This window comes from Mesoplodon bidens, assembly GCF_964165515.1.
Source record: "Mesoplodon bidens genome assembly, chromosome: 3".
In the NCBI taxonomy this organism is placed as follows: Eukaryota; Metazoa; Chordata; class Mammalia; order Artiodactyla; family Ziphiidae; genus Mesoplodon; species Mesoplodon bidens.
In genome coordinates, this window is record NC_138178.1 from 104,822,329 (window position 1) to 105,061,908 (window position 239,580).

The 239,580-nt window shown below is 52.2% G+C and overlaps 26 protein-coding genes across 68 annotated transcripts; 12 read left to right on the forward strand and 14 right to left on the reverse strand.

Annotated features, from left to right (window-relative positions):
• The first annotated feature begins 7,045 nt into the window (after positions 1-7,045).
• Positions 7,046-15,806, forward strand: PCK2 (phosphoenolpyruvate carboxykinase 2, mitochondrial). Of its 3 annotated transcripts, none has more exons than XM_081230213.1 (10): positions 7,047-7,187; positions 9,510-9,755; positions 10,219-10,403; positions 10,490-10,693; positions 11,055-11,242; positions 11,568-11,730; positions 12,015-12,233; positions 14,394-14,531; positions 14,830-14,925; positions 15,157-15,806. In XM_081230213.1, the coding sequence occupies exons 1-10, from the start codon at positions 7,159-7,161 to the stop codon at positions 15,609-15,611; spliced, it is 1,923 nt and encodes a 640-aa protein (XP_081086339.1). In that variant the 5' UTR covers positions 7,047-7,158; the 3' UTR covers positions 15,612-15,806. The 3 variants fall into 3 exon arrangements, with proteins under 3 accessions (XP_081086341.1, XP_081086339.1, XP_081086340.1); XM_081230214.1 differs by having other exon boundaries at positions 15,489-15,604; XM_081230215.1 differs by lacking the exons at positions 14,394-14,531; positions 14,830-14,925; positions 15,157-15,806 and adding an exon at positions 14,184-14,344 and having other exon boundaries at positions 7,046-7,187.
• A 7,608-nt stretch (positions 15,807-23,414) lies between these two features.
• DCAF11 (DDB1 and CUL4 associated factor 11) lies at positions 23,415-33,216 on the forward strand. Of its 13 annotated transcripts, none has more exons than XM_081227528.1 (15): positions 23,415-23,585; positions 24,226-24,404; positions 25,330-25,457; positions 25,689-25,816; positions 26,091-26,155; positions 26,468-26,568; positions 26,799-26,945; positions 27,158-27,212; positions 27,568-27,636; positions 27,998-28,055; positions 28,142-28,327; positions 28,784-28,937; positions 29,334-29,486; positions 30,333-30,439; positions 30,537-30,954. In XM_081227528.1, the coding sequence occupies exons 2-15, from the start codon at positions 24,250-24,252 to the stop codon at positions 30,669-30,671; spliced, it is 1,641 nt and encodes a 546-aa protein (XP_081083654.1). In that variant the 5' UTR covers positions 23,415-23,585; positions 24,226-24,249; the 3' UTR covers positions 30,672-30,954. The 13 variants fall into 13 exon arrangements, with proteins under 13 accessions (XP_081083654.1, XP_081083659.1, XP_081083660.1 ...); XM_081227533.1 differs by having other exon boundaries at positions 23,416-23,585; positions 24,171-24,404; XM_081227534.1 differs by having other exon boundaries at positions 23,416-23,585; positions 24,176-24,404.
• An 806-nt stretch (positions 33,217-34,022) lies between these two features.
• FITM1 (fat storage inducing transmembrane protein 1) lies at positions 34,023-35,420 on the forward strand (the record flags this gene model as incomplete). The annotated part of the gene is made up of 2 exons (XM_081228275.1): positions 34,023-34,426; positions 34,808-35,420. Exons 1-2 carry the CDS (start codon positions 34,161-34,163, stop codon positions 35,418-35,420), a joined length of 879 nt encoding a protein of 292 aa, XP_081084401.1. The 5' UTR covers positions 34,023-34,160.
• A 1,995-nt stretch (positions 35,421-37,415) lies between these two features.
• On the forward strand, positions 37,416-40,201 carry PSME1 (proteasome activator subunit 1). The gene is made up of 11 exons (XM_081228324.1): positions 37,416-37,647; positions 38,236-38,268; positions 38,408-38,470; positions 38,588-38,698; positions 38,783-38,828; positions 38,944-39,041; positions 39,281-39,349; positions 39,436-39,503; positions 39,593-39,647; positions 39,723-39,809; positions 39,983-40,201. The coding sequence occupies exons 1-11, from the start codon at positions 37,609-37,611 to the stop codon at positions 40,061-40,063; spliced, it is 750 nt and encodes a 249-aa protein (XP_081084450.1). The 5' UTR covers positions 37,416-37,608; the 3' UTR covers positions 40,064-40,201.
• A 6-nt stretch (positions 40,202-40,207) lies between these two features.
• On the reverse strand, positions 40,208-42,498 carry EMC9 (ER membrane protein complex subunit 9). 2 transcript variants are annotated; one of them, XM_081228326.1, is made up of 6 exons: positions 42,416-42,498; positions 42,135-42,177; positions 41,917-41,993; positions 40,777-40,846; positions 40,592-40,686; positions 40,208-40,429 (listed from the first exon to the last, which is right to left on the reverse strand). In XM_081228326.1, the coding sequence occupies exons 2-6, from the start codon at positions 42,156-42,158 to the stop codon at positions 40,249-40,251; spliced, it is 447 nt and encodes a 148-aa protein (XP_081084452.1). In that variant the 5' UTR covers positions 42,159-42,177; positions 42,416-42,498; the 3' UTR covers positions 40,208-40,248. The 2 variants fall into 2 exon arrangements, with proteins under 2 accessions (XP_081084452.1, XP_081084451.1); XM_081228325.1 differs by lacking the exon at positions 42,416-42,498 and having other exon boundaries at positions 42,135-42,377.
• Positions 42,499-43,616: 1,118 nt separating this feature from the next.
• On the reverse strand, positions 43,617-46,959 carry PSME2 (proteasome activator subunit 2). Of its 2 annotated transcripts, XM_081228943.1 has the most exons (11): positions 46,818-46,959; positions 46,476-46,508; positions 45,976-46,038; positions 45,646-45,732; positions 45,511-45,541; positions 45,327-45,424; positions 44,668-44,736; positions 44,443-44,510; positions 44,224-44,278; positions 43,835-43,921; positions 43,617-43,744 (listed from the first exon to the last, which is right to left on the reverse strand). In XM_081228943.1, exons 1-11 carry the CDS (start codon positions 46,863-46,865, stop codon positions 43,664-43,666), a joined length of 720 nt encoding a protein of 239 aa, XP_081085069.1. In that variant the 5' UTR covers positions 46,866-46,959; the 3' UTR covers positions 43,617-43,663. The 2 variants fall into 2 exon arrangements, with proteins under 2 accessions (XP_081085069.1, XP_081085070.1); XM_081228944.1 differs by lacking the exon at positions 44,224-44,278.
• A 765-nt stretch (positions 46,960-47,724) lies between these two features.
• Positions 47,725-58,300, forward strand: RNF31 (ring finger protein 31). 4 transcript variants are annotated; one of them, XM_081230216.1, is made up of 21 exons: positions 47,725-48,125; positions 48,212-48,358; positions 48,509-48,664; positions 48,890-48,949; positions 49,053-49,128; positions 49,354-49,531; positions 50,007-50,394; positions 50,569-50,859; positions 51,120-51,368; positions 51,470-51,655; positions 51,767-51,973; positions 53,869-54,042; positions 54,126-54,224; positions 54,318-54,407; positions 55,795-55,909; positions 56,014-56,132; positions 56,295-56,519; positions 56,667-56,724; positions 57,440-57,536; positions 57,840-58,008; positions 58,116-58,300. In XM_081230216.1, exons 1-21 carry the CDS (start codon positions 47,934-47,936, stop codon positions 58,167-58,169), a joined length of 3,330 nt encoding a protein of 1,109 aa, XP_081086342.1. In that variant the 5' UTR covers positions 47,725-47,933; the 3' UTR covers positions 58,170-58,300. The 4 variants fall into 4 exon arrangements, with proteins under 4 accessions (XP_081086342.1, XP_081086343.1, XP_081086345.1 ...); XM_081230217.1 differs by having other exon boundaries at positions 47,726-48,125; positions 56,406-56,519; XM_081230219.1 differs by having other exon boundaries at positions 47,726-48,125; positions 51,288-51,368; positions 56,406-56,519.
• A 537-nt stretch (positions 58,301-58,837) lies between these two features.
• On the forward strand, positions 58,838-63,612 carry IRF9 (interferon regulatory factor 9). The gene is made up of 9 exons (XM_081230234.1): positions 58,838-58,934; positions 59,717-59,897; positions 60,203-60,386; positions 60,626-60,756; positions 60,845-60,926; positions 61,030-61,101; positions 61,727-62,068; positions 62,912-63,027; positions 63,175-63,612. Exons 2-9 carry the CDS (start codon positions 59,718-59,720, stop codon positions 63,301-63,303), a joined length of 1,236 nt encoding a protein of 411 aa, XP_081086360.1. The 5' UTR covers positions 58,838-58,934; position 59,717; the 3' UTR covers positions 63,304-63,612.
• Positions 63,613-63,734: 122 nt separating this feature from the next.
• On the forward strand, positions 63,735-75,150 carry REC8 (REC8 meiotic recombination protein). Of its 3 annotated transcripts, XM_081230232.1 has the most exons (20): positions 63,735-65,168; positions 65,490-69,219; positions 69,320-69,388; positions 69,506-69,648; positions 69,733-69,808; positions 69,901-70,021; positions 71,349-71,424; positions 71,776-71,855; positions 72,095-72,179; positions 72,313-72,385; positions 72,465-72,556; positions 72,696-72,745; positions 73,071-73,217; positions 73,516-73,582; positions 73,686-73,852; positions 74,033-74,078; positions 74,341-74,407; positions 74,500-74,631; positions 74,703-74,809; positions 74,929-75,150. In XM_081230232.1, exons 2-20 carry the CDS (start codon positions 69,164-69,166, stop codon positions 75,018-75,020), a joined length of 1,746 nt encoding a protein of 581 aa, XP_081086358.1. In that variant the 5' UTR covers positions 63,735-65,168; positions 65,490-69,163; the 3' UTR covers positions 75,021-75,150. The 3 variants fall into 3 exon arrangements, with proteins under 3 accessions (XP_081086358.1, XP_081086357.1, XP_081086359.1); XM_081230231.1 differs by having other exon boundaries at positions 74,500-74,809; XM_081230233.1 differs by lacking the exons at positions 63,735-65,168; positions 65,490-69,219; positions 69,320-69,388 and having other exon boundaries at positions 69,396-69,644; positions 74,500-74,809.
• Positions 75,151-75,153: 3 nt separating this feature from the next.
• On the reverse strand, positions 75,154-83,866 carry IPO4 (importin 4). 3 transcript variants are annotated; one of them, XM_081230220.1, is made up of 30 exons: positions 83,564-83,866; positions 83,397-83,483; positions 83,190-83,269; positions 83,071-83,112; positions 82,504-82,633; positions 82,236-82,415; positions 81,920-81,985; positions 81,713-81,814; positions 81,543-81,626; positions 81,122-81,286; positions 80,968-81,021; positions 80,700-80,809; positions 80,302-80,410; positions 80,011-80,140; positions 79,708-79,821; positions 79,489-79,602; positions 79,131-79,251; positions 78,889-79,000; positions 78,680-78,780; positions 78,494-78,571; positions 78,360-78,417; positions 78,155-78,260; positions 77,862-78,055; positions 77,672-77,713; positions 77,155-77,280; positions 76,820-77,028; positions 76,581-76,713; positions 76,396-76,500; positions 75,620-75,689; positions 75,154-75,494 (listed from the first exon to the last, which is right to left on the reverse strand). In XM_081230220.1, the coding sequence occupies exons 1-30, from the start codon at positions 83,630-83,632 to the stop codon at positions 75,364-75,366; spliced, it is 3,222 nt and encodes a 1,073-aa protein (XP_081086346.1). In that variant the 5' UTR covers positions 83,633-83,866; the 3' UTR covers positions 75,154-75,363. The 3 variants fall into 3 exon arrangements, 2 of the variants coding, with proteins under 2 accessions (XP_081086346.1, XP_081086347.1); XM_081230221.1 differs by lacking the exon at positions 77,155-77,280; XR_014015484.1 differs by lacking the exons at positions 75,154-75,494; positions 75,620-75,689; positions 76,396-76,500 and having other exon boundaries at positions 76,584-76,713; positions 77,155-77,300.
• Positions 83,867-83,990: 124 nt separating this feature from the next.
• On the reverse strand, positions 83,991-90,309 carry TM9SF1 (transmembrane 9 superfamily member 1). 6 transcript variants are annotated; one of them, XM_081230225.1, is made up of 6 exons: positions 90,221-90,309; positions 89,032-89,396; positions 87,047-87,668; positions 86,561-86,746; positions 85,229-85,502; positions 83,991-84,652 (listed from the first exon to the last, which is right to left on the reverse strand). In XM_081230225.1, the coding sequence occupies exons 2-6, from the start codon at positions 89,377-89,379 to the stop codon at positions 84,259-84,261; spliced, it is 1,824 nt and encodes a 607-aa protein (XP_081086351.1). In that variant the 5' UTR covers positions 89,380-89,396; positions 90,221-90,309; the 3' UTR covers positions 83,991-84,258. The 6 variants fall into 6 exon arrangements, 5 of the variants coding, with proteins under 5 accessions (XP_081086351.1, XP_081086350.1, XP_081086348.1 ...); XM_081230224.1 differs by lacking the exon at positions 90,221-90,309 and adding an exon at positions 90,051-90,116; XM_081230222.1 differs by lacking the exon at positions 90,221-90,309 and adding an exon at positions 89,856-90,044.
• A 157-nt stretch (positions 90,310-90,466) lies between these two features.
• On the forward strand, positions 90,467-98,116 carry TSSK4 (testis specific serine kinase 4). Its single transcript, XM_081230238.1, has 5 exons — positions 90,467-90,792; positions 90,889-95,210; positions 95,569-95,783; positions 96,150-96,561; positions 97,019-98,116. Exons 2-5 carry the CDS (start codon positions 94,989-94,991, stop codon positions 97,196-97,198), a joined length of 1,029 nt encoding a protein of 342 aa, XP_081086364.1. The 5' UTR covers positions 90,467-90,792; positions 90,889-94,988; the 3' UTR covers positions 97,199-98,116.
• A 70-nt stretch (positions 98,117-98,186) lies between these two features.
• On the reverse strand, positions 98,187-101,957 carry CHMP4A (charged multivesicular body protein 4A). Its single transcript, XM_081230235.1, has 6 exons — positions 101,808-101,957; positions 100,206-100,355; positions 99,939-100,116; positions 99,257-99,371; positions 98,956-99,091; positions 98,187-98,530 (listed from the first exon to the last, which is right to left on the reverse strand). Exons 1-6 carry the CDS (start codon positions 101,836-101,838, stop codon positions 98,472-98,474), a joined length of 669 nt encoding a protein of 222 aa, XP_081086361.1. The 5' UTR covers positions 101,839-101,957; the 3' UTR covers positions 98,187-98,471.
• LOC308615129 (magnesium-dependent phosphatase 1) lies at positions 100,234-103,879 on the reverse strand. Its single transcript, XM_081230236.1, has 7 exons — positions 103,735-103,879; positions 103,558-103,618; positions 103,376-103,486; positions 102,939-103,046; positions 102,756-102,841; positions 102,415-102,574; positions 100,234-100,355 (listed from the first exon to the last, which is right to left on the reverse strand). Exons 1-6 carry the CDS (start codon positions 103,769-103,771, stop codon positions 102,483-102,485), a joined length of 495 nt encoding a protein of 164 aa, XP_081086362.1. The 5' UTR covers positions 103,772-103,879; the 3' UTR covers positions 100,234-100,355; positions 102,415-102,482.
• Positions 103,880-104,671: 792 nt separating this feature from the next.
• On the reverse strand, positions 104,672-114,949 carry NEDD8 (NEDD8 ubiquitin like modifier). Its single transcript, XM_081230237.1, has 4 exons — positions 114,822-114,949; positions 105,865-105,912; positions 105,614-105,696; positions 104,672-105,037 (listed from the first exon to the last, which is right to left on the reverse strand). Exons 1-4 carry the CDS (start codon positions 114,837-114,839, stop codon positions 104,941-104,943), a joined length of 246 nt encoding a protein of 81 aa, XP_081086363.1. The 5' UTR covers positions 114,840-114,949; the 3' UTR covers positions 104,672-104,940.
• A 152-nt stretch (positions 114,950-115,101) lies between these two features.
• On the forward strand, positions 115,102-123,355 carry GMPR2 (guanosine monophosphate reductase 2). 2 transcript variants are annotated; one of them, XM_081226886.1, is made up of 11 exons: positions 115,102-115,438; positions 115,818-115,938; positions 116,080-116,199; positions 118,520-118,603; positions 118,754-118,927; positions 119,749-119,830; positions 119,922-120,028; positions 120,214-120,256; positions 120,926-121,085; positions 121,261-121,420; positions 123,243-123,355. In XM_081226886.1, exons 2-11 carry the CDS (start codon positions 115,852-115,854, stop codon positions 123,246-123,248), a joined length of 1,023 nt encoding a protein of 340 aa, XP_081083012.1. In that variant the 5' UTR covers positions 115,102-115,438; positions 115,818-115,851; the 3' UTR covers positions 123,249-123,355. The 2 variants fall into 2 exon arrangements, with proteins under 2 accessions (XP_081083012.1, XP_081083011.1); XM_081226885.1 differs by lacking the exon at positions 123,243-123,355 and having other exon boundaries at positions 115,104-115,438; positions 121,261-121,894.
• Positions 122,303-125,099, reverse strand: TINF2 (TERF1 interacting nuclear factor 2). Of its 2 annotated transcripts, none has more exons than XM_081226884.1 (9): positions 124,562-125,099; positions 124,315-124,419; positions 124,093-124,194; positions 123,915-124,013; positions 123,705-123,801; positions 123,083-123,542; positions 122,930-122,997; positions 122,728-122,822; positions 122,303-122,592 (listed from the first exon to the last, which is right to left on the reverse strand). In XM_081226884.1, the coding sequence occupies exons 1-9, from the start codon at positions 124,751-124,753 to the stop codon at positions 122,488-122,490; spliced, it is 1,323 nt and encodes a 440-aa protein (XP_081083010.1). In that variant the 5' UTR covers positions 124,754-125,099; the 3' UTR covers positions 122,303-122,487. The 2 variants fall into 2 exon arrangements, with proteins under 2 accessions (XP_081083010.1, XP_081083009.1); XM_081226883.1 differs by having other exon boundaries at positions 123,906-124,013; positions 124,562-125,098.
• Positions 125,100-136,530: 11,431 nt separating this feature from the next.
• On the reverse strand, positions 136,531-150,457 carry TGM1 (transglutaminase 1). 2 transcript variants are annotated; one of them, XM_081228656.1, is made up of 16 exons: positions 150,400-150,457; positions 149,502-149,724; positions 149,419-149,438; positions 149,082-149,270; positions 147,842-148,090; positions 147,328-147,446; positions 147,113-147,220; positions 146,514-146,688; positions 146,003-146,141; positions 145,773-145,876; positions 143,109-143,197; positions 142,444-142,597; positions 142,055-142,336; positions 141,758-141,918; positions 141,288-141,424; positions 136,531-136,922 (listed from the first exon to the last, which is right to left on the reverse strand). In XM_081228656.1, exons 1-16 carry the CDS (start codon positions 150,416-150,418, stop codon positions 136,709-136,711), a joined length of 2,382 nt encoding a protein of 793 aa, XP_081084782.1. In that variant the 5' UTR covers positions 150,419-150,457; the 3' UTR covers positions 136,531-136,708. The 2 variants fall into 2 exon arrangements, with proteins under 2 accessions (XP_081084782.1, XP_081084781.1); XM_081228655.1 differs by having other exon boundaries at positions 149,419-149,724.
• A 2,676-nt stretch (positions 150,458-153,133) lies between these two features.
• RABGGTA (Rab geranylgeranyltransferase subunit alpha) lies at positions 153,134-159,001 on the reverse strand. 3 transcript variants are annotated; one of them, XM_081229875.1, is made up of 17 exons: positions 158,929-159,001; positions 158,560-158,614; positions 158,267-158,377; positions 157,763-157,887; positions 157,383-157,570; positions 156,920-157,123; positions 156,524-156,607; positions 156,353-156,435; positions 156,162-156,263; positions 155,954-156,059; positions 155,809-155,860; positions 155,549-155,637; positions 155,330-155,418; positions 155,121-155,237; positions 154,373-154,486; positions 154,031-154,118; positions 153,134-153,363 (listed from the first exon to the last, which is right to left on the reverse strand). In XM_081229875.1, the coding sequence occupies exons 2-17, from the start codon at positions 158,560-158,562 to the stop codon at positions 153,215-153,217; spliced, it is 1,704 nt and encodes a 567-aa protein (XP_081086001.1). In that variant the 5' UTR covers positions 158,563-158,614; positions 158,929-159,001; the 3' UTR covers positions 153,134-153,214. The 3 variants fall into 3 exon arrangements, with proteins under 3 accessions (XP_081086001.1, XP_081085999.1, XP_081086000.1); XM_081229873.1 differs by having other exon boundaries at positions 157,332-157,570; XM_081229874.1 differs by lacking the exon at positions 158,929-159,001 and adding an exon at positions 158,763-158,870 and having other exon boundaries at positions 157,332-157,570.
• A 17,493-nt stretch (positions 159,002-176,494) lies between these two features.
• Positions 176,495-184,512, reverse strand: DHRS1 (dehydrogenase/reductase 1). Its single transcript, XM_081229839.1, has 9 exons — positions 184,236-184,512; positions 183,591-183,764; positions 182,254-182,397; positions 182,032-182,111; positions 178,549-178,681; positions 178,091-178,237; positions 177,482-177,551; positions 177,072-177,152; positions 176,495-176,888 (listed from the first exon to the last, which is right to left on the reverse strand). Exons 2-9 carry the CDS (start codon positions 183,738-183,740, stop codon positions 176,752-176,754), a joined length of 942 nt encoding a protein of 313 aa, XP_081085965.1. The 5' UTR covers positions 183,741-183,764; positions 184,236-184,512; the 3' UTR covers positions 176,495-176,751.
• A 62-nt stretch (positions 184,513-184,574) lies between these two features.
• NOP9 (NOP9 nucleolar protein) lies at positions 184,575-190,766 on the forward strand. Its single transcript, XM_081229051.1, is given in 11 exon segments — positions 184,575-184,909; positions 185,124-185,404; positions 185,406-185,589; positions 186,654-186,764; positions 187,012-187,153; positions 187,901-188,093; positions 188,730-188,870; positions 189,282-189,407; positions 189,577-189,813; positions 190,027-190,132; positions 190,483-190,766. Coding segments are annotated over 11 exon segments (1,926 nt in total). The 5' UTR covers positions 184,575-184,662; the 3' UTR covers positions 190,641-190,766.
• A 4-nt stretch (positions 190,767-190,770) lies between these two features.
• On the reverse strand, positions 190,771-196,279 carry CIDEB (cell death inducing DFFA like effector b). 3 transcript variants are annotated; one of them, XM_081229055.1, is made up of 6 exons: positions 196,186-196,279; positions 194,400-194,519; positions 193,172-193,316; positions 191,894-192,043; positions 191,465-191,655; positions 190,771-191,314 (listed from the first exon to the last, which is right to left on the reverse strand). In XM_081229055.1, exons 3-6 carry the CDS (start codon positions 193,301-193,303, stop codon positions 191,182-191,184), a joined length of 606 nt encoding a protein of 201 aa, XP_081085181.1. In that variant the 5' UTR covers positions 193,304-193,316; positions 194,400-194,519; positions 196,186-196,279; the 3' UTR covers positions 190,771-191,181. The 3 variants fall into 3 exon arrangements, with proteins under 3 accessions (XP_081085181.1, XP_081085182.1, XP_081085180.1); XM_081229056.1 differs by lacking the exon at positions 194,400-194,519 and having other exon boundaries at positions 196,186-196,229; XM_081229054.1 differs by lacking the exons at positions 194,400-194,519; positions 196,186-196,279 and adding an exon at positions 193,630-193,770.
• LTB4R2 (leukotriene B4 receptor 2) lies at positions 193,235-198,111 on the forward strand. Of its 2 annotated transcripts, none has more exons than XM_081229052.1 (2): positions 193,235-193,319; positions 196,213-198,111. In XM_081229052.1, the coding sequence occupies exon 2, from the start codon at positions 196,233-196,235 to the stop codon at positions 197,304-197,306; it is 1,074 nt and encodes a 357-aa protein (XP_081085178.1). In that variant the 5' UTR covers positions 193,235-193,319; positions 196,213-196,232; the 3' UTR covers positions 197,307-198,111. The 2 variants fall into 2 exon arrangements, with proteins under 2 accessions (XP_081085178.1, XP_081085179.1); XM_081229053.1 differs by lacking the exon at positions 193,235-193,319 and adding an exon at positions 195,846-195,864.
• A 2,424-nt stretch (positions 198,112-200,535) lies between these two features.
• On the forward strand, positions 200,536-202,580 carry LTB4R (leukotriene B4 receptor). Its single transcript, XM_081228339.1, is given in 6 exon segments — positions 200,536-200,808; positions 201,428-201,500; positions 201,503-201,820; positions 201,823-202,242; positions 202,245-202,407; positions 202,409-202,580. Coding segments are annotated over 5 exon segments (1,026 nt in total). The 5' UTR covers positions 200,536-200,808; positions 201,428-201,436; the 3' UTR covers positions 202,470-202,580.
• Positions 202,581-205,188: 2,608 nt separating this feature from the next.
• On the reverse strand, positions 205,189-220,919 carry ADCY4 (adenylate cyclase 4). Of its 7 annotated transcripts, XM_081227541.1 has the most exons (26): positions 220,671-220,900; positions 220,181-220,385; positions 218,311-218,508; positions 218,036-218,197; positions 217,283-217,432; positions 216,694-216,842; positions 216,506-216,617; positions 215,651-215,778; positions 215,357-215,515; positions 214,970-215,102; positions 214,598-214,771; positions 212,021-212,064; positions 211,799-211,885; positions 211,551-211,620; positions 211,129-211,226; positions 210,373-210,457; positions 210,129-210,266; positions 209,372-209,482; positions 208,905-209,089; positions 208,620-208,704; positions 207,990-208,148; positions 206,563-206,709; positions 206,158-206,265; positions 205,926-206,040; positions 205,480-205,604; positions 205,189-205,395 (listed from the first exon to the last, which is right to left on the reverse strand). In XM_081227541.1, exons 2-26 carry the CDS (start codon positions 220,337-220,339, stop codon positions 205,243-205,245), a joined length of 3,234 nt encoding a protein of 1,077 aa, XP_081083667.1. In that variant the 5' UTR covers positions 220,340-220,385; positions 220,671-220,900; the 3' UTR covers positions 205,189-205,242. The 7 variants fall into 7 exon arrangements, 6 of the variants coding, with proteins under 6 accessions (XP_081083667.1, XP_081083666.1, XP_081083665.1 ...); XM_081227540.1 differs by having other exon boundaries at positions 214,598-215,102; positions 220,181-220,366; positions 220,671-220,907; XM_081227539.1 differs by having other exon boundaries at positions 214,598-215,102; positions 220,671-220,907.
• Positions 220,920-221,742: 823 nt separating this feature from the next.
• RIPK3 (receptor interacting serine/threonine kinase 3) lies at positions 221,743-226,916 on the reverse strand (the record flags this gene model as incomplete). The annotated part of the gene is given in 13 exon segments (XM_081228276.1): positions 221,743-222,112; positions 222,668-222,728; positions 222,872-222,964; positions 222,968-223,231; positions 223,467-223,552; positions 223,663-223,740; positions 223,743-223,829; positions 224,046-224,092; positions 224,214-224,359; positions 224,860-225,193; positions 225,314-225,388; positions 225,390-225,443; positions 226,867-226,916. Coding segments are annotated over 13 exon segments (1,599 nt in total). The 3' UTR covers positions 221,743-221,888.
• Between the last annotated feature and the right edge of the window lie 12,664 nt (positions 226,917-239,580).

Genomic DNA, 239,580 nt, shown 5'->3' on the forward strand with positions numbered 1-239,580 from the left:
CCTGCCAATGCAGGGGACATGGGTTCGAGCCCTGGCCCGGGAAGATCCCACATGCTGCAAAGCAACTAAGCCCATGAGCCACAACTACTGAGCCTGCGCTCTGGGGCCCATGAGCCACAACTACTGAAGCCCACGCACCTAGAGCCTGTGCTCTGCAATAAGAGAAGCCACCACTATGAGAAGCCGGCGCACCACAACGAAAAGTAGCCCCCACTCGCCGCAACCAGGCAAAGCCCGCATACAGCAATGAAGACCCAACACAGCCAAAAATATAAATAAATAAATAAATAAATAAATAAATTGGGGACCGAGAACTAGAAACAAATACAGAAGAACAGACAGATGGATGGTCAGGCCATAGAGAAAGAGCAATGGACAAAGGACAAAAAGGTCAAAGGATATGGACAGAGGGATGCTGGATCATGGGGAGAGAGGGCCAGGCAGGTAAAGGGCCTGGAGAAGTGGGGTAGAAAACAAAGAGGAAGGAGAGGACGGGAGACAGAGTCAGTAATCCAGGATTCCGTTCTCCTCTGCCTGCACCCCCATTTTTGCAGCCCTGTACCACCCGTTCTCATTTCTAGTTCTGGCTTATGGAATCCAGATCTTCAGTAATGGATCCAAATCCTCAAACCTCTTCCTGGTCTACCTCATACATTCATTCATCTGACAAATATTGATTAAACGCCTACTACGCACCAGACACTGTGCTGGGCATTAGGGACACCTCAGTAAGTCAGACTGACACCAGCCCTGTCTTCATGGAGCTTATAGACTGATGAACCAGAGAAAAGTCAATTTATTGCCCTTAGGCCCAGGCAGGAGTGGCCCGTGCCCTAGGCCCTGTGCTTTGAAAGGCTCCACTCTGGCCCTCTTCTGGCTGTGTCCCTTGGAGTGAGGGGTCCAGGCATCCCCTGCCCACACCCCAAACCCCTTCTGGACCACACTCCAGATACTTAGGAATTCCTTGTCCAAAGATCCCCAAGCCCACTTCTAGGGCCCACATGGACCTCTTTCCTGGGTTTGCCCTCCCGAGGGTAGATCACACTACTCATACACACATTTCTAAACCCAGTGGGTGGCCAAGGGGTGGCTGTTTGCGGGAGGCTGTGTACAGAATTGGGATGTATAGACAGGAGGTCCACGTGCATGCACATGAGGTGTAGAAGTAGAATATGGTGTCATAGGTGGGAAAAGAAGTGGGCCTGAAGACCAGTGGCTGAAAGCTGCTTCTCTCCACACCACCACATTCTGCTGTGGAATCTTGAGGATTCCAAACAAAATCCAAATTTGAACCAAATTCCAGACCACTGTGTGTATATTTGTCAAGGTAGAATATATTTTGTTTAATAGTTTGTTAGCTTGAGTCATACATTTAAAATATTTAAACACAAGGTTTGTGAGCCTCTATCTGTACTCTTTCCCCAGGCCCTACATATGCTAGGGATGGGCCTACATTGAAACAAACCATTAGAGCTTCCCTGGTGGTGCAGTGGTAAAGAATCCACTTGCCAATGCAGGGGACATGGGTTCGAGCCCTGGTCCAGGAAGATCCCACATGCCTTGGAGCAACTAAGCCCGTGTGCCACAACTACTGAGCCTGCGTGCCTAGAGCCTGTGCTCTGCAACAAGAGAAGCCACCGCAATGAGAAGCCCTTACACCATCACGAACAGTAGACCCCACTCCCCGCAACTAGAGAAAGCCCGCATGCAGCAACGAAGACCCAATGCAGCCAATAAATAAATAAATAAATAAAATCTTTTCAAAACAAAACAAAACATTTTAACTGTTGCAGGAAGAGGGACCCCTTCCAGGACCCAAGAATGGGCTCTTGTCTAACACTTGGAAATGAATTGTCCAAGGAGACACGCATGCTGACAAAGCAAGAGACTTTACTGGGAAGGGGTACCTGGGTGGAGAACAGGAGGGTAAGAGAACCCAGGAGGACTGCTCTGCCACGTGGCTCGCAGTCTCGAGTTTTACAGTGATGGGATTAGTTTCTGGGCTGTCTCTGGCCATCATTCTGACACAGGTTCCTTCCTGGTGGTGCATGCATCACTCAGCCAAGATGGATTCCAGCTAGGAGGATTCAGGGAGGTTGGTAGGACATATGGACTGGCGTCACCTTTTCACCTTTCCTAAATTCTTCTGGTTGGTGGTGGCTTGTTTATTCCATGTTCCTTACCAGGACCTCCTGTCATAAAACAGCTCATGCAAATGGGTTAGTGTGGTGCCTGGCCAGGGTGGGCAGTTTCGGTCAGTGGTTCCCCTAACATAACAAGATGGGTGCTATGCAGGAGAAGGGCAGGGGGCTATGAGACTTTATTTCATGAGGACCTAATCTAACGTGGGGGTGGGGGAGAGGGTGGCATTGCAGGGACAGCTCGCCTAAGAAGTCACATTAAACTGAGACTGGTCCGGGAGTAAGAAGTGACCATGCCTGGTGGTGTGGAAAAGATGGAGATTCCAAGCCACAGGAATAATGTATGCAGAGGCTCTGGGCAGGGAAGAGGTAGACACATTCATGAAACTGAAAAAAACCCAGTGTAACCAGAAAGCAGATACCAAGGAAAGTGGGAAGAATGGCAGTAGCTGAGGGTGGGGCCAGATCATGCAGAGCCTTGTAGGCCAAGTTTAGGATGTGGGGGCTCTACTCAAAGGGCAATGAGAAGCTACTAAAGGATTTTCAGCAGGGATGTGGAATGATCAGATTGTGTCTGAAAAGATCACTTTGGATCTAGGGTGGAGGATGGCCAAAATGGAATCAGAGTTAGATTAGGGGGTTAATGCAGTTATCCAAGTCAAGTTGGGGGGATATCTTAAGCTGGAATAAAACCCAAAAAACAAAAAAATCTCTGAGACGGAAACTTGTGTACAGGTGATTTGTTGGGAGGATTTTCCAAGTCAGTGAGAGAAGTGCAACTGGGCAGCGGGAAGAGTTGAAAAGCATTACAGCTGAAACAGAGGCTTCAGTCGACCCCATAGGAGCTCTGGAGCTGGATGGACCTTCAGAGTGTCACAAATTGAGGCAAGGGGGCCAGGACTTTGGAGTCCTGCATCAACCAGTCGTTGGATACCAGCTGCCCCAGGAAAGGGGGCATTTGGCAAGACAGCTCCCTTCAGCCACAGGTGGTGCTCAGGGAAGTGCTCAGCTTTGCACCATCAGCAGCCAACACTCAGCCGCTGGGACATGATCCTGATGGGGGCATCTGGGCAGCACACCACAGCACCCACTGCAGGGGGTCTGTGAGATGTCCAATGGCTGGGCCCAGAAGGCCCTGGGGAGGACAAAATGCAAGCTAAGGCAAAACTGGTCACACTCTGCCCCTGTTACTGAACACAAGTTCGCTGCCCAGCAACGCACAGTGAGGCCAAACAAACTGAAACGTTGGAGTTTGGAGTAGAGAAAGGTTTATTGCAGGGCCAAGCAAGGAGAAAGGGTGGCTTGTGCTCAAAAACCCCAAACTTCCCAGTGGTTTTCTGGGAGTTTTTATAGGCAAAATCTGGGGTGGGAGCTGCAGGGTATGTGACTTTTCTTCTGACTGGTTGGTGATGAGATAACAGGGCAGTGTTCCAAGGATCTTGTGCTCAGCCTGAAGTTACCATTCTCCACCTGAGTGGGGACGTTAGTTCCTGCAGAAGAGCTCAAAGATATTGTTATGTATATCCCTTGAGGAGGAACCAGGGCCCTGCTTTATTGCTGCACTATTGTTTCTTGACTGTTCCTCCTCTGTTTCTGCCTCACCTCCCCTCCCTGATTAGTAACTGTTTGAATCTGCCCTTTGGTACTCGGGGAAGGTCTATGAGGCTGAAGCCTTTTTCCTACAACTAAGAAACCCGGGGACACAAAAAGGACTTGTACCCGTGAGGGCTCCACGGGGTCCTGCTCAGTTTCAATGAATGCCGTGATCCTGAAGGGGGGATCTGGGCCACACTCCCCAGCATCCACTGCAGTGGGTTTGTGAGACATCCAAGGGCTGATCCAGAGGGCCCTGGGGATCAGAAAATGCAGACCAAGGCAAGGCTGGTCACACCCTGCCCCCTGGTGGTGGCTGTGGACACTAGGCCAGCTGGTGGACCAGGCTAGGAGGAGGGCTAGAGAACCGAGCAAAACTGTGAGGCACATAAGGGGAATCGAATAAGGAAACCCTCAAGGGAGCCCCTCGTTCAGTCTTCCTAAAGTTAAGGAAGAATGGGGGGGGGATTAGAAATGTGGGATTCATTCATTCTTTCACTCCACGAGCGTTGATTAAGTGCCTAATTATTATGGGCCAGATTCTTCTAGGAGCTAGAATAAAAAGAAGACTAAAATTGGGGTCCTTTTGGAACTTCCCTGGTGGTCCAGTGGTTAAGAATCCGCCTTCCAATGCAGGGGATGTGGATTTGATCCCAGGTCGATCGGGGAACTAAGATCCCACGTGCCGTGAGGCAGCTAAGCCCTTGTGCCACAACTAGTGAGCCTGCATGATGCAACTACAGAGCCCACATGCTCTGGAGCCTGTGTGCCACAACTAAAGAGAAGCCTGATCACCACAATGAAGAGCCCACATGCTGCAACTAAGACCCAACGCAACCAAAATTAAATAAATAAATATTTTAAAAATAAAATGAAATTTGGGTCCTTTTTTCAAGTAGCTAACACTCCAGTGAGGATTACGGAGATACAAAATCAACTACAATAAAGTGTGATTAATTCAAAAATATAGGTATGTACACAGTATTGAACCAACATAGATGAGACAGGTGTTAATTCTAAGGGGCACACTGACCTTCACACAGAAGGTGATGTTTAATTTAAATCTGAAGGGCAGAAAGGTTCACAGAAGTGCTCTGGGAACTGCAGAGTTTGATATATAGGACAGAAGGCAGCAAGTAGGGAGGTGGGGGTGATACCATTGGATAAATGGGAACCAGATTATGAAGGACATCAGTTGCCATGTAGTAGGAAGCCTTGAAGGAATTTTAAGCCTAAAAGTGGTATGATCTCATTTTTTCCTTAAAGACAAATCAAGGAGACAGTATAGGATTGCAGGGGGGGGGGAAAACTTGGTAATTAGAGTCAGAAAGACTTGGATTCAGATTCCATTTCTCCTGCTGATCAGCTGTGTGACTTTGAAGAAATGACTTAACCTCTAAGCCTCAGTGTCCACATCGGTAAAACAGGGCTATTGTGAAACTGAATGAGATTATGCATGTAAAGCTACTGGCTCAGAGCCTGGCACCTGGTGTCCATACAATAAATATTCCTCTCTCTTAATTTTCCAAAGCGAACTTATGCGCAGAGTTTGGAGAATAACTTGGTGGGAGGGAGAGGGGGTGGCATTTGGAGAGGTGGGATGCCAAGGTGCTTGGAAGCTATTGTTTGAAGCCAAGAGAGAGATAAACCCTGAACTAAGGCAGTGGCCAGGGGGAACAGACACAGACTTGAGAGCTAATTGTGAAATACAAATCCAAAATTCCTGGTGTCTGACTGGACGATAAGAAAGGAATAGTCTAGACTGATTCAGGTTCCTCTAGGGCAACTGGCTAGATAGTGGTGCCATTTGCTGAGATAGGGAACCATGAGAGCAGGTGCAGGATCACAGAAGAGATGATGACCTTCAACAGCTTGGCCATGATGCCACCAGTGTGCACATCTTTAGGCCCAGAGAGTGACCAAAGGGGAGCTGTTTGCAGTGGAGTGGGTATGAACAGAGTTTGGGTGTAGGGACTGGAGGGAAGAGTCCCAAATACATACACATGAGGTTGAGTCCAGGATGGAGCCTGGGTGGAAGAGATGAGGGTCAGCAGCAAGCCCAAGGCTGGAGGCCAGCTCTTTTGTCCCATTATGTTCCAGTACAGAACTCTGAGAAATCTGAGAATTAAGGTTGTTTCTGTTGCAAATAGCAGAAGTCCACTTGAAATTAGCTTGAGCAAGAGAAGAAATTTATTGACTCTTATACCCGGAATTAGGAATCTGTCACTCTCCACCCCTCAGCCTGCTTCCTCTAGCCTGGTTTCCATCTCAGGCAGGTTCCTTTTTTGCAGGGCCAAGTTGACACCCAGCAGCATCAGGCTTAGGTTCTACCAGCCCAGCAACACCAGCAGAAGGAGATCTCATGTTGAAAGTTGACAGAAAAAGCCCCAGAGAGAGACCTCATGCCCATTCCTGAACATTTCCACTGGCTGTGGCCAGAGTGACGGACACACAAATTGGCCAAGCTAAGAGCCCACTGGTAGGAGACCCACAAGACCACACAGACTGAGGAGGTGGTTCCCCAAAGGAACATCGGGGTGCTATTACCAGAAAGGGGGAGTGGATGCTGGGCCAATGCTTACCATAGCCACATTGAGTTTGAGGTGCTATGGCCTTTGGGGTGATACCCATGGTCTCAAGCTGAAGAGAGATGTCTGGCTGGAGACATAACTTGAGAAATTACCAGAGGACTTTGTGGTGGTGGTTGGGTGGGGCAGATGCATTCTCCAGGGGAATGTGGAGAGAATGACCAGGCCAGAAGCCCAAAGAAGAGATTCTGGGGTGGAGAGACATCACCACTTCATGGTAAGGCAGAAAAGAGCCCTCATCACGGGGAGAAGAAACAGGGATTTGGGAGTTGGGGACTGAGGGAACCATAGCATTAGGGCCCTGGACAACAGAAGAGCCTGGGCTCAAGAGTGCCCAAGCCCCGGGAAGAAGGGGAAAGGCAATGCCCGGCCCCCGGCTTCTAGACTTCCAGCGCCCCGTGGGCTCCAGCCCCTGGCCTCTCCCCTTGTTCTTAGCTTGTTTGTCACCCAACGTCTTCCAGTCGCTCTCTCCCGGGAGCAAGAGTCCTCAAAGTTACATCATGTGCAGGGGGCGAGGCGTAGCGGTGGGGCGGGGCCTCGGGGAGGAGGCAGCCGAGGAGAGGACCCAATCCTCCAATGGGAGACAAGGGTTTGGGGGCTAAGATGCAGGAGGTGGGGCCATGGCTGGGCTGACCTGAGGCTGGAGCCCCGTGCGGAGAGAGGGTCGCGCCGGCCCTGCTGGGTCCCGCCCCTTCGCCCGCCCTCCTCCTTTTTAAGCGCCTCCTGCCTAGCCTGAGCTCCCGCTCTCTGCGCCGCGCTCCCTCCTTCCCCGCCTTCCTTGTCTCCCCGGCTCCGCTCCGTTCGCGCGGCCACCCCGCAACCCCGGCCCAGGTACCATGGCCGCTGTGTACCGCCCCGGCCTGCGGTGAGTGACCCCCAGTCCGGGGCCGACCCGCACCTTCCGCCGCGCTCGCCCCCTCGGGGCTGCCATTTGCGTTCTCCTGCTCGCCCTCCTCCGCCTGGTTTCGCCTCCGAGGAGGAGGAGGCGGGCAGGTGGCGAGTGCGTCTGGATCCACGGCCTCTCGGGTCGTGCATCTCGCTGGAGATCGGCGCGGCCTCAGCCGCTCCGGGTCTCTCGGTTTCCGTCCCCACCCCCCACCCCCCGCTTTGCTGGTCCCTGACCACACCGTCTCTGTCTGCCACCCTCAGAACTTCCTTTCCCCTCCTCGCTCGTCCTCGCTGGGCCCGGTCTCCGTGTCTCCTCCTTTGCTTTACAGATGTAGCGCTTGTGCCCCAGGTTGCGGTGAGGAGCAGTAGGGCCTTGGGGTCAAGGGTGCATGAGCCCCTGGGGATTGAGCTCAGAGCTCCCTAAAGAAGGTAGAAGGTAAACAGCCATTCCCCAGCCTCCCCCGCGACTGGATCCTGGCAGACGAAGCTGGCGGGAAGCCCAGCACAGCCAGAGGGGCCTGGGGCCCGGGAAAGGAGGGAGGCAAGGTGGAAGAGCGGGCCAAGGTGCGTTCATTCTTACCTGGCTGGCTTCATCCCCTGTCCAGGACGGGAACCCCTGGGCCCTGCTTGTCTGCCCTCTCCCCCTTTTCACAGCTTCCTGTCTTCCCTCTGTAGCCTCCCTTCTCAGCTTTTGTCCCAGGGTCTGAGCTGACCCTCTGTCTCTCCCACAGCTGGTTCCGCTTGGCCAGCCCTTGTGGATGGTCTCTGGAGAAGGGGTAAAGGAGAAGGTCCTACTCAGGAGGCTGGGGCGGGGGGAGTGGGGGAGGGAGCTTCCTAGGAGACTTCCTCAGCCAGCCTCCCCTTGGAGACAGGTTCTCCTCAAGGCTGTCTGCCTTTAAAATTAATGCTCACGGGAAATTTCTCTCTGAGGGGGAACAGAACCAGGTCCCAGGAGGCTTCCACCTTTGCCCCTGGGGCCACACTGAGTTTCCACCCTGCCCTGCCCAGTGAAGCCACCCAGCCCCCACATTCACGGTCTGAGCGTCCTCCCTTCCCCAGGCTTATTCCCTGTGAGTCTGAGCGCCCTGCAGTCTAATGTTCCACCCCACGACCAGAAGCCAAAGTTCTAGGCATGTGTTCTCTAGGAAAGAGAGCCAAGGGAGGGACAGGGTCATGCGGTGCTGGGCATGTGGGGCACAGTTTCTGGCGGGCAAGGCCCTGGCATTAGGAGGACAGCTTCTTTCTCTTGGCCTTTGCTCTCTCTGGGTCACTCCACCCTGGGTCCAGGCCAACTGGAGAAGACCTTACTTTTCCCTCTCCTAGGGGTGTGAAGGGATAGACTCCAGGGACCCTGTTCTGAGAATTGGGGCATGCACCCCAGCCAGTGATGTTCTCCAACAGTCAGCCTTCTACACAGTTCAAAAATACCTACCCAGGGCTTCCCTGGTGGCGCAGTGGTTGAGAGTCCGCCTGCCGATGCAGGGGACACGGATTCGTGCCCCAGTCCAGGAGGATCCCACATGCCGCAGAGCGGCTAGGCCTGTGAGCCATGGCCGCTGAGCCTGCGCGTCCGGAGCCTGTGCTCCACAACGGGAGAGGCCACAACAGTGCGAGGCACACGTAAAAAAAAAAAAAAAAACTACCCAGTGGCAGCACTTTATGCAATCCTTGTTGGCCCAGGTGGGCAACCGCAGATCCAGTGCCTGGAACCCTGACATCCAATCACCCACTCTCTGTGCAAGGGCCCAAATCTAGAAACCTGGGACTTACCATCTCAAAGACCTAGTCCTCTGCTTGAGGCTTTCACAGTCTTACAACATGCACATCAGAAGAAAAGAATGAAAACAGCTGCCTTTTTGACTTATAAAAACTATACTTGAGAATGAAAAGGACACCAGACACATGAAGCTGTCAACTGGGCACAGTTTACTGACATTTGGGCCATAGGACACCTGCTCATTTCCAAACATTGACCAGACATAGTAAAAAATGGGTATGAGCTAAGCCTCCAATAACATCAGCATGCCTTTTACATACAGCCACACAGCCAGGCATATGTCTTTATGCTCGTTTGGTGATACCTGTCCCTTGCTAATCAGGAGACACCCTCACTAAGTCTCATAAAGGCCACAAGACAGACGTGGCCTGAACCCATCTTTCTTACCTATTCCGACCTCTTCATGGTGCCTGTACCCAGACCTACTTTAGCACATCCCCAGCAGCCCAGCTTTCTGTCCCCTTGACTTGCCCATCTTCCACGAACACCTGGCCCATTACTTCTCTGTTTCTTCTCTAGCAGGCTTAGATGGCGTGGGCTGAGCCCCTGGGGCTGGCCCTCACGGCGCAGTATCCAGACCCTGCGAGTACTGAGTGGAGACCTGGGCCAGCTGCCTGCTAGGGTTCGAGACTTCGTGGAAAACAGCGCCCGCCTGTGCCAACCAGAGAGCATCCACATCTGTGATGGGACCGAGGCGGAAAACACTGCCACACTAACCCTGCTGGAACAGCAGGGACTCATCCGAAAGCTCCCAAAGTACAACAACTGGTATGCCCTGAGCCCAGTGACCTGCGAGATGGGGGCAGCTGCGGGGACAGAGGCCACTTTGGGTTTACCAAGACGAAATCAAATTTAAGTAGACCGTCCCAATGGAATGAGTGAGAATGGGAGCTTTGGAGGAAACAATCAGGAATCATTGGGATTGGTCTGTATTTTTATGTTAAGTGAATAAGCTGATACAAATAAAAGCCTTTGCTTTTTTTTTTTTTTTTTTTTTTTTTTTACTTATAAGTTCAGGGAGTTTTTGCCAGGGCAGAGGCCATTGGGGGCTGGGGCCAAGGGAACTACCCCTTAGACTGGGACAAAATCTGGAGGAAGCAACTGAGATGCAAATGGATGGGAAAAAATAAGACCAACAGAAGACCTAGAGACAAAGTTGGACTTGAAAGAGTGGGTCTGGGATGAGGGAGATCTACTGGCCACTATCTTCTTGATATCCGCTCTCCCCCAGCTGGCTGGCCCGCACAGACCCCAAGGATGTGGCACGAGTAGAGAGCAAGACGGTGATTGTAACTCCTTCTCAACGGGACACGGTGCCCCTCCCGGCTGGCGGGGCCCGTGGGCAACTGGGCAACTGGATGTCCCCAGCTGAGTTCCAGCAAGCCGTGGATGAGAGGTTTCCAGGCTGCATGCAAGGTAACCAGGGGAGGGACACAGAGGCAGGGGCACTGAAGGAATAAACAGGTTGGAACGCTTCAGCCAGGTGGCGTTTTCCTCCACAGGCCGAACCATGTATGTGCTGCCGTTCAGCATGGGTCCCGTGGGCTCCCCACTGTCCCGCATCGGAGTGCAGCTCACAGACTCCGCCTACGTGGTGGCAAGCATGCGGATTATGACCCGGCTGGGGACGCCCGTGCTTCAGGCCCTGGGAGATGGCGACTTTGTCAAGTGTCTGCACTCCGTGGGCCAGCCCCTGACTGGGCAAGGTGAGCGCCTGCTCTGCCCGGAGCCGGGGGACACAGAGGCCTACTTGTACTCAGAGGGAACCCCGCATCCTACCCATCCTGATTAGTGAGATACTGAATTCCCAAGAGCTAGGGCAGCAGTGCGCTGGGGGTGAGGCTGAGTTGGCAAAGCAGTTTGCTCAAGATTGAGAAGAGTGAATGATCCATGTCCAAGAATAGGGGCATAGGAGCTGATGCATATTATGAGGTAGGAGGTCTTAGCCACCCATTGACACCACCACTGCTACCGAGTGTCTTTCCTGCCACCCCCTGACCCCTCCGGCCCCTGACACCCCAGTGCCTGATGCCCCTGCCAGCAGCCCCATGACCCCATTGTCCCCAGGGGAGCCGGTGAGCCAGTGGCCATGCAACCCAGAGAAAACCCTGATTGGCCACGTGCCCGACCAGCGGGAGATCGTCTCCTTCGGCAGCGGCTATGGTGGCAACTCCCTGCTGGGCAAGAAGTGCTTTGCCCTTCGCATCGCCTCTCGGCTGGCCCGGGATGAGGGCTGGCTGGCGGAGCACATGCTGGTGAGGGCCTGGTGAGGATCTGGGCAGCTTCGGGGGGCAGGCCAAGGGTGGGGCCTGGCCAGTCAGCCTCAGCCTCTCCTCTCCACTGCCAGGTGCCCAACGGGCGGGCCAGGGACTCTGCGCAAATGCCCGAAGCTTTGGGCCGAGGCTGCTGAAGGTTGCGGGGGGGCTTCCCCTTGCTGCCACCCCAGGCCCTGTAGCAAGGCAGTGCACCTGTTTCATGAATAAACATTGGTCCTCCCTGTTGACCCCTAGCTGTCCTTCCCATGCAGACCATGCCTAACCTCTGGTGACCTCTTCCTTGCTCCCTGTCCCCACCTGGCAGATCCTGGGTATCACCAACCCCGCGGGGAAGAAGCGCTATGTGGCAGCTGCCTTCCCCAGCGCCTGTGGCAAGACAAACCTGGCCATGATGCGGCCGGCACTGCCAGGCTGGAGAGTGGAGTGTGTGGGGGATGACATCGCCTGGATGAGGTTTGACAGTGATGGTGAGAGGCCCTTGGATCGTGTACTCGCCGTTCTGGTTCTTACCAGAGTGTAGGATTCCTGCCTCCACTCCTCAGCGTGAACTTTGTCAGTGAGAACCTTCTCCTGAACAGCCACCCCTCCCCCATGCCTCCTGGCAGCCCAGCTGCCCTGGAGATGCAAAACCTTTCCCCTCAGATCTAGGGTCCAGCTCGGGGCAGGGAGGGGCTGAGCAGGACCTTCCGAGGCTGAACCCCTCGACTCTTCCTGGTTAGTCCTTCCGTTTCTTCACTTTTCCTCCCGACAGGTCGACTCCGGGCCATCAACCCTGAGAACGGCTTCTTTGGGGTGGCCCCTGGCACCTCTGCCACCACCAATCCCAATGCCATGGCCACAATCCAGAGTAACACCCTTTTCACCAACGTGGCTGAGACCAGCGATGGCGGCGTATACTGGGAGGGCATTGACCAGCCTCTTCCACCCGGCGTCACCGTGACCTCCTGGCTGGGCAAACCCTGGAAACCTGGTATGGGGCAGGGAGGGGGTGTAAGTCAGCCCCCAGGGCTCAACACCTTGATGATGTAAAAGCCTTTTCCTCAACCTGCAGCCATCTGCCAGGACCTCTGGGACTCAAAGGGAGTTATGCAACCCTAAGCAAGATCTCAGTTCACGTCCCAGTTCAGTCTGTGGCCTGGCTGACTCGCTTAACCTCCTGAGCTTTAGTTTCCCCATCACATGAATGGGGGTAGTTTTCATAGTACTGATCTCATAAGGTGTTGGAAGGTTAAATTAAATAATGCATGCAGGGCTTCCCTGGTGACGCAGTGGTTGAGAGTCTGCCTGCCGATGCAGGGGACGCCGGTTCGTGCCCCGGTCCAGGAAGATCCCACATGCCGCGGAGTGGCTAAGCCCGTGAGCCACGGCCGCTGAGCCTGCGCGTCCGGAGCCTGTGCTCCGCAACGGGAGAGGCCACAACAGTGAGAGGCCCACGTACCGCAAAAAAAAAAAAATGCATGCAAAGGATTCAACGTAGCGCTGAATACATAGTACATTCTCAATTAATATAAGCTGGATATTTTTAAAGGGGGGGTTGTCTTGGAAATTATTACAGAAAGAATTGGACTCAAAGCACAGTCATAAAGTTTGACCCATTAGGAAGGAAGAAGCCTGCCCCTCCCCCTGCCACTTGGACCCTCACCCCACCCCGACTCCCCATGTAATAACCATTGTCTAAAGGTCAGTATTGTTACCCTCACCCTTCCCCTGCCCCTCCAACACATACACGCCAATCTTTCCGAACAAAATCAGACCAGCTCTTTAGCCTCTCCTAGAAGCTAGTTTCTCAACCCTGTCATTACTCCCCTGTGCCCTGCAGCCCTGCCCCTTCCCCCAGCCCTGCACTCTGGACCTTCAGCTTTCAGTGGCCCTTGGCATTCTGTGAGCCCAGACCTAGGGGTGGGAGCAAAGAGGAGCCTAGCAGGGGAGGGTGGCCTGTGGTCACTGAAGCCTCCATTCAAGTTTTCCAGGCTGGCTTAGCAGTCACCTCCCTCATTTAATCATCCTTCATTTTCTTTAACACCATCATTAAGCCCTCCTTAGCCTCCCCACCCAACTGAGAAACCCAAGAAACTTTCATATTTCGCCACAGGCTAGTTGCCCAACCCTTTCATCACCTCTGGATTCAGGGGTGTAACGAGGGCATGTTGTGCCCAGCTTCAGTTCTCAGAATAATACCTTGTGCTAGGTCCTCAACTGGGGGCTGATGAAAGTGCAAGAGAGAAGCATAAGGATGGTTCTTACATGAAAGTGGAGGCAGGAGCTGGGGGTCAGAGGGGGGCGGGGGCGCTGGCTCCGAGACTCCCTTGCCCCCCAGGTCCAACCAGTAACCTCTGGCAGAGAAAGCACTGCGTCCATTCAGGGCCCCCGTGATGGTGCTTTATACATATGCCACTGACTCAGTCCCAACTCCTCTCCAGGCACCTGAAGGGGCCCAATGACCTGGGCTTCTCAGGTTATGACTGCCCAGGTTATGTCCTTGTCTGAGTTCTTCAAGCCCTATCACTCTAGCCGGGTCTGAGCAGACCCAGGGAAACCACCAAAACCTCGCTAGCTTTAAAATCAGTTCTTGTTTGCATTCTGATAGCTCAGGAGATTCTGTCTTCCGCCATTTGCTGATGGAAAGTCAGTTGTCTGTAAACTGAAGAAACAACATGACAACAAAGACAATAGCAAAGAAGAAAGTCGGTTGTCTGAAATACTGACCTGTTTCAGTTTTTGCTTTAGGTTTGAGTGTTTATTTAAATAATAATCCCATAGATTAAAAGAAGAGTTCCTGGGGGAAATTTTCCATTATAACCCTATGCCAATATTTAACCCCATTCCCTTGAGCACTGCTCAGTGCCAAGTGGCTGTAGCTTGGCATAGACATTAGTGTCCTGCTAAACACCAATTGCTCTCTCACTCTTTTCTCCCATAGCTCAGCTGGCAGTACCATTATGGATAAATAACCTGATCTTCAGGGGAGATGTCCTGGCTCCCTTCTGCCTGCTCCTTACCAACCTCCAACCCGAGATTGTGGGGAGCTGATGATGCAAAAAGAAACTGTGCAAGAGTGTCTGCAAACGTCTCTGTGTATTGGGGGTGGACGTGCCCTTGGAAGTGACAGTATTTGTATTTGCTCTGCCAGGTGACAAGGAGCCCTGTGCACATCCCAATTCTCGCTTTTGTGCCCCGGCTCGCCAGTGCCCCATCATAGACCCAGCCTGGGAGGCCCCTGAGGGTGTCCCCATTGACGCCATCATCTTTGGAGGCCGCAGACCCAAAGGTAAACACCGTGGGGGCTCCATGCCATCTGGGTTAAGTGTTGGGCTCTCTATCAGGGCCCACTTCCTTCTTGTACTTAAAGCTCAGAGAGCCTAAGCCTGGATCGCCAACTACAGCTGTCGGCCTCTAGAGCACCCCCCTGGAGAATGCAAAATCGAGGTGGAGTGGGGAGGCATGGGGTTTGAAAATGGGCAGCTGAGGTCCTAGGAGAGAGAGAGTAAGAGTCAAGATCACCAGAAGGGATGGAGTGATCGTGCAAAGATAAGGGCTGCCTTTGACCATGTGCACTGGTGTCCCAGGAGTCCCCCTGGTATATGAGGCCTTCAGCTGGCGCCATGGGGTGTTTGTGGGCAGCGCCATGCGCTCAGAGGCCACTGCCGCGGCTGAACACAAAGGTGAGCTCCACTCCTGTGTGCCCAGCTTGCCTCTTCTCTCCCTTCCTGAACCAGACCTTCCTCCTGCCCACCCCTTCCCACGTGTATCTTTTCCCCATTCCCTTCCCCTCACCCTGCCTTGAGGATGTCCCAGAACCGCCAACATTTCACAGCTTCCTCCGGCTGGAGGTGGGGTACCTTTCTCTTCTCCAGTAAGAGGAGGTTCCTTACCCATCCTGCTCCCCTCCCCAGGGAAGGTCATCATGCATGACCCATTTGCCATGCGGCCCTTTTTTGGCTACAACTTTGGGCGCTACCTTGAACATTGGCTGAGCATGGAGGGGCTCAAGGGGGCCCGGCTGCCCCGCATCTTCCATGTCAACTGGTTCCGGCGCGACGAGGCAGGCCACTTCCTGTGGCCAGGCTTTGGAGAGAATGCTCGGGTGCTAGACTGGATCTGCCGGCGGCTAGAGGGGGAGGACAGTGCCCGAGAAACGCCCATTGGGCTGGTGCCAAAGGAAGGTTCCTTGGATCTCAGCGGCCTGGGAGCCATAGACACCACCCAGCTGTTCTCGCTCCCCAAGGACTTCTGGGAACAGGAGGTTCGTGACATTCGGAGCTACCTGACAGAGCAGGTCAACCAGGATCTGCCCAAGGAGGTGACGGCTGAGCTGGAGGCCCTGGAGGGACGCGTGCGCAGAATGTGACCTGAGGCTACAGCTAGCGAGAGAGCATGCCCCCCCCCACCCCGCTCCAACCCTCCTAGGAATAAGCAAGCTACCAGACTTGCGGAAAATATGAGCAACTTGACATAACTATCATCTTCTGGGTGCCATGAGACCAGGCCACAGACCTTCCCCCACATGCTGCCCAATAATGAGATGCTCATTTATTTAATATAACATCTGTGCTGTTTTCATTTCCTGCCTGTCTTCACAGGCTTCCCTTTAACACCAATCTCACAATCTTCTTCCAACCCTTCCAAGTAGCTGGTGTCCCAGTGCAGCCTGGCCTGGCACAGCCTGGTTGTATAAGGACCTCTCTCACAGGCATCTCTACCACCACTGGGAGAAGGCAGTAACTACTCATGTCCTGAGGTCTTAAAAAGGTGGGGCCTCTGTGAGCTGCTCAGTACAGCCTCCAGGCCTAAAATTCCCAGTCTCCCATCAGAGACACAGAAGCCTCTATAACCCCACTCACCAGTGAAGCAGTTCCATTGTCGATTCTCAAACCTGTTCTTCCTCCTGCCTGACCTGAAATTGGGACCCGCAAAGTATTCATGAAAGCTTATTCAATATTAAGGCAGCTTCCATAGTACCTTCTGTGTGCCAGGTGCTGTTCAGGGGTGTCAGCTGAGAATAACTTCGCCCGGGATCTAGATCAGGCTGAGTGAATGTATAAACCGAGATGGGTACAAGGGAAGTATGTACCCAGAAAATCAGGACAAATTTTAACAAAATTAAAATTACCATTTTAAAAATGGGAATATTAAAATGGGGAATTCCCTCAGAAGAAAACACTGGAGGAGGAAACACCAAGTGTTCTCATAGAAAACAGCCAACAACCAGTTATAATGTGTAACAGCAGAAAAGAATCTAAAGGTCAGAGTGGATCACATGCCAAAACACAGCAGTGGAGTCCATTGCACTTAAAAATATCTAGTCAAATCCTCAGCTTCATAAATAGCATGTGATAACTGAAACAATATGATCAGAGGCAGCATAGTATAGATGTTAGGCACCTAGTAGACTCAGGCCAGGGGTGCCTCTCAGTTTCTTCAGCTGTAAAATGGGGATGTGCCTACATCTAACAGTGGTGTTTGGATTAAGAGTCAGTGAAGCCAGGCACTCAGAACTATGCCTGACAAGGAATAACCATTGAATATATGTCAGCTGTCCTCACCTTTCCACTCTACACTGATTAGAGTGGGCCCCGTAGGCATATGTTATACATTGCTGGCTCCACAGTTTAAGAGGAAAACGGGCAATGTAAACACAATTTAGAGGAGAAAGAAAAATAGGTTTGGAAATAAGCCCTTCCTGGTAAGAGGCAGGGAACTGGGGTTCCAGACACCTCTCTGGTAACTAAATGCACAGGGGGTAGGAAGGTGTTAGCCTTAAAAATGATTTTGGGGACTTCCCTGGTGGTCCAGTCGCTAAGACTCCACGCTTCCACGGCAGGGGGCAGCAGGGGGCACAGGTTCAATCCCTGGTGGGGAACTAAGGTCCTGCAGGCCGTGTGGCACAACCAAAAAAAAATAGAAAAGATTTTGTTTCTCCAAAGAAGACATACAGCTGGCCAACAGGCACGTGAAAAAATGCTCAACTTCACTAATTATTAGAGAAATGCAAACGAAACTACAATGCGGTAACACCTCATATCAGTTAGAATGGCCATCATCAAAAAGTCTACAAACAGTAAATGCTGGAGAGGGTGTGGAGAAAAAAGAACCCTCCTACAGTGTTGGTAGGAATATAAATTTGTGCAGCCACTATGGAGAACAGTATGGAAGATCCTTAAAAAACTAAAAATAGAGTTACCATATGACCCAGCAATCCCACTCCTGGGCATATATCCAGAGAAAACTAGAATTCAAAAAGATACATGCACCCCAATATTCACTGCAGCACTATTTACAATAGCCAAGACATGGAAGCAACCTAAATGTCCATCGACAGATGAATGGAGAAAGATGTGGCACATATATACAATGGAATGTTAGCCATAAAAAAAGAATGAAATGATGCCATTTGCAACAACATGGATGGACCTAGAGATTATCATACTAAGTGAAGTAAGCCAGACAGAGAAACACAAACATCATATAATACCGCTTATATGTGGAATCTGAAAAAAAAAAAAAAAAAGATACAAATGAACTTATTTACAAAACAGAAATAGACCCACACACAGAAAACAAACATGGTTACTAAAGGGTAAGGTTGGGGAGTGGGGGGGGGGGAGGGATAAATTAGGAGGATGGGATTAACACATACACACTACTATATAGAAAATAGATAACCAACAAGGACCTACTGTATAGCACAGGGAACTATACTCAATATTTTGTAATAACCTATAAGGGAAAAGGGTCTTAAAAAGAATACACACGCACGTATGTGGATCACTGTGCTGTACACCTGAAACTAACACAACATTGTAAATCAACTACACCTCAATTTAAAAATAAAAAAACAATAAAAAGTCTGGAAAAACCCTAGTAAAAATGATTCTGTCAATGAGAATAAAATTGGGCTCCATGCCCTGCAGCTCCAGATAAATGATAAAATATAGTTAACCTTTTTTTTTTTTTTTTTTTTTTTTTTTGCGGTACGCGGGCCTCTCACTGTTGTGGCCTCTCCCATTGCGGAGCACAGGCTCCGGACGCACAGGCCCAGCAGCCATGGCCCACAGGCCCAGCCGCTCCGCTGCACGTGGGATCCTCCCGGACCGGGGCACGAACCCGTGTCCCCTGCATCGGCAGGCAGACTCTCAACCACCACGCCACCAGGGAAGCCCCTATAGTTAACCTTTTAATTTCAAAATAAAACACAGATAAAGAAGACCATACAAAACAAAAGTGTAGCTTAATAAGCTAATATAAATGGAACAACCTTGAAACCATTACCCAGAAAAAGAAACAACTTTGCCAAACACTAAAAGCTCCCCCACCCCCTTGCCATGCTCCTCATCTTCATCACAGCCCCTCATTCCTGGTGGAAATGGACACCATGGTTCATAATAGTCACATCCTTGCTTTCTACCCGCCCCCCCGCCCCGGAGTTGTATTACCCAAATCCAGATCCCTAGATATTATAGTTTTTGTAGTTATAGTCTTGCACATTTAAAAGAAAATGTATATGCCTTTTAAGTCTCTTTCAATCTACAGGTTCCCCCTCCACTCTTTAATTTTCCTTCAGTTTAACCATTGAAGAATCCAGGCCTAGATGCTCAATGCCTAGATTCATTCATTTATTAGGGATTTCAAAACAGCTGTACTCAAACTCTGTCATAATAGTTGGAATAATTTTACAAAGGGACACTCCTTTTATCTTCTATTTCATTACTCAAAGGTACAGTTTATATAAGAACAGCAAGTAACTGCTTGATTCTTTTCCTTTATTTACCATCTTCAAAATAATGATTTGGCTTCATATCATTCTTCAGAAAGGTGACCGATTAGTAACACACACACACACACACACACACCCATTATGAACTCATGGGTTTACACATACTTAATGTTTATTAAATTATCCTTATAATGCTCAAATTATCCCACCTTTGGCCATAAGCTTGGCTTCTGAGTCCTTTTGACATTACCCTGATGATGTTTACTGGCTTCTTTGCTACCCGGAATGGTAAGTTGTTCCATGTTCATCTTGTACATTTCTTACCCCAGACCTAGAATCAACCATTACCCCAAGCTCTGGTTTCTTTCCATGGGAAATGGTATTTTAAGATTTAGGTGGTAGGAGTGTTTATTGCTACTGGATTGTTTCTAGATCTTTTCAGTGAATAGGGATAGGAAGATAAAATACCTCATGAGTTTATACTGATGGTTCCTATTCAAACTCAGGGCTAAAGGGTATTTAACTTCTATATCACGTTTGTAACTCCTATCACCACACAAAAATTCTGGTTCCCAAGGACATAGGAGACAAGAGTATTCGAAATCCCATAATTACTCAGTTTCTTTATAGTCAACACATTTTAAGTCCCGGGCAAATTAGCATACTTCCCCCGTTCCTTCTACATCGAACATGCTGCAAGAAAATAAGTTATAAACACGTCATCCATCACTTCGGAAGACAGAACTTTCCCTTGTGTTGCCTGAAGCTGTACACGTGTCCCAGGAGCTCTGTGCAGTCACCAGGCTGGGAGCTGGGACCGGGGAGAGAGAGGACAGGGGTAGCCAGAGAAAGAAAAATTTGCTTTCCTTCTCTCCTCTCAAGCTCAGCCCGCCCCCTGGTGGAGATGCTAATGAGCCGGGAACAGCCCAAGGCAGGTCAGATGGGAAGTCAACTAGCCGACATGTACAGAGCAGTTACTAGAACCAGTCCTAAAATGGGTGCTAAAGGTAGAAAACCTCTCTGTGGCTTCAAGTGGCTTTAAGTGTAGCTGGGGAGAGTGGAGGCTGCCCAAATGAAAAGCACTTACAAATTGTCACCAAGCAACATGCCAAATTTCAAAATCACGAGAGGGAAGGCCAATAAAGTTTATCAAAATGACTTCATTATTTTTAAAGAAACACCATTGTCTTTCAATGAAACACATAGTATAGCCTAACATATAAAAGCTCATATACATTTTTAAAATAATGTAAGTCACAAGTGATATAATCAACTTCATAGGCTTAAAAATCTTTTTTACATTCAAAAATCAACCAATGGATCCAGAGATAAAATCCTATATTCTTTAGAATTTGATGTTAAAGACTCGTTTTGGCCATAAAACCTCAGATTTTTCTTTTTAACACCATTACTTTTAAATGTCTTATTCAATAATATACAAATTCCATATTTCAAAGGATTGAATTTAGATTTTATTCAGTTTTAAACTGCATTTGTAAATTAAAAGGATTTGTAAGCTAAGGAGGAGAAGAGGAAAGAGGTTAATTTAAAAATGAGTTAAGGGGGGCTTCCCTGGTGGTGCAGTGGTTGAGAGTCCGCCTGCCGATGCAGGGGATGCGGGTTCGTGCCCCGGTCCGGGAAGATCCCACATGCCGCGGAGCGGCTGGGCCCGTGAGCCATGGCTGCTGAGCCTGCGCGTCTGGAGCCTGTGCTCCGCAACGGGAGAGGCCACAACAGTGAGAGGCCCGCATACCGCAAAAAAAAAAAAAAAAAATGAGTTAAGGGCTTCCATGGTGGCTCAGTGGTTAAGAATCCGCCTGCCAATGCAAGGAACACAGGTTCGAGCCCTGGTCTGGGAAGATCCCACATGCCACAGAGTAACTAAGCCCGTGTGCCACAACTACTGAGCCTGAGCTGTAGAGCCTGCAAGCCACAACTACTGAGCCCCGGTGCCACAACTACTGAGCCCACGTGCCACAACTACTGAAGCCGCGTGCCTGGAGCCCGTGCTCTGCAACAAGAGAAGCCACGACAATGAGAAGCCCGCGCACTGCAACGAAGAGTAGCCCCTGCTAGCTGCAACTAGAGAAAGCCCGTGTGCAGCAATGAAGACCCAACACAGCCAAAAATAAATAAATTTATTTTAAAAATTTAAAAATAAATAATAAAAATGAGTTAACATGAGTGTAACAGAAGTTTTTGTTTTCTGTGGACCTCAGGTGGTCGAATTGTGTTAACCATGATGTTTTGTTCATACTGTATCTTTGTCATTAGTTCATGCAGGGCCTTCTCCATTGTATTATTTGTTTAATGATGTAATGAGCCCAGGTATTTTTATACTTTTTAAATGCAAATTTAAACCATATTGTTTTTGCATCCACCACATGTCACCAGAAGAACTACCACCTTTTTTAAACCTAAAAATGTAACTTGCACAATTTCCCACAGCGTAAAAATAGAAGACTACATCATTTTAATGGCTCCCTGGCATTTTTGCCTACCATATGGACCATCATTTATTTAACCAGTCCCATCCCGTAGCAGTGTGTTTGGATCTATTTTGTTTCCAGTGTTTTACTACTATCAATAATTGCTCTGCTGAACATAAACATTTTTGCTAGACTTAGCATACAGGTCAGGGCTAGATTTCTTAGAAGTGACACCACTGGGTTGTAAGGAAGGGAGTCTGACTGGTAGAGATAAAGCTTCCCCCAGATAAGAAATTCTCCTGGGAAGGTGCAGAGGGGGAACAAGCAAGGAATTTATGGCCATATTTGCTTGGCAGAAGTAACCAAAAAATGAGGCTAGTAAAAAAGACAACCACGTTTGGAAGTTTGTATTTGTATTTGAAACAATAAACAATAGTGACCCATTTGTAGGTTCTTAAGAACTAAATGCTATTAGAGAAGAATACTTCTAGCAGATCAACTAACTAGGAGAGGCGTGAAATAATGAAAATTTGATGTTGGGTGATGACCCTGAAAAACCACCTCAACTAATCAGCTAAGAATCCATAGGACTTGAAGAACTGAATTAAAAGGGCAAAGAGGAGGGAAAGATCATTTTGGAAAATGATTCCATACTTTCCAGGCTGGACAGCCCAGAAACCAGACTCCTAAGATTCTGTGATTCATAATTTAGAATTATTTTATAATTTATAAATTTAGAATTTATTTATTTCTAAATAAAGCTAAGATTTATTGAGACAATACTATAGGGCAGATAGTAAGTAACCTGGCAATAGGAGATGGCTGACTGGCAGAGCCGGCTACCTAATTAGTAGAGCCCAGAGCAAGAGGAAAATGTGGGGCGCTTGCTCAAAGACTTTTAAGAATTTCAAAGGGTGACGGCAGAACATTAAGGCAAGTGTGGGCCCCTGAAGCCGCCCTGGTAACCACAGATACTAAGGTCCGATCTAGCGATCTAGAAACCAGGAGGCATCACCCGAAGGACTAACCACACCCTCTCCCTCCGAGGGAGAGCGAGCCCCAGAAGGAGATGCCAGGCAATCCAAGGGCCCCCGCTCCCCCAACCAGCACTTCTAAGAGAGTGCGGGCTGGGGGCGCTGAGGTGCAGCTTGGACCCTGGGCCTATGCTCCCGGCACGGTCGCTCGACCCATCCCCGCCACCCCACCCAGCACGGGCGAGGATCCTGAGGTACACAAGTCCTGGCCTTGGATTCAGCCGGGTTACTCATAAACCCGGAGGAGGGGGTAGGAGGCGCCGCGCGTGACACCCTGGACCAGCGGCCCGGGGCGGAGAAGCACCCCAAGGACAGATGGTCTAAGAAAAGTCCGCAAATCCCTGAAGGCCCAGGAGGAGTCTGAGTGGAACAGACGGAAGGCGGGCGGAGACCCTTGGGGGTACTAGGAAGCGTCTGCAAAGAGCGCGGAGGGAAGCCAGGGGTCATCTAAAAGGCTGCCAAAGCGGCTAACGGGCGGTCTAGAAAGGGCGGTCCCCACAAGAACAAGGCTTCCGGAAGCTAAGCCCGGAAGGGCGGGTGCAAAGGCCTGTGACTTGAGCACATTCCAAAAGCCCCGGGCACCCCTTAGGGCAAGGACGGCTGTAGCTGCAGCCGGCGAAAAGAGAAAAGCTAAAGCCGGACAGGGGACCAGGGGAGGAAAGAGTAGGCCCTTAGAGATCGCCTGAAAAGTGCGAAGCCCAATTAACCTAAGGGACTGACAGCAAATTGTACCCCTTGCTAAGACACCTCTCGGAAGCAAACCAACTTCTCTTGTAAGCCCCGCCCCTCGTCCATTAAGTCTAGTTCCGTTGTCTCTGATTCAGGAAGCAGCCGGTTCCCTACTTACTCCTCCCACAACAAGGAGCCACTGCCCCTACTGGGTCGCGCGCTTTCTCCTCCCCTCAAACCCCTTGCGCACTTTCTCCCGCCCATCTGTCAATCACCGCGCTCAGCTGTCCAGTGAGCGGGCCAAGGGGGCGGGGCCATCAGGGGCGTCGCGTGACGTCTGCAGTCCGCCAGCCGCGGAGCTGGGAGATGAGTGTCGAAGGAGGCGCGTGACGGAGAAGCGGTTGGCCGACGCCGCGGCGGCAGTCGTTGTAAACAAGGCCTCGCGCCGCTCCGGGCCCTGCGACCGCTCCTGGCTGGTGGGTGGTCTCGCGCGGGGCGGTAACCGCCGGCTTTGTGGGAGGTGCTTCTCGGCTTCCTCCCTGCCTACCCCCGCTTAGTGTACACACCCCCGGTACACCACGTGGGCGTGAGGCAAGGAAGGAGGGGGGGTGTAGGCCGAATTTTAACCTCATTGGTTGTTGCTGCCGCCGGCTTTCGCAAGGGAGTGCTCTGATTGGCCGGTAAGGGGGGCGTCGGGGGGGTCTCTGACTCCTAAGGCTTCTGATTGGTTAGATGGGGTAAGCTAATGAGACGCTTTCTTCCGCGAGGGGTTTTGATTGGCCGGCCAGAGAGGTTACCTGGGAATCCACCCCCACCCCAGGGACTTTGATAGGTGAGTTTGAGGTAGAAACAAATTCCTCTTCAAAGGATTCTCACTGGTGAGCTAGGGTCGTGCCCTAGGCTTCACTCTGCTTTTTTTGCTTCACAGGATCGGGAAAGGTTTGTGTTCCCGAAGCCTTGGGAGTTGTTACAGGCTAAGGAGAAGGGATCTCAGTCTCTAGGAAGGGTCGCCCTCCTAGAGACAGCTACTATCGTATCTCAGGAGTCTGTGGTGTTTCTAGAGCAGGCTTTGCTTTCACCAAATCCAAGGAGGTGACAGGAGGAGTCCCTGCACAGGACTTAAGGATGCTGTGACCAGACATGGGATCACGGAACAGCAGCAGCGCAGGAACTGGGTCCGGAGACCCCTCCGAGGGCTTGCCCCGAAGAGGGACTGGCCTGCGTAGGAGTGAGGAAGAGGAAGAGGAGGATGAAGATGTGGATCTGGCCCAGGTACTGGCCTATCTCCTACGCAGGTAACTTACCCCCTGGTGTTTCCCCACCAGGTGCCACCACAGCCCCTTGATCCCAGCTCCAGTCAGGGGAGTTACAGAGAATAGGGAATGAGATTAGCCCAGGACAGCTGTTCTGTTTGAGCAGAACAGCTTTCCCTGCTGGACACTCGCCGCACTCAGCTTCATACCCAGTAAGAGTGGTTCTTGCCTAGGGAGGGTCAACAGGATGTCTGGCTCTTGTGTTTGAGGGGACTGTTCAGGGGAGTCTCTCTACCTATGACTACACAAATGTAACCTATTTTCCAAGTAAGTAAAAAAAAAAAAAGGGGGGAGGTGGGGGGGGTTCCCTGGTGGGAAGGGAGTGATGTGAGGGGTGAAGAAAAGAGTTAGGGAAGTGGGTGTTGAACTTAAGTGAAGTTATTGACACATGATATGAGGCCACGTGGATTTACTTGAAAAACAAGTTTAAATTAACCTAACTCTAATCCTGTTCTTGAGGAAAGAATGCTTTGAGGGAAGTGACCACCAGGAGTTGACTGGAAAGGGGTGCAGCTGGCTTTGGTTCTTAGCTGTGGCTCCCTGAGGAGAAGACGAGCTTGGGAATCCCTTCAGAAAACCACGTTCTATGCTGGACTCCTTGGGCAGAGGCTCAGAAGGAAATGCTCTCAGAATTTTTAGCTCTCTGGGAAGTCAGTTTAGTAGATCTGTCAACATGCATGCAATGTTGGGGTTTTCTACTCCTGCTGTAAGAGTGAGAATTAGTTTCCCAGTGTGTCTTATAGGAGACAAAATAACAGCCAACGTCTAGTCAGTCTCAAACTTCAAAATGGGGACAGTATGAGGGTTTGAGCACAAGGTGGTCTAAGAATTACATAGCTATTGACTCTGAATTTGGTTGATTTGGGGAAGGGATCCTCCCCTTTATCATGGGGGGGTCTCTCCACAGAGGCCAAGTGAGGTTGGTGCAGGGAGGAGGTGCAGCAAATTTACAGCTCATCCAGGCCCTCTCGGACTCGGAGGAAGAGCATGACAGTGCCTGGGATGGTCGTCTTGGAGACCGATACAACCCACCCGGTAAGACGAAAGGCAGACTGAGACCTAATATCAGAGGACTTCCATTAGAAAGCGTTTTTTTAAAACTAACTTCGGCAAAAATTGAAAGAAAAAGATGAGATAATTCAGGGAATGAGGGAGTCTTTGCAGCTCAGTATATTCAGCCACATTGAGTAGACTGAGCACAGCTCTGCTAACTGTCCTCTGAGGCTGGAAAAGACCTAGGATGAGACTTCTGTTTGGTACTCACAGTGGATGCAACCCCTGACACCCGGGAGCTGGAATGCAATGAGATCAAGACACAAGTGGAATTGGCCACAGGGCGGCTGGGGCTTAGGCGGGCAGCCCGGGAGTACAGCTTTCCCCAAATGCTGCACCAGGTAGGCCTCTCTACTTCCAGCCAGCCTGGCCGCAGGCCTATCAATGCAGCCAGAAGCTACAATCCCAGAGAAGAGGGAAGTAAACTTCCCAAGGACGCCTCAAGTGCTGGAGCTGGAGAGCTCTTAGCCAGCCTGAGCTGGAGTTTGGTGGGACATACTACTGTGTGTGGGGTTCGTTTCTGTAGCAAGGGCAATATTTTTGGAGGACGGGGGTTGGTGTGGCTGAAGTGGCCCTCTGTTTCTGCTAGCAATATTCCCCAATCCCTTCCTTTAGAGAGAACGGGGCCTCTGCCACCAGGGAAGCTTCTCCCTTGGAGAACGGTCTCGAATGATGTCTCAGTGAGTATGGGGCTTGGTGGAGAGGTTCCAAGGGCCAGATAGGTCTTATTTCCTAAACTGTGAAGGGATCAGTGTTAAAGGATCCTCAGGGATATTAAGTTTAGGTTATGTGGGGTTGAGGCTTCGAGAGTGAACAAAGTGGAAAAGTATAGCAATTGAGAGGATGATAGGATGATTCAAAGAAAGGGGCTTATACCCAAAGCCAAAGGGAAGAATGCCCTTGTACTCACATCCAGCTCTGTTAGGATTCTGCAAACTGGGACATTCCCCATCCTGAGCTCCCCTTACCCTCACTTTCCCTCTGCTTCCCAGCTTCTTGCCCAATGATCTGGGCTTCACTGATACCTACTCTCAGAAGGCTTTCTGTGGCATCTACAGCAAAGATGGTCAAATCTTCATGTCTGCTTGCCAAGGTACCAGACCCTAGTCCTACCAACTGCCCTAGAACAACAGACGTTCTCCCTGACTGAGGCTAGAAAGCCCCAGACCCAGGGAGCTCAGACCCTGGCTTAGGGATGCTTAGCTAGAACACGTCCCATGATCAAGGGAAGATTCCACAGATCAGTGGTGAGTGAGAGAGGTCTGATCTAGGGAGGATTCCAGGAGGGAGTTCCCTAATTCTGCCTGATCCCCACTCACACAGACCAGACAATCCGACTGTATGACTGCCGGTATGGCCGCTTTCATAAATTCAAGAGCATCAAGGCCCGGGATGTAGGCTGGAGCGTCTTGGATGTGGCCTTCACCCCTGATGGGAACCATTTCCTTTACTCCAGCTGGTCTGATTACAGTGAGTGTGCCCCAGACCACCATCATCTCTTCAGCCTGGGACCTGAGGTCTCCAGATGCCCATCTCCTCCATGCCATGACTCCACGCCTTCTCCTGGGCAGATCACTCCCAGGGTCCAACATCCTTCCCTTTTGTTCCGTCTCCTCCCTAGCTTCACTTCCACCCTCCTAACCTCAGCCCTGAAAGATTCTTGTTTCTCTTGCTTCTCTTAGTTCATATCTGCAACATCTACGGGGAGGGAGACACACATACTGCCCTGGATCTAAGGTACTGGCTTCCTTTCCTGGTTAGACTCATCAGAAACTTCTCAAGGGAGGCTGTCCAGGAGCAAACCTCTTGAGCTAGAACTCCTGCTTAGAGGGGAGAGTACACTGGTTGCAAGTTTCTCTTGGTGGATTCCTGGGAGGGGATGACCCAGCCTGTCAGCCAGAGGACCAGAGTAAAATAGATGGCTGCAGGATTCTTCCCGGCTTCTCACTGAGGTGCTCCACGTTCTGGCACGTGCTGGCACGACTTCTTTTTCTCTCAGCAGTGTGCCCCACGGCCCTCATCAGATTCTGTATAGATTAACCAGGGCTAAAGGGAAGTCCACTTAACGCAGCTCCTCCTTTGCTCTTTTCAGGCCAGATGAGCGTCGCTTTGCTGTGTTCTCCATCGCTGTCTCCTCAGATGGGCGAGAAGTGCTAGGAGGGTGAGTGTTTGTGGGGATGCCTCTGTCATTTAATGAGATAGGAGTTCTCCCAGAGACCCGCTCTGCCGTTACAGAGACTGCACTGGACACCTGTACCCAGGCAGCTGTGGAGAACAACCAGGCCTTCTCCGGGGCCAAGGCTTATGAGTTGCTTCACTTCTCACTCACCATTTCCTCAGCATGAGATGGGAGGTCTCAAACCTCCTTGCAAACACAGCTAACTCTTCTCCCACCTCCTGTATAAGAAGAGAGAAGGGCTCTCCCCTCAGCAGGACTTCAAGACAACAGTCTCTCCACAGCACACGTAGCATGGGTCCTCTCGGTCCTGGCTCCAGAACCCTCTTTTTCCCTTCCCTTTCAGGGCCAATGATGGCTGCCTGTACGTCTTTGATCGAGAACAGAACCGACGTACCCTTCAGGTATTGCTCCTGAGACTTCAAGCCTCTGCCTCCTGGTCCTTGGCCTATTGAAAGACCTAGAAAGACCTGGCCCCCTTCTCCCCTAGATTGAATCCCATGAGGATGATGTGAATGCGGTGGCCTTTGCTGACATCAGCTCCCAAATCCTGTTCTCCGGGGGTGACGATGCCATCTGCAAAGTGTGGGATCGACGCACCATGCGGGAGGATGACCCCAAGCCCGTGGGTGCACTGGCTGGACATCAGGATGGCATCACCTTCATTGACAGCAAGGTGGGCGTGGAGTCAGGACCTCATAGCCAGGAGACTGAGGTTGTGGTTGTCCAGGAGGGCGTCAGAGTAGATGGGTGTGGGAACTCGCCAAGCTCCTCATTAGCCAAGGTTTGCAAGAGCTGGAGTTTAGGGAAGAGGCTTAAGCCACGAGACATGAGGTTCATCGGTACCCACCATTCCTCAAGGAGCAGGGCTTTCTGTACAAGAAGAGTAGAAGACAATCTGACCCAGTATAGAACAGGAGCCCAGCCAGCGCCCTAGGCAAAGAAGGGGAAACCTAGCCAGGGTGTGGGGTCTGTGGTAGGAAACCAATGGTGAGGCCCACCTGGATGAAGAAAGAGGCAACCAAAGTCAAAAGACCAGGGTTCATACTCCTCAGCTGGGGAGGGGGAGCTGGACTGACAGACCTGACATCTGCAAGCTCCGATGCTTCATTATCCATCTTGGGATTCACAGGGAGATGCCCGGTATCTCATCTCCAACTCCAAAGACCAGACCATCAAGCTCTGGGATATCCGACGCTTTTCTAGCCGGGAAGGCATGGAAGCCTCTCGCCAGGCTGCCACACAGCAAAACTGGGACTACCGCTGGCAGCAGGTGCCCAAAAAAGGTGAGAGCAGATGTAGAACCCGAGATCTGGAGAGTGAAGGGCCGGGGGTGATAGTTAAAACATCTAACCCCTGGCAAGGCGTGGCATGGGCACCGTGGATGGGCCAAAGCCTGGAGCCCTCCCCCTTGCCAGGCATTAACTCTTCATTTGCTGAGCCAGGGGTTCCCAGTGTAGGGGCTGGGGATCCCTCCAAACCTACGAATGCAAAAGTATTTCAGCGTCTTGACCATCAGCAGAGCCATGTTGGTGTGTATCAGCTGACCGTTAGATGGGGAAAGAGCCACCAGCTGGGAATCGGAAAGGCGATTGTCTTTGAGTATCAGTCTTTGCTGAGGACCAGTGATACGGGGGAATCCAGACTCCCTAACCCAGGGCTCACCCTGCATCCCTCCCCAGCCTGGCGGAAGCTGAAGCTCCCAGGGGACAGCTCCTTGATGACCTACCGGGGCCATGGGGTGCTGCATACCCTCATCCGCTGCCGATTCTCCCCCACCCATAGCACCGGCCAGCAGTTCATCTACAGTGGCTGCTCCACTGGCAAAGTGGTCGGTAAGGACTGTGTCTGAACAGGGGGCCTCGGGAAGGGCAGCAGTGTTCCCCTGGCATTCTACCTGTAACCACCAGTGACTACCTTAAGAAACCCAGTGACAATTACAAGTGAAATTTCATTTAGCCTGGAGCGGGGAGGCTTAAAGGGAGAAAGGGAAAACATTCTATTCATCAGCATTTTAAATTAAGAAAAGGAACACAGAATTCTAGTCAGGAAATATACTAGATTACCAAAAATATACTCGGTTCTGTTTTTCAGCCAGTCAAGGGAAGAGATTGCAGATGAAAGGTAGGAGGGAACAGAGACAAAAAGAATGACACAAAAAGACAGCAGCAAGTAGTAAAAGATGTACAGCCACTGAAGTAGGAGGAATGCACGAAAAGAAACACACAGTCACAAACACAGTCACAGGAGCCTAAGACAGTGCCAAACCTAGGGAGGCCCTGAGATGGAGGCCTATCCAGGGAGAGAGAAAGGTGCACCCACGTCCAGAAAAGGAACAGCACGTTCACATGTCTGGAGACAGGCTATTGTTCACTTTTGTAGTGTCTTCCATATCTTGTGGGCTTTTAAGAAAATGGCTACTTTAAAGCCACATTTCATTTTCTTAACTGTAGACCCTGTGACATTTAGCTAAGGGCCAGAGATACCCAAGCTCTGCTAGACCATACCCTCAACCTGAGGTAGGGAAAAGAAACTAACACCATCCTCGGGCATGGGCTTTGCTCCCCTGGGAAAATGGGAAGTTGCCTGAGAGGCAGGTAAGTGGTGCTGCTCAGAGAGAGATGAGGGGTGGCTCGAAGGTCTTCTGGCAGCCCCTCTCCACTCTGGCCTTTCCTGGACAGTGTACGACCTCCTCAGTGGCCACATTGTGAAGAAGCTGACCAACCACAAGGCCTGTGTGCGTGACGTCAGCTGGCACCCCTTTGAGGAGAAGATTGTCAGCAGTTCGGTGAGGATGCTGGGGTTAGGGGGGCCAGTGTGTGTCTGGGACTTGGACCCAGGAGGGGGCAGTGCCCCCTGACTACTTGCCACCTTCTGCCCCGCAGTGGGACGGGAACCTGCGTCTGTGGCAGTACCGCCAGGCTGAGTACTTCCAGGATGACATGCCAGAGTCTGAGGAACACCCGAGCACCCCTGCCCCAGTGTCCCACCCCTCTACAGCCTTTTCCTCGCCCCAGTAGATCTGACTTCCAGCCCCATTCATGGGTGAGCCTTTTGACATCTCTCCGCCTCCTCCCTTTCTCCCTTCTGGGGGATCTTTGGGGAATCACTGGCATTGGGTGGGGAGAAACAGAAGCCCAGGCTTCGGCCCTCTAGCTAAGCCCCGGGAGGGAGATCCTCCCCTTGGGGCAGAGTGGTCTTCTCACATGCTCACACCCATCAGCTTGGGTCTCTGTCTCTGGTCAGGGTCTGGCAGGACTGCCATTATCTGGTCAGCAGGAATAAAGTCCCGAGTGTTTTTAATCTCGTTTGGATGTTAAGTCTTAGCTCCTAGAGTAGATGCCTGGGGCCAGGTCTGAACTGAACCAGGCCCATTGCCCAGGCCTTCACGTTGAGGACTAAACTGGTCAGTCAGGGCCAGGTGTCCTGGCCTTTCTTCCAGAGGTCCTAATGGCTAGAGCTCTAGCCCCTCAGGGGAGGGGGGGATGGGTAAGGTGTGTCCTCAGCACCCTCCCTGGCTGGGAATTACGTTTTCTCTCTCACGTGTCTGGGTCTTTGGGGTAGGCAGGCTGTGGTGTGAGAGGCTCCGTGTGACCCCACACAGGGCGGGCACTCCCCTCCCCGAGTGTTCCCTTGTGCAGGAGGCCAGCAGCTTCGAGGAGGGATGTTGAAGTAGGACTCCTTCGTCTTCTCACTGGCTTTGGCTCCCTCAATAAACTCTCTGTGGGAACCTAGCTTAGTGTCCGTCTGTCTCTCTCTTTTTCCTGTCTGAGATCTTTTATCCTCTCACTTCAAGAAAACAGTTTCAACAGAGCCTTCAGATATGCTTCTCTGTGGGAGAAAACACTGCTTTGATGCCCCAAGATGAACGAAAATACCAAAATCATTAGTTGACTGAGCTTTGCAACAGGGAGTCCCTCACCAACCTCAGAAACTTCCCAACAAGTAGAAATCGAGATAACAGGAAATAAAGACGTTTTAGATGAGAACCTGGAACACCCACATCAGCTCTGCCCTGGAGCTGGTCCAGTCTATGGAAGGAAGTAGCCCAGAGCCAGAGAGCACCTGGTGGGCACTGATGCCAGGTCCCATCTGGGCACTTCACACTTAGAACCTTATCTACCTCACAGCCACCCTTTTTTACAGGTGAGGAAATGGAGGTGTGCAGAGGTCAGGCACCATGCCCCAGGGCAGACCCATGGTATGGTCAGTAGGGGAGCAGCTCGGATTGATCTTCCCCATTATCTCTAAGGAACCTGGATGCACACCTCCAGGGGGGTCTTAAAGACACAGCAAGGCGTTAAAAGATGTACCTATTCAGCAGCAAAGCAGGTAGTTTTGAAAGAATAAAGCGACTCCCCTGGTGGTCCAGTGGTTAGGACTCTGCGCTTCCACTGCAGGAGGCACGGGTTCGATCCCTGGTAGGGGAACTAAGATCCCACGTGCCTCACGGTGTGGCCTAAGTAAATACATAAAAAAATAAATTTTTAAAAACAAAAGAATAAATTGTCCAGATGCGTGGCCTCCATATGCCCTCTTTCCTCCAGCTGATCCGCTTGCATGAGATCTCCTTTCCCACCAGCCCTTTTCGTTCCCCCGCCTCTTCACCCAGAGATGCCAACCTGTCTCACCCAGAACTGTTTTACCTCCAGGATGCCAAAGGTAGAGGCCAATTAAAATTATTAGTGACCTCAAAGCCTCATTTAGTCAAGGCCCCAAGGGCTATCTATTCTTCTCATTAAGAAATGCATTTCCGGGCTTCCCTGGGGGCACAGTGGTTAAGAATCCGCCTGCCAACACAGGGGACACGGCTTCGAGCCCTGGTCCAGGAAGATCCCACATGCTGTGTAGCAACTAAGCCCGTGCGCTGCAAGTACTGAGCCTGCACTCTGGAGCCTGCGAGCCACAACTGCTGAGCCCGCATGCCACGACTACTGAAGTGCGTGCACCTAGAGCCCGTGCTCCACAAGAGAAGCCACCGCAATGAGAAGCCTGCGCACCGCAATGAAGAGTAGCCCCCGCTCACCACTGCTAGAGAAAAGCCCGTGTGCAGCAACGAAGACCCAATGCAGCAAAAAATAAATAATTTTTTTAAAAAAGAAAACTATAAATTCCATTTGAAAAAAATGCATTGCTAATACAATTTTAGTTTATCATTATCAAACGGTGTGCAATATTTGTACAAATAATACATTTTGTACTACTAACAATTTTGAAATTTGTACTAGTAAAAAATAGGAAATTCAATACAGAAAAAAAAGTTTAACCTTGTGATCACAGGAAATGTGTAAAAATTGTTTCAGATTATCTACTTTTGGCAGAGAAGTGTGATCAATGAAAGACTTTCAGGCATAAAAACATTAGGATAATTTCTGTGGGGAAAGAATGGAAATGTTACTTCTGAGTCTTAAGATCTTGTCACATGTTTTTAAATGAAAAACCGTGAGGTATATAATCACTGTAGTGTTTAGATTCCATTGGATATATTTAAAAGAGTGATAAAGATAGCTTTATTTTTGAAATGTCAACATATACGATACACTGGAAATTATGTCCTTTGTAACTATTTAAAATTACAATGTAAAATTTTGTGTCAACTTAAAAACGTGTGAGTGCTTCTGTAGGTCTTCAGGTATAGGATCCCTGAGCACAGACTACGTCAAGGTATGGGCTGTAGGATCTGCAAGGATCCTGATTGGTTAATCCATCTCGGTCAGTTTGCAGATGATGGACTGAGGACCAAGGATGGTTAGTTGATTTTCTCAAAGTCACAGAGTTGGGCCAGAACCCAGGTGCCCTTTCTTGCTCATTCCTTCCACTACTTCATGGGCCTCCACTGTGCTCTGAGATCCCACCACCAGTTTTGAGGAATGAGGAAGGAAGACAAAAAGGGATCTCCAAACAGTTACTGAATATCAGGGACTTCTCTTGGGTAGGTTGCTCACCGCCCTATGGGTCCAGCCTCAGTGGTCAGGCTGGGAGGCCAAGTCCCAGGGTAATTGGTTGGGGGACACAACCTTAGGATTTGATGGACTCCAGGCTGGGGGTCTTCCTTCTAGGGTCTCCACCACCCACTATCACCAGGGGGTGAACCTGATCTTCGGGGCTCTGAGAGTCCCACCTGGGCGGGGTGGGGGTGACTTTGACCAAACAGAGACGGGCAGACCCAAACAGGCTGTGGCTAAAAACATCCCATGTTTCGGTCGTGGCCCTGAAACATGAACTAGGACATGGTTCCAGCCTAGAGGGTCAAGGAGGCACAGGACTAACAGGGAAGGACACAGGCTGCTGTCAGGACACACACCCAAGGCGAGAACACTGCTGACGTGGCAGCCCTCCGCCACAGCCCCTTACTGCCCCCCGCCCCTCTCCCCCGCCTGCCAGCTGCCAACAGGGCTCTGCCCTGTATCTGCCACACCTGTCACTGTCTGTCCTTGTCCAGGGGGAGCCCCATCAGCCCCTCCTCAGCTGCCCAGCAGAGCAAGCGGTTAGTGGGGAGGGGAGGGAACATGGAGCGGGGGCCAGCGGTGGGGGCAGGGCGGGGGGCCGGGGCCCAGATCTGGGCACTGCTGGGCTGCTTGGTCAGGGTGCTGCTCTGGGTGGCCTCTGCTTTGCTGTACTTTGGAAGCGAACAGGCTGCCCGCCTCCTGGGCAGCCCCTGCTTACGGCGCCTCTACCATGCCTGGTTGGCAGCAGTGGTCATCTTCGGGCCCCTTCTGCAGTTCCATGTCAACCCTCGGACCATCTTTGCCAGCCATGGCAACTTCTTCAACATGTGAGTCCACTCTAGGCCATGGGCGCTGGCTCCCTGGGCTCTGGGATCCCAGCTCCCTCCTCCAGGTTTCTGTGCTCTTGCCAGTCCAGGACACTAAAAATAGGCTAGGAGGTTGAGGAGAAGGTCAGAGGGGGAGGGGAACAGAGTCATGGGGGTACAGGAGCAGCGCCAAAGAGGAAACATGGGCCCTAGAAGGCTGAATGGGCCGCTAAGGAGATGGCCAAGTTCAAGTGGATGGGGGGAGAGAGGGGAGAGGGCCCAGGAAACAGAGAACCGGGAGCAACAGATGCGACTGGAGGCAGAGCCATGATGGGAACGTAGAGCAGGGTGGGGAGATGGGGCTGAGGGGGTCTCAGCAGCCCTCCCTCTTCTCTGCCACAGAAAGTTTGTGAATTCAGCGTGGGGCTGGACGTGCACCTTCCTGGGGGGCTTCGTGTTGCTGGTGGTGTTCCTGGCTACACGGCGCGTGGCAGTGACTGCCCGGCACCTGAGCCGCTTGGTGGTTGGGGCAGCCGTGTGGCGGGGTGCCGGCCGGGCCTTCCTGCTCATCGAGGACCTGACGGGCTCCTGCTTCGAGCCTCTGCCCCAGGGCCTGCTGCTCCGCGAGCTGCCGGACCGCCGCAGCTGCCTGGCGGCCGGCCACCAGTGGCGGGGCTACACCGTCTCCTCCCACACCTTCCTGCTCACCTTCTGCTGCCTGCTCATGGCTGAGGAAGCAGCAGTGTTCGCCAAATACCTGGCCCACGGGCTGCCTGCCGGCGCACCCCTGCGCCTTGTCTTCCTGCTCAACGTGCTGCTGCTGGGCCTCTGGAACTTCTTGCTGCTCTGCACCGTCATCTATTTCCACCAATACACTCACAAGGTGGTGGGCGCCGCGGTGGGGACCTTTGCCTGGTACCTCACCTACGGCAGCTGGTATCATCAGCCCTGGTCTCCTGGGATCCCAGGCCATGGGCTCTTCCCTCACCCCCACTCCAGCCACAAGCATAAGTGAAAGAAATAAAGGCACTTTAGGCCTGGCTCTGGCTCCGCTCATCATTGGGCTGGCGGGACCTGCAAAGGGTGGGAAGGGTAAGAAGAGAGTGTGATGGTCGCCAGGTTTCCTCAGCCAGACCTTGCTGTCTCTGACCTTGAATGTCCTGTGCTTGGTCGCTATCCCTCCTGTTCTTTCAGTCTCCTAGTCCCTGCAGACATCAAGCTCTTTGGGGCTCTGATGTCAAGGACTGGCACTGCCAGGTCAAGTAGCAGTGCCCTTAGGTATGGGTGGCATTCCCACTGAGCAGATGCTCCATCTCCAGCCTGGTTGATTTGTTTTCCCTGCCTCCAACACTGAATCCCCCTCTGCCATCCTCAGGGGCCTGCCTATCTGGGCACCCTACTCACGGACGCTTCCTACCCTGTCTTCCCGTAGGGGGTCTATATGTGCTCATTTACTTAAAAGATGTTCATTAAGCCAAGCATTAGTTCCTTGCCATGTGAATAAGAAAGACAAGGTTTCTGCTGTTTGGGGGCCCATGGGTTACTACTGCCTGATGATAAACTCACAAATAATAATAGCAAACACTTGTGCTTACTGTGTGTTGGACACTGTTCTAAGTGTCTATAAATTCACATATTTAGCCCTCACAACAACAACACTATGAGCTAGGGCTGGTAGTGTTCCCATTGTACACTTGTGAAAATGGAGGCACAGAGTTTAAGTAACTTTTTCACAACTAGTAAATATCGGAGCCAGAATTATTAACCTAGGCAGTATGGGTCTGCTGTCTGTGTTCTAAGTCAGGGATCAGCAAACAACAGCCCTCCTGTGGCCAGTGTTTGGCCTGAGAGCTAAGAAATGGTTTTACATTTTTTAATGGTTGAAAAAAAATCAAAGAAGAATATTTCATGACAGGTGAACATTACATGAAATTCAAATGCCAGTGTCCATAAATAAAGTTTTATGGGAACTAGCCACGCTAATCCATTTAACTGTTTACCTGCTACAATGGCAGAGTTGAGTAGTTCCTACTGGCACTACAAAGTCTAAAATACTTACTATCTGGCCTTTTATGGAAAAGGTTTGCCAGCCCCTGGTCTAAACCACACTACCCCCAAAAAATAAACTGACTAATATCAGAGAGAGAGCGCTATGAAGGTACTAAAACAGGCTGCTTTCTAATAGACTTGGAAGGAGTTACTTTATAAGGAAGATAGAGTTCTCTCTGAAGAAGTGACATTTAAGCTGAGAACGGAATGACATCCTGAGGCAGGGGACCGGGTGTGTCAGGCAAAGGGATTAGCAAGGACAAAGGCCCTGAGGCAGGAATGAACATGTTGCAAACAGGTTTGAGAAACAGCTGGAAAGTCCAGGTATTTATAACTGAAATGAAAGAGGGAGAAAGCAGTGGAAAGTGAAGTTGAAGGGGAACAGGTGCCAGACAAGCCTTTTGGGCCAGGAAAGTCCTTTGGATTTCATCCTAAGGTCAACAGGAAGCTGAGAAAGTTTTAAGCAAGAGCAAGGTGGAATCCTGCTGCTGTGTGGAGAGTGGGTTACAGAGGAATGGAGCCCACAAGGGTCATAAGAGAGCTGACCCTCTCTTATGACCCTCTGAAGGGGCGATGCCAGAGTCTGAATGTCACTGAGCCAGACGATGCCTGTGGAGCCAGAAGTCCCCGCTGTTAGGGGAAAGGAAGGGAGGCCAGGTCTTGCTCCAGCACCGAGAAAAAAAGGAAGACAGCCAGATAAGGCTAATCACTGTCCCAGGACGAGCAGAGAAAGAAGAGAGCCAGAGGTCTGTCAGGAGGCAGGGAGATGGGAGGCGGGGAGTTTAGAGGTGGACACTGGTCTTGGGGCCGGGGAGGCGGGGGCGTAGAAGGCAGGGCGGGGAGGGAGGAGGTGGGGTGGGCGGAGTCGGTAGGCGGGGAGTCGAAAGACTGGCAGCGGTGGGGAGGGCGGGGAGGCGGGGCGGCGGGGCGGCGGGGCGCTGGAAACGCGCCTTTCGGGCTCTAGGGGGAGCCGCGGCTGGGCTGCCTCCCTGAGCCCCTCCGCTCCTCGCCTTTCTCTGGTCTGTCCCCGCCTCCTCCAGTGCCTCCACTCCCACTACCCAGGAGGGCAGTGCGGGGAGCGAGTGCTGCTTTCGCTTTCCCTTCCCCGTGCCCACTCCTCACTCCGCGTGCGGCCCGAGGCCGCCGCCCCGGCCATGGCCACGCTCAGGGTCCTGCCCGAAGCCCAAGCCAAGGTGAGCGCTGCGGGTTCGAGGAAGGGCCCATCAGGGAGGCGTGGCTCCGAGAGGCTGAGGGCGTCTGTGACCCGCTCCCACCCAGCCCCCCGACTCGAGTCGGGGTCAGTCATCCGAACCCTCGTGAGCCTCCGTGCCCAGAGCACCTGAGCCCGGGGAGCCCGGCCAGGTCTGCCTGCCGGGAGAGAGAGGCGAGGCGGCCGAGGTTCAGCGGGGTGAGGTGAAGCGGAGCGCTGGCGTGGAGGGGAAGTACGCTGGCCCCGGGCCCAGGCCCACACACAGACGGGGAGCGGACCCTGCCCGGCCACCACGGGAGGCCCCGGCGCCCGCTCCACAGGGCACTCCGCCCCTTCCCCAGTCGCAGCGGCTCTCTTACATCCCTCCTCCCACAGCCCAGGAGACACTAGGGATCTGTTTCCGCTTGAACCCTTCGCCCTTCACCTCCAGGAATGTTCTCATTTCCCAAATCCCGCCCCACCTGGGTCCACTCCACCCTTCTTCCCCAAGTCAGACCCTACACAACCCTAAGTGTCCTTGAATAGACTGGCCATAAAGCCAGTTGTCTGAAGGGCTGCCTGTGTCCCACAGGTGGATGTGTTCCGTGAAGACCTATGTACTAAGGTAAGACCTGACCCGTCATCACCCCACCCCTCCCTACCCAATCCCACTGCTCAGCCCTTCCTTGCTGGGCAGTGGCAGCCCTGCTTCACTGCTTCAGGATTCTGACCGCCATCCTCCCCTACCCTTACCCTACACACAGACAGAGAACCTGCTCGGGAGCTATTTCCCCAAGAAGATTTCTGAGTTGGATGCATTTTTAAAGGTACTGGGGCTGGGCAGGGAGTAGAGAGTAGAGGCCAAAGGGAGAGCCTGCTGGGCCATGAGAGTGAGGAGGTGAGAGCCCTCCCCTGCCTCCAGCCCTTCTCCCCCCCTGCACCAGGAGCCAGCTCTCAATGAAGCCAACCTGAGCAATCTGAAGGCCCCGCTGGACATCCCAGTGCCTGATCCAGTCAAGGAGAAAGAGAAGGAGGAGCGGAAGAAACAACAGGAGGCAAGTTGGCAAGAGCTGGAAGGAGGGACCCATTACGGGGAAAATCAGCCTTAGGCCTGCCTAAGAGACCCCCTCTCCCTACAGAAGGAAGACAAGGATGAAAAGAAGAAAGGGGAAGATGAAGACAAAGGTATCACTATGGTGAAAGGGACTTGCCTCACCTCCCAGGAGCTCCTCCCTAAGGATGCCTCTTCCGTGCCCTGCACAGCCCCAGTCATGTGACTGACCCAGTGCCCACCTCCTAGGTCCTCCTTGTGGCCCAGTGAACTGCAATGAGAAGATCGTGGTCCTCCTGCAGCGCCTGAAGCCTGAGATCAAGGATGTCATTGAGAAGCTCAACCTGGTGAGCCCTCCCACTTCCACCCCCACCCTTTGTCCTCCTTCGTCCCTGCCAGTTGGGCATGGCACCTGCCAGGTCTTAGCAGGAGAGGGCACAGCAAGTGAAGCCAGAATTCCAGGCTCGGGGGTTCAGGACAAACGTGGCATACTTCCACCCACCATGGGCAGGGAAACAAAGGAGGACAGGAACCTGGGAATTGGGTTGGGGGCTGATGGGGTTTCAACGTCGTTCCCTCCTCCCAGGTCACCACCTGGTTGCAACTGCAGATACCTCGGATTGAGGATGGGAACAATTTTGGAGTGGCTGTCCAGGTGAGGACACTGCCCCACTCCTCTGCCCTCCTTATTTCTCCTGTCCATGCTGCTTTTCCACTTTCCCCCTTGCTTTCTTTCCCCAGGAGAAGGTGTTTGAACTGATGACCACCCTTCACACCAAGCTGGAAGGCTTCCACACTCAAATCTCCAAGTGAGTGATTGCCCACTGCTCTGCCTTTGGCTGGGACTGAGGCCTGTGCTCCCTCCTCCCCCTACTCCACACCCTTCTACTTCCCACAGGTATTTCTCTGAGCGAGGTGATGCTGTGACCAAAGCGGCTAAGCAGCCCCACGTGGTAGGTGAGGCCCAGGTCAGGGTGCATGGGACGAGGGACACCTTTGAAGTCAGGCCTGACCCGAGTCTCCCACAGGGTGATTATCGGCAGCTGGTGCACGAACTGGATGAGGCAGAGTACCGGGATATCCGGCTGATGGTCATGGAGATCCGCAACGCTTATGTGAGGAGGCGAGGGCAGGAGTGGGCAGAGGCAGCTTTCCCAGGCCACCCACTCCCTGACCCTGCGGGCTGGGGGTGAAGGGTAACAAAGCTCGACCTCTCCACAAGGCTAGAAATGGGGCACAGAGCCACTGGGGACCTGTGGCTGACCCCCACTCCTCCCTGGCCCCATAGGCTGTGTTATATGACATCATTCTGAAGAACTTCGAGAAGCTCAAGAAGCCCAGGGGAGAAACAAAGGGAATGATCTATTGAGAGCCTCCTCTCATTCTGTGATGGGTCCAGCAGAGACCTTCCTCACTTTCACAGGAGATTCCAGACTTTCCCCACCTTCTGTCTGTTTTCTCCCTCACCTTGCCTCCCAGGCACAATAAATATAGTCATACCATCCAACACCCAAGTCTCTTTATTGCATCCTGAGCCTCCCCTTTGGCCCTGGCTCAGGTGTTTCCATTTGTGGGACCAACCCACTGGGTGATTTGGGCGTTGAGCTGCTGGTTGGTCCAATCCTCCCGGATGTCGTCAAGGTGGCAGTCAAAGTCCACAAGGTGCTGGTGGGCCCGGCCCTCTAGTAATGCTCCCACCATCTGCCGGGACTGTTCCCAGTCCCTCCACATCACTCTGAAATAACAACGCCCATGGAGGTCAAACTCAGCAAGCAGAGGGGCCAGACACTTGGCAGAGGTTAGCTTCTAGAGAAGGACGCTTAGGGCAGAACCAACAACAGAGGAGGCTCAGGAGCTGTGGGCTTCCAAGAAGAGGTGGAGGGAGTGGGGCACTCACAGGTTCTTGTCCTTGGGGACCCAGCAGAGACCATGGCTCTCCAGGACAATAACTGGGGGCACGTGAGGCTGTGGCACCAGTTTCTGATTATCCAACTGTGTGGACAAGGAAGGGCAGGTGAGGGTTTCGAGGATTCCCCCTTCCTACTTTCTTTCCAACTCCCCACTCTGAAACCCAAGCCTCACCATAATAAGTACTGCATCAGGGAAGAATTCTGCAATCCGCCCAGCGATTTTCAAGGCCAAGGGCCCAGGGCTGTGTAGAAGGAAGATCAGAGTTGTGAAGAGCCTCCTGTGGGCAGACCCCGTCCATCTGAGCTGGGCTTCCCAGGGCCCAAAGACGTGGAGGCAGTGACGGGCTTTCCCTGTAGTTGGCCTGGGGGCATCAGGCCTGCCTGACTGCTTTGTGCAAGACTTATGCTTGAGCGCTGTGGGAGACAGGTGCTCAGACACTGCTGGTGAGAGTGGAAATCTAAGATGGTCTTTTTGGAGAGTAATTTGGCATAACCATCCAGATTTATATTGTATGTTAACCCAGAAACCCTACTAGCGAAGAATTTACTGTAATAATAGGACAATGTCTGTAATAACAAAAAAATTGAAACCTCAATGTTTAAGGCACTAAATAAATTATGGTACATCCATGTTCATACTGTATAGCTGATAGGGTAAGGTAGATATTAGTGTAGGGATGGAAAGATGTCAGGTATTTATTAAGGAGACAAAAGCAAATTACAAAACAGTATAATTTGCTCCAAATACGTGACTACTGTATAAGATAATTTTTTCTGTATACAGTTGACCCTTGAACAATGAGGGGGCTAGGGGCCACAGAGCCTCCCGCAGTTGAAAATCTGCAGGTAACTTTACAGTGGGCCCTCCCTATTCCGGATTCCGCATCGGGATTCAACCAACCTCGGATCCTGTAGTACTGGAGTACCTATTCAGTGAAAAAATTTCGCCTATTTGTGGCCCCAGGTAGTTGAAACCCGTGTTGCTAAACGGTGAACTGTATATATAAAAAGAAACTTCCTTTTTTTAGAAGCTGCTGGTTGGGCTTCCTTTGTGTTTTCAGCACTTGGGGGGCATCTCAGTTACAGCAGGTGTCAGCCTGTTATTGTCCTTCCCACCCCACCGCAGCTCCTCCAGGAAAATAACATTTCTTTATATTTTCTCACTGCCTACCTAGCCTAGTAGGTACCTTAGCTCTACAGTGGCTAAGCCTTGGATGGATGAAGGAAAGCTGGAAGGAATGACCAAGAGGGGCTCTCTTGACATCCCCCACCCCATAACCCTTAGCCCTCTGCCTCTGGCTTCCCCACTCACCTCTGGTCGTCCAAAGCTGCATTGGCATGGTAGTACCCTGCCACTACCAGCCCGGCCTGCGCGCCCCACACATCCACCTGCCATGGGAAAGCGCCATCAGTAACTAAATCGTGCCGCCCGCCCTATGGGTGCGCACTACTGCCAAGAGGCCAGGGATGGCCTTGGGCTAGGGGTGTTGGGGGGTTTCGCGGTGGTCGGTGGGCGTCCAGCGGCGGCACCTGGTTGAGGGCGACCTCCAGCATGACAGACAAGGCCAGGTGGCTGTGGAACAGGGGCACACAGTCGGTGAGGCACAGGCATTCTCTCGACCGCGGCGCTGGCGCCAGCAATAGCCCGTTGACAGCGGCGTGCGGGTAACGGGCGGCGTGCAGGCACATCTTCACGTAGGCCCTGGCCGAGATCTCCACCTCCCCCATGGCGAGCGGGGCCCCAGCTCGCGTCCGCGAAGCCCCCTCCAGCGCCCCCAAGCCCTCCTGGGCCCTTCCCCGTGCCCCCTCACTTAGGTTCGACGGTGACGCTGACTTGACTCGAAGGCAGCCCGCCGGCTCCGGCCGACCTCAGCCCGGCGCCCGACCCCCGGCCCCCACCCGCCCCGGAATGCAGGCGGCCGGGATTGCATGTTGCAGCACAGAGCTCCGCCTCCCCCGCCCCCAAGCGGCGGCAGCAGAGATGCGCCTGCCCTGGGGACACATAACCAGGGTTCCAAGTCGGACCGGCTTCTGGAGTCCCGCCCACGTGGTGCTCTTTGATAGGCTTAGAGGGTCTCGTTTTGCCAAATCAACATCCAACATCGTCCCGCCTTTGACTGTAAAGAAAGCTACCCGCACGCTGATTGGCTAGGCTACCCCACTTCGGCTCTTGATTGCAAGATGGCTGCGTCTGTTATCTCTGCCTCCCGCCCCTACAGGCCCCGCTGAGCCACCTGGGTGGAGCCCGCGCCCCTCATCTGGTGTCTTCCCGAGCCGCGGAGCTTCGAATGTCGGTACGCAGCGGACAGCTTGGCTCCAACTATGGAATGAGTGGATTTGTACTCTAGAGCGGCTTTGCCACTTACTAATAAGCCGTGCCACTTTTGCAACTACAGGTTATCTGGCCCTTGCTTTCCTCAATGTAATGACTGCAGAAATAAAGACGGCATTGGCTGAAGGTGGAGGGTAAAGGTCATAAAGAATTTTATTGAACCATCCTTCCCATAATGTCTTGTAGTATAATTTCCTTCGCCTTAATGCCTTGGGAGCGTTTTTTCCCCTCCCAGCCCTTGAGAAGCAGTCCAACCAGTTACCCATAATTTTCCCAGTGAAATCTCATTCTCCCTCCAGGTTTGCTCTGAACTGAAGAAAGGGTTGTGCCTTTCTTCATTCCCTGACCTCAGCCTCAGAGCTTTCCCCCAGTCTGTCCAAAGCCTGATTATTCCTATAAGGGTTCTGCCCAGATGCCATGTCTTCCAGGAAGCACTCATGACACCTCCAGATGGAAATAATCTTGTGAAATTCCCAAGTACAGGTTATTTTCATGGCTGTCATGGCATGTTAACAGTTCCCACCCTGTTCTTTAGGATGACTTCCTAAGAACAGGATGGACCTTTAATTCATCTTCATCTTCCTGGCACCCCTCCCTTTCTCATCACCATATTCACATTTAATGTCTGGATATAGGTGACATTCAGTAAATGTTTTTGAATGAATGACACACACCAGAGGTTATCCACACAAAGTATAGGTCATTTATTTCCCTTCTAACCCTGGGCTCAGTACATAGATGGCTTCTCTTCACCCTTTGGGTTGACAATTTTCTCCAGGTTGCTGCTTATAATATGGTAAAGCTCAGCCTGGAAGAAGGCGAGAGGTCAACAGTCAGGTTCTTGGCCTTTCCTCTGTCCCCCTCATCCACCTCCCTTAGGGGCTTACTCCACACTCACATAGAAGGTCCTGAGGTCCAGCACCATGGCCCTGAGGTCTCCATAGGCTGCCTCATCTCGCTCGTGCACCAGGGCCCGGTAATCCATCTGGGATGTGGAAGGCAAAGCTGAGTCAGCCCCATGGGAGGTTGGGACATTAGTCTGGTTTCCTCATACAAGGAATAGGTAACTTGAGGAATGAGCCCCTTCTCAGCCAAGAAGTGGGATCCCAGAGGATCAAACAGAGAAAGGAGTCAAGGTTTTTGAAGCCTAAATCAGTTTTCCTGGGCTTAATATTCTCCACATTGGGAAGGTCACAAATGAGACAAAGAGGACCTCTATCCCCCACTTTCTCATCATCCCCCATCCCCAGCAGCCTCAGCTAAAAGGCTGGTGAACTGTCCACTTACTACATGGGTCTCCTTAGAGGCCTTGGCCACAGCATCCCCACGTTCTGAGAAGTACCTGCCAGAAGCAAGCGGAGTAACCACAGGAATGGATGTTCAGAGAGAGGTACTCCCTCAGACCCTTCCCAAAGCCCCGCTTCATCCCGATAGGCATGCCCAGCTTTGGGAGTCCCAAAGAAATGTCCCTGCAGACCCCGGTGCTGGCCTTCCAGCTGCCCTCACTTGGAAATGGTTGTCTGGAAGGCTTCCACTTTGGTCTTGACTGCATTTACCCTCTCCAGCACCTTTTCCTGTGGTGACAAAAGAGTGGAAAGCAAAGACAACCCTTCTTCATCTCCTCCCTCCTTCACTCACCATCTCCCTCCTCCTCCCAGTTCCTGTCTAGCTCCTATCCCTTACTCCCCAAGTCTCTCCCTGCTGTCAGCATCCTCACACACCCTTTCTCACCTGGATTGCCACCCCAAAGTCATTTCCATCCTCAATTTTGGGGATGAGGTGCTGGATCCATGTGATCACCTACGTTAAGAGATATCACGTAGGAATCATTCAACAAACCCTCTATTCTGATTACTGCTACTTCCTAATAATAGCTACATTTAACTGAGTACTTATTATATGGCAGGCACTGTGCTGTGTATTATATACCTCATTTAATCTTCACAACAACCTTTCAAGGTATATATTCTTTTGTTTGTTTGTTTGTTTCAAGGTATATATTCTTATTGTACCCACTTAACAGATGAAAAAACTGAGTCACAGGATGTCTAAGTTACTTACTTAAAGTAACCAGTTAGGTAAGTGATAGAGTCAGGATTTGAACGAAGGCAATCTCCCTCTAGGGCCCAAGCTCTTAAACCAACTCACTGTATCATAGCATCTGTGCTCTGTACCTGGTACAGCAGTGGGTTCTCAGGTTATAGAGGTAGATGCAGCACAGTCTGATTTGGGGATACCATTATGATAGAAAACAAAAGGTATCTAAACCCAAGGCACAGAAGGAAGCTTCCTATTTGGGGAATAGTTTCCTCCATGAAGGAATTGAATCTCTGAAGGAGACCAGGGCCTGGCCTTGCTCGTTTTCTCTGTCCCCCAGTTCCCAGGCTTACCAGAATGCATTTTTCTTTGAGAGTCCAGACTTCTGGCTTAACCAGGGCAAGCAAGGCCAGGACCTTCTCATTCCCAGGGAGAAAGCCGCACTTAGGGACTGTGAGAAAGAGGGGACTTAGACCCTTTCTCATCTAGTAGTCAGTGTGCCATTTTCCTTTTCCTAGCCACCTCTTCCTCTCTTACCTTCTTTCTTCTCTTGCTTATCCGTTTCCATCTAAGGAAAAAAGGGGGAAAGTAGCTTTAGAAAAGTCATGCAGGTTGGAGGGCCATCATTTACACTGGGTTTATAGCCCAAGCCCTACACCATGAGTGCCTCACCTCATCATCCTTGGGTGGAGGGTCTGGGATGGGGATGTCCAGCGGGGCCCGGAGAGAAGTCATGTCAGTCACGTTGAGGGAGTCCTCCTGCACAGAGCTCACTGTCAGGGGCTGCCCAGCCTCTTCCCCTCATCCTGAGTCAGAGCCTTCCCTCCACACATCCCACCCACCCTCTGCCTCCCAACCTAGGCTCAGGCCTCACACTATCCTAATGTTCCCAGTCCACCATTTGCGACTGTTCTCTGCATCGGAGCCCAGTTGTTAGCTAGAGAGGGTGGATGGAGAGGAGAGAGGCCATGGGATGGGGCAGGAGGGGTCCACACTACTCACTTGCAAGAGCTGATTCAGGTATATGATTTTCTGAGGTAAGAATCTGTAGAGGAATTCCTCAGCCTGTGGGTTACATTGCAAGGGTCGGAATCACAGAAGACGTTCAGTGAGATGTCTGAGAAGTGGGACTGGAAGGGCCCTTGGAAATCATTGACTCCAGTACTTATAAATGAGGGAACTGAAGCCCTGAAAATTGAAGGGAATTCCCCAAGCTGGGACGCAGCAGAACCAAGGTTAGAACTGTGGTATTCCTGCTTTGGGGCCACGGCTTTTCCCTCCACACCAAAAGAGGGCAGAGGAAGAGGTGGCAGCGCAGAAGGTATTAAGAGGGGTACAGGTAAAAGTAGAGATCAATAACTAAGAGCTTATCTTGGGTGGAGCCTTAATAAGTGAAGGAGGGCGCGGGTGGAGGGTGGGTTTGGGGATCAGTCTGAGAAGTTGCAACCCTCAAGTATTGGCCTAAGATTCTGGGTCAAATCGCTTGAATCCAGAAGACTTACCTCCTGGAACAGATTTTGCCTGAAGACATCCACCTGCACAGAGAGAGGTACCCGGATGTTGGTTAAGGGTCTCAGTTGTCCAGAGTAAGATCCCACCCCTAATAGGATGCCCTCCAACTTGGCTCAGTCCTTTCCCACCACAAGCCAGATTTCCCTGGAAGCCCATGCTCAGTGCATAGGTTGTCCGGAGGGCAGGAATCTGGTAATCTCCGGGCAAAAGTGAAAGCACTTAGAGAGGTTGGGAGATTTCTCTGGCACGGCCTTGGTCCCTCGGAGCACCCAGTTTGGCCTCCATTTAGGAGGGCTCCTCGGCGCCTTCCTGGCCTCCCGGTCCCCCGTTACCTGTTTGCGGGCTTCCCCGCTCAGGCGCACCCCACAAGGCTTGGCCATGCTGCTCCAGTTGCTGCTAGGTCTCCGGTCTCCCTGTTCGCCGCCTGGGCTTTCGCTTTCACTTCGCACGTCCAGGCCCGCCCCCCTCAGCCCCACCCCCTTCCTTCTTTTCCCCCTCCCCCTGGAAGGCCTACTGTAGGGAGCCCCTCTGCCATTCTCGGCCTGTGAGACTAGAAGAGGCGGTGCTGACTCGGTCACAAACCCAGGGGCTGTCCGGGGGAGGGGCTAGGAAAAGTGGGACCTGCGGAGATTGAACAGGGGCTGTCCCTTGGGGAAGGGGAGGGGCTTAGAGAGAGGGGGAAAGAACCGTCCAGGGACAGTCAGGGTTGGGGTGAGAAGGGTGGGAGAGTGGGAAAGGGGGTGCTAAATGGTGGGGCTCCCCCAGGAAGGCTTGACTACGGGGAAGGGCCAGAGAGGGATCAGAGTGGGCGGGAGAAGTAGTAGGAGGGAGAAGGGACAGAGGATAGGAAGGGAGAAGGCGCGGGGGCTTCCTCCCGGAGGGCGCCCTATCTTCAAGACTGACTGGAGAAGGGGCTTGAGTGGGGTTCAGGCCGGCCAGAGTTGAGTCCCCAGCTGAGTGGGATTTCCCCTGTGGGGTCCCGGATAGAGAGGAGGGCTTTGAGGGGAATAAAGTAACCCCGCGCCGGGGTCTATCCGGAGAGAGGTGGGACCAGCCTGGACCAAGGAGGGGAAGAGCGCCAGAACAGGGTTTGCAGCCTAGGCGCTCTGGGGGAGGAGCCATGGATTATTTATCGTTATCATTGGCTGGGACCCTGGGCCACGCCCCCCCGATTTCTTGGCCTCCGCCCTTCCTCCAGCTTAGACCCCGCCCCTTCCCCTGAATCTGGGTCGCAGTCCCGCCCTCTTTCCTAGTACTTCCTGTTCCCGCTAACCCTGGCGTTGGGCCCGGGGCCGAAGAGTGACCGTGCCCTGAGTGACCCGGGGCGTCCGAGCCGACCGGGTCGGGCCGCGAAGCCAGACCCCAGGCGCTCCTGGCGGCGCTCGGGCCGCGCACAGCCTGCGCCGGGTCCCGTCGGGCAGCGGGCTGGGGCTGACTCCTGTCTCAGGATGCCGGGGGAGGAGGAGGAGCGGGCCTTCCTGGCGGCCCGCGAGGAGCTGGCGAGCGCCCTGAGGAGGGATTCCGGGCAGGCGTTTTCGCTGGAGCAGCTCCGGCCGCTACTGGTCACCTCTCTGCCGCCAGCAGCCCGCTACCTGCAGCTGGATGCTGCACGCCTGATCCGCTGCAACGCTCATGGGGAGGTGAGGCCCGGCCGGGGTTGGGAGGAGGACAGAGGACCTGAGTCCGGGCCGGGGCTCACAGCTCTCTGCTCTCTGACTGCTCCCAGCCCCAAAACTACCTCAACACCCTCTCCACGGCCCTGAACATCCTGGAGAAATATGGCCGCAACCTCCTCAGCCCTCAGCGGCCCCGGTACTGGCGCGGGGTCAAGTTTAATAACCCTGTCTTTCGCAGCACGGTGGATGCTGTTCAGGTGAAGCCCCTGGGCCCCTAATGGGAGAAGGGAACTTAGCCTGGGCTGGGGGTTGACTAGAAAGGGCCTGAGGCTGTGCTGAATGGGTTGAGGTCCAGCCCTATTGGGAAGGGGACCTGCTGGGCGGTGACTGGTTTGAATGTGTGGCAGGGGGGCCGGGAAGTTCTGCGATTGTATGGCTACACAGAGGAGCAGCCAGATGGGTTGAGCTTCCCGGAGGGCCAGAAGGAGCCGGATGAGCGACAAGTTGCTACAGTCACACTGGAAGTATTGCTGCTTCGGACAGAGCTCAGCCTGCTGCTACAGGTGAGGTATCTCTAGTCCTGAGGACTTAAGCATCAGGGCTGGGAATCCCAGCCTAACAACAAAGCGAGTGTGGGGACTCCCATGCTGCTGAACCACAGGCATAGTCCCCACAGTAATTTAGGATCTCTCTGTACTTTTCACCCTGTGAACGTTGGGGGACCAGGGCTTTGAGGGAGGGCCTTGTTCCAGGGCTCTAGGTGGGAACTCTTCTTATCTTGTTTGCAGAATACTCATCCAGAACCACAAGCACTGGAGCAGCTGCTGAAAGACAAGGTTGAAGATGATGTAAGGAAGGCAGGAATGGGGCTCTGGGGCCTGGCGAACAAAGGGAACCTGTTGTGGGCCTCTGTCCCCAAGCCCTTGTTCATTCCCTGTCCTTTTTCCTCAGCTACTGCAGCTCTCAGAGTTTGCCCCCTTACTGAGGGAGATTGCTCCTGGCCCCCTCACCACACCCTCTGCCCCAGGTATTATTGTCCTATATTGAGGGGTGGGAGTGTTAGTAGATCATACTGATGGAAATTTCCTCTGTTTTCTTGGTTATCTTCCTTTCTTTTTAAAAAGATTAAAATTGTTTCCTTGGGTTGAAAAGATATGCTGAAAAGTTGTCTGTGATTTGTCCTCCTCCACAGCAGATTCAAATGTAACCTGGTCTTTTTTAGAAAGATGTTCTATTTTTTCCTGTTCTCCAGCCTCCATTCCTGGTCCCTGCTTCCTCTGTGGTTCTGCCCCAGGCACATTGCACTGCTCAGCTTGTAAACAGGCCTTGTGCCCAACTTGTGATCGCCTCTTCCATGGACACCCAGACCGTGCCCATCACCTCCGCCAGACCCTGCCTCTGGCCCCCCAGGCCACCCACCTGACCCCCAGGTGAGAGGCCTTTTTCTCCTGAGTGGGAGCAAAATTGAGAGAACTTAAAATTATTTGAGTATCTACTATGTGCTGGATTCTGTGCTAAAGACTGTCTCATAGAGAGCAAGCAGCCAGTTACTGCCCTCCAGGAGATCATAGATGTACATATCAAGCCAGTAGCAGTCATAGCAAAATAGATTATTTGGGTGTGCAGATAGGTAGTAGGAGGATGCAGCTTAGTCAGAAAGATCAGCTCAATCAGTTGGTAGTATTTTAAGCACCTAATAGGGGTCAGGCCCTATGTTAGGGATATTTACCAGCCAGATATGGACTTTAAGCTGTCATTTAAATGTTGAACAGGCTGTGGGTATAGCAGTGTTCCAGACATGTGCAAAGGCCAGAGCCATGTGTTGTCTTGCAGGGTATGAGGGATGCCCATGGGTAAGGGTCCCAGGCACCCCCTCAGCAGGCCGTGTCTGCTTTTCCATTACAGCTTACCTGCCTCAGCTGCACCACAGCCTCAGTCAACCTCCCTGCTGGCCCTGGGAGACAGCTCTCTTTCTTCCCCTGATCCTGCAAGTGCCCGTCTTCCCTGGCACTGTTCTGCCTGCGCCATGCTGAATGAACCTTCGGCAGTACTCTGTGTGGCCTGTGATCGGCCCCGAGGCTGTAAAGGGTTGGGGCTGGGGATTGAGGGTCCCCAAGGAGCTGGGGGCCTACAACCTGAGCTTGCACGGGGTCACTGGGCCTGCCAGAGCTGCACCTTTGAGAATAAGGCTGCGGTTGTGCTGTGTGCCATATGTGAGCGACCTCGGCTGGCTCAGCCTCCCAGCTTGGTAGTGGATTCTCAGGATGCCGGCGTTTGCCTGCAGCCCCTTCAGGTAACCTGTTCCTGGCCTTCTCAGCTCTTTATTTGCACCTGTTACCACAGGCCATTCTCTACTTCTTCATCCCCTATTTTCATTCAGTTCCCTGGTATCTTCCCCCCAGCTTCCTATGTTTCCATCTTGAGCCTCAGCCAGCCTTCAATGGGATAATTCTTTCTGCCTTCCCAGCAGGAGGACACTTTGCTCTCCTCTGCCCAGACTCCAGTGTGGTACTGTATTCACTGTACCTTCTGCAACTCAGGCCCTGGCTGGGTGTGTGCTGTGTGCAACCGGACCAGCAGCCCCATCCCAGTACAGCATATCCCCCAGCCCCTTGCCAGCTCTTTGGAAGAGCGACTCCCTGAACCAGGGCCTTCACGACGCCTCAGTGCCCCCCTGGCCAGTTCCTGTGGGGACCTTGAGAAGCAGCGCCAAGACAAGATGCGGGAGGAAGGTCTCCAGCTAGTGCTCAAGATCCGGGTAAGGATTTGGGCCTGGGATAAGCTTGTGGGGGAAGGGAGAGGCTGCAGTTGATTGATGCAAGTTCTCAAAACCTGTCATTGTTAGCAGCAGCTGCCTCTTATTGAACCCTTCCCCCACGGCAGGTATCATGCTGTGGTGTCCTGCTCACGTGATCCATGATCTGAGCTCAAGCACTGTCAGCATTTTGGTTCGGGCTAAGGGTGGGTGGAGTGTGCCCTTCCTGATGGGCGCTCTGTCTGGGCGGGACCGTGCCTTAGGAAGGGGAAGCCGGAGGCGCCTGTCCAGAGGAGGTCTTCTCAGCTCTGCAGTACTCGGGCACCGAGGTGCCCTTGCAGTGGCTGCGCTCAGAGCTGCCCTACGTGCTGGAGATGGTGGCTGAGCTGGCTGGACAGCAGGACCCGAGGCTGGGTGCCTTTTCCTGTCAGGAGGCCCGGAGTGCCTGGCTGGATCGTCACGGCAACCTGGATGAAGCTGTGAAAGAGTGTGTGCGGGCCCGGCGGAGGAAGGTAGCAGCAGCTGTGCTGGAGGGGGGTGCAGGATTGAGGGCTGTGGATCTCAGAGCCTCTCACGTTCTTCTTCACTCCTTCTCGCCCCTCCCAACTCACAGGTGCAGGAGCTCCGGTCCCTGGGCTTTGAGCCTGAGGAGGGGTCTCTTCAAGCCTTGTTCCAACACGGGGGTGACGTGGCACGAGCCCTCACTGAGCTACAGCGCCAGCGCCTAGAGCCCTTCCATCAGCGCCTCTGGGACAGTGGTCCTGAGCCCACCCCTTCCTGGGACGGGCCAGATAAGCAGGTGCTGGAAGGAGGTGAAGAGCCCACTTAGTAGGGCTGAGGGCAGGCTGAGGGGTAGGCTCTCTGCGGTCTGACAGCCACTTCTTCCCTCTCCACCTGAATCGCCTTGCAGAGCCTGGTCAGACGGCTTTTGGCAGTCCACGCACTCCCCAGCTGGGGCCGGGCAGAGCTGGCGCTGGCGCTACTGCAGGAAACACCCAGGAACTATGAGTTGGGGGACGTGGTAGAAGCTGTGAGGCAGAGCCAGGACCGAGCCTTCCTGCGCCGCTTGCTTGCCCAGGAGTGTGCCGTGTGCGGCTGGGCCCTGCCCCGCAACCGCGTAAGTCCCTCCCCACTGCCCCTGGCCTTAGAATTGCTCTGTTCCCTTTGAACCCTCACTCTACCCCAGCCCCTGTCTCTGATCTTGTCTTTTGCTCTGCAGTTGCCCATGTGCCCCTGAAGGCTTCTGGGAAGAGGAGGGCAGGAATAGGCCACCTCCCTCTCTTTTTTTAAATGTTCTATTATGGGAAATTTCGAACATGCAATAGTAGAGAAAACTGTGTAATGGATTCCACTCTCCCTCCCCCCACCATGTATTCATCATCAAGCTTCAGCCATTATTAATGTATGACCAATCTTTACTCTATCTACACATACATAGGATTTTTTTTTTTTTTTTGGCGGTACGCGGGCCTCTCACTGTTGTGGCCTCTCCCGTTGCGGAGCACAGGCTCCGGACGCGCAGGCTCAGCGGCCATGGCTCACGGGCCCAGCCGCTCCGCGGCATGTGGGATCTTCCCGGACCGGGGCACGAACCTGTGTCCCCTGCATCGGCAGGCGGACTCTCAACCACTGTGCCATCAGGGAAGCCCCTACATAGGATTATTTTGAAGCAAATCTCAGATGTCAGATAGTTTATCTGTAATATTTCAATGTGTATCTCTAAAAGATAAAACTCTTTGAAAATATAACCACAAATACCACTGTCACAACAAAAAAATTACCATTCTTTAATGTAATCATCAAATACCCACTTGGTAGGAATAGGCCCCTCTTATCTCCTGAGCCCCTTCTGACTTACTCTAGGTCAGAAGTGGCAATTCTTTGGCAAAATACAGCCCGGTTTAGTTAGGCTGGCTCTGTATGTTTTTTGTTTTTACTCTTTACTTTAAAATAATGGTAGGGGCTTCCCTGGTGGCGCAGTGGTTGAGAGTCCGCTTGCCGATGCAGGGGACGCCGGTTCATGCCCCGGTCCGGGAAGATCCCACATGCCGCGGAGCGGCTGGGCCCGTGAGCCATGGCTGCTGAGCCTGTGCGTCCGGAGCCTGTGCTCCGCAACGGGAGAGGCCACAACAGTGAGAAGCCCGCGTACCGAAAAAAAAAAAAAATGTAGAGTCACAGCCAGTTATAAAAATAGTACAGAGTCCTGTGTGCTCTTTATCCACCTCCTCCCAATGGTGACATCTTGTATAATCATAGTGCAATATCAAGACCAAGAAATAGATATTGGTACAATGTTAGCTAGACCGCAGGCTTTGTTCATTTTGTGCATCAGTGTGTATGTGTGTAGTTGTATGCCATTTGATCCCACATGTAGATTCATGTAACCACCAACACAATCAAAATACCACACTGCAACCCCCTTTTGCTACCGCTTTATAGTTGTAACCTTCTTCCTCTCTTCCTGTCATATGGCAGCCACTAGTCTGTTCTCCATTGCTATAGTTTTGTCATTTCAAGGATGTTGTTTGTGTTTGCTTTTTTTTTGGCCACGCCACACAGCTTTCAGGATCTTAGTTCCCCAACCAGGGATTGAACCTGGGCCCTCGTCAGTGAAAGTAAGGAGTCCTACCCACTGGACCACCAGGGAATCCACACCCGCCCCCCCCTGGCTTTTTTTTCCTTTTTAAATTAACTTTTTAAAAAATTTTATTTTCTATTGGAGTATAGTTGATCTACAATGCTGTGTTAGTTTCAGGTGTACAGCAAAGTGATTCAGTTATTGTGTGTTTGCTTTTAATTGAATGTGGATGCCTTTAGAGGGCATTCTTCCGTTTACCTTAGGTCTCACCATGGTCTGTTTTTTTCCATCTGAAGGTCTTCAGACATTTAGGTTTCCCGCCCAGTTGTTAATTAGACCTCAGTTTCATAGCAGACACCTGGCTACTGCCCCTCCCCCCGGCTGGCAACTGTAGCTTCTTACCCCCTTTCCTCCCTTCCCTTCCCCTCCACCAGATGCAGGCTCTGACCTCCTGTGAGTGTACTATCTGTCCCGACTGCTTCCGCCAGCACTTCACCATTGCCTTGAAGGAGAAACACATCACAGACATGGTGTGCCCTGCCTGTGGCCGCCCCGACCTCACCGATGATGCGCAGCTGCTCAGCTACTTTTCCACCCTCGATATCCAGGTACTGCAGTCCCTAAGACTCAGGGTGCCCTGGGCTTTGAACAGGAGCCTTGCCCACCCGCCACTTCCACATCCTGTTCCCAGCTTCGAGAGAGCCTAGAGCCAGATGCCTATGCGCTGTTCCACAAGAAGCTGACTGAGGGCGTGCTCATGCGAGATCCCAAGTTCTTGTGGTGTGCCCAGGTCAGAGGCCTGCCCAGAGCTGCTGACCGGAGGGAGGGGTGGGGAGTGGTGCCTGGTCAGGCCTCAGGCAGCTTTATGCTCTTGCACCCACAGTGCTCCTTTGGCTTCATATACGAGCGTGAGCAGCTGGAGGCAACATGTCCCCAGTGTCACCAGACATTCTGCGTGCGCTGTAAGCGCCAGGTGAGGCACATCCATCCTTTTGGAAATACCTGCTGAGCCACCGCAGGTACTGTTAGACGCAGGGTGTGCTGGAGAACAGAACAGACATGAGCTCTGGGCTCAAAGAGTTACAGGCTAGCCAGGGAGGGAGGGAGGAGGGGTGAGGGAAGGAGAGAGAGCAGAATTATACATCGCCATGAGTTCTATGAAGAAAACAAATAGAAAACAAATGGACTTACCTAGTACACAGGATCGAGAGGTTAGACAAGTCTTCTCTAAAATGGCTGGATTTAAGCTCAGACATGAAAGTTAAGAAGAAGCCAACTATGCAAAGAGTATTTGGGAGAGAAAGAACAACACATGGAAAGGCCAAAGTCAGAAAAAGTGTTGTGTGGCTGGACCCTCAAGAGCAAGGGTGAGAGTGGCTGGCAGTCGGAGAGGAGCTAGCTGCCAGGTCAGGAGAGGCCGTGAGGCCAATCAAGCAAGGGATCGGCCTTTCATTCTAAGACTGAGCAAGGGGTGATGCTCTCTCATTTACCTTTAGAAAGTTTGATATTTGGTACGAAAAAGTTGCATCTGTCTTTTTTTTTTTAACTTATTTTAATTAATTAATTTATTTATTTATTTATTGTTGGCTGTGTTGGGTCTTCGTTGCTGCGTGTGGGCTTTCTCTACTTGAGGCGAGCAGGGGCTGCTCTTCGTTGCCATGTGTGGACTTCTCATCGTGGTGGTTTCTCTTGTTGCGGAGCATGGGCTCTAGGCACGTGGGCTTCAGTAGTTGTGGCACATGGGCTCAGTAGTTGTGGCTCGCGGGCTCTAGAGTGCAGGCTCAGTTGCGGCACACAGGCTTAGTTGCTCCGCGGCATGTGGGATCTTCCTGGACCAGGGCTTGAACCCATGTCCCCTGCATTGGCAGGCGGATTCTCAACCACCGTGCCACCAGGGAAGTCCCTGCATCTGTCATATAAAACACAATAATAAAATGAACACCTGCGACCCTACCCCCAAACCTCCAAGCTAGAACACTCCCAGTGCAGTTGGTTACACGTTCAAAGGCACGCTGGCCGCAAGGTGGAGGCTGAACCATAGGGGAGCAGGAGTGGAGGCATAGAGACTAGGAATCAAGACGAGACCTGACCTGGTCTGGAGTAAAGGTGGTCAGAGTAGGGATGAAGAAAAGGACAGGGTTGAGCTAGGCTTGGGTGGTGGAAACAAGACTTGCTGGTGAATGCAATGTTTCAGGTGTGAAGAGATGAGAGAACCAAGGCTGGCCCCTCGGTTTGGGATTTGAACAAATGGTGGATGGCAGTGCCATACACTAAGCCAGGGACCGCTGGATCTGAGTGGAGGGGCCAGCAAGAAGGGCCTGGGATAGAGCTTTCATGGGAAGCTTGTTTCCTTCTGGCAGTGGGAGGAGCAGCACCGAGGCCGGAGCTGTGAAGATTTCCAGAACTGGAAACGCACCAATGACCCGGAGTACCAGGCCCAGGGCTTGGCGATGTACCTCCAGGAAAATGGCATAGGTAAGCTTGCCTGTTTGCCCAGTAATCCCTCATTGCCAGCGGCTCTCTTCCTGGGGGCCTGAGGAGCAGTGGCAGCCCGAACCCTGACCTGCTGTCCCTTGCAGACTGCCCCAAGTGCAAGTTCTCGTACGCACTGGCCCGAGGAGGCTGCATGCACTTTCACTGCACCCAGTGCCGCCACCAGTTCTGCAGTGGCTGCTACAATGCCTTTTACGCCAAGAATGTGAGCCCAGAGAACGGGGATGGAAGGGCTAGCCGGGTGGGGCTGCCATGGGGAGTGAGGGAGTGAGGGGTGGAGGCCGTTAAGGAACAGCCCAGGGTAAGAGGAGAGCAGTGGGGGGTAAAGCACCTCTCTCTGTCCTCTCTCCCCTTCTGCTTGCTCCAGACCCTCCAATGTCTCATCTCCCCCACCCCTACACCCCTCACGCAGGGGTTCCTGAGAGGCCAGGACCCCAACAGTCTCCAACTTCCCCTCTCCCATCTGGGTTTCCGCCAGAAATGTCCAGACCCTAACTGCAGGGTGAAGAAGTCCCTGCACGGCCACCACCCCCGCGACTGCCTCTTCTACCTGCGGGACTGGACGGCTCCTCGGCTCCAGAGGCTGCTTCAGGTCAGGGGCGACCAGCCTGGCTGGTTTGTCGGTCGCCCAGGAGAGGAGGCAGGGCACAGGGTGGCAGGAAGGGAAAGGCCTGGATGTCGAGAAACCCAGCAGGCTGGCATCAAGGGAAGCTAACGCCCATCCTTCTGCCCTCCTCAGGACAAGAACATCATGTTCAACACAGAGCCCCCAGCGGGGGCCCGGGCAGTGCCTGGAGGTGAGTGTCGGGCCTGGGAGAAGGCAAGAGGAGGGGCTGGGCTCCCCCTGTGTGATGGATGAAGGGGAGGCTTGGGCCTGGGGTGGGACCAGGACGCAGGGCCCATCCTGTGCTTGCTTGTTGTGCTCTTTGGTGACTCAGCCTCCCTAGGCTTGTTTCTTCCTCTGTAAAGTGGGGATCATATCCACCTTGCAGCCAAGCTGTTTTATGTAAGGCCACATTCAAGCGCCTGGCACCTCAATGCTAATTTTATTCTCCCATTCCCAAAGGATAGTGATTCATTAGTTAACTCAATGACTATTTAATTAAAGACTTACTAGTTGCACTGTTTTAGGTTCCATGAGGGCAACAGAAAGATGTTATGTATGATTCTAATCTGCCCCACTTCTTACCATTTGTGTAGAGTAAGACCTTCACAGAATAAGCTAACTTCGCAAGAGCTAAATCACAACCAAAAGAGCTGTCTCAAGAGAGTATATGATTATGGGCCAGAAGTCAGCTTGGCTAAAAGCAGGGACAGCAAGGTCCCTGCTTCTGTGTCAGAAGTGGTCTGCACAGTGGCATCTCTGGCACAGCTGTTAGAGCAGGGGCTCCTGTCCTCAGTCCCCTCCCTAGAGGCTGCCTCCCGTGCCTCCATCCATATCCTAGTTCTCCTGGGCCTTTGTGGGCAGTGGCCCCCTCCGGACAAAGGGTCCCTTCCTTCCCTTACCCCTAGGTGGCTGCCGAGTGATGGAGCAGAAGGAAGTTCCCGACGGGTTCCGGGACGAAGCCTGCGGCAAGGAGACTCCTGCTGGCTATGCCGGCCTCTGCCAGTGAGTGCCAGGCAGGGCGTGGGGCACAGCGTTGGGGGCACAGGAGCACTGGGGGTGTGCCTGAGCAGAAGAGTGGGTCTCTGCAAGCAGTAGGTCCTGCAAGAAGTGGGAGGGAGGGGCCTCTCTAGGCAAGGGCACAGAAAGGTGGTGTGCACAGGTTGGCGAGGGCCTACAAGAGCAACTGGCGAGGGGTGTCAGTCTTGTTCATCTGAGTATGCTAGTGCCCAGCACAGTGCTGGACACACTCAGTTGATATCAGTCAAACTTCAGAAGAACAAATATTCCACCCTCTCATCTCCCCAGGGCGCACTACAAAGAGTACCTGGTGAGCCTCATCAATGCCCACTCGCTGGACCCAGCCACCCTGTATGAGGTGGAGGAGCTGGAGACGGCTGCTGAGCGCTACCTGCATGTGCGCCCCCAGCCGCTGCCTGGGGAGGATGCCGCCACCTACCACGCCCGCTTGTTACAGGTAAAGCCTCCCCCAGCCTCACCTCTGACCCCACTCTCTAGAAGTCCCCTGTCCAGACTGTGTCTGAGCCCCGGGCTTCCAGTATCATCATCTTCTCTCTCCTACAGAAGCTGATAGAAGAGGTGCCCTTGGGACAGAGTATCCCCCGCAGGAGGAAGTAGCTGAGGGCAAGGGTCCCAATGAAGGTCCCGTGATCTGACTCCCCGGGAACACCTCCAGCACCAATAAAGAGGCATTTCCTTGCCCAGGCTTCTTGGTGGTCCTTCTTTCTTCCTGACCCCACCATCTGGGGGCACCAGGGAAAGAGGGGGGGTGAACAGAGCTTTGCTAAAGGCCCCCTGCAGCCTGCCACCTGACTCTCTGGACTCAGGCAGAAGGAATTGACACTGTGGGAGGCCAAGGGCAGCCCTCCCCATCCAGCCACCTGGCCTGGCCTTCCTCCTTCCCTGCCTCCTTTCTTTCTTTCATTGAATTCAGCTGATACTTGGGGTGACCTAGTAGGTACCAAGCAGGCACCGTGGGGGAACACAGATGCACAAGTGGTACAGAGCTATCCAGAGGCCCCAGGCCACACTCCGGGACACTGCAGCCTCCCTGGGGAAGCAGCAGTGTCATAGAGGTGGTCTGACACGAGCGAGGAGTGTCTTGAGGGAGGAAAGGGAATGAGCCTGAGCCAGTAGGATCCCTCCTCCAGACTCTGACCGCAGGATTCCTACGGTAAGATTCTCAGGTGCTGCTTCCCCCTGGTGGTAACCAGTTACCCTGCAACTCGGAGACCACGTGATTTCGGGGAAAAGGACCTCCCTGGAGGAGAACTGAAACTTAGGGTGGGGACTGTAGAAAGGGGCGGAGAGATCCAGGAGCTGCCTAGCCAGGAGCTGAGCTGAGGTCGGCTGAGCCCTGGGACAGCCTGCAGAGCAGCTCAGGTAAGGTTAACCAAAAATAGGTGTCAGCCTGGGTCTAGGCGGGAAGGCCCGGCTAGATTGGAGGTGGTGGGTAGAGGCTCCTGGGGACCCCTCTGCTAGACTGAGGAAAAGACAGAAGGCCTGTGAGCCGGGGAGCTGGAATTTGGCGTGAGTGAAAGACTGATGGGGGGGCCGGTGTCCCAAGCCCTCTAGGTAAAGGACAGGGGGACCTGCTACCGGGTTGTTTGGGGAAGAAGACTCTGCTGCTCTCCCCTGCTTGTTTTCTTGCCTCCTGGTCCTGCCCACTTCCACCCGCCCACAGCTCTGCCCCTGTCACCAGCTCCCTGCCCCACCTACCCCTGGGACAAGCAGAGCGGGGTGGGGGAAGGTTGGGGGGCATCGAAGGATAGGTTGTGGGGGTGGTGAGTGAAGAGGGTTGATGAGGCATCTCACAAGCAGCCACTTGTGTCTGTAAATACTTGGGGATCCAGACAGGGCCTCTCACCAGGAGCGGGACACCAGGGGAACAATAGATTCCTGAAAAACCTTAAAATTAAGACCCATGCTTAAGGTTGCCTTCTAGATGTCACAGCTCGGGATGTTAAAAAGAAAGTATTTTTGGTCATCGCTAGTGACGGCAGAAATGAAACAATTCAGCCTCAGAAGTTTGAGATTATGTCTATAGAGGCAAAAGATGGATGAGATCTCTAGGGGCCCTTGCCGGAATCCAACCCCAAGGGCCAGGATCTCACTCTTCCCAAAGTATCAGTTCCCCTGACTCTTCCTGCTGCTTTTATCCCCAGGATGGCATCAGGCAGGGTACGTTGCACCCGAAAGCTCCGGAACTGGGTGGTGGAGCAAGTGGAGAGCGGCCAGTTCCCAGGAGTGTGCTGGGAAGATGCGGCCAAGACCATGTTCCGGATTCCCTGGAAGCACGCAGGCAAGCAGGACTTCCGGGAGGATCAGGATGCCGCCTTCTTCAAGGTGAAAGGCCCGGAAACCGGCCCCTTGGAGGGAGGGATGGAATATACACTGGCACTGTCACCCTCAAGTGGTTGCATCCACCTGGGTTTCAGATAAAGGGGAAGTTGCAGGGTAGAACCAGCTACGTTACGTAATTGTCAGAGCCCCATGCAAGATGAAAATGCAAACCTTAGTAAGGATCGCAAGGTGGCAATAGCTGAGCATAAACCTAGCATAGGCCCTTCTGTGTGAGCACTCAGGCCACACATCCGTGAAGCCAGCCTCGGTAAAGGATCTGCCTCTTCTTTACTTCTGCTGTGTCCTAGGCCTGGGCGATATTTAAGGGAAAGTACAAGGAGGGGGACTCGGAAGGCCCTGCTATCTGGAAGACTCGTCTGCGCTGTGCTCTGAACAAGAGTTCTGAGTTCCAGGAGGTTCCTGAGAATGGCCACAGGGATGGGGCTGAGCCCTACAAGGTGTACCGGCTGCTGCCACCCGGAACCCTCCCCGGTGGGTGTCCCTTTGCCCTGCCACTCCTAGAATCAGCCGCCTTGGGAGGAAGGATGGAGCTCTGCGCCTCCTGGGAGGGTGGTGGCCTCCCTCCAGGCCCCTAGGTCAGAGTTCCGCCCTGTCCTTGGGGAGCAGGTTCCCTGCCAGTCCTGCCCATCCTTTCACTGCCTCCTATCTCTCCCCTTCCCTCTGTGCTCACTTAAGGCTCTGACCTTCCTCTCCCTCCCAATGTTCCACAGCTCAGCCAGGGACTCAGAAATCACCATCAAAGCGACACCACAGTTCTGTGTCCTCTGAGAGGAAGGAGGATGAGGTTACCACGAAGAACTGCATACTCAGCCCCTCCTTGCTCCAGGACCCCCTCAAAAATGTGAGAGCTGGGGAGGGAACCGGGTGGGTCTGAGGGCAGAACAGTAACTGGGGGAGAGATGGGCCAACGATAGAAACTGTGTCTGTAGGAGCTGGTGGAGTCCAGTGGGGGAGTAGCCTATTCAGACTCCGGAAGCAGCAGCAGCAGCAACAGCCCTGAGCCTCAGGAAGGTACCGAGTGCCCTGCCTCTTGTGTTATCCTCCGTGCCACACCCTCTGGCCCTTGGACTCCCCAGTCCGCTCTGAATAACCAGTGCCTCTGCCTCCCACCCAGGTAGGGACACAGCTGAGGCCCCTCTCCAAGGAGATCTGGTGTCCCCAGAGCTTCTGCCCCCTCCAGGTTCAGGTACTTGGCGTTTCTGACTCACCCCTGCCCCCGTCCTCCCTTGTCCTCCTGTGGCTATGCGTGTGTTAATCTAATCTGTCAGGGCTTGCAGCAAACCGGGGCCACCTTACTCAGAGGCACTGGCTTCTGGGCAGTGTACCTGCCACGACTCCAAACAGCTCACTTCTCAAAAATACCCCCTACACACTGTGTTCCCTGGAAATCCACTTTGAGACATTGATTCTGTGGGTTAAGTAGAGGACTGAGCTCTGGGACCCTCTTGTAAACTGTAAGGCCCTGGCCATTAAGGCCTCAGTGGGAATCTGTGTATTAGTTCCTCCCCTGAGGAGGAACTGATGGGGAAGTATGATGGGAAGCCCTCTGGGCTGCCGAGGGTTGGCGGTGAGGATGAGGAGGGAGGGCGCCTTCTCTATCCTTAGAAGGTGCGGCTGCCGCCCCCACCTTGTGGCCTGCTTGGTCCTCACCAGCCCTCACCTGGTTTCTCTCTCTGAGCCTCACGTTCCTCGCCAGCAAAATGAGGATGCTGGATTTGCAGGAAGCCCCTCTTCATTTCTCCAGAGCCTCTTGCTGGCCAGTGGGCCCCTGTGGAGGGGCGCCGGTGCAGCTGGCCTTTCTTTGTCTGCAGACTACTCTCTGCTGCTCACCTTCATCTACGATGGACGTGTGGTGGGTGAGGCCCAGGTGCAGAGCCTGGACTGCCGCCTCGTGGCTGAGCCCTCGGTCTCCCAGTGCGGCATGGAGCAGGTGATATTTCCCAAACCCGGCCCACAAGAGCCCACCCAGCGCTTGCTGAGCCAGCTCAAGAGAGGGGTCCTGGTGGCCAGCAACTCCCGAGGCCTCTTTGTGCAGCGCCTTTGCCCCATCCCCATCTCCTGGAACGCGCCCCAGGCTCCACCTGGTCCAGGCCCGCACCTGCTGCCCAGCAACGAGTGCGTGGAGCTCTTCAGAACCGCCTATTTCTGCAGAGGTGAGGCTGCTCCCGCCGAGCACCTGAGCCCCTTCCCCCACCTCTGTTCCCCCTCCGTGGGCCCGGCCACCACCCTGCGCTCCCTCCAGCACATCCCCCGTCACAGCCCAGGCACGGCCCCTGCACTGGTGCAGTGCTCAGCCCTGGCAGTCCCCCTTCCCCAGCCAAGGCCGCGGAAGATGAGGACCAGGTAAGCCCAGCACGAGGGTGTCACGCCCCGGGAGCACCACCACGTGGGAGCGTACAGTAATCATGGGAAGGTGCGCCTCGTGGCAGCCCCCACCGGACACACCTGCACAGCGACCACTCACACATTCGCAAGAGCTGCGTTGCATCACGTGCCCTCGCCCACCGCTCAGCCACCCCTCAGCTTGCCCCTCTCCCATCCACACTTGGAATCCCACTTCCTGCCTCCATTCCACTCTCAATTGGACTTCGGGAGTGGGGGCCGGAGTATAGGGGACCCAGGGCCACGGGGTGCCCTAGTGCAGGGAGGCTGTGAGCAGGCAACAGAGGTGTGGCACAACGGTGTTAGCAGCCAGGGCTGCCGCCGAGAGGACTCAAGCTCCCCCAGCTCCCCCAGGTTTCAGGTTGTGTGACGACTGGCTACCTCTAAAAGGGGGCCCCTTTCCCTATTTGTCCACAGGCGAGTAGCAGCTTAGTTCCTAGCATTTCCCCTGGCACCAGGCAACAGCCTCACCACCCCGAGGCTCCTGCTCTGGCCTTGGTCTCTGAGTGGCCCCACTGCCACCCCTCTTTCTCCATTATGGGATCCTCCCCAATCCCTCCCTGCCTGAGACCCTCTGTCTTCTCTTTCTTCCAACTCTTGACCTTTCCTCTCAGACCTGGCCAGGTACTTCCAGGGCCTGGGCCCCGCACCCGAGTTCCAGGTGACACTGAATTTCTGGGAGGAGAGCCCTGGCCCCAACCACACCCCACAGAGTCTTATCACAGTGCAGGTGAGTCGGGATAGGGCAAGAACAGCCTGCCTGCATGGGAATGGGGTGTTGAGGAGGAAGAGGGCCTCCCGGGGAAAGAGCCCCTGGGCATAGTGTCTGGCGCTGCCTGCCGTGCTCACAACCCCCTCTCCCCACCTCTTCATGCAGATGGAGCAGGCCTTTGCCCGACATTTACTGGAGAAGACTCCAGAGGATCAGGCAGCCATCCTGTCCCTGGTGCAGAGCCTGGAGGACCCGGCCTCCTTCTCCTCTCTCTGTTCCTCCTATCTGCTTTGAGAGAGCCTCTTCCTCCACGCTCTCGACCTGCCTCCCACAGTGATCATTCTCATTGGTTGTCTGTGGTGATTTAGTCCTTGAACTCCTCATAGACCCTGGTTGGTGGGGAACTCAAGGATGACTTTTTTTTTTTCTTTTTTAAATTTGGAGGTATACCCTCTTTTGTCTCTGAGGAACTGAACTGGGCAAGTACAGATGGCGTGAACTCAGGGGGCCTTTCCCTCTGCCCACAACCCTAAAACCTAGCACTTTATATTTTCTTCTTAGGTCTTCACTAAGGGTTGAAAATAAAATTCTATTGAAAAGGAATCAAGCATCGGATTTGTTGAGAGAAGAAGGCAGCAGGGTCACAGAGAGATGATGGGGATGTAACCTGAGGGCAGGGCACTCGGGTTCTCTTCCTGCTGGCATCTCTGGGTCTCTTCCCTCTCCTCCAACCACAGGTTCGGGCTAGCAAGCTGTCTGGGCTAGGAAGCTTCGGGTTCTGGACCTGGCTCTCTGTACCTTCTAGGCAACCAGGATTAGGGAGAGGGTTGGGGTCAGCCAAAAAGAGGGGCACTGAGCCTATGGCCACTGTAGCCACCTTCATAAGGGAAATCCGGTGTCCACAGTCCTTGGCTAGAGGCCTCCGATTCAGCCTAGGGTTGGACTCTGGCCTGGAGGTCTCAATGAACAGACCTGAAGTGATGAGCTGGAGGCCCTGGGGCCTGGCAGGGGAGGAAATCAGAGGGAAGAGCGGCCGAGCCTCCTGTGCCCTGGGCAGACCATGCCCTGGTGCCTCTTCTCCCAGTACCTGGGGCACTGTCACCCCAACTGAAGGCTGCTCCCGAACAGGTCTCCTCACTCTACCTGAGCGCCATGACAGACAACATGGCCTAGACTGCCACGTCACCAGCACTCTGTTTGCTGGGATCCCAGGGGTCCAAATCCACCAACACCGCTCTCCCTTGCCCCACGTTTATCTTGCTCCCAAACTGGTAGTTCTTCACAAGGCCACCGGTCATCCTACCTCATCCTACACTCATCTCCACCAGACCAGTTCACCGCTTAACCCGATTACCACAGCCTCCAGCTTCCCGCTTCCCGTACGTGACACCAAATTGGTGGAGAGGTAGCCTCCCAGACCAGCTCCTTCCTGTCATGTCACTTTTATAAGCGTTGAGTGGCTCACTGACATGATCAAATCTGGATGTCTAGATTCTGGAGGAACTTCTTGCTGTCTCACCTGACAAACTTCACTGCTTTTGAGCCTTTCTGCCTCCTTGGACCTTCCTTGTCTTCAGTCTCCCTCATCGTCACCCTGAGAAGCCGGGAGCCCCAACAGGCATCTGCATAGGCAGTGAGGAAATTGGGTCCTGAGTGTGCAGGTGCACAGGCCCTGCTGAAATCCCTCCCGGACCTTCACTTCATTTTCCGTTATACCCCACATCCAACCCATCAGCAAATCCTATCATTCCTTCCTTCAGAATCTATCCAGGATCTGACTCTGCTTCCCTCACCAAGACTGGTTCAAACACCATCATCTCTCACACCTCTTCTTTCTGCTTCCTTCCACATCTTTTCTGTTTCCACTCGTGTCCACCTTCAGCCCATTCTCAACACAGAAGAGATCCTCTTAACACATAAATCTTATCACATCATTCTTCTGCTTGAAATCCTCCATTGGCTTTCAATTCACTCAGGGTAAGAGCCCAAATCCTTACAATGGCCTTCAAGGTGATATGGTCCCATTCTCCTTTCTAACCTTACCCCTTGCTGTTCTCCTCCTCAGTTACTTTGCTCCGGGCCCCCTGAACCCACCAGACATTTCTGCCTCAGGACCTTTGCACTTGCTGCTGCTTTTGTCTAAAACACTCTTCCTTCAGGTAAGCACATGACTTGCCCCATCTCTTCAGAGAGGGCTTCCCTGAGCACCCAATCCAAATAGCAGCCCTCACTCTTCTCTATTCTCTTATGCTGCCTCATTTTTCTTCATAGCACTGATTACCACTTCACACATTTCTGTCTGTCTACTTGTTTATCATCACTCCTTCCCTATTCCATGAGAACAAGGACTTGTTTTGTTCATTGCTCTATCCCCAGTGTCTAGAGTAGTGCTTGGCACATGGTAGGCATGTAGTAAATACTTGTTGAATGAATGGACAGATGAATGAGCAAATTACTGTGTCCCTTATCTCTTAAACTAGGTCCTAAGCACCTTAAGGGCAGGTGCCCCCACTTTATCATATTTGTGCCCCAGCATGAACACTTATGAACGCGGACAATATATGTACAGTGATCGAAACAATTTGTAAGTATCATGTAGAAACCAATTTAGCCAAGCACCATGGAATAGGGATTGGGAACACTGGAATTCAAAAGAGCAGAGTTCCCAACCAGGCTGCCACTAAGGAGCTGTGTGGTCTGGAACAAACAGTCCATATGGGCCTCTGTTTTCTCATCTGTAAAGGCAAGTCTTGGACTAGATTTTGAAATCCCCTTCAGCCGTGATACTCTGTGGTTGTAAATTTAGGGCAATTGCACATTCCTCTGACAAACATTTGCTAAGCTAAGTTTCAGGCACTAATGGAAAAAACAAGAACCTCTCAAGAGTTCCCGGATTGAAGGAACAAGATAAGATGGGGTCAGCTTGGCTGCAATAAGAGCTGAGTCTTTTTTTTTTTTTTATTAAACTATAGCTGACTTACAATATTGTGTTACTTTCAAATGTATAGCAAAGTGGTTCAGTTATATATATTTCCAGATTCTTTCCATCATAGGTTATTACAAGATAGTGAATATAGTTCCTTGTGCTATACCATAGGTCCTTGTTATCTATTTTATGTATAGTGCTGTGTATCTGTTAATCCCATACTCCTAATTTATCCCTCCCTCCCCTTTCCCCTTTGGTAACCGTTAAGTTTTTTTCCTATGTTTGTGAGTCTGTTCCTCTTTTGTAAATAAGTTCATTTGTGTTCTTTTTTAGGTTCTACATATAAGTGATATCATATATTTGTCTTTCTCGGGCTGACCTCACTTAGTATGATAATCTCTAGGTCCATCCATGTTGCTGCAAAAGGATTATTTTGTTCTTTTTTATGGCTGAGTGGTATTCTATTGTATATATGTACCACATCTTCTTTATCCATTCATCTGTTGATGGACACCTAGGTTGCTTCCACATCTTGCCTGTTGCAAATAATGCTGCTATGAACATTGGGGTGCACATGTCTTTTCAAATTAGAGTTTTCATCTTTTCCGGATATATGCCCAGGATCAGGATTGCTGGATCATAGGTAGCTCTATTTTTAGTTGTTTTTTTTTAATTTATTTATTTTTGGCTGCATTGGGTCTTCCTTGCTACGCACGGGCTTTCTCTAGTTGTGGTGAGTGGGGGCTACTCTTCATTGCGGTGTGCGGGCTTCTCATTGCGGTGGCTTCTCTTGTTGCAGAGCACGGGCTCTAGGCGCACGGGCTTCAGTAGTTCTGGCTCACGGGCCTATCTAGAGTGCAAGCTCAGTAGTTGTGGTGCACAACTTAGTTGTTCTGTGGCATGTGGCGTCTTCCCGGACCAGGGATCAAACCTGTGCCCCCGCATTGGCAGGCGGATTCTTAACCACTGAGCCAGCAGGGAAGTCCCTATTTTTAGTTTTTTAAGGAACCTCCATACTTTTTTCCAGTATGGCTATGCCAATTTACATTCCCACCAACAGTGTAGGAGGGTTCCCTTTTCTCTACACCCTCTCCAGCATTTATTGTTTGTAGACTTTTTAATTATGGCCATTTTAATCGAAGTGAGGTGATACCTTATTGTATTAATAGTTTGGGGAGACTTCCGTGGTGATCCAGTGGGTAGGACTCGGTGCTCCCAATGCAGGGAGCCCGGGTTTGATCCCTGGTCAGGGAACTAGATCCCACATGCATGCCCCAACTAAGAGTCCGCGTGCCACAACTAAGAAGTCTGCATGCCTCAACTAAGAAGTCTGCGTGCTGCAACTAAGAGATTCTGCATGCAGCCAAAGTAAATAAATATTTTTAAATAAAGTAAAATAAATAGTTTGGACTTGCATTTCTCTAATAATTAGCTATGTTGAGCATCTTTTCATGTGCCTGTGAGCCATCAGTATGTCTTCTTTGGAGAAATGACTATTTAGGTCTTCTGCCCATTTTTTGATTGGGTTTTTTGTGGGTTTTTTTGATATTGCGTTGTATGTGCCGTTTGTATATTTTGGAAATTAAGCCTGTGTCGGTCGCATCGTTTGCAAATATTTTCTCCCATTCGGTAGGTTTTTTCCTTTTGTTTATGGTTTCCTTTGCTGTGCAAAAGCTTCTAAGTTTGATTAGGTCCCATTTGTTAATTTTTGGCTTTATTCCTTTTGCCTTGGGAGACTGATCTAAGAAAATATCGCTACAGTCTATGTCTGAGAATGTTTTGCCTACGTTCTCTTCCAGGAGTTTTATGGTGTCATGTCTTATTTAAGTCTCTAAGCCATTTTGAATTTATTTTTGTGTATGGTGTGAAGAGCTGAGTCTTAATAAAGCGGCAGGAGCATGCCCTGGAGTCAAGACCGGGAAGGATATTCTAGGCCAAAGAAATGGCTGTGCGAAGGCAGGAGGCATGGGGAATGGGATATTTGTAAGTACAACCATACAACTTACATTACACAAAGAATTTCTGAGACAAAACAGCTTTTGTACGCTGAGAAGTATGCCCTGCATCCAGCAAAACTGAAGTCTCAGCCAGGAAAACATTCACACCTGGAAAACAGCCAGGTGAGGAATGCCACCACCTAAACTGTTCAAATTTAGGAAATGACCCGACCCTCGCTGCTTCCTGTGAGGTCTTTCTTCCCCAACGACCTGGGGCGGCTCCAAGGCCACCTTCATACCCGTTTCTACCTCCCTAGCTCACCATAGGCCCTAGGCTGGGAACAAAGGTGGACCAACCAATTGCTACTCGGTGGGATCTGGGGAAAAGGGCAAAGGTCTAACCGCAGGTCAGGCGCCCCAAACAGGGCGTGGCGGTTGCCCTTGGCATCACGCAACCTCCCCGGTAGTTGAAGCACCCTTGTTACCAGGCTCGCTGCAGGTGAGGCTGGGGTCTTGCTCCCCGCTCATTGGTCCGCAGAGAAGCACCTCTGAGGAACCCCTGTTGCCCAGGCGAGGACGAGAGCCCATTGGTCGGGACACCTCACAATGCCCCCCCCGCACCCCCCACCCCACCCCCGCGCGTGCAGGGTTCTTCCCATTGGTTCGCTGCCTGCCTCGGGAGCCCCCTGTGGCCTCCAACCAAGCAGCCTACTTGGCGCACTGCTGGCGAGTGTCCCCAAGCTGACCCTGTTCCCCATTGGCTGCTGTGGGGGCCGCCGCCATCTAATGAGGAGGGAGGCGCCGAGCACCCGAGCACGCGTTCCCTGCGGCGGGATCTAGCTCTGCAGCCGCGGGGCCGGGCAAGGGCCGAAGCTGTGCAAAGGACGAGAGACCGGCTTCTCTGCGGAGGACACCTGTTCTCCCTCCGGACCTGGTCTGGGTCGCAGCTCGGGCTTCCCGTCGCGGAGCTGTGCGTCTCCAATCTGGAACCCAACCCGCGAGGCTCCAGTAAGTACGAAGCACCCACGCAGCGCGCGAACCGGCTCAGGGCGGACGGAGAGAGTGTCCCTGCTCCTGTGTATCCAGTGTGCGTCTCCATTTACTTATCCCCTTAGTCGTTTATCCACCCAACGTTTATCGGTTCGTTTATTTGGCATTCTGGGTGCACTCTCTGCGCCGCTTGTCCACATCCTTCTCTCCGACGGTGTTGGGAAACCCTGTGCCCTGAAGAATTCGGACTGAGATCCGAAAGGAAGAGTGGTGTAGACGAGGGTGCAACCCCGGAGGGACCATGTTCTACTATCCCAGCGTGCTTCAGCGCCACACGGGCTGCTTCGCCACCATCTGGTAAGGGAGGGCTGAGCCAGGGTGGGCGCACCGGGAGGGGAGCCCAGGGATCCCAGCCTGAGGGCTTCTCCTCCATCTTCACTCCTCGTCCTTCTTCCAGGCTGGCAGCAACGCGCGGCACCCGGTTGGTGAAGCGCGAATACCTGAAGGTGAACGTGGTGAAGACCTGGTAAGGCCCAGAAAAGGCAAGAGGGGCCTGGGGCCATTGTGGGTTAGGAGATGGATTACTCTGGGCTGTGGGGCTGGTCTTTGGCACAACGGTGATCAGGGTGCCTCGTTCCCCCAGCGAGGAAATCCTCAATTACGTGCTGGTACGAGTGCAGCCCCCGCTGCCAGGTCTGCCGCGGCCCCGCTTCTCCCTTTATCTCTCAGCGCAGCTCCAGATTGGCGTCATTCGGGTCTACTCGCAGCAATGCCAGTACCTTGTAGGTAAGGCTAGAAGGCTCTGAGGTGGGGCAGAGCTGAGTGGTCCTCCCACGGGCTGGCACCCTATCTTGTCCTACCTGCCCGCAGAGGACATCCAGCACATCCTGGAGCGCCTGCACCGGGCCCAGCTGCAGATCCGCATTGATATGGTGGAGACGGAGCTGTGAGTGTGTCCCTGGGACTGGGACCACCCAGTCTTTGGAAGGGGACCTCCCTGCTTGGCCTCAGTCCTTGACAGCCCCCCTTCTCCCTCAGACCCAGCCTGCTGCTCCCTAATCACCTGGCCAGGATGGAGACTCTGGAAGATGCTCCAGACCCCTTTTTTGGGATGATGTCTGTGGAACCCAGACTGCCCAGTCCCTTCAATATCCCTCAGGTAGGTCTCATTCCCCCTGGACACCTCAGACTGATGAATTGCCAGTCCGACACTGGGGTGGGGGTGGGTTGGGAGCCTGCTACAGCTCTGCCCCACAGAAGGCATTGCAGCGCAGTTGCCATGGTGGACCCATCCAGACAAGCCTGCTGCACTTACCTATTCAGGACCAACCTAGAGGCAGCTCTTGTCTCCACACCATTCTAAGAGCCAAGCCCCCAATCCATGCCCTCAGTGTCCCTCAGCACTGGGTTTCCCATGTCCTTGTCCATCCATTCCTAACACTCCTACAGCTTAGACAGTGTTACTTCCTTCCTTCAAAGACACCTCCAGGGCTTCCCTGGTGGCGCAGTGGTTGAGAGTCCGCCTGCCGATGCAGGGGACACGGGTTCGTGCCCCAGTGCGGGAGGATCCCACATGCCGCGGAGCGGCTGGGCCCGTGAGCCATGGCCGCTGAGCCTGCGCGTCCGGAGCCTGTGCTCCGCAACGGGAGAGGCCACAACAGTGAGGGGCCCGCGTACCGCAAAAAAAAAAAGAAAAAAAGACACCTCCAGTGGCTCCCCACTGCCAACAGAATACTAGCATTTAAGGCTCTCCATACCTTGGTCCAGAGGTAGCCATCCCTACATCCCTAGACATCTCTCAGCACATCCCCTGGGCATCTTTGGCTCCCAGACACCAGCCTGGCCCCTATGCCCCAAAGATGCCACATTTACTTCTTTGCTTCTGCTGTTTCCCTAGGCCATAATGGTCATCACCCCTTGTTCTCTTACAGACCTCGCTCAATTTCTACACTTTTCCATCAAGTCTTTATACCACTCCCGGCCAGAACCAAATGTTGTTCTAGAACTCAGCCCATCACTAGGGCCTTGTTTACCCTTTGTGTTGACTCTTTTTTTTTAAATTAATTGATTTTGTTTGTCAAAACAAACAACTTTTATTGAAGTGTAGCTGATTTACAGTGTTGTGCTAGTTTCAGGTGTACAGCATCCGTTGGCTCTTGCGGGGGTCGTACACAAACTTGTCTCCCCACTAGACCATATAGTCCTTAAGATCAAGAATCTTTTCTGTTCCCTCTGTCCCCAACACTTGACGTAAGGATGCAGTCCTTCTTTCACAGACAAATTAACACAGTCTAGATGATTGGGTGGGGGCAGGAACGGGAGGAAAGGAAACCGGATGGTGAGTGGGTTCACTGCACGCTGCCGGCAGTGCCACAGAATTAGGCGTAAAGGGCTGTCACTGTCCATTGTCTGAATAAGGTTGTGAAAGTGGGGAAGCAGGGCGCTGAAGCTGAACCCTATCTTTTGTCCCCAATCCCTCCCCAAAGATTCAACACCTCCTAGAGGCTGTGACCCCAGAGAGAGTTCTTGAAGAGATCCCTCCTGAAGTTCCTATAGAGCCAGGTGAGCAGAGAGAGCCTTCTTTATGGTGAGAGGCAGAGGAACGTCCAAGAGCTGAAGAAATCACTGTCTCTGAGCTTCTTTCAGGAGCGAGGCCCTGTGAGGGGCACCGTGTGTAATGTCGTCACTACTCACAAGAGTCCTATGAGATCAGAATTATTATCCCCGGTTTACAGATGAGGAAAGTGAAGCCCATAGCGGTTAAGCGATGTGTCCTGCGTCAGCTTGCCAGTGACTAGCCGGGGTCTGACTAGAACCCAGGTGGACTTGACTCCAGAGTCCATGCTTTTGCCTTACCACATGGGTGGGGGGACTTGGAAAGAAACGGGCTGGTGTGACTTCCCTCCCCTCCAGAAAGGATTCCGGTCACTGCACCGTCTCCCGAGGTCATCACGCTCCCGGAGGCGGAGCCCATACGTATGCTTAAGATTGAGGTGAGCTGACCCCCTGCACACGGAGCCTGAGGCCCGGAGTCCTGCTTCTGCTGGCCCAGCCCCCCTGCATCTGCTTCCTTCTGCCCCCCGAGTCCTGCCTTCTCCACCTCCATTTCCCCACCACTGCCCCCAGCGCCGGAGCACCCACGGGCTTCCTCGGTCTGGCCCAGCCCCGTGGCATGTCTCTCAGACAGAGATGGAATTGAGTCCCCTCGCCTTGGTTCTCCCTTTCCCGACAGGGTGAACGGGACCTCGCAGAGATCAGCCGCCGAGAGTTGGACCTGCTGATCGCAGAGGAGGAGGAAGCCATCTTGTTAGAGGAAGGTCGGCTAGGCAGGACCATCTGGCCACGTAGGGCCCGCCCGGTGCTGGATGGTCAGGCCCCCGGCACGGGCAGTCTGGGCTGGGCAGTGTTCCCATCTCTTCTGTGTTCTGAGCCCTGACCTTCTCTTCTCAGAGTACAAAGAGGAGCTCCGGGTCCCAGAGAGGGAGATCACAGTCCCCCCGCCCTCACCTCTAGCTCTTCCAGAGTAAGGGCAGGAACCCCTGGGCCAGGTAGGGGGTCATTGCTGGGAGGGTATCTTCATTCTGTTGCCCATTTCCCCTCAGGGTGGAGGAGGCTGCAGAGCTACCTCCAGTTCGGGTCCGGCCCCCCGAGGAGCTGAAGCCACCAGGCTGGGAGCCCGAGGCCCTACTTCCTGGTGAGTACCTGCCATGCCGGGGTCCTTCCGGCCCCGTACGTGGCCCCGTATTCTAACTTGCTGAAGGGAGGACTCTAGCATCTCGCCTGGGTGGCTTTGAAGGCAAAGGGTGTGGGGCAGAGCTCGAGTGTTTTTGCAGAGGTTACACCCCCGCTGGAGCTGCGTCTGCCACCCCCAGTCAGCCCAGAGGTGAGTAATGCTCCTCCAAGCCACCTCCTTTTCGCCCTCCTCTGCCAGAACTGCTCACCCATTTTCAGTTTCCCCAAGCCGAAGGCCACTGCTAGCTTCCACAGGCCTTTGAGCAAATTAGTAAAAGGTGCCCCTGTCCACACCCCATCTTATCGGGATGGGCACCATATACAGGGTGGGAGCTGCACCCGCTTCCAGAGGCCCCACCCGAGCCCTCTCCCAGGGCACCGCTAGGGACGGCAGGTTGGGGCATGTCTGCAGTCCACGAGGACCACAGGGAAAGGAGTAATGGGCAGCCTTGCTCCCACCTCCCCTCCCCCCTCAGCGGAGGAGGCCCCCAGTCCCCCCACCTCCCAGGAGCCCACCTGCTCGTCGCCGCCGCCGCCAGTTATTATTCTGGGACCGGGAGACCCAGATCCCCCGGGAGGAATTCCAGAAACAAATGCAGACCAGAGCCCACTGCTGGGAGTGTGTGAGTACAGCCCAGGCTCTGGAGGGATGGGGGGAGGCAGGTGCACGTTGGGCCTCCTAAACTCCCGGGGGGGCCATGAGAACAGCCCCCAAAGTGCACATGTTGGGGGTTTGCCCACATATCACTTCATTACCCCGCCTAGCACATCCAAGGGCATCAGTTGAAAGTCCTTTTAGCCATGAGCAGAGAATGAGCCTGAAAGAGCTAGAAGGCCAGAGACCCTGGAACAAGGCACTGCAGGTGGATAAGGGGCAGCGGCTCCTTCCTAACCGGGCTTCCGGCCTTTCCCACCACACAGCCAATGGTGCAGCCTCCTGAGAGGATGATCACGAGCCCCGCAGAGCTGTTCCGAACCCCGACTCACTGTGAGGAATGGTGGGAGCTGGTGTGTGGGATCCTCGGAACCCCCATCCCTCACTCCTGGTGTTCCTCACGCCTCAAACCCTCTCCCTGCTGCCCCGTCCTCAGCTGGCCGGCTACCCCAAGAACTGCTGGCTTTCTGGACCCACTGTGCCCAGCCACTCCCGCTAGCACTCAGGAGAAGGCCACCCCTGGAGCCCGAGGAAGAGGAAGCTGAGAGGGAGGCGGCAGCTGAGGAGGAAAGGAGAAAGGCCGAAACTCCGAGCGACATCGAGGTAACGGCACCGTCACTCCTTCCTGCTTTGCCTGAGCTCCAGCAGCCTGCTTTTTTCTGCCCACGTGAGCCATGGGCACCAGGTCCCAGCCAGGCTGGTTCAGGGCTAGGCCTGCTGCACCCCTGCCCCCACTGCTTCTGTGATGGCTTGGGGTCTTAGTTCTCCTTCTCTCATCTCTAGGTCCTGAGGGAGGCCCTGGAGCCCAGTGTGCCTCTCATGCCTTCAGGTAAAGTACCTGGAGAAGGGACGGTGGAGACCACCACCCTGACCACTGTCCCAGGAAACTGGTGCCCCAACCACTGACAGTTCTCGTCAGCACACTTAACATAAGGAAGCACAGGCCGAGTCTCTTAAGTCCCCTCCCCCCACCCCCCGGGTGCTTTTAACAAGTCACTGCCAGCTCTGGCACCCAGGTGGACCAGGTGGCCCCCAAATCCCAAATGTTCAGATGCAAACCAACCCACTCAGGACCTTCCTCTCCCTGACAGAGATCTCCCTAGAAGCGGCTGAGGAGGAGAAGACCCGCATCAGCCTCGTCCCCCTGGAAGAACGGTGGTAAGCAGCAGCCCCAGCTAGGATGTGTGTGCCCCTCGTCACTGTCACAGCTGCCACCTTCCCTGCTCCACCCAACTCCCGTGTTCTCCTAGGGCCTGGGCTGAGGTGGAGCGGCCAGAGGCCCCTGCATTGCCCGTGGTGCCTGAGCTCCCTGAGGTGCCTGTGGAGATGCCTGTGGAGCTGCCCCCGGAGCCCGAGCCGCTGTCGCTGGAGGCTGTGCACAGGTACCAGGAAGGGCGTGCCTCCGCGGGTGGCCCGGGCTGCAGCCTCAGCTCACGGTTCTGGACCCCCACAGGGCAGTGGCACGGGAGCTGCAGGCCAACAGGGAGCCTGACTTCAGCAGCCTGGTGCCACCTCTCAGTCCCCGCAGGGTGGCCGCCCGGGTCTTCTACCTGCTCCTGGGTGAGCGAGGAACGTGTGTGCCTGTGGGGCGGGCGGGCGGGCGGGGAGTGGACACACAGGCCAGAGGCTGCTGTAGGGACCCTCTCCTCTGACCAGCCCTCTCCTCCCCTCTTGACCAGTGCTTGCTGCACAGGAGATCCTTTGTGTGAAACAAGAGGAGCCATATGGGCGCCTCCTGATCCAGCCAGGGCCCCGATTCCACTGCGGTTAGAGCCAGTTTACAAAGCTGCCAGGGAACCGGCCACGGTACACAACGTCCTGCCTCACTTCTGAACACGTATCTCTATCCTTCCTGCTCCCAGAGCTACTGTTGAAGCAGAAAATAAACTGCCTTCATTACAGGATGGTGTCATGACTCCGTTTGTATTGTCCCACAGCATGACAGACCCAGCCCTAGGGGACACCCCCGTAAGGCAGCAAGTAGGGCTGAGACTCCAAGTGGGTATGAGGCCCAGGCCCAGAATCTTTGGTAAGGTGTGAGCTGGAACTGGGCTGAGAGCTGGTCTTGGGTGTGGGCAGGCTCTGTTCTCTCTGGCCCAGCTGCAGCCCGCAGTCTAGGTGAGGCCCAGGATGGCCTGGAGCTCCTGGGCCTTGTTGCCAGGCAGGGAGCCCAGTGCTGAATGGAAGCTGTCAGCGTGCTGTTTGGCCAAGAACGTCAGCAGCAGCAGCAGCGACGCCTTGGTGTCTGGGTGGAGAGTGAAGGGGGAGGAGTCTGGGGAGGGCTGGCCTCCCATCCCGAGCTGCCCCAGGCCCCCTGAGCCCTGCTGCTCCCTGCCTCCCCCCAGCCCTGCCCACAACTGCCACCATCACCTGGTGGGACCTTGTTCTCGGCCAGGATGAGGCTGCAAATGCGCAGGAGCTCTGGAGCCACATCTACAACCTGGGGGGAAAGAAGGGCTGACTCGGGCAGAAGCACCCCCGGGCCCTAGCACTGGGGTGGGTGGTAGGAGCCCCGGAGAGGCAGTCTGCCACCTGGGGTGTTTGAGCAATGCTGACTAACACACATGCCAAACTGTGCACCATGGGAAGAACCCTGAAACAGGGTGGTGGTAATGTTTTTGGTTTTTTTGTTTTCGGAGAGCATGAGACTGTGACCAAAGGTATTTGAAATCACGGCCTTAAGACCAAAAGCAGCCCAGACACTCAGGAGCTCCACCCACACAGTAGTCTGCGAAGATGCAAGACAAAGGTGATGGACACGAGCACTGGGACATGCATCCCAAAGCTAGCCGCTTGATGCAGACAAATCTCATTCAGAAAGCAGAGCTGCTCTGACTGGAAAGGATGGTGGGGTGGCCCAAAGGGCCCAGGCTCCATGGAGCACAGTCTGAAAGAGCCTGGTCTAGGAAATCAGCCTAGGAAAGCTGTGACTTCTGGCTCAGACCGGAGGGTGGAAATGAAACCTCCCCTGAGGAAAAATGCTACGCGGTGAGAGGAAGCCCCTCCTCCCCCCTTAAAGGCCTTGGCTGCCAGTCCTTGCACACCAACAAGAAAGCCGAGAAGAGCAGCTTACACTGATGCCAACCCTGCCTGTCAATGAGACTGAAGCATCAAGCCCCCTCTAAGGGCCCCAGCATCGGGGTTACCTGGTCAGGGCTGCTCTGGTACAGGAAGCTGAAGAGGTGCCCTAACGTGACCCACTCCTCCAAATCCTCCTTCAGTGGCAGGGCGTGCAGCAGGGCGGCCAGCACCTGGACACACAGAAGACTCTGGCCTCCAGCCCTGCACCCTCCTCAGCTCCCTAGCCCTGCCTGACGCCCCCACCCCTCACCTGGGGCTCTGGTTTCCTCGTGGGACTGGCCATCAGCAGGCGGGCAAGTGCCCCACAGATGTTGTCACGGACACGATCGTGGCGCTCCCTTGCCAGGAGGGGCAGCAGGAGCCCCAGCAGCTTGGGGAAGTGTCTGGTCCACAGTCAAGGAACAGGCACACGGGGAGACTGCTCCCATCTCGAACCCCAGGGACACCCTCCCAACCCCGTCTGGGCCCCCTCCTGCAAGCCGAGGATACTCCTGGGCAGGGCGACCCCCGTGCTCTGCGAGCACGCCCAGCCCGAAGATGGCATTGCTCCGCACCTCGGGGTCCGCCTCCCGGGCGGTGCTCAACAGCACGGGGAGCAGCCGGGACACAAACCGGGCCGAGGCGGCACCCAGGCCCGGAATGGACTCCGCCAGTGTCCCCACCACAAAGGACTTCTCTGCCACTGTGCAGCCCTGTTTCTGGTGGGGGGAGGAGTGCGAGTCAGCCTGGGACTGGGACCAGGTGGGGAACGGAGCACAGGGGGCACGGGGGGCACAAGGGGCACAGGCGGAACGGGGCTCGAAGCCAGAGGACAGAGCGCTCACCGTCTTGCAGAGCAATAGTGGCAGGAAGCCGGCAAAGAAGGGGGCAAAGGCATCTCCCCCGGCCGCAGCGGCCAGGGCAGGGATGGCCTCACCAGCATGCTCCAGCAACATGGCGTCGTATTCAGCCTGCAGGGCCAGGTCAGAGGCTGGACACCAGGGCCAGCTCTGAGACTGGGGGCACCTCCCACCATACTCCTCCATGGCTGCAGGTGGTCTCCCTGAGGGCTGCCCTTGGTTGACAGGACTGGCCCCTTCCAGGCTGGGTTTGTTTGCAGCCCAGCTTTCCCTCCTGGTCCTCCTACTCCCACTATCAATCCAAGCCTGCCCCGAATCCCCACCCCCAAAAAGCCTTCCTTGAACACCCCACTGCCTTAGTGGGAGTGGGGTTGGTTGTTCCTAGCCACTACCAATCTTTTAGCAAACCCTGTACCCCCAGGTCGAGACAAGCACACTGTCCGCCCCGTCCCGTGGAGACCAACTGGGCTGCCTGGTCCCAGTTTGCACCCGTAGCTCTTACCTGGTCCTCATCCTCCTCCTGGTCGGCGTCCTGACAAGCTGTCTGCAGGAAGAGGGCGCTCGGCTCAGTCTGGGCTCTCCTGCCCCTTCTCCTTTCCATGGGTGGAAGGAGGGGGCAGCTGGACTGGTAGCCTCTGGCTAGCCCCACCCAAGGCTGGGCCACCTCACCCTGCAGCCCGCCGGCCCCTCACCTTTCTCTGCAGCACAGCCTTGAGTACGTGGCAGAGCTCAGCAAGCCGCCCGGGGGGCTGTAACGCCAAGCTCCCAGAGCCACGCAACACCGCCGTCAGGGCCGCCAGCACGGCCATCACCACCTGGCGCTCCCGCTCCCCGTTCACTGCCCGCACGTAGGATGGCACCACCCGGGCCAGGGCGGCCTGCAGAGCTGGGGATACGATTGGCTGAAGCCTTGGTCAGCCCCTGCCCCCTCCCCACCCACCCCGTTTCCAGAGACCCCAGGTGGGCCCCGGCCTCGCCTTCTCACCAGCAGTGTTGGGTTCCGAGGGGCAGCTTTGACAGGCTTTGTGCAGCGCACAGCAAAACTGACCCAGGGCCTCGTGGGCTGCCTTCCGCACGCTCAGGTGAGGGCACTGCGGCACGAGGAGGGGCAGGACGTGTGTGCTGCATGCAGGGCCGGCACAGCTCCTAGCCCCCAGACCCCCCCCCGCCCCGCCCCCCACCCCACTCACCTCCAGCAGTGTGAACACTTCTTCAAAGACAGTCTCCATGTAGGGAAGGAAGGCCACACTGTGGACAGACACACCGCCATGGGGAAGGGGCTCCCAGGAGAGGTTCCCAGTGCCGAGGAGAGGCTGATGCTCACCTGGCATTCACAGAGATCTCCCCCAGCGCAGCACAGGCGTCTTCCTTCTCATCGAAGAAGGCGTTTTCCACGCTGTACCTAGAGTAATGTGGGGAGGCGGCAGCAATCAGGCACCAGTAGAAGCAGAGCTGGCCCTGGGCCCTTGTCCAAGCCAGGATCCCCGGACCAGAACGGCACCCTCCGCACCCTGAGACTTCTGAGTCCTCCTCCTCTTCCTCATCCTCCTCTTCCTCCCCACCGCGATCGTCGTCAAACAGAAGGAAGGTGCTGCTTCCATCGTACTGAGGCTGGAATGGGGAGGCACAGCAGGGACTTTGGTTCAGCTGGGCCCAGGAGAGAGATCCCATCCCAGGCCTGGCCGTCCCCAACTGGCCCGGCCCACCGTGTCTGCTCACCACAATGCCCTCGGTGGAACGCAGTGACAACAGCAGGAGTGTGGTGACTCGTGGCAGGTGGGGAGCGAAGCTCTCACCCATCAGCCCCGATAAGGCTGCAAAGAGGCTGTACCTGGTGGAGACAGGCAGAAGCTGTATAGTCCTACCTGCTGTAGCCAGACAGAATGGGGGAGCCCGGGGAACCCATGGTCCAGAACTGGAGGACTGGGGTCTGGGTGGGGGCGGGGTGAGGGCTCACTCACGTGCAGCGCCGCAAGTCAGGGTCGTCTACCTGGTCACACAGGCCCAGCCCCAGCTGGCAGCATTCCTCAGCCAGGGGCCTCATGGGCTCCCCTACTGCTCGCACCAGCACCCCAAGTGTCTCTGCAGAGGCAAGGGCTCGGTTAGCACCAGGATGAGGCACTAGGCCAGAGGTGTGCAGGGCCAAGGCCTGAGAGACCAGAGATAGCTGGGCGGGGTACTTCAGAAATCCCTTCTACTCCTGGGTATGGTGAGAGCGCAGGAAGACACCTGTGCTGCCCCAGGGCGATCTCGTGAATGACAGGTGAGCATCGGCCCTTCCCCAGCACTGGGAAGCCCGCCTAGGAGTGCCTCGCTCACCCAGGCTCTGGATCCGCACAGGCTGAAGGTCCTCATGGCCTGTCAACAGGAATTCCCGCAGGTGCTCCACGATGGTGGGGAAGTAGGGCAGCACGGAGGCCTGGGCAGCCGTGGCTGCGGCACGGAAGGGCAGAATCAGAGCTGGAGAGTGAGCAGGGACCACTGCCGCAGGCACCCGGAGTGAACCCATGATGCTCCCACCTCCTGCCTCCGACTCACCAATGGCCCCCAGGGCGCTCACAGCCAGCTCCTTGGCCCTGGAGCTGCTGGGATTCCTCAGAGGCTGCAACATACACTCCATGAGCTCCGTAAGGTGGTGCTGCACTTCAGGCCCTGTGGGAGAGGGCACCCCTCTACCAACCAACCCAGATCTCCTACCTGCCTCCAGGCCGACCCTCCCTGTGGCCCTGCCACATCCCTCTCCCCACCACGGGCAGTGGTTCGGGGAGCTGCACCCCCTGCCCCCTTCGGCCAAAGCGACAGCCCCATCCCCTCCCTCACACCCCCAAAGGGCATCGCCACCTAGGTTCTCCACGAAGTTCTCCAGGGCATAGCAGGCCTTGGCTAGGTGACGTGTGCACCCAGGAGGCACGGACTTTAGGTAGGCGAGGAGCAGTGGCATCACTTCCCCGGAATAGCGGCGAATGTGGGGCTGGAGGAAGGAGAAAGGCGGCCTGAGTCAGCTCAACTGCAAGGCACGCACCTAAGTACTGATGGCAGCAGGGGTGCCTGAGGGATGGGGCCGAGGGGAAGCTGGTCTCTGGGACAGGTGGGGACTCTGAAACAGTGGCTGCCCACATCGGCCTTGCTGACCTGTAGGTTCTCTGAGAACTGGCCCAGGGCAAAGAGCGCAGCATTGCGCACAACCTGTGACGGATCCTCCAGGCTCCTGCACACGATCTGTAGCAGTGGGGACAGCAGTCTAGATGGGGCGGAACAAGAGGATGGAGTCTGAGGGGCAGCACCTGAGATCCCTGGGCTGAGCCATTCTGCTGTTTCCCCTGGGAAAACTAAGGCTTTTTGTCACCAGATGGTGAGCACCACCCGCTGACCCTGGCAGCTGAGGTATCTTCCAAATCAGGACACTTGAGTGTGGGAGCAGACACTATTGATGACTAGGCTCAAAGGACAAGCGGAGACCAGGGCTGCCGTGGGCAGTGTGGTCCTCCTCCCCATGGCCCACCCTGACTCCGAGACAGGGGAACAAATACCTCTGCCTGATGTGGTCCCCGGCTCCATCAGAGAGCACGGCCAGCACGAGGAGCCCAGCCTTGCGCTGGTATGGGCTGTGGCTCCGCAAAGCCTCTTCCAGCATGGGCATCTAGGGGAGCAGATGGCACTCTCCTGAAACCCCAGCACGAGCCTGCCCGTTCCTGCGGCAACAGGCCTTCCACACCTACCAGGGCCCAAACATCCTCAGGCTCGGGAGACTAGGCGAACCCGGGGGTAGGAGCACTGGAAGGACAAAGCCACACTTACCAGCAGGGGACAGAGCTTCTCAGGGGGCAAATGGAGTGCCAGCATGTCCACAACCTGGAAAAGGACAGGGAGAATTTGCTGGACTCCATCTCTGCCCCCCAACCTCCCCCAACGACCTAACACCCCTGCCTCCGGCCCCTGTCCCACATCCCACCTGAACGGCAAAGTGCTTGGGCGTCTCTCCCACCAGTCCAACATCCAGCTCTTCCTCCTCTGAATCCTGGTCCTCAGGATCCAGCTGACCCAGGGGGGGCTCGGCAGCCATGATGGGGAAAAGGGTGTGCAGCAAGGGTGGTAGGAGGCGATTCTTCAGTAAGGCCTTAAAAGGGAGAAAGGAACGGTGTCCCTGAGAATCTGTTCCCAAGAGGGACTCACATTAGAAATTCCAGCCTGCCACGCCACAGGGGGTCCAGGAGGAGCTTCCCAATCTCCTAGCCAAGAGCTGGGCTGAGTCCAGACCCAGCCTGGAACATCTTAGCTATGGTACTTTACATATCCCCAGATGGACAGAAAGCTCCAAGAGTGAGATGAAGAAGAGGATCGAGATGGGGCGATGGGTGTCAGAAGGCACTCACCTTGCTCTTGACTTTGACCAAGAAAGTGAGACAGCAGAGACTACGCACACGTATCGCATCACCCAGGGCCACATTTCCAGCCACCTGCCCAGAGACCAGCTCGAATCAGAAACCGGCAAGGAAACTCCCAGCAAAACAAGCAGCAGGGACAGTGCCGACCCCGGGCTCACCTCCAGGCAGAAGGTGAGGACCTCTGAGAGGTGGGAGGTGATGATGGGCAACTCTGACTCCAGCAACTCATCCAGGGCCTCCAAGGCCTCACAGGCCTTTGCCTGCCAGACAGAGAAGTCACGGGGTTACTATGCTCTTCTTCAGTGGACCAGGATGAATGCTCCTGCACCCTCCTTCCAACAGAGCTCCTACCCGAATGTCCTCACCTCGTCTACAGGGATCAGAGTCTGCACAGCCACGATGAGCTTGGGCACCAACATTCGCACGAGAGGCTGGAGGACACAAGATGAGCTAAATCACAGAAAGCACGAGGCAGCCTAATCTCCAGCCCCAGAAGCTAGCAGCTTCCTCGAAGCCTGCACATAGGAGGAGCCTAGGCACAGCCACCCACAGGATCCCCTCTCAACTGTTAGGCAGGACAAAAAGCAGAGAAAGAATCTTAAGTAGCTCTGCATCCCGCAAGGGTGAGGACACGAAAGCCCAAGGGTAGGGAGCCAGGGAAGGTGAAGGCCCACATCTCACCACATCATCAGTGCCAAGGTAAGGGGCCATGATGGTCAGAGTGCGCAGGGAATAGAAGAGGAGCCCAGGAGAGCCCACATCACCAAGGGTCTCATTCAGAAGCCGAAGCAGCTCCCGGTGGTGGGGTCGGAAGGCCTCAGGCCGGGAGGTCACCACCACACTTAGCAGCAAAAGCCCCATCTGCCCAGGAAGAGGGGTTGAGAGGGAAAAGCTGACATGGTCTATCCAGCCTCTGGGTCCCTTCCTCCCACCAACTGTGTGATAGTACCTCTCTCTCAGGGACGTGGAGGCTGTGGATACTGTGCTGAAGAAGCTGCATGAGCTGAGGCCAGGCCTCCAGGCCTTCTTTTCGAAAAACGGTAGCTGAGAGCTGGGCCAGGCTAAGACTCACAGAATGCCTGCAAACAGGAGAGATTCCCCACCCCCAATCGCCCTCCAGTACCATTCCCTGTACGCGATGGCTCTGCCTCCACGGGGTGGCCAGGAGAGAAACCTCCAGGTGTGCGCACAGGGCCTCTGCCAAGTTGGGATACAGAAGACAACGTCTCAGAGGGACACTAGCAGCACAGTAGGTGTGCAGTCTGGTGAGGGTAACCTCACTCATGCTGAATTTCAGTTCTGTTTTTCCGACTCGGCTTTGGCAGACCATCACAGCCCACGCTCAAGAACCTTCGTCTTTAATACAGCTTGAGAGTCGTTCCTCCACCCTTGGGTCTAGAACCTAAGTCCCTGCCCCCCAAGAGCCAGCCTGGAGCTGAAAAAGAAGGCAGAAACCCTGAGAAGCTCTCAGCCTAGAGTCAGTTAGGGCCCCGAGAGGAGGCAGGTAGGCACTTACTCTGTCTCTCTCTGGAGAACCGTCAGGATCAGAGACTTGATGCTAGAACACAGGTGGCAAGTATTTGGTACCCAAGAACCGCCTCAGCCCGGCCCCGCCCCACCCCTGGCCCAGCCCACCTCTCCCGTTGCTCGGCCGCCAGCCGTCGCCAGCTGGTGCTCAGTCGTCTGCGGGTCAGTACGGCCGCGAACTGGCGGATCTGGGACGAGGAATCAGGCACGTGAGGGTCCGGGCAGGAAGGTGCTGACCGGGTCGCCGAGGGCAGGAGCTGGGGCTTGACATGTGCTTACTATAGGAAACTCAGCAGGAAGCGGCAGGAACCTTACCTGAGGGTCGCCCGCCGAGGCCAGCAGTTCGCAGAGCGCGGGCAGGGAGGCGGGGTCCCTAAGAGCGGTCTGGAGCTGCTCGGTGGCCTGGGGAGAGCCTGGGGTCAGAGTTGGGCCGTTCCCGCAACGCCCCCGCTGGCCCTGGCCCGGTCCCACCGGCCCCATACCCGGCGGATGCGCTCGGTGTCCGGCAGCAGCAGCTCCCGGAGGATCTCTTCCAGGCCGGCGGGCTCCATGGCAGCAGGGGAGCCGCCGCTGCTGGGCCGGAGGTGGGGGAGGGACAGCACGTGGAGGTTCCGAAGCCCGCTTCCGGCGGAAAGGGCGTTGCTCCGCGCCCCTCCCGTCACCAGGGTGATTCAACTCGCTTCGCGCAGAGCTCGGGCTCCGCCACTTCCGTTGGGCGGAGCGCCGGCTGAGCCGCGGAAACAGGGCCCTGGAAACGAAGGTTCCGCTAGCCGACAGTTCCTCAGCTCCGTGAAGAATTCGAGTTCCGAGTTCCGTGCATTTCGCGGCCGACCCGCCTTCCTAGGGGACAGTGCCCTTAACAGCAGGGCACGAGTTCCTATATCCAGACCAAACCCTCCAACTACAGGATCCTTTTTCTTAATAAATTTTATTTTGGTATTGTAAAAAGAAAAATCAGGACCAAAAAAAGGCAACTTAAAAAGCTCAAATATATACTTCTTATATAATAGAGGTTTATAATTTCCTGGCCCTCTCTGGGGAAGGGAGGCCCAAAGGGCAAAGGGGAAGGCAACAAAACCATCACACAACTCAGTCACTCAATCAGAAGAGATGTTGGTAAGAGATCAGTAGGGCATCAAGAAAGGGAAAGAAGAGTGATAGTTTTGCCACCCAAAACTCAGTCCATCTTGAGGTTAACATAGATATAACGGATGAACTTTAGGGAAGAAAAAAAGGAGATGGTGCCCAGCATGAGGAAGAAGACATATCCAGTGAGTAAGGAGTAGCCAAAGAACTCTACTGTCTGTACCACCCCTGACATGTTGGAGCGCCGGGCATAGTAGAAAACTGAGTAGAAGAAGATGAAGAGCCCAGTGGAGCCAACACTCAGCACAGATCGCCACCACCAGCGGTAATCCTCCCCAGACAACTGGAAGTAGGTGAGTGCGATGGAGATGCAAGCCCCCACGCTCAGCAGGATGGCGAAGACGAAGAAGAGGATGCCGTACAAAGTGTACTGCTCCCGACCCCAGACTGTGGCAAAGATGTAGTACAGCTCCACAGAGATGGCACTGTGAAGAGAAGAGACGATACACAGCATTAAAGGGCTGTGCACTGCCAGCACAGTGGCCAGGCCAAAATCCAGCCACCACCCCTCTGTGTTACTGGGTCACTGTGGAAAGTGGGCCCTCTCTACTCCCTGCCCTGGAGTTCCTGGCTTGATGGGGATTCTTTTACCTATGATTAGCTGCTCTCATTTCAAGAACATCTTCTTTGGTAGGTTGAGAGCAGGGATCTTGTCTGTTCTATTTTCCACTGTATTTGTCTGGCACTAAAAGGTACTCGACAAATTGGATGAGTAATCAAATGGGTTTTAAGCCCCACGTGGTGTCGCCAAAGTCAGAAACTAGGAAGACAATGAAAGGAGCAATGTCTCTGGAGAGCTTCACAAGTGAGACACCCTCATATTTGAACTGACTCAAGCTCAGTCCTGGTTGGAGAAAGGAGGAACCATTTAGTGATCTCTTAATGGTACAGCTGAACGAGGGATTATCACTGACAATGGGTTACGGTACAGGGTGAGTACGGAAGGGGAAAGTTAAGGTCAGGATCCTGAGAGTGATGGCCATGGAATAAAGGGAGGATACCTGAAAGGCAGGAAGCCTCCAACAGTCATGTGGACGAGAGGAGACTTGTACCAGGGCTGGGGCGGGATTTCCCGAGCTATGTTCTTGGTGCGACAAGGTGCATCAAAGAGGCTAGCGTTGTTCTTCCCGAAGATACCTCCAATGACAGTGAGGGGAAAGCCCACCAGCAGCCAAACGGTCAGAAGCAGCAGGATGGTGGTGGCTGGCAGAGCCTGTGTTGAACCATTGGCCCAGTGCACAGAGTTCACCACACTCCACGTCAGGAAGAAAGGCACTGCAGGGATGGGCCCCAGAGGGAGAGTTAGCACTAGGAGCTCATCCCTGGGAGCACCCAATCAGACTGGACCTAAAGGGGTGAGCAGTGAAACATCCCGCTCCCAGGCTGACTCCACCCTCTCGTGTCTTGTTGTTCTTTGTTCCTTAGCTTACCAACACTCCCTCCCCTACCCATTATCATTAAGGATCTAGGCAAGCCGTTACATAATGATCTAAGAGTGACACAAATCCACCTGCCTCCAAGGGCCTGTCCTGCCGTGGCACTGGTGATTCCTAGTATGAGACATTCCTTTGAATTAAGGCTCTGTTTTCAGAAAGCCCTGGTTCAAATGTAAATGTGGTAGAACAGAAATCAAGACACTTAACAGTTGGAAACACAAGAGGTTCAGAATGCAAACTACTTCTGCCTTTGAAAGGACAAGCTGGCTTGGAAGGCTAGAGTAGGGAGGCCCACTTTCAAAGTTAAAAAAGCTTGGGGATGGACTTCCCTGGTGGTCCAGTGGTTAAGACTCCACGCCTCCAATGCAGGGGGCGCAGGTTCTATCCCTGATCAGGGAAGTGGGATCCCACATGCCATGCAGCATGGCCAAAAAAAAACTTGGGGGGAAAAAAAGGGAGTCTCAAAAGATAAATTCAAGAGTGTTATTTCAGTGTAATGGTTGAGAATACAGGCTCTAGAGTTTGACTGCCTAGGTCTGAAACCTGATTCTCTGCTTTTTAGGAGTATAATCTCAGGCAAGTTACCTAACCAGCCTGAAGTTCAATTTCCTCATCTGTAAAATGGGGATAATATTACCTACTTCGTAAAGTCAGTGTGAGAATTAAATGAGATGAAGGCATGTCAAGTGCTTATCACGTTGCCTAAAACATGTCAAGGGCTTAATATTTAACTATGCAAAAAAAAAAAGAAATGCATTTTTTGTCTTTTGAATGGTTTCCTTGGTGTTTCTTTTACCTATTTTCATTCCCTTGAAAGCCCTACTCTGACTCTATCTCAGGTTCCATGATGTGTTCTAAGTTCCTAAATTGGCCCACCACGGAAAGGGCAATCCTCACCAGAGAAGAGACTGGTGGTGAGAATGATGTTCCACACCCAATGCTCGCCTCCAATCTGCCGGTAGAAGTGGCTGGACACGTAGCCAGAGATGCAGCAAGTCAGGGCATACAACAAGATGGCTGCTGAGTTAATAGCCCCGTGACGGTGCACATTGAACATCCCCAGCAGCGCCATGACAATAATGCCTGCAGCGTGGTAGTGGAAAGCCTGTGTTAGGTCTCACCTATCCCTCTTCCGGCAATTTCATAGAAATCAGCCAGCCCCCTTTCTCCCAGACCCAGGGCTTCCATCAAAACAATATCCCCCAGTTCTGTTGTCCAGAAAACCCACAACAGAATATACACATCCTTGCTAGAACCATTCCACCCCTTAGCTCTGCCCCTCACCTTGGACAGAAGAGAAGATCCGTAGATCTTTTTCTGAACAAACTACCTACTTAGTTCTACCCCTTGAGAGAAATCCCTAATTAATTTTTATCACCTTACCAGTGCCAAGGGCCAGGAACTGGGCACCCACACCAAGCACAGCACAGAGCAGACCACGGTATGGAGGGAAGCGGAAGACATCTGTATGGATAATTTTCCAGCCATTGTCACCTTGGTCAAAGTCATCACCAGAACCTCCAGAGGTTGTCTCTTCATCCAAGTTGTACCGAGCCAGGTCATTTCGAAGCACACGCATGAGAATGACAGCCACAAAACCCACCAGTAAAAACACAAGCACCATGGAATTAATGATGGACAACCAATGGATTTCCAGTGTTCGGGGAAAGAAACCACCATCGTCACCACGGCGCCTGTCACTCCGACGCTCGACTGAAGTCTCAGACCAGCGCACACTGTAGGTGTGGGTGAGGCCTAGGAACTCATCAGGTCGTAACCCATCTAAACTGTGGGGCTTGACGTCCCGCACTGAGACGTTGGCAAATATAATTCGATCTCCGTGGAATTCTAGGTGGAAGTCCAAATGGGTCCAGAGTCCTATCTTGTGGCTGTGAGGCAGGAAGCCACTCTCCTCCATGTAGCCCACAAAGCCACGGATTGGCAAGTCGTCCACCACAAATTCAAAGTAGTATAGTTCCTCAATGGCCTGGCGCAGCTGTTCCACCTAAAAAGAGCAAGTTAGGAGTCAGACAAGGCCTCCCCAGGCATTGTATTAGAGCAGGATTTCAACTTCAGCACGAATGACATGTTTTTTTTTAATTAATTAATTTATTTATTTATTTATTTTTGGCTGCACTGGGTCTTCGTTGCTATGCGCAGGCTTTCTCTAGTTGCAGAGCAGGGGCTACTCTTCGTTGTGGTGCGTGGGCTTCTCACTGCGGTGGCTTCTCTTGTGGAGCACGGGCTCTAGGCGCACGGGCTTCAGTAGTTGTGGCCTGTGGGCTCAGTAGTTGTGGCACACGGGCTTAGTTGCTCTGTGGCTTGTGGGATCTTTCTGGACCAGGGCTTGAACCCGTGTCCCCTGCATTGGCAGGCGGATTCTCAACCACTGCGCCACCAGGGCAGCCCCACTAATGACATTTTGAGCTGGAAAATGCTTTGTTGTGGGGGGCTGCCCTATGAATTGTAAGATGCTCCGTCCCTGGCTTCTTCTCACTAGATGTCAGTAGCGTCCCCAGCAGTGACAATCAAAAATATCTTCAGAGGACATCCCTGGTGGCACACTGGTTAAGAATCCGCCTGCCAATGCAGGGGACACGGGTTCGAGCCCTGGTCCGGGAAGATCCCACATGCCACGGAGCACCTAAGCCCGTGCACCACAACTACTGAAGCCCGCGCGCCTAGAGCCCGTGCTCCGCAACAAGACAAGCCACCGCAACGAGAGGCCCGTGCTCCGCAACAAAGACCCAACGCAGCCAAACATAAATAAATTAATTAAAAAAAAATTCTCCAGACATTGCCAGATGTCTCTTGAGAGACAAAAGCCCCCTGTTGAGAACCACTGGGTAGACCCTAGTATGTTGGGATTCTCTTAAATGAGCAAGTATGACTCGACAGGATGAAGGCCTAGGAGGAGAGGGAGGTGTAGAAAGGTCTGCAGTAGGCTAAGGAAAAGTGCTCTAAGATAGGAATTGCTGAAGAAAAAAGCATGATAGGGAAAATTAGGTAGTGTGTAAAGGAGCCAGTTAAAAAAGCCGAGGTAGAGATGACAAAAAATGACTACGTAGGTGTGACAGTTGGGACCTTATTACCAACAGAGAGGCTTCGAGTCAGGAACCCTGGGCTCTAATGTCAACTCTGCAATCCACTATCCATGTAGTCTTGAAGAAGTTACTTCTGCGCAAGTATGTTTCTTCATCAACCAAATGCAAATCATAAATACTACCTTCCCTGCCTGTCACATGAGGTTGTAGTTAGAATCAAATCAGATCATTTCCATAAAGGTGTTTTGAAAACCATAAACCTAAGGCACTGTTATTAGGTCCTGGGAGGGAGGGCTAAGTTCTAGTCAGTGTGGAGAGGCTGACCTGTGCGGAAGTGAGCTGCATGTGGCACAGAATTCTCTTCTCCACATTCTCCCGAAAGCGGATCTCGTACAAAGACTCAGCCATCCGGTCCCCATCCAGCACTTCACCCAGGCTAAGGCTTTTGTGGCGTATCTTCTCCGGACAGCAGACTGGAAGCTGATAGTAGTGGTAAGTCTCCTGAGGGTTATGGTAAGGTCCCACTTTGTTGACATACAGAATGACGGGGTCGCCGGCCTTGTAGTGTGTCACACCTTCCACCCCTGGATCTCGACCTGTGCCCAGCAACAGCAGCAGCAGGAGTGGCAACCACCGGCAGCTCCAACTTCCAGGGTGGCCTAGGACTGTCATCCTGAAGGCAGCGGAACCTGTTTGGGGGAGTCCTGCAGTTATGGGAACCAGGGATCGAATGACTCCCCAGGTCAGGTTCTTTGAACTGAAGCCAATGGCTCCAATTCCTCCCCTTGGCCTTTCCGACCCTCCCTCAGGAGGCCACCTCCCCACCGCCACACCACACCATGTTCCTCTAGCTCGAACACTGGCCTCCTCCTCTGCTATGTAGCCCTCCCAACCGGGGGTCCCCCTCTCTGGCAGCCCGCCTGCCCGGGACCTCCCCGCGCGCCCCAGCCCGTTTCCATGGCAACGACACGCGGCCCCGCACGTCCGGCACCTTCCCGCCGCAGCCCCGGGGTGCTCTCCGCGCGGGAAGGGCTGGCCGAGGCGGCGCCAGCGGCCTCTGCTGCCCTGCAGCCGCCCTCGCGCTCCTGCCGGGGTCTCCCCCAGAGCGGCGCGCTAGCGGGGGGCCTGGAGAGGACTTGACAACCGACCTCTACGGGGCTGGCCGCCGCGGTGCCTGATCGCAGCGGCTGCGGCCGCACCGCAAAACATCGCGCCCGGCTCACTTCAGTGCTCCCTGGGGAACCTTTCTACGGCTGGAGGCCCGGCCCAGCTCTGGAGACCCCGCGAGTCTCGGGCTAGCCCGTCGCCCGGCAAGGAGCGGGGTGGGGGGCCCTCCCGGCGACCTGAGGGCAGCTCAGGACACGTCAGTCTTCCCTCTTCCGCCTTCACCCCAGGGGACCTCAGCCCGGCGGAAAGCTCCTTTCCTGGAGCCTGGAGGGGGCCACTCCCCCCAGGCCGAGGCCGCTCCGAAGCTCCCAGGTTTCTCCGGGGCGGGGGGGGTTGCGGTTGAGACCTGGCTACGAGGACACAAACGCCCTTTTTGGATAAGGGTTGCCGCGGGTCCGGCCGCCTATCCCCGGGAAGGTTTGGGTTGGGCGTCCAAGAGCAGTGCCCGCTGCTCGCGTCCAGTGACTGCCCGGGACCCGGAGCCCGGGCGGCGGCTGCGCCCACGCTTAGGGGACGCCCGAAGCGTTTGCCGGCTGAACCAATGGGACTCGCCACCGACTGCTGAGGCCGAGCCCCGAGAGGCGGTTCAAGGTCCTCAACCCGGGCGGGGGTGAGGCTTTGGGCGTCGCTGTGGTAGGACAGCAGAGGACACAGCCCATACAAGGGTCCTAGAATCGGATCTCACCTCACTGCTGCTCTGCCATCCGTCCTGAATGGCCTCTCGCCAAAAACCAAATGCCGTAAATAAAAATATCTTCCCGAGGCTGTACTGGAGGCCTCCCTGACCGTATAGCGACCGTCTCGTGTCCGACGATAGGCAAGCCTGGGCCAGGTTTGGTGCAGAGGTACGCAAAGAGATCGGGTATTTGCTCTTTTACCCCGTGAACTGGGCAGCCTGACGCTTGTTGTTAATTGCAGGTAAAGAACCTTGACATGCTTGCTTCGGTCTCTATGTCTTTATTCTTTATTTATCTCTGTATATGTGTTTGAGCATCTCTTAATTTTGTATTGCAGATTATTCTGGAAAAGTTTATCCTGCCATTAGGGAAATTCCTCTGGAGATCAGACCCAGGGGCCATGACTTCGTTTTGGCCACCTGGGAACAACTTAAGGTTTCCTTTCCTCGAGTAAAGAAAGTGGAAAATCTCAAGCGGTTTCTGGCTTGAAAAGCCCTTCATTTACTCACTTCTGCCCTCTCTGACCCAGCCCTCCTCCCCGCAGGAGGAGGTTAGGTTCCAGGAATTAGGGGGTTGAGTTTTTTAGACATCAATGAATTTTGTAATTAGAAAAGTAACTTAGAGTGGCTTTGGAATAATCTTTTAAGTGACAACCCCCTGGTCTCTAAACCTGGGCCTCCTTCACAATTAACAGCCGCCCCCATAAGATCAGTGCCACCAAGCCTCCTCTGCTTTTCTCTCGAATTATCTTCCAAATTGCCCTCCATGCTGCCTTGGTTCAGGCCCCATCCCCTCACCTAAATTATCATGACAGCCACCTTGCTAGTCTCTTGGTCATCTCTCCCCCTGGATCCATTTTCCATACTGCTGCTGCAAGGATTTTTTCTTTTTTTAGTCTTAAAGATGTCCTATTTCCTGCAACAGTGGTTCTTTTTTTTTTTAATTTTAATACAATTTTTAAAGGTAACTTTCCATTTACAGTTATTCCAAAATATTGGCTATATTCCTCGTGTTGTGCAATACATCCTTGAGCCCATCTTACTCCCAATAGTTTGTACCTCCCACTCCTCCACCCCTATAGTGCCCCCTCCTCCTTCTCACTGGTAACCACTGGTTTCTTCCCCATATCTGTGAGTCTGTTTCTTTTTCATTAAATTCACTAGTTTGCAACCGTGGTTCTCAAATCTTGGTGTGCATCAGATTCAGCTGGAAACTTATTAAAAACATAGATACTGGGACTTCCCTGGTGCCACAGTGGTTAAGAATCTGCCTGCCAATGCAGGGGACATGAGTTCGAGCCCTAGTCCAGGAAGATCCCACATGCCGCGGAGCAACTTAGCCCGTGCGCCATAACTACTGAGCCTGCACTCTAGAGCCCGCGAGCCACAACTACTGAGCCCACGTGCCTAGAGCATGTGCTCTGCAACAAGAGAAGCCACCGCAGTGAGAAGCCCACGCACCGCAAGAAAGAGTAGCCCCCGCTCGCCACAACTACAGAAAGCCAGCACACAGCAACAAAGACCCAACGCAGCCAAAAATATAAATAAATAAATAAATAAATTTATAAAAAATAACATAGATGCCTGGGTTCCATCAAATCAGGATCTTGGGGAAGGAGATGACTGGGCATCAGTATTTTTAACAAGCTCTGACTTTGATGCACAGCAAAATTTAACCATGAGTACATAGGATAGAGTCAAAAAAAGCTTGGCATATTAGGCCTCTCAGACCTGCATTTAAATTACTTCTCCAGGTACGTTCCCCTCTGGAACCCTATCCTGTATTTAAATTGAAATCTTGAATGTCATATTTTCTCAAGCTTGCAAGCTAGTCCCTTCTGCCTAGACTGTTCAATCTACCATTCCCTACTTAACCTGCCTGGAGACTTCTTTTTTTTTTTTTTTTTTTTGCGGTACGCGGGCCTCTCAACTGCTGTGGCCGCTCCCGTTGCGGAGCACAGGCTCCGGACCCGCAGGCTCAGCGGCCATGGCTCACGGGCCCAGCCGCTCCGCGGCACGCGGGATCTTCCCGGACCGGGGCACGAACCCGTGTCCCCTGCATCCGCAGGCGGACTCTCAACCACGAGAATTCTTTTGAACAGTGCAAATGCCACCTTCTCCATAAAGACTTCCCTTAACATTTCCTTACAGATTTGTTTATAGAACTTTATCTCACCGTACTGTTATTTTAACTTCTTATGTGTCTGTCTCCCTTGCTAATTGCTAACTCCTCACAGGAGGATTATAATTTATCCATCTTGGTATCCTCAGAGCCTAGCAGTGCTTTTGTATACAGTAGGCAGCTTAATACACATTCCTTGAATGAACTGGTTTACCTGCTGTACGTGATGAGAACAGAGGTGCCACCAAGCTGCCTATCCAGGGGAGCAGAAGATAGGCGGGGCTGGGTGGGCCTCCTTACCACTGTGTGCCCTGGACAGTTGTTCATCTTGACAGACTGAGGATGTAGATGTGGCTTCCAACAGGACTTTGGAACCACCCTGCCAGCAGGATCAGCCTGTCAATAAATAGGAATTTACCAGTAGCCTATGGCATAATCTGTTGGAGTTTCTGTTTTGTTTTGGAGGATGGAAGATAACTCTGATTCTTCCTTTGTTATCTCCTGTGTGCCACCCCCTCCCCCATCTTAAATCCAGATAACCCCTCTGACCACAACCTCTTGTCCTCTGTCTTTCCCACCAAACTTGTTCCATTTCACTGAGACCTGCAACCCCTCCCCCTGCCCTTTGCCCTTTTTCTAGCTTGTCTTCCTAACCCAAGCAGCTTAGATTCTGCATTCCATCATTTTAGCCACATTCTTGCCTGTGTTCTTGATGCCTCTCTCCCATTATTCTTTCACGGCAGCTGCTAAGTGAAACCTTAATCTTGGGTAAGTATGTCTGTTAATATTCAAGCACCTATATCCAGAATGCTAAAATAATCTTAACACTGTGATATGTTAAGATTGTGTGTCCATAAGTTGTGTTTTCCAATCTCATTTGGGCCCTCAGTGCTGCCCAGTAATGCTCATTTTCCAAATCCGCTCTCTCCCATTCTCCACAAGCCTTTCTTCTCAAGTCTTTGACTTCATATCCCTTCTCTCATCAGCTGACCTCCCTTACAGCCTAGTGGGAGATGCAAGCAAGAACGGAAAGGTCTGAGGAAATAAGGCCTATAATAGAACCGTTGGGGTGTGATTAAGGGGTGGATGGTGGGGGAGGCTCCAGTGGAACCTGAGAAATGGCTAGAGGGATGGAAGGAAAACTGTAGAGTTCAGGGTCATGGAAGGCAAGATAAGAATGCATTTCAAGGGGACTTCCCTGGTGGTCTGGTAGGTAGAACTCCGTGCTCCCAATGCAGGGGGCCAGGGTTCAATCCCTGGTCGGGAAACTTACAGCCCACATGCATGCTGCAACTAAAGATCCCACGTGCCGCAACTAAGACCCAGTGCAGCCAAAATAAATATTTTCTAAAAAGAATGCATTTCAAGGTTAAGAGGAGTCTCCATCCCCACCTCATAAATCCGAGTGATCCTTGTAACCGTCTTTATGCATAGAAAGGTATGGAAGTGATGTTTTGTGATTCTGGAGCCTAGGCCTCAATTGGTGATGCAGCTTGTTTTTTTTTCTCTTGAAATTCAGTGCAAACTGTGTGAGGGAACTTGGGCTACTCTACTGAATAATGAGATCATGCGCAGAAACAAACCAGCCCAGCTGAGATGATGCCACTAGCTGAATTACCCAACTGAGTCCAGCTCAATTTGTTCAAAAAAAAAAAAAAAAAAAAAAAGGTGGTTATTTTAAGCCACCCCCCCCCCCGCAAAAGAAAGAATACGTTTTAAAGTTAGGTTCCTTAGAACATGCTTCTACAATACCTTGCGATTCTCTGTGATATTCTGACACTCAGGTGTTTCTCATGCTGGATTATAAACGCTAGCAGAATAGGGTCTCTCTTGGCCTTATTGGTTATTTTCTCCCAGGACTCCGTACACTGCCTGGCACATAGCAGGTGCTCAATAAACATGATTGGTTGAAAGGACCAGATCCACGGAGCGAGTCTCACCAGATTATAAAGGTACCTCCAGCAATGAATATGTTCCAAACTGCATTTCCTTCTCAAGCCTTGTGGCCAGTGGTGGATAGAAGGTGAATTATGATGTGTGCGGAACATGGGACCTTGGGGGGTTCCGTAACCAAGAGGAGAAAGAAGTAACAACAGCCAGTGGAGACAAAAAGAACTGCTTTCCCCTTCTTCCCTCTCCAAGCTCCTAGTGGAGAGCTGAGCCCAGCATCCCAGACTTGTGTGACTACATAGGCAAGCTTTTGGAGACTAACTTCACTTTGGTTCCCTAGCCTTCAGCGGCTCAAGATGTTGGCTTTCTGAGCAGACTGGAGGCTTTTAAGTAGCAAAGCTCCCTGCTCTCAGCAAGCCCAACACCATGGGGAAGGGAGACACCTTGCAAGCACCATCCACCTCGGCCTACCGCTCTGTCATGGAGGAATATGGTTACGAAGTGGGCAAAGTCATTGGCAATGGCTCCTATGGGACGGTGTATGAGGCTTACTACACAAAGCAGAAAGTCATGGTGGCTGTCAAGATCATCTCAAAGAAGAAGGCCTCTGAGGACTATCTTAACAAGTTCTTGCCCCGTGAGATACAGGTTGGAAAGGGGGCTAGAAGAGGGAGCTGGTAGCAAGCTGCTTAAGGCTTCTCAAAAGGGGTATGGTTAGGAGGGGGTGGAGCCAGAAACCCCTATACCACAACTGAATGGCTCACTAGGCAGCTAGGAAAATTACTTGTAAATTCAGCTTCTTTCCACCTCACCTCCAGACCCTCAAAAAGTAAAAAGTACAAAGCTCTGCGTTTGTCCATAGGCCACCCGCCCTCTGGGGTTTGATTCTGTTGCAAAGTTCTAGGAAAGTAGCAGTGGGAGAGTAGAAGGCTGGGAGAGTAGAAGGCTGGGAGTGCAGCCAGGGTGCTCCCTGCCTGGGTTTGATGGGTCCCTCTTCTGGGGCCAGGTAATGAAGGTCCTGCGGCACAAGTATCTCATCAACTTCTATCAGGCCATCGAGACCACATCCCGAGTGTACATCATTCTGGAGCTGGCTCAGGGTGGTGACGTCCTTGAGTGGATCCAGCACTATGGGGCCTGCTCTGAGCCCCTTGCTGGCAAGTGGTTCTCCCAGATGACCCTGGGCATCGCCTACCTGCACAGCAAGGGCATCGTGCACCGGTGAGGGCGCTGCCACCCAGACTGGGGCCTTTGGGCTCCCAAGGGGGTTTTATGCACGTCTTCCATGTTCTACCCTCTTTTTTTCTTCCCTTGACCTCCCTCCTCAGTATCTAGGCCTATTCATCCACTTAATTTTAATCATCCGGTCAAGAACATTTATTAAGTGCCCACTGTGAGCAGAACACTTTATGAAAAGTGAGGGTGAGCTCCTAGTGATCCTCGGGTACCACCCTCTCTTCCCTCTGGGCTCTGCTCACAACTCCATGACCTTCCTTCCTCTCTGCCCTGTGTCCTCATAATGGCATCTCTCTCCCTCTTTGCCTTTCCTTATCTCTAGCCTCTGACCTCTGGCCCTTCAGCTCCCAGTCTAACACTAAGCCCTCTCCTGACCCCCAGCCTTTCTGCTGCTGGTAGGGACTTAAAGTTGGAGAACCTGTTGCTGGACAAGCGGAAGAACGTGAAGATATCGGACTTTGGCTTCGCCAAGATGGTGCCTTCTAGCCAGTCTGTGCGGAGTAGCCCTTCTTACCACCAAGGGAACTGCTTTAGCCACCTCAGCCAGACCTACTGTGGCAGCTTTGCTTATGCCTGCCCGGAGGTCTTGCTAGGCCTGCCCTACAACCCTTTCCTTTCTGACACCTGGAGCATGGGCGTCATCCTCTACACGCTGGTGGTTGCCCGTCTGCCCTTCGATGACACCAATCTCAAGAAGCTGCTGAGAGAGACTCAGAAGGAGGTCACTTTTCCACCTAACTATGCCATCTCCCAGGAGTGCAAGGTGCTGGCTCCCCCAGGAGGGCTGAGGCCTCAGGGGTGACCTGCAGAGAGGGAATACCCAAACTAGACCTCCCAACCCCAGGGAAGCCTCCCCCCCACCCCCCGATACCAGGGCCATTCCACACCCTTGCCCTGCCCTAGAATAGTGGGGAGGGCTTAAAGGGCCAACCTCTGAGCTTGCACCTGGGATGTGAGTGATAAGCAGGTTTTAGTCTCTATATCTCTTTAGGCCAGAAGGGGATTCTGCAAGGATTTCCCCCAAGGAACCCTGCCTTTCCTTCCCCTCAAGGTGTTGGCTTTCTGAGCAGACAGGAGGCTTTTAAGGGTAAAGTCAGGGCCACACTCCCTTTCACCAGAGTGGTGTGATGGGCTATCCTGCATCTTTCTTAGGTCCAGCTGCTCATTGTGTGGCACAATGCGGGCCAGCTCAGCCAAGACCTCTCTCTCCCCTGCCCTAGAACCTGGTCCTCCAGATACTACGCCAAGCCACCAAGCGTGCCACCATCCTGGACATCATCAAGGATCCCTGGGTGCTCAAGTTCCAGCCTGAGCAACCCACCCATGAGATCAGGCTGCTTGAGGCAATGTGCCAGCCCCCCAGCACCAACTGTCACCAATCCTTGGAAATCAGTACCTGAAAATGGCAGAAGGATGAGGGGGTTGAAAGAGGAGCAAAGCAGAAGGGTCTTGGGCTAAAATCTTTCACACCAAAAATAAATCTAATTCTGTTTTAGTCTCATCGGCTAGCGTCACATTCTTCCCTCCGGGGAACCTTAGCAGGGAACACTGCTGAGGGCGAGAGGTGTGTTTCTGCCCAGAGCTTGTAACCAGTCATCTTGACACTGGTTAAGTCAACATTATAATTTACAGTGTAGCACATATGTGGCTCACAGGTGACTGGGTTGGGCGTGCTCACAGGAACACCTGCTTTGGGGAAGCTTCATTATTCTGGCTGAGTACATGCTCAATTTTGTCTATCTCTATGCACTGTAAATGTTCAAGCAGTGGGGTAGAGGTTGCTCTACCCTGATTGCTCGGTTTGGTCACAGCTCTGCCTGTCTACAGCGCAAGGGGACGGCACTGTTCGTTCTTTTCGACGTGGGTGTCAGGAGGTATGTACGATCTTGGTTCCGTCCTCCTCCAAATGCCACCTGACCCACTACTGAAACAATCCCGGTGAATCATGGCCCCTCGTCATCGCTCCTACACGTTGAAGTGACAGTTCCAACCAAGCCTGTGAACTGTGCGCCGCGGAGAAAGGAAGCCTATTGACCCCATATCCCCGTACGTCTCCTTTCCCACCCGTGAAAGTGGGCTTTGTGAGGGGACAGCTGGTGAGTCACGGGGCGCTCTCGGCAGAGACACAACTGGGTGGAAGCAGCGAGAGGGGGCTCAGGGACAGCTCCACAGGGTTCTAGGATAAATAACAGAGGGCAGTTTCCTCACCCTCAGCACCAGGCAGCTCTAGGACACACCAGCTCGAGAGATGGAACAGTATCCGCCTGGAACATGGTAGGTTGAGAGAACGGAAGCTCCCATTTCTCCTATGCTCCGACTCCCCCTCATTACTCTCATTACTACTCATTTCTTGAAACAAAGCTCCGAGGACCAGGAGACGAGTTTCAGTTGTAGACAAGGCAGCATAAGCACTAGGGTTCCATCCGCCCAACTTTATTGCGAACGAGGGCACTGTAACTGCTATCAAAGGGAGCCCAGGGGTTCCTCCTGCACCAAGATCCTTCTTCAGGGTTGAGCCAGGGATGGGAGGGCGACAGACCCTTTTCTCAGGCAGGGTCACACTACCACCCTCAGCAGGACCTCCCAACAAGGCCATGTTCCTTTAGCTTAGCACTTGGCACTTAAGGAAAAGAGAACAATGAAGGCAGCGTCAGGTAGACAAGCCCAGACTCATCAGGACACCCACTCAGCCAACTGCTTTAGTGCTTCTTCATCTTCATCCGTTTTGGGAGCTTTGGGGATAAGGACACCCAGAGAAAGAAAGAAGTGTTAAGGCCTCAGCAACTTCCAACCACCCCCTCCTATAATGCTCAGAGCCTGCGGAACGCTCTCTCCCAGCAAAGAACCTAAGGGTATGGTCTTGCTTGCTGGGCTGCTGCTAATTCCCACAGCACCTTTGTGCAAATCAGAAGCTGCCTCTTTCTCCGGGCATGTGCCGCCCTAAACCAGGGGACACAGTTTGCTAAGTGAAGCACAGGCCTGATTTCAGTCCTCATTCCCCTTCAGCCAGGTGCCCTTATGCAGTCAACAACCTGTGCAACTGTAGCAGCAACCCTCTCTGCCTGGATCCTTTCAGGCAGGATGGGTGACGAATAATTTTTCCCCATATCTATCCCACCCTCTCAAGTCCTTGAGATGACAGAACAGCCCTGGGTACCTGGCCCTGCAGGAAGATGTGTAGAGGGTACACTGGGCAGTGTGACTGGGGGTTCCTCCTCCTTGTCGCCCACATGTAACAACTCTCGGGCCAATTCCTCCTGCTCCAGCTCCTCTAGCTCCTCCAACAGTTCATCCTGGATATGGGATGACAAGATCACTCAAGACAAAGGAAAATTCTACTTCCAAAAACATACCACTTTTGGAGTTTTCCCCAAACCTGTCCCACAGTTCTCTTGGGCATTCCTTCTGGCTGGTCCCATGCCTTCTCCAATATTCCTTGACCCCTCACTCCCAATCACCTCATCCACATCATCTCCAAATCCCACGGGTCGAGAAATGGCATCTGAGATCTGCTGGGCCACCTCCTGTTGTTCTGTGATGTCAGCCATCAGTTCATCCACCTTGTCAATGTCCCTGAGAACAAGATACATAGCCCAGAAATCAGGTGACAACCCTGACTTTTTCATCTCACGTGAATGAAGACCCTCCTGCCTGTGGCTTCAGACTGACAAATCCATGGCTACTAGGTAAAAGAGATCCCCGGAAAAGTGTAAAGAGGCAAATCTGGGCTAAGAAATGGCAAGAAGACACACTGGGAAGGAATGGTTGCACGCTCTTCTCTGAAGGATCTTTAAAAATGAGGAAAATTGGGAATTCCCTGGCAGTCCAGTGGTTAGGACTGGGCGTTTTCACTGCGGAGGGCCCGGGTTCAATCCCTGGTCCAGGAACTAAGATCCCACAAGCCTTGCAGTGCAGCCAAAAAACCACACACAAAAAAAGAGGAAAATCATCTTTCCTCCCTAGAATGCCCCAGCCAGCAAAGAGATCACCTTGCAATAAGCAAGGAGGCTGACAGGGGTCTAGCCATCACAGGCAACTCTACCGTAAATTCACATCTGGAGAGGTTTTAAGATTCACAGTACAATATCAAGCTACTCTCCCCAGTGCCTGGGCCCCCTCCTCCCCTACCCCCGTACCCACATGTCCTGGTAGGCCTTCTTCATGCCTTGGGCAGCAAGCTCCATGGTACGAAGCACTTCTGCATTGGTGGTGGCATTCTCAATGGCCTCACGCTGAAACTCCAGGGTGGATAATGTCCCGTCCGTTTGTGCCAGCTGCTGTTCCAACCTTTTCTTCCTCCGCAAAGCCTGTAGGGCGGCTGATCCAGCCCACACCCTGAACATCAGAGCCAGAAGCCCTTGCTCCCCCCCGGGCCCTCCCTGGTGGTGCTTTTCCTTCCCCCATTACCTCTCTTATTCTTCGTCCCATGCTTCTTGGCAGTTTGTAGCTCCTGTTCAATCTTCTGCTCCAGAAATTCCTGTTTCTTGATCAGTATCTTCTCTGTCTCCTTCAGTTTCTGTATTGCCTCTTCAGGGGTTGGCCCCCTCTCCTTCTTCTCTGGAGTCCAATGGAGCAGCCCACATGTGTAAAGGAAAAATATTAGCCACCGATTACTGAGTGCATAGTATGTGCTAGGCACTTGCCCGTGTTATTGTTAATCCCCAAACAACTTTCTACGATGAATGTACTATCTCTACAAATGTGAAAACAGGCATGAAAACGTTAACATTTTGGTCTAAAATCACAATTACTATAGTAAGACACTGCAAAGGAATTGAAATGTGACAGTATGATTTCCCAAGCCAATATTCTTTTGCTATTCCTAGATACCTTTCAAGTCATTTCCAGTTGTTTTTTTAAATAGAATTTATTTTTTTAGAGCAGTTTTGGGTTCACAGCAAACTGAGTGAGTGGAAGGTACAAAGACTTCCCATATACCACCTGCACCCACACACGCATAACCTCCTCATTACCGTGTTCCCCACCAGAGTTCAATCACTTTTTATAATTACTGTTCCACTTGCTATCCTAGGAGATACTCAAGGTCCTGATTCCACAGGATCAAACTGAACGAAGTAGGGAGGCTAGAGAAAAAATAATCTGATCTCAATTTCTCCCTTCATCTGCTGCACTTCTAACAGACTTATTAAAAAAAAAAAATCTGAAGGCCCTAGCCTGCTTAATATCCTTCCATACTCTCCACTGCCTACAGGATAAAATCCAAAAAACTTTAAGACACACAGGGTCCTTCATGATCTGGCCCCCGTTTACCTCTCCATCCACACTTTCCTCTTCCTCCAGCGCGCGTGCGCGCGCGCGCGCGCGCACACACACACACACACACACTCACAGGGCAGCCAGAACTCCTTTTCCCTAAATATACCATACTTTTTCCTGCCTCTGTTTTGCACAGTTACCTCTTCCTGGAGAACCTCAACCCCCCATCTGGCATACTTCTAGCCTTCTGGATCACCACCCGCCGTGCCTGCTTCTTCCGCGCACCCCTGGTTTTTAGGGAAATCTCCATCACAGAGTCGCCACACTACGACGTAAACGCCAGATTTTGCTTGTTTAGGAAACTCTCCATCACGGAGTCGCCACACTACGCTGTAAATGCCAGACTTTGCTTGTCTTCCCGCACCACAGAGGAGCTCACGAGGGCTACCTTTCTTGGGTCACCTCAGATTGCCTCTGGCCCAGCATAAAGGAAGCACCAGTGTTTTGGAAAAGGACTGAATGCCGACAGGCAGCAACTCGTCCCCCAGGCCTTAACAGCGGGAGCCAGCGCAGCTGCCACGCTCTCCACTCGCGCCCCCTCCCGGGCCTCGAGCTCTTCTCTCCGAGGGAAGGAAGGAAGGCAGCTGGAGCCAGGCGTCCTGACAAGGCGGCGCCTCCTGGCCCGGGAGAAGGCCTTGCTGGACCACCGGGGTTTTCAGGACAGCGTCTCCCGGCTCTTCCCCCGCCCCCTGCGGCCAGCACCTCCCGGGGACCAGTCTCGCCCGGGCTCACCCCTCCCGAAGAGGCGGCCGAGCCCACTCATCGCGACCCTCGCCTCTCCCGCCTCCGCCCTACGGCGTCCCGTACGCTTCCGCCTTCCTCCCGGGAGGTGCTGTGCTCATCACGCCAAGACCAGCCTCGGCCAATCCTTCCTTGGGGCACCGCGGCGACATCATCAACAAGCGCCAGCGAGACCACTATCACGTGCGGCCCGACACACCAGCCGCAAACCCACGCGCTCCTCTTAAAGCGGCCGCTTCGTTTCCCACTATATAAAAAGGTCGCCTCACCCTCCCCACCCCAAAACAAAGTCTTTGCTTCCTGGAAGGAAATGTGCAGGGTAATGCACCCCACTACTTGGGGCCAGTGGAAGAGTTCTTCATGCCCTTGACAGAGCTCAGGAGAGGTGTGGGGATGGGGAGAGCATAAGGGGATCACAGTCTTGGGTTTGCCAGAAGTTTATAAGGCAGAACCTGATGCAGTCTAATGCCTCACATACTGGTCTTGGCACCTCCGGATGGCCCACCCCGGGTCACACGCTAGAAAATTAGAAACAACACACACTGGGTAAGACCTCTTCTGCCACACACAAATACACTTTAATAATTTACAAATGCACCTGAAAATGCCCTCCTGATTTCCTTTCAGTTCTATGCCTCAAATGAGGCTCATCCACAGGACTGGACCTCAGAGTCCAGCTTGTGCCTTTGCAAATGTCTCTAATCCTTGAGTTAGGGTCTGAAGGCTCATTCCATTCTGGACATGAATGCTGGTAACACCTAGAAAGAGAGAAGCCACAATTTCATCAGGCCTTCAGGGCTCCCTATTATGACTCTCACCTTTTTGGGGTGTCAGCTGCATGCAAACTATCCATCCTGTACGTATCTACCTAACCCCTTCCCTCTTAGGAACCCTTTCTCCTCACTCCCCAAACGGCTATCCTTGCCACTCAGTCAGTACCCAGTTTGCTGACATCTACAATATTCCGCTTTTCATCATCAAAGAAGATCATCTGGGAGAAAGGAACTCCAGTCTTCTGCTGCAACCTGTGCAAGACACGGCGAGGGTAACCACTCTGGCTTCTTAGCTCCTCCAGCCTCTCTGGTCTTCTGTCTCCCTCCTTCTCCCCTTATCTCAGCGTACCTCTCAAAGTGCGTGACCTTGCTGCCTGGATAGATCTCCCGATGAACAAAGTATCTGACAAGGTCAAAGAGCTCCAGTAGCTGGTTGGCCCCTTCAACCTCACCTGTCCTGCAAAAAGGTGTAGTAGATGGGATCAGGAGAGTGGAGGGCCAAGGCTGCAGGTGAAATTATGTGTAACCAGGGGGAAATCAACTTGCTGTTCTTCCGGGATGGGTAGGCATCCTCCGCCCTGATTCAATTCCATATCCTTCCTGTCTGACACAGGTGGCACTGAGCCAATGTTTATTAAACAAAATGCACAGGAGAGAGCACAATTCGAAAAATATACAAATACCTGCAAGTTCGCACCGCCTAATTTTTGCAGCCAAGGGGTTACACGGGAAGTCTCCTCATGCATGCACCTCTCAGCATTAGACCGACTCAGTCGCTCTTCTTACCGTGAAGCGGCCGCGACGGGCACCCCCAAGCCCTGCAATCTTTCCAGGACCTCAGGCACCTGTGGGTACAGTCGGACGGCCTGGCCCCGCCTATCTCGTACAGTTCCATCACTGGAGAGGGCGAGAGTGTGCTCAGCTCCCGCGGGGTCCCCTGGCCCCAGGCCTCCCCAGCCCCGCCTCACCTGTTCTTGTGGAACGGGGGGTCTACGTGCGTGTCCACCCAGAACGGCCACAGCGTGTAATCTGTGAGAGAAAGGAGGGGGAGGTCTCAGCCTGGGCGGGCGCAGGGCCTTGAGAGCATCAACTGGGGTTTGGAAAAAACTGTGCCCTACGAAACTCTTCCCAATCCAGCCCCTCACCTAGATCGAAGACTACGAGCTTCGGGAGCCGCGCCATGACCCGCGCCCGCAGGCTGCGCGCACGGAGGCGGGCCTTTCTGCCGCGGCTCCCAGGCCGCCCCGCGGGCCTTAGAGAAGCGGCGACTAGAGCGTCGCCAACCTGAGCTGGGAAGATCGGCCCCAAAACCTCGCAAGAGCGCCTTCTGGTGGTGGTGGTGGGGAGGACCGCAGCAAAGTGCCAATGCGACTACTCACAGGATCGCAATGGTCCTCAAGTCTCTCCAGGGGATATTCTTCCCTTGCTTCTCCACCCCACCCAGCCTCTACAGCTTCTACTGAACTAGGCGAGACAAGGAAGGGAAGCCCTTTCTTCTGGCACCCGTCTCTCATTTTATCTCACCATCTGAGTCCTAAAGTGATCCATCATAGCTTGTCACTCCACACTCATCCTTTCTCCGTATCAGCCACTCCACGGTACACAGCCTAGAGCCCTCAGCAATATTCCAGCCATAAAAGAATGCAGTGTCTGCTAAGCTCTTGATGCCTTTCTTGAACCAGGCCCCAATGTCCAGTAGGGTCACAATGGGGGAGAATTCACTCTCCTGGTTTCTACCACCCACATCGGTAGTATCTGACAGATATGTAACAACCAGTTTGGGGAGAAGAACTGATTTGTATTGTTTGTCAATTTCTGTAAATATTCCTACCATGGCCAATTTCAAGCTACCAACATGAAGCCACTTAATATGGGGTTAGGAAAGATGCCAACAATTAGCTCTGGAGCGGGTTAAGACCTGGCTCCAGCACACCACTGAGTGTAGACTCTTAAGAGTCTGAGAACCCCTCTAAGGGCACATTCTCTTACACTGTCCTACTCCTTCAGCCTGGTGTAACTGAGTGTGCATTGGCCCATTTTGATTTCAGTCACGTTTGTGCAATAGAAGAAAGATTCCAGGAGGCCAGGAAATATTTTATTGACAACCAGGGACATAGCCATTAACAGAGGGAAGCACACAGGACTGCAAACTAAAACCCAATAGCCAGCAAGGGCCCTTTGGGCCAGGAACACTGCATCCTGGGGTCCTCACAGTCTCCCACCAACAGACACACAAGACTGGGCATCCAGGAGAGGGGGCAGTGGCTCTGGTGTCCCACAGTGTGAGAGTATACATGATTCCTCATAATGAGCGACAGGGCAAGGAGGTGAAATGGAGGGGGGGGGGTCCATCACTGCCTAAGACCACCTCCTCCTCTCAGAGCCAATACCAGGTGGAGGACTGAACCACCTAGTATCTTGTAATCAGCTGCTGTCTTCTCATCATTCCTGCAAGAAGAGGCAAAAAAAAAAAAAGAAAAAAGGTATTAGAAATACCATCTAGAGCAAGGTTCTTAACCTGGGTTTCATGGATCTGTCTGGGGATCTATGAATGCAGATGAGAAAAAAATTACATCTTTATATTTTTACTAACCCCTAACTGAAATCTGACATTCCTTTCAGTTTTGAACACAGGCAAAAAACCCACAGGGGTATTATTAGCAATATGGGTAACCTGTTAACAACAAAAATTAGATAGTTTCCTATAACTGTTTGTAGGTATCTTGAAAATCTTTTAAAATTACAGTAGTTATTATATCCATCATTAGATCTTAATGAAGTACATATATCACAAACTTGCTTTTTTAGTAGTGTGATAAGTGTATTTTGATCCCATTAGTTTCTTTTGTAATTCCATGCATTTTATGTCTGCAAAAATCTAATTCTGAGAAGGGGTTCATAGCCTTCATCAAATTGCCAAAGGGTCTGAGACAACAAAAAAGAGGCAGACCTGCTCCACCTCCAGTACTTGCATCTTCATCTTCACATAAGATGGCCACGCCCTCATTCCCATTCCAAACTTACATCTGTTTACCACTGTAGATGAGCCGCTGCTGCTGTGGGGGGATTCCTTCTTTCTCCTCCACACGCTCCTTGATTCGCTCCACCTTTAGGGGTACAAGTAGTCAGGGGTTGCTCAGGGGGAAGGACCGTGGAACGGGAAAGAACAAGAGCTATGCAGAGAGTATGAGAGTGGAAGGACTTAGTTCATCAGCATACCCAAGCAAGTGTACATGTAGGGAGATAGGCATGGAGAGGTATTGGGCGTACATTACCTTGTCTGTGGGTTCAATGTCAATCTCAATCTCCTTTCCGGTCAGCGTCTGAAACAGGCAAGGGTTTCATGAATCCTATAGCCCAATATACAATTTGTCTCCTAGGTAAAACATCCTGGCCTAGTCTTGGGGGATCTACTACCTTCTGAGGAATGCACATTCTCAAAGCTGATTTGAAGTGTCAGAAACTTTGACCACACCCAATTTCAGACATTTTTAGGCTGTGAACAACTTTGATAGGGGAAGATTCTGTAAACCATTTGACCCTTTTAATCTCACAGGTCATCTCACCTCCCATTCCGCTAGAATCCAAGAGAATACCATAACTCCTTTCGATAAGACAGCAATGAGAATTGTCCTAAGGAAAGTATTCCTTTGAGAAGGACCTTGTCTTATGTACCAATGCTAGAAATTAACATTCATATAACTCAAAGAATTCTCAAGGACACTGGAGATCACCTCTGACCAACTTTTTTTTTTTTAATACTTATTTATTTATTTATTTGGTTGCGCCGGGTCTTAGTTGTGGCAGGAGGGCTCCTTAGTTGTGGCTCGAGGGCTCCTTAGTTGTGGCATGCAAACCCTTAGTTGCAGCATGCACGTGGGATCTAGTTCCCTGACCAGGGATTGAACCCAGGTCCCCTGCATTGGGAGCGCAGAGTCTTAACCACTGCACCACCAGGGAAATCCCTGACCAACTTTTTAAGTAATACTAGAATTCAACATTCTATTCTCCCATATCTTCTCCAGACTTCCACCTAAATCCTAAATTGCAGCTCTGGTCTTCTTGACTTCTTCTATAGGCAAAGGGCTGCTGATATCCAAACACAATAATTATACTCATTGTACACTTATAAATGTGCTTCACCCAATCTAATCTCCCATCTATCCTTGCTCTTCAAACTCCATCTGCACCAGTCTACAGTAATCCATAATTTAGGGGCATTTTCCTTGCTTCTACTGTTTTTCTTGTTGCCATGCCCTCTTCCGCTCTTTTGCAAACCTTCAAGGGACACTTTAAGATTGATGACTTGTCCCCAGTATACTTTAAGAGACATTACAGCTAGTTGTTTAAGTGTCAAACTCTGCAATTTATACTCCAGCTCCCTAAAGGACAGAGACTGTTCAATCTTCCTAATTTAAGCACAAAGCACAGTGTTTGACATAGAAGCAGTCAATAAATATTGGTGGAACAGCTAAATACACTGATGATCGTTATGATCACAGCCAACATTTACCGAACACTTTCCAAGAGTTAGAAACTACGCTGAGTGTCTTACATGCATCAATACATTTAATCCTTGCAAGTACTTATGAGATATGTACTATTACTATCACCATTTATAGTTGAGGAAAATGGGGTTTGGACAGGTTAAAAAGCATGCCTATGAAGTCAAAAGGAGAGTATGAATCCAAACACAAACTCTCTGGCCCCAGAACCTGAGCTTTCAGCTCTGTACTCAGTACTGCCCAAGTCTGGCTGATCTAGTATTGAGAACCAACGTACACTCCTGTGGTGGACTCACAAAATAATATATGGTTCCTACTTATGGTATTCACAAAGACCAGCATGAAGAAAGTACTTAGGATCTAATTTCTCAACCATGAGAATGGTTCACTACTAAGGATATTTCAAAAAATGCAGGAGTAACTCCTTTGGATTGACCTGTTTGGATGCAAAAGAATAAATTACAACAGTAATTTTCAAGTTTCCACCCCAACTCAAGCTGGTCTGTTTGAAAATTTTCAATAGTCTATGGTAAAATGAGAAAAATAATGACAACAATGAGATTTTCATGAAACTAAATGTTTTCAGGTGTTAAAATGTCCTTTTATGAATGACAGTGACAATATATGGTATTTTTTTAGGCTCCTTCCTGACAAAATGAAAAGTATGCAATTCCATGTTGTCCACAAATTATCTCAATTTATTGATCATAATACTCTAAATGCAAAGACTCTTTAACCAGACAATTCTATTTCTAGATAACTAACCTAAAGGAAAAACTTGAAATTTGAGTACGTATTCAAAGAGGAACATGTGAGGTTTACTGCAACACCTTTCATAAAAGCAAAACACAAGAAACAGCCTAATGCCTATTAATAGGAAAACTATTAAACTATGGTACACCCATAGCATGATATATTTATTATGCAACAGTTTGTACACTAACATGGAAAGATCTAGAGAATGTATGATTATGTATCATTTTCTACATGTAAATATATACATACATACATGCATAGAAGAAAGGAGTAAAAGTATACCTATCTCCTAAAATTATGATTATCCTTGAGAAGGGGAGTAGGATTGGGGAGACCAAAGCTAACTCTCCCTTTATCTGTACTATCTAATAAAATATCTAATAAAAATATATTCCTTTATCATATGAATATTAATAAATATTCATTCTGATTTAATAATAACAATTTTTAAAGAGTACAAAAGACTCTAACAGAGAGCCTAGAACTGCCCTCCCAAGAGTCAGATGCTTGGGCTTTATGACATTTGAGAAAAATTATTGGTTTATAAAATCTAAAACTCTAGCACTGGTCCTTTGTTTCTGAGATCGACTATAGAAGTCTATGAATGTATTCAGAGAGCAATCTGGCATATGGTGTCCCAGCAATAACACTTCTGGGAAAATAATCCTCTGTCCAAAAATATACCTATGACAATGAATTGCAACTTTTTGAAACTGAAAAACTAGAAACACAATCTAAATATCACACAATTGAGGGTTAAATAAATTATGGTACAAACACGGGGAAAATCACACAATTCTCAAACAATGTTTAGACTCACAGTATAATTCTTATTTTGTAACTAAATAAATAAACACACACACACATGTACTTATATGCTTTCAAAAAAGTTTGGAAGGATGTAGACAACAGCGCTTTTATCTTGAGTTGTGAGATTATGGGTGATTTAAATTATTTTCTTTGTGCTTTTTTGTACTTTCCATTTTTTAATACCATGAATACATTGGGATGAGAAAAAAATTTTAAAACAATGTCCTGATGAGAATATAAGGAAACCATTCTGTAAAGCAGCACTGTCCACTAGAAATAGAAACTTAGTGAAAGCCACGTATACAATATTAAATATTCCAGTAGCCACACTTTTAAAAGGTGAAATTAATTTTAATATTCTGAAACCCAATATATTCAAATTATTAATATATTTTACATTCTTTTTTTTCTAACCAAATCTTCAAAATTCTGTGTGCATTTCACACTGACAGCACACCTCAATTCAGATGGTAAGTTATCATCTGAAATACTTGATCTGTATTTAAATTTCACAAGTTACAGTTGAAAAAGTACGTTTATATTCCCAACTTGTTCCAAACAAGTTAAAAGGTTTTCCAACTACTGAATAAAGTTTCAGTTCTTATATTAACTTAAGTAAAATTAAATACAAATAAAATAATTGAATTGCTCAGTCTCACTAGCCACATTTCCAGTGGTCAATAGTGCACGTGGGCTAATGGCCACTGTACTGGACACTGCTCAAGCATCTCAGCTAATGTAGGAAGCAACAGTAAAATCAGAATATCCCCATTTTGTAACCTCCAATGAAATAATGGATTTAGGCAATGACTAACATCGCAGAAAGCAAAACAACCTGACAGAAATATATGTCACAATACCACCTATGAATTATTCTCACACATGAACAGACAAAAAGGACTAATCAAGCCTCTACATCTTATTACCAATTGACAGGAAATACAGAGGAAAGAAGAATATATTAAAAGACAGCATGGGGATGTAATCAGCAAAATCCAAACTATAGGAAACTCTATGGGACCAACCACCTAGATTATTCAACAAGAAAAAAATGGGGGAAATGGGGAATTACAGGTTTAAAGAGGCCTAAAATACTTATCAACCAACTACAATGTATGAATCTTAGTTGGATCCAGATTCAAACAAATTGTAAAAAACAAATGAGACAATGATACTGTGAAATCACTGTTGATTTTTTAGATGTAATAATTATGGTTATGTTAGTAAAAAAAGTTCTCTTTTACAGATAAATACCGAAATATACACAAATAATATACGCTACGCTATCTGGGACTTGCTCCTTAAAACATAAGGTAAGGAAAGTTGGTGAGTATAAATAAGATTGGCCATGAGATAATCGTTTTTGAAGCTTCATATAGGGTGCATTATTCCTTCTCTCTGCTGTTGTATATGTTTGAAATTGTCATAATTAAAATCATTTAAAACTGAACAATTTTAAAAGATATTCTTGATTTCAATTTTAAAAGATATTTTATTTTATTTTATTTTTTGTGGTACGTGGGCCTTTCACTGTTGTGGCCTCTCCCGTTGTGGAGCACAGGCTTCGGACACACAGGCTCAGCGACCATGGCTCACAGGCCCAGCCGCTCCGCAGCATGTGGGATCCTCACAGATCGGGGCACGAACCCATGTCCCCTGCATCGGCAGGCAGACTCTCAACCACTGCGCCACCAGGGAAGCCCTAAAAGATATTTTAAAAGACCATGTCATACTGGATTTCTTCCCTCAAATCTGGTCACTGTGACCTGGGAATACATTCAATGCTATTCAACTAGTCTATGATGAACCTAAGCCTGACATTCTGCTATAAGCACTGTAGGGGATATAAAAGAAAGTAAGTGACCCAGCCCTTGCCAACAATCTCTTTCAAGTGAAGATTTACAACCAAGAGACACTGAGACATACAATTAACAGAACAAACCAATATACAAGAAATGCCATACTGAATGTTATCGTCCAAAATACAAGGGGCAGTGACAAAGTGCTGTGGTGAGGGAAAATCAACAATGATTAATTTAAACCTGACTGAGATAACATTTCACACCCACTAAAATAGCTATAATAAAGATGGGTGCAGAGCAGCTGGAATGCTCACTCATTGCAGGTAGGGATGTAAAATGGTGCCATACTTTGGAGATCTGTTTGGCAGCATCTTTTTTTTTTTTTTTCTTCAGTACGCGGGCCTCTCACTGCTGCGGCCTCTCCCGCTGCAGAGCACAGGCTCCGGACGCGCAGGCTCAGCGGCCATGGCTCAAGGGCCCAGCCGCTCCGCGGCAAGTGGGATCCTCCCGGACCGGGGCACGAACCCGCGTCCCCTGCATCGGCAGGCGGACTCTCAACCACTGCGCCACCAGGGAAGCCCTTGGCAGCATCTTTTAAAGTTATACATGACCCAGTAATTCCATTCCTAGGTATTTATCCAAAGGACATGAAAACATAAGTCCACAAAAAGACAATGTTCATATCATCATTTCTGGCTATTAGAAGCCTTCTTCATAATAGCCAGAAACTGGAAATAACCCAAACGTCCATCAACAGGAGAATGGATAAACAAATTGTGATATAGTCATCTAATGTAGTATTGCTAAGTAATGAGAAGGAGCTACAGACACAATAGACACATGCTGAGTGAAAGAAGCCAAACACAAAAATTATATATTCTATAATTCCATTATATGAAATTCTAAAACAAGCAAAACTAACCTATGGAACTTTCAGAGGGCAGGGGTGAAAATGTTCTAGATCTGTGGCTACATGGGGGTATACTGTTGTTAAAAACTCCTTGAACTTAACCCTTAAGAGTCTTGTGTTTTATTTTATGTTTAAAGGAGCACGAATGAGAAAACTGGGGCTTAGATAGTAAAGACAGGTGCCCAAAGTAATTTGCTAAGAGGAATCAATGCAGGATCTGAGGTTAGGGAATAATATGATGAAAAAGAAGGTTAAAGAAGACCTGTACACTATGATTTTGTACACCATATTTTGGTAGAGATGCTAAACTTTATTATTATTTTTAAAAAATACATATACTGGGCTTCCCTGGTGGCGCAGTTGTTGAGAGTCCACCTGCCGATGCAGGGGACATGGGTTCGGGCCCCGGTCCGGGAAGATCCCACATGCCGCGGAGCAGCTGGGCCCGTGAGCCATGGCCGCTGAGCCTGCGCGTCCGGAGCCTGTGCTCCACAACGGGAGAGGCCACGGCAGTGAGAGGCCCGCATACCGCAAAATAAAAATAAATAAATAAAAATATATACACTTTATTTTTTTTTAAGAATTTTTTGATGTGGACCATTTTTTAAAGTCTTTATTCAATTTGTTACAATATTGTTTCTGTTTTATGTTTTGGGATCGAACCCACAACCCCTACACTGGAAGATGAAGTCTTAACCATTGGACCACCAGGGAAGTCCCTAGACTCTAAACTTTAGAGGGGAATGGCAGTAGGAAAATCTTGGAGGTATCCCAACAAGAGGTATTTCTCTGGAGGTATCACAGAGAAATAAAGATATAAGTTAATGAGACCCCAGACGAGAACAAGGGTAATGGGAATGGAAAGAAAATCAACAGAAAGATGTATCAAAAGAAAAATTAGGTTCTATAAGAGAACAATGATTTTAAAGAACTGGGTTCCAGGTAACTGGTAGATTGATGGGATCAATATATGAGATGAGTATTGGGAAGATGGCTTAAGACAGAAGATGATGTATTTAATTTTAGAAACACAGAGATGAGGTATCAAGAGAAGTTTTCAATCACGAGTGTGCCAACTAAAGGATGTCACTTGCCTCCTGGTTCTACAAGAATTAAGTCATTAGCCACTGCAGTCGCTGACCTTCAACCCAGCCTGAAAAGAGTTCAAGGTGGAGGCCAGCAATGAGGCACATCAGGAATGTGCTCTGGGAAACTTAATAGAACAGGCCTTTAGATAGTTAGATATTTTCAGGAGAAAATTCTATGAACCCCAATTCTTGCATCTTCCCATACTTAGAAAAGCACTAAAACCATTACCTAAGATATCAGTTCCTCCTGACTAGCAGCAACCTTCACCGGAGATGTGTGCTTGATTACCCTTTGCCAAAATCACATACATGCTGACCTCCCCCACTTTCCTTTGGAGCAGTTCCTCAGTGCTATCTAAGAGGCTGTCTCCTGGGCTAAGGTCCTCAGTAAGTCCCCAAATAAAACTGAACTCACAGCTCTCATGTTGTGTGTTTTTCCTTCAGTCGACAAGGGATTCAGTTGTAAAAGATTGCAAAAAGAGATATGGAATAAGTTACCTACGTGGAGAACGACAGTGGAAGAATGAATAATTCACAAAGGAACCCTGCTAAAAACCCTATCATCTGTATAGTAGTTCACAGCTAACTAACTGCTTTATTTATTTAACATACAAAAATGTATTTAACATACAAAAAAGAAAGAGAAAGATGGACAGAGAAACCTATTTGAAGGTGGAAAGGAAAGTGTTTTGGGAAAGGAGCCTGACAGTTTTAGAGAAGTACTAAATAAAAATGGATTCAAAGAAAGTAGAACCTTGCATACTCCTCAGACAAGCAGAAAGGCAGGATGTTAGAAATGCAGAATCTCGGGTTCCATCCCAGACCACTGAATTAGAATCAGCATTTTAACAAGATCCCCAGGTGATTCTTACACATTTTTAAGTTGAGAAGCCCATCTAGAATACAGTATTTTCTTAAACTGCAGGTCTCAACCCATCAGTGGATTATGAAATCAACTTGGAATAGAATTCAAAATACCACAGCATATCACACACGGTTATTTTGTGTTTGTATGGGACCATGAGATAAAATTTTTTTGTGTAGGTTGAGATTTAAAAAAAGGTTTACAAAACATTGAACAAAAGTATAGTAATAACCTCTTCTTTGGACTAAGGGAGGACTAAGAGAAACTGAGGATCCGTATGTATTGAAATGACATAAGCGTTCACTTGCTAATGTTTCTCAAGACTTTTTGGACAGTGACCCACACTAAGAAATACATATGAACTAATATCACATCCATGCATGTAATATACATACAAAATAAAAACCAAAATTTCACAAACAATCCTCTTACCCAGAAGTATACCCTGATATTTCTATTTTTTTCTTTTTCTTGTTGCTTGTGACCCACGGACTTATTAAACTGATTTTACCACTAGTGACTATTTTATAGGTCATTACTCAAAATTTGAAAAACAATGACCTTCAACATGCTGCTTGGCCTCAATCCTTAGCTAAGATGGTGGTTCAGAAGGACTGAAGAGGTTAATGGCTGTTATGCATGATAAATACACCAAGGAGCTGATGAAATAACGACAGACTTCTTTAGCAGCTAAAAAAAAAAAAAGCTAAATTAACGTTGCACTGCATCAATCGCTAGTTTTTGTCCCTCCCTCTTAAGGCACAAAGTAGGAAATAGCAGATAGGACTAATGAGGGTTGGAAATTGGTGAAGAACCACGGGAGGCAGGATGGAGATGAAGGAAACACTGCTAGTACCAAGAACTAGGGCACTGATAACTAACCTGCCTCAGTCAAGGAAGTGAGGCTGGTCCAGGATGCTGGCTCAGAAAGGCAGGTGCTAACTGAACACGCTCCCAGCTTTGTTTCCTGAAGGCCGGCTGAGATACTACACCTTGGCGACAACTAGCAAAAGCTCACAGTCTAGTTCCTGGGAGGCCCCGGTTCCCTAGGCTAACGTTTTTGTGCTGTACTCGGAGTAGCCTACGTCAGGGGCTGGGAGAAGCAGGTAACTTGGGCATGAACGATGGAGAACAGAGCTTATTCCAAGAATCCGAGAGAGGGGGGTGGCCAAGATGCTGCTAGGCCTTCTCTATGACCGCGGGGGTTCGAACACAGCGAGACCCCGGACAAAGGCGGCCTCCTTCTGGGTCAAAGAACGGTCCCGGAATGAAAGCAGGCACAGCACAGATCCCGGGGTCGTCTGGCTGGGCCAGCCCCTGCTCTCGAAGCCCTTCTGGGCACCCCCCTACATCCCATCATCCCTCGCGCGGAGCCCCGAGGCTGTCAGCCCCCTCCAGGCTCGGGAAAGGCGTGGTTTTCCTTCCCGGCTTCTCCCTTAAGGCACAGCGGCCAGCCCAGTACCACTGCGTCTTGGCAAGTCTGGAAGTGCTCCCACCTTCACTTTAATTAGCATCTTCTTCCCAGTTTGGGGCTGCACACAAATTGCTGCTTCTACCGCTGCGATCACCGCTGCAGCTCCCCAGCACTCAGCCTGTGGGAGTCACTTCTGCTTCCGGGTCACTGCCTGGCTCCACCCCCCCACCCCCACCCCCGCTCCCACCGCTTCTTTCCACGGGGTTCCGGAAAGGCTCAGGAACGCCTCCGCGTTTCGTTTCTGTGGCGTCGTAAAAAAAAAAAAAAAAAAGAAGGAAAGGAGGCGGCCAGCCTAGTTACAGCAGAGATGACGCCTCTGCAATTCTGAGAGTCCCTAGCGAGCCGGGGCTAGTATAAAGCGGGGGCGGAACGAACTACTCCTCCCATCATGCCAGGGGGCAGCTCCGCGCGTGCCACCCTGGGAGTTATAGTTCCCTGCCCCTCAGATCCAGCGGTATCCTCAGTGTGTGAACTCTCTTACCCAGAAGGCCTCCAGCACCGAAGCTGGAATTCCTCGGTTACTCTTTCTCTCCGGCGGAACCTGTTAGCGCTGCCCACGAGGCTCAGTGGGGCTGTGCGAGGTTAGTGGCTAATCAAGAGGGGCTTCGGTCAACTGCCACCTGGCCACGGCGACAAGAAGTGAGTACCCCTATTCCGGAAGCTGGTTATGGGATCCCACCACTCCTCACTCCCAAATCTGCCTCTTATCCCCAACTGCTCTTTGCAGGGGCGGGAGAAAGAAGAGTAGTGGGGTAAGGAACGCACCATTTAGGATCATTCACGACTCCACCCCAATTCTTCTCCCCAACGAATAGTACCTGGGTTGAAGACACCGAGAGTAAGTGAAACCACACGGGTCTGGGGTGACGGTCTTCAGGGACTACGCATCGATCAATGCCCTGACCTTCCATAATTTAAGCGAGGAGAGAGATGAGCCCTGCCGCCAGCCCTAACAGAACATTAAGTTCTAAGGGAAAATTGGCTCAGCTACCGCCTCCTGACCTTTACTACCTTCCAGCCCTCAGATTCGCTGCTACCCTGAGGTGTCTGCCATGCCTCACATCGACAACGACGTCAAACTGGACTTCAAGGATGTCCTGTTGAGGCCCAAACGCAGTACCCTTAAGTCTCGAAGTGAGGTGAGCCTGCTTCTCTAGTTGCTCTTTCTTGATCCCAAGCTCCTGGAGGGCCAGGACTGGGAAAGATTCCTGGCTTTTGCCCTGCTGCAATACTTGTTTTTTGGATAAATGAAATGCTTAGTTTCCTGTTCATATCTGCAGGTGGATCTCACAAGATCCTTTTCATTTCGGAACTCAAAGCAGATGTACACTGGGATCCCCATCATTGCAGCCAATATGGATACCGTAGGCACTTTTGAGATGGCCAAGGTTCTCTGTAAGGTAGGACTTCCCTCATACCCCTTTCCTCATGGTGTCCAGTTTTGTGGGCTGACTGCAGAGGTATCTGCATCCCCACCCCCATCCCAGGTCAACTCTGGCAGTTAACAGTCTGGCAGTTAACAGGATGCTCAATTTCTGTTTTCTGCAGTAGTACTAAGGCCCCTTTATCTGATAACTTTAAAGGGCCATCTGAGTTAATGAGATTTAAAGCTAAATTTTGCCCCCACTTTAACAGAACTTTCCCTTTTCTCCTGTCCAGCAGTTTATACATCTGCCAGCTTTTCCCACCACCCAGATCACCCTCTCCAAATCAGCTGCATCCCTTTTTTTTAAAGGGATGTGAAATCTCCCTATATATTTTTTTTACATCTTTATTGGAGTATAATTGCTTTACAATGGTGTGTTAGTTTCTGCTTTATAACAAAGTGAATCAGTTATACATATACATATGTTCCCATATCTCTTCCCTCTTGCGTCTCCCTCCCTCCCACCCTCCCTATCCCACCTCTCCAGGCACCTGCATCCCTCTTTACACTATTGTTAGGATACTCAGCATTCACTGTTTTCATCCAGAAACTAGATATAGTTTGAGCATTCAAAAATTCCTAACTAGAAGATCCTAGAGAGAAGAAGTTTATTTTCTTTCCTGCCTGTTTTTTTTGTTTTTAATCTTCCTCTTCTTTCAGTCCTAGGTTCCTGGGTGTTTCTGGGATGTGCCCAAAATGGAATGTGTTTTTCTTATATACAGGTTATTGCTTATTTTCAAAATGGAAGCTGCTGCTCCTTTCAGTAATATTACCTGCCTCTATATTTGTAGCTGAGAAGGTAGATAGTTTGGGCATCCTGAGGACATATGCACTCTTCTGGTTAATCCAGGCAGCCCTGGTTGATGGATTCTGCTGCTGCTTGTGGCTCTGTCAGCCTTAAGGACTTCACCTCCTTTTCTCTATTTTTGATTTGCTGTAAGTCTTTGTGGAATGTCTGCTGTCATTTCTCTGAGGTTCATAGTTACGCAGCTTTAGTACCGTATTACTATTGCCATTTACCAACTGCTTAGGAATCCCACTGTTGCCCGTTGTCCACCTGGCCTGTCCAATAGAGTTAAGGAATGGTGAATCTGACTTCAGTGTTAACAAATGTCCTATAATGTATGGACCTTGCCGGGACTGTCTTGATGCTTTATGTTGAGACTGGCTTTTCATTACTGCTGAGTGTGAAGAAATCAGAGTTTAGAGATACAGCCAAGTCTCAGTAATAATTAAAAGGTTGGATGCAAGCAAGGATCTTTTTCTAGATCTCTAGCTTGGTATGTAATTGGATATGCTCATCATGCCACCCTATACCAGTATATCTCCAAGGTCTGCTGACCTCCTAAAGTGATTTTTTCTATTAGCATGTTGATGGCAGAGTGTTGCTGAGAAAGCACAGTTCAGTACCAGTGTTAGCTGGGTAGTGTTGATGATGATCTCTGAGTATTACAGCATTTGCACTTCCTTACTGCTGGCTGATGCTTGACCCCCTTGGGTCTCTCGTCTGTTGCAAGATTTGTGCTGTCTTATTTGCATGTCTGCACTTTTAAATCACAAACACCAGCATTCACAAGTGTCCTTTGAACGCCTTTCTCAGAGTATTGGGATGTTGTTTGCAATTTGTTGAGCTAGGAAATACAAGTCTGATGAGTCATTATATCCTTGAACTTGGTTGACTGAAATAGACTGAATGAGATAGACTTTTCAGGTTGGTCCATGTCTCAAGAAAATTTGTCCTTTAGCGGAGATGGAGAAAGGGTAGCACCTTATTGACTGTTAACCTTAAGGCCTTAACTCTTGTAATTTTGTGAGCATTTAGGCTCACTGAATTACTGCTGGCAAATGGACCAGAAGATACCGAAAGTAGGTTAGCTCCGTACTGGGTTATCGTAGGAGGAGGGGCTGAGTCCATGCAGGCAGACACTGGCTCCGTCCAGCCTCTTCATGGTTCTTTCTTGTCTACTGCTTGTCCCACTGCACCAACAGCTTGTCCTTGTCACCTTTTAACTCAGAAGCGCTGTACGTGCTGGCTGGTGAAATCCAATCCAGGTGACTTTAGTACTTTGGTGGGAGTGTGGGGCAAGTACTAGCTTATGGGGAAAAGCCCGACTGCATTTGTAGAGAGAATAATGGTGGAACTGAGGTTCGAGCTCAACCGCTGACTCCTTCCAGGTGCTCTTTCCAGACTTCGGTCCTTTTGTCCCTCAGATAGGATAATATAAAGGTCTATTTTTAGAAAAAGAGACTCTTAACGAAGTTCCCTCCTTTTTGATGGCTCTTTCTTCTCCCAGTTCTCCCTCTTCACTGCTGTCCATAAACACTACAGCCTCGAGCAGTGGAAAGAGTTTGCTAGCCAGAATCCTGACTGTCTTGAGGTAACACTGGTCCTCCCCTGATCCATTCCTCAGCCCAGTCTTCCAGGAATCTTTGTTTGGCTTCCTGGGGACCAACCCTTACCTCCCCACCCCTGTTGGCTAACCAACCAGGTCGTTTCTTACATGCTAATGGCCCTGTTTCTCTCACAGCATCTGGCTGCCAGCTCAGGCACAAGCTCTGCTGACTTTGAGCAGCTGGGACAGATCCTGGATGCTATCCCCCAGGTGAAATATATATGCCTGGACGTGGCCAATGGCTACTCTGAACACTTTGTTGAATTTGTAAAGGATGTGCGGAAGCGCTTCCCTGGACACACCATCATGGTATGTCTCTATTACCCTGTAGTGGGTCCATTCCTCTCCTTCCTCCACTCTTTCCCGCCACACCATTTTGTTACACCAGTTCCTTTCTCCTCTGCTGCCTTTCCTAGTCCGCTTAGTCATGTCACTGGGTGACGATCCACGGTTCCATGCTTTAAATGTTTGTGTACTGGCCAGTGCTGTCTTTTCTGAACCTTGATACCTAGTCTTTGTAAATCCAGTGCCCGACATCACTCACTAAACCACAATGGAACATTTCTGCATCGTACATACCTCTGGTACATACACACCTGCCCAAAGGTACGGAGAGATACTGCAGTCATATTGAAGGGGTTGCATGAAATGTTGTTTTATTTTTTTTACAAGCTCAGGGGAGTTAGGACAAGGCCTCACTTTCTTGGCAGCATTGAGGGGTGTCTCTGTTCTGTCCATCAAAAGCAAATACAATTGTGTAGATGGGTATTTAGCCGACATGACCATGTCCTCCCCCTTTCCCTGAAGCCAGAGAGGTTTCATGACATAACAGCTTAAGCAAAGGATGTGTTTGGGTCTTTTGGAGGGGAGGGGGAGATAAATCTACTGTAAATCAGATGTGAGCTTGTTCCAGTTGGACCCCCGCTTTACCCTAGTACAACAGTGACACTGGCCACTCACCCCCTTACCTCAGCTTGGAAAGCAGGGTCCTTTGAAGTGACTGGTCTAAAAGCCCTCAGAGGCCCCAAATAGAGGGAACCGAGGTACTCTTCTTTGTAATAATGCTGGAAGCACGCAATCGGCTCTCTTTCTGACCCTAAGAATGCTCTGTTTTGATGGTTCTGTCCCAGGCAGGGAATGTGGTAACAGGAGAGATGGTGGAAGAGCTGATTCTCTCTGGGGCTGACATCATCAAAGTGGGAATTGGACCAGGTAAGCTGGTTCACTGGGGGCCACTGGCCACCTCTTCAGTGGCAGACACCTGTGGAGAACTTCCCTTTCATCCTTGTCACGTTCTTCTCAGGCTCCGTGTGTACCACCCGGAAGAAGACCGGAGTGGGGTATCCACAGCTGAGCGCAGTGGTGGAGTGTGCAGATGCTGCCCATGGCCTCAAAGGCCACATCATTTCCGTAAGGCCAAGAGCAGGGTAGGGTATGAGGCTGCCAGACATCTGGGTTCTCTGCTAGGTCTGGAGGCTCTGGTAGAGGTGGATCAGGACTCCTGGGTTCCTGTCAGCTTTGAGGTGGGCCACTGGGACCTCCTAGAGGGCTTGGGGCATCCATGCTCTCTCTTCACAGTGCTCCTTACTTTGCAGGATGGAGGCTGCAACTGTCCCGGGGATGTGGCCAAGGCTTTCGGTAAGGAGGGCACAGAAGGAGGATCCTGTAGAAGAGGATGAGTCACCTCTGAGGGTCTAGGATCAGGCTAGGGAAGTCTAAGAAAGCTGTTCAGATTCTTTTATAACATGACTAGTGACCCAGAAGCCTGTGGTATCATCTGGGGCAAACCAGCAGGGGAAATCCTGAGACTCTGATGTGGACTCTCCTAATGTAGGCCAGGGCCATCTGCATCATCCCCTGGACTGCGGGACACTGCAGATGCCGAGCCCCACCCTGGACCCATGCCATCTGGCTCTGGGGAGTGGGGCTACAGATCTGCACTTTCCCAGCTTCCTAGGTGATCCTTGTTCACAGTTTGCTCTTGGGACACTTGAAGTGAGTCTTGTCCGGCTGGGCAGAGCAAAAAGAGGTGACCAGAAGGTGGCGAAAGCAGCAAAAAGGAGAGAGCAGAAGCCAGGCAGGGTATCTCCAGAGGCTCTATTTTAAATTATTGCAAAGTCCACTGAGAAACAGAAGCCAGGGCAGAGTAGGCCTGTGCACTGGGTTGTGGGCCAGCTGGGGAAACAAAACCAGGAGGATGCCAGAATCATTGGCAGGCTTGGGAATTTTGTGTGAGTTGCTTCTGAGGGTGACCATGTTGGCACCTGGGCCAGATTCATCTCTTTCCCCTCCTCTTGGTGCTGGCAGGGGCAGGGGCTGACTTCGTGATGCTGGGCGGCATGCTGGCTGGGCACAGCGAGTCAGGTGGCGAGCTCATCGAGAGGGATGGCAGGAAGTACAAGCTCTTCTATGGCATGAGTTCTGAAATGGCCATGAAGAAGTATGCCGGGGGCGTGGCTGAGTACAGGTAGGTGTGGAGGCCAGAAGCTGAGGGTTCTTGGAAAACGTGACTTCCCAAGTAAGGTGGTGGCAGAACTTGGAAGAAAAGTGATGAGCAGGGACTAAATACTAGAGATTGGGGAAGAGTCATTGGGCTTAAGAAATCCAGACAGAAAAGGTAAGAAAGCTTTTCCTCTTCTAAGGGCCTCAGAGGGAAAGACAGTGGAGGTGCCCTTTAAAGGGGATGTGGAACATACTATCCGAGACATTCTTGGAGGCATCCGCTCCACCTGTACCTACGTGGGAGCAGCTAAGCTGAAGGAGCTGAGCCGGAGAACTACCTTCATCCGTGTCACCCAGCAGGTGAATCCGATCTTCAGTGACAAGAGCTAGACCTGAGCAGTTCTACCCTCCCAGGGCGCCAGCACCCACCACAGGGCTCCTCAGTGGGCCCCTCTCCCATCCCAGCTACTAGGGCTATTACTTGGTCATTTCCTATCCTCTATCTCCTGAGGGCTCCTGCAGTATTCTGTACTTTATCTGCACATGCAAAATGCCCAGGGCGCCCACTGGGGAGGAAGCAAGGAAGGCAGGCTGAGAAATAAAAGTTAAGATAATCAAATAAATGGGAATCTGGGGACCCAGAATCCTGAAGATTATTAAAAGGAAAAGATACTGACTCATACATAAGTGTTTTATATGGCCTTGGTCTGGAAGAGGTGGGCTTTTAGAATCATGTTTTGTTAATCAGATTCATTAAATAGATCTTTGAATATCTACAAAGCTCAGAAGTGTTTATGTATTTTAAATACCTCAATAAAGAGAGGTCCCAATGACTTTGAGATTCTGGGGATTTCTGCACAAGGCTGGCATCTGGGTGCTGCTGCAGGGCAAGTGGAGGAGTTGGCACTGACCCAGTGGAGTCAAGGACAGTGAGTGCCCTTCCCATGAAGCATCTCCATTCTAGTGCCACCACCCCCAGGTAACCTGGCAGCGTGAGAGTTTACAAGTATGTTCTGGCATCAGACCACACACACAGTATTTTCAGAATAGCAAAAGGAAATTTCTCTTCCAGGCTCTCAGCCCTGGTAACCCTTTTGGGCATGTCTGAACAACACTCTCCAAGGGAAGTAAAATGGCAAAGGGATCCCCTTCCAGCCCTGGAGAGGCCGGTTCTGTTTCTAAGGAATGACCTACACTGACCTTATAGAAGCCTTAATTCCCCTCCCTCAAACGAAGACAGTGTTTTAACAAATCCAAAATTTAATTATTAAATATTACAAAGTAACTTCAGCAATATAGTCAGGCAACCCAAGCATGGACTTCCACTTTATTCCCCCTAAACTGCGTGAGAGCTGAGGAGGAAGGAGACAGGCAGAGTGCCGTGGGCATTCCAGTCTCATCACAGCAGTCTAGAACTGTCTGTCTGGTTAGGAAGAGGGACACACACCACTGGAGCCAGAAGTGGGGAGGTATTCACAGAAGGTGGGGATCAGGGTGTCAAACTTTGTCTTCTCATAGTTTTCCAGAGAGTCCTGCGGAGAAGGGAGCAGGGAGATCCTATCATCATTGAAACATGCCCTGTGCCCTCCATATCCTGCATCATATGGCTTTCTGTCTTGTTCTGCCCGCCCATCCCCTTCCCCAGCTTTCCATTCCTTCCTACTCACCCTTCCTTCCCTCTGGCTATTTTCTTCCTCCTCCTCGGAGTCCAAAACCAGGTCCCCTATAGTAATGTCAGAGCTGCACAGAGATGGAGGACGCACTGCAGGGAGGAAACCAGAGTCCAAGTACTCTTCTCAGTGAACACAGGACCTCAAGAGTCCCCAGGAGAGGAGGCTGTCTGATCTGGTCCTGACTCAGGATACCTACCTGACTTCCTGGCCCTAGGAGGCGATAATGACAATCTCAGGGGTTCCATGGGGCAATCCAAGCAGTTCCTAGGGTGGGAGCAAGCAAGACAGGGTGAAAGGAAAGCAGGCAGGGCATGTGCTGCTAGTAGGGAGAAGCAACTGTTCTACTCACTCCTTTTGCTCTGAGGCAGACAAGTCAATTGGGTTCTCCTTCAGAGCCCTTCCTCCCAGGGTCTTGGATGGACTCCTAGACTTGCCAGTTGAGGCTGCTCTGGTGCCCACAGCACCTGCTGGATCTGCTGTGTGTGTCCCATGTTCTTCCCTGTTCCCAGGCTTAGATATGACCTGCGTTGGTGAACCCAGATTCCTGAAGGGGAACAGCATGACTGTGGGGCGCTCCTTATGGCCTCTGCTAGTGGATGCCCACTGGGACTGGATTCTTCGCCGGCCTAGAGGGGCCAGATTGAAATGGTGGCCAGTCAAAGGTTCCGGGTGCTTCCTTGAGGCTGGACCCTGAGGAAGGTGTGGGCCAGGCTGGGCTTTTGGCAGAGGGTCGTGGAGTGCTGGTCTTGGTTGCTGAGGACTCTGCTCCGTGGGCTCTGTCATGTTCATTGAATCAGTAGCAAAGCACTCTGAAAAAGAAATCTCTTTAAAAAGGCAATATAGTAACACACGGACTCAGTCTGGTTTCTTACGCCTCAGGCCCATGTAACCCTTCCAATAGGCTGCCTCAAAAGGTCACAAGCTAAACACTCCACCCCCAAATTCTTAGTTGTCCTAGATGGTCCTGGTACCTGGAAGTGGCCACCCCATGTCCACACCATATTGGCTCAAGACATAAGAAGAAGTGATAGAAACTCCAGGCTGCATCCAACTCAGCACATCCTGAAGCTGTGGGCAGGGAGAGAGGGATGAAGACCACAGGCCTTGATAGAACCCCACCCCCTACCCCCCACCCCAGCATTCTGCCCTTATGTGTTTTGCCCTAGCAAAACCTGCTGTGCCTGCAGTGTAGGCAGTGCTTTTTCCAGCTGATACAGGTATTCAAAAAACAGCTTTTCCATGGCAGCCAGAAAAAGTTCCCCGTACTCTTGTTCAAGTTCCTGCAGGAGGAAAAGAAGCAGGTCAGAAGAGGACTAGAGAGAACAGCTACACCATAGCTTCCAAAGCAGCCAGTCCCACCTGTAGCTTCGAAGCCAAATCAACAGAGGCTTCTGCCAGCTGCTTCACCTGCTGGCAAAAGGTTTCCTGAGCCTCTGAGATCTTCCTCAGATCCTGCTTTGTCTGTTGAGGGTAGGAAAGGCAAACAAGTTAGGGGCACCAGAATCCAGTGACGGGGAGGAGGAGCAACTTTGATGAACCGCGTGTTAACTGGGGGTAGGGCTTGCTCCAGGAACAACTCACGGCTTTGGGGTCCCGCACTGCAGGTCCAGACTCTGGGAAGTGTTGATGCAGGGCATTCAGAACCTGGGCCCAAGGCCGGCCCTGCAGGATCAGCTCCACCACGAGCTGTGAAGGGTGCTGAGCTCAGAATCCCCACGTCTGGGCAAGCTGCCCTTTTCCAACCGGTTCCACCCCCAAGCAGTCGGCCCAGGACAGGTCCTCGCATCCCGTCCCTTTCCCCTCTACCGGGTCCTACTGACTCCAATACCTTGGCCTTTAGGCCCATACACAGGCGTTCATGGTGTCGGTACCGAACCAAGCCGGGGGCAGCAGCGCGCAGGGATCGCAGAAACTCCAATACTCGCGGAAAATGCTCCACGCAGCGTCCGCGCACGACTTGCCAGCAGGCAGCGGCTGCGAAGCGAAGAGCGGCGGGACCGGCCCCCGGGGGCGTGGCCATGGCCGGCGGGCCCCAACCCAGGAGCCGTACCTTTGGGTTCCTACCTCTGGCAAGGCTTCCCGACTCCTCCTAGGGGCGGGGTTTCCGGTGGCCCTCAGAGGCTTGGCTATTTCGGTCTGCGCCGGATAGTTCGCGATCCGAGACTGCGCCCTCCCATGGGCCACCGGAATCCCGGGTTTTTCTCCAACTCGGGCTGGAGCCTGAATGGAGAAGCTGGCCAGCTCCACTGGCAACAGGTCGTTCTGCCTTAAACGCCGCCGCCGTCTCGAACCCAAAGGCTACTTCGATTCCGGCTCCGCGACCAGTTTCCCTTCCCGGGAGAAGGGTGGTAGTGGAGAACCAATGGGCCGTCAGACAGGGGAGACGTCACGGCGCGTCATAAGGCCGCGCCCCGGCAGATCCGGCGGCGCTGCCGGTCCCCGCCCCCGCTGCCCTGCAGGTCCCCGCCCCCGCTGCCCTGCACTTCCGACGGCTGCTGGGCAGCGGGGACCGGGGACCTGCCCCGCCTCCGGCCCTTGCCCGCATCAGGCCCTTGCATTTCTTCGCGGAGCTTGCAGAGAAGTCCCGTCGTTCTTTGAGGTCTTGGCTTTCTAGTCTGTAAAGCGAGGCTTATGCCACTTTCCCTCTCCTACGTCTTCACCCTCTCAAATACGATTCCTTAAATCCCAGCGCCCAAACCAGCGCCTGCAAAGCCTTTCCCGGGCGGCGCGCTGCTTGCAGTAAGAGTTCAACTCTTTTTTTTTTTTTTTTACAGAATGGGAGAGGGCGCCCACCTTTAAAAAATAAAATTCAGGGGCTTCCCTGGTGGCGCAGTGGTTGAGAGTCCGCCTGCCGATGCAGGGGACACGGGTTTGTGCCCCGGTCCGGGAAGATCCCACATGCCGCGGAGCGGCTGGGCCCGTGAGCCATGGCTGCTGAGCCTGCGCGTCCGGAGCCTGTGCTCCCCAACGGGAGAGGCCACAACAGTGAGAGGCCCGCGTACCGCAAAAAAAAATAAAATAAAAAAATAAAATTCAAAGTTTGAAAAGACATCAGATTGTTAATCTGTTTTTTTTCTAGATGGTGAGACTGCAGGAAATTTTTGTGCTTTTCTGTGTTTGATACCTTTTTTTTTTAAATCGTGTAGTTCTAAAATAAATGAAATAGATTTCCTTTTTCGAATTTCTGTTGTGCGCTTACTCCAGTCAGCCCCCTAATACAGTTGACCGTTTTACTTGTCTTTCTCCTTGTCACCCTTCCTGGTGTCTCTCCTTATTTCCATTGCCAGGGACAGAACCTTGGCACACAGTGTATATTTTTTGTTGACTGAATTAATTACCTGCTCTGACTACCTTACAGGGATTTAGTGAAACTACCCTTTGCTTGGGCCATCTCCTTTCTTAGAGATAATGGCTCCTATATCCCTCCCTGTCTCCACTCAAGATCAGTCTTCTGAGGTGAGCCACACATTCGACTGCCCTTGGGACATCTAGCTGGAAGTTACAAAGTACCCAAATCGGACATCTACGAAATTCTAGTTATCTTCCTTTTTACTTTTACCTTAATTTATTCTTTCCTTAAAGTTCTGCCTTTATGTAGATCTGAGCTTCTGACCTATGTCACTTTCCTTCTTTCTGAAGAATTTCTTTTAGCATATCTTGCAAGTCAGGTCTCCTGGCTACAAACTCCCTCAATTTTTGTTTGAGAAAGTATTACTCCTTCACTTTTGAGAGATAATTTTGCTGGATACAAAAGCCTAGGGTGGTGGGCTTTTTTTCCCTCATCACTTTAAACATTTCACTGCACTCTCATCTTGCATGGTTTCTGAAGAGAAGTCCGATGTAATTATTTTTTTTAATATTTATTTATTTATATATTTTTTTGGTTGCTCCAGGTCTTAGTTGCAGCAGGCGGGCTCCTTAGTTGTGGCATGCGAACTCCTAGTTGCAGCATGCATGTGGGATCTAGTTCCCTGACCAGGGATCAAACCTGGGGCCCCCGTGCTGGGAGCATGGAGTCTTATCCACTGCACCACTAGGGAAGTTCCCCCACCGCCCCGAAGTAATTCTTATCCTTGCTCCTCTATAGGTAAGATGTCGCCCCTTCTACCCCTCAAGTTTTGTTCAAGGTTTTCTCTTGGTCTTTGATTCTCTGTTCATCCTTCTTGTAAGGACAGGAGTGAGAACTTCTAAGCTTACATGCCAGACTGAAAACTGGAAGTTATGTTCCATTTTAAATTCTGCTCTTTCTCCTGGCCTCTGTATTTCTGTGCATGGCACCTTTCTTTACCCATGAGTCAGAAAACAAGACCATCACCCTTAACTCTGTCCTCTCTCTTCCCCAAATCTAATCCCTCACCAAGTCTAATCAATTCTTCCTACAGAACTTTTAAACCTACCCCCCCCTTTTTTTTTTCATTCTCACTGACTGTATCTTATTTCAGGTCCCCTGTCTCTCACATTGAGAAGACTCTAGTTTCCTCACCTCTAGCCCAACTCCTAATTTCTTTTCCATGTTGCTTTCATCATAAACCTGGTGAAATGCAAAACTGATCATATCATCCCTAACTGAAAGCTCTCTCTTACTTTCAAAAGAAAGTCCAAATTCCAAAATATGGCAAAAGGATTTTTAATGATCTGGCTAAGTTTACCTCTTCATCAACATTCCTTGCCACTTTGCACTTATCATGCCTCCTCTTCAAACTGATTGGATTTTCCAAATGTGCTGTGTTGTCTCATACTTTGTGCCTTGCACGTACTGGATGATTCCTCTGTCCTTCTTGCCTCTTGGACTTGACTTTTTTTCATCTTTTGTGGCTCATCTGATAACTACCTCCATGAAACCCCTCATGTTCTCTTCCCAGGCTCCTCAGCATCATCCTGTACATCTTTTTTTTTTTTTTTTTTTTTCCCCACACTGCGTGGCGTGTGGGATCTTCATTTCCTGACCAGGGATTGAACCCGTGCCCCCTGCAGTGGAAGTGCAGATTCTTAACCACTGGACTGCCAGGGAAATCCCCCGTACATCTTTTTATCACCACCATTGTCATGCAGAATCTATTTTGCAATGTTGTTGTAAGGATTAAATGAATTAGTAGATATAAAGCACTTAGAACAGTACCTGGCTCCTACTAAATACTACATATGCATTTACTGTATTTTGAATGTTTTCGTGTCTGTCACCCCCACTGTTGGGAGCCCCTTGAGGGAAGGACTTGCTTCTTTCTCATACATGTTATGTCACTAGTGCCTCATGCAGTTTCTGGTTCATGTGTTCATGGCTAACATGAACAGCTCCTTTGTTAGTCCTCTGTGTCCTGGCCCAGGAGCCCCTTGTCTTGCAAACCTTCTCAAACTCAAAGGATCAAGAAGACTAGAGGTCGGCACTTAGAACATTGGGAACTCGTGGCTACTCCTGGCCCAAGAAGGGTGGTGGCAAGGAGAGCATGGAAAAAGTACAGAAAGAAGAAAAATGGAAGGTCATCGTCCTCAATAATTAGCGTGCCTAGGAGTCAAACCCCTTAGTGAGTTTATTAAAATACAGACTTCTTGGCCTCTGCTCCAGGGATTCTGATTCATGAGGTTTATTCTGGGGCCCAGAAAGCTGAATTCTTAATAAACATCTCAGATGATTTTAAGTGGCCTGGAGATTATGCTTGAAGAATCCTGGGGTAAGAGAACAGTTTCATTCAAACCAAAGCCCAGATCCTCCAAAGGTCACCCAAAGGAAAATTTCCAGGTAGAAGAGAGCTATACAAAGGGTGTCTCTGAGCCTCACCTTCCCTCACAGTTTCCTTTCTCTGGTGAGGGACACTAGTCCCTGTATCAGTGGATGGGACCACCTATCTGTCCTGTTCCATGAGCCAGAAACCTGGTGTTTAGCTTTACTGCTCCTTTCCACCCTCCACCCAGCCACATCCCATCCTTCCCCAAGCCCTGTGAATTTTCCCTCCTAGATATTTCTCCAAGTTTTCCACCTCTGTCTCCAGCACCACTACTCTGGCCCAAATCACCATCTCTAGCATAAAATATTACAACTGTCTTCCAATCTGTGTCTCTGCATCCACTCCAGCCCCGCTCCAATCCATTACTTGACACCACACAGGCAGAATAATCTGTTCAAAACACACAATGTGATCATGTCACCTCCAATTCCTTAAACCTTCCAAGGGCTTAAAGTGGCCTATGGGGCCCCACAAGGCTCTGCCCTGCATCTCTCAGCTTCACCTTCTCCACTCTGTCCCTTGCTCTCCTTGCTTTAGCCACACCATCCTCCCCCTCCTCCTCCTCTCCCTCCTCGTCTACCCTGTCCCTCCCCCTCCTTCTTCTCCCCCTCCCTCTCCCTCTCCTTCTTCTCCCTCTCCCTCTCCTTCTTCTTGTTTTGTTTTGGCTGCACTGCGCGGCATGCCAGATCTTAATTCACTAACTAGGGATCGAACCTGTGCCTCCTGCAGTGGAAGCACAGAGCCCTAACCACTGGATCACCAGGGAATTCCCCACACTGTCCTTCTTTTAGTCTTGTTTACTCTTCTAGATGCCCTTCCACCACAGGATCTTTGCACAGGCTATTCCTTTTGCCTGGAGTGATTTCCCTTTCATCTCTACCTACCTATCCTCCAGGGTCACCTATCCAGGTAAAGCTTTCCTAACCACCGCCACCAGGCCAGGTCACACACCTTCACCATAAACTTCAGAGCTCTGTACGTACTCTCCTTTGTCTTGTGCAGTTATTCAATTCATCTGTTCCTTTCTCAGACTGTAATCTCTGTAAGGCAGGAACTAGGTTTGCCCTGTGTTCTAGCACTTAGCCCATTGCTTGGCACATGTCACTGAATATTTGTTAAATGGGTGGAGGAAGGGGTTCATTATCTGCTACTATGGCTGGACCCTGCCAGTCAGAGTCTCCTGTAAAATTCTGCTCCAGCTGTAGACAAAAATCCCTCTCCAGGGTGGACCTTATAACAACTGTACCTAGCCATTATTTTAAAAATTAACTTTATTTAAAATGAATTACAACCACTGTAGCCTGATCCATAAATCCGAGAAACATTTATAAGTCACATCTTATAAAATTTTTCTTTTAAATTTGTAATTAACTCCACCTGGTTTACTGTCAGGAAGATGAAATCTTCCTTTTGATGTTTTTAACCTTTCCCAGAATTTCCTAAGAACTGTAACCAAAAGGGCAGACCTTCCAGCTTCCATGCCTGTTTGGGGAGAGCTCTGCTGCCTACAGGGTCTGCCATGCTTCTTCCACCCACTCAATGTCATCTTAGAAAACCAACGACAGGGATTCGTACTTGAGCTCTCAGGATTCTACATCCAGGTCCAGACTTTTCTCCCTGGCCTAAGGGGCTGCAGGAGCTTCCAGCATTAGCCCCAGACTTTGCCAAGTCAAACCCACCTACATGGGATTCATGCACCCTGGTATCCAGCCTAGTTCTCCAAGGCTGGGATGGTTCCCTTCCCTGCTATTGGGCTTCAGTTGAAGCTACCATAGTTCACACTAATGTTCCCAACTTTCAATCTTGGGGCAGAAGGAACCGATAATACTGGGTCTTTACACTCAGGAAAACCTGGGCTACTGATGCAAAGAATCCACCTCCTTCCTAGTGATCAACTTTGTATACCAGGTGTCCCACGAGAACCAAAACTGGTGACCAAGACTCAGAGATAATGACTGCCTTATCACTGTCCAGAAGGCATCAACTAAGGCGGCAACTCTAGTGGATTTCTTAAAACCAAGACTAAGAACACTTCTCTTTGTAAAAAAAAAAAAAAAAAAATGCACTCTGTAATGTAAAGGAAATAATCATATAAATAAATGAAAATGGCATTAAATAGGTTTCCCTAGTACAGTTTTCTGAGGTACAGTCCAAGTAAGAGCTCTGCCCTGCTGGTCACTACTCAGCTCCCCGAGTGCCCATTTATCTCTCTCTTTCCCAGAGCTGGTCTAGTTATCCATCGTGCATTCTTCCCACAAATGCTCCAAAACACAATCCTCCACTGCACCCCTAAGCCCCCAGACTCCCCATCACCCTCCAATTTAGTTCATTTTCCGTTCAACAGATATTTAATGAGCATCTACTGTAAGTCACAATGAGTAAGTGTAAGAGAGATAAGGACCTTGCCCTTACATTCTAGGGGAGGGGAACCAGAGGTCTAAGAACAAATTAAGCTGGAACAACAGGGATTCTGATGCTCACCCCCAGAGAATTAAAGGAGATGATCTCCATAAAGCACCCAGTTTGAGCTTAACTCATAGTAGGATCTCAACATATATTTTTCTTTCCCTCTAGCTGTTTGGAGAATAGCATTCCCTTCCCATTTTGTTGTTGTTGTTTTGTTTTGTTTTTCTTTTTGAGGCTTTCAAGCATTTTTGAGCTCTAATATATACAGGGGACCAAGGTAAAATGAACAAATATGAAGCAAGTTACAAAGTTGTTAGAAATCTGAAGCTCTCACATTTTCCTGGGAGCTCAATAAAAAGAGATACTGTTGCATTATTGCTCAACCTTTCTGGAAACTAATTTAATAAAATGTATCAACCACCTTAAATGTGCTCAATCCCCTTTACACAATAATTCTCACTCTGGGGGGTTATTTTAAGGAAATAATTTAAAATAAGCCCAAAGATTTATGTGCTTGTACAAGGATATTTATCACAGCTCTATTTAGAATAGCAAAACTTTGGGGGGTCGGTGAGGGATGGACTGGGAGTTTGGGGTTAGCAGATGTGAACTAGTATATATAGAATGGATAAACAACAAGGTCCTACTGTATAGCACAGAGAACTATATTCAATATCCTGTGATAAACAATAATGGAAAAGAATATAAAGGGCTTCCCTGGTGGCGCAGTGCTTGAGAGTCCACCTGCCGATGCAGGGGACACGGGTTCATGCCCCGGTCCGGGAGGATCCCGCGTGCCGCAGAGCGGCTGGGCCCGTGAGCCATGGCCGCTGAGCCTGTGCGTCTGGAGCCTGTGCTCCGCAGCGGGAGAGGCCACAACAGTGAGAGGCCCGTGTACCACAAAAAAAAAAAAAAAAAAAAGAATATAAAAAAGAATGTATATATATATATATATATATATATATATATATATATATATGTATAATGAATCACTTTGCTGTACAGCAGAAATTAACACAACATTGCAAATCAACTATACCTCAATTAAAAATAAAGAGAGAGAGAGAAAAGAACAGTAAAATTCTGGGAAGACTTAAATTTCTAGGAATGAGAGATTAATCAAAGAAATCATGTCATTTGTTCATTTTTATTAAAAAAAACATAGTACCAGGACTTCCCTGGTGGTGCAGTGGTTAAGAATCCATGTGCCAATGCAGGGGACATGGGTTTGATCCCTGGTCTGGGAAGGTCCCACATGCTGCGGAGCAACTAAGCCCGCGAGCCACAACTACTGAGCCCCTGCACCACATCTACCACTCTAGGGCCTGCGTGCTGCAACTACTGAGCCCACGTGCCTAGAGCCCGTGCTCTGCAACAAGAGAAGCCACTGCAATGAGAAGCCCGCACACCGCCACGAAGACCCAATGCAGCCAAAAATAAATGTAAAAAATTAAAACAAAACAAAACAAAACAAAAATGTAGTACAACTACTGGGGCTTGCTCCATAAATTCAAGGAACAATTATAAGTTATACATTGCAAATTGTTGCTTTTAACTTTGTAAGTAGCAAACATTTCTTGTGCAGCTCTGTGCTGGACCCTGTTCTAGGTTCTGGGTCACTGGTGTGAACAAGACAGATAAGGTCTTAAGGAGCTTACCTTTTAGAGAAAAGAGACAGAACTTAATAAATAAACAAACACGCTGACGTTAAACAGTAAGTGCTAGGTAGGATACGAAATAAAATAGGGTGATATACTTAAGAGACGGGAGGCGGCAAACTCATCGGATTGACAGACAGGGAAGAGATCTATGGGGAGGTGACATCTGAGCTGAGACCCGAATGAGGGGGGCAGCCATGCCACTTGGAGGAAGGGTGCTCCTCCAGAAGGAAGGGCAGATGCCAAGTCTTAGGTAGAAGGTTGGTGGGTTTGAGAAGCAGAAGGACTGTGGGGCTGAGGCAGCAGGGCCGGGGCATGTGGTGGAGTTGAGGTCGGAGAGGGCTGCAGGGCCAGATAGATGAGAGTAGGACTTTGCATTGATCCCAGGGTGATGGGAAAGCACTGGAAGTGTAGCCATAACGTAAGCTGCTCCATTTTGAGCAGTAGAGATTTAAAAATTCACATGCACCTTCCCTTCCTACCGACCCTGGCGTGTCTTAGAGCTATTTGGAGAATGACTAGCTGACTAGGGGACAACTAATCTTGCTTGCTTAAGAATTCCAAGGACTGGGCTTACAGATATGGGAGCAGACCGACCCTAGCGTAGAAGATCGAGATGTTGCCGACCAGAACACCACACAGCCAGTGTATTATTTATTATTATTATTATTGGAGCAGACTGTGCTCTTCTGCACATAGGCCCCCCTCCTGGACACCCCTGAAACTCCCCTTTAAAACCTTTGTCCCCTGACCAGCAATTTGGAGATTGGTTTTGGGACATGAGTCCACCATCTTCCCAGGTTGCTGGCCTCCTGTATAAAGCAGCCGCACACTTCCCAACAACACTTGTCTCTTGTATATTGGCTTTCCAAGCAGCAAACAGCTGAACTTGGGTTCAGTACCAGCCTCATCCGGTTTTAAGCAGGAGAGTACCAGGATTTAATTTAGAGCTTAGAAAGCTCACTGGCTGTGTAGAAACTGGATTATTCAGGAACAAGAGTGGAAACACACCAGGAGGCTATGGCAGTTCCATAGGGAGACAGCACAGTGACAGTGCAAGTGGAGAGAATGACAGATTCAGATATATTTTGGACATAGAACTCGTAAGAAATACTGGTGGAGTGAATCTTGGAGGAGAGAAGAGGGAGGAATCAAGGGTGACTTGTAGGTGTTTGGTTGGAACAACTGGGTGATTATAGTAACAATGAGATGGGAAGAACTAGGGGAAGAAGAGTTTGGGGGTGGAATTAAGAGCTCTGTGGGGTCACTTTCAGTCTGAGATAAAATACAGGCTGTGGAGCTAGACTGCCCAGGTTCTAATCCTATTCTAGAGTGCTAAATGATTTTGCTGGGTTCCCTAGCCCCTTGCCTCAGATTCTTCATCTGTAGAGGGGAAATTATAATACAGTGACCTTATGAGGTCGTTGTGAAGATGACAGGCGTTATTATATATAAATACATTAGTGCCAAATTCTTCTTCACTCAGCAAGTATTTAGTGAGCATGTCTATGCACTAAATTCTGAGCATACAACAGAGACCAAATCAGACAAAAATCACTGCTCTTGTGGAGTTTATATTCCACCTGGGGGAGAGGGGACACAATGAATAAATGCATTGTTAAAATATTGAATATGTTGGATGTGGATAAGTGTTATGCAGAAAAATAAAGCAGGGAAAAGTGGTCATGAGGAGAGGAGTGGGTTGCAATTTAAAATAGGGTGGCCAGAAAAGGCCGCATTAAGACAGTGATATTCAAGGATAGACTTCAAAGGAGGGGAGAGTGCCTGCCACATGGATAGCAGAAGAAGCGTGTTCCAGGCAGGGGAAACTGTTAGTCCAAAGGCCAGGAGGTCAAGGCTTTGAGAAATACCAAGAAAGTGAAGCAGCCACGGCTGTTATTCTGTGAGAAGTGAGTAGCCACTGGGGAGTGTGAGCAGATTGGTGACATGATCTGACTGACATTTAAGAACATCCCTCTGGCTGCCAAGTTGAGAATAGACAGGGAAGGGCAAAGGCTAGTGAGAGGACTGGGGCTTCAATCCAAGTGACGGAGGATGGTGGCTTGGACTAGGATGGAGCAGTACTGGTAGAGAGAATTAGATAATAAATGATACAAAAAATTTAATGTATAGAACACCACACGGTAACATGTACTATGGAGAAAAAGAAAGAACAAAGGGAGATAGGAAACATAGAAGGTGTTGCAATTTTAAAATGGGATGGGAGAGAAGACCTTAAGATGGTGGCACTTAAGCAAGTCTTCAAGGAGAAGAGGGAGTGAGCCATGGGGCCATGTGGGGAAGAAGTCCTCAGGCAGAGTGCAGCCCTGCAGAGACCCTAGAGCAGGAATGTGCCTGGCACTGTCCAGGTAGGAAGGGGCCAGCGAGCTGGATGGACTGAGCCGAGGGAGGGGAAGGGGAGGGAGGGCGGAGTCCTGTAAGGACTTTGACTTTGGGGGAAGCCAGTGGAAGGTTTTGTTTGTTTTTTTGCGCTACGCGGGTCTCTCGCTGTTGTGGCCTCTCCCTTTGCGGAGCACAGGCTCCAGACGCGCAGGCTCAGCGGCCATGGCTCACGGGCCCAGCCGCTCCACAGCATGTGGGATCTTCCCGGACCGGGGCGCGAACCCGCATCCCCTGCATCGGCAGATGGACTCTCAACCACTGCGCCACCAGGGAAGCCCCAGTGGAAGGCTTTGAGCAGAGGATTGACATGATCTGGTTCACCTGCTCGTTCCAGCTGCTGTGTGAAGAACAGGGTATGAAAGGGCAAGAGTGGAAATGGGGAAATGATTAGGAAGGGGGTGCAACAGTCCAGCTGAGAGATGAAGGCAGCTCGGGCAGGATGGTAGTTGTAGAGGAGATAAGGAGTGGTCAGATTCTAGACACCTATGAATGGGAAGTAGAACCAGCAAGATCTGCTAACAGATTGAATGTGGGATGTGAGAGAAAGAAAGGAGTCAAGGGTGACTCCAAGAGTTTGGGCCCAAGAAACTGGAAAGATGGAGGTGCCATTTACTGAGGTAGGGGAAGATGTAGGAGGATATGTGCTGGAGGGAGGTCAGGAGTTTGACCTTGCATGTGTTATACTTGGGGTGTCTTTGAGACATCCACATTGGACATCCACATTGTAGAGATATTGAGAAGGCAGTAAATATACAAATTTGAGGTTCAAGGAAAATATACGATTTTGGGAGCCAGCAGTCCTCAAAACCTCGAGTCTGGCAGAGCTCACCTTGACAGAGTGTAGCTGGATGAGAGAGAGCCTGGGGCGGAGGCCTGAGTCACCCCAACACTGGAGTCTGAGCCGAGGTGGAGGCACCAACTGAGGAAACTGAGAAGGACAGCCAGAGATCCAGGAGGACCAGGAGGGCGGCCTGGAAGCCTAGCCTACCATCCAGTCTCTAAACACGATGCTTTCAAAGACTATTTAATGCTGTAGGAAAATGCTCACCATAGGTCATTTGTCGGGGGTGGGGGGGGGCCGGGAAGCAGCATATGAAACACAACGTTAACAGTTACTTTCTGTACATGGCGGGGCTTGAGGATTATTGTTATTTTCTGCTTTATAATTTTCTGTATCTTCTTAATGCTCAACACTGAACACATACTACTTTTGTAAAAATTCTTAGACAAGGATATTTGAAGATCAATATTAGAAAGTGGCTTCTGCTGCTCAGAGAGAAGTCCAGCCTATTTCTACCTCAAACATGTGCCTACAGAAGGGACTTTAGGTTCTTCTTTCCCACCGGGGGTGTTGTGGAGGGGGCAGTGCCACTGAGCCCAGGGAGCTTCCGAGGGCTTTGGTCAGCAGGTGAAGACTGGGCAGGTGAGCGCTGGAGGCTGTCCTGATGCCAAGCGGCCCCATCTCAAGAGCTGCTGAGTGGTACCACTGCTGACATGCCAGCCATGCTTCTCAGAGCTAGGGGCGTCAGAAATGCCAAGGGCATCCCCAGGATAGGCCATGGGGCTCCTTGGCTCGGCATAGACTGACAGATGGACAGAATGGCAGCTTCATTGAAAAACAGTTTATTAGCATCTGTGCAAATGAGATCGGTTCCTCCCCAGATGCCCCGGTCTCCGCACCTGAGGCCCTGGGGAACCGCTCTGCAGTGGGCCCCTGTCTTGAGGCAGTGCCCTTGCTCATCTGACTCCACTCCCATTGCTCCTGGCCCAGGGCTAAGCCCCACCTCAAGATGCAATAGGGATGGTCTCCTCTGAGCTACCATTGCCTCTAGTATCTGAGAAGCCCCTGCCACCAGCGGCCGGGGCCACATCCACCTGGATGACCCCATGCACCTGGGAGAGCTGTGGGCTGTCCAAGCTGGCGATGAGCTGGCGGGAGCCTGGTCTCACAGGCACGAACGTCTGGCGCAGTGTCACTCTCTTGTTGCCCTCAATGTCCCTGTGGGCAGAGATAGGATCATGGGGCTGGGGTGACCGAGGGTGGAGTGGGGAGTAAGGGCTGATGGGGCAGGCAGGAAGGAAGGAGCAGCAGGTGGAGCCCTTCAGGCATTTCTGGGCTCAGCTGGAATCTCCACACCCAAGACCTAACCTACTGACCGGAACAAAGCCTGAACCCCAAGGCCACCTCTGCAAGGCTAGATCAGTGGCCACCCACCCAGCTGCTGGAGCTGGAAATCTCCTCAGCATCCAGGACTCCTCCCTCCCTGCTCTCACAAACATCTGGACAAAGACCGAGGCACTGCCTCCCCGGCTCTCCATGGCCAATGCTCCTGCCCCAACCAGGTCAGCCCCAATCCCTGTAGGGTTTCCAAGAACAAGAAAACTTCAAAGGGAGACTTTGGGGCTCAACACAGTATTACCAAATACTTTCAGGTTTGCCGAGGAATAAGGTGGAAGAAAATTAATCATCCTCTGCTACTATCATATTTCAGGATGTTATTTAAAAAAAAAAGAACAGACAATTGGCATCTTTAAATTAAATTGACACACATTCATGTGTGTGAGTGAGAGAGAAACACACATGCTGGTGTGCACACACACACTACAGTGTCTTTATTTTCTTCCTTCCCATGGACCTCTAGTCCCAGACCACCCCTCTGGGAATCACAATTTCACCAGCCTTCTAACCGGCCTCCTTGCTTCCCATCTCACTTTCCATTCTATTCTCCAAGCACTCAGAGATGAACTGAGCCCTTCACCGGCTTGGCTTCCTCGGTGCGTATGAGATAGATGAAACTGTAGCTCCCTAACCTGACACACAGACTCACTCTGAGTCACCCTGCCTGCCTGCACCACCTCATCCTCCCCCCATTCCTCCTGCCCACCGGCCCCACTGAGCTCCTCCCCTTCCCTGAACTCACCTCTGTCTTCACGCTTTGCCCCCAGGCTGCCTCCAGACCCAGCTCACACCTCCTCCTCAGTGAGGGCTCCCTGGAGCACCTCCTGCCCTCAGGAAAATGAATCTCACCCTTCTCTGAGCTCCTCCAGCAATCTGCACGTGTGCTTACACACTGACTGTGACTGCATTTATATCACACCTTCTCACGCCCGTTAGCATCTGTCCTTTCCTGCCTCTGCCTTAAACCTTTACCTCTGGCCCCTGCTCAACCTGAGCCTGCCTTGGGGACCGTCTCTGGAGCCAGACTCTGTGCAAACACCACAGTCCTCCAAGGGAATGAGTCAACACCCCAACATTGAGGATGAGCTCTCCTTGGGGCAAAATAGCCTGGAGCCTGCTTCCAAGGGGCGTCCCTGAATCACTCTGTACTCCTTCTTCTACCGTTGTTAACTGTGTGGTTTAGAATACCAGTCATCCTCACTTTCTGGTGTAAAATGGAAGCGAATGTAAAATGAGGGGGGGGATCAGATGGTCTTGAAGGTGCCTCCAAGCTCTATGAAGGTGGGAGATAGATATCTATAGCCTACCTGTTAGGTTATAGACTTAATTTCTAGACTTCCTGTCATAATATACAACTTGAAATTAAGTCTAGGGACTTCCCTGGTGGCGCAGTGGTTAAGAATCCGCCTGCCAATGCAGGGGACACGGGTTCGAGCCCTGGTCCGGGAAGATCCCACATGCCGTGGAGCAACTAAGCCCGTGCACCACAACTACTGAGCCCATGTGCCACAACTACTGAAGCCCGTGTGCCTAGAGCCTGTGCTCTGCAACAAGAGAAGCCGCCGCAACGAGAAGCCCGCGCACTGCAACGAAGAGTGGTCCCCGCTCGCCGCAACTAGAGAAAGCCCGCGCGCAGCAGCGAAGGCCCAACGCAGCCAAAAATACATACATAAATAAATAAATTTATTTAAAAAAGAAAGAAAGAAAGAAATTAAGTCTATAACTTAGCAGGTAGGCTATACTCTGCCTGGTTACGAATCTGCACTTTTAATTTGTGCTCACTTTTCCATCGATGCAGGTTAAAGGTTGTTTAGGTTCAGATCAGCCTTCAAAAGTCTATTTAACCCATACTATGATTGAACTGTACTATTTCAGAGCCTAGCCTTTATTTATAACATTATTTCCAAGAGAAAATGCTCTCCAGATTCCAGCTAGGGATGTCAAGATCTCTGCCTACCCTGGTCTTAAGAGTCAGGCGAGACCTTGGCTGCACGCCAGTTTGCCAGTTTAAGCTGAGTACGTCAGCTGCTAATGTTGGAATGTGCCCATAAATGAGTGCAGGTAATAAAACCAACTCCCTGACAGGACATCAGAACTTAGCGACATCCAAATTAGAATTGTCCTTCAATTCTGTACTGGTTCAACCCTGTTGAACATTTGAAAAACCTCCTCTCAGATTTTCCTTCACAGCCATTTAAAACCACACACACATCACACGCACCCACTTGGGCGTGCACGCACGCCTGGACAAGTCACTGTCCCTCCTTTACAGCCAAGTTTCAGTTCTGATTGAAAAGGGCATTATGACCCACCTTGTTCACTTACCTTATTAATTAGTCTTAATTCTAAATGACTTGAGGCGGTTTCCCCAAGGTCAAATCCACCCCCTTAGAAGACCACCCTAAGGACATTCTAGAGAATATGATTCAGGCTCTGGGGGAAATTCCCAAGAAGGATTTGGAGCAGACTTCCAGCTTCCCCTGGTGACTGCTTTGGTGGTGACAATGGCCATCTGAAGGGGTAAGTTCTGGAACGTTTATTAAGTGGCCTCTTAGCAGGCTGGGTGGCACAACTTATGCCATACCACAGCCTTGGATGCGCAGATGAGAGTGACGTGATGCCCGTTTTGGAATCTAATATATCCGAGCCAGGAGCTCAGGGCTCTCAGCTGTCCTGGTGGCCCTGGCCTGGGCTCACAGCAGCTGAGGAGCCACAGGATGTCCAAGGAGGACCTGCCTTGAGAAACTACCATCTAACCCCCTCACCTACCGGTGGGAAGACTGGGACCTTTAAGTGGGGGGAGACTTGGACAAGCCCCACAGCTGAAGAGAGGAGCTGGGTCTCCATCACTCAGTGCAGCGGTCCTTCCCTTATTCCCAGGCAGGGGCAAGAATCAAAGATCTGGTGGGGCTGCTGAGGGGAGCCCCGCTCTGGGGAATCCCTCAGAACAGGCAAACCTCCCTCTGTCAGCTGCAGGTGAGAGACACCAGCAGGTGAGCTGTCTGGGAGTTCCAAGCTCCACTCTCTAAGCTGCCAGAGACCCTTTTAGGGCGACAGAAGGAGAGCACTGGTTTGTGATGTGTCCCATCATCCAGGGGGCCAGGCTGGGGCAAAGATCAGAACAGCCACCTTTTCAGTTTTGGTCTGTTGGCGAAAGTGGCAGCCACCACCAGGCAGAGCCGCCTGCTGTGTGTGGGGAGAGGGAGGGGCAGGGTGGGCAGAGACCCTCTGCTTCCTCACCCAGGCCCCTCCGAGCACATGCTGTCACTTTCCCTCGGGTGCTCTTTGTCGAATGAGGAAAATTCCTACCCCTGTCCCCAGAAGGCTGACCTTAAAAGTCAGCCTCTGGCCTTCTCTGCTTTCCCTCTGTGCTGTTCCTGCATGCGTGGGTCTGTGTCAGAGCCGGCAGCACAGGCCCAGGAACACGACTGTGGGCACCGGCCTGGCCCAGAGCCTCATGTGGCTCGGGATCAGGCCCCGGCAGGCTGGGTGAGGGCCCGAGGCACAGGGCTCTCGCCTTCGGAACTGCTGCTCGGCCCTCATGCCACCACGCCTGCAACAAGCTTGAGAGCCTGTGCTCTCACCAAAGCGGGAGGGGCAGAGCCTGCCCCTTAGGAGCTGTGAGACCCTGTGAGATGCGGCCACCAGCTGCCCCATCTGTAAAGGGGGGGACAGCTACCAACAGAACACTAATGCTGTGCCGAGCACCATGCTGAGTGCTTTATGGGCAGGGTCTCCTCTGAGCCTCAGAGCCAGGCTTATCGTTATCCCTATTTTACAGGTGAGAAAACTGAGGCGCACAGGAGATCAGTCACTTGCCCTGGGGCACATGGCCCAGGTGATGATCTCTAATGTACGCTAAGGGGTTGTTGTGGTCTCCAAATGAACTTATGTTCCTGAAAGTGCCTGCTCAACTGCTGAGTGCTGGGTGACAGTAGTGACGATCCCTATGTGAGGTCTTAGCTCCCTAACGAGCCGGTGAGGCAGGGTGGGGACACCGCAGAGCACTGCCCACAGCAGGCCTTTTACGTGCTGGGTGGGCTAAACTGAGTCAGGAGGTGCTGCTGGCGGGCCCCAAGCAACAGACCTTACCGTCCTGACCAAGAGAGGAAGCAAAGCTGGGACTCATGCCGCCAGGAGGCAGGCAAGGGCAGCGGCAGGGGAAGGAGGAGGGGCCAGACTCACCCAGCGTTGAGGGCCTTGGGTCTCTGCAACCCGGAACCCTCGAGCCGGAAGATAACGTTGGTGAGGGTGACAGGCAGGGGGTTCTGGAAGACAATCTGGACCTCGCACTCCTGGCCAACCACGGCTGCTTGCAGTAACTGAGAGAAAAAGAGGCCCCCATCAGAGCCCCTGGCCGAACTCACAGGACCAGACACTCCCCCAGAGAGGGAGAGCTCCTTCGAATCAAGACCGCCTTCACCCCACGTTTCTGCCCCCGAGAGAGGGCTCTCCCAAAGCCAGACAGGAAACTCCAACCCACTCTCCAGCTGCAGGCACCACAGAATCAGGGACATGAGATCTGATTTTCCAGAGGAGGAAACCGAAGCCCAGAGGCCCAGAGCCGGTCCCTGACCTCCTCCTGCCGCGGCTCCTGGCCCAGTGCCCCCTCCCCTGGCCCTCCGATTTCCCCCTGCCCCAGCCAGCTGCTCTACCGTGAGGGAGAGGTCCGGGGTGCGCAGACGGAAGGTGTGCTGCTTGGCCAGCACCTGCCCATTCTCCTTGATGTGGCCTGAGACGTTGAGCAGCATGGCCCCCTGGTCCACGAGGTGGACCCGGTACTCCTTGTAGGCCACGGGCATGGCCATGCGCTCCGCTGGGGGGGGAGAGGCATGGTGTCACTGAGGCCAGCTTCCCCAGACCCGGCATCCTGGGGTCTCCATGTGCCCAGCCCCGGGGTGCCCAGCCGTGGGGCAGAGGGGAGGGGGCAGGGCTGGGGAAGGAGCACTTACAGGCCCCTGGAGCCAGCACCACTTCCTTCTTGCTCTCCTTGAAGACAGACCCAGAGACACCGGTATAGAAGGTAACGGAGAGGTACAGGTGCAGCTTCACAGTCCGCGGGCTGCTGCTGCAGTTGGTCAGCACCACACAGATGGTCAGGTCCCGCCCCATTACTGTGTCCTGCGCTTCCACCTGCAGGGCCACATCCTCAGCCGAGTCCCGGATGGCGTACACGTTGGGTTTGCTGCCGTGGGCGACTGCGGTCTCCACTGCCTTCCGCTCTGCTTCTGAGCCTGGGGGTTGAGGGTCAACGATGAGCTTACCACTGCTGCTGGCATTGGCGAGTGCTTGGTGGGAACCCTTGGCATGGTCGGAGCTGGCCAGGTTGGGGGGCTGGTACCTTCCGGGTGCTTATAGATGTGGGAGACCTCTTCCCGATTGTTGGAGCCGACGGCCTTCGTGACGACGAGCGAGCCGATGGCTTTCTCCTCCACGTACATGACCTTGAAGCTGCCGTCACATTGCCGCTGCCAGTAGACCTTGTCACTGTTCACCTGTTTGGGGCGTGTGTGGGGTGTGAGCCGGGAGTGAGTGAGCCAGAGGGTCTGAGGGTGGGCCTGACCCCCAGCTGCCTTCCCTGGATCCTAGGAGCTGCATGGAGGGCTAGATCCAACGGTTGGGAGCTTCCTGGAAGAGCCAAACCGGGAGGCTTTCCAAGCTGAGCCAGACAAGGCCAGAGAGTGGGGAAGAAACTGGTCTGGGAGGCTCCTTAGCATGCATTCAACATTAAGAACAGTAATCCCTTATGCTCGTTCGCTGACTCTGCGACTTACAGAGCAGCTTCATACCCATTATTTCTTTTGGTCCTGAGCACAGGAAGCATGGCAGCCATTATTATCCCACTTTTAACAGTTGGGGAAACTAAGACTCATAGAATGGGTGACTTGCTCAAGATCACACAGCTAGTCAGTCGGTGGTGAGGTCAGGACCAGAGAACCCAGGGCCAACGCCAGTGCCCTCGTCTCCCCAGGCTGCCCACAAAGGCACCGGGCACACAGGCCTCACCTCAGCAAAAATGAAGGGCGTGTCATACTTCATGTAGACCAGGCCGTTCTTGATGGACTGTACAGAGCAGGGGCCACAGCAGAAGATGCCTAGGGGAGTGAGGGTAGCATGGGGGTGAGAGATCCAAGGCGGCTGAGGGGGACCCCCCCCCAGATCCTGGGCCCACCCATCCAGGCCCAGCGCCCACTGCCTTGGGTCAGCTCCCAGCAGTCCAACTCAGGGAGGTTAAACAAAATAGTGCGCACGTTCTATTTGGCCTCAGTCCTTGGTGGGGGATAGGGGGACAGGGACAACCGTGGGGACAGGCCTGCCTTGCTAACCAAATTGCTGGCACACTTCCTCTACTGGCTGAAGCTGCATGTCAGCTGTCTGTAACCCCCTGAGGTCAAGAGCCATCCTACATCAAGACAAACCCAGAGCCCACCATGGCTCTGCTTGCCGGCTGGGAGAGCAATGACATCAGTCACCATTCCAGAAAGATCCAGAACAACCCTTCAGCTCTGCAGCCTACTGTGTCCTCTCTGTGGGGAGGTGAGAGGGGAGCTGGTGGGAAACAGAGGCTGTCCTCAGTGTGCTCGGGAGGGTTTTCTGGAAGAGGTGAGTTGGTAGGGAGGAAGCTTGGCAGGAGAGGACACAGAACAGGAAGTGAGGGCCATCCAACAGGAGAGAGTCTTAGAAAACATCTCACACGATGGTCTCCTTTTACACATGGGGAGACAGGCTCAGTGAGGCAAAGTAGATGCCAGGATCTCCCAAGACAGTTGGATACAGAGAGGAGGAAGGAGCTAATACTTTTTTTTTTTTTTTTTTTTTTTTTTGCGGTACGCGGGCCTCTCACTGTTGCGGCTTCTCCCGTTGCGGAGCACAGGCTCCAGACGCGCAGGCTCAGCGGCCATGGCTCATGGGCCCAACCGCTCCGTGGCATGTGGGATCTTTCTGGACCGGGCACGAACCCGTGTCCCCTGCATCGGCAGGTGGACTCTCAACCACTGCGCCACCAGGGAAGCCCAAGGAGCTAATACTTAACTGAGTAGCTACTAAGCTCCAGCCATGCTGCTAGTCTACTATGACTTCTCATTAGATCCTCCCAACCACCCTGTATGGTATATATCATCCACACATTACAAACAAGAACACCAAAGCCCGAAGGTGCAAGGAACTTGCCCAAGATGACATATCTAAGAAGTGATCAAGCTAGAATCAAGCCCGGGTCTGGGTGGCCTCAGAGCCCCTGGCTGCCACCCAGCCCACCACTTCCCAGAGTGGGGACCAGAACTCAGATTTCCCGGTGTCCTGCAGGCTGTTCCAGCGTCACAGGCATCACTGGGGTTGCACAACTCACAGGGCACCGTTCATAGAGATGACTGAGGGGAAGGGGTCTGGCCAGAGACCAGAGGAGGAGCGTAGGCTAGGGGAAGGCTATCTGAGCCAGGGTGAGGAAGGGAGAGATGGCAGGGGTTGGAGGGAGAGGCAACCGGAGGGGCAGGTGGGGCTGTCTGGGGCCAGAGTGTTAAGGTGGGAAGGGTGTGCAGGACCTGTCTGAGAACAGCACGGGAGGTCTAATTTTTGCAGAAACGTGCATTGTGGAAAAGAGACTAGTAGGTTATGTCGTCAGTGATTACTTCTTAGGCTGGACTGGGTTACAGAAGCTGTTTTCTCCTCTGAACCTATCTGAACCCTGATTTTATCATACTGTACGTATAACTCAGTGGAGCAGTGGAACAGACACGAGAGGAACTTGGTAAAAGTGAGAATATGTGTTGAAAGAGAGGAAGTCGGGGGCTGGGTCTGCTCTGCTGCTGACCTAACGCTCTGTGCCCTAGAGGACCTCCCAAACCCAGCTGATCTGCAACATCACCAGAACTTTCAAAAATACAGATCCCTGGGGGCTTCCCTGGTGGCGCAGTGGTTGAGAGTCCGCCTGCCGATGCAGGGGACACGGGTCGTGCCCCGGTCCGGGAAGATCCCACATGCCGTGGAGCAGCTGGGCCCGTGAGCCATGGCCTCTGAGCCTGCGCGTCCAGAACCTGTGCTCCTCAAGGGGAGAGGCCACAACAGTGAGAGGCCTGTGTATCGAAAAAAAAAAAATACAGATTCCTAGAGTCTATTCCCTGAAGGTCCAACGTATCAGGTCTGGAGTAGGATATAGAAATTTCCTTGAAACAAAACGAAACAAACCACCTGAGAGAGGATAGGGAATTGTATACTTTATGCTATACAATTCTATCCTTTTTTTTTTCCTTCCAAGCTTGTTTTACTTAAAATAATGACTTTTTAAACTTTAAAAGAATATATATAAATAAAAGGGTCCTTCAATTAATTACCTCCAGGATATGTAAATAAAAAAGCAAGTGGGAATAGTGGATTTGTCAGAGGAGGGAAACCTCTCACTGAATTCTCTTGAATCCTTGGACTTTTGAGCCATCTGAGTGTAATAATCCTTACAAATAAATAAAATTTAGGCAAATAGTTACGCAGAAAGGTAAAAATAAATGAAGGGCCGGCCACAGGGTGATTTGCCCTGATGAGTCTGTTTGAAGAACTGCGAGGTTAAAGGACCCGGCTCTAAGGCCCCGTCCGGGACGCTGGAGTTTGTTCCCCTGGCTGGGGAGACAGGGAGGGGCCCCACATGGGGTTCAGGAGCCAGGCAGGGCCCCGCCTCACCACTGCTGGTCTCCTGGGGTGTGGCGTCCACAACCTGCCATCCATCGAAGCCTGAGGGCAGATCTGGCCTCTTCATCCAACACTCGTTCCACACGTGGAAGTTCCTGGATGGACGTGGCCGGAGGGCTCCATGAGCTGCCCACCCCCCGGGGCCTCCCCGGCATCCCCTGGCACCCAGGCCTCGGGTCACCAGCCCTCAGCAGGGAAGGGCAGGCCAGCCCCAGCCTCACCAGACGGAATCACTGTTCAGGTGCTCGAGTGGCTTCATGTTCTCGTCAAAGTAGATGTCCATGGTGAGGGATGTGTCTGTGTCATGTGCGGAATTGAAGTTGGTGGTGGTACGGGTGGCCAGGCCCAGGCAGCGCAGCACTGTGGGGAAACCAGGGTTGGGGTTCAGGGCCCGGGGCCAGGGCAGGGGTGGGGGGCAGGTGAGGCACGAGGTCAGGAGTAGCACGGGGACAGGGGCAACTGGGTCAGGGGTCGCTAGGGTCAGGAGGGCACCGAGCCAGGGAGTGTTGGGGGTTAGGGGAATCCAAGCCACCGACCTTGCCTTGTCCCTAACTGTCCCTTCTCCCTCCTCTCCTCTAGGCCCCTCTCGGTTGTTAACACTAATTAATGATAATTAAGGCCAGCCTACCAGACACTGTAGCCACAGCTGGGCTGGGCTCGTGAAGGCGGAGCCTGGCTTCCCTCCCTCCTTCGTGTAGGGCCCAGGCCGCTCCTGTCCCATCCTTTCACTACCTGTAGTGGTCACACCGGCGAAAACCCAGCACTGGCCGTAAGAAACGGAGAAGCCGGTGCGTAGGTAGCTGAGTAGAATCTCCACGCTGCCCACCCACGCTGATGGATTCGTGCCGCGGGAATATTCTCCAGACCAGTTCCCAATCAGGACACCATTGTCATCCAAGGAGTTCACCTGCCCAGGACAGGACGGGGTGGGGCAGAGTTGGGGGAGAGGCTCAGGGCCTGCCATGTGGCCCCCGGCCCAGCCTCTGACCCTGCAACCATCCCTCACCCCTAAAAGCTTCAGGGTCCAGTAGCAGCCTGAGCCCCTCTCACCACTCCCAGAGCTCTCTGCCCACTCCACCCCCGTCCTGGTCTGACACAGGAATGTGAACGCTGGGTGTGCCAAGTTTGGGGTTTGGCCGTACATTACACAAGAGCTGGAACGGGAGCCAGGAAGGGGAGGGTTGGGGGACAGGCAAGGGAGGGAAGAGGGGTGAGACCACTTCCCACGGTACCCTTTGCAAGAGCAGGGACAGAATCAGGAAGGGTAAGAGTGTGGGGTGGAGCAGGGGAGGCAGACACACGGTAGGGCTCAGAGACGCGAGGGTGCTCACCATGGCAGAGACGACCCGGCAGACGTTGATGGGGTCCCCGCGGCCTCCATATGGCATGCCCCGCCGGTCCAGGATGTACAGGCAGGCATCCAGCACCCCGTGGTCAAACTGGAGGGAGGAAGGGCAGAGGTGACCCCTAGGCCAGCACCTGCCCCCCTACCCCGCCCCACCTGCCTCTAGTGCCCCTGAGTGCATGAGGCCCCAGCCAGCCGTACCTGGCCGTAGTTCCAGGTCCGCTCACCAATCTGTGCTTCGGTCCCATAGTAAATTCTCCCACATTCGTTAAGCACGTACTCCTGCCGCCAGTCCTCACGGTCCACATACACGATGTCCTCTGTGTTCCCAAAGCATATATGACTGGTCCCCTCCAGACCTCTCCCTGGGTCCCACCTGCCCCCGGGCTGATTCTGCAGGACTCATGACCGCAGAGGAAGAGCAGGAACGCCTCTAGCCTGGCAGCACTGCTCCCAGGAAGGATGCAGCGAGCATGACAGAGATAATCAGAGGAGGGTGGCCGTAACCAGGGCCCTTCCCCAGGAGAGGTGAGGCTGTGTGGCCTTGGGCTGGTCACCTCTCTAGGTCCTGGATCGAGGTCCCCTCACCTGGACAATGGGAGGCTGGCTTCTCCTAGGGCTAGGTACCCAGGCACGTAGCCAGATCCTAGGAAAGGAAGCCCTGACCTGCCCTCCCCTCCTGTCCATGCCTTGCTTCTGACTCCAGCAGGCTCACCTGGGCACCAGGGATTGAAGAGGATGTAGATCTCATTGCAGGGGTCAAAGGGCAACTGGAACTCGCCAGCTTCCGACCGTGTGCGGACCGTGAACTGAAACTTGCCGATGATGGCATTGGGGGAGGTGAGGACCCGTAGGTTTAGATTCTTCCCGCTGGACTCGGTCACCTGGGCTTTCCAGCCTCCACTGCCCCCCTGGCCCACTGGGATGATCACATGGGTGCCCTTGCCCACCTTAGGCTTGTTTCCTGGAGTGGGGGAAGCATTGATGAGCTGCTGCAGCCTACCTGAAGGGGGGGGATGGTGCCTTGGACTTCTCGCAGCCCCACCCAGAAAGTGTATGAGCCAGTGAGTGTGTCCCTGAGTTGGACCATCGCCTGGGTCAATTTGAGAGCAGCTCTGTCCCCACCCAGTGTTTGCCCACATGTCAGGGCAGAGATCCAGTCCAACATCCCAAACCTGTTCCCTCGACACTTAGAGGCGACTAGAAGAGACCGGATCACCGTCACGTTCTCCCTGCCTGACTGTTCCAGCACCTGGGCTGGAGGAACAGAGCCACCCTGTCTGGGTCCAGTTGCCCCGGCTCCGTGTGAAAGGGCAGTTCATCTCCTGAAGGTCAACCCTGCCTGCTCCCTGGGGCTGCAGCTGCCAGAGCCCAGGGCATCCTTGCTGGAGGTTGGTGGGGGGACCTGGGAAATTACAGGCTGGGGTGGGCAAGCCTAGGCCCTCATCAAAGGGTACGAGGGGTCGCCGGCCCCCTGCGGCAGCATAAGCACCAGCCTAGGCAGTCAGTAGCCACCAAGCAATGCAATGAGGGAGGCACCTGCCCTGGGCCATGGGGACAGAGAGCCTGAGAGACACAGTGGAACAGAGCGTGGAGCCACACCCTGAGGAAGGAGGGCAGACCCAGAAAGAAAGACACACAGAGGCAGCAACACTGAAGGGGATGCTGTGCCAAGCACCTGAAGAAAAAGAATTTTGAGACAGATGCCCCTGGAGGCTTGAAGAGCGTGAACTTAGGAAGACAGGGACACCAAGACCCTCCCTGAGGCACCCCTGGGGACATGCTTACATGCTTGCACCTGCCTTATCTGGCAGGGGCGAGGAGTGGGGTGAGTGAGGAGCCCAAAGCGGCCCCTTTGACCCTCATGCCAGGGCGGGGAGCCCTGCTACGCAGCCCCCTACCCCCACTCCACCCTGCCCAGGGCCTTCACCCCTCCTACTGTGGGCTCCACCGACCAATGAGCAGCTCCAGGGTGACATGATCGGAGGACTCATAGGGACGAGACAGGAAGAGGACCACGTGGAAAGGCTGCCCACGGCGGATAATCAGCTCATTGTACTCGAACTCGTCCGTGTGGTGCTCTTGGCGATTCTGGTCCGAGGGTGAACTCAGCAGATTCACACCAGTCACCACCAGCATTCCCTCTGCAAGGCCAGAGCTCAGGTTCAGTGAAGCCCCGTGGGGAGTCCGGCCCTGCATCATTAGCCTCCCAGGCCCCCAGAGACGCCAGAATGAGTCTCAGGCCCATTAAAGCATTTTGGCTCTCAGAAAACGTGGACAGGTGGACCTCACCTTGGATGGTGCCATCTCTAGCTGTGTTCACAGGGCAGACCCGGGAGTCGGGTCTTCGACCGCTGGAGCTGGGCCCTCGAACCGTGGAGTCAGACCCTCGGTCTCTGCCGGGCTCAGGCCCCCAGTCGTCATCTACTGCATTCTGGCACGAGCAGCAGCCACAGCAGCGAGCCCAGAAGGGGCGGCCCCCTTGGCGAGCATGTCTGTTTGGCTCTGGCTCCGGCTCTGGAGAAGGTGTCATGGGGGGCTGCCAGGGGTTCCTGCCCCAGCGGCCCACATCTGAACAAGGACTGCCCGTCGTCGTGCCTGTGTGGACAAGGCAGGGAGGCTCTGACCACTCACACAGACCTCCTTTACCCCTACAGGATGCCCCAGTCAGCTCACCCAGAAACCCTCCATCCAGAGAGCTGATTCAGTCCCAGCCAGATGACTGAGATGATCTGACCTCCACCCTGAGATTCCCTCAGACACACCCAGAGACCTTCCCCAAAGACTCCTTTCAGACTCACCTAGAGAAACTTCCCACATTACAGAGACGAGTCTTTCCCCTCTCACCCGCACATGGACATCCACCAAGCCAGGTGCCCCATCCAGAAAGCTGCTCACGCACCCCTCCCAGGAGATGACACGTATCACACCCTCAAGGTGCACCAGCACAGACCATCCCGGGCCTGCTCCCTCCACCTGCCAGCTCCTCAGTCTAGAGATCCAGAGCTGCCTGCCTCAAGGACCCATTTCTTAGGCGGAATCCCCCACCCAAGGCTCCCTGCATTACACAGGCAAGTGACATTCACGACTTGGGCTCCTGACATTCCCTACGGCTGGACACACACCCACGCGGAGCTGCCCGGAGGGGGCGGGGCGGGGGCAGAGGTGCCCCGAGCCGGGCTTCCCAGGTGCAGAGTCTCGGTGTTTGGGGAGCAGCCCCACTGGGACCGACAGGCTCGGGCTGGCTCGCACCCCACCTGGCCGGGGCCTCACCTGACGAAGGTGCTGGCATCTCTGGGTGGAACAGGTCGGGACTGATGGGACGGGACTGACGCCGCCGCACGAATGGGAAGCGTGGGGCGGGCCGGTAAGTGGTTTATGAGGGGGGGAGGGCGGGGCCCGGCTTCTGGGAAGAAGGGGAAGGGAGGTTGCTCCATCCTCGAGGGAAGAAGCCCAGCCTCTGGGGGCGGTTTCCGAGGTAGGGGTGAGAAATGAGGCTAGGCCGCACCCTCGGTCCCCTTTCAAGGAACCAGGAACCGACTGGAGGCGGGGCCCGGGCTGGGGAGGGGGAGGGGCGAGGTCTGTCAGGGCTGAAGTTGGAAGGCTTTGATGAGATCAAACCGTCCGAGGGATGCTGACTCCTTCGAAACTGGGTGCATCAGAAGCACCTTCTCCTCGGTGGAGGGCGTTGCGACAAGTGTCATTTCCTGGGAGGGGTCCGTGAGCAGCTTTCTGGATGGGGCACCTGGCTTGGTGGGTGTCCACGTGCGGGTGAGGGGGAAAGAATCGTCCCTGTAGTGTGGGAAGTTTCCCTAGCGCGGTGGGGCAGGGAGGGTCCACCCACACTCTATCCAGCAGACTCGCTCTTCCCAAGCTCAGGCTGCCCGCCTCTGTCCCTGTGAAACTGCCCACCGGCCTGGCTCTGGGACTCGTCCTGCCCAGGGAGGTCCCAGCATCCCAAGCTGGTACACACCGGTGACATCAGCAGCCAGGCCCTCCGACTGGCTCCACCAGCCAGCCCCCACCATCCATCTGTCTGTCCCTTCTTCTTCCTCTAGCTAGGCCCCAGGCCCCAGCATGAGTGAGCTGCCCCCTGCTTCCTGTGTCCCTCCAGGTTGGGGATTAGGGGTGGGTGAGAGTAGAAGCAATCTCGTTTTCTAACCGCCACCCCCCACCCCCCAAACCGAGGGGTTTGGAGGAGGCTGAGGTCTTTGCTATGAGTCTCAGGTGGGAATGAAGGCCCCCCTCCCCAGGCTAGAGAGTACCTCCTTCTCTCTAGATGAATGTCTGGTGAGCTGGAGGCCAGGGCTCTCCAACCTGGAATTCTTCCTGGGAACCCTGACCAACCGGCTCCAGGCACCTGCCCCAACTTCACCCTGACACTGGGAGAAACGCCAGGGAGGCCACCAAGAGAACTCCAAGGCAAAGAGGAGGTCAGACATCTTCCGGAAAGCTGGGACCCTGTTCCTGGGGTCTCTTCCCTCCATCCCGCTGTTGTCCCAGCTCTGTCCATGGGACACTGAACAGAAGACAGTGAAAACAGGGTGGGCAAGGGGACACAAGGAAGCTGACTGGAGGAGAGGCTGAGTTTGGTGACGCATCAGGCAGGGAGGTGGCTTGGGGAGTCGGGACAGAGGCTCCAGGACCGGGCACAGAGCCCTCCACAACCCCGTGACCTTTTCCTGTCCAGGTCTGAGTCCCTACATCCTCCAGCACACTCAGAGGATGCACTAGTGGAAATCAAAATTCCGGGCAGGTGTGAGGCAGGTCAGCCAAAGGGCTTCATGGAGGGACTGTGTATCACTATGGATATGGGAAGGGCAGGGCCCTGAGAGTCTGGTTGCGTGTGAGCACATGTGGGTCCAGGTAGATTCTCAGGGAACCAGGAAAATGCCGTGTCACATTCTCTCCCTCTTGTTTCAATCTTTCTCTTTCCCCACCCAGCCAGGTTTGACTCAGTGCCCTCACCCCTGAGTCGCTCCCCTTTCCTCCCTCTGGGGAGGCTCAAGTGCCTCAGGGCTTTCAAAGTCAGGACAAGGTATGTGTATGTGTGTTGGAAGGGGGACCATGGGAAAAGACACCGTCTCGGTACCTCGGGAGCTGGGGCCAGGCTCTGCCCAATCCAGAAGCAAGAATATGAATCTGGAATCCCAGACCAGGTTGCAGAGACAGCTCTGGCTCCAGCACTTGAGGTCAGCAACCTTGGGTGCATCTTAACAGCAGTTTCCTCATCAGTACTATGGGCCTAATCGTCTCAGCCCTGAGAGCTTGTGAGGATCAAGTGGGATCAAGGATTTCAAGGATTTCCAAGGGCTCTTTTTTTTTTTTTTTTTTTTTTTTTTGCGGTACGCGGGCCTCTCACTGTTGTGGCCTCTCCCGTTGTGGAGCACAGGCTCCGGACACGCAGGCTCAGCGGCCATGGCTCACAGGCCCAGCCGCTCTGCGGCATGTGGGATCTTCCCGGACCGGGGCACGAACCCGTGTCCCCTGCATCAGCAGGCGGACTCTCAACCACTGCGCCACCAGGGAAGCCCTCCAAGGGCTCTTTATCCAGAGCATGCTACTCATGGGGACTGACAGTATTGCTGTAAGAGAGGGGAGCCAGGGCGCCCTGGCCTACTCCTCCTGGGAAGAGCTTTCTCAGCTGTGGTGAAGGAGAGCCAGGGCAGACAGGGCATCTAGAAGGGGCACAGGTCACGGGAGAAACTTCTACGAGCCCTTTCAGTTAGAGAGACTTCCAGCTGCTTTGTGGTCCAGCCCCAACCAGAACATGAACTCAAATCTGACTCCAGCCTGGAACTTAGACCCAGCCCAGCCCCAAACTAGAATGTAGATTCAAATCCAGCCATTGCCCTGATTCTGCCCCAGATTCTGAGGCTTTGGTTCTCCATGACAGAGAACAGCAGGACTGAGCATACAACGAAAGTAGAGGGGGTGAACTGACATACCCTCACTCTCTCCCTTTCTTTTCCAGGATAGGTAGCAGTAGTAATGATGGTGGCAGCGGCGGCTTAGCAGCCTTTGGGGGCCTCTTCATTGTTTATTCAGTTCCAATAAGTTAAAGGGCAGGGGGCGGGGGCAGAGTCTCTTAGGTGAGGCTGCTGCGAACTGAAGGCAGCAGCTCGGCCAGATGCTCCGAGATGCCCACTGCTTGGCACAGGGGGTTGCCCTGCAGGTTGAGGAGGACCAGCCTGGGGCAGGAGGCAAGAGGCTGGAGCACTGCAGGCTGCTGGAGGCCTTGGGCAGGAGTCAAGGAAAGCTCGGCAGGTTCCTCCAGATTCACCTGCTCCTGTGCAGCCATCACTGCTTTCCCTCAAGAACAGGGACTGCTGCCTAGCAGCCTGCTTGGTGGGCACCTTGTCCGCTTCCCCGGAGGGCGTAAGGCTCTAGACTGCAAACACCAGCCCCCGGGGGCCAGGCAGGAAGCACAGGAGGCTGACTGGATACACTCCCAGAAGGAGTGGTGGAGACTATGGCCAAGGTGAAAGCTAGCCCCGGATGCAGAGGCACCCATGATCCACCAATGGCCAAGGGTTGCCAAGTGGAAATGCAGGCTAAAGGTTGCTTTAACTTCCATTTTTAAAAGACGAACCAGAATTCTAGATTTTTTTAAAATATGAAACTTCCTGGTTTTAAAAACATGATGCGCTACCCAAGAACACCTGTAGGCTGCTGGTTTGTGAACTCTGGCTTGAGGAAGTCACTTACTTCCATCCTGCAAAACTCTACCAGTACAAGTCAATGATAGCCTCATACAGCGCCAGGCTACCCTCTCTCCTCAGCTTAGACAGCCAGAGCCCCCTCTCCATGTCCAGGGGCACACCACTCTGCTTGCTGTCTGTCCCTTCCGGGTGTGGCACCTTGCACTACCTGCTGTCTGAAAGGCACCCAGAAGGAAGGATACGGTTGTTGCACAGAAAGAGCTCCTGCAGCCGGGGCAGGTTAGTGACACCGTCCAGGGACTCGATAGTGTTGTCATTGGCCTGCAGCACCTGGGGAGCAGGGAGGGCAGGGAAGACAAGGCAAGGAAGGCAGCTGTCAGCCTGGGATTGGTACAAGCAACTGGGGAACCCAGGGTGATCAGCTTACAGTGCATGGGGTCAGGCTGGGCAACAGAGGAGAAGGCAGGGGTCATCTGTGGGGTCTGGGAGGACCTGGGCATCTCTTTGTAGGGTGGGCAGACTTCTGAGGTGGAGGAAGGGGAAAAGGACCACCCAGGACAGTGACAGAGGAGTGAGTGCTTTACCTCGAGGCAGCGCAGGGCAGCCAGGGCAGGGGGCAGGGCTCGGAGACGATTGTGCGACAGGTCAAGGTGAGTGATCAAGAGCAGCTGCTCCAAATGGCAGAGCACCGTCAGATCCTGAGGAGGGGGGATGAGATACCCAGCGAGACGTGGGGGAAAGTCCTCAGCCATCGTTTATCAGGCACTTGCCCTGTGTGCCCCACACAGGCCCTTGGGGACCCCAGCTGAGGAGAAGAGGGAGTAGATAGGATGCTTACCTCAGCACCCCTGGCAGTACCTACTCCACGTCAAGGACACGGGGGAGGCCTGAGCCCTGGGGCTGCGTGGCCAGTGGAGTGGCGGGAGTGGGGCAGGTACGGGGGACGGAGGAGGGCGCTGGGATAAACACAGACACTGGGGGAGCGGGCCTGGTGAGTCTGGGATCGGCTGGTGGGGGCGAAGGTGGGCAGCAGTGACGTGTTGAGGAGATTGGGAAGGACTACAGAGGAAAAAGAGAGTCTGGAGGGTTTGTCAGAAAGCTCTGGAAACTATTCAGGTTTTAGGTGTTGGGGGCTGCTCCAGGGAGAGAAGCATGGGAATGAGCTGAGGAAGCAATGTCCAGAGAGGCACGTGCTACTGAAGGAAAGCCGGGGGCGTGGTGAGTGTCTCGGCTGAGGCCCAGGGAGCGGATATAAAAGCCGGCCCAGGTCCTGAGGAAGAGGGAGGCCGGCTAGCAGGGCGAAGGCTGGGAAGGTGCGCGTGCAGTCCCTACCTTGTGACCGAGGTGCAGCACGCGCACCTCCGCGTACTCCATCTTGAGCACGCTGTTCTCCAGCAGGAACTTGCTTCGCAGGTCGTCCAGGTACGCTGCCCGCATAGGGTCCACGGCCTGGCACGGAGAAGGGACAGAGAATGCATGTCAGCTGCCCTCCTCCTGCCCGCTGGGCCTCCCCCTCACCGGTTCCCGTGGACCCGACTTGCCTTGAGGGTCTGGAAGTACTGCAGCGTCTCCTTCTCATACTGCAGGGGGTCCAGCGCCCGCATCAGCAAGATGATGGTGAGCAGGCACCCTGGGGAGAGGGCAGGGAAGAGGATGGTCTCTCCTGGACCCTCCCCTGCTCCCATCCTCTGGAGACCCTTCCCGCTCTCCCCAAGGGGCACCACCCTAGAAAGGGGCCTCCTCAGGGGAGCGGGCCTCACATTTATTCTCAGGCTCCAGCTCCTGCAGCTCCTTACAGGATTCAAGCTCGGACTGTAGCACCGTGGACTTCTCCACTGACAGCTCACACCTGAGGGTGGGCAGGGTTGGGGAGAGGATGATGCCCCAGCCCTGGGGTACTAGTCAGCTCCAGTATCCAGTCTGAGATCAACTGCATAAGCCCCCAGCCTCCTGCCCAGCTGCCTGATGCCCAGAGTCCAGAGCCCCCATCCTTGTCTGTGTGCTTCCCTGTCACCGTCACCTGAAGAGCTGTTCATCCGTGGCGGAGTCCCGGCACCAGCCCTCTTGGCGGCCTGTGAGAAAGAGCAGGTGGTAGGAGGGGACACCCATGACAGGAAGAGAGGGATGAGGGCTGCTGCCAAGGGGGGAGGTGCGGGCTGTGTCACCTTTTAAGAGCACACACTCCTTCTGGGCACCGCCTGCTGTCCAAATGACACGAAATGTATGTTGGGGCAACTGGTCATTGAGAGAGGTGGCGGGCAGGTCACAGAGCTGGGAGCACGGGGTTAAGAAAAAGCCCGGCTGCACCACTTTCCTGATAGTCCCAGCCCAGCCCTACCCCAGCCTCCACTCTGCCCACCAATCCTGGGATACCCAGACGTGGCTAGGCCGGTTCCTGCCATCTGGGGTCCTCCACGTCACGGCCAGGGGTGACTCGTCCACCATGAGTAGCAAGGTCTCCGTCCTGGAGCCCACCTGGCATGGGAGACAAAGAGAGACCCGTCACTCCAACAGCCCCAGGCCCACAATCCACGATGCTCTCCGGCAAAAGCTGCAGGACTCACTAGGAGGGGCCGAGAGAAGGAGACAGTCAGACAGGCCTCATCCCGGCTCACGTGCAGGCAGCGCAGGGCATCCTGGGGATCCGCTGGGGGAAGACACAGCCTCAGGTCTCCTTAAATATTCTTCCATTCCTTCTAAGCCCTAATCACCCAGCCTCCTCCTCCACTGCTCACCTCGTCCCAGGAGCCAACGATGGTAGAACCAGGCACTCTGATCATTGGGGTCAGTGAAGAAGGCATTCTGCACCAGCTCCAGCTCTGCAGGGGCCAAGGAGGCATGGAGTTGTGGTTAGGACCCTGCTTGGCTCCTGGCCACCTCAACACCCCACCCTCACCTTGGAGTTCCTCCAGCCTGCAGTTTCACCTATAGGCTGGCCTTGCCCAGGGGCTGTACATTTCAGTTTTATCTTCCCCATTGGACACTCGGGCTCCCTGCAGCCAGGGGCTGGATCTTATGCACCCCCAGAGCCAGGCAAGTTCCCGAGTGGCAGGTTCAGGAACAGGCCTAGGCATCAGGGTTGGAAGGGCGGCACTGCAGAGTCCTCCCCAGCAACCCCTGACTCTGCTAACCTTTGAGCAGCACATCCTCAGGGAGGCGCCCCTGGGGGCCAGAGTCTGGCTGGGGATGCAGCTGGGGCAAGAGGCAGGAGCGGTAATGCCAGGAGGAATAGTTGGAGAAGTTTCGGGTGATGAGGCTGTCAGTGAAGGCTAGCTCCTCTGCAGGGGGCACAGCTGCCTGTGCAGCCACAAACCGCCGGTAGTCCCAGCAGTGAACTGGGGGGAAGGGCAGACAGCACATTTCAGAAGCAGGGCAAGAGAATCTCCCCAGCTGGTACCCCTGGAGTTCCCTCGGAGATCCTGAGAAACACCTCTCTGCACTCCATGGAGGATACATTTGGCTCCATCATCCCTTTTGCCATCAGCTCAGTGGGCCCATCCTGGCCATCCCTCCCCACTCTGGGTCTTACTGAGGCCCTAGTACCAGAATGTGGGGCAGGTGAGGGCTGTAGGGACAGAATCTGCAGGCACGTACAGTTCCGCTCATCAACCTCGAGGAAGCGGGCACACAACTCCAGCTCCCGGGCCCAGTTGGGCTCTGGCAGGCGGCCCAGCAGCCAGCAGCGGTGGTGCCAGGTACCGTAAGACTTGGGGTTCACCCTCAGACAGCTCTCCAGGAAGCCCAGTTCTGCCTTCACCAGAGCGGCCAACTCCTCGGGGGACCTGCGCCCAGAGGGGAATAGGGGTCAGGACCCTCCAACACCCAATCCCAGCTCACCCCTGTCTTTCTGCACCCAGCTTTCCGCTGCCCTCTGCCTATGCCCCTGGCTGCCCCACTCTTCCTCCAGCCCTGGACCCAGGCAGGGCAGAGGCAGAGCCAGGGCCATCTTCCTGGGGCTCTGAACCCCTACGCACTTCTGGACCTCCAGCTGCTGGAGCACCTCTCGGCGACAATTCCAGAGGGTGGCAAAATCAGGGTTGGCTCCCAGAATCTGGCTTGTCAGTTCCAGCACTGATTCATCCAGCTCTCCAGCCTGGCGCTGAGAAGGTAGACAGCAGGGTCAGAGAGATCATATCTTTCTCCTGCTACAGGACTAATAACATAAATGCAACTACCGACTGTTCTGTGAATGCCATACTATACTGTAGGTACTATACAAAGCACTTTATGGGTTTACATGTATTCTCTCATTTAATTTTCACAACAGCCTTATGCAGTAAGTGCAATTGTTAGGCCCATTTTACAGATGGGCAAACTGAGGTCCAAAGAGATTCAGTAACTTGCCCAAGGACACACAGCTAGTACCTGATAGAACGCAGATATGGATCCAAGCAGCCTGACTCTAAGGCGCAGTTCTTGGCCTCAGTGCTATACTAAGGGAGTCACTGTGGGAGGGGAACGACCTCTGAGGGCCCCACCTTCTGGAAGACAGTCTGGGTGGCTGACTGGTATAGCTTCAGCTTCTGTTCCCGCTCTAGCCTTTTGGCTTCCGCTTGTTCTTCCGATGTCTTCACTTTCAGGCGCCCGTGCTATAGGGATGGGCGGGTTGCAAGAGTGCAGGCTGCCTTGCAGGGGCATACCCACCGGAACCCCCACTGCGGAGCCCCAGGTTTATATCGGGCAACGGAGGCAAGGCCACGCGGGGCAGGGGCAAGGGCAAGGGCAAGGGCATGGGCATGCGGAGGTGAGGGGCTGGGCTCAGGGTTCTCACCATGGTGCTGGCTCAGATTCAGGGCAGGGGAGGGGTCAAGTGGTGCCCGTGAAACCTGGGGAAAGACGTGTCAATCACGGGAGCCCCGCCCCTGGTAGCTCCGTCCCTAGATGTCCCCAGGAAGCCGCGGGCGAGCCGGGGCGGAGACCCCTGGGGTGTTAAGGGGTTCTGGGACAGGCACTGCACGTCCAGAAGGCACCCACCCGGAATGGGACTTGCACACGTGCAGCCCCGTCCACAGCCCGATCCGCCGAAGCCGGGCCCGAGCTGGAGCACTTAGGTGATGGGGACTACTCCGCGCCCAGAGGCTGTCGCTACCCGCCCGCCCCACGGATCCCAAGCACTGCTGGCCCCCGCCGGCGGACCCACCTGTGCTGGGAGGAGGCGTCCGGGACGCGGAGCTGCGGCGCCCACCACCGAGCCCGAGCGCTAGCGCTAGCTAGAGCGGCGTCACGCCCCAGCTCTCCGAGACGCAGCGCCCTCTGCAGGCCTGGGGAGGGGCTCGTGGCAGAGCAGGCGGGCTCCGGAGGCGCCTGCGCAGGATCTCTGCGAGCCCTGTCCGGGAACGTCAAGTCCTTGTTATTCCTCTGGTGTGTAAGAGTGTGCACGCGTGACTGTGGCGCGCGCGGGGGAGCAGCGCGGGGTGCAGTTCCAGCCACCTACTCAAACTGCGTTTCATTTGAAAAGGTTTCCCCCACAGCCGGTAGCCCACCCTCTCTGCGCTCCACTAACCTCTCTCTGGCCGCACTCGCCACCTCTTAGTTGCTAAATCTAACTGATGGAGTTTCCTCTCCTTACCTCCATTGACCTCCGCAGCATTTGATGTTACTGACTTCCCTCGACTTGACACCCTGTCCTGGCTTCTCCTGCACTTTTGCCCCTCTCTTCTCATCTGTTTACCTTCTCTTCCCCTAAATATTGGTGATATCCAGGGCCCTTTCCTCACTCCTTTCCACTTCACACACTGCTCCCTTGGGAGAATGTTTACAAATCCAAGCCTTCAACTGCTTGGAGTTGGAGCTCTCCAGAGCTCTGTCCTGGGCCCACAGATCTTCTGGCCCACACTTTGTCTGGGTGACTTCATCCACACTAATGGTTTTAATTGCTATCTGTAAGCTGATGACACTTAAATTTATATCTCCAGCCCAGATGTCTTGCAAGCTTTTATAATGGAAAAAAATGTACACACACACACAGAGACACAAACATTTTTTTTAAATATATTTATTTAGTTAGGCTGCAGAGGGCCTTAGTTGTGGCACGCTGGATCTTTGTTGCGCGGCATGCGGGATTTTTTGTTGGGGCATTAGTTGCTGCAAGTGGGATCTAGCTCCCCCACCAGGGACTGAACCCCTGGCCCCCTGCACTGGGGGCACAGAGTCTTACCCAGTGGACCACCAGGGAAGTCGCAGACACACACATATTCATAAGCCTATTAGGTATCACCCGGGTGTCCCAGAGACACCTCGAACTCCAAAAGTCAAAAGGTATCATTGTCTCCCCTCCTTCCGGCGTAAACTTTGGCCTTTATGTTTCCTATTTTAGTGGATGGCCTCCCCACTTTTCCTTGATATCTCTTAAATACCCTCTCCGTTCCCACTGCACTAAGAATTTAAGTTCATTTATTCCTGGGATTGTTGGAAGTCTTTTCAGTGTTCCCTCATCTCCACCCTGTCCCCTCTTATCAGTTCACCTCTGTGCTGCTGAATCAGTCTTTCTGAAATGCAAATTTGATCATGTTGTTTCTCTGCCCCAAACCTTTCCATGGCTCCTGACATCTTTTCAGGAAAGACTTTGAATCTCTCAGGTCAGCACATCAGGCCTTTTGGCATTTGGACCCTGCTTACCCCTATGGCCTCATGTCCTGCCTGTCCCTGTTAAAAACTCTTCATTACAGCTGATAGGATGACTTGCAGTTTCCCAAGCACATTAACCTGTTCCCACTTCCTTACTCTCCTTCCTCCACACCTCTTCCTTTGCCAGAATAACTCCTGTTCATCTTTAAAATTTAACTTGTGTCACCTCCAGGAAGCTCTCTAAAATGCCCCAGTCTGTTAGTGATAGCACTTATCCCGCTGTGCCTACGGTGAGTCTTGGTTTGTATGCTAACATCACCTAGGAGATTCAGAGTTCCTGGAGGACCGGAACAATATTTTTTTTGGTCTTGCTTCTCCAATACTTGGCCCTGGTTCTCAGTAGTTATTGGGTAGTTACCTGAATGAGTACAACACCGCATAGTGAGGGCTGGCTTGGCTGGGCCTAACGGTGAGGGCTGTTGGCATTCACAGATGGGAGAGATTGTGAGGCCTGGACCAGCCTAGGAAGGTTTCCTGATGGAGATTTCATGGGATCAAAGTGGTCACTGAGTGTCTATGTGTGAGTGTGATGTATTTGTGAGAAGTGTGTGTCCATGTGGCATGTGTATGTTTTTGTTTTTGTTTTTTTTTTTTTTTGCGGTACGCGGGCCTCTCACTGCCGCGGCCTCTCCCGTTGCGGAGCACAGGCTCTGGACGCGCAGGCTCAGCGGCCATGGCTCACGGGCCCAGCCGCTCCGCGGCATGTGGGATCTTCCCGGACCGGGGCACAAACCCACGTCCCCTGCATCTGCAGGCGGACTCTTAACCACTGCGCCACTAGGGAAGCCCCGGCATGTGTATGTTTATAACACACATCTGGGTAAGAAAATACGGCTTAAAATTTTTTACATTTCTCCCACACCTTTTTCAGGCCCTGGAAATGTGTGTAAAGTGCCCACTCTATATTCTGTCTTTTCTGAGGCCCTGTAACAAGTTACAGGGGAAAAGAGACACTTGTCCTGGCCTCCTGTACTTCCTCACTGTCCCAGTGAGGAAATAGTTACACCATTTGACGGCTGTCTTTATGCCAGTCACTGTCAAGAGCTTTGCACACACACAGGATCACACGTGGGAAGCAGTGTGCAGAGTGGTTAAGAATGTGGACTCTGGGACTTCCCTGGTGGCACAGTGGTTAAGAATCTGCCTGCCAATGCAGGGGACACGGGTTTGAGCCTTGGTCCGGGAAGATCCCACATGCTGTGGAGCAACTAAGCCCGTGTGCCACAACTACTGAGCCTGCATGCTGCAACTACTGAAGCCCACATGCCTAGAGCCTGTGCTCTGCAACAAGAGAAGCCACCACAATAAGAAGCCCGTGCACCACAACTAAGAGTAGCCCCTGCTCGCTGCAACTAGAGAAGGCCCACGTGCGGCAACAGGTCCAAAAATAAACAAATTAAATAAATAAATTAAAAAAAAAAAAGAACGTGGACTCTGGGGTCTGACTGTCTGGGTGCAAATCCTGGCTTTGCCACTTATTAGATATGTGACCTGAGCAAGGCACTTAAACTCTGTGTTGACTTTCTTCTGTGTCTCAACTCCTTCAACGGTAGCATAGGAAAAATAATGTTACCTACCTGCTAGGGTTGAAGTAAAGATTAAATGTAAAAGTCTATGTAAAGTGCTTAGGACAGTGCCTGCCCTGACTAAGGGCTCAGTAAATAGTTATAGTAGTAATTTTCTAATTTTCATGACAAATATGCCAGGAAATAGAGGCTCAGAAAGAAAGGCTGAGTAACTTGCTAAGTGCTACCCATGTAGTAAGTGGTCAAGTGGACATGGGTCTGATCTAGCGCAGCCCTCTCTTTACCTCACCAACTGCTTTTTTTGTTTGTTTAGTTGGGTTTTTTTGGTCACCACCTGTTCTTGCTTCCTGCTCTATAACCACTCACATGTGCAACCAGATATCTGGGAACACAGGTGCCCACAGATGCAGATCTGCCAGATACAGTCTTACATCATAGTCACTAAGGGCGGAGGAAAGGGGGTGGAGGAAGGCTGAAGTAGGCATGAAATATTTTTTAGTGATTAGTAATCCTGAAACTGGGAAGTCTGAGTCAAGCAGGCTTAAGGGATGAAGTGAGTCTCAAAATCTGCCTCCAAGAAGGTGGGGCCTGGCTTTGGAAAGAGGACAGGAAGGGCATTTCAGGCGTGTGTTGTGACAGACTTAGCTGGCAGGCAGGCAGGCAGAAGCTGAACCAGGTGCCTTTGGAGATAAGAGCAATGGAAACAAGACAAGCCTCTTGCTTTAAGGCAAAAGGAGGTGTCAGGAGTTATATTTGGCCTCCTGTGTGGGATAAGTGGGAACCATGCTGGTGTCTGAGGGCCACAATCTGAATGACATTTGAGGAAGGGATTTTACTGCCTTCTATGTAGAGAAAAGAACAAGTAATAACCGAGTACCGACTGAGCCTCAGACATCCTATTTGATGTTCTCACTACCCATGTGAAGTAGGTATTATGATTTTACAGTGAGGACCAATGCGTACAGTGGGTTCACAGAGGTTAAGTTGCTTGCCCAAGGTCACACAGCTGGGAGGAAACCAAGTCCCCCTAAAACCGAGTTCCCTTACCAAGTTTATGATTAATCTATCGAAAATGTTATTCCCTTTTTGGTCCCCTCTGACCTCGATCCTGTGCTAATTGAACACTAATCAACTAGAGTTAGATAACAGATGTCAGCGTGGGCATGGTAGTAATTCTACCCAGAAGAAAACGGGGACCCCAGGAGGCAGAGATGAGGGACCCACAAACAAGCTCTGGTAGAGGCATGGTGAGGGCAGGACTGGGGATGTGGGGCAAAGAATCCTCAATGGGGGAGTGAAGGAAAAAATAGACTATGAAGAGAGGTTCTGTGACCTTGAAGTCAATCTTAATAATGACTAAATTCTTTACAGCCGTAAGAAGAAACTGAAATTCTGCCCAAGGTCACACAGCTTGTAAGTGATAAGAGCCTGGTCTCACTCTGGGAGGCAGGGTGCCCTTCAGAGGACAACTAAATCACCCTTTATACACACACAGTAAAGTTTTCTACTTCTCTAAATTGAACAAACCAACCAACTGACCCTGGCTGTCTGATTGCAGAAGACACTTTTACTCACTTTCCCTCTGCCTGGCTTGCCCACCGTGTTCTGCTGCAACCGGCAAAGGTCCAGAATGTGTGGGAGAGTGAGGGGGTGTGGAAGTGTCACAAGACTTCTGGAAAGCTGGGGTGGGTGTGCTGGAGGGCCGGGTGGGGGAGGGAGTTCCACTCAGAGGAACTCAGACCTGATGGTCTGGATCTTCCTGGGCCCATAGTTCCGCAGGGTATCAAGTGAGCAGTGGTTAGATGTTTGGATGGGGGCACCCCGGGCACTTGAGAGGAAATCAAATGCTGGGAAGCCTGAGGGTCAGCTTAAGTTGCAGTAAAGGAGTTGCAAGGGCAAGAGCAGAGCCTGGCATCTGCTGCCCAGCAGGAAGGGTGGGGTTGAAGTTTCCCCATGCATGAGCGGAAGTGCCTATTTCTTACTTCTTGCAACATAGACCCTCCTCTCCCCCAGCTTCCTGACCTTCTCTCTAACCTTGACCACCACAGAACAGGACATCAGAGCTGGAGAGGGCTCGACAGATCATCTGGCTCCCGTTCACCTCCCAGCGGCCCAGAGATACTTGGTGACATGAAACCACATACACGTTGGCGGCAGAGCCAGGGCTGGAAACCAGGTTTCCCAGTGATTATCATAGAGCTTTTGCACCCATCAGCTCCATGTCAGGATATGTTGAGGGAAAAATGGTTAACTGTGGGTAGGCTGATAGGATAGTAGATATAACTGGTAGGATATTCATCTCCAAATAATAGTGGTTAATGTGTGTTTGTCAACTTGGAGAGAAGTCCCTAGTGGTGGCACTTTTCAGTGATATGTTGGATGAGCACACAGTGCCATTCTCATAATTGAAGGTAGCGAACATGTAGTTGGGAGGAATGCTGGATGATGAAATCTGGATCTAAACATAATTTGAGGGCCCATATTTGACCAGATGGCACTGAATAGTGACAGAGGTACAATCTGGTTCTTTGGTCCTCAAATCATCCTCTGCACGAGAGCATGATGTGTGAGCAATGGAATAACTCCAGTGTGTGCAGACAGGGAGGTTCTGGTTGGCATAGGGCTGGTAAGAGTCGACTCCTTGCCAGAAGCACTGACCTGACCTTGAGCTGCACGAAGAGAGCCTTAGGACCCAGAATGATGGGGTGCAGAGGCCCCAAATCTGTGATGGTCAGACCCTGTTGGGAGTGTCTGGTCCATTTTAAGAGGGACAGGGACAAACAGCAAGGTCCAGAGGGAGCAATCAAGATGGTGAGGAGAGTCCATGACCAGAGAGAGGACATGGGAACGTCGAACTGGAGGAGAGGACTCAAGGGGCAGATGATAGTGGTCTTCAAACTCTTGAAGGGCTCCTAGTTGGAAGGGAAGCCACATTGATTCTGTTAATCTTAAGCACAAAGAACAAAGACCAGTGAATGGATATAGCCTTGTTATGGGGGAAGACTTTCTTATAATTAAAGCTGTCCAAAGGTGGAATGGGCCTAAATGAGTGGTGGTGAGCTCACCATCATGGGAGGTAATCAAGCACCTGTTGGTCAACAACCTTGTGAGAATGGGGTAGAGAACATTCAAGGACCGGAATGTTCCCCAAAGTTATGAAGGAATCTGATGCCTGGGATGGCCCAGGGAACCAGAATGACTCAAAGCCCAAGAAAATCCTCCATATTCACCACCTCCCCGGGGTCCTGGGGTCCTTCATACTTGGTCCTCGTGCTTGGATTTTTTTTCTCTCCTTCCTGCTCCCCAGTGCCTTCTGCCGGGTTGGGGAAATTCCACGATAGCCAACAGTGCCACCAGGTACCCATAACTGGAGAAGAGGAAGGAACAGACTGGCCAGTCAGAGGGAAGGGCAGGGCCCCAAGTCTCAGCCCAAAAGACAAAAGGGCCCCAGAGGGAAAGTCCCCACGCTAGAGCATCCTGTCTCCCCCAGGGTATGGCAGGTGCTGACTTAGGTTGGCATCTCTAGGGGAAGAGATGTAGGGAAAGCAAACAGGAAACAGGGCTGAAAAGCTGGAAAATCTTGAGCCAGAACTAGAGTCTCTGCACTGCACGGTGGTTGGTGAAGTTGACAACATTGCCCAGAGCACTGGTGGGACTGGGAACGTGGCCAAGAAGCTCGCTGGCTGGCAAGGCATGGGTGGCAGCCTCCGCTGCACAGCTCCATGGTATGCCTTGGACTTGGGGCGTATACACTGTGAGTGGTGCCAGGAGGTAGGCAGTCCTGAGGTTCTAGGCCTGCATGAGAAACAGAGGCCTTGGAACAAAGTGAGACTGTGGGGGCCTAGGGAAGGAAGGGATGCTCTGGCTGGGAGATTAGAGCAGGGGACAGAAGACAGTCCCAGGAAGGAGGAGCTGCTTGCTTTGGGGAGGACCCTGCCCTTACCTCTTCCCTGTTCCATTCATTCATTCAACAGTGACTGAGTGCCCCTGTGCTGGACACCATGCTGGGCACGGAGGCCAAACACGGACATATGGAGCTTATGGTCCTGAGAGAGGCTGTCGCACAGAACCCTCTGAGTGTTGGGAACAGTGTAGAGAGGCAGTCAACTAATCCTATAAGCAAATGTAAAATTACAGCTCGGCCCTTAGGGAGATGTGTGTGGTGCTGGGTGAGCTCCTATGGGGGTGGGTGAGGTTTCCCAGGGAAGTGAGCTTGGAGCTGGGGCTGCAGGAATGGGGGAGGGGCCCTGGCTTGGGGCTCGGGACACACATCTCCTCTGTGCTTCCCCAGAAGCAGGGCCTGTGTTGCCCTCTTTCAGCTCATCCTGTGGGCGTACAGCACCTCTGCTTCTGCTCCTGCCATGACCTACCGAGAAGGCTGGTTTGATCACATCTCCTCACCTGCCTGCCCCATGGTGGTTGCTCAGCAAACATTTACATAATTCAGCCAGTCAATCCTTGAGCAGTAATCACTGAGCACCAATACAGCTCACCCCACGGCACTGACCAAGACTGCCAAGGTCCCTGCTCTCGTAGAGCTTACACTCAAGCTGGGGAGACTGACCCTGTAGAAGCAAATTACACACACAAGACGATTTCATCAAGTCGTAAGTGCCCCGAGGAAAATTAAACAGGGAGATAGAGCTAGTGGTGTTCGTAGGGGTCCTGGGAAAGAATGAATGAGTGAATGAATGAATGGTAAGCCATGGTGGTCAGAGCAAGACATGCTGCACCCCGCTGGATGGGGCTCAGGAGGGCGAGCTGGGACTCTTAGATCCCAGAGCAGGGAGCTTGGGGCGAGGTGGGGAGGAGGTGGACAGGGAGTGGTGTGGAGCCTCAGAACTCAGTGTAAAGAAGAACGCCTGGAACTGATGACAGAAGCAACACTATGTCTCCATGTCTCCTTTGCACCCAGCATGACTCAGGCTTGAGTTCTGAAGGGTGGGGGCAGGGAGGACCTGGAGTTGAGGTTTGGGGAGCTTGCAGGGTTGGCCCACAGAGGTCCCTAGCGCTCCCACAGCTGGCAGACGTGCTACACAGTCCTCTTCCCAAACCCAGGCCCCTGAACAGGGTCCAGGGAGCTAAGGTTGAGGCACGAGATAGATGGGCTCCAGGTGAGACATTTACAACCAGCCTCCTGTTTACACTGCTGAAACCGTGTAACTCTGATTGGGACTTGAACGCATGTGCTGGGACTCAAACCCAGCCTAAACCCAGACTGGGACTTGAACCCCCAGTCTTTTTTTAAATTTTTTTTATTTTTTTATTTTTGGCTGCGCTGGGTCTGTTGCTGCACACGGGCCTTCTCTAGCTGCGGTGCACGGGCTTCTCACTGCGGCGGCTTCTCTTGTTGCAGAGCACGGGCTGTAAGCTACAGGCTTCAGTAGTTGTGGCACACGGGCTCAGTAGTTGTGGCTCACGGGCTCTAGAGCTCAGGCTCAGTAGTTGTGGCACACGGGCTTAGGTGCTCCGCGGCATGTGGGATCTTCCCGGACCAGGGCTCTAACCCGTGTTTCCTGCATTGGCAGGCGGATTCTTTTTTTTTTTTTTTTTTTTTTTTGCGGTACGCGGGACTCTCACTGTTGTGGCCTCTTCCGTTGCAGAACACAGGCTCTGGATGCGCAGGCTCAGCGGCCATTGCTCACGGGCCCAGCCGCTCCGCGGCATGTGGGATCTTCCCGGACTGGGGCACGAACCCGTGTCTCCTGCATCGGCAGGCGGGCTCCCAACCACTGCGCCACCAGGGAAGCCCCTGAACCCACAGTCTTTTGAGATCACACACCTGGTTTCAGGACTTAATGAAGCTCAGGTTCTTGATGTCTCCTTACAGAAAGAAGTCAGTGAGAGACAAAGTGATAGGTAAGAAGTGGATTTATTTAGAGAGAAGAAACACACTCCACAGACAGAGTGTGGGCCATCTCAGAAGGCGAGAGGTCCCGAAATATGGGGTGGTTAGTTTTTATGGGCTGGGTAGCTTCATAGGCTAATGAGCAGGAGGATTATTCCAACTATTTTGGGGAAGGGGCAGAGATTCCCAGGAATTGGGCCACGGCCCACTTTTTTTTTTTTTTTTTTTTTTTTGCGGTAGGCGGGCCTCTCACTGTTGTGGCCTCTCCCCTTGCAGAGCACAGGCTCCGGATGCGCAGGCTCAGCAGCCATGGCTCACGGGCCTAGCCGCTCTGCGGCATGTGGGATCTTCCCGGACCGGGGCACGAACCCGTGTCCTCTGCATCGGCAGGCGGACTCTCAACCACTGCGCCACCAGGGAAGCCCTCACGGCCCACTTTTTTTTTTTTTTTTTTTTTTTTTTTGCGGTGCGCGGGCCTCTCACTGTTGTGGCCTCTCCCGTTGCGGAGCACAGGCTCCGGACGCGCAGGCTCAGCGGTCATGGCTCACGGGCCCAGCCGCTCCGCGGCATGTGGGGTCTTCCCGGACCGGGGCACGAACCCGCGTCCCCTGCATCGGCAGGCGGACTCTCAACCACTGCGCCACCAGGGAAGCCCACGGCCCACTTTTTGATCTTTGATGGTCAGCCTTGGAGCTGTCACAGCCCTGGTGGGTGTGTCATTTAGCATATGCTAATGTATTACAATGAGCATATAATGAGGCTCAAGGTCTACTGGAAGTCAAATCTTCCGCCATCTTGGATCTAGTTGGTTCTAACCAGTTTTTGACATGTCCTATGGCTATGTCATTCTTTTAAATGTTGTGCCCTGCCCCCTTCCCTCCTATTTCACTTCCAGATAAAAACAACAACCGGAACGGGGTAAAGAGCTGGACTTTGCCTCTGGCAGACACTTTAACAGTAACGGCAGGGGTACGGAAGAACTGAGCCTTGCCCAGATGGGAGAAGAGACCACATATTTCTCATTCTTGAGGTAAAGGAGACCTTTCCAACTACACATGTGCAGAAAGGCTCCTCGGGGGCCAAAAAGGGAGGGTGCATCACCCCACAGTAGGTGATGTCAGTCTACCCATAGGCCTCTTCTCTAGAATCCATCTTGGCTGAGATGCGCATGCACACATGGGAGGACCCTGAGATAAACCAAATATGGACTCAGAGCCAGACAAAGCAAGATGATTGGCCAAAGGAAACCCGGAAGAAATGCCCCGTATAAGTGATTCAAACTACCACGAGGGTGCGACTCTCTGAGTCCACCCATGTGAGTCTTATTCACATATACCCTTTTTTCCGCCTAATAAACACTTTACTTGTTTCACTACTTTCCATATCTTTGTGGGAATTCCTTTCTACAAAGCCAGCAGGCCAGAGGTCTTGTCACTGGCCACCGTCCCTGGTGGTCTAGTGGCTAGGATTCAGCGTTCTCACTGCCGCGGCCTGATTCTAGTCTCTGGCCGGGGAACCAAAATCCTGCTTCAAGCTGCTGCAGGCCGAGGACACCCGAGATCAAAGTGTTGCCCGTGGGGCTGAGCCCAAGGACTGAGGAATACATGGGGCTGCAGTTCATGGAGTGTGAGACCTGGGGCACAGCCAATGCCATTAGCTGGCTCAGCCCACCTGCCTCAGGGAGGGAGCGTGGGCCCCTCACCAGTGGGTCCCACTGGGCCTGTGAGCTCAGCTGCACCCTGGGTGGCTTGGACACTCTAAGCACTATTCTGTTCTGAGTTCAGGGTTCAAAGGTTCTGTGAATCTATGTTGGGGGAGGAGGAGAATGGGCCAAAACCCAGCTCCTGTCCTGGGGTTGTGGTGGGGTAGGGGGTTTTCCACCTTATCTAGGGGACCCGATGAGGACATCCACGGCTCTAATACTAGTCAAGAGCCAAGTGAATGTCATCGGTTCCCGAAAAGGGGCAAGAGAAATTGCAGAAGAAACCAGAAGTTTCTAGGAGGTTGAAATGAGTTTTTTTTTTCCTTTTAAATTTATTTATTTATTTTTGGCTGCATTGGGTCTTCGTTACTGTGTGTGGGCTTCTCATTGCAGTGGCTTCTCTTGTTGCAGAGCAGGGGTCTAGGGCGCGAAGGCTTCAGTAGTTGTGGCTTGCGGGCTCTAGAGCGCGGGCTCAGTAGTTGTGGCACACGGGCCTAGTTGCTCCGCGGCATGTGGGATCTTCCCGGACCAGGGCTCGAACCCGTGTCCCCTGCATTGGCAGGTGGATTCTTAACCACTGCGCCACCAGGGAAGCCCGAGATGAGTCTTATGCGAAGAATTCTGGCAGGTGGAAATGGGGCTGGGGCTGTTGAGGGGAGCGGGCGGCAAGCCAGGGACCAGAACAACTCGAGCAAATGTGCAGAGGAAAGGAAATGTCACATTGAGAGAAGGGCAACTCTGTATTTGGCCAGAGGGGTCCTTGGGCTGAGTGAACTTGGGAATGCTTTCACCGTTCTGCCCAATCCCCAACCATCTGCGCAAAAAAGAAAAACTCCTCCAAAACCAAATTAACAATAACAACAAAATAAACCAAAAAAACACGCAGCAGAGGCAGCATGGTGCAGGGGAAAGAGGTCACACTCTGGAGTCATGTATTTGGTTGAATCCAGACTCTTTCACAGTAATGACCTGCAACTCTGGACAAGTACCCCAACTTTCCTAAGCCTCAGTCTCCTCAGCTGTAAGAGAGTATGTACCTCATATGGCAGATGAAAAAGATGAAGTCTGGAGCTTCCCTGATGGCGCAGTGGTTGAGAGTCTGCCTGCCGATGCAGGGGACACGGGTTTGTGCCCCGGTCTGGGAAGATCCCACATGCCGCGGAGCGGCTGGGCCCATGAGCCATGGCCACTGAGCCTGCGCGTCCGGAGCCTGTGCTCCGCAATGGGAGAGGCCACGGCAGTGAGAGGCCCACGTACCGCAAAAAAAAAAAAAAGATGAAGTCTGACATAGGCAGAGTGTTTAGGTCATTGCTGCTCTCATTAAACACGAATTCTCTCAGCCCCTACAGCGCCTCGAGTCTCTGGCCGGCTCAGCTGTGTTAGAGTGACAGCGAAAGCCCGGAGCCCAGTTGCCTTTCCTTCTCTTGCACCAGCCCCTCCAGGGCTGCTGGAGCAGTATCTGTTCGTGGAGTTCCAGCTTTGCCTGTTTCTTCTGGAACCACCTCTCCAAGGAAGGGGGAACCAAGACCTGCCTGTCGAGGATGGGAGGATATATGTTCATACTTGTAACAGAAATGGCGCAAAGCTGACCCCACTTCATCCCTCTGCCTCTTTCCCAGCATTCCTCGCAGGCTCCTCCATTTCAAGGGCTTAAGGTAGGGTCCTTTTCTTTCCCAGATTCCCGCATTATCAAGTTAAGCACAGCCAGATTCCAGGTCCTCTCCTCTTCTGGCACACAGGTTGCCAGGCAGGCCCTGTGACCCCTTGACCTTGTTCCCAGCGAGCCTGCACTGGGCCCTGGTGGGAGCTGGCCCACTTCTGAGGGGTTGTATTTTCCAGTCTCTGAGGCCTATTCTGGCCTTTGTGTTCTACACTTCTAAGCAAGGAGCAGCCCTGGCCCAGAGGTGCAGGTGCCTCTGTGCAGAGGGCAGTGGCATCCATCCACCCAGAGAAGGTCCCGCCTGTGCCCATCCTTAGGCCCTGCTCAGACCTGCCTCTGCAGCTCAACATGAGCCAGGCCAGCCTGGTTAAACAGGAGGTAATAAAGCTCTGTGGATGATCCCTGGGCGGGGGCACCCAAGAAAGGTGTGTGTGTAGGAGAGCTGGCCAAGGTGACTGTCCCAGAGGGAATCAGGACAGATCGAGATGGGCAAGGATGCCTTTGGTTGCTGGAGGCAGGAACTGAGGCAGAGGTGAGGTTTTGCAGAGAAAGGCAGGGGTAAGGATGTTCTAATACCCCCAGGAAGGTGAAACCTGAAGGGAACGAGAGTTGTCTGTGGTCCAGGGAGCAGCCTGGCTGCCCACCCATCCCGTCCCTTTGAGTCCCCACCCTGGGTCTCATCATGGCTGTCTAATTGTTTCACGATGATAACTGAAAGCACTTTGAGAGCCAGACCTTTGTCTTATGAAGCTTGCCTGTGCCCATCTGCCTCTCCCTGCCCAGGGCTGGGCAAGGAGGAGGCTACAACAAAAGCCAGCTGACTGGGAGGTGGAAGGGAAGGGAGAAGATTGTGTGGAGGGCCCAGGGGGAAGGGCAGGTGAGGGGCCGCGACGGGCTAGGAGGAGCAGCGGAAGGATGGGAGGCCGGAGAGGACACAGGCCGAAGGTCCGGGGAGGAGGGGTTGTGTGGAGGTGTGGACCAACCTAGGGGGTGAGGACCAGGGACCAGATGGGATGGGGGACCGGCTGCAGTGAAGCAACTTCTGAGGTCATGGCGGGGGTCCTCCCCAGTGACAGGGAGACCAGGAGCTGAAGGGACCTCATGCAACGTGCAAGACAGTGGGGGCCATGGGTGGGTAGGAGCCAGGAGGAGGAGGGAAAAAGGGTGGGTCTGGGCCCGACCATCTCATCTTGATTTGTCTATTGGGCTGGGCTCCTGTGGGGCCTTGTGTGTGCTCTTCTTTCCCCATGCCTGAATCCTCACGCCATTGTCACTCACATCACCCAAAAGGGACCTTCAGGAGCCAATGGGAAGTCCTCCTCCGTGACTCGTCCTGGGAGCTGGCATCTGAGATGCCATGGTTCAGGCCTGCTTCCATCACCTTGTTTTGTGTCAGCCAATTGGTCAGAGCTACATCCCTGGGGACTCCTTGGGAACAGAAGCTCCACGGTTGGCCTCACTTTGGCACGCCTAACCCTTGGGCAGTTGCCCTAGGAAGAGGAATCCACTTCAGGTGTGACGTGCATCTCACAGGTGCAGTGTGGGTCCGCTTCTGAGGAGGCCAGGGCTGGTCAGGCTGATGAGGCTGGGCTCCTTGGCACCGCCACTGCTTCTCTGCAGCCATTTTTCTCCATTCTTTAGGCCCTCAGTTGCTCTTTCTCTTACCCTCCCTGCTGGCGGGGTAGGGAAGTTTTGGGTAATGGGAGCACCTGCGTAACAACATGAGAAGGGGTGGGGCCTCTGGGCCAGGGCTGCTCCTTGCTTAGAAGTGTAGAACACAAGGGCCAGAATAGGCCTCAGAGACTGGAAAATACAACCCCTTAGCTGGAGAAAGAGAGGCCAAGATTTGCACGCAGTCAAATCTCTTCTCTGAAATATGCTTAGCTCTTTGCTTGTACAGGCGTGGGCTTTCCCTATGGCTACCCACGAATATGGTTCTGCTGGCTGCCTCTGGGTTGGGACTGGGCACTAGTAAGCAGGGATAGGAGGGGAGACTTCTCACTGTACACCTTTATATACCTTTTGGATTCTGACCCATGTGAGTGTCACCTTTCAGAAATGTAAATTTTAAAATGCTAATCAAAAATCTCTTCTCCATCCCTCCCTGGGCTCCCTTAGGGGATTAAGCATCTTCTGGGGACCGGCCAAGTCCCTAGATTTGCTCTGGTAGGGGTAGGGGCTGTATCTCAGCCAGCCCCTGTGTCTCACCATGGCTGATTTTCTTCACAACTCCGGCACATTCTTTCTTCCTCTGTGCCTGCTGCTGCTTTCATGGCCCCCATGCCAGCGGTAACAGCACGGCAGTCCTGCACCAGCCCCACCTCCCTTCCTACAGGTCCCGTCTATTGACTGTGCCTCCGACAATCTCTCCTCAGCCCACACCTCCGCTGCCATCACATTCCGGGATATTGGCCAGCGTCGGGGCAGCTCTTCTGATGCCTGCCTGTCCTCCCTCTGGCCCATCCTCCCCACACCTCAGCCCCAGTGAGCTTCCTCAAATACAAATCAGTGCACACTCCTCTCTTGCTTAAACCTTCCTGTAGCTCACAGTGTTAGTGCTCTGCCCAGATCCCCTCGGAGGCCCTTTTCCATTTTTGTGCATGACACCCCCTTCAATGTGTTTTCAAGGTCAACACCTGCAGCTCCTCTTGGAAGGCTGCCCTTGACCTCCTGGAGCTGCTTTGCCCTGCCTGGCCCTGCCTGGGCCAAAGTGTGACTGGTGACTGCTCAGTGGTGGTGGTGGGGAATGAAAGCCTGGCTCCCTTGTCCCAGGCACGGCTACCCTGAGGCCTTACACTCCAGTGCTTTCCCCTGGGCTCTGAGGGAAGCCACCCTCCACAGCTGAACTGGAGCTCTTGCTTGGCTTCTCTCCCTCCCTCCACCCAGCTCCCCTGGGAGCACTTCCTTAATAGTCACTCAGCGTCTAAGATGAATCCCTCGGGTGGAAACCTACTGCCCACAATTTAAATATTAATCACTGGTCTTTACTCATCTCCTTTCTCCCTGGAAACTTATCCCATACCACATCTACACTTACGTCATACCAACTTCTAGCTGTCCTGCACCATTTTGTGTCTCAGTACCTGTCTTTTTTTTTTTTTTAGTTAGAAAAAACGACCCCCCCAACCTTCTCTCTTCCCATTTTTTTTTTTTTTTTTTTTTGGCGGTACGCCGGCCTCTCACTGTTGTGGCCTCTCCCGTTGCGGAGCACAGGCTCCGGATGCGCAGGCTCAGCGGCCATGGCTCACGGGCCCAGCCGCTCCGCGGCACGTGGGATCTTCCCGGACCGGGGCACGAACCCGTGTCCCCTGCATCGGCAGGCGAACTCTCAACCACTGCGCCACCAGGGAAGCCCCTCTCTTCCCATTCTTTAAGTCTCTGGTCAGTATCACTTCCTTCACTCTCCTAATGGAGCCAGTTGCTCCCTCCTGTACTGTCAGGGTACTGTGTAAACTTACTATAGCACCCATCTCACCAAATTGAACTAGTCTTCCCTGGTGCCTAGTGTGGTGCGGGGCAGAATGCAGGTGTCAAATAAATATTTTCTGAATGAATACTAATCCCCCAAATGTCCCAAGACTCTCTGCTATTGGGTTTCTCAGATCTTGAATCTCTTCTGCCTCCTATCAACACTCACTGTCCATGTTTCAGTCTCTCAGAGCTCTACTCCACTGTTTATGTTTCTAAGATTAATTAAGTCTTGTTGGAGGGAGGCAGTGTGGTGTCTTTTAAAGAACACGGCTCCCTCCGGCTTCTTGAGATAACCAGGACTGAGGCTGAACTCTGCGTTAGTGTAGACTCTTGGGGACCCAGTTCACTCACTTGCTAAGGTAAGTCGAAGGTCTAGCTGACTTCTAAGGTCTTCCAGGGCTGAAGGAAAGTCCTCTGTGGGTTGGAGCCTGGTCTGTCTTGTTCTCTGCTCTCCCAAAGCCAAGAATGGTGCCTGGTGCACAGCATACTCTTAAATGTTTGTTAAGAGGAAGAATTGGCAACTTTAGTGGCTACATATTGCTTGGTGCATATGTGTTATTTCACTTACTTTCCAAAGTGGTGAAGTTAGGATTTGTGCACAGATTTTTAAGACTTTGAAGCCCATGTTCTTCCCACGATACCTTGTGGCGTTTAGGGAACAAGGCCCTCACGAAAGGATCTGTTCCAATGATGGTTTTTAAAGATGGGTATGGAAGGCTGGAGGAGATCCTGAGGTGCTTGTCCTTCTTCTTAAAGCATATAGGCAACTGCTGCTGCCCCTCACTAATCTTAGGGGAATTTAGGGTGGTGAGTGGGTGGTGAGGAAATCTGATCACTGCGATCTGAATGGGGTGCCTGGGCAAATGGTGGAATTTAAGTACGCAGTTCTAGTCACACGCCGAGAAGCTGGCTCTCTCTTAAAAAATGCCGATTGGCAGCAGCAGCTGTGGACTCCTGTGCGCTACATACTAGCACCATAGGTGAATTCACGCAACCGTTGTCAAGTCACTGACTGCAGGGTTCGAAGAGAGGCACACAACCAGCTCTCACCAGCCAGTGAGGCACCCCAGCACCCACTGGAATAGTAACCGGGGGGCGGCCCCCCAAAAGCCACAGGAAGATCACAGCTTCTGCAGACTCTATGGGGAGCCTTGGGAAGCCTCAGCTCTCACCCTGCCTTTTTTGAAGATTAGAAAGTATCTATGCCACTCTGATTTACAGCAGCCATCCAGTTACCTTGATGGCCATCGAGGCTGCTGGTGGGAAGGCACCCTCAGAGTGGCCCTCAGCTCCTCTTTGGAATACACACCCTGTTGCCTTGCCTCGGGCTGGGACAGATTCCCCTGCCCCAAGCAGGAAAGGCAGCCCTAAAGGGTTCTTGCAGTCAGTTCTTCAGAAAGCAGTTCAGGTGGCGCCATTCCAGGAGGGAGGATGTGAGTGTGTCGGTGCCATCAACGACTCTTCTGCCTCTCACTTGGATCTGGATAATACTTTCCTCCCAAATTCCAGGAAATTGTAAACACCAAGGAGTCTGCTGTTCCTGGATTGGGCCTCAACCAGGGATCAGGCCCAGCTAGAAGGCAGCAGGCATCCCTGAAGAGATGGCGGAATGAGGGGGTGGGAAAGCAGTGAGGGACTGGGATGTGCCTGCTTCTGGCTGTGGAGGGACCCTGCTCCCCAGCTGGGGCATGGGAGCCAAAGGGCAGGTGCTCCTGAGATGGGCAGCTCTACAGGGAAGAGGAGGAACAGATGTGGAGTAAAGGGGCTTGTGCTGGGGATAGAGATCCTTGAGAACCTACACATTTTGCATACCATTAGGTCTTTCTCTCAAGTACTTAATACTTTCCTGAGCATAGAATCAGCACTTGAAAATAAGCTGAGGGAGAAACGAGACCTTTATTAGCCCCCAGAACATTTTTCAATATTAAGGCAAAAAGTAAAATGCAGGGGCAAGGAAGACCTGAAGAAGGACCTATAAAGGCCCCCAGGGCTCAACCAGGGCACACGGCAGAGGCCTTCTCTTCAGATCAAGGGTATGCAGCAGGTGGGCGGGAAAGGCGGCCTTGTTCCACTGAGATAGGCCAACCCCTCAGCCCAAAGGGAAGCAGAACTGTGTCGGGCCAGGAGGGTTAGAACTTGCTAGCATAGAGGGTCATAACCCACTTGGGCACTCGGAGGAAGCCAGGCAAGTAGGAGGCCAGCCAGCCCAGGCTGGAGACATGGGAGAGAGCGGAGCTCAAAGACAAATAGTCCTGGACGGGGCGGCCTGCGGATCACAGGAACAGAAGGATTAGACCCTTGCTTCCCACTCCTCAGACACCCCCACCCCGGCTGAGGAGACTGAATGGAAGGTGAGGGAGGAAGGAACAGGGAGAGAGAGTGGGAGAAGGGGTGAGCCGGGAACAGAAGGAAGAGAGGTCCAGGCTGGCTGCTGGGCCAGAGCTCTTACCATCAACGTCCTGCAGGCCGTAGCGCCGCGCCAGGTCACAGGATGGCAGTACCTTCCCGCTTAGGCTCAGGATATTGGGGTCTGTGGGCACACAGACAGCTGAGACACCCGGGTGTGGCCCAGGGTGACAAGGCTTGGGCCCAATGGCACAGGGCACTGCCGAGACAGGCTTAGGGACCCAGACTTGTTTCTGTTTCTAGGAAGGTTCCTGGGCCTCTGGCTCTTGGCCATGTCTCCCAGGATCCAGTTCCTGAGGCTCCCACACCTCAAACTGGGCATCAGACCCTTTGGGGCTCCAGACGCCAGAGAAAAGAAGGGCGTATTCCTGGCTTGGGACCCTGAACTGGCTGCCACCACCCTGCAGATCCTCCAGGCCCTCTCCTGCTACCAGCCGCCCCCAACCTCTTCACCTGTTGCCAAGGCCACCACACATTTGCCACTCATTTCTGTGGTCTCCGCAGATGAGAAACGAAATTTGAACTGAAACACAGGGGTGGAGAAGTGAAGGGTTAATTTCCAAGAGCACTGCCCAAGTCCCTTCCCTGCTTTCAGCTTCTGTCCAGGAGACAGAGGCCCTCATCACTGCACCTGCGGGACTCAGCATCTCAGAAGGTATGGGAATAATTCCTCCCCACATCCAGTGAGTCCTGTACCTCAGTACCAGGACCCACTGCCTTTCCTAAGTGGAAGGATGTGGCGTTGCCAATTATGTCTGGGCCTTCTAGATTAGTTCAGAGCAGAGGTCAAGGGCATGGGCTTTGGAGCTGGATAATCTTTCCACTTATGGCACATGTGACCTTGAGCAAGTTTCTTAGCCGCCCTGAGTTTCAGTTTCCCCGTCTGTGAAATGGAGACACCGTCTCCCTTACAGGAGAAAAGGACATAACATGTGTCAGTGCTCAGCCCTGCGCCTGCCGCGACAAGCACCTGGGTATTTACTCTGTTGTTACTGTCTTGCGGTTGGGGATGGAGCAGCTGATCCCCACATTTTCTGCCACCCTCGCCCTCCCCTTGCCAACCTGCTCAACAAGGGGATCAGCAGTGTTCTCCTCCTTCATCATGTGCTCCTTCAGCAGTTCTGTCTGCACCAACCCTGGCCAAAGCGACACGTAGCTGACCCCGTGGTGCCGCAGCTCCCGGGCACAGTCAGCAGCCAGCCTGTCGCACTGCAGAGGGACAGAAGGCCAGGTGGAGCCAGGGCACCTGGTCACGTCACCTCCCCCCCTGCCTTCCCTGCTTCCACCGAGGATGCCCCAACCCCCTGGCCTTCCCAGGAGCCCTGTCTCAGCTGTCCACCTTCCCCAGTGCACTGCCTAGGCTGGCCAGCTGAGAGGAGCCCAGGCAAAGGAACCATCCATGCAGGGGCAGAGGAAGAGGTGAGGGTCAGTCAGCCTCACCACTCTTACTACCGGGGACTGTCTCTCCTGAGCTATGGGTACCACGACTGTCCCCAACCCCTGTGCCAGTGGGTCCTCACCGCAGCTTTGCCCACGCCATAGGGGACGTTGAAGATATACTGCAGTCCACCAATGGAGGAGATGACCACGATGAGCCCCCGGCCAGCTGGTACCATCAGCCGTGCCCCATACACAGAGCACAAGTAGTGGCCTCTAGAAGGTGGGGCAAAGAAGGAACGAACCACGTTCAGGGCTGTCTCGGGAAGTTTCTTCTGCCCCCTAATGGCTTCTGATCCAGGAGAAGGCTGCAAACCTGGTAAATCAAGGGCTTGAGGCCACATTCTGAGAGGGACACGGGTAATATTAACCACCGAAAGTTAAGAAACAGCAATCTTGGGCTTCCCTGGTGGCGCAGTGGTTGAGAGTCCGCCTGCTGATGCAGGGGACATGGGTTCGTGCCCCGGTCCGGGAAGTTCCCACATGCTGCGGAGCGGCTGGGCCCGTGAGCCATGGCTGCTGAGCCTGCGCGTCCAGAGTCTGTGCTCCGCAACAGGAGAGGCCACAACAGTGAGAGGCCCGTGTACCGCAAAAAAAAAAAAAAAAAAAAAAAAAAAGAAATGGCAATCTTTAGAAGACTATAATGGAAGAAAAGCACTCTGTCACGACAGCAATAACAAAGCTAAAATAGCTCAGGGGATAAAACATAATAAATGTATAGGATCTACAAGGAAAAACTATAAAGTTCTGCTTAATATAAAAGAACAAGTACAGACATAATTTGTTTAGAAGAATCAACATGTAAAACATCAGTTCTACTTAAACTAATCCACAGATTCAGTCAATTTGAGTTATATCTCAATAAGACTTCTGGAGAAATCAACAAAACAATCTAAAGCTCAATGAGAATAAATGTGTAAGAATAGCCAGGAAAATTCTGAAAAAGGAAGAGTAATATCGTGTGGGTGAGGGGGATATGCTCCCCTCACCCAGCCAACCTGCGTTAAAATGTACAATGACATAGTAGTTAAAAAAATGCAGGGCTTCCCTGGTGGCGCAGTGGTTGAGAGTCCGCCTGCCAATGCAGGGGACACGGGTTCATGCCCCGGTCTGGGAAGATCCCACATGCTGCGGAGCAGCTAGGCCCGTAAGCCATGGCCACTGAGCCTGCATGTCCGGAGTCTGTGCTCCGCAACGGGAGAGGCCACAACAGCGAGAGGCCCGCGAACCGCAAAAAAAAAAAAAAAAAAAATGCAGGACTGGCATAACAATACGTAAGTAAGTCAATGAAAAAAAATACTCAATAATTAATCCAAGTGTAAAGGAGAATTCAGCGAATTACAAACAGAACATTTCAAACGAACGGGGCGAGATGGACCACACAATAAATGGATTTGGAACAACTGGTCAGTTATTTAGTGGGTGGGATTGGTTCTCTACCTCATTTATTGTTTTAAAATGCATTCCCAAAATATTTGAATATAAAAAATGAGTGCACAAAAGCACTAAAAGAAAGCATGACAATGTGTTCATAAACTTGAGGTAGGGAAAACTTGTTTCAGTATCACACCTAGATAGAAATGTGACTTCTTAACAGTAAAACATATATATAGACAGAAAGATGTACAAATACATACATGTGTACACAATTAAGTATACATAGCTGAGGAGAGCATACATGCAAACAATGAGTAATAAATTGAGAAAGATACTTGTAAAACACACATCAAAGGAATCTAAAGATCTTGTACAAAGATCTCTTATAAATTGATGTGAAAAGAATAACTTAGTAACACATCTCACAAAAGAATCAAGAACCAATAAAAAGTGAAAAAAAAGCTCAACTTCACAAATAATAGAGAAGTGTAAATTAAAAAACACCTTCAGATATCTTTGGCCTATTAGAATGGCGAAACTTGCCTGACCTCGTGGCCTGATATTGTCTAGTATGATTGAGGACATGGGGAAACAGATATCCTCCTTCACTGTTGTGAGATTATAAATTGGTGGGGTCTTTTTAGAGGACAGTTTGATAATGCTTATTAAAATCTTTAAGAAGTCATATGTTTTGACCTAATTTTTTTCCACTGTTGCAACAAATAAGGCTCAGATAAATAAATTATGGTATCTCTTCCTAGTGGAATATTTAAATGAATGGTAGAATATATACTAGGCTATTAACAGTAGCTATATCTCAGGCAAAAGAGGAAGCGGTGGTGACTAGGGGAATAAGATTGTACTGGTCTTCACAGTATATTTTTTAAAAAATAACACACACATACTTGGTAATCAGAAAGAAATTTCTTTCGCATGGGAAACAGGACCCTCCAAATGAAAACAAGTAGAGTATGGTATCAAAAGGAAGCCTGGCCTCAGGCAATGCAGAGGAAAGGCACAGTAAGTGTGAATGTGTGTGTGGGAGGTGAAAGGAGGTGTTGGTGCACTTCCAGGAGGCTCACAGAGTGACCTTCACCTTGGAGAATTCATCAGGGCTCCAGGGCTGGGGTCTAGGCCTTTGTTTCACAGGCTCAAAACCCTGACCAGCAGGAGATGAGAGTGTGGAAGGCCCTCCTCTTTGGAGGGCTAAGGATATGGGTGTTGCCACTTTCTAGCTCTTTGGGTTTTCTTTTCTTTCTTTTTTGGCCACGCCATGCGGCACGCGGGATCTTAGTTCCCCAACCAGGGATTGAACCCACGCCCCCTGCAGTGGAAGGGTGGAGTCTTAACCACTGGACCACCAGGGAAGTCCGGGTTTTCTTTTCTTGATTGTTGGCTGACCATCCCCCTCTGTCCTCACAACGTTTATTTCACTTGGGAAATGACAAGTGGATTCTAATCCTGCTTCCCTGGGATTGCCACTGGAAGCCGTGAGTGTCCTTAGACGCTTTAGAAGTAGATTTGCATATAATCTCTTGGTGACTCCCACAGGTGGCTGATCACACCCATGCAGTGTAGTTTCTGAGAGGGTACCCTCTTTCCAACAATAAACACAGACCTAACTGATGTATGTCATGCTGGGTGAACTCTAAACGCAGTGTTTCATCTCACTCCTTTGCCAGATGTATGTGTAACCCCATGACACCCCTGCCCTCCCAACTTGGACTTGGGAGTACCCTTGCCTGTGGGTCTGGAGTGAGGAGGGAAAGGCTAAGAGAGCTGGCACTCACTCTTCCTTATTGACCTTCTTCTGATCCAAAACAAAACAATTTCTTCCCCTAGCCATCTTCGGAAATACTGACTACAGGTGGCATGCTTTTCTGAGGGAAAGAGGCTCCCTTCTGGGTCATGCATTTAGATGGGCAGAAAATGAGGCAGGAGGGAGGGCAAGGGCAAATTCAGATGAAAATTACTGACAGAAACAAGGCAAAAGTTGACATTCTTAGGTACAGATTCACCTGGATTAAACTTCTTTAGAGGTTAGTGTACAAATGGGACAGAAGGGAGAAGAAAGAAACAAGGTCAGAGGGAAAAGGAGAGGGCACGTGGGAGAACGTCTGGGCCCTCAGCTTGGTTGAGTGAGTGAGGGGAGCCCAGGCCCTTAGCGGGGTGGCAGCGGAGGCACCTACCTGAGTCCGACGTTGTTGATATCATCCCAGATGGAGGCGGGGCTTTCCCAGAATGCCTTTTTAGTGTTGTTCAGGATCACCTGGAAGACAGGGAGAGTGGTGAATAGGATGCTTTGAAGGCAGGAAGGGGCTGGATAATGGAAGGGATAATGGTGGGGATGAGGACTCAGGTCAGAGGGAAAGGTCAGGAGTGTGGAGCTGGGGTCAAAGTTCAAAGAGCACCTGGACCCCAGCATAGGCGTTGTTGACCAGCACATCCAGACGCCCCTGCTGTTCTCGATCCACCTGCTCAAACAGGCTTCGCACTTCACTCTCCTGGCTTGAATCACACACCACGGGCACACACCGGCCCCCTCGGGATTGTGCCTGGAGAGGGTTAGAGAGGATATGAGCTTCCCGTCGAACATAGTATGAGACATAACACAACTCCCCTCAACTCCCAGCGTCGGAGCTGAGAAGGCAATCATAGGACTCACAGCCAGCAGCTGAGGGAACATGGTGGGGAATACTGCCCTCTGGTGCCTGTTTGAGGAGTTTCAGGAATGCTAGGTCCTGTCATTGTAGAGTAGGGTGGATGGGGATCCCAGGTTTAAAATCTATAGACATTTACTGAGGCCTACCATGTGCAAGGCATTGTACTCTGCATGTGGAGGGTGAGGGACAAATAAGGCTTGGAGGCTGCTCTTGAGAAATGTGTATCTATCTTTTTCCTCATTATTGGTCATTTCCATTTCATGTGCCCTTAGCTCCCACTCTTCACCACTCATGTGGAATCTCAACTTAAATTCACAGCCCTCTTACCCTCACTCCACCAACACTTCTGCCTGGTAAACGAGAAATCTAAGCTCTCAGACATGAACTATCTCTACTTCCTGTTCTGCCTCACCCTCTACAAATGTGCCCCCATCCTCCAACTTCAGAAAAAGAATACCTTATTCAAGAACAATCATCATATTCTCCAGAGCCATGCTCTGGGTCCCACCCTCTGACCTCCCTGCCTAACTGCTCACCCATATTCCCAGTGCATTCTGGGCACACTTAGCACTTACCATATTCATATTAATTACTTTTATCACTTACTATATTCACATTACATTGAAATGATCCGTTTCTGCCTTAGACTTCCTGCTGGACTCTCTTTTAGAAGCAGAAGTTATGTCTTACTAATCTTGGTAACCCCAGTGCTTCACCCAGTGCCTAGCATATCAAACACACCCCAGTATTTATTTAACTGAAATTCAGTAGAAAAGTCAAGTGAAAATGTACAAGTCAATAAAGTCTTAACAAAAACAGAGAAAAAGCACAGGTCCACAACTCTTAAGATGCAACTCCAAAATCCCTGAAGGTCTCAAACAGCAAGTTTCTTCATAAAATTCACTTGGTGGCAAAATATGACCTATCTGAGATTACTTATGGGGTTTACTTATCCCACTTTGAGTAAAAATGTTCATGTTTACTGAGGAATATTTTGGTTTCAGGTAAGGGATTAAGAGGAGTGGTTAATGGGAAAGCCTCCCTGAGGTGGTTTCTGCCCCTGGGATCCCAGAAGAAGCACTCACCTCCTGAGCAGTGGCCTGCAGCGTGTCCAGATTGCGGCCAGTGATGTAAACTGTGGCACCTGCTTGGCAGAGCTGCAAAGCGATGCCCCGGCCAATACCCCTGGAAGCACCAGTAACCACGCACACTTGGCCCTTCATGGGAGCTGGCATGACTCACGAGCGAAGGGGTTAAATCTGTGGAAGCAAGGACTTGCTCTGAGGGAAGCCTGCAGACTGTATATGCAGAGTGGGGACCTTGACAGTGATAGGAAGGGGAGCCAAGGTTGAGATCCTTTGATGGGAGAGAAGTTTCAGAGGGGGATAACCAGTGCAGGGCCCAGGACAAGGCTGGTTGTCACTTTTGGGAGGCCAAGGAGTGAATAAGGGGGATAACTAGTGCAGGCCCCAGGACATGGCTGGTTGTCCCTTTTGGGAGGCCAAGGAGTGAAGAAGTGGGGCTGTCCAGGAGGGCCACCTACTGAGACTTTCTGAGGGGGGTTGACTGGGTGGGGGACTGTAGTGGGCGGTCCCTCCCAGCGTGTCCACGCGGAGTCCTGAGCTCTCTGGAGCTCTGGCCGTTGGTCCGGAGTTGAGACTTCCGGGTCGGGGGTGGGCGCGAGGCCAAGGGACCCCGAGCCCGAAGTGGAGGGAGCTCGCGCCCCTTACCTGCCACCTGTGCTGCTGCCGGAGTTCGCGCGCCGCCTCGCTCGCAAAGTTCTCGAAGTCGAGGACTTTAATTCTAGCCACGGGAGCGGGACAAGGTGACAACGACGGGGTCAGAGTACGAGGCTGGGGTGGAAGTCCGCGTTCTGACCCAGTTTCCGCTGGCGACGCGGAGGGGAGGATCAAAGAGTACCCCGCGGGTCTGGGGCAACTACCGGTGGGGGCCAGGACTGGCAAGCGAGAGCTGGGAGATCCTGAGACTCAGCCACGCCCACCCCGGAGCGGCGGTCGCGGGGCTATGACGTATAATGCTGCGCCCTGAGCGCGCGGGCGTGACTAAACTCTGCCCGGCCCCGGCCCGCACGCGAGTGCGTGTGGTTCTCCCTGCGGCTAAGGAAGTTTTTGCGGACGGAGAGGCTCCGAAGCACTCATGGGGCTGGGTCCGCGCTCCCCCCACCAGGCGGGGCGCCGGTTCCCAGCTGGCGGCAAAAGAGGGCGCGGAGCCAAGGGCTCGGGGCGCCCCCAACCAGGCCGCCAGCGACAACCCTGCCCGCCTCCGGATGGGCGCTCAGAGCCGGCTCCGGATGCGCACCCTCACCTGAGCCCAGAAGCTCTGGGGTATTTCCGCCGGGCGCTATCCGCGCTGAAAGAGGTCTCCGAGACGGGAGAAGAACGAGGTAGGTAGCAACTTTGGGGTGGGATCAAGGGAGGCACTTAGTTGGGCATAAAATCCAGGACCGGTAAGGACATTTTTGTGGGTCCCCAGGGTGTGAGGACTTAGTTTCATCTCCTATATCCCCTTCCTCCCTCCCCACCCCTTGGTTAAGGGATGGAACATAACCTTAGCCTCCTCTCATTCTCTTTAATATATGTCTTTTCTTGTTTTTCCAGAACTGATGGTGCACAATGTTTTGAAAGAAGTGGAGGCTCAGGCCCTAGCCTTGGCCACAAACAGGGCTGGTAGTGAGATGCTGCAGGAACTGTTGGGGTTCAGTCCCCTGAAACCGCTGTGTCGAGTATGGGCTGCTCTGCGGCCCAACTTGCGCTTTGTGGCCTGTCATCGATGTGGGGTCCATGTATTGCAGAGTGCTTTGCTGCAGCTGCCTCGATTGCTAGGGAGCCCTGCAGTGGAGGAGGAGGAGGAGGAGGAGGAGGAGGATGGGAAGGATGGTCCTTTGGAGACCTTTGGAGACCCTGGAGGAGCTGGGCCTGGGACTAGCCGCTGAGGTGTGTGATGATTTTCTTTTCTACTGTGGAGACACACATGGCAGCTTCATGGTCAGAACTTTGCTGCAGGTTTTGGGAGGGACTCTTCTGGAGTCTGAGAGAGCCAGGCACCGTGGCTCCCAGTTACCTGGTAAGTATTACAAGAAAGGGATATGGACTCAGAGGGAAGGAGAGTTTAGGAAGTTCAGAAGGAGAGAATAAGCAGAAGATTTCTTCATGACCTTGAAGAATTAGCAGAGAAATTAGGTCAGGGATAGCAGGCCAAAGATTAGTGTGCGTAGAGGCCCAGAGGTGAGGATGCATAGGTGTGTTTAGGGAACAGCTGTTAGAAGAATGGGGGCAAGTGGAAGAGATGATTCACTTGAGCATTGCGTTTCAAACTTTGTTTTAGAACTCACAGTATGGAAAAATTTTTTAAGCATGACTCGACATACATATGTGTATATATACACACGCTGGATTCAAGCAAAAGGTCAGGAAACAATACCCTTACTACATGCAACCCACTCTGATATTTTCTCCCCCCGCCCTTTTTTTTTTTTTTTTGCTGAGCCACACGCAGCTTGTGGGATCTTAGTTCCTCGACCAGGCATCAAACCTGTGCCCCGTGCAGTGGAAGCTTGGAGCCCTAACCACTGGACTGCCAGGGAGTTCCCTCCTTTTGCATTTTATTTTGTGTGTTACATTTAAAACAATGCTTAGGACTTCCCTGGCGGTCCAGTGATTAAGAATCTGTGCTTTCACTTCAGGGGGTGTGGGTTTGATCCCTGGTTGGGGAAGTAAGATCCCGCAGGCCACGCAGTGCGGCCAAAAACAAAAAAGCTTGTGGAGACCCACTAGATTGATTTCGTAATACACTCATAGGCAGCGGACCTACATTTTGAAAAACACTGGGAAATAAGATAGTGAGTTTAGGTGAGGCCTGATTTTGGAACACCTTGAATTCCTGATTGAGGAGTTTGGGCTATCTCCTATGGACCATGGCGGGAGCTGGTTGAAGTTTCTTAGAAAAATTAAAACGGAAATGTAGTCTCAGTTCAGTCATCCAGATGAGACAAGACATTCAGTTGTACCAACTGAGTTGTATGCGTTCTGCATCTCCAAGCCGAATCCTTGTTCAACTACGGAATTACTCTTGCTCCTGGATGGCAGTTTGTGATCTCACCACTGCATACGTTCTTGATCTTCCTTCAGAAGCACAAAGGGCCCCATCTCGGGAATGTAAGGCAACCGATTTCAAGGTCCCTGAAACCTTCTTGAATTGTCTTCAGAACCTGAGCTCCTGCTTTCTGAAGGACATTGCTGGTAAGGAGGGAAATAAGAGGAAATCTAGGATCTTCTTTTTTGGAGGTGCTTATCATCAAACAAGGCTCTTATTTTGATCAGTCTTATCCCTCTTGTTTTCAAATCTTATCTGGTTTGATGTTTTAAAGGCCCTATGTAGACCATTTCTGTCCACAGTCCCTTGAACCTTGTTGCCTGATTTCTGAGGTTTTATAGGTTGTCTGGATTTTGGGAAAGCCGCTTTTATTATTTCTGCCCTCCCCCACAGTGTTTATCACTGACAAGATCTCCAGCTTCTGCCTTCAAGTAGCCTTACAGATCTTACACCGCAAGCTGCCCCAGTTTTGTGCCCACCTCTGCAATGCTGTGATGGGCTACTTGAGTAGCCGCAATTCCTCAGCAGATGGCAGGTATGGACAGGGCCTCAGGATTGACCAAGGTGGTGGACTGTGTGAAATGAATGACATGATACGGGTATTTTGTTTGTTTGTTTTAAAAGACAAAGGTTTTCATTCTGTGTATGTACGTGTGTACATATGTATATATGTGAAATATACATATGATATATATATATATATGAGGTATATATATGAAATACATGTATATAGCCGTGTTATTTTTTTGTCCAGTTTTATTGACATATAATTGACATATAGCACTATGTAAGTTTAAGGTGTGCAGCATGATTTGACTGACTTACCTCACAAAACAATTACCACAATAAGTTTAGTGAACATCCATCATCTCATTTACATACAAAATTAAAGAAATAGGAAAAATCTTTTATTCCTTGTGATGGGAACTCTTAACAACTTTCATGTAAAACATACAATAGTGTTAGTTATATTTATCATGTTATACATTACATCCTTAGTATTTATCTTATAAGTGGAAGTTTGTACCTTTGACCGCTTTCCGCCAATTCCCCCTACCCCGAGGGCCCCTGCCTCTGGTAAACACAAATCTGACCTCTTTTCCTATAAGTTTGTTTGTTTGTGAAGTATAATTGACATACAACACTGTATTAGTTTGTCACACAACGTGATGATTTGCTATTTCAGTACACTTCAAAACGGTCACCATGGTAAGTCCAGTGATGTGGTTATTTTGGATGAAGTGAAGTGAAGACTACCTGATCACCCTCTCCTTGTCCCCAGTCCCCTACTGCTATTTCTGCGTGATCAGACGAGCTCCAGACTCCTGGAGCAGGTGCTGCTGGTGTCGGAGCCCTCAAGGCTCCAGAGCCTCTTTGAGGGTCACCTCCAAGGACAGCTGCAGACCCTGGCTGCACATCCTATTGCTAACTTCCCTTTGCAGCGTTTCCTGGATGCTATCACCACTCCTGAGCTGGTGAGTCAGGAACTTGGATGAGTGTTTCTTTTAGTTCTTGTTCATTGGGACTTGCTTTATTGTATGCCTGCTTCTGTATTTTCAACAGTGTGCTGGCCGTTCCCCTTGAGAGGTTATTCCTGGAGGCTTCCCAGAGCTTAGGGTGAAGGTGCCTTCTTCCCAGGAAGGATTTGCTTTGGCTTCTCTCAGGTGCCAATGCCAGCAGGAGACTGGTGTAATTCAGGTTCTCAGCCTGAGCTTCCGTGGCTTGCTCAGTCTCTGGGTACTTGGCTACAAATCCATATGAGCACTGGAGCTGCTGTCTTAGCTGCTCATTTCCTTTGCTGCTTAGTGCCAAGGCATGCTTCCCTGGGATCTCATGGGTTGAGATCTAGGGTAGAAGGGGAGGTTTAATTCTAGTCCTCCCTTATCCTGAGAGTATGGCCATTTATAATCCCCTCCCCATGGGAGGCCACACCTCTAAGACTGCCCCTTTGTTCTGGACCTTCCTTATCCATCCAAACCAAAGTCCTGGTATTGGCAATGCTTTTATGTTTTATCTAGCATTTTTAGTTGTTTTTGGCAGGAAGATTTCTCTGAATAACTCAGCCCACTGTTACCAGAATGCCAGATTCTTTAACCCATGTCTCCCCTCAGCTGTCCCCCGTGTTTGAGGAGCTAAGCCCTGCCCTGGAAGCTGTGCTGGCTCAGGGTCACTCAGGGGTAGTCATTGCCCTGGTCGGGGCCTGCCACAGAGTTGGAATCCACCAAGCCCAGGTCCTAAAGCTGTTGTTGGAGGTGAGTGGTGGTTACCCGCAACCCATTTATGCCCTCAGTTCAAATTCTGCCTGCTAGGACTTAGCTAATCTTCAGTCGTTGTATCTGTGGACCCAAGAGGTCTAGTGCCCAGGGAGTTCACAGATACAGGGGGAAATGAAGCCAAAACCATCTCATGGCCCTGGAATGAAAATTGTCTCCCAGGACAGAGAGAGAAGTTTTAAGGAATAAATTTTTCTTCGGCCCCTGTTAACATATATGGAGGCTGTGGATACAGCAAGGCAGATGAGATCCTGTCCGCATGCAGCTTATGTTCTTGTGGAGTTAGGCATTCTCATCTGTCCTGAATGCTTTCCCCTGTCTGGGAAGTCGAGGTTAGGGATCAGTTAGTTGAGGTTAGTTCTCAGTTTCATGTTTTGTCTTCCTTTCTAGGCGTTCCACTGTGCAGAGCCCTCTTCCCGGCAAGTGGCCTGTGTGCCTCTCTTTGCCACTTTGATGACTTATGAGGTGTACTATGGACTGGCGGAGGAGGAGGGGGCAGTGCCCGCGGAGCACCAGGTGAGGTAGGGGAGAGGCCAAACCTGTGACTAACTGGGGATCAGGCCTCCCAGGGCTTAGGAAGCCCCTCACCACTGAGGTGAGGGTGGTGAGATCTCTGGCTTCGTCCATCCAAGTGAAGGTGGCAGTTTGGTGGCTGCCTCCTAATTCCCTGTCTCTGTCCTTCCAGGTAGAAATGGCCACCGCCAGGGACCTGGGGGAAGTGACAGTCCTTGGGTCTCTACTGCTCCAGCATTTGCTGCACTTCTCCAGTTCTGGTCTTATACTTCGAAGTTTGGGTGCCTTGACGGGACCACAGCTTCTGACTCTGGCCCAAAGCCCTGCTGGTTCCCACGTGCTTGATGCTGTCCTGACCAGCCCCTCTGTGACACGCAAGCAGTGCCGCCGGGTGCTGAAGACCCTAAAGGTTAGATTTCTGGCTTCTGCTTTGATTCCTCTGCCATCCTCCATTTGGAGAATGTGAGCTTCCCCCAGAACTGTGCTTCAGAGTCACAGAGAGGATATGTAGTTCCTAGACTGCTTCAACTCAGCCTCTTAACTTCAGCCCTCATGCCCACCCCCACCCAACACACTTGGGTGGACTGCCCTAGAGGGCCCTACCTCGCTTGTCTCAATGCAGGGACAATATGTGGCTCTGGCCTGTAGTCGCCACGGCAGCCGTGTGCTTGATGCCATCTGGAGTGGGGCAGCCTTGGGGGCCCGGAAGGAAATTGCTGCTGAGCTGGGTGAGTACCAGCACCGATCTTTGACCTTTCCAAATGTTCCCTTTCCTCACTCTAAAGAGCTGGGTGGCTGGGAATGGACCTAAATTAAGCGGGGACTTCAGTTCCAAAGGGTGGTCTTGGCCACGGGTTCTTGGCAGTCTGTTCTCCCCTGCCACTCTGCAGACTGTGCAGCCCTGTGCTCCCACCCCTCCTCCTGACTTCTCTTCTTTGGACAGTGAGGTGTTAACTCTATCCTGAGGCAGACCCAGGGTTCCAAAAAAAATGGAGGGACCTTCACCCCAAGTAGAGTCTCTTCAAGGATGGGTGGGTGACTGCATGGTGATACTGAACATGAATGGTTCCCTTTGCAGGGGCGCGGAACCAGGAGCTGATAAGGGACCCTTTTGGCCACCACGTAGCTCGGAACGTGGCCCTGACTACCTTCCTGAAGCGACGAGAGGCTTGGGAACAACAGCAGGGGGCGGTGGCCAAGCGGAGGCGGGCCTTGAACTCAATACTTGAAGACTAAGGCCTTTGGATCTGGGACTGGGTGTTCATGGGGCAGGGGGAAACGGAGTATCTATCCTGTCCTGTTCCTAGTTTAAATTGGAGTCAAAAGTCTTATTGATAAACATTTTTATATTTTTATTGGAAACACCTTTGTTATTTTTGGGGGGAAGGGTACAAAGAAATAGAGATCCCAAGGTGAAGTTAGAGAGGGCTCTCTTCAGGGCACTGGGGAGCTTAGGCACAGGAGGGGAGTGGTAAGGACCTCTAGATGTAGCAGCAATCAGGGTGGGATCCAGATGCCTGTGGACAGGCTGTGGCCTTTCAGGGTAGGTGGGAGGCTGGAAAGATGGCTAGGAATGGATAGTATTCTTCAGCAATGGGTATAGGCTGGGGTGGAAGGCGTTAGGCTGATGGGCCTGTCACTATGGGATCAGAAGACTGGAGAAAACAGGCGAGCTAGTGAGTCTGCATTGTGTGTAGGCCCCAAACTTGATGCTCTCACAGTCCTTACAGTCTGTCTCTTGGAATGAGTCTAGGGGCAGAAGCTCAAGAGCCCCTTCTCAGTAGGGTTGGAGGCGACCCTGCCGCTGCCACCGCTCAGTCCCTTCCACTGCATGGCGAAGGGTGGAGGAAATTCCCAGCAGCATGTGGCCCAGGCCTTGCAGCAGTGCGGAGGCCCATCGGAGGAGCTCCCTGAAGTGCAGAGACAAGAGGAAGTCACGGGGTGGGGGAGCCTGGGAGGAAGCCACAGGCTGGGGTCTGGGGGTTTTCCACAGGGGAGAGCTAGCAGGGTAAGGGAGTGCAGCTGTACGGGTGGGGAAGTGTGACGTGTTGGTCTCTGACCTGAGTATTTTCTTTGGGCCGAGTCCTTGAATGTCACAGCTCATGGAGTAGAGCCCGTAGAACGTGGCTTTGACGTTCAGGCTGCCAAAGAGGTCTCGAGGGTTTTGCTTGTACACGTCAAAGGTGATGCGGGCGATGTCCTTGCTGTGCTTGGGCTTCTCTCGGCCCAGGCCATACGACAGCACCCCACTCTGTAGGGCCCCCCCATCGGAGCAATGGACCCTCACATACTGACACCCACCACTAATCCCCGTTAGCACTGGGACAGACCCACCCTTGCCTGGACTGTTGGTCCACTATAAGGAGTCCTCGACAACTCCTCACCTCTCCCGTCACCTCTGCCCCCAAGATCAGGGTCAGGCAGCAGAAGAGGCTTGGGAGAGACAGAAAGGGTCAGTGGCCTAAGCAGCCCCAGTGTGGGCCTCTCACCCTGCTGGGGCTCCAGCTCTGTCCCAACTCCAGCACCATCAGGCATGTGTCATCCTCCAACAGCTGGAAGAAGTCCTCGCTCTCCACTGTGGTCCCATCCTCCTCCAGCACAAGTGTTAGCACTCCACTCAGCGTCAGAGTCTCCAGTGCCTGCCCAGTGGCAAGAAGTAGGAGGGAAGGGGCAGAGCTTATTCCATGCCCCTTCCCTGTCCAGCTGCCCAGCACCCAACGGTTGACCCTAGATGCTGACTGATATCCCAACTCCCCTTCCTGGTGCTTTGCCATCCCTTCTAATGGCTCTAGCTCACGGTATTCTTTAGTTGTTGGGGGACGCTCACTAGGGGCTGTCCTTTTCCTATTTGTTCCTGCTTTGCTCCTACCATGTCACTGTCATCTCTCTCAGCTTCCCTCCAAGCCATGCCTACTGGTTAGGAATTGAAAAGCTAGCCAATTTCTTTTTTTTTTTTTTTTTTTTTTTTGCGGTACGCGGGCCTCTCACCGTTGTGGCCTCTCCCGTTGCGGAGCACAGGCTCCGCACGCGCAGGCTCAGCGGCCATGGCTCACGGGCCCAGCCGCTCCGCGGCATGTGGGATCTTCCCGGACCGGGGCACGAACCCGTGTCCCCTGCATCGGCAGGCGGACTCTCAACCACTGCGCCACCAGGGAAGCCCCTAGCCAGTTTCTCTTGAATGGATATAGGCATTATGCTGATGGGGCCTGTCACGATGGGGTCTTATCTCCAGTGTCCCACCTCACTCTCCCCGACCCTCACAGAACTATTTTCAGTAATAATGACTTTTAACCTTTTTGAGTCTTCACTAGTGTCAAGTATCTATGTAGCACTTTACATACATTATTCTGTTTTACTCCTTTCAGCAGCCCTAGGAGGTAGTTGTATTATTGTTCCCTTTTTACAGATGAAGAAACTGAGGTTTTGATAGGCTAACTTCCCAAGTTTTGACACTAGGAAGCGGCAGAATCGGGGTTTGAATTTGATCTGTCATACAAATTGCAGTTCCATACTGAGTTCTGAAATCTATCCCAACCCTGTCTACTACTTTCCCGCCCCCAAAGAAAAGCCCACTCCTTGGGAAAAAAAAAAAAGTGAATTGACTCAAATGCAGCGGAAGCTACTGGGCTCACCCCCCTGCTCTTAGCCCTCAGAGGGAGGGGCAGCCATGTAGCCGCAGCCCTTCCTGCTCATTATTCCAAGCTCACACTCTTCCCTAGCCCCTTGGCTGCCCCTGCTCTTGGAACCCAGGGACGTGGCCCACTCACCTTGTCTAGCAGTTCCCGGCGGGTGGCAGCTGTAAGGCCTTTCCGGGTGGCCCGCTTGTGATCACAGACGCGGAAAGGTCGCCGGGGTGGTGGAGCCGAGGTCCAGACCCTACGGCCCAATTCGGAGCTCATACTGGTTACTGACCTGGTAGGTGGGAAGAAAGGTCAAGGAGTGAGGGGTTTGGTGAGTGCAGCAGGGGTGATGGGCGTGGGGTAGCTGGAGCGCTAGGGAAGTTGGGAGGGAGGGATCTAGGTGTGCAGATTAAAGTAGCTCAGGGAGAGAGGGAAAGACCACGGACTGGGGCGGGTGGCGGTTCAGGAGCTGGACAAGCCCACTGTGAAAAGGGGCAGGGAGGGGAAGGGGTACAAATTCGAAAGTTTTTTAGGGTCTAAAAGCAGCTTTGTCATCCTGCCTATATCCCCAGAGCTGGAGACTGGAGAGGAGGGTTAGAAATCACCGGAGCAGGCCGCTGGGGTCCAGGGCAGAGAGGTACTCCATGGTGGAGGGAAGGAGCAGGAGAGTTGCCTCTCCCGGGAGTTCTGGGCTCCGTGGTTCTCGGCGGGGTTGGAGCTGAAGTGGTGGTGTTTTCTGTTACGGAGCTGGGATCTCAGCCCCAGTGAGGTGGCGTATGAGTCAAGCCTGGACTCTGGACCCCCTGCCTGGCCAGTGAGAAGGGCAAAGTCCAAGGGGAAGGAGGAGGGGAAGGGCCAAGTGGGGTCGTGGAGGAAGGATGGAGGCCCAGATATGTCCAGCAAAAGCCATGGAAGACTGTGTGTGTGTCTCTGGTGGCAGCGTGTGATGCGAGGGTAAATGGGAACTATGTAATTGGATGGAATGTGATCTCCGGTGTGTTTCTTTATATCGAGGTAATTTCTAGGGCCAATTTCTTCTGGCTCCCAATCTGTGTGAAGCTGGTTATGTGATTTGCTCTGTATGTGCTGCCATCTACTGAAAAAGCCATGAACTGCAGCTTTAGGAACAGGGAGGCCATGCTGAGGATGGGCAGGGCTTGGAGAAAATAGGACTCCTCCAGGCAGTGTGCCTGGGTGGGGTGCGAGGGGACGATGGGTCCTGATCCATGGATCCAGAATCACCAGGATCCTGTCTGGGACCCTGGCCTTCCTGCTTTCATGCTCTTCCCTCTGTGGGCTAGGGGAGGGGCTGGCTCAACACTTCTCTTCAGAAGAACCGCCTGCTTCAGCTGCACTGGATTAGTCATTCTCTCACCTTTCTCCATTGGCCACTTTATAGGCATGAAGGAGATGTGGATGGAGGAAGAGGGGGTGGGTCCTTTGATGGCATCAGGACTTTAGCATTCGGTGCCCCGTGTCCCATCTCTGATTTCAGCTGCAGTTGTGATGAACAGTTGTGAGGAAGCTCAGACTCTCACTCTCAGTGAATCCCTCACATGGGCATAAGTCTCTCTGATTTCCTGCCCAGGAGTCTTACCTGAAGCTGTAACAGCCCACTCAGCCCCCTGACAAGTATAGGCTGCAAGTGTGTATAAGGGCATTAATGCCTCTAGGACAACCCTCAAACAATGGGGAATGTGAGCTGGCCATAAACGCCCATCTTCTGTCTTTCTGGAAGTTATTTTGTGCACTCAGAGGTTCCTGATGCCCACTGAATATTGGAACTCAACAGCACACTCTTACTGGCTTTCCTCTTCCCTCTCTTCCCCTGCTCCCTCACTCCTGCTTCCCGACCTGACCCCCCAAATACAAGATTACCCATGCCCTCGACTCAGGCTCTGCTCTGGAGGGAACCCAAACTGAGACAAGACTGGTGTGCTGGCTCCCAAGGAACCCCCTTCTGGCTGTTGACTGGGCAGAAGCCTTTTTCCCTTTCCCTAAATTTCATCAATCTACCAAATTTCTTCATTTCCAAGCTTTGCCCAACCTCACGACCTACAGAAATAAGTCTCTACACTGCGCCCTTTCCTTTTTTCTTGCGTTGTATCCTGGTGCAGCCTGGCAGGGTGGCCTCTTCATGGTTGTGAGTTAGGACTCCTCAACCAGGCTATAAGCCCCTCACACCTCCACGCATCTCCCATTCCGCCTGGAACTTAGCCCATGCTTTACACTGAAAGGTGTCATTGACAGCCCACTGAGAGCTGTGAGGGCGGAATGACTGGGGCAGGGTCCAAGGCAAGAGGTGAGAGGGGTAGGTAGGAAGCTGAGGAAAAAGGGGGCTCAGCAGGGTCAGGAGTCTGAAAACAGGCAAAGGTAGAGCAGCTGGGGGAATGAGGAGTTGGGTCGCTTTCTCTGCTGAGTGCAGGCAAGAGCGGCCAGGCAGCATAAGAGCTGCAGGGTGGGAGGATTGGGACCAGAGGGTGGGGGGCAGGGGGTGGGGAGGGATGAGCGCAGAAGCAGGACCCAGGGGCAGGATCCGGCAGTGTCCCTACTCAACCACACGACCAGGGAAACTTATCTGCACCCCTTCAGCTTATGCTGTTTCCTGGGGAGGCGGGCTCTCACACGCCTGGACGTGTTAGTGATGGGAAGCAGCAGGGTGAGGGAGGGGCCCCAGGAAAGGCCCGAGAGGAGCCCCACCTTGTCCCTCCCTGTTTGCGCCTCACCCTCTGCCAACCTGACAGGCACAGGGCAGGATTAGGCACCTGGCCCACTGCCCCTTTGCCTTTGGGCTTCCCCAAGCCCCTGGAGGGCCCCCAACCCTGCTCGCTCCCAGCTGGGTAAGTAGATCTGCCCATGAGACCATACTCCCTTCCACTCACTTTTGCCCTGAGGTATAGGCAACGGGGCTGGACGAAGAAGGAGAGGCCAGGTTAGGAGGGTGGAAGGTGGAGGCAGTGACAGCCTGGGAGTCAGGACTGGGGAGGTCGGCTGACCCAGAGCAGGGGATTTGGGTTCCAGGAAGCAGTGTTTGAGCTGGGGCTGGGGTCCTGGAGGAAGAGACAGAAGCTCCCAGACAGAAGAGAGGCAGGCTGCAGAGGAGTGAGGGAGGCACAGTCCCTTCTCACTAGCACCAGGCGTAACGTGGACTTCTGCCCCACCTGAAAGCGCTCCATGGCTCTTTCCAGCCTCCCGTAGGCGCCTAGGGATGTCGGGCTGCTACAATCCCCCGGGGAACGAGACGCTGCTGAGCTCGAAGACCTCGCGGGTCACAGGCACGGCCTTCCTGCTGCTGGCGGCGCTGCTGGGGCTGCCTGGCAACGGCTTCGTGGTGTGGAGTTTGGCGGGCTGGCGGCCCTCAGGGGGGCGACCGCTGGCGGCCACGCTCGTGCTGCACCTGGCGCTGGCCGATGGCTCGGTGCTGCTGCTCACGCCGCTCTTCGTGACCTTCCTGACCCGGCAGGCCTGGCCGCTGGGCCAGGCGGGCTGCAAGGTCGTGTACTACGTGTGCGCGCTCAGCATGTACGCCAGCGTGCTGCTCACCAGCCTGCTCAGCCTGCAGCGCTGCCTCGCCGTCACCCGCCCCTTCCTGGCGCCCCGGCTGCGCAGCCCGGCCCTGGCCCGCCGCCTGCTGCTGGCCGTCTGGCTGGCCGCCCTGGTGCTCGCCAGCCCGGCCGCCGTCTACCGCCACCTCTGGGCGGACCGCGTGTGCCAGCTGTGCCACCCGTCGCCCGCCTACGCCGCCGCCCACCTGAGCCTGGAGACCCTGACCGCCTTCGTGCTGCCCTTCGGGCTGGTGCTCGGCTGCTACGGCGTGACGCTGGCGCGGCTGCGGGGCACCCGCTGGGGCGCCAGGCGGCACGGGGCGCGGGTGGGCCGGCTGGTGGGCGCCATCGTGCTGGCCTTCGGCTTGCTCTGGGCCCCCTACCACACTGTCAACGTGCTGCAGGCGCTCGCCGCGCTGGCTCCGCCCGGAGGAGCCTTGGCGAGGCTGGGCGGGGCGGGCCAGGCGGCGCGAGCCGGAACCACGGCTCTGGCCTTCTTCAGCTCCAGCGTCAACCCGCTGCTCTACCTCTTCACCGCCGGGGATCTACTGCCCCGGGCGGGTCCCCGCTTCCTCACGCGGCTCTTTGAGGGCTCCGGAGAGGCCCGATGGGGCGGCCACTCTAGTGTGGGGACCATGGAGCTCCGAGCTACCCCTCAGCACAAAGTGCTTGGGCAGGGCCGTGGCAATGGAGACCCTGGGGGCGGGGCGGAGGACAGTCAGGGATTAGACCCTTGACGTCAAACCCTACAACCGGGCCTGCTCTCCCCTATCCCCTTCCATCGCCTCCCAGAACTCAGGGAACCACTCTGGGCGGTTTGGGGATCCTTCTCTGACCATAGTTTGGATCTGTCTGGGCAGAATTATCATACATCTGGGGCAGGCTCAGTTTCCTCAAACTGAGGGACTATGAGTGGTGATGGTCAGTGTTAAGGAGTATCATGTACTTGCAGGTTGGCATGTGCCCAGGTGCCAGAGCTGCTTACTTGTTGCCAATAGCTATTGTGAAATACACTGGGTGGTCATTATGTTGCAGCAAAAATAGAAATGAGACTTTTCTGATAAGCAAGGAAAATAAGCAAACAATGAACAGGCTTGGGAAACAGCATAAACAGGCCTGAAAGAGTTAAGCAATCTTGGTTACTCTTTAGCTGTTACTACTAACAAACACGTGTAGCTAGACTTGTCCTTCACAAAGCTAAACAAAGCTAATTACTCTCCGATTCCATAGGAATTATACTCTGCACCTGGCATTCTTCTCCCCCTACACTCTCTCGCAGCATTAAAAGAAGGTCACGGGCTGATAACTTCAGGGACACCAGACCCGGCTGCCTTTTGCTAGCTGTGGCTGTTTTAAAATATTGCAAGAAGAAGAAGAATGCAAAACCTTCACCACTTTGATCCTTATCACTTACCCTGGACTGCAAGTTCCCCCTATAAGACCCTCTGTAATCCCCCAGGAGAAGGGGGGCACAGTTCTTGAGGTGCTAGCCTGCTGTGTTTCCCTCTTGCCTGGCCAAAGGAATAAAGCCACTCTTTTCTATTTCCTCCAGACTTTGTCTCCGTATGTCTATTCGGCATTGGTGGACAGGGAGCCAAGATTTTGGCAACAGTTACACGATGGCTTAAGCATTCTCCCTCCAGTGGTTCATCATACCTGAGTGATACCGAAGTCACCTAGTTCCCTGCTGGGTCGGGCCAAGGCTGGGCAATGCCAGCCTTCGGTGGCATCATGACCTGTCCTCCCCAGCCCAGGTGGCCTGGTTCCCCCAAGCCAACCCATAGAACCACTCCGGAAATAAAGAGAGAAAGAGGAAGGAAAGGTATGAGTGCTTGGTTGAGGGGTGGTGATGGGGTGCATTCTTTGGGGTCTGTTAGAGCTGAGTGGAGAGGAAACTGGCTGTGGAAGGGGAAAGTCAATCTGTGGGGTTTGAAAGGAAAGTTTTCTTGTCTGTCTTGTGGTTGGTACAGTGGGGGAGGGGCCGTGGGAGTCTGAGACTTACTTTCTTTGAATCTAACTCTCCCTGCAGAGGTCACCTGACTCAAAAAGGGGCCCAGGAACAGGCATTCACTCACCCAGGGACCCTCTGGGGGCTGCGGATGAGGGGTATGGGGAGTGGTGTGGATCTCTGGAAGACAGGAGGAATCTTTCAGGGAGGTGCCACCCCTCCTTTCGCTCTTTTTCCTCTCTGCCAAGTCTTGACTCCCTCCAAGACTGCTACCTGTTCCTCATCTCCCCCAGTACTTCTCAGCCCCTATCTTTTGGAATCTTTCTATCTCTAGGTCTCAAAACTGTTCTGGATCCCGACACTTTTGAGTTTGGGGATGTAGGATGGGGTCCTTTTTAGGGGATGTCCCTGTGCACACACATGTGCTCACCATGGTGACCAACCCATCCCCATTTGCCCAGGACTTTCTCAGTTTTAGCACTGAGTCTCTTGTCCCAGCCCCCTCAGTCTCTGGCAAACTTAGATGGTTGTTTACCTGAGAGGTCACCCTGACCATCACCCCGGTTCTGCTTTGTGACTGTTCACACCACCCAGGCAGAGGCCAAGAGAGAGAGCAAAGGAAATCCAGTTCTCAGGGTCACATCAGGGCCACCAAAATGGGTTGGGATGAAGCTCCGGACCTGGGGGACAGAGAGTATGCCTAGAGTGTCTAGTCTAGGGCAGAGGAAGACAGGCCATTGAGAGAAATGGAGGTGGGGAGCAGTTTGGGAGAGTTCCTGTCAGAAGGGACCTCTGGTTGACCCTGGAGCTCTGAGCCGGAAGCTTCTATCCCCAAACACCAACTTCACGGGCTTCTTCCTGTCCTCGCGCACCAGGGCAGAGGCTCCCCAGCTTCTGTTACACACTCCCCTTCTCACACACCCTCTGTGGTCAGAAAGCCCTTCCTCAACCCTGTCTTCAGTTCTTGCTGCGGTTTCAGCCCATTTCTTTTCGCCATATCCTCTGCCTGATAACTGCTGGGTCAACTCTGCTCTGGCTTTTCTCAAAGCAGGAAAAGTAGGGGCACTACAGAGGATAAGGGACCTCAATGACCACCATTACACTGTGCATCTTTCCTGAGAAGAGGCAGAGTTGGGAGGGAAGCAGGAAGGCTCATGGTCAGATGGAAGATAAGACTTTTTGGTTCTTAGCTTCACAGGAGAGTTCAAGAAGAGGAGACTGTCCTCCTTCCAGGGAGCCAGAAGAATGACCCTTCTGGGGCTGTTTCCCTTTCCACCCTCCTGGTTTCCCCTCTTGGCAGGGCAGGCATAAGGCATCGCTGCCCTCACTCCCTCATGTCTGCTCCCCTGTGCTCACCTCTGCTCTCTCGGTGTGTCTAAGGTGGGACAAAACAGTCAGCGGTGGGAAGGTAGGGAAGAGGTGGTGCTGACTTCCTTGTCCAGTACCCAGATCCTGGGTCCAAATTCATGTGGCAGGGTAGCCACATGGGCAAACACAAGGCAAGTGGTTCGGGAAGGGGAAGAAATTGTCACTCTGTGTGATACTAGAGAGACCATTTGGACTTTGACTTCTACCAAAGAGAATGGAGATTGACCTAGAATGGAACTAGTTCTTTTAAGTGAGGAGAGGGATAGGGGTGCTTGAAGAGGGTCCTCTCCCCCAAATCCCGGTCATGGCTTGAATCCAAGCCAAACACAGAATGCTGTCCTCTTTGACGTCACCTGACCCAAACCCAGGACCTAGCCATAGCATCAACCTACACTTCCTCTTAATCTAAAAATTGACATCGCTCACAGAAAATATAAAGATACCCAACATTCTGACCTCTCAGTCTGAGTCCATTTTCCCTCTCTGGCTTCCTTCCCTCCTTCTCCTGTATGATGCAATTTATTACTCTGTTCAATTCTTCAGTCTAGACCTGCATCTGAGGCCACACCCCAGCCTACTCACCCCCTCATCCCTCTTTCCTCTCTCACTGCCCCTTCCGGGGCTCTTCTCTTCTGGCCCCACCTCTGAGGAGTCCTCCTCCCAGCTGGGCTCTTCTGGAACATGAAGAATATTCCACCTCATCTAGTGAAGGGAGGCGGTAGGAGTTCTCACCCCACCCTCAGGAAGATGTGTCTTCTCCCTCCCCTACTCTGTGGTACTTTCTCTCTGGCTGACTTAGCTGATAGAACCTGGACCCCAGGCCAGGCCCCTGGCACTGGGACAGATCTGGGGATAGGCTACACCACTCTGTTCTCACCCTGGGATTGACATCAGCTTCCAACCAGGGCTCGACAAAGCCTTAAGTAAGTTTCCTGGGAGTAGGGGAGGCGGGGGGAGGTGGGGGGGGGTGAAGCCATAAGAGAAGGTCCAAAGGAATTTCCAAAGAAAGCCTGACCAGTGGTAAAATGACTTGGCAGGACTTAGTCTTGTCTCCTATCCACGAAATCCTCCCCATCCCTGTTATTCTTGGTGGGCCCCGGGAATCTCTGGGGCGAGTGGGTAGGTGGTTGGAAGAGGTCAGTGGGACTGAAGGGCTGAGGGCCTGGCGGGGGGAAAAGGAGCTAGCCTTTTGAGGGGTGCGGCATTGGTAAGGAAAGTCCCCACTGTGGTTCTGGGTTTCAGGGTCTCCTGAGGGAAGGAGGCTGAAGGGTCTGGAAATACTGCTTCTGCTGTTGCCATATATTTTGCAATTGGGTCTGTGGGCAGGAAGGGGCACTGTGGCTCAGTTAGGAAATTAGTCTTTTTACTCAGCCAGATCCCCTTAAGACAGGTCACTTGGCAGTGATGAGGGCAGTATACTGCAGAGGTGCATCTGATGCTGGTGATCTTGGAGACAGAGTAGAATACACAGGCTAGGTGTGTCCAGGGTGTCAGGAAACCCTTGTCCCTTCCCTCATGTGCGTGTCCGCCCTCGCTCTCCAGGTCCTTGCAATGGCCATGAACACTACATCTCCTGAAGCACCCTCCTCCCCAGGTGTCATGTTCACCTCTCTGCTGTTATCATCGTACTGTCAGTGGCACTGGCTGTGGGGCCGCCCGGCAACAGCTTTGTGGTGTGGAGCATCCTGGTAGAGATGCGGAAGCGCTCTGTCACTGCCCTGCTGGTGCTACACTTGGCCCTGGCCGACTTGACCGTATTGCTCACTGCCCCCTTTTTCCTCTACTACACGGCCCAAGGCACCTGGACTTTTGGACTGGCTGGCTGCCGCCTGTTCCACTATGTCTGCGGAGTCAGCATGTATGCCAGCGTCCTGCTTATCACGGTCATGAGCTTGGACCGCTCGCTGGCGGTGGCCCTCCCCTCTGTGTCCCAGAAACTCGCACCAAGACAGTTGCCTGGCGGGCACTAGCAGGCGTCTGGGTGGTGTCTGTCCTGCTGGCCACACCCGTCATCTTGTACCGCAAGGTGACGTTGGGACCAGACAATAGGAGCCTGGTCTGCTTCCCGAAGTACCCCAGCGAAGCACATAGGGCTTTCCGTCTGTTCTTCGAGGTCGTCACCGGCTTCCTGCTGCCCTTCCGGGCCGTGGTGGCCAGCTACTCCGACATCTGGCGCCGGCTGCGGGTCCGGCGCTTCCGCCGCAGCCGCTGCACCGGCCGCCTGCTAGCATTTATCATCCTGGCCTTCGCTGCCTTCTGGCTGCCCTACCATGTGGTGAACCTGGCCGAGGTGGTCCGCGTGCTGGCGGGCAAGACAGTGGGGTCCCGGCCCGAGAGTCAGCGGCTGCACCTGGCCCGCAAGCGCTCATAACGCTGGCCTTCCTGAGCAGCAGCGTGAACCCTGTGCTGTACGCATGCGCTGCCGGCGGCCGGCTGCTCTCGGCTGGCATGGACTTCGTCGCCAAGCTGTTGGAGGGCACCGGCTCCGAGGCGTCCAGCAGCCGCCGCGGGGGCACCCTGGCCCCCCGCCTCTCCCGAACCTGGCCCCGCCGAGAGCCTCACTGTCTCCACCAACCCTCTCTAGCGAAGCGAAGTCAACTAGGCCTGCAGGTTGGTGGCAGTGTAAGGATGCTCGCTTTCCTCCTGGGGGAATACGCCCACGCTGGCCTGACCCAATTCTTCAACCTCCTCTTACCCAGGTGGCGGGTGGAGCGGAAGAGAGGGAGGGGAAGGGCAAGTCAGGGCAGAGTGGGAGCCTGGCCCCCACGGGCAGCTTTGCTATTAAAACTGAAGTCTGAAATTGCGTCAACCCTGTGTGTGGGGCATGTGTATTATGGTGGACTGGGGTGCTCCTGATTGCCCTTATGGGTGTCCTTCTCAATAGCTGAGAGGCACATCCTTTAGTTTCCCATGATTTTCAGTTTTGGAAGAGACACAGACCTAGAAATCAGACCTTCTTCCCTCCCTGCTTCTGAGGCAGGTGGCCTGCAGCTCATACTAAGAACAACACAGGGCTGCAGTCCCCTGAAGGAGCTGGCCAAGGAAGGCCACCCATGTGGGCTCATCACTCCAGACTCCGCGACTCAGCGGACCTTCACTCCCTGACTTAGCGAACCTTCTGAGAACACTTAGCACTGCTGTGAGGTGTCTGCCCTGAAGGCTGTGATGGGTACCTTTTTTTTTTTTATATCTTTATTGGAGTATAATTGCTTTACAATGGTGTGTTAGTTTCTGCTTTATAACAAAGTGAATCGGTTATACATATACATCTGTTCCCATATCTCTTCCCTCTTGCGTCTCCCTCCCTCCCACCCTCCCTATCCCACCCCTCTAGGTGGTCACAAAGCACCAAGCTGATCTCCCTGTGCTATGCGGCTGCTTCCCACTAGCTATCTATTTTATGTTTGGTAGTGTATATATGTCCATGCCTCTCTCTCGCTTTGTCACAGCTTACACTTCCCCCTCCCTGTGTCCTCAAGTCCATTCTCTAGTAGGTCTGTGTCTTTATTCCTTTCTTACCCCTAGGCTCTTCATGACATTTTTTTTTCTTAAATTCCATATATATGTGTTAGCATACGGTATTTGTCTTTCTCTTTCTGACTTACTTCACTCTGTATGACAGACTCTAGGTCTATCCACCTCATTACAAATAGCTCAGTTTCGTTTCTTTTTATGGCTGAGTAATATTCCATTGTATATATGTGCCACATCTTCTTTATCCATTCATCCGATGATGGACACTTAGGTTGTTTCCATCTCCTGGCTATTGTAAATAGAGCTGCAATGAACATTTTGGTACATGACTCTTTTTGAATTATGGTTTTCTCAGGGTATATTTGATGGGTATCTTTATTAGCGGGACTCCAACTTCCTACCAGTAATCTTTGTCCTCTCAGTGGGAGATGTCCTAGGGGATTGCTTTCCTTCCCTGTGTCTCCCAAGGAGGCCTCACTTGAGAACCAAGTCATCAGATCTTATCCCCTAGAATTCTGCGCATCAGCATTCTGCCAGCCCCTAATACGCTCTGGTGCAGGCTGGAGCTGAGGGCCCTCTGTGGTGTGGTCACCCTTAGGAAATGAAGATTTTGCAGAAGTGAGAAGGTTGAGTCATTCTTTCCTAGGGATGACTGTTGCCTTGGAGAGCCTTGGACTGGCTCTGTTCCGACAGCGTTTTAAGAAGATGGTAGGGGCTTCCCTGGTGGCTCAGTGGTTAAGAATCCGCCTGCCAATGCAGTGGATACGGGTTCGAGCCCTGGTCCAGGAAGATCCCACATGCTGCGGAGCAACTAAGCCTGTGCGCCACAACTACTGAGCCTGCGCTCTACAGCCCGCGAACCACAACTACTGAGCCCATGTGCCACACGTACTGAAGCCCGTGCGCCTAGAGCCCGTGCTCCACAAGAGAAGCCACCGCAATGAGAAGCCCGCGCACTGCAACAAAGAGTAGCCCCCGCTCGCCACAACTAGAGAAAGCCTGCGCGCAGCAATGAAGACCCAATGCAGCCCAAAATTAAAAATAAATAAATAAATAAATAAAACAAAAATATACGATATTCGTTTTAAAAAAAATAGAAGATGGTAGCAGCGGTGTACTTTTTGAATGTCTCCTATAAAAAAAGAAAGACAACTAGGAGAAAACCCCCAAATCCACGTGTAACATCTGCAACGAACTTAGGGTGTCAAGATATCTCCCATGGACCCAAAAATATGAGCAAGTGGGAATGAGCCCTGGATGCTTCAAGACCCACGGAATATCGGCAACTGTGCAGAAGGATGCAAAAGGAAGCAGGGGGGAATCTGAGGGACCTGAGAACAGGAGACCCTCAAACTGTCTGTCTACAGGTCCTTGCTAGAAAGAATGGTGGGCCTGTTTGAGAACAGCAGCCAAAACAGATTATTTCCCAGGCCTCCCGCCCATGCTACATAGTAAGCACATAACAGGTGCTTATTTAGTGTTTGTTGAATGAATAAAGATCAAATGACATTTTACTGGAGATTCTTTCCAGTATTTGTGGATGGGGAGCAGGAAAGGACAAGTCTTTGTTTTGAGTCATGTGGATAAAATCCTTTCTGCTTCCAAGGGCACAAAACACTGGAACCACGTTGGCAGGCAGGCAGGAAGGCTGAGGCAGTTGTCTTGCTGAGCTTGTGAGAAAGAATCACTCCTTTTTAACACACTCATGCTCACACTTGCACGCACACAAACACTCAGTTTGGCCTGAGAAGAAGCCATACTACTGAGAGGCGAGGAGAAGATGCTCCCCAGATACACTAGTAGCTTCTGACATCAGTTCTAACTCAGACATACCAGAGTATCTTTATTGAGGATCTTATAGGTGGGAGGAGGGTGTGGGGTTCTCAGCCTAGGGTGGCCGAGGGAGGTCCAGTTCGTGTCAAATCTGTGTTCAGGAAGTAGGTGCAGAGCTGCCCTTTGCCTTTGACCTTGATGATGCCCCGGCTGTAGCAGGTGTAGCCTAAGGATTGCAGGGCGCAGGCTGTCTCTTCGGTCACCTGCAATTGGAGGGGGGTGAGGGAATGTGGGAGTGGCCCTGTCCCCATCCCCCTGCCCCCATGCCTCCAATGTGGCTCCCTCACTTGGATCTTGCCCAGGACGCCTGTACTCTCCATTCGGCTGGCCACGTTCACCGTGTTGCCCCAGATGTCATATTGTGGTTTCTGGGCCCCAATCACTCCGGCCACTACAGGTCCGTGGTTTAACCCTGACAAGAGGTACGGTAAAGAGGGGCCCTGAGGGGGGGATTTCGAGGAAGCGGAGGAGAAGATGAAGCTCAAGGAACTAGGGTGAAGAGCCCAGGGGCCTTGGAAGAAAGGAGGAGGGGCTGGAGGAGTGCGGCTTAGGGAAAGAATTGGATGGATCTCATAGCTTCTGGCCCAGCAGCTTCATGCTCCATCCCAAGGGGTGAGTCTGGAGGGGGCTCCCGGGGTGAGCTGGGGAGCAGCTAACAAAGGATTCAGGAGAGGGAGAGCTTGGGAAAGTGAGGGGGAGGTCCCAGACTGTCCCAGCAAGGGAGGGTCCTCACCCACACGCAAGCGGAAGTTGTTGAATGAGTGCTTGTTGATGACGTCCAGCTTAGACCCAAGGGCCACGGCAAACTCTACCATGGTGCCAAGGTGGCTGCAGCTTTGCTCCGCATCCTGGCAAAGGGCCGGCCCACCGGGATGGATCAATGAGGTCACAGGGATAAGGCCCACTTATGGGCCCACCAATGAGAGCCCGGACGAGGGTTAGTAGGAAATGAAGGGACGCTGTACCTGCTGTGCGTCCTGTCCAGAGGTGGCGTTCAAGCCTGTAGCTGCCATGTAGGTGCTGCAGATAGTTTTGATTTTCTCCACCCCACTGAACTTGGGCTTGGAGAGCAGCTGTACGGAAAGGAGGCTGTGTCCCCAGTCTCTCTTGCTCTCTCCCAGAAGCCCAGCCCCAGGATTTTGGAAGCTAAAGGACCAGTTGTGGGGTCAGGGATGGTGGCAGGAGGAGAGCTGGTAGTGGGCAGAGTTGCTGGGGAGGGCAGAGCTGGGGGATCAGAGGAGAAGCAGGAGGACTGGGGAGGGAGGATGGGCCTCATGGCTGGGAGAGCGAAGTGGAAGGAGGGACTGGTGGGAAATGGGAAATTCTAGAATCCAGGTCATAGGGTCTGGGGAGACCTTTCAAGTTGTCACCTCATCAAAATCAGCAATTATCTCATTGAGCAGCCGCAGACACTCTAGCCCCTCATGGTTGATGCTGGATTCAGAGTAAAACTCCTTAAAGTCTGGGACTGAGGCGAAGAGGACACAAACACACTCGTAGGACTGGTGGTAGAGGTCCTGGGAGGGCAGGAGGTTGGGGTAAGGGGCTATGCCACGTTCTTCCCCCTTCTGGGTCTACATGGGTCCTCCTCCCTGTGTCCACACTCCTCCGCCTTGGTTTAAGAAGGATCGGGAAGGAAGGAGAGGGGTAGGGCCAGGTTACCCCAGGGATGTGACTCAAGAGTTAAAGATTGGGTATCATTGCAATTCCAGGAGAGACAGAGGTTCAGAGTCAAGATCACCTCACAGCAACGTGAAGGGAGTCTCTTTTGGAACTGGGATCATGTCCATGGGAATTATCTGTGTATCCTATCTTATTGCTGAAAAGTGTTAAGTCAGTTAAGTCAGCTTACAAAGATAGCTACAGTTTGGAAGATAAAATGAAGCAATAATGGCCTCCAGAGCTTTGAGGAAAGGATTTTGCTGTTCAAACTCAAAAAAAAAAAAAAAAAAAAAAGAGCAGTAATAGGGAAAGGGGGAATCCTCATTAATCCTAGATTCTGGCTCTGAGCTTCCTAGTAGCCAATGAGAAGACAGAAACAGGATCAGTTACCAGATTTCCAGTGTCTATAAGAGAAGAAACCAGGAGAAGCAGAGCTACTACTGATCTTGAGAGCAGAGAGCATGTGGTGAGGCACGAGGCTGCGACATAGCCCCTGAGCCATTTCTTTTAACACCCTCTTGATACAGGCCAAGAGCATTTCCACAGCAGACAGTGTGAGGTGGTGGTGGTACAGAGAAGATGGTGTGGATATGTGAGTGACCTTCTGATCCTCTGACTGTAGCAAGATATTTGAGGATCTAGAGCAGCATCATTCAACCGAAGTTTCTGTGGTGATGGAAACGCCTATTATATGTGCCGCCCAGTATGGCGGCCACTAGCCACGAGCAGCTGTTGAACACTTGAAATGTGGCCAGTGTGACCGAGGAAGTGAATTTTCTATTTTCATTAATTTAAATTTAAATGGCCACACAAGGCCAACGGCTACCATACTGGATAATGCAGGGCTACAGAGATGGGTGGACTGTGTCCTTCACACAATTCCCATCGACATGCGATGAGGCTTCTGAAGTGTAGAGAGTGGCCATTAGAGAGGACACTCCTTCCAAGTAAGAACTTGGGCGGCAGAGATTCCGTGCTCACCAAAGACAGAGCCTAAGATCTTGTGAAAATGGAGCCACCTGAGAGGCACCAGGGCTCGGGCAGCCACCCAACCCATGGTACAGGAGTCCAGAGAGGATGGGCCAAGCCAAGACTTTCATCGTCTGGGGCTCAGGAGCTGGGGGTGGGGAGTCACCTCGTTGCGCCGATTCTGGCCGATGAACTGGGGGGCTACATGCGCGGGGAGCACATTCTCCAAGAGCAGTCGAGTCAGGTTTTCCATCGTCTCTGTCTCCTCCTGCTCTTGCCTCAGCTTCTTCTTCCACAGGAAGTCCAGGCGGCAGTAATACTCATTCTGGGGAGGGTCACCAGGGGGCCACGGGAAGAGACAGTACAGGGGGAGCCCCGGCTCCTGAGTGTCCACCCCTCACTCCATGACGCTTAAAACCATCCCCTACCCCCAGTTTAGAGAAAAGGCTTAAGGTGCAACTATCCCTTGGGAGACTGCCTTGAATCTAGATTCAAACTAGCAAGGACAGTAGTGGTAGCAGACTTTTTCTTAAGCATGATTCTCCTAGATTGGGGTGGGAGGGAGGAGGGGAGGGGAGAATTTGAGGGCGCTCCCCTCGGGGAGTGAAGGAGAAAGAAAGGGAGCAGGAAGGTTCACTTAGAAGCTTCTAATGGACACCCATTTGGACTGCACCCTGGAGAGGTGAGAATAAGGGAAAAGGCCATAAGAGAATAAGGGAAAGACCAAGTCACACATATGGGGACTCCGCCTCACCCTTCCTAGGGAGGCCCTGGAGGGCTGAGCTGGGAGACTTACCTGCCGAGCCAGGACCAGGAGGGTGAAGAAGAAGATGAAGAAGGAGATTGCTCCCATCAGTTTAGGCTCCTTCAGCACTCCTGGCCTGAGGAGGCTACAGATCAGGGCGTCCCTTTGCCCTGCCCCTTCTCGATGGCCTCTCCCCCCCAACCTCCCGCACTGGTGCCCACGTAGCCCTCGGCCTCCCTCTCCTTTTGCCCTGTGGGTGGTTCAGACAAAGAGATGAAAACAGCTCTGCTCTGTCCCATCGCAGCCTGTGCCCCACTGTGCAGCGGCCGTGCGCACCTGGAGTCCAAGGTGCCCAGATAGAGGCGGGCGATGAGACAGTCGGACAGCCAGGCGTGGGAGTGCAGGAAGAGGGAGCAGCAGGCTGCCAGCCACAGCAGCAGCAGCAGCAGCTTCAGCTCGAAGCTCATGTGCAGGAAGAGGGAGCAGGAGAGGAACCCCAGCACGCAGCAGTGCATGGAGTACTGGGGCCCCGGGCAGGGCAGTCAGGAGGTGGGGCATGTCCCTCGGGCAGGGGCAGGGGACGCCCCAGGGCTCCTGTCCTGCCCCTCCCAGGGTCCAGTCCTATCAGGAGGGCAGAGGGTGTCGGCCACAAACACACACACACACACACACACACACACACACACCAAGTGTGACTTATATCTGTCCCAGTCCACAAGATGAAGAGTTCTTCAACTAAGGGGTGGGGGAGGGGCGGAGGAAGGCTCTGGAGAAGGAGATTCAGGGCTGTGAGGGATACTCACGGGGACGCTGATGAGAGGCAGGGACCCAGGGAGCTCCCAGGAGAGGTTGGAAGCCGTGGAGGACACATTGGGAGCCCGGAAAGGGCAGTTTGATGCTGCCGGTAAGAAGACCTGCAGAAGGAGACAAGGAGCTGAGGCGGGCAGGCAGTTCCTTGGGCACAGTGGTGGCTTGTGCCAGGTTGCAGCTGACCCAGGGATGAGTTGTGGCCAGACTCCTCCAAAGGGGCGGAGCCTGCTATCTCTGGTTGGTGAGGGAGCCTCAGCGCTGGGGTCCTCGCTGGCAGGGGCCGGGGTGGGCAGGGATTGGGAGAGTGGGTGTCCTGAGCTCTAGTCTGTCATGGATCCACTGTGTGATCTTTTGCCAGCCACTTAACCTCTCTGGGCCCCAGCTTCTGCTTCTGTAACTTGGATAGGGGATGATTCCTAAGGTGCTTTTCAGGGATAGAATTCTAGGAACGATTCTAAGTTCTGAAAAATCAGCCAAACTCAGCTTACAAAATCATAGTGAGTAAGGTAAGTAAGGAAGGTCTGCATACATAGAAAAAAGATAGGAAGGATATCCACCAAAGTGTTATTAACAATGATTATGCCCAGGTGGTAGGTTGTGGGCGACTATAATTTTCTTTTATACTTGTCCAACATTTCCATCATCCCCTGGCTTTAGTCCAGCAGTCCTCCCAAATCCAGGGGTCTTCTTTCAGGCTCTGGCAGGTCCAGCATGCCCTAATGGGGGTGCATAGGGCCCCCTCTCTCTCACCAGGCTGGTAATGGCCATGGAGAAGACAAGCAGGATGGTAGCGGTGCCCAGGGCAACTCGCAGTCCGGGCCGTGTGGCCACTAGGACAGACAGTGTGGGCAGCCAGTGCAGCATCTTGGGGCCTTTCAAGACACACTTCTGTGGAAGGAGCATGGGAGTCTTAGCCGTGGGGCTGGGGCGCCCACTGCAGGCCAAGTCATGGTCAGGGCCCCAGCTCGCCACTCTGCCCCCAAGCCCACCTCACCGTCAGGTGCTCTGAGAAGCAGACGAAGAGGAGGAGGAAGAAGAGGAGGAAGGTGATGCTATAGGTGATGGTCAGAGCTGGGGGCCTAAAGAGAGACAAGAGCGAGGCCTTAAAGAGCCAGAAGAGGCTTTCTGTGCGCTAGGAGGGTGCCGTTCAGTCTGGTTGGGAGACATGGGGAAAAGCGGTCCTGCGGATCTGAACCGGCTGCCGATGAGGTCTAGGCTGATGAAAGGCATTACATGCTGATGATCTGGGAAAGCTGAGGGGTCAAGGACAGTACTGGGATAATGTGGGGACAATATTGGAAGGGGACAGGGGACTCACAAGAGTGGCTGAGGCTGCATCAGACTGGTCTCTGCGCTTTCAGGCCAAAGCTCTTTCATCTGGCTGAGTTTTGAATGAGTCCTCACCCCTCCTAGCAGTGAACTGGGAGTGAGGATCTACTCTCTAAGCTCATTTGCTGTGAGATTTGGACTTCTCAATGGGAACAAAACGTCCTTCATGGGACTGTTGTTAGAATTGAAAGACAGGTATGTGAAAATGCTTGGGGTACATAGAAAGTCCACTGGATGTAAGATAGTAAGATGAGGGCTATGATTACCAGTTCCCCAGACCACATATTTCCATTTCCTCTGTGGCTCAGTGCCCTGAGCCGAGGGGAAGTGGGCAAGGGAAGAAAGTGTGGGCCAGGGGTCTGGAAGAGCCAGGGGTTCAGTTTTTGAGAATCAGGGCTTCCCTTGCCTAGGGGTCCCTCACCTGTTTGTCACCAGCATCTGGATGATGAAGTTGGAGAAAAAAACCAGGAAGGTGCAGGCTGCATAGTATTTAAAGGCGGGGAGTGCAGAGAGCCGATACTGGAAGGGAGGGGGTCGGTGGAGACAGGGCACCAGTGCTGCCCACCACCTTGAAGGTGTCAGTCCCAGGCAAGGATTGGGTCCCCAGCCTCACTGTCCCCCCTCCAGTTCCACCCCAGGTAGCCTCTACCTGTTCCCCAAGGAGCTGCCCTCCTCCCTCCCATCACCACCCAGTAATTCAATAGATGGGTATGAGCCCTTCACCCGCCAGGGTCACAAACTGGGCCGACCTGGGGAGGGGAGGTGGGACCACAGGGCCTGCTCCCTCCCCAGGGTGGAGGAACTGAGGTTGGGAAGTCCTATGGTGACATCCCCCCAGTCTACCTCTTTCTCCATCTCCTTCTCTCTGAAGTACAGTGTCAATGGGTTGAAGTCCTCTGACTGTTTCCACTGTCTGGTGGAGGGTGGGGGCAGTAAGCCCGGAAGAGGAAGGGGCAGGGAGGAGGGCGTGGTCAGGTGAGTCGAAGGGCTAGAGCTGGGAAGGCTCTCCCTTCCTTCCAGGTCCTACCACCTCTCCTCTACCACATGAGCCCCGGCCTCCAGCCCTCCCAGCCCTCTCCTGCTCTCCGTACTTCTGAGAGTTGAGCTGTTCGATGACTTGGAAGAACTTGGCATCCCCGGTGTCTAGTTCATCATCTAGTCCCCGGGGGGTACGGCTCCTGCACAGTGAGAGCCCAGCCTGTCACCAGGGAGATCCTCAAAAGCATCTGGGCAAAGCAGGAGAAGCTCCCCAGGGAGGATGGAGGTAGGTCACTGGGACAGCCCCACTGTCAAAGTTGTTCAGGCCTCCTCACCGGTCTAGGCTCCAATGGGGGCTGAAGGAAGACAGGGCCTTCTCCTGCAGGGAGAACACAAGGATGGGGGAAGATGAAAGATGGTGAGCGTCCTCAACCATGGTGGAGCCTCTCTGCAGTGAGGCATTCCATTACCTACACCCGGCCTTGACTTGAGCATTTGACCTGGCTGCTTCCCTTGCCTCTAATGAAGCATTTGACCTGGCTGCTTCCCTTGCCTCTCTCTCTCTCTATATCTATCTCTCCCTGTATATCTCCATTTCTATCTCCATCTCTACAAAATCCCACCTACCCTCAAGGGAAGGTTCGAACCATATTTACTTCTTCAAGCTTCCTCCTGACTCTTCGGACTCCCAGAGTCTCTATACTCTCTGATTTCCTCATAGTTTCTATCACTTAGGAGGCAACCCTGGATCCTCTGTAGGCATGAGTGGCTGTTGATTCCTTGTCTCATCTTCCCTAAGGACTGCCACAGATTCCAAAGGCAGTGACTTGCCCATCACCCCATGCCAAAAAATCCCTGTTGGTTGAAACTGGAATGGCAATGCAGAACAGTCTGAATCTCCTCTGCCCTTTCGTGATGGTCAGGCTGAGCTGGGAGGTGGTGAGGGAGGGAAACGAACATGGAGAAGAAAGGGAAAGAGGAAGAGAAACAAACCTGGTTACAGTCACTCTCTTCTGAACCAAAAGGAATACGCAATGTGTGCAGAGATGTGAGAAGGAGCACGCAAGCAGGTGAAGACAAGCGCCAAGGAAGGGGGCGAAGATGTATGGTGACCGTCCTTCCCCACTCGCCTGGCTCATGTGAAGGAAGCAGGGTCACAGGGGGCCACATCATCCCCCAAACCAAAACCTCGTGAATGTGAGAGGAGCAGAGAGGGAGAGACAGAGAGCGACTGAGAGGTATGTTCTAGGCATGGGGCCATCTATGCATCTATGCCTGATCCTCACTTTTATCAGACTACCTCCCTGCGCCCCCCATCCGGGGCCCCATGCCTATAAGTTAGCTGAAGGCAGGGAAAACGTCTTATTCATTTCTCTCTTCTCAAGAACTAACCTAGTGCCTGCAACATAGTAGGTGCTCAAAGGTTGTGGAAGGAAGGAAGGAATGGATGGATGGTAGCCACCACACAAATAGCACCCCACGACCCCAAAGTTCTGCATTGTTTAATAGTAGGCTAAGTGTGATTCTCAGGATTCCTAACATTTGAATGAGACCCTGGGATATCAGGGGCTGAGAAGGGAGTCTCTGGGCTGGTGAGGTCCTGCCTCAGGAGATACCTTAGAGCAAGGGATTCCCACTCTGCCCTGAACTTCTTAGCCTGCATGCCAGTGGGGGGTTGGGGAGTTCTGGCATGGGTTCTGGGGGGCTTCCCCACCACGGGGATTGTACCCAATATTGTCTTACAGCCCCTGGGCTCCCGGCAAACCCCTTTCTACCCCACCCCCACTGGGAGGTCTCATCCTGCAACAGTCAGCTGGGTCTTGGGCTCTTCCTTCCTCTCCATCCTGCCAGCTTAGCCCTCTGACTGCTCCCCTCCCCCATGCTGAGGCTTGAAATTAAGCACTCAGCCACTGAGCCACTGCTGCCAAGGTCCACCCCCTCCCCCCTCCCCACTGTTCCGCACTGATCTCTGGCCTGCTTTCCTGCTGGATGGGAGAAGAGTGGGGATGGGACAGAGAAAGGGTACTCTGTAGTCACCCCATAGATTCAAGCAGGTTTACCTAGTAGAGAAGATTCTGGGAAGATCTGTGGATAGGTGGTTGGGAATGCTGCACAGGTTTGGGGCAGATGGGGTAAAATGGAGGAGAACAGGCTGAGGAATGTAATCCCAGGGCAAGCCTTTAGGGACATGGCCTGGGTCCCTGCATGAGGGGGTTCTGGCCGCTTGTCATCAAGTACCAACCTCAAGAGTCGGCTGGTGGAGGAGATCCAGGCTCCTCCAGCAGCCGGTGAATCACTGACTACCTTGAAGTGCTACGCATAGGTCAGCCAGTAACTGGCCCTGCCCTGACTTCCCCCAGAAGAGGGGTGGGCCGGCTCGCCTCTCTCCCTCCCCAGTCCCGCCCACTCCCGGTGATTTTCTTCTTCAAGGCTATGAGAGATGTTCACTGTCACCTCATTTTATTTGTGTACAAGTGTTGGAGAGTAGGGGCGGCAAGCGATGGGCCCCGCCTTCCCGGTCCCAGAGGGGACTGAAGGAGAGAACGTGCAGTCGTAGGACTGAGCTAAACAGAGGCACTTCCTGGTGGGAATAGGTGTGCACAACCGGCCTCAGAGTGAGGAGGAAGTATGGTACCAGGGGAAGGGGCTTTCCTGAGTAGAGGCTGGGGAGCAAGGGACATGGTGTCTGTGGCATCTTGGGTCGACTCTGAGCTGAGCTCAGAGGGCAGTCATCTTTGCCCTTTCTCTGGAAAGAAGGCAAGGAAGGTCCTGAACCAGTAACTAGGGTGACCAGAAAGTTCAGGACCTTGTGATGGCAAGTGACTCACTGGTGGTGGGGGTGGGAGGGGCTGGAAGTGGGCAATGGGGGTGGGTTTACATAAGTGTTGGGCTCATGAAGGAGGTGCACATACCGGGAGAGGGGTGGAGGTGGACACAGGGCTCTCCACATGGCTCAGGTGGGCAAAAGGCTTGGCTGCACCCCAGGACTCCAGGTAGCGGGTCATCAGCAGTGATGGACGCATCTTGGGGCCCTCAAGAGAGGACAGCAACCCACCTGCAGTGCCCTTCTCATCCTCCTCCTCAGCCTGGGGCACATGAGGGCTGAAAGTCAAGATCACAGACCCTTCCCCATTCTCCCCACACCCCTTAAAGGCTTGTGTCCCCTCTCCCACGATACACACTTCAGGACATAGGAGCTCAGTCTCTGGCATGGAAGAGATCAGGCCCATTGGCTGTGGATGGTTAGGGTGGGCCAGCCCATGGGGTCCAGGCTGGGGTCTTACCCGGGGATCGATGACAAGGTAGGTCGGCTCCCCTAGCTCCCGAAGGTATGGGTCCCCGTGTTCCATGGCTGCATCCTCCACAGCATAAGCCCCTGCCAGCAGTGCCAGCGTAGCCCCTGTGATATGTACTCGTCTGGAAGGAGGGGGCAGTGGGAATCAGAAGGGAGGGCTTCCAAATCTCTCATTTCTTTCAAGGATCATTCCTGGAGGTCTGACTTCAAGCAAGGCCCTGTGCTACAGGAGGTGTCTCCCAGCTCCCCTCCCTGTACCCCAGGATCTCTCTGAGCCCTACTTGGGAACGTGCCCATTTTAAAGAACTATGAAAACCAGGCATGTGGAAGCCCTGATTGGGCTCTTGCTATAGCCTGCTGGAGCCCCAGCTCTCACCCTGGCACTCCACTCGCCTCCATGTGGTTGGCCAGAGTGACGTCATGGGACCAGACATCATACTGCCATTTCTGCAGCCCGATGACCCCACAGAGCACGCTGCCCGAGTGCACACCCACACGCATGTTGATATCCACGCCGGTGGCTGCCCGAAGTTTCCTGAGCAGAGTGTGTGGAGAACAGCCTGAGTACTGCCTTCAGCCCTACCCATGCAGCACCCCTCCCTCTCTCCGGGATGACTTTTACTACCCTACCTGCCCCCACCCCACATCCATCCTGCACACCCGAGCTGACCTGATGGCCCGGCACATGTCCAGCCCCATGCGCACGCAGTTGATGGCGTGGTCTGGCAGCGAGAGCGGCAGCCCGGAGACACAGTAGTAACAGTCTCCCAGGATCTTGATCCGCATGCATTCATGCTCCTGGGGGAAGGGTGTACAGGGGGAGGGGGGCACCTGGTTAGTGGTCAAAGGAGGCAGGAGGAAGTTGGGAAAAGTGGGAGCAAATGTGGTATTCCTGAAGAACTTCTGAGGTTGGGACTGTCTGGGTCAGATCTAGGGACTCTCTTAACTTGATACGGGGCTGGCTGAGGTCTCCTATGTGGGTGTCTTTCTCAGAAGGGCTTCTGAAAGGTTGGGATGTCTGTGGCTCTCTCCAGCTTTGGCATGTGTAGCGTGTATCCAGATTTGAGCATATCAAAGTCATCTCAGGATTGAGGGTTTTTTTTGGGGGGGACACCCAAGATTAAGTTGCTTAGGGGCATCCCTGGGGACTGAGAAGGTAGCTGGGCTGAGGCTGCAAAGGGCAGAGATTTCCCTTAGAAGGGCCTCCTAATGTTAGTGCATCAGAAAAATCTATCTAGATTTGGTTGCAGTGTCCAGAGACACCTATGCTGGGGCTCAGAGCCTGTTTGGGGGTGTTGTGTTTGGGGCATCTGTGAGGATGTCGAAAGGTCTCTCCAGGTTTGAGGTGTGCAGTGAGCAGTTCCATACCTGGGGTTATTTGAGAGGGTTTCCTACCTGCAGTGGAGTATCTGGGAGCCCACGTGGGCTTGGAAGTGGGACTGGGATCTTATAAGTCAGGATTTTCCCTCGGAAGGGGCTCTCCAGGGTGGGGAGTTTGAAGGTGGGGAAGGAAGCCCGCTCTGACCTTGGCGATCTGGTCGAACTTGCCAAAGAGCTCGTTGAGCATGAGCACCAACTCCTTAGGGGAGCACTCACTGGCCAGCCGCGTGAAGCCCACGATGTCAGCATACAGCACGCTGGGCAGGGCAGACTGCATCAGTGGGGCTGGGGTCTCAGCCCACATTCCCTCCCATCTGCCATCCTTCCTCATACCTCACTCCCTGGTGCCTCTTGACATAGAGGCTGTGGAAGTTGTTGGTGCTCTCTGGCCGTGACCCCTGTCCAGCCTGTAGCCGTGCCATGATCTCCGCCTTCATCTCTCGGGCCAGGTAGGCAGGAAGAATGGACAAGAGAAGGTGTTCCTGGGGGAGGTGACTATGAGCACCAACACTCCTACCCCTAAAACCAGGAGCCTCCGCCCCCCAAACCCTTAGGAGCCCACAGACTTCCCCAGCCCCAGAGGTGTTCCCAGGGCGCTGGCCCAGGTCCTCCCCACCACCTACAGCCTGGCTCCACCCCTGCCCTGCACTGATCACCTTTAGGGACTGAACTTCTAGCACCAATACCGGAGTTAGAGCCCTTTGTTTAGTATCACAAAGTTCTAAAATGCTTTCACAAGCTTCAGTTTGCTTGAGCCTCACAGCGGCCTTCCAAGGTGGGCGATAGCCACATTTTACAAAGTAGGAAACAGAAGGTCAAGCGACCCTCCCAAAGTCATTCAGCTTCCAGAGCCAGGTTGTGTGATCTGAACAACTCCCCTCTCCGAGGCCCTGTCCCTCCCGGCCTCCCGGGCCCAGCGGACCTGGTGCTTCTTCTCGGTGTCGAGTCTCCGGCGGGAGTGCAGGGAACTAAGCGCCTCCCGGAACGTGGCGCGCAGCGCGCGCTCCATCAGCGCCTTGTGGTATGCTCCGGCCACGTTCCCGCACAGGAACAACACCGCGTTTGCCACCAGCTGTGGGGAAGGGTCAGTCTCAGAGGGCGCTGGACCCCGGGGTCGGGGGGCTATTGTGTGTAGCTGGATTGGTCTCTGAGAGGGCTGAGGAGGACTCTGCAGTTAAGAGACTGAAGTATTTCAAGGCAACGGGTGCCACACTGTGGGACCCATAGGGGGCACTTCTCCCCACGCCCCCACCCCCGCTCCAAGCAGACTCTTGGCTGCTGCACCAACACGGCCTCTTAGGTCTAGAAACCTTTGCACGTACGTTTCCTCTGCTGGGAATACTACTCCACCATCCCCACCCGCGCCGCAGCACAACACGACTCAAACTCCAATTTTTACATTTTCTGTGATGGTTCCGTCATCCACATCTGTCCCCACCACCCCAGTCCCCTGGCGAACTCCCTTCCCCGTGGGCCCAGAGCCCTCTTCTGGTGTTTGCAGGCATCGCGCTGCGCTCTGTACCAGCTCCACGAGGGCAAGGTCGGGGTCTGTGTTTGTACCCTGCGCCCAGCGTTGCGCCCTGCCTTGGAGTCACAGCTCATCAAATGGTTGGTGAATGCCCAGAGGTATCAAGTAGCGCCCAGCGGACTCAACCTGTGCTCCGTGCGTGCTCACCTGCGGCAGCAGCGCGGGCTGTGAGTCCGGCTGAGGCCCAAGATACAGTCCGAGGACCAGCAGGTGTGAGAGTGAAGAGGCGAGACCCGCGGCGGCGGCATCCCACATGCCCAAGGGCAACATGGCATACACGGTGAAGATGACAAAAAGGAAAAAGGACACCTGGGGGAGACGGGCACGGGAAGTTGCACGCTTACACTGCTGCGCTGCTCCTCGGGGCCTGGGTGCGCGTTGGAGGCCCGGGAGTCCCCTCCCCACTGCTTGGCCTGCCTCACCTGGTCCCAGGCGCTCACCACGCCCCCGGTGAAGAGGAAGCCGTGGCCTAGCGCGAGCAGCGCTGCCCACACGAGGCCCGACAGGGGACGCGTCCAGCGCTGCAGTCGCTGCTCGCGGGAAGCCAGGCCCAGCAGCAGCGAGAAGCCGCCCAGCCCGCACAGCATAGTGGTCAGGAAGCCCGGGTCTGAGGCCAGCTCCTGCGGGGGAGGGGGTACATGAGGCAAGATTGGGGTGTGGAGTTTGGGGAGCTTGTCCAAGGAGAGGAGGAGTGGGTAGTCCCTCAGACCCGTTCTGAAAACTGTTTCAAACCCAAGTAAGAAGAGCAGGTAGGGCACCTTCACTTGCCATTCAATATTAGGTTGAACCACATGAAATTGCTGATAATCTGTTTTTTTTTTTTCTTTTTGAGTTTAAGATGCTGCCTCCTCCCTCTCTCTCTTTTTTTCTTTTTTAACATCTTTATTGGAGTATAACTGCTTTACAATGTTGTGTTAGTTTCTGCTGTATAACAAAGTGAGTCAGCTATATGCATACATATATCCCCATATCCCCTCCCTCTTGTGTCTCCCTCCCACCTTCCCTATCCCACCCCTCTAGGTGGTCACAAAGCACCGACCTGATCTCCCTGTGCTAGGAGAGCCAGCAGTCCCCTGTGATTCAACCTACTCTCACTGGCATGCTGCAGGGGGGCTGAACCTTGGGCCATCTACCCAGAAGACCTGGCTCCAACTTTATATTGGCCATTTGTGAATCCAGGAGCTTTCTGAGACTCAGTTTTCTCGGAACTAAAGCACCCCTTCCACCCCGACCTGGGATCCCAAAGCAAGTGAGAAATTCCAGCTCACAGAAGGCACTTAGGCATGAGTGTATCCAAATCTGGCCAATTTGCTGGGGCGATTCCCTGCCAGGGGCCAAGGCTCAGAGTTTCAGGCCCCGCCCCGCCCGGCCCCCCTGAGCAGAGCTTGGGCAGGGGGGCGCCCAGAACCTCCCTCGCCTGCCTGGGAGCTGGATCTCGCCATCACCTCAAGGCATAGAAGTCCCCAACTCCCACCCCGGTCTCCACCGTTTGTCCCCACCTCTTCCTGGACTTGGAGGAGGATGGGCAAGGACTGGTCACATCCAGTGGTTTTCCCACCTTGCCTCCGAAATATGAAAAGAAAACTTGGAGCAGGATACTTCCAGAAGTGGAATTGAAGATACCCTTTCCCCCCACAAAAGAAACTGGAAACGGGTTCGCTTCGGAACTAAATGAGAGCGGGATGTAAAGTGTCTTCTGGGACTCTGTGGGTACAACTGTCCTATGGCCCCTAAGAGGGAAAGAAAACCAGGAAGCAGATTCCCATGGGGCCCAGTGTAATCCCCCCCGCACCGCCGGAAAACTGGAAATTCCGGTGTTGGATTTATTCTAGGACCAGTAGATCACAGAAGCTTGTAAGGTCTGAGGTCTGTCAGTACCCGCAGAGAAATTAGAAGCATCGAGGGCTCAGCTATCTCCTTGTGCAGACCCGGAGACTGTGGCCCAGAGAGGCAGAGTGACTTGTGCAGGGTCACTGCAGTTCCTAGCAAGGTCTAGCACTTGGTTCCCGGGTCCCAGCCAAGAAAGCACATTGAAAAGAAGATCCACGTGGGACTACCCTGGTGGTGTCCAGTGGTTAAGACTCCGTGCTTCTGATGAAGGGACCATGGGTTTGATCCCTGGTCAGGAACTAAGATCCCACATGCTGCAAGGCGCGGCCGAAACAAAAGAAAAGAAAAGAAGACCCACAAGTCCCAACCCTGAAAATGCCCCTGAGGCAGTGACCCTCTCGCTGTCCCTGATGAGGCACCCTGCACCAGAGCCCCACTCCCTGCCTGCCCCTCCCCACTCACCCTGCCGCTGGCCCAGGCAACAGCGAGCAGTGCCAAGAGCCCGACGAGCACAATCACCAGCAGCAGTAGCAGCAGTGGGTACTGCTGGCTCAGGCTGTAGTAGGTCTCGTAGAAGAGGTCTTCGCTGGGAGGCGGCCGGGGACTGAAGAGGCGGGCCATGGTCTCCCCTGCCCAGAGCTACACCGCCTGGGGGTGACCCCTGGGGCTGAGGAGGGCCAGGGTGGGTTACTGTCTGAGGCCCCAGCCAGCCCCAGCTGTGCCGTTCTCACCAGGTCCAAGCCACTTGCGCCCGGACCTCCCAACCTCGCTATCCCACCTCGTCCCAGGCACTCCCTGTGGCCTCCCTGCCTTCTCCCAGTTGGCAGTGAAGGGACTGCTCAATCTTGTGCTCCTCCTTCCTCAAACCCAGACTGCAGAGGTGCTCTAGCAAAAGCCTGGGGCACAGGGTTGAAGCAAAGGAGCCCCGGCTACCCCCTTTCCCCCAACTCACTGCCGCAGCTGAACGGGCTAACCTCAGGGCAGGTTTCGGAGTCACACTGGCTGCTAGGCTATTAGCTCTGAGCCCCGGGCAACAGGCACTTCCCTCCCGGCGCCTCGGCGCCCTCCCACTTCCCCGGTGGGACAGCCCGGCCCTTCCTGTGCCCTAGCCGGACTCCACAGGCCTCCTCCCCCACTCTGATTGTCTCTGCTAACTCCACAGCCTCCCCACATCTGTCCCCTCAAGGAAGAGGAATGAATGCAGACCACGGGGGAGACGCAAGGGGTGGGGTGGGCTGAGCCAAGCGTCAAATGTCAAAATGGGTTCAGAACCTTGGATGTGGGGAGACTGAGGGTGGGCTGGAGCGAAGGCTGGCAGGGATGCAGGGAAGAAGAAGATGGTGCCATACAGGGGCTAGGCTCTAGGTCAGGATGGGAGGCGATCACTCCCTGCTCCTCCAGCCTAGATGGCAGCGCTGTGGCCATATCTGAGTGGTCCATACTCCAGTGGTGTCCAGCTCCAGGGGAGGGGCCCATCTGCGTGTAGCTTTGTGGAGCCGTCACTGTCCACTCCCAGACACCAGCTGAGAATCAAAGGGTTCCAGTGTCTCCACGGAAGCAATGTGTGCATGGGTGTATGCAGCAGAGGGAGGTGGTAGAATGGGGGCTGACCTACGAGAGACTAGGGGCATCATGCAGGGCAAAGAAGTGCTGGGGTCTGCGAACTCCCATGGCGAGCCCCCTCCCCAGGACTCCACTGCCAAGTCTCCACAGCCCAGAGAAAAGGTGGTGGCAGGACCACAGCCTCTGTCCTCAGGGTTTGGTTTAGGGTGGGGTCTGGGCCTGCTCTACAGGAAGTGTTCTGCCCTGAGATTAGAGCTGCCCAGGAGCCAGACCTCCAGGATTCCTTCCTGCCGCCGCCAGCTGGGCCCTGACCTTGTGTACCACAACTCTGCCCACCTACAGCCCTCAGCATCCCCCTTCCCGCCCTAGCCAGACACCGAAGTGCCTTCTACTCCCTCGATGTCAGCTCCCCCGCCTCTCATCCACGTCCCTTCCTGCCCCTGGCTGAAGCTTTAGCCTCGTTCGTGGTGCTTTGGTTAAAATTCCACATTTATTGACTCCTGGGGCCACAAAGACAGGTGCAGGCCTCCACGGGTGCAGGCCTGATGGCCCTCAGAGAAAGTCTAGGCTAGCTGCCTCAAGTCCAGGAGGCAGTTTAGAAGCTGCTTCAATTCCTGCTATTATGATACCAGCCCTGTGGCCCACTCCAGGCTTCGGGTTCTTGCCGTCCTTCTTTCGAACCTATTCCTTGGGGGGTGCGCTGGGGGCCCCTATCCATGCCCCGAGGTGCCAGGCCCTGAACGGATGAGGCAGTTCTTCCCTGTATAGTCATATGGTTGTTGTTTCCAATCTGTACCCCTTGGCTATGAAGTATGGTAGGAAACCGTGGCCCTTTAAGAGAAAGAGTGATGATGGTGGGAGGGTTAAGCGCTCTCTAGACTCTAGACTCAAAGTGAGGAGGAGCCGCAGGGTGGAGAGGCAGTGGCACCTCGCGTTCACCCTGGGGAAATGCAAGTGTGGGGTCTCCGGGCCTGCCAGTGACTGGGTCAAGGTGTGCCTTCAGCCTTGCTCTTCAGGCTGCACCTTCAGAATTGGGTTTGCAGAAGCTCAATAGGAGTGGCAACTAACATCTGAGACTCTGATATTTGGGTCTTTTCTGATGGGAAACCCTCTGGGCATACATGGCAACCATGGAATGGAATTCAGGGGTTCAGAGAGCTGGTGTTGGGGAAAGTCAGAAGGCTCGGGGCAAATCCAGGCTTTGCTGTGTGACCTCAGTGGATGTCAGTTTCTTCATTTATAAAATGAGAAAGTTGGGTTAGGTGGCCTCTAGCCCTTTCTCATTCCCCTCCCCAAGTACCCTGGATCTATATTTGGTCTTGAGGAAGAAGCTGGTGGAAGAATTGAGCAGGGGAAAGGAAGGAGGAAGGAGTGGGGAGTGGGTACCTGGTACTGGATTTGGCCCTGGCGCCCTGGGAGGCCAGTTGGTGTCACGTCTCTCAGCCCCCTGCAAACAACACAGGGCTCTCAGGCCCCCTGTCCTGGGCCTTGTCCCCCTACTGCAGACCCCCTCAGCCCCAAGTCTCCCCTAGCAAGGGGACAGGATTCACAGGAGTCCTAGTGCATCCCCTAGTCCTACCAATGTCTCACCTGATACCCTTGGGGTCCAGGACCTGGGGTCCAAGCTGAGGTGGGGCTGGGCTTCTGGTTTCTGACAGGTAAGGTCTCTGGATTTTGAGGAGGTCAGGCTGTTGAATCTGAAGAGGTCTCTGCTGTCCAGGCAGGCTGAACCTGCCCTCTCTGGGCCCTGATGCTCTCAGAAAGGTTTGTACATTTTTCAGGAACAGACCTGTCATACCCCTCCAGATTCAGGTTCATCATTTCAGAGACCATGGAATCATGGCTTCCTGTGGTCGCCCCAGGGCCATCCATTTCTGTACTTTCCGGGCCTGGCTTGAGGACAGACAACAACCTGCTGCTGCCCCTGTGCTCAGACAGGAACTCCTTTACCTGCAAGGATGGGGAGCTGGCTGGGCATGGAGGTGGGAGAGCCAGAGCAAACCCAAGGGAGGGGTCTCTTGGTTCATATCTGTTGCCTGGGAACTCAGGGATGGGGCAGGGACACTGGGGACAAGAGTCAAGGCTTAGAGAACAGTGGTCAGTGGGGAGTCATTGGGTGGTCAAGGGGGCCACGTTGTGCCATCCTGCCCAGCTGCTAGGTGGGGTGAGGGCGTTGGCCACTCACTGAGGAGACTGCGGCATTCATCTTTTTACCAGATACATCTCCTTTCTTTACCAGATCGAGGACTTTCTGGGTGTTTGGTCGGCATTCTGGAGAGAAGGCAGAGTGGGTGGCAGGTGAGCAAAACTTCTTTTCCAGTGAAAAGCCCCTGCTGACAGATCCAGGCCTACCTCAACTGCCAGCTAAGTGGTCAGCGCACCTTGGAAGGAGGGCCTCTTCTGGGGCTCATGGCTCCAGCAGTGCTGCATTAAATCCTTCAGTACTTCCAAGCCAGGATCTCAGGGCCAGACTGGGGCAGCTCAGTCAATGCAGGCCGGATCTGCCTCTCACACACTGCTTCCCGCAGCAGTGATTTATGGTCCACTACTGGGGTGTGGGTGTGAGGAGAAGGCATTCAGAGTATGAAGGCCACCTGCACCATCACGGAAAGGGGCAGGGAGTGTAGGAGTTGTGAGGAAGGGGTAGGGCCGCCTGAGCAGGTAAAGAAGGAGGAAGAAGCAGGAAGAGGAGGGCTTCGGGATTGGGGGTTTGGGGGAGGGGGCACCTGAGGTGAAGGATCCCAGAGTCTGCCTAGAGTTTTACTCTCAGCTTCTCTTCTGGCTCGCACTGCCCACATTAGGATCCCGAAGCTGCAGGAGACAAAAAGCTGAGGCCTGACCCAACTGCTGACGAGACTCCTTTCCATATACGATCCCTTAGAAGGACCCAGAGAGGTGTAGAAATTGGGGATGTATGTTTGGAGTACCTTACCTGTAGACATCACTGGCCATGGAGGCCTTCCAGTTTATATTAGCCAACAGTTCCGGGGTCAAGTAAGCTGGGGTGCTCCCTGACTCCCCAGATCCTGTCCCTGACTGTGAGCCTCCCAGAAACGCGGACAGGCCCAAATCTACCAGCTGCAAAAGGAGATAAGGAGGAGATAGACAGAGATGGACAGGGCCTAGCAGCCTCCAGAATCCTTTTCTCTCCCCAACAGAAGGTGCGGGCCCTTCTGTGCCTGCACAGATATTATGATCCCAGCCTTGTAAAAGGGATGTTGAGGGTTAGCGGAATGGTAGGACCAGTGGGGCTCCTGGTTGGAGGTCTGGGTCCCCGCTCCATGGGGCTGGGTCAAGGTCTGAGTCTCCTGGACTAGGTCAGCCACGGGTCTTTGGAGGGCCCTGTGGGGTGGACCCATGGAACTGACCATGTTGGCCAAGGCCTCTATCACCTGGTATGGCAGGGGCTAAAGCTCCTGGATGATTCTTGACACTTGGGCAGCCCTGTGTCCAGAGGGAGATGCTGATGGTATTCAGAAGACAGGGCTGCAGCAGGTCCTCTGTCCAGTGGGTGGGGCTGGAGCAGCTCTGGGGCAGGACCTCGTCCGGGGGTTGGGCTGTGTAATGGATGCGCTGACCTTGGCATGCAGCTCTGAGTCCAATAGGACGTTGGGGGGCTTGAGGTCCCGGCGTAGAAGCATGGGGTTCTGGCTGTGCAGGTAGCACATCCCGAGCACCAGCTCCTGCAGCAGGCGGCAGAGGAGCGGCCCCAGCCTTGGGCACTGGGGCTGTAGCAGCACCGCCAGGGAACCGTTCTCTATGAATTGAGTCACCAGAGCCGGCCCAGACACGTGCTCCCCCTCCAGTTTCTTTGTGACCCCCAGCAGGGGCAGCACATGATTGTTAAACAGGCTTGCCATGGCCTTCACCTCCCTGGATATCGCCAGCTGGCACTCAGGCGCAGGTTGGAGCCTAGGTCCCTCCTGGGAAGATCCTTCCCTTCCGCACTCAGGCCCTGCCACGCAGCGGCCCCTCCTCCTCTGCCCAGCCTCCCAGACCAGACACCCGCCGCAAGCGGCTCGGGGCACTCACGAGTTCACGATCTTCACCGCCACTTCCAAACCCCAAGTCCTGTGCTGTGCCCGGAAGACAGCGCCAAATCCTGCACTCGGGGTTCTCCACTTCCTCGATGGGCACCAGCGGGGCTGAGGTACCGCTGTGCCTGAGAGAGGGGGCCTCATCACCCGCTGGCCAGGGCCCCAAGGCCGCGCGGCTCCCCGCACCGCCCCACCCCACCCCCCAAGCCCCGTGACTCAGCTCGTGTTGGTCAGTTCAATCCTCAGCCTCCCCCGTGAGCCCCACTGTGCCCTGGCCTTGGCACGTTCTGTGAGCAAGTCCGTGGGTGCCGTGTGTGTGTGTGTGTGTGTGTGTGTGTGTGTGGCTGCGGAACCATAGCTCACTCTCCACTCACCATAACTTAACACAAGACATCAGGCTGGAAGGTGCGAGAAGCTTCTGGAAGTTGCGAGCCCGCATGCATGGAAGAGGGGTTGGGGGCCGGGAGAGGGGTCAGTCTCCAGGCCACTGCACGGATTCCGCTTCCCGGGTTGCTTTCTCTACACTGCCTGGACCACTTCCTTCTTTGACGGAAGCCTCTGCAGTCCCGCCCTCCGGGGCGGGGGGGAAGGGGGTGCTGGTGGGGTGCCGAACGGAAGCTAGTGCTGTTCCTCGGGTGCCACGGCCAGGTTCACTGTCACTGGGTATGCAGGGCGCCACGGAAGGAGTCCTTACCTTCTAGGAACCCACAATCAACCGCCTTCTAAGCTGCTGTCTCTCCCTTCTCCCACCGGATTCCCAGCTCCACCGCCAAGCCTGGGATGGTGAGGATTGGGGGAGATGTTGCTGAGGAGGACATTATGGTCCTACGCTTCCGCTCTCCCCCAGCTGCCTTAAGATCACAGCTAACACGTGTCTAAAGCTCACAGTGTAGGAGGTACATATTATAGATTAGCTTATGGTAATTCTCACATCAACCCTAAGGAGATAGGTACTGCTTTTGTTACTTCTTTATAGGTGAGGAAGCGGAAGCACGGATAGTGTAAGTACCTGGCCCAAGCGTGTGTGGAACTGACCTCCAAGCCTGGCTCTGAACCATCAAGCTTTGCTATTTTCACATAGGCTTCAGCTGGTGGGGGAGGTGGCTGGGGTAGGTGTGAAGCAACCAACAGTCTGCATTCCTGCCCTTGGTAGTGATTTGTCTGCTGGCAAGACCAAGACCCACTCCCAGGGTGTTGTGGTCAGCTAGGCGAATTGGGCCAGCCAGAGTGTTGCTGATATTGTGGTGTATACTGCAGTGGAAACACCTCAGAGCCTCTCTGCCCTCTCCCCCCATGGCAAATCCTCCATGCAACTTCTCTGGTTAACAAATGTTCTTGCCAAGCATTTACTCTGGACAAGGGCCCTGGAGAACTCAGGAACAAGGGGAACCTTAAGGATTCAGGGTAGACAGAAGGTGTCCATATTTTACCTGCCCAAGGCCTGACCATGGCTGGAGGTTGTGGAATTAGATATAGCCAGCCTTAGGCACTCGGTTCTTTTTGGGGAGACCCAACCCTGTGGTTCGTGGGTCATGGGCCAGGGCTCACCGGAGGGTGCTCACCTTGGTGTGAACTTTCCATTCTGTCCAGTGGTCCATGGGCCCTGCTAGTTGGAGCAAAAGTGGCCAGCAGTTAACTGTGGTTTCTCCAGCACCTGGAACTCCAGGATCCACATCATGGCTTCTTGTGGAGTCAGTCCATGCTATTTTCAACCTATTTAGGGAATTCTTAGACTGTAGTCTCTTTGAAAGCTGGTACATGGTAGGTACCCAGTAAATATTTGTTGAATTGAACTAATAAATGAACAACGAAAACTTTTTTTTTTTGCGGTACGCGGGCCTCTCACTGTTGTGGCCCCTCCCGTTGCAGAGCACAGGCTCCGGACGCGCAGGCTCAGCGGCCACGGCTCACGGGCCCAGCCGCTCCGCGGCATGTGGGATCCTCCTGGACCGGGGCACGGACCCGCGTCCCCTGCATCGGCAGGCGGACTCTCAACCACTGCGCCACCAGGGAAGCCCTTTTGGATTCTTTTTTGGGGAGCCCTCTCCAGTGCCCAGGGCATGCGCTTCTCCTTTAGTGTTCCAAGCAGGTCGAAAGTCTCTTTTCACTTGTTTTTCCTTAGCAAAGTGGAGGGACTGATGCTTTCACAATGAACCATACTGTCTAGGGCCACCTGCCCCAGCAAATGGAATCCCTGTTTATCATCTGTTTCTTCACACACCGGTTTCCCAGTGGTGTCCCACTGGCAGAACCTAAGTTGCCTGTCTGCACACTCGAGGCAAGGGAGACTGGAAAGGGTAACTTCTTTTTTTTCTACCATAGCATGAAGGGACTAAAAAGATTTTGAGCAGCCATCAATGACAAGTGTCCACACACATACAACAACCATAATGCACCTTCTACTATCAGTGTGGAGTCCTTCTCTCTTCACTTACTGTGTCTAGTTAATGTTCATGATCTAATTTCTGTGCTCTCCTAGCCCCTCTCATCCCGGTAATGCAGTTTTCCCAGCTGGATGTTCTCCTCCCTCTCTTCGCCCCCCCCCCACCCCCGCTCTCTCTCTCTCTCTCTGTCTCTCTCTGTCTCTCTCATAGGGAGTTGACTATAGCCTAATGGTCAAAGGTCCAGGCTCTCAGATCAGGCTACCTGGGATTCAATTGCGCTTCTGCAAGTTACTAGCTCTTTGACATTTGCCAAGTTACTCAACTTCTCTGAGTTTCAGTTAATTATAGTACCTACAGGGCTGGGCTGGTGTGAGGATGAAATAAAATAATACAGCACATTTCCAGGCACATGTTATGTGCTTAATAAGTGACAGACATTAATACAATCAACATTATTGCATTTCCAATCTGAGGAACATTTCTAATTCACCAAAGGTAGAGCAGAGAAAAATGATTTCACTGCTGCTCAGTGAAATAGCTAGCTTTTCCTTCTGGTAAATTCCCAGCCCCACCCTTTCCTCCCAGGGCTCCTCTAATGACTCACCCATCAGGTATTCTCACTCCTCTCTTGCAGACAAGTGTCCTGAGGGAGCGATTGAGGAGGTCAGTTGCGTCCCTGCCTGTGGTCTAGAGGAGTTCGGGCTTTAATCCTGAGTCTCTAGCTTCTTGGCTGTAAGGTTGTCTAAGGTTGAGAAGGTCACATGGTTGACCCAAAGATGGGCTTTGGGCCTGAGGCGGCTGCTTTTGGTGCTCCCTGCCACACATTCTCAGGCCGCCTTTGATCTGAGCTGCCGCTGCGGTGGATGGCCCCACGACCCTGCCAGTGCCCCATCCAAGAGGCCTGTCTCTGTTTTTCTCCCTCAGTTGACAGAACTGTGGTGAGAGGAGAGGAGAGTTAATGCCCTGGGGGTGACCCTCTCAGTGGAGGACATGGGTCAGTGCCCCAGCCTCCTTTCTTTCAAAGGGTCAATTCTGGGGTGTGTTCTACAGTTCTTCAGAGGGCCTCTGGCTAGACTGAGCTCCACAACAGGAGCTAGCTCAGTAGGTACCTTTTGGGGGCATTTTCTCCTACCCTGACTCACATTTTCTGCTCCGTCCCTCCTGACCCTTGGGACCACTCTCCAGGAAGTCTCAAGTTCTGGTCTCAGGCGCTATTTTCAGGGGAACACAATCTAAGCCCTCTGCCCTGTTTCCTCCTCATTGTTTATCCTCTGAATGTCTTTGTGACTAGGATCCCTCCCTGACTGGAAAGAAAGAAGAAAGGAGGGGAAAAGAAGTGAACAGAATGAATCTAACTCTCTCAGAGATGGGGAATCATGTATATGGGCACCTATGGCTCTCTCATCTCTTATCTCATTCAAATTTTAGCAACAAACCTGTGAGGCAGATAATTATTAGTCCCATTTTATGGATAAAGAAACTGAGAGGCTGTGAGAGGTTAAGTAACCAGCCTGAGGTTATACAAAAACTTTGTGGCACAGTGGGGTTTTAAACCCAGATCTATGCTCCTTCAGCTGCTTTCTTTTATGGGTGAGGGCCTTTGAAAGAATCTGGAAGCAGGACTTTGAATCAATCAAGTAAGACTATCAGCTTTTTTAAGCTAAATATTTGAACAGTGTTATTGAAGTAGAGCTGACATTCAGTAAACTGCACATATTTAAGGCGTACAATGTGATGAGTTTTGACATATGTATATGTCGGTGAAACCATCACTACAATTAAGGTAGTGAACATATTTATCACACCAGAAACTTCCTTGTGCCCCTTTTCAATCTTTCACTCTGCCTTTCTATGCTATTTTCCCTTTCCTGGTAACCACTAATCTGCTTTCCGTCACTTTGTGATTGGTTGGCATTTTCTATTTTATATAAATGGAATCACATAGCATGTATTCTTTTTTGTCTGACCTCTTTCACTTAATGTGATTATTTTGAGATTCACCTATATTGTTGTGTGCATAAGTAGTTTATTCCTTTTTATTGCCAAGCAGTACTTCATTGTACCACAATTTCTTCATCAGTTTGCCTGTTCATGGACAATAATTTTTGGCTATTACAAACGTACATGTCATGTACACATCTTTGTATGGACCTATGTTTTCAATTCTCTTGAATAAATATCTAGGAGTGGAATGCTCAATCATATGATAGGTATATATTTAACTTTTGAAGAAACTGCCAAACATTTTGCCAGCATGGTTGTACCATTTTACATTCCCACCAGCATTGGGTGAGTCTGAGCTCACACGGAACTATCCACCACAGAGGGTCCTAAACAAGATGAACCCAAACAGACCTACACCAAGACATATTATAATAAAAATGGCAAAAATTAAAGATAAAGAGTGGATTCTAAAGGCAGCAAGATAAAAACAAAGAGTTAATTACAAGGGAACCCCCATAAGGCTTTCAGCTGACTTCTCTACAGAAACACTGCAGGCCAGAAGAGAGTGGCAAAATATATTCAAAGTCTTGAAAAGGAAAAATCTGCAACCTAGAATACTCTACCCAGCACTATTATCATTTAGAATATGAGGAGAAATAAAGAATTTCTCAGACAAGCAAAAACTAAAAGAATTCAGCAATACTAAACCTCTCCTAAAAGAAATATTGAAAGGTCTTCTTTATATAGAAAAGAAGCAAGAAGATATAGGAAGGAGAAAATCATAACTGGAAAGTAAACCACTTAAATTAGCCAGTATACAGATTAAAAAGAAAAAAAAAACAACTATTTGTGCAACGAGGATTGCATGTGCTGCAACTAAGACCTGGCACAGCCAAATAAATAAATAAATATTTTTTAAAAAGTAGAAGAAAAGAAAGAGAACCCAAATAAACAAAATAAGAAATGAAAAAGGAGAAATCTCAACTGATACTACAGAAATACAAAAAAAAAAGAATACTGTGAACAATTATATGCCAAAAAATTTGACAACCTAGAAGAAATGGATGACTTTCTAGAAATATACGGCCCACCAAAACTGAATCAAGAAGAAACAGATAATTTGAATAGGCCAGCCACTAGAAGTGAAATAGAATCTGTGATTTAAAAATTCCCTATAAACAAAAGTCCAGGACCAGAATGCTTCACAGGCAAATTCTACCAAACATACGAAGAACTTATACTGATTCTTCTCAAACTCTTCCAAAAGATTGAAGAGGGAACACTCCCAAAGATATTCTATGAAGCCACCATCACACTGATACCAAAACCAGACAAAGATACTACCAAAAAAGAAAATTACAGGTCACTATCTTTGATGAATATAGATGCAAAAATTGTCAACAAAATATTAGCAAATTGAACCCAACAACACATAAAAAAGATCATACAACACGACCAAGTGGGATTCATCCCAAGTTCACAAGGATGGTTCAACATATGCAAATCAATCAATGTAATACACCATATAAACAAAAGAAAAGTCAAAAACCACATAATCATCTCAATAGATGCAGAAAAAGCATTTGACAAAATTCAACATCGATTCATGATAAAAACTCTTACCAAAGTGGGTATAGAGGTAACATACCTCAACATAGTATAAGCTGTTTTCAACAAACCCACAGCCAATATAATAGTCAACAGTGAAAAGCTGAAAGCCTTCCCACTAAAATCTGGAACAAGACAAGGATGTCCACTCTCACCACTTCTATTCAACATTGTATTGGGGACTTCCCTGGTGGCGCAGTGGTTAAGAATCTGCCTGCCAATGCAGGGGACACAGGTTCGATCTCTGGTCTGAGAAGATCCCACATGCCGCAGAGCAACTAAGCTCACAAGCCACAACTACTGAGCCCATGTGCCACAACTACTGGAGTCCATACGCCTAGAGCCCGTGCCCCACAACAAGAGAAGCCACCACAATGAGAAGCCCGCGGACCACAGTGAGGAGTAGCCCCTTCTCGCTGCAACTGGAGAAAGCCCGCGCACAGCAACGAAGACCCAATGCAACCAAAAATAAAAGAACCCCCCCCAACCCCCCCCAAAACCCCATAGTATTGGAAGTCCTAGCCACAGCAATCAGAAAAAAAAAAGGTATCCAAATAGGAAGGGAAGAAGTAAAATTGTCATTATACACAGATGACATGATACTATATTTAGAAAACCCTAAGGACTCCACACAAAAACTACTAGATCTAATAAATGAATTCAGCAAAGTAGCAGGATGCAAGACTAACATTCAGAAATCAGTTGCATTTCTTTACACTAACAATGAAATATCAGAAAAGGAATGTATTTCCCACCTCTCATAGGACCTGATCCATGATCAAGTCTCATTTAATTTTTCCAACTCAGGAAATTGCTTTACTTAATATCTTTTGAGTGTCTATTATGTGCCAGGCACTGTAATTATGCATCATACACTTCTATCCAGCCACTAACCTTAAGTAGATACTAGTTCCCCCGTTTTATACATGAGGAAATTGACACAAAGATTAAGGAGTTTTCCCAAAGACAACTCTGAAATGGTGAAGCCTAAATCTAGCCCAGGTCTATCAGTCTGACTCCAAATCTGTGTTATTCCCACTATACTATACTACCTCTCTCCTTCCTACTTTTCTGAGCAGACAGAAATTACTTTCCTTCCTATCTCTTCAACATTACTCCATATCTTCACCTATTTTTTTTAAATTAAAGTATTATTTACCATGTTGTGGCAATCTCTGCTTATGGCAAAGTGACTCAGTTATACACACAGAGAAGTTCTTTTTTTAAATATTCTTTTCCATTATGGTTTATCCCAGGAGATTGGATATAATTCCCTGTGCTATATAGTAGGACCTCGTTGTTTATCCATTCTAAATGTAATAGTTTGCATCTACCAACCCCAAACTCCCAGTCCATCCCTCTCCCTCTCCTCCTCCCCCTTGGCAACCACAATTCTGATCTCTATGTCTGTGAGTCTATTTCTGTTTTGTAGATAGGTTTGTTTGTGCCATATTTTAGATTCCACATATAAGTGATATCATGTGGTATTTGTCTTTCTCTTTCTGACTTACTTCACTTAGTATGATAATCTCTAGTGGCATCCATGTTGCTGTAAATGGCATTATTTCATTCATTTTTATAGCTGAGTAGTATTCTATTGTATATATGTACCACATCTTCTTATCCATTCCTCTGTCATGGACATTTAGGTTGTTTCCATGTTTTGACTATTGTGAATCGTGCTGCTATGAACATAGGGGTGCATGTATCTTTTCAATTTAGAGTTTTGTCTGGATATATGCCCAGGAGTGGGATTGCTGGATCATATGGTAATTATACTTTTGCCTGATGATTCAGGAGAAGCATAGTTGTTGCTGAGACCTGAGAAAAAAGTATCCCTGGGTACAGAGTGAGGACTCCGAATAGCTGCTGTAGATGTCGTGGACAGCATTCCTAAAATAGGATAACCATGACTGTCATGAAGCTGCTTCTTTTTTATTTATATAAATTTATTTATTTTATTTATTTATTTTTGGCTATGCTTGGTCTTCATTGCTGCGTGCAGGCTTTCTCTAGTTGCGGTGAGCGGGGGCTACTCTTCGTTGTGGTGCTTGGGCCTCTCATTGAGGTGGCTTCTCTTGTTGCGGAGCACGGGCTCTAGGTGCGCAGGCTTCAGTAGTTGTGGTACGTGGGCTCAGCAGTTGTGACCTGCAGGCTCTAGAGCTCAGGATCAGTCATTGGGTGCACGGGCTTAGTTGCTCCGTGGCATGTGGGATCTTCCCGGACCAGGGCTCGAACCTGTGTCCCCTGCATTGGCAGGTGGATTCTTAACCGCTGCACCACCAGGGAAGTCCCACTGCTTCTTTTCTTTTCTTTTTTTTTTTTTGCGGTACACGGGCCTCTCACTGTTGTGGCCTCTCCCGTTGCGGAGCACAGGCTCCGGATGCACAGGCTCAGCGGCCACAGCTCACGGACCCAGCCACTCCGCGGTACGCGGGATCCTCCCAGACCGGGGCACGAACCCGTGTCCCCTCCATCAGCAGGCGGACCCTCAACCACTGCGCCACCAGGGAAGCCCCCACTGCTTCTTTTTAAAAAATCTTTTTTTAATTTATTTTTTTAAATCTTTGGCCGCACTGTGCAGCATGCAGGATCTTAGTTCCCTGAACTGGGATCGAACCAGTGCCCCCTGCATTGGGAGCACGGTATCTTAATCACTGTACCGCCAGGGAAGTCCCAAGCTGCTTCTTCTTAACTATGAAAAGAACTTGATTCATTCTGTATAATATATAATGAGAATAATTACATGTTAAGTCAAGAGTATCTTAATTAATTAATTAATTAATTAATTAATTTTTGGCTGTGTTGGGTCTTCGTTTCTGTGCGAAGGCTTTCTCTAGTTGCGGTGAGCGGGGGCCACTCTTCATTGTGGTGCACGGGCCTCTCACTGCCGTGGCCTCTCTTGTTGCGGAGCACAGGCTCCAGATGCGCAGGCTCAGTAGTTGTGGCTCACGGGCCCAGTTGCTCCGTGGCATGCGGGATCCTCCCAGAGCAGGGTTCGAACCCGTGTCCCCTGCATTGGCAGGCAGTCTCAACCACTGCGCCACCAGGGAAGCCCAAGAATATCTCATATTAGAGGAAATATGAGTAACTGAATTTTATGGATAATCCCTACATCCCATTTCTCTAGTTTGCAGAGGCTGCTAATTGACCCCAATAGTCTTTCTTCCCATCTTCTTTAGTAATAGAACCTGATATTTTCAGGTGAATATATGTCCACTTGGAATAAATACACTTCCCAGCCTCCCTTATACCTATATGTGACCATGTGACTAAATTCTGGACAATTGGAAGTAAATATAAATGGAGTGTGGAGGAAGTGGTGTGTATTCTTCTGCTCTTTGTTTTCCTGTTGGTTTAAAAGTGAATGTGATGGCTATACCTTGAGCAGCCGTCTTCCGTGAAGTGGGATGCTAATAATGGTGGAGCAGCAAGATGGAAGGAGTTGGGAGTCTCATAGTTGTGGCATTGACATACTACACCTTGAATTTTTACCTGTAGAGCCTTTATATGAGAGAGAAATAAACTTCTATCTTATTTAAGCCACTGATATTTCAGGTTTTTATGTCATACCCAGCCAAACCTAATTCTAACAGATGCACCTAGTTATTAAAACACTATCTCTTATCAACTCTTCAATCGGTCAACAAATATTTTCTATCAATCTCTGTATCCCAGAGCTTAGCATGGTGACGGCACATAATAGATGTTCAATAAATGTGAGAGATTAAATATACAAATGGACAATGGCCAGACCACATATAACAATAGAACTCTGACCTGTAATCTACAGCAACTCCCCAGGCCATTATCTACAGTAACCAGCCTAGGAAGCCAGCCTACTATATATGTCAGGCTTGCAGGAATTCAGACCACTATCTCTAGCAACCAGCCTAGGAAGCCAAAAATTAAGTCCTGTAACAATCTTCTCCACACAGCTAGATCTTGATTAATAAGTGACAGCTTCCCTAAGTTTTGTTCCTGCTTCCAAATTAGGACCAACTAGAGAAAGCCAAACAATGCATCTTTAACCAATCACATAGGAGGCCCTGCCTTCAGTTAGCCCACCTACAGCTTCCCCATACCAATAGCTTCCAATCAGGTCATACCCAAAGCCTTTCTTTTTTTCCACAATAAAGCTTCCCTACTCCTTTACCTGACTTTGAGTCTCTGCCAAAATGCAAGTGAGGGTGGCTGACTCCCTTGCTGGAGGAAGCTCTGAACAAATAGCTTTTGCCTGTTCTCATTTGATTGGTTTTCATTTATTTCCACTAGTGTTTATTAAATATATGAAATGTAAAAAAAAAAGATTTTAGTAGATAAATAGACAGCCAAGGTTCCTTTCAGAGAATTTATACTCTAGCGGGGTACACAGACATTAAACAGTGTTTACACAGTTATATTATTACAGTTGGGAGATGTGTTATGACTGCTATGAGAATGCTATGAGATTATAGCTGAGATCTAGAGATTAGTAGAAGTTTGGCAAAGAAGGTTGTGTGTCAAGAGAGATCCAGGTAGGAGAAACAGTAACTGCAAAATCCTGGAAGTGGGGAGGACTTGGTACACACCAGGAACTGAAAAAGTCCAGGACCGTGAAGAGACTGTGCCTCAGGTCCTCGTATCTAGCTCCCCAGAACTACTACTGTCTAGCTCCTACATGCCCATCCTTCCTGAAGCCTGATTCTCCTTTTCTTTTAGTTCTGTGATCTCTCCTGTCAAAACGTTCCTCTTTTGCTTGTTATATGGAGCCAGTTTCTGTTGCTTCCAACCAGTCATCTCTTATTGATAGAATTGCTTTGTTACATCTCCTGAATTACCAGTTACTGTTAAACTCTTTTATTAGCATGTAGCATTTCACATTTACATTTTATCCCCCAATTAGATAATATGTAACTGGAAGGAACCACTAAGTTTTGGGGTGGTTGGTTACACAGCATTTCCTCAGGCTTGAGGTCCAGGATTTAGGTGATGAGATCTGGGCCCTTGTGCCTGATCTTGGTGCCAAGATGGGATGAGACTTGAAGGTCTTATGGGGAGGGGATGAGTGTGGGAAGGATGTGTATTGTTATGACTAGACTGTGACAGATTTTATTTTCTAAAGATGACCATGTGTATGTGTTTATCACATTCTGCATGCTCTTCTTGCAATGTAACTGATATTTCTTCCACCTAGAGTTGGGGTCTCTGTTCTCACCCCTTGATTCTGGCCAGGGGCTTGTGACTTTCAAGACTAGGTCATGAAAATGATGTAGTTTCTACCTGGAGCTCTCTCTCAAAGTTGCCATTTTGTAAGGAATCCCAAGCCACAAGGAACAGTCATATGTATGTGGTACAGCCAATTGCTCTAGCTAGTCTCAGCCACCAGTCAATGTCAACAGCTAGACCTGTGACAATTCTAGCTCCTAGCCTTCAAGTCCCTCACCAGACATTGTGGAGCAGATAGGAGCCTTCCTCACTGCTGAATTTCTTACTCACAGAAACCATGAGAGATAATAAATGATCATTGTGGTCTGAAGCCACAAAGTTTTGGAAGTGATTTGTTATGCAGTAATAGAAACTATTACGTTATGTAAAAACTTGAAGTTTTTGTGTTTAAAATTTTTCAGTGAAGGAGACATCTGAAAGCTGTTAGCTTCAACCCTGGAGAAACAAAGACATATTGTAATTTTTGGAATTTATTGTGAAATGGGATTTTTAACGAATTGTGCCAATCTTTTCCTTAGATTTTTTCTAAATATATATATTGCTTTCTGTGGAGAAAATTTTTAAATTAAAATCAATATTTAGTCATAAAAATGAATGATGTACTGATGCGTATTACCAATGGATGAACTTTGAAAACCTTATGCTAAGTGGAAGAAGCCAGACACAAAAGGCAACATTATGTGATTCTGTTTACATGAAATGTCCAGAATAGGCAAATCTAGAGACAGAAAGTGAATTAGTGGTTTCTAGGGAGAAAGGGAAGGGGAGAATGGGGAGTGACTACTAACAGGTAAGGCATTTCTTTTTGGGGTGATGAAAATATCCTGGAATTAGATATGGTGATAGTTGCACAACCTTGTGAATATACTAAAAAGGTAGGAGCTGTACACGGAGTTGTACACTTCAAAAGAGTGAATTTTATAGAATGTGGATTATATCTCAATAACAAATTAAGATTATTAAAAAGTTTCCTTTGATCAACCATAAGTGAGATAGATCAACAAATCTGGCTATACTGTCCATATGTGAAGATCAATTTTGACAAAGTCACTGACAAATTTGCAAAAATTAAGACTTGGAACAGAAATTGTAATGTTATAATTCATTTCTATGACAGACCAATATGTAAGTATATGTTTTCCCTTTGTATTTAAAATAAAGGTATATGAAATAATTGCAATTATTAATCTGTTGCCTTTTCCTGTCTTTTACTGTTTTATCTATCTATCTATCTATCTATGTATTTACTGGCCTTGTTAGACATATGAGCATAGGAAGTCAATAAAAGAAAATTATTACTCTTTCCATTTTTTCTGGCTATTATTTTTCATATCATGATTAATACTGAAATTATTTTTTTGTTATAGAGAAGAGTTTAAAAATGATATGCTTCTGTTGTCAAATGTGTAAAGTATGCCATTTGTGTTAGATACTGTTACTGAGAGTCTAAGAAAAAATCAAGGTCTAAACTGGAATGGCAATGAAGGGAATGCAAAGGAAGGAGATAGATATAGATATAGATATAGATATAGATATAGATATAGATATAGATATAGATAGATACATAGGTAAATAGATACTCTATGAATAAAACAGTTCTGTACAGTTAGGGGGCAAGGAAGAGGGAGATGTCAAGTACGAAATGTATCTCCAGCCTGATAATAACTGGCAATTCTTGGGAGTATGGTTTATAAATATAGGTACCCAATGCCTAGAAATGCCTCTGAACATAGAGGTTCCTCAATACATATTTTTTGTTTGACTGAATGATCTTGTATAGCAGCGGTCCCCAACCTTTTTGGTGCCAGGGACCGGTTTCGTGTAAGACAATTCTTCCACGGACGCGGTGGGTGGGGGGATGATGGTTTCGGATGATTCAAGCGCATTACATTTATTGTGCCCTTTATTTCTATTATTATTACATTGTAATATATAATGAAATAATTATACAACTCACCGTAATGCTGACAGGAGGCGGAGCTCAGGCGATAATGCGAGCGACGGGAAGCCGCTGTAAATACAGATGAAGTTAGGCACGCTCACCTGCCGCTCACCTCCTGCTGTGCGGCCCGGTTCCTAACAGGCCGAGGACTGGTACGGGGGGGTGGGGGTTGGGGATCCCTGTTGTATAGGACACATTTTAATTGCTTCACTTACTCTCCATCCATCTTTTTACTCCAGCTATTACTGTGGCAACCAACTGCTTGTCCATGTCACCTGACAGGACCTACTCACAGGCACAGCTCCTATCTTTTTTGCATCTTGCCCAGGGGCTTCTTTGCTGCAGCCTTGTGGGACACCTACAGTTTTCTGACCCTCGTGTAAGACTGGAAGAGTGAGGGAATTAACACACAAGGGGCAACTCTTGACAATTGGGGGTGAGGGCAAGCAGACAAATATCCCATCTCTTGAATCACATTCTGTATGGCTCCACAGAAGGTGCCCAGGGGGGACAATGTTCCAGTTGCTCAGGGTGGTAACCAGCTCCACATCACACCCTTGGACTTTCCCCTTTCACTCTTTCCAGCCCCCCACTTTTGTCCCTTGTGATTGCTCTCCGCAATAAACTACCTGCATCTCATTCTTTTTTCAGGCTCTGATTTTTGGGGGAAAGCCCACCCTAAGACAGATTCCTACGTATAATGTGGTATAGTGGAATTAGCACTGGACAAGGACCCAGGAAACCTGGGTTCCAGACCTAGCTCTGTCACTAACCTCAAATAAAGAGTTGGATGATTTTATTACTATTTTCAGATGCACATGTATTGACAGGAAAAGCTCTCCAAGCCATTTGTTAACTGCGAAAAAAGCAAAAAGTCAAGAAATATGCTTGCAGCATGGTCTGAAGTACACAGAAAGAGCAGGCATGTGTACGTATATAGATTAAAAAATTTGTACAAAATGGCGGAGTAGCAATCGAAGCTTACTATATATTTTTGTATGGCTTGAATCGTTTACAAGGAGACGGTATTTTGTGTAACTGAAAAGAAAAAAAAAGAAATAAAAAGAAAGTCCACCTCCAAGGCGTTGAATCATGCTTGTGAAAGTGGAGAGCATAAGTCAAAGCGCTCCACGAACACAAGGTGAGAAAGCGGAGCTGTGTTCAGGTGTGTGCGCT

What these genes read in the sequence shown, in the direction of transcription:
- LTB4R2 (XM_081229052.1), top strand. Translation starts at nt 196,233, where the DNA reads ATGTCGGGCTGCTACAATCCCCCGGGGAACGAGACGCTGCTGAGCTCG.
- ADCY4 (XM_081227540.1), bottom strand. Translation starts at nt 220,339, where the DNA reads ATGGCCCGCCTCTTCAGTCCCCGGCCGCCTCCCAGCGAAGACCTCTTC. An exon ending in AAGAGGCACCAGGGAGTGAG is followed by an intron (nt 216,618 to 216,693) that starts GTATGAGGAAGG and finishes TGCCCTGCCCAG; the next exon opens with CGTGCTGTATGCTGACATCG. An exon ending in CCCCATTGGAGCCTAGACCG is followed by an intron (nt 211,886 to 212,020) that starts GTGAGGAGGCCT and finishes CTCACTGTGCAG; the next exon opens with GAGCCGTACCCCCCGGGGAC.
- IRF9 (XM_081230234.1), top strand. Translation starts at nt 59,718, where the DNA reads ATGGCATCAGGCAGGGTACGTTGCACCCGAAAGCTCCGGAACTGGGTG. An exon ending in AGGATGCCGCCTTCTTCAAG is followed by an intron (nt 59,898 to 60,202) that starts GTGAAAGGCCCG and finishes GCTGTGTCCTAG; the next exon opens with GCCTGGGCGATATTTAAGGG. An exon ending in GCCACCCGGAACCCTCCCCG is followed by an intron (nt 60,387 to 60,625) that starts GTGGGTGTCCCT and finishes AATGTTCCACAG; the next exon opens with CTCAGCCAGGGACTCAGAAA.
- NEDD8 (XM_081230237.1), bottom strand. An exon ending in ACATTGAACCCACAGACAAG is followed by an intron (nt 105,697 to 105,864) that starts GTAATGTACGCC and finishes GTACCCCTAAAG; the next exon opens with GTGGAGCGAATCAAGGAGCG. An exon ending in ATCTACAGTGGTAAACAGAT is followed by an intron (nt 105,038 to 105,613) that starts GTAAGTTTGGAA and finishes CTCTTCTTGCAG; the next exon opens with GAATGATGAGAAGACAGCAG.
- PCK2 (XM_081230213.1), top strand. Translation starts at nt 7,159, where the DNA reads ATGGCCGCTGTGTACCGCCCCGGCCTGCG. An exon ending in GTGTACCGCCCCGGCCTGCG is followed by an intron (nt 7,188 to 9,509) that starts GTGAGTGACCCC and finishes CTTCTCTAGCAG; the next exon opens with GCTTAGATGGCGTGGGCTGA. An exon ending in TGCCGCGGCTGAACACAAAG is followed by an intron (nt 14,926 to 15,156) that starts GTGAGCTCCACT and finishes TCCCCTCCCCAG; the next exon opens with GGAAGGTCATCATGCATGAC.
- TSSK4 (XM_081230238.1), top strand. Translation starts at nt 94,989, where the DNA reads ATGGGGAAGGGAGACACCTTGCAAGCACCATCCACCTCGGCCTACCGC. An exon ending in AGCAAGGGCATCGTGCACCG is followed by an intron (nt 95,784 to 96,149) that starts GTGAGGGCGCTG and finishes TTCAGCTCCCAG; the next exon opens with TCTAACACTAAGCCCTCTCC. An exon ending in CCATCTCCCAGGAGTGCAAG is followed by an intron (nt 96,562 to 97,018) that starts GTGCTGGCTCCC and finishes CCCCTGCCCTAG; the next exon opens with AACCTGGTCCTCCAGATACT.
- RABGGTA (XM_081229873.1), bottom strand. An exon ending in AGTACTTCCAGACCCTCAAG is followed by an intron (nt 155,238 to 155,329) that starts GCAAGTCGGGTC and finishes TCTCCGTGCCAG; the next exon opens with GCCGTGGACCCTATGCGGGC. An exon ending in CTGCCCTGCGCTGCCTCGAG is followed by an intron (nt 154,119 to 154,372) that starts GTAAAGCACTCA and finishes CCTGCTCCCCAG; the next exon opens with GTGCTGCAGGCCAATGACAA.
- RNF31 (XM_081230216.1), top strand. Translation starts at nt 47,934, where the DNA reads ATGCCGGGGGAGGAGGAGGAGCGGGCCTTCCTGGCGGCCCGCGAGGAG. An exon ending in ATGCCTTTTACGCCAAGAAT is followed by an intron (nt 56,133 to 56,294) that starts GTGAGCCCAGAG and finishes TGCTTGCTCCAG; the next exon opens with ACCCTCCAATGTCTCATCTC. An exon ending in GGCCCGGGCAGTGCCTGGAG is followed by an intron (nt 56,725 to 57,439) that starts GTGAGTGTCGGG and finishes CCTTACCCCTAG; the next exon opens with GTGGCTGCCGAGTGATGGAG.
- TGM1 (XM_081228655.1), bottom strand. An exon ending in TAGAGATGGCACCATCCAAG is followed by an intron (nt 149,271 to 149,418) that starts GTGAGGTCCACC and finishes CTGGCCTTGCAG; the next exon opens with AGGGAATGCTGGTGGTGACT. An exon ending in GCCGGGTCGTCTCTGCCATG is followed by an intron (nt 146,689 to 147,112) that starts GTGAGCACCCTC and finishes TGTCCTGGGCAG; the next exon opens with GTGAACTCCTTGGATGACAA.
- CIDEB (XM_081229054.1), bottom strand. Translation starts at nt 193,670, where the DNA reads ATGGAGTACCTCTCTGCCCTGGACCCCAGCGGCCTGCTCCG. An exon ending in GACCCCAGCGGCCTGCTCCG is followed by an intron (nt 193,317 to 193,629) that starts GTGATTTCTAAC and finishes CCCACCTACCAG; the next exon opens with GTCAGTAACCAGTATGAGCT. An exon ending in GGCCCAAAGAAAATACTCAG is followed by an intron (nt 191,315 to 191,464) that starts GTCAGAGACCAA and finishes TCTGCACTTCAG; the next exon opens with GGAGCTCCTCCGATGGGCCT.
- DHRS1 (XM_081229839.1), bottom strand. Translation starts at nt 183,740, where the DNA reads ATGCCAGCTCCCATGAAGGGCCAAGTGTGCGTGGTTACTGGTGCTTCC. An exon ending in TGTGGTGGCCTTGGCAACAG is followed by an intron (nt 177,153 to 177,481) that starts GTGAAGAGGTTG and finishes GTGTGCCCACAG; the next exon opens with ACCCCAATATCCTGAGCCTA. An exon ending in CGGCCTGCAGGACGTTGATG is followed by an intron (nt 176,889 to 177,071) that starts GTAAGAGCTCTG and finishes TGTGATCCGCAG; the next exon opens with GCCGCCCCGTCCAGGACTAT.
- CHMP4A (XM_081230235.1), bottom strand. Translation starts at nt 101,838, where the DNA reads ATGAGTGGGCTCGGCCGCCTCTTCGGGAGGG. An exon ending in AAGAAGGCCTACCAGGACAT is followed by an intron (nt 99,372 to 99,938) that starts GTGGGTACGGGG and finishes TCTTGTTCTCAG; the next exon opens with GGACATTGACAAGGTGGATG. An exon ending in ACATCTTCCTGCAGGGCCAG is followed by an intron (nt 98,531 to 98,955) that starts GTACCCAGGGCT and finishes TTATCCCCAAAG; the next exon opens with CTCCCAAAACGGATGAAGAT.
- EMC9 (XM_081228325.1), bottom strand. Translation starts at nt 42,332, where the DNA reads ATGGGGGAGGTGGAGATCTCGGCCAGGGCCTACGTGAAGATGTGCCTG. An exon ending in TGGAGGTCGCCCTCAACCAG is followed by an intron (nt 41,994 to 42,134) that starts GTGCCGCCGCTG and finishes TTCCCATGGCAG; the next exon opens with GTGGATGTGTGGGGCGCGCA. An exon ending in GCAGCTTTGGACGACCAGAG is followed by an intron (nt 40,847 to 41,916) that starts GTGAGTGGGGAA and finishes CCTTCTACACAG; the next exon opens with CCCTGGGCCCTTGGCCTTGA.
- PSME2 (XM_081228943.1), bottom strand. Translation starts at nt 46,865, where the DNA reads ATGGCCAAGCCTTGTGGGGTGCGCCTGAGCGGGGAAGCCCGCAAACAG. An exon ending in ACCTGAATCAGCTCTTGCAA is followed by an intron (nt 45,733 to 45,975) that starts GTGAGTAGTGTG and finishes AGCTCTGTGCAG; the next exon opens with GAGGACTCCCTCAACGTGAC. An exon ending in TCAAAGAAAAATGCATTCTG is followed by an intron (nt 44,737 to 45,326) that starts GTAAGCCTGGGA and finishes CTCTTAACGTAG; the next exon opens with GTGATCACATGGATCCAGCA.
- REC8 (XM_081230231.1), top strand. Translation starts at nt 69,164, where the DNA reads ATGTTCTACTATCCCAGCGTGCTTCAGCGCCACACGGGCTGCTTCGCC. An exon ending in CACCCCCAGTCAGCCCAGAG is followed by an intron (nt 72,746 to 73,070) that starts GTGAGTAATGCT and finishes CTCCCCCCTCAG; the next exon opens with CGGAGGAGGCCCCCAGTCCC. An exon ending in TGTGCCTCTCATGCCTTCAG is followed by an intron (nt 74,079 to 74,340) that starts GTAAAGTACCTG and finishes TCTCCCTGACAG; the next exon opens with AGATCTCCCTAGAAGCGGCT.
- TM9SF1 (XM_081230222.1), bottom strand. Translation starts at nt 89,916, where the DNA reads ATGTTTTGCGGTGCGGCCGCAGCCGCTGCGATCAGGCACCGCGGCGGC. An exon ending in TGCAGCTCACTTCCGCACAG is followed by an intron (nt 87,669 to 89,031) that starts GTCAGCCTCTCC and finishes TGCTCTTTTTAG; the next exon opens with GTGGAACAGCTGCGCCAGGC. An exon ending in GTTCCTGGCCCTTGGCACTG is followed by an intron (nt 86,747 to 87,046) that starts GTAAGGTGATAA and finishes ACCACGCTGCAG; the next exon opens with GCATTATTGTCATGGCGCTG.
- GMPR2 (XM_081226885.1), top strand. Translation starts at nt 115,852, where the DNA reads ATGCCTCACATCGACAACGACGTCAAACTGGACTTCAAGGATGTCCTG. An exon ending in TCCCTGGACACACCATCATG is followed by an intron (nt 118,928 to 119,748) that starts GTATGTCTCTAT and finishes GTTCTGTCCCAG; the next exon opens with GCAGGGAATGTGGTAACAGG. An exon ending in GGGGGCGTGGCTGAGTACAG is followed by an intron (nt 121,086 to 121,260) that starts GTAGGTGTGGAG and finishes TCCTCTTCTAAG; the next exon opens with GGCCTCAGAGGGAAAGACAG.
- PSME1 (XM_081228324.1), top strand. Translation starts at nt 37,609, where the DNA reads ATGGCCACGCTCAGGGTCCTGCCCGAAGCCCAAGCCAAG. An exon ending in GTGAAGACCTATGTACTAAG is followed by an intron (nt 38,269 to 38,407) that starts GTAAGACCTGAC and finishes CCCTACACACAG; the next exon opens with ACAGAGAACCTGCTCGGGAG. An exon ending in ATTTTGGAGTGGCTGTCCAG is followed by an intron (nt 39,350 to 39,435) that starts GTGAGGACACTG and finishes TTCTTTCCCCAG; the next exon opens with GAGAAGGTGTTTGAACTGAT.
- LOC308615129 (XM_081230236.1), bottom strand. Translation starts at nt 103,771, where the DNA reads ATGGCGCGGCTCCCGAAGCTCGTAGTCTTCGATCTAG. An exon ending in CCCGTCGCGGCCGCTTCACG is followed by an intron (nt 103,047 to 103,375) that starts GTAAGAAGAGCG and finishes ACCTTTTTGCAG; the next exon opens with GACAGGTGAGGTTGAAGGGG. An exon ending in AAGGTCACGCACTTTGAGAG is followed by an intron (nt 102,842 to 102,938) that starts GTACGCTGAGAT and finishes TGTCTTGCACAG; the next exon opens with GTTGCAGCAGAAGACTGGAG.
- DCAF11 (XM_081227528.1), top strand. Translation starts at nt 24,250, where the DNA reads ATGGGATCACGGAACAGCAGCAGCGCAGGAACTGGGTCCGGAGACCCC. An exon ending in AGAACCGACGTACCCTTCAG is followed by an intron (nt 28,056 to 28,141) that starts GTATTGCTCCTG and finishes CTTCTCCCCTAG; the next exon opens with ATTGAATCCCATGAGGATGA. An exon ending in TCACCTTCATTGACAGCAAG is followed by an intron (nt 28,328 to 28,783) that starts GTGGGCGTGGAG and finishes TGGGATTCACAG; the next exon opens with GGAGATGCCCGGTATCTCAT.
- TINF2 (XM_081226883.1), bottom strand. Translation starts at nt 124,753, where the DNA reads ATGGCCACGCCCCCGGGGGCCGGTCCCGCCGCTCTTCGCTTCGCAGCC. An exon ending in TCTGCCTCAGAGCAAAAGGA is followed by an intron (nt 122,998 to 123,082) that starts GTGAGTAGAACA and finishes CTCCCACCCTAG; the next exon opens with GAACTGCTTGGATTGCCCCA. An exon ending in ATAGCCAGAGGGAAGGAAGG is followed by an intron (nt 122,593 to 122,727) that starts GTGAGTAGGAAG and finishes CCTTCTCCGCAG; the next exon opens with GACTCTCTGGAAAACTATGA.
- IPO4 (XM_081230220.1), bottom strand. Translation starts at nt 83,632, where the DNA reads ATGGAGCCCGCCGGCCTGGAAGAGATCCTCCGGGAGCTGCTGCTGCCG. An exon ending in AGTTCTCAGAGAACCTACAG is followed by an intron (nt 80,141 to 80,301) that starts GTCAGCAAGGCC and finishes TCCTTCCTCCAG; the next exon opens with CCCCACATTCGCCGCTATTC. An exon ending in AGGAGGAGGATGAGGACCAG is followed by an intron (nt 77,281 to 77,671) that starts GTAAGAGCTACG and finishes CTGGCCCTGCAG; the next exon opens with GCTGAATACGACGCCATGTT.